The sequence below is a fragment of the Saccopteryx bilineata genome, chromosome 5, assembly GCF_036850765.1.
Source record: "Saccopteryx bilineata isolate mSacBil1 chromosome 5, mSacBil1_pri_phased_curated, whole genome shotgun sequence".
Taxonomy (NCBI): Eukaryota; Metazoa; Chordata; class Mammalia; order Chiroptera; family Emballonuridae; genus Saccopteryx; species Saccopteryx bilineata.
In genome coordinates this window covers 208502284-208790641 of record NC_089494.1, presented here as the reverse complement: position 1 = coordinate 208790641, position 288358 = coordinate 208502284, and the positions used below count along the sequence as shown (strand labels likewise).

The 288358-nt window shown below is 40.0% G+C and overlaps 1 protein-coding gene and 2 pseudogenes across 1 annotated transcript; 2 read left to right on the top strand and 1 right to left on the bottom strand.

Annotated features, from left to right (window-relative positions):
- The first annotated feature begins 70200 nt into the window (after positions 1–70200).
- Positions 70201–176972, top strand: PARM1 (prostate androgen-regulated mucin-like protein 1). Its single transcript, XM_066279244.1, has 4 exons — positions 70201–70479; positions 133514–134209; positions 163638–163716; positions 175347–176972. The coding sequence occupies exons 1-4, from the start codon at positions 70437–70439 to the stop codon at positions 175429–175431; spliced, it is 903 nt and encodes a 300-aa protein (XP_066135341.1). The 5' UTR covers positions 70201–70436; the 3' UTR covers positions 175432–176972.
- LOC136338042 (histone chaperone ASF1 pseudogene) lies at positions 150843–151454 on the top strand (annotated as a pseudogene).
- Positions 176973–261047: 84075 nt separating the features above from the next.
- On the bottom strand, positions 261048–284874 carry LOC136306629 (protein S100-A10 pseudogene; annotated as a pseudogene).
- Between the last annotated feature and the right edge of the window lie 3484 nt (positions 284875–288358).

Sequence of the window (288358 nt, the reverse complement as noted above, 5' to 3'; positions counted from 1 at the left end):
ACTTACCACACCATGTGCCAAAGTGGGTGGAAAATCAGAGGTCTTGGTTTTTCCTTGGAAGGGAAGGGGAGAGGAGCGGTCCCAGTGGGCTTCAAACTGCTCCCAGGTTTTGGCACCAAATGTAAGGTGTACATTTGGTATTCTGCTGAGGAAGAAAGAAGGGCATAGCCACCAAATGTGGAGCAGCAAAAGCTTTATTTAATAGAGCGCATCCCAAATGAGGTTCTCTAGTCCACGAGATGGGCCAGAGGAGTTGCGCGCATTCTTCTACTGGGGGGTAATTTATAGCAGTGGTCCCCCACCCCCAGGCTGCGGACCGGTACCAGTCCGTGGGCCATTTGGTACTGGTCCACAGAGAAAGAATAAATAACTTACATTATTTATGTTTTATTTATATTTAAGTCTGAATGATGTTTTATTTTTAAAAAATGACCAGATTCCTTCTGTTATATCTAAGACTCACTCTTGATGCTGTCTCGGTCACTTAATACATTTATCTGTCCCACCCTAAAGGCCAGTCCGTGAAAATATTTTCTGACATTAAAGCGGTCCGTGGCCCAAAAAAGGTTGGGGACCACTGATTTATAGGGTCAGTACGGTGACAGCGAGTTGATATGACATGGCAAAATTTCATTGGCTGACAGACGGTCATTCCTTTTCAAAGGGCTCCAGGCCATTTCTTTTTGGCGGGCATGGGTGTGGGCGGTTCTAGCCAAAGTTCCCAGGCCTGGTTCCTCATGTGACCTTCCCCCATTGCCAACCGACCTCACAAGAACATCTTGATATCAATGAAATAATGCTTCAAAAGAGAAGGCACAAGCAATCTGAGGCTCCATTTTTTTTTAAACCACATGAAAACACCTAGTACTGTGAGAAACATGTTGGTGTGCTCTGTGACGTTTAGGTAAGAACACATTACAAAAAAATCCAGATTGTACACAACGTTAGTAACAGAGAGTATCTTCGGAGAAAGGTCTAGAATACATCAAAGAATCAGGACTCAATTAGAGAAGCACACTACTAGAAAAAATATTATATGCATTATAAATAATTGTATGTGTTTATGTGTATATAATTCTATACACACACACACACACACACACACCCAAGAATGTGATTCAACAGATCAGTAATGCTGAGTATGAGCTACAAAATGGCTGCTGCTTTCTCCTGCATGAATCTCCCCCAACCCCATCTCACAGAAAAATTTCTCTTGTAGCCCACCCTAAGGAGAAACATAAAGAAAAGCAAATACCAAAAAACGTAGTTCAGTCTAGTCAAGTTGACATATTATGAAGCTACCAAAAGTTCTTTAATTTATATTGTTTAAACCGGAAAGTGGAGTGGGGCAACAAGCATGTATTTTATTTAATTAAAAATTTTTTTTTTGTTATCAAATCTAAACCATTAAATTATGTTATATGAACAATAAATCAATAATTTTAAGACTTCAAGTACAGATAATATTCAAGCCAATAATTTAGATAAATAGTCAAAAAACAAAAAATATATTGTAAAGCCAGTGGCCACTGCTGTTGTGGCCATGCAGGTTCACATTGGATTTGGGAAGATGGCAAAGAAACAATGGAGTCAAAAAATGGTGAGCCATTCCTTTATTAAAGTGTTAAGCCAAATTCGGAGGGACCCAAAACATGAAAGACTGGAACAAGGTCCGTCGTTTACACATCAAAGCTTTATTGTCTAGCTTGGCCAAGCAGCAGCAGCTCCAACAGAAATCTGAGGGAGAGTGTGCCGGCCCTTTGTTCTACCTAGTTTTTATAGTTTTGTAAGTGGGAAGTACAGAAGCAAAAATTGTAATTAGGAGCCCTTTACCACTATTGGTTATAGTCATATGTCCTTTAACATGATAGGACCATGTTCAATTTGCAAGTCATACATCATTTTAAAGAAAACAAAATTTACAAGCCAACACAATGGTAGAAAGATGTCTCTTTACATATTAAAGGCATTCCTATATTATCTAGTGTTTATCTGCTATCTCTCTGTCCAGATCACACACGCATTTACATAGGAGAGGTAGTTTCGGTGGGGCCAAATGCCGTGAATGGCTCATTGCGATAAGAAAAGGTTTATTTTGGCTTTTCTCTCCCTGTACCTGGCTAGCCATTCACCCTTTTCCCCACAGGCATGGTGGAATGTCTGGGAATCCATGTTTTCCTCCCCTTTGCATTTACAATACAATGCCAAGGGCCATCCTGGTCATGCCAATCACACAGTACAGAGACTACTCTCACAATTTCTCTGCACACCTTAACCCAAATTAATAAAATGTTCTCCAAGCCTCTTAAAATATTAATTTTGTAGTTTTTGGTACCTTACAACACCTGAGGATGAAGTTGCTCAGTGGCTCCTCAAAAGTCTTGCACCAGTAACGAGCAAACACATGGGGAAAACACTTCCCTTTCATTCAGGGCTCCCAAAGCCCTGATGCATTCTCTGGTTCCACAACCAGGAGAATCTTCTCCTCCTTGAATTAAAGGCCCACCAGTCTCAGTAATGCTCGCAAAGCCCCTCACCTCTGGTTGCCCATTTACACTACTTCTCTCTCTCTGCAAAACTGGCTGGGCCCACAAAGACCCCTCCTCCAGCAAACATTAGCAAAACAATGGCGCCTCCCAAGCAGGAATGCAATCTGCAATTTGCAATCAATTGCCCTGCTCTTAGGGCAAGCACACACATGGCTGCCCAGTGTCAATTTTTAATAAAAGTGAGCAAACTCAAAAAATACAAATTCTACAAACTCATTTGCCCAACAGATATCAAAGGCTGGATAGTTGAAAACATCAAAAGGATCAAGTAAATTTGCTCAGCAGAGAGATTAGTATAATAATGACATACCCTAATAATTTTTTATATTTTTCTACACTTAGAGCTGGGGTTCTGTGTATCTTCCATGGATGCAGTTTAATGTCTACAGTTTAAGTGCTACAGTTTAATGTCTAAATAACATCTCTTTCCCTTGATTCACCTCTAAGACTTGTTCCCAGCAAACTGTTCCTCATATTTTCACATTATTCTTTTCCAACTAATTCTGCCCTTTTAAGTCATGAACTGCCTAAAATAAGTGGAAGCAAAATATAGCAGTCCCCAAAAAGAGAGACCAAATATCTTCATCAGCAATTTTTAATAAAAATGAAAGTTGAAACAAAATATTGGCACTTTTAAAAGTCTTCCCTAGATTATAACCTTGATAATATGCTGCTGATACTGTTTTTATGCAGCTCAAATAAATATTAAGACTGCATGAGGATGGAGCAATAGGAAATACAGATCCAATAATGAAAGGTTATTGTATCCTTAGCCATCATAAGTATTTTATATCTTACACATTTGTATAGCAATAGTGTATTGGCATGAAGAATTTTGAAAATCCGGTTTTCCAAGCCATGAATCAATACAAAAGTTGGCCTTTGCCGAAGTTGTGAATGTCAATCTAATTCTTTACTTTTAAGCCTGTTAACCCAGTAGAGAGCCAATAAAATCAGACCACAGGCTCTGCATTCATGGAGCCTTAGCCTATAACAAGCAACAAAGTTTTAAATACACTATTTAACTTCACCTTCACAGCAAACCAATGAGGTAATTACTGTCTCTGTTTTACTACTAAAGAGATGGGTCAGTAACTCGTTCAAGACCTATCTGATTCCAAAGCACATGTGCTGTTGCCACTATAGTAACCTACCTTCATGGAGCTCTGTTCATGATCACAGCCCAGGGCCTTCCTTGCCTTAATAATAACAGCTACATTTATGGAGCCCTGATCTGTAACAGATGTTTGTCTATACAGACTACGGCAGTGGTCCTCAACCCTTTTTGGGCCACGGACCGGTTTAATGTCAAAAAATATTTTCACGAACCAGCCTTTAGGGTGGGACGGATAAATGCACAAAATAAAATTATGTGACCGGTGTAAAAACTGTGGTATTTTTAAATGTAATTGTCGAACTTACTAGACGAGCATCAAGAGTCAGTCTTAGACAGATGTAACATAGGGAATCTGGTCACTTTTTAAAAATAAAACATTGTTTAGACTTAAATATAAATAAAACGGAAATAATGTAAGTTATTTATTCTTTCTTTGCGGACTGGTACCAGTCCACGGCCCAGGGGTTGGGGACCACTGGTCTACGGCATTATAATCACTTAATCCTTACAATCATCTCATGAGATAAAGACTACTATTATCAGCATTATCTACAAAAAAAAAGTCTCAAAGATGTTCTTTGGGTGAAAAAAGGAGAAAAAACTTATATGATCCTGGAGTTGGCTCAATTTCCAATATTGCCACCTTCTACAATTTTATTTCAAGTTAAAATAAGACACTCCAAAACCATGCACTTACTCAACTAGTTTCAAACTACTTTATTTTTTTACCTCGGTATCATTACATTGAATTGCCTCACTCTTTTGGCTCTCTCCAGTTTGGGGTCTGCTCTTACCTTTGACCTTGTCAAGTTTGGTGTCTCTTACTTGACCCATCACTCACTCCAAGGACATTGACTGACAGTCGGCCTCCAGCTGTAAAGACATTCCTAAAGGCTCTGTGCACTATATCATGCTTCAGACCCCAAGGGCCCCAAGCCTGGATCTGGTCCCTGCTGCCCGATAAGAGGGATTAAGACAGAGGTCAGAACAAAATTCCCCCTTTATTCCTCCCTCAGGTGCCTTTACGCCTTCCCCTTAGCATTCTAGGTCTGCAAATGCCACCAAGGCCTATCCCTTCTAATCAGTACTTGCTAGTCAGTTTTCTCTGGTTCTCAGTCCAAAGAGACTCACCTTGGTTTGCAGAGTCATGCTTCCTGATAAGGGAAAGCTAGCCAAAATGCTGATATGGTTACTGAAGTAGATAGAGGGCATTAAAGAGCTAAAGCAAAGTTTACTATAAAAATATTTTAAAACTGTTAATGTAATGACAAAACAGCAAAAGGAACTTGTAAGATATAATGCACACGAAGATTGAAAAAGGATGTCAAAAACGGTCAGAGTTATTCATTATTTGAATCCTCAAAATGAGAAAAATGAGCTTGTATGCATTTCTTTATAACAAAACAAAAATAATTAAATATATTAAATTTTAAAAATTATTTAACCTATATTTATAAAAACTTATATTATTTATTAACTTATAGTAAGTATGCTAAATATGTTAAATATTGATTCTCAACAAAAAAGGCAATGTATGTCAAGAAAAACATCATTGTTATATTTTTGTTATTTTTTAAAATGCACATAGCATCTTTTGTCAGTTAGATATTGCTTAATATTAGAAATGCTATTGCAATGTGTAATTATGTATGAGTCTTAGTACTCTATTTTCTGTTACAACATTCTATGAAACTTGTTTGCACAGGTATCCTGCAGCAGAAAGAACAAAACACGGAGGCTTTCCAGTATGCAGGTGCTCTTGCATTTGGCCATCGGAAAAATCTTTATTTCACCTTGTAAAGCACGTCTGTCAGTTTTTAAGAAAACTGAAGCGAGAACTATTTACTTCTTCTTTGAAGGACTTGAATTGTTTATACAAATCAGTTTGAATGCTCTGTATTTAAAATTTCTCTCTTCCAGGCACAAACATATAAAACATACATTTGCGTAGTCTGAGTGTTTAACAAAAACAAAAGATAACATCACGAATGTGTTGCAAGTTTACCGCATCAGACAACACAGACAAGCAATGGTAAATAAATGGTTACTGCATTACTCTGAAGATTCGTTTGTAAGTCCTTAGTGGGTCGAACCTCAGGGTTCCCACATGTGGCTTCTTAGGAATTTTGACTCACTTTTTTCTGAAGTAGATTATCTCAAAATAATAAAAACAGCCAAGGAAATGTATTTTATCTATTCCTCACACATACATTGTAAGTACATTTTTGGAAAAAATGTATTTCCAGAGCCTTCCCTTCTCCACCCCATCCCTTCCAGCAGAGAAGTTCATAATATCTCAAAGAGCAATAGAATTCTTATGTGGTATGAACAGTCTAGGAAATTCTAGATTAAAATATTATTTCTCAGTAATAACATATGTGCCTTCAAACTCCTGAAACAGTTGCCTTAACCCAAAGGCCTGAAAGATTTCTTACCAGAATGTCAGCAACCAAATCAGATCTAGGACTAGTTAGCTTTTGGTGTTAATTTAACCAAAACAGTTCCAATCCTTGGGGTTGGCTATCAGGAATCTGAAGTGAAGCCACGAAAAAACAGTTATGGCCAGTTGGTAAAAGGAAGAGATTCTGAGCTTGAGGCAGATAGTCCCAGGGTTCAAATTCCTGTCACCTTTGGCAAGATATGTCTCCTCTTGACTACTGATCATGTGTAGAACATGCACAATAATAATATCCTTATATATTTTAATAAATAACTTGGATATCTACTATACACCAAGCTCTGTTCTAGGTAATAAAGATATAGCTTAGAAAAAAATAGACCAGGTCTCTTAGGGAGCTTACAAGCTAGTGATGAGAAGATAGACAATTAACAAGGAAACAAATACATTAAAAAGATAATTGTTATAGTTTACACTAAGTACTAAGAGTATAATAAAACCAGTTAATGGAATAAAGCCAGGCTATCAGCTATAATGACCACTAACCCCATGTGGTCATTTAAGTTGAAATTAAACTAAAATTCAATCCCTCAGTTGCAGTAGCTACATTTCAAGTCTTCCACAGTCATATATGATGTACAGCTACCATATTGGACAGCTCAGATACAGAATTATTTCTCCATCATTACAGAAATTGCTATTGGATAGCACTGTTTATTTGAGTTAGAAGCTACTTTAGATGTGTTAATATATATGACTGTGTATTGAGAAAATAAAACTATAATAGGGACTCAATAAATTGGAACTATCATTATGATAGCATACCTATCTTATGAGCCTATATTCTTTTCTTTTTCTCACTGTATTCCTCAACTTACAAAGCCTGGGAATAGACTCGTTTAAGTGCAGCTTGTTTTTTTACTTCTAAATCATGAACTACTAATACTTGAAATTTGTAGCTAGTAATTGAGGTTTAACACACTTAAGTAAAAGACCACTTTTCTGCATTGTTTTCTTGATCAAAAAAGAAACATATCTTTCTAAAATTCTGATAAATGATAAACCTCAGAAAATAGCTGGGAGCAGTTTCTTAAGGGTTAAAATTTCATTTGAAGTCAGAACACATGAGATCTAAGAAAGGTCTAACTTTGAAAAAGAAATTCTTTTGTCCTTGATTTTCTGTAACACTGGCCCTGGTGTGTTCCACCCACCATTTCTTTTTTTTTTTTTTCCTTTTTTTCTTTATTCATTTTTTTTAAAGAGGAGAGAGAGAGGGAGAGAGAGAGAGAGAAGGCGGGAGGAGCTGGAAGCATCAACTCCCGTATGTGCCTTGACCAGGCAAGCCCAGGGTTTTGAACCAGCGACCTCAGCATTTCCAGGTCGATGCGTTATCCACTGCGCCACCACAGGTCAGGCCCACCCACCATTTCTTAAAGATATTTATGACTCTGACTAGTTGGCTCAGTTGGTTACAGCATCATCCTGATAGCCAAAGTTATAGGTTTCATCCCTGTTCAGCGCACTTACAAAAATCAACCAATGAATACATAAATATGTGGAACAATACATCAATGTTTCTTTCTTTTTCATTCTGTCTCTCCTTCTCTCTCTCCCCTTTCCTCTCCAAAATCAATTTTAAAAAAGATCTTTATGATAACAGAACTTGATCATGTGTCATATTCCCTAATCGCAGTGTGTAGAGTGAATCATATCTCCTAGTGAATGTTATTTTGAGAATGTTTGACTTATATTAAATGCAATACCATGATACATAAAACAGCCATTGAACTTTTATTGAATTCCTAAAACATAACCAGCATAAGAAGAACTACTTAACAACTAAAAAATTAAAATATTCATTTACTATTGTCAGTTTTGCATATTCATTTTAAAAGTTTGGTAAGATAATATATAAATGATAGTCAATTTATCTTTGTACATTAATTTAAGAAGCACACACAAGTGAATGTACAGCATTCCAATTCCATTTCTATTCTTTTGAAAATGACTATGTAGCAACATTGGCAATACCCCCCTCCCCAAGGAATTTAGCAGAATTAATTCAGTGAAAGATTCACAAGCCAGAGCTGGAGGATTCATTGAATTTCTATTTGTCAGTCTAACAGCAATGGTCTTAATATCTCATGGTATAAAAATTATAAACGACTCCTCTAACAACCATCAAAGTTTCTTTGACCAAATGGCTAAATGAAAAAAAGAGTTTAACCATCTAATTAGAACTGAGAAGTGTTCATTGAGCCAGCAGGGAGCTCTGAAAAGGATTTTCCTCTTTTTGTATTTGCCACCTGGTGTCCTTAGGGTAGACAAAAACAACATGTTAACCAGGTTAGTGGAAATAAAGTCTAAATTTATTAAGTAAACAAGTGTGAGATGTAAGGTGCCATGGGAGGAACACCTAGTCACACAGCTGCTCCCAGACCCAACGGTCACTGCTCCTACCCCTATTTAAGAAAATCTGTGAGATCCCTTCAGCCTTCTTTTTTTGGGACTAAACACACAGTAAAGCAAGCGAAGTGGTCTATTTATGCCTTTTCATTGTACCAAGAAAAATCTCAAAGCTACATCTTTTATTATTATTATTATTATTTTTTTTAGCAAGAGAGAGGGGAGGGGCATACAGGGACAGACAGAAAAGGAGAGAGATGAGAAGCAAAAATTCTTAGTTGCACACCTTAGTTGTTCATTGATTGCTTTCTCATGTGTGCCTTAACCAGAGAACTCCAGCTGAGCCAAGTGACTCCTTGCTAAAGCCAGCATCACTGGGCTCAAGCCAGTGACTTTGGGCTTCAAGCCAGTGACCTTAGGGCTCAAGCCAGATACCAGAGGTTATGTCTATGATCACACGCTCAAACCAGCGATCCTGCACTCAAGCCAGATGAACCCACGCTCAAGCCAGCAACCTTGGGGTTTTAAACCTAGGTTCTCAAAGCTACATCTTAAAACTTCTTAAAGAAATGCACTTTGTCCAATTATAAAATAGAGCTCTGGTATTGCACATACTGCACAGTGATTTAAATCGCATCTTCCACATACCATCAACAACTCTTGGAAACAAAATATAAGTCCCAGAATGAATTAATGAATCTTTAAGGCACTGGTTCTCAAAGCATGTGCCAAGGCACACTGGTGCACCCTAAAAGATTTCTAGGTGTGCCTTATGGTATTCCAGAGAAATATGTGCCTGTTGGAGACCAAAAAACCAATAGGGTTTTTGGAGTTTGGGTTTTGGGGGGATAGGGGTGTGGAGAATTGGCTGTAAGCTGACAATCTGCCCAACCACCCACCTCACTTGCCTGATTAAGTTGCAAAAGGCTGTTAAGCTGTGGTGCTGGATTGTTTACACTACCCCCATGTTCCCCAGAAAGACTGGAGGCAAGTTTCTTCTATCCTTTGTTTGGTGTAAAGTTAAGATGATATGTATGATGGGGGTTTTGGATTGAGGATTAAACATAAGGAATTTTCTCTTGAAGCCTTTTGGATTTCTATAAAAGAAGAATATGTGGCAGTATCTAAAAAAGCTTTGAACATTTTACTACAATTTTCAACATCCTATTTATGTGAATTAGGATTTCCTACCCTCAACACAATTAAGAGTAAAAAGAGAGAAATTCTTCAATGTATTGATGAGGAAATGAGAGTTTGCCTTTCAAATATATGCCCAAACATTGAAGAAATAGCTAGGACACATCAGGCTCCTATTTCTCATAAACACAAGAATGAAAAAACTTAACACATTCACACTAGGACCTGTATAATTTACTAAATCTTACCAAGAATGTATCTATATATATAAAAAGATAACATTTTTGTCTTTTTAAAATTTTTTTTTTTAATAAATTTTTATTAATGGTAATGGGATGACATTAATAAATCAGGGTACATATATTCAAAGAAAACATGTCTAGGTTATTTTGTCATCAAATTATGTTGCAAACCCCTCGCCCAAAGTCAGATTGTCCTCCGTCACCCTCTATCTAGTTCTCTGTGCCCCTCCCCCTCCCCCTAACTCTCTCCCTCCCTCCCTCCCATGTCCTCCCTCCCCCCCCACCCATGGTAACCACCACACTCTTGTCCATGTCTCTTAGTCTCATTTTTATGTTCCACCAATGTATGGAATCATGTAGTTCTTGTTTTTTTCTGATTTGCTTATTTCACTCCTTATAATGTTATCAAGATCCCACCATTTTGCTGTAAATGATCTGATGTCATCATTTCTTATGGCTGAGTAGTATTCCATAGTGTATATGTGCCACATCTTCTTTATCCAGTCTTCTATTGAAGGGCTTTTTGGTTGTTTCCATGTCTTGGCCACTGTGAACAGTGCTGCAATGAACATGGGGCTACATGTGTCTTCACGTATCAATGTTTCTGAGGTTTTGGGGTATATACCCAGTAGAGGAATTGCTGGGTCATAAGGTAGTTCTATTTGCAGTTTTTTGAGGAACCACCATACTTTCCTCCATAATGGTTGTACTACTTTACAGTCCCACCAACAGTGAATGAGGGTTCCTTTTTCTCCACAGCCTCTCCAACATTTGCTATTACCCATCTTGTTGATAATAGCTAATCTAACAGGGGTGAGGTGGTATCTCATTGTAGTTTTGATTTGCATTTCTCTAATAACTAATGAAGCTGAGCATCTTTTCATATATCTGTTGGCCATTTGTATCTCTTCCTGGGAGAAGTGTCTGTTCATGTCCTCTTCCCATTTTTTTATTGGATTGCTTGTTTGTTTGTAGTTGAGTTTTATGAGTTCTTTGTAAATTTTGGATATTAGGCCCTTATCTGAGCTGTCGTTTGAAAATATCAGTTCCCATATAGTTGGCTGTCTGTTTATTTTGATATCAGTTTCTCTTGCTGAGCAAAAACTTTTAATTCTGATGTAGTCCCATTCATTTATCTTTGCCTTCACTTCTCTTGCCATTGGAGTCAAGTTCATAAAATGTTCTTTAAAACCCAGGTCCATGATTTTAGTACCTATGTCTTCTTCTATGTACTTTATTGTTTCAGGTCTTATATTTAGGTCTTTGATCCATTTTGAATTAATTTTAGTACACGGGGACAGGCTGTAGTCGAGTTTCATTCTTTTGCATGTGGCTTTCCAGTTTTCCCAACACCATTTGTTGAAGAGGCTTTCTTTTCTCCATTGTGTGTTGTTGGCCCCTTTATCAAAGATTATTTGACCATATATATGTGGTTTTATTTCTGGGCTTTCTATTCTGTTTCATTGGTCTGAGTGTCTATTTTTCTGCCAATACCATGCTGTTTTGATTATCGTGGCCCTATAATATAGTTTAAAGTCAGGTATTGTAATGCCCCCAGCTTCATTCTTTTTCCTTAGGATTGTTTTGGCTATTCGGGGTTTTTTATAGTTCCATATAAATCTGATGATTTTTTGTTCCATTTCTTTAAAGAATCTCATAGGGATTTTGATGGGAATTGCATTAAATTTGTATATTGCTTTGGGTAATATGGCCATTTTGATTATATTTATTCTTCCTATCCAAGAACAAGGAATATTTTTCCATCTCATTGTATCTTTTTCGATTTCCCTTAACAATGCTTTGTAATTTTCATTATATAGGTCCTTTACGTTCTTTGTTATGTTTATTCCTAGGTATTTTATTTTTTTTGTTGCAATCGTGAAGGGGATTATTTTTTTGAGTTCGTTTTCTAATATTTCATTGTTGGCATATAGAAAGGCTATGGACTTTTGTATGTTAATTTTGTATCCTGCGACCTTACTGTATTGGTTTATTGTTTCTAATAATCTTTTTGTGGAGTCCTTCGGGTTTTCGATGTATAGGATCATATCATCTGCAAAAAGTGATACCTTTACTTCTTCTTTTCCGATATGGATGCCTTTTATTTCTTTGTCTTGTCTGATTGCTCTGGCCAGAACTTCTAGCACCACGTTGAATAAGAGTGGAGAGAGTGGACAACCCTGTCTTGTTCCTGATTTAAGGTAGAAAGTCCTCAGTTTTATGCCGTTTAATAGGATGTTGGCTGATGGTTTATCATATATGGCCTTTATCATGTTGAGATATTTTCCTTCTATACCCATTTTGTTGAGAGTCTTAAACATAAAATTGTGTTGTATTTTATCAAAAGCCTTTTCTGCATCTATTGATAAGATCATGTGGTTTTTGTTCTTTGTTTTGTTGATATGGTGTATTACGTTAACCGTTTTGCGTATGTTGAACCATCCTTGAGATTCTGGGATGAATCCCACTTGATCATGATGTATTATTTTTTTAATATGTTGTTGTATTCGGTTTGCCAGTATTTTGTTTAGTATTTTAGCATCTGTATTCATTAGAGATATTGGTCTGTAGTTTTCTTTCTTTGTGCCATCCTTGCCTGGTTTTGGTATGAGGGTTATGTTGGCCTCATAAAATGTGTTTGGAAGTATTGCTTCTTCTTCAATTTTTTGGAAGACTTTGAGTAGAATAGGAACCAAGTCTTCTTTGAATGTTTGATAGAATTCACTAGTATAACCGTCTGGGCCTGGACTTTTATTTTTGGGGAGATTTTTAATAGTTTTTTCTATTTCCTCCCTGCTGATTGGTCTGTTTAGGCTTTCTGCTTCTTCATGACTCAGTCTAGGAAGGTTGTATTGTTCTAGGAATTTATCCATTTCTTCTAGGTTGTTGTATTTGGTGGCATATAATTTTTCATAGTATTCTACAATAATTCTTTGTATTTCTATGATGTCTGTGGTGATCTCTCCTCTTTCATTTTGGATTTTATTTATTTGAGTCCTGTGTCTTTTTTCCTTGGTGAGTCTTGCCAAGGGTTTGTCAATTTTGTTGATCTTTTCAAAGAACCAGCTCCTTGTTTTATTGATTTTTTCTATAGTTTTTCTGTTCTCTATTTCATTTATTTCTGCTCTGATTTTTATTATCTCCTTTCTTCGGCTGGTTTTGGGTTGTCTTTGTTCTTCTTTTTCTAGTTCCTTAAGGTGTGAAGTTAAGTGGTTTACTTCGGCTCTCTCTTGTTTGTTCATATAGGCCTGAAGTGATATGAACTTTCCTCTTATTACTGCTTTTGCTGCATCGCAGAGATTCTGATATGTCGTATTTTCATTTTCATTTGTCTGTATATATCTTTTGATTTCTGCACTTATTTCTTCTTTGACCCATTCATTTTTTAGAAGTATGTTGTTTAGTTTCCACATTTTTGTGGGTTTTTCCCCCTCTTTTTTGCAGTTGAATTCTAGTTTCAAGGCTTTATGATCAGAAAATATGCTTGGTACAATTTCAGTTTTTCTAAATTTGCTGATATTGTCTTTGTGGCCCAACATATGGTCAATTCTTGAGAATGTTCCATGTACACTAGAGAAAAATGTATACTCTGTCGCTTTGGGATGAAGTGTCCTGTAGATGTCTATCATATCCAGGTGTTCTAGTGTTTCGTTTAAGGCCACTATATCTTTATTGATTCTCTGTTTGGATGACCGATCTAGAGCCGTCAGCGGTGTATTGAGGTCTCCAAGTATGATTGTATTTTTGTTAGTTTTTGTTTTAAGGTCAATAAGTAGCTGTCTTATATATTTTGGTGCTCCTTGGTTTGGTGCATATATATTAAGGATTGTTATGTCTTCTTGATTCAACTTCCCCTTAATCATTATGAAATGACCATTTTTGTCTCTGAGTACTTTTTCTGTCTTGTAGTCAGCATTATTAGATATGAGTATTGCTACACCTGCTTTTTTTTGGGTGTTGTTTGCTTGGAGTATTGTTTTCCAGCCTTTCACTTTGAATTTGTTTTTATCCTTGTTGCTTAGATGTGTTTCTTGTAGGCAGCATATAGTTGGATTTTCTTTTTTAATCCATTCTGCTACTCTGTGTCTCTTTATTGGTAAGTTTAATCCATTTACATTTAGTGTAATTATTGACACTTGTCGGTTCCCTACTGCCATTTTATAAATTGCTTTCTGTTAGTTTTGTATCTAGTTTGATTCTTCTCTTTTGTTTTTCTATCATTTGTTTTTGTTTGTTTGTGTTCCATACTTCTTTCCTCTGTTGCTACCTTTTTTAAGTCAAGTGTTTTTGTGGTGGTTTTTTTAAGGGTGGTTACCATTAAGTAATGAAAAGGGTACCTACCATATTCATTGTAGTACCCTATCTTATAAGTATTTCTGCACTTCATCATCCTTTGCTACTGTTAATCTCCATCCTCTCCCCCCTTTTTTTCCTTTGTTGTCACAGTTTAAGTTTGATTTTATTGTGTTCTTGGTGGAGCTGTTACTTGTGGTGTTGTTTTCTTTTGTTCTTTGAATCTGCTTGGAAAACCCCCCTTAGTATTTCCTGGAGTGGGGGCTTTCTGTTGATAAATTCTCTCATCTTTTCTGTATTTGTGAATGTTTTTATATCTCCTTCATACTTGAAGGATAGCTTTGATGGGTATAGTATTCTTGGCTGAAAGTTCCTCTCTTTCAGGGCTTTAAATATTGGGGTCCACTCTCTTCTAGCTTGTAGAGTTTCTGCTGAGAAATCTGATGATAATCTAATAGGCCTTCCTTTATATGTTGTACTCTTCTTTTCCCTGGCTGCCTTGAGAATTTTTTCTTTGTCATTGGTTTGTGTCATCTTTATTATGATGTGCCTTGGAGTGGGTTTGTTGGGGTTAAGAAAACTTGGTGTTCTGTTTGCTTCTTGAATTTGAGGCTTTAGTTCCTTCCACAGGCTTGGGAAGTTCTCGTCTATTATTTGTTTGAGTATATTCTCCATTCCATTTTCTTTCTCTTCTCCCTCTGATATACCTATTATTCTTATGTTATTCTTTCTGATGGAGTCAGACAATTCTTGTAGGGCTTTCTCATTTTTTATTATTCTTGAGTCTCTTTCTTCTTCTCTCTGTTGTGCCTCAAGTTGTTTGTCTTCTATTTCACTAATCCTATCTTCAATCTGGGCTGTTCTGTTAGCTAAGCTTGTTACCTCGTTTTTCAGCTCATGAATTGAGTTTTTCATTTCTGTTTGATTTGTTTTTATAGTTTCAATTTCCTTGGTAATATATTCTTTGTGTTCATTGAGTTGTTTTCTGATCTCCCTATATTGCCTTTCTGTGTTTTCTTGTATATCTGTGAGTATTTTTAAGATTTCTAGTTTAAATTCTCTGTCATTTAGCTCCAAGGCTTCCAATATGTTAAGTCTTTTCTCCATAGATTTTTCCACATCTATTTGTGTTACCTCTCTTTCTTTTGTATCCATAATATTCGATTTCCTCTTTCTTATCGGCATCTGAGGGTGGTCTTATTGATAGCACTAATTAGAATTAATAAAGACTAAAAAGAAAAAAAAAAAAAAAGGAAGAAAAACTTAGACAAGCATAAGATGATTTGCTTGTAAGTGATGGTCAACTAAGAGATATAATGAGAGGGATAAGAGGGAATCAGAAAAAAGGACCAAAAAAGAATAATAAAGAAGAAAAAATAAAAATAATAAGTAAAAATCTGTTGTATTAAGTGGAGCGAAGACTAAATACAATGGAGACCTTGGGTTGGGAGGACCCAAAATGCCACAAAAATAAACAAACAAGAGAAAAAAAAAATAAAAACAAAAGCAAAAAAGAGAAATAAAACCAAAAAAAAAAGCCTTGAGTCCCAAATTAACTAATTTGTTCGTGATTGAGGATTATATGGGAGGAAAGTAAAATGAGAAAAGAAAAAACGAATAGAAAGGAAAAAATAAGAAAAAGAGAAAAACGAAGGAAGAAATAAAATAGGAGGAGAAAAAAACAAAATAAAGCAAGACAAAAAAAAAAAAACAAAAGAGGAGAGAGTGAGAGTTAAGTGTTTTGGAGTATAACCTTAAAGGAGGGTGAGGATGAAGAAGAAAAATAAAATGCAACACTCATGGGTAGTGTAGTTCAAGAAAAGGGAAGCATAAGATGGGCAGAGAATAGAAGGACCGAGGTGGAGGAAATAAAGGCAAAAAGATAGAAGAAACAAGCAACAACAACAACAACAACAAAAAAAAAAAATTAGTGGATCAAGTTGTACAGTCTGTGGGTTTTTCTTGATTTTGAGAGGTTAACTTCTTCCTTTTTCTTTTCTCTCCCTCTTCCTAGTCGGTGACTCTGTACCCCAGGCTCTGCCCCTGTGTCACTCTTAGGTAGGGATTTGCAGTTGATGGGATTCTACGGCAATGTCATATAATTGGCTTTAGTCTTGCTGGAAGTAAAGGCTTGTTGGCGTTTGCAGGGTCCAACGATGAGAGAGTTTGCTTTCCTGGATTCTCTCTCCTAGTCCCCCCTTTCTCAATTAGCAGCCTGGTGATCCAGCTATAAGGCTGCAACTGCTTCTGCCTGGGGAGTAAGAGGCTCAAAGAGCTGGGAAATCCCCACTCTATCCCCACTCAGTGCAAGGCTTTGGGAAAGGCTCTGAGAGTCAGGGCCTCCAGTGTAATCAGGCGGGGGTGGGAGTCAATTGTTGTCAAGGTGACTGTTCAGCGCCTATCATTTAGTTGGACCTCTCAACCCAGGCTTTCCACACTTTGTAGCCTGTTTTTGCAGGGAAGAAGAGGCACTAGTCTCTGCTTACGACTAGTGTAGTATAGACCTTATTATCTGCCAAGTCCTTCTTGTTAGCGTTTATCCCTGAATATGGAGGCTCTATCAATCAGAAGTTGCCCCCGCCCCTTTAGCGAGAGGCACTAAAAAATATCACGCCTCTTGTCTTGGATCGCTGAACTGAGAGAGATCTTATCAATTAGAACCGAGGGTGCGCAGATTTTATGGGTTAAGCTAATTTCAGTGATTGGGTCGCAGCTGTGTTTCCGAAGGTATTTTAGGCTGCCTGCGCGCACCCCTCCCCCAACGCTTGATTGTTAGCTTGAATGGCTGGGTGAGGTGCCCCGCCCACGGAGAGAATCTCCCAAGCCTCTCCCGATCGCCCCGCCGCTGGCGGCTTGACCGCACCAGGCGCAGGATAATGGAGCCCCCTGGGTGTGCGGGCCAGTAGGGCGCCCTGGGCGCGTGGAATGCCCAAGGCACGCGCGCGAATGGGGCGCTCAGGGCACCGGTGGCTGGCGACCCCCACTCGCAGTGTGCGGGCCGCTGGGAACGTCAGCAGTGCTCAACCGGACCTGGCGCGCACGCGGCGGCTCGAGGCGGCCGCTCGCGGTGGCGGTTCGCGGGGGTTCGCGGCAGCTCGTGGGCTCGCGGCGGCTCGCGGTCGGCCGCTCGCGGCGGCTTGCGGTTCCCAAGTATATGGGCTGACTCACCCCGGGCGCACTCCCTGGCGGCTTGAATGAGCGTCCCTGCGGTAGCTTCCTCCACACCCTCGTCTCTCAGATTCAAGTGATAACAGTCCTTTTGCTTTCAGTTTGTGTGGAACTCCGGAATGCTCCGAGGATAAATTTTTCTGTTTCTAGTTGATAAATTTGTTGTGATTTAGGGGAGAGCTGTCGGATGCGCTTCTCACGGCGCCATTTCCGTGACGTCACCTTTTTAAAATTTTTAACCCCTCTTTTTTACGAATTCTAAAAAGCATAACTTAAAAAATGTAACATAAAAATATTTTTTAATGTCAGAATAAATTTAATTTTGTAGTATTTATTTCATTTAATTATCATAAAATCATGCTTGGACTTTATATTTTTTCTTTAATATTTGATTTAATTATTATAACATATCTCTCAGAAATTTGTATATAGTGCACCTACAATTATTTGTAGGATTTTAAATGCGCCCCGACTTCAAAATTTGGAGAACCTCTGCTTTAAGGTCATACATAAAATAACATGATTTTTGTCTCAGCCACAAAACCTATTCACAAGCTTGAAGTGGCAGCTGCATGCTGCAGCCTCCTGAATTATTCCTGATCTCAACAGTGAAGCAGTTAGTTGTTCATGACTTTTTGCACTCATATCCTATAAAAGCATGTTTACCTGACAAAGGTCAAGAGAGACACCTTAAAGAGCTTGTTACTTTGAAAAAAGTTGGTGCTGATTCTCTACTACAGGGGTCCCCAAACTACGGCCCACGGGCCACATGCGACCCCCTGAGGCCATTTATCCGGCCCCCACTACACTTTCGGAAGGGGCACCTCTTTCATTGGCGGTCAGTGAGAGGAGCACATTGACCATCTCATTAGCCAAAAGCAGGCCCATAGTTCCCATTGAAATACTGGTCAGTTTGTTGATTTAAATTTACTTGTTCTTTATTTTAAATATAGTATTTGTTCCCATTTTGTTTTTTTTACTTTAAAATAAGATATGTGCAGTGTGCATAGGAATTTGTTCATAGTTTTTTTATAGTCCAGCCCTCCAACGGTCTGAGGGACAGTGAACTGGCCCCCTGTGTAAAAAGTTTGGGGACCCCTGCTCTACTATGTCAGTATACCAGTAATCATATATACATACACACACACAAACACACACACACACATATATATAATTATATATCTCATATTTACAATGATTTTTTTCTTTCTGGTCAAGAAATATTACATGTCCATGCCTTTGACAGGAGAAAACATACAGAAAACCAAAACCAGAATCATGAGGTTTTACTGTTTTTTTAATTGGTTCTGTTGACTTTGTCATATATTAAACAATATCCCATGTCATTAAATGTTCCTCTAAAGTGCACAGTGTAATGGAACAGTCTAATTTTAACAACTTTTATTTTTGAACATTTGGGTTAATTCTAAATTTGTTATTATAAATTACACTTTGAGGAACATGCTTATACATAAATTTATATGCGTTTCTTTGAGATATATCTTTAAAAATGGTAGTGCTGGGTCAAAATACTTTAAGAATTTTTAAAGGCTTCAACAAATGAGGTCAAATTCAGACCACCATTCTGATTTATGTAAAACAGAAAATGAAAATAAATAGTTCTGTGGTATATTTACTAGCAAGAACTTAGCATTAAATGACCACACCTTTGCTTTGATAGAATTCTTCACTGCAAGGACAATTGATTGATCTTCATGACCACCAGATGTCAGTCTAAAACAGAACAACTGAACTAGACCTAGACAGGGAAAGTGAAATCCACTCTGAGGCTTTATATACTTGGCTACCCTGTGTTTTCTTCAGGTTGCTAGGAAAATTGGGACTTATCAAATAAACAAACAAATTAATATTATCAATTACATCAAGTACAAAGACACTGGAGGACCAGATGTTTTTCATGGACAGCTCAGGGCCATTAATCTGTTTTGCTTTATATTTTTGAAAAATCTACATACATCAACCTCACAGCTAAAATCTTTTCAATATCAAAGGTACTGGTTTCCTTGGAAGCAGCCAAGTATTTTATGCCAATGAATATACTTGTTCAACTAGCTCACAATGAGACAATGTCTCCTGGGATAAAATGAAATGCTTTAATTACATGTCTTTGAATTTTTCTACTTAGTAGCTAAATAGGAAGTCATCATTATTTCTCCAGACTTTATGGATGCTGCCTTGAGCCCTTTGCTCCACACTCTAATGCATTTGGATTTACCGAAGATATGATAGGTGCTTGGTACACACAGAACACTTCTCTATTACTAACCCAGTGATGCTACAGCTGGTACCAGCCAAATGTAGTTGGAGATTCTTGTCAATGTGTGAGTGCAGTTACCTGAGCAAAAGACGCAGAAAAAGGAAAAAAATGCAGGAGGTTCACACTGTGCCAATATTAGAAAAGTTAACTGAGGCTTTAGTCTAAATTATGCTAAAAAAGTTAAAAGGATTTGTTATCAATACTAGTGTTTTTATCATAAACACATCAAAAATATGCACAATGAATAGGTGGTTCACTATTTGAGGATAAAAATACTGACATGTGTTGCATAATAAACCTTCATATAAGCAAAAAAGGTGTTAAGAAATAAGGATGAAGGGAAAGTCCTGAATCTATATTCAAGACTATCTATATTGTAATTAAATTGTACAAAATGAGATATGAATTAAGCTCTAGATTTCAGTTGAAAATTGGGTAATGCAGCTGGCAGAAAAAGAATAAGTGAATCTTCCCTTAGCCTACATTTATAGACATGAAGTAAGTGTTTGATTAATGGAAAAATCAACCTCACTAACCAAAACACAGGTGGATTGTTTTACTAAGTTCAGAGAGGAACTGACAAACTAGACTTCATCTATAGCAGAAAGAACAGAATCATAGTGTCTTAAAACCATACCTTTTCAGCAAAAAATGATTCTCCCTAAAGAGAAGACTTAGGTAACAATGTGATAGTTCTCTTCAAATATTGAATGATTGCCATATTAAGAAAAGCAAGCCCTGGCTGGTTGGCTCAGTGGTAGAGCATCAGCCCTGCACATGGATGTCTTGGGTTCAATTTATAGTCAGGGCACACAGGAGAAGCCCCCATCTGCTTCTCCATACCTCCCCCTCTCACTTCTCTCTCTTTCTCTCTCTTCCCTTCCTGCAGCTATGTCCCAATTGCAGCAAGTTGGCCCCAGGAACTGAGGATGGCTCCACAGCCTCCACCTCAGGTGCTAAGAAGAGCTCCATTGCTGAGCAACAGAGCAATGCCCCAAATGGGCAAAGCATCACCCCCTAGTGGACTTGCCAGGTGAATTCCATTTGGGGTGCATGCAGGAGCTCTCTCTGCCTCCCTTCCTTGCACTGAATAAAAAAACAAATAAATATACAAGAGAAAAGCACTGGAATCTATCACATCCTTTCAAGTTTATAGAACTAATCAATGAGTGAAAGACACAGGAAGTTTGACTTAGAGACAAAGTCAAAGCTTACAGCTCTGTAGTCTGTGCTCTACAAATGGGGGTTGGTTGAAAGAATGATGTGAGGCTATGCAGTCCCAACCAATTCACCTATATCTTTGCACCAAGATGTCAACAGTGCAGCAAGCCCTGCATCCACAGTATGAATAGCCCAGAATGGGCATCATAATAGCAGTTCCTTGAAAGTGCCTTCATTTTGCTGAGCCTTGTACATTCACACAAATACCCATTTCTACTTCCCACAGAGGCACACTGTGTCAAGGCCATGTACAAAAATTACCCTGAGATCCAACCTGAAGGGCTATGTGAGTACAATGAGCTCATAAAAGTCTTTAACAGCCTAAATGATCACTTTGGCAAGAATACAGTTATGTAGTTTAAGAATCCAGGGCCTGACCTGTGGTGGTGCAGTAGATAAAGCGTTGACCTGGAACGTTGAGGTTGCCAGTTCAAAACCCTGGTCAAAGCATATATGGAAGTTGAAGCTTCCTGTTCCTCCCCCTTCTTTTTCTCTCTCTCTCTCTCTCTAAAAATCAATCAATAAAATCTAAACAATAAAAAAAGAATACAGAAGGAAACTGATTCCTGAAGGTCCTTTCAACTCTAAGATATTTCTTTAAAAAACAGAACAGAAACCAACCAAGAATTGTATATACAAATGATCATGTCCAAGGGAAGAGTTTTACAATAAGCTTTAAAGATATAACTGTTGTTGAAGTACTATGAGTGGATTGGCTTAGGTAAGGATACCAGATCCTTGAATTCCTGAAACAGAACAGAAGCTTAAGTCAACAGACTTTCAGGGGTGAGAAAGAGGGTAGGGGATTCATGCAGCTTTGATGAATGAAGAAAGAAAGATCATGCTGAAGTCAAGTAGAATCAGGATTTAAGAGTCAAGAACGAAAGAGGAAACGAAGCCACCCCAACAATATGAATTTTTGGAACACTGAGAAAAGCACTACATATGGAAAAGCACTTCTTTGAACCACTGTTGGATGCCTGACTTTCAGTTGAAGCTTTTAAAGAGGACCACTCTCTTTATGCTGAAACTTTCTCTCTCTCTCTCTCTCTTTTTTTGTCTCTTTTTTTGGTCATGACTGCACTTTATTGGCTTCCCAACAGCGGTTCTCTTATCTCTTTCCTAGACTTCTATTTCACTGGTCATTTCTTAATACTTTTATCCCACTAGGTTCCACCTTGTGCCTATGGGTCTTCCTCCTCCCCAAGCAAAACTGACTCCATGTATTCTACCCTTTGAAAGGCAGTCACTCCCCAAATATAAATCTCCAGGCTAGACTGGTATAAACAATTGCCTGCTGGACATCTCCACTGCAATGTCCACAGTCATGCAGGATTCGCATGCCCCTCCCGGAAAGCACATTATTTTTTGCTTCCATGCCACTGTCAGCCCTGTTTTTCTTTCTGTAATGACTATTTCCCTCAAGGACAGCAGAATCCAGCCAACTGTTCAAACCAGAAACACAAATATGTCTTAATTTCCCTCCATCTTTCTTATGTACAATATCCATAATCACCAAGTTCTAGTAAGTCTAGTCCCTCATGTATCTTATCCTCCTTACTTTTATCCTGCTGCCGCTGTAGTATCTCAAGCCTCATAGCTTCTAACCTGGACTATAGCAATAACATCCTCCTGTCTGTGGTGGTTTCAAAATGTGCCCACAAATTCTTCATACTCTTCCCTCCAAAAGGTAAAACCCAATTATACTGCCTTGGAATGCAGAATGGACTTGGTGACTCATAGTTAATGAATAGAAAATAGTGGAAATGGCAGTGTGTGACCAGGTCATTAAAGACTCTTTACTCTTTAGCAGTGTCTCTTAGATCCCTGACTCTAGAGAAAGTCAGGTGGCATGCCATGGAAACCCTCAGACTGATTTTATGGATTGGACCTACAGGATGGAACTGAAGTCTCTGGCCAGTAGTTGGCAGGGACCTGAGGCCCCTTGACAGAGACCAGACAAGCCTTCTTAGACGTGGCTCCTCCAGCCCCAGCCAAGGGTTTGGGTTACCACAGGCCCAGTCAGATTTTCACTGCAATTTCACAAAGACTCTGAACTAGATCCACCCAACTACACTCTTCATGAATTTCTGACCCACAAAAACTATGAGGTAATAAATGTTTACTGTTTTAAGTCACTTCTTTTTCGGGGGAGGAGTAATTTGCTATGATTCAACCGACAACGAATACATAATCTATATCCTTAACACATTTCAAATTCATCTTCTTTTCTCTATCTCCACAGACAACCCCCTGGTCAAAGCATAACCACCACCAATTCAGGGGACAAAATTCAACCCTTAACAATGACCTTCACTTGTATGGTCTCCTGTGCTGGAAATAGCTTTGCTATTGAAGGCAGACAGTAAGGATATAGAGTGTGTGGTAAGGGAGAGGATGGCTGGGGGAAGACAAGAGAAGAAACACCAACAGGAAGAAAAATGAAGATTAATAAACCTTAGGTAAATGCTGCCTACCTCACAGGTTTGTTAAAAAGAATTTATTCAAGAATGGATAGTTTCTGCCTTCCACTGGAGAAAAAGGTGGAAGGAGGCATATCAGAACTCATGGACAAATGAAACTTTAGAACATAAACATGCAGGGAAGCAGTCTTTCCTACCAAGATGGAATTACAGCCTGTTATATAAAGTATTTGGCCATTAGTCTGAGAAAAGAAATCCAAAATGCCGTACAAACTATACAAATACATACTCTCATAGTCAGTCTCAAAGTCAAGTTGACTTTAATGAAGTATGTTTGCTATAAATGAGTTAGGAAGATAGAAAGAAGAATTTTGCACACTTCCAACAAGAGAATCTAAACATAATTGGATGTTAACTAGATTTTAATACAAACATACATATAACATAAATGTTATTTAGGGTATTTCTCACTCTTATAAACTACTGGTATTCTGCTCAGGTATAAACAAAAACCAAGTTCTTTTATTTATTAACCTTGAGTTACAAACACTACTCAGCTAATGAAAATAAATGTGTGTAATTATTCTCACTATTAGCAAAAAGTGAAAAGCTTGTTCGTGTCATCTCCCCAAACTTTGTCCCCAGCTTTCTCTGCAGGGTATGAGGGAAGAGTATGACCAGTATGCTGTCAGCATTTTGAAGAACACAAGGTGTAGTAGCACATACCTGAATTTTATACTTTCCAACTGGCTTTCAATTATAGAAAAAGCTGCTACTTGTTAGACTCTCATTGGAGGTACTTGTAAAACTAGCAGTCATTCATTCTGTCACTGGGTCACACCCAGGACTCTAAGCACAGCCGCTGCTTTATGGCCTTCTGGGGAGTTTTTCACAATTGCTTCTACCTGCTTACAGTTTTCTGGTGTGAAATCAAATGGGATCTCTGGGTCATCCTCCAGAGTATCAAAGATACAGAATAAATTCAGGGATTAGAGTGAAAGGGAATTTAGAATTCCAGAAGTGGAAAAATTATACAATCTAAAATCATAGGTGTGCCCATGGATATAGATTTCTGCAGTCTAGATAATAAGTACTGAAGTAAAGGATATCAAAAAACTTTAAAGCAAGGCTGGTACATAGTAATGGACCTTGAAGTCACCCATGTGATGAGTTGAGGAAATAACATAGAAATCCTGAGGCCATAAAGAAAGACCAGGAATGAGCAGACTTGAGTGACACCAAGGACAGTGATATGATCTGAGGGTAGGAGCATCAAGAAAAGGATTTTGCTTAAATGATGAAAAAAGTAATGGTTTAGAAGGACTTGTGACAGTCTGATAATTGATAGAATTTCAATACCATATACAAGCAGATGAAACAAGATAGAGTCCAGTTGGTTCACGAAAGCCACAGTGAAACACTCACTTTGATCTTGCATGACACATACTCCTCATATCTGAATTATTCAAATAAGTAATGTCAAATAAAATTTTGGAGCTTAAATTACCTGGGTAAGTGAGTGTCAAATTTTGAAGGGGTTTTATAGCTGTTTGGTTCAGTCTCACACCAGTGCAAGGGTACTCACCATTGAGTTTTCACCGCAAGTTGAAGGTATGTCCCCGGCTTGAATTTTCCTTGATTGAGTGATTGTATGTGAGAGAAGAGAGAAAAAATGGCTGATAACACATCGTTCCAAATATATTGACTCCTCAGACTATTTTTAAATACACCCAATTTAAACTCTCATATTTTCCTTCAGATTCCTGTACAAGGGGCCTCTTTCCAGAGAAAGAGCTCTCGGAACTATCCTTATACACTGAAGCATGGCACCCAGAATGTTTCAAAAACGGGTTAGAATACCGAAGAGCTAGCATTTCACAATTTGCAAAAGAGAGTAATAAATATACCTTTACTACACATCATTTTATTTTTTAAGCTTTTTAAATACTACCACCATCCTTCAAGAGAAAAGGAAAGAAAACAGCACACTTCCAAAGTGCGGCATAATTCCCTGGGCTTCCAGAAATCCGCCAGACCCAGGGCTGTGCACAGAGTAACATTCCCTTTGCGTCGGGGAAAGTTGTTGACTTATAAATACATCTGACTGAACAAAGCACATTACTATCTTTCCCCCTCTCCCTCTTCTATGAGAAACAAGGGGGAGAGAAACTTAAAAGCCAGACAATCTGAATAGTGTTCATTGCTGGGAAGAGGAGCCACTCTGGACCTGGCAATTTGTCACCCTGGCATTCCCTGCCTGAGGAGCACCGCTCGCCGAATTGTGCAGAGAGCTAGATTGACTGTGACAGATTTCCCGGGCTATTAGCTGGAGAGCGCATAAACACAGGTATTCATTTGGACTGGACTTTTTGCAGAGTGAAAAATAAGGTTTTGAATAAGTGAATGCAAATTACATGGTGGAGAAGAATATCTGAGACTATAAACGCCTCTTTTTTTTTACTAAATGGGAAATTCTCCCCATAAAGGATTCCCAGAAATAACTAAATTTGAAGAGAGACCTGGACTCCCCTTGAGAGTTAATGCAGAAGGCAAATAACTCTGTTAATGGACAGTAATCAGTCTCTGCCAAAGGTACATTTTATTTTTCTGTTGTCAAAAAATTAAATTATCCTACAGGTGATATTTTTCAGAAATAGATGGTATTCAAATGCAGTAAAGCAGCTGAGATTTTTAAAAGTACAACTTTCTTAACTTTTTCATACCTGAACTTGACTTATCAACCCCAATTTTCATTGCAAACAGAAATCCTTAATGGTACTGATTCAAGATGACTGAATTCTTGTGGTTTACTGCTCAGGCTCTTTTAGTTTATTTGCCTTCAGCTCAGGGCTTTTTCCCTCCCTTCTTCACAGGTGGCATCTAGATTTAGGGAAGTTCACGCAGCATCCCAGCAGTAGTTGGTGGCTAAGTGGGGTGCATTTGGTTGTATGCTCTCCTCTGTCCTGTTAAAAAAACATTTATTCTGTCACTTGTTAAATGTTAAGGAAGACTATATTTGACATTATTGCAATAGGGAAGAGAAATTGGGCTCAACTCTGAATCCAGCAAAGACATGTGCAGATTTATAGCCAAGGAAAGAGTGAGGGGACCCGTGGATGGAAAATTACTAAGAGCAGACATCAGTGGTAGAGAGATTCTTGTTTAACAAACCCAACAGGATTCTTACAAAAGGTCGGCCAAGAATTCACACAACAAAAAGGGGAGATGAGGAGCTTGGTCAGGTATCATGGGTTGGGAGATGACTCAGCAGGGCTCCTTGCTGAAACTGCTCTGGGAAGGCCAAAAACAGTTCAGGACCAAGGTCAAGACCAAGTCAAAAAGAGGGCTCAGAGAAGCCTAATGTTTGGTCAAGGAGAATCTTTGTCAGTCCTTCCCAACCTCCACTGAGGCCCAGTTATCCTGACTATCTTGAGCCTGTTCCTGTCCTCTTGCACATGCTGCTGAGACCCCCCAGCCTACTGATCGTCCATTCTCAGTTTTCTCATTCTCTGTCTTGCTAATGCCACCACGAGGTCTTTCCTGGTCAGCCACCTCTGTGCCTCCTTGGGGCTCATGGACTCTAATCCGCATTCCCACATCATATTACAGACCTTGGGACCCTGTGAGCAAGCCTTCAAATCATCCTCCCAGACTTCCCCCATAGCTATTGTTACTCTAACATGTGAAAGTTGTGGGACTTATCTCTTTGACTACTTTTTGAAAAGCCAGAAGTTATTCCTTTTATTCAAAAAGTCCCCAAAATTTATCAAGAGCTTCCACTCATGTGGGCTAATAATGAAAGAAGTAATTATTTTGAATCTGCTGATCTTTACCTCAGATCTGAAGGGAACTACTTAGAAAGCCCATAATGTAATTGAAATAGAGAGAAGAAAGAAGGGGAAAGAGAACAAATATTTTCTTCTCTTAGGAAATTTTTTTCAATTGACATTATCATATAGGAGTGGCAGACATTCCACATACACAGGATAGATCTGAATGAAAGTCTACTGACTTTTTTTAAATGTATGGGGTATATAATGGCACTTGATTCTAAACCAGCAAGTTGTTTCCTGACCATAATATCCTATCTGTATCATTTCAGTATATCATGGTCTGGTAAGGGTAGGCAGAAATCTGAAGTGAAAAGAGTACTTGTCAAAATGTTAGGATACCTGGGATTTGTCTTAGTCTTGTCACTAAGAGCTGGATGATCCTGACCAAATTATTTGACCTCTTTCAACCTTGGTTGCTACATCTGTCCATTGATAGAAATCTGAATATGTAAGCTTCCTTTTGGTTATGATACTGAATTATCATACTGGAAGCTGGGCTTCCAACTTGAGGCCAAAGAATATGTAGACACATCTGGGCATGTTGGGCAGACTTGTGTGGCGGGCAGACTTGTTTGGCAGCCAACTTGCTGGCCTTGGTGGGAGGAGCCAGAGGCTTCCTGGGAGAATGTATCCCTAAAGAAGGAGCCAGACTCCTGAGCCTGATAGAAAGCAAAGCCTCAGTTGACAGCAAAGTGGTTATTTTAAATGGGTAACAGTGTTTATCTTTCTTATTTGTCTACTAACCCCTTGTCTAAGTTCAATGGAGAGGTAAGGAATTAATTAACAATAAATTATTGAAAACTGAAAGACTGGATTCACTAAAAAAATTATGAAAATTATCGGGTCCAATTCTAGTGTTGTGTGACCCTTCTTGCAACTCTGTCCTAAAAGGAGAGCAGGCGTTTCTCCATTTTGCCTGAGCTACTGCAGAAGCCCAGCACTGAAAGACCTGCTGTGCTTTTACACTGATGCTCGGAGGAGGCACAGCTGCACGCAGAGAGGGCAGCGTGCCCTCAGAGGGAAGCTGTACCAAGTAGGAGATACTGGTTGTACTCAGTAAAGCAGCCCCAGCACGTGGCAGCTCCTGACATGAGCACAGTAGTTCATGAAATCTTATAAGATATCCCCAAGGATTCTCGTTAACTTCTAGAAGACTCTGACAGAGGCTAGAGGTCCTGAGTGAGCACAGGCATGATGCACAAATACTGCTCTTGATTACACAAAATGCATGTGTCCTTCTTTCAAGTAAAAAAAAAGCCAAACTTTTCTCCCGGAAAGCACCCCTACTTCCCTCTCAGTCTTTGTAGTTTAGAAGCAATTAACCCACTTCCCCACTCTGAAGACGGACATGAGTTCCAGAAAAGGTTGATCAATATATTGCATCCTTTGGCCATTGTGAATGTAGTATGGACTGGCCCATTGCCAGAAGCAGGCCATAAAATAAAAATACAAGACTCTGATGGAATATTTGGAAAAGTGAGATTCCTTTTTACTAACATTACAAACAATAAGGAAAATGGAAGCCTAAAGCTGCCAGAAATTGGTAATGGCAAAAGCTTGCCTCAGAAACAAATGAATGTAGAGAAAGTAGAGCCAAGAGTTGCAAAAAATTATGTAAAGTTTGAAGATAAAGCAAAGAGTTAGTTAACATACCCTTTTAGGGATGAAGGCCTCCTAAGAATTATGGAGGGAAATAAACTTAAATTGACTCACTCTTCACTATTTGATTAAAAATCCAGAAGTAGTGAAGTCCCATGTTAACTTGCAGATATTGGTCTGGTAGAGATGCAAATAATGTCTGTCCAATGGAACAGATTATCCTAAAGTTTCCAGTTCAGTGCTCTCTTGGATATTAACCAAGGTGTATATTCATCCAGAAAGCTCATTTTAGTATGCTTTTACTGAGTTGCCTACAAATGCCTAGCTTCTAAAATGATTTTTGGACCAGTTTTAATATCTTTATGGTTCTCTCATAAATAAAATCTTTGACATTGGTTCATTTATTATTTGCCTGAAAGTCATGATTTTACTCTAATTTTTTTTTTACTTTAACATAAGATATGACCTGTGATGGCACAGTGGATAAAGCATCAACCTGGGCTCCGAGGTCACCAGTTTGAAACCCCTGGCTTGCCTAGTCAAGGCATATATGGGAGGTGATGTTAATTCCTGTTCCTCCCCTCTTCTCTCTCTCTCTCTCTCTTTCTTTCTCTCTCACACACCTTTCTAAAATGAATTTTAAAAAGTAGAGCACAACTCTTGACTACTTTGCCTCAGTACCTGGGTTCTGCTACTCCCACTTATGGACTGGACCACATCCTTTGAATTAATATATCCCATATTTTGGCAAGCCAAGGTGAGCTGGGTTTCCATGTTTTGTATCTGAGATTCTGACACTCTATTCCAATGTGTGAGGTTTTTCTCCTCATATCATCAAGCAGTTCTCTGACATCAGCTGGGTTCCTACAATTCAGGTAGGTACCCAGAGATAGCATCGGATTCCACAGGTTACCTTCTCACTCCCACAGGATGGCCCTCCTCTCCAGATGCCAACTGCAATCCCAGCTTGTTACCTGTGCCTCTGACCAACAGGCTATAGATTGGAGAGTCCAATGACCCCCTTCTTGGGTTTGGTTAATTTGCTAAATAGGCTTACAGAACTCAGAAAACATATTTCTTACTTGGTTACCAGTTTAGTATAAAACAATGTAACTCAGGAGCAGTCAGGTGGAAAAGATGTGCAGGGCAGAGTGTGGAAAAAGGACGTGGAGCTCCATGCCGTCAGCATGCTCACCCAAATCTCCGTGTTCACCAACCCGAAGCCCTGGAAACCCTGTCCTTTGAGGTTTTTATAGGAGTTTTATTCCATAAGTATGGTTGATATAACTCATTGGTCACTGGCAATTGTATCAACTTCCTGTCCAGAGGGCAAGACTGAAAGTTACAGACCTTTTATCTCATGACTGATTCTCCTCGCAACCATCCCCATCCTTAGGTGCATTCATTCCAAAAGTCACCCAAGTAACACAACAAAGACACTTTTATGGCTCATCACTTAGGAACCAGAATGAATAACAAAAATATATTTCTCATTATAAATTACAAGGTCACAGTATCCATAGCAATGGTGATAAATACTGGTGAGCTCTATAACCAGAAAAAGGTAGTTTGATACCAATTTGAATAGATTGCCTGTAAGATATGAGAAACATGGAATTAAATGTTAAAATAGATTTTCTTAGTCTTAATTTCAGCTGAGGCCCCCAAAACTAAAAATACTCTGTACCAATACCACAGTGTACCATAATTAAGGCTGAAAAGACAATTCTGAAAACTAGTTTTATGACCATTATGTGATCATCACCTCTAGCTTATAAAAAGAGGTTGAGAAGAGTATGGAATATTGGAAGACTGTGTTGTGTGGAATGTTGTGCTGTGAGCTCCCATCTCATGGCAGGTAAGTAAAAGCTACCTTCCCCTGACTTCAAGTCAGGAACAATTCTGAGCAAGGTATGTGGACAGATTTTTTAATTATAGCTTAAAAATTATAAGGGACATGAGACTACAGCTGTTTATTTCTCTGATAAAGAAGTGAAGATGTAGTGGCTACACTGGGGTGGCTATTCTGTGTTCCCAGGGTTTGTTGGGGTGAAATAAATACGAATATCTCCTACAGATGAAATGTGGCTCATGTACAAGAAAGCTAATGTGAATTTTTCGTTGATCTTGTCTATGAAACTATCTGAAGGTCCAAGAAGACCTCAGTGAAAGAAACTAAAAGGGTCTCACTAGTTCCTTAGGGGTAAAAGACAGAGTCATAGCAATCAAAATTAATCTATAGTTGTCTTCCCCTGTGCTAAGTGAACTTCAGGCAAGAGATTCTAGTTAGTGGGACTACCTGATTCTGCAATCTCCTCATTTGATTTGGACATACTAAGTCCTGAACTTAGACTGCATTTTGGGTCAAAAGGGTAACCAGAAAATTCATGGGCCTTCATTTAAGTTTCATTTAAGTGGATGGGAAAGAGTCATTCTTAAAAACTTTAAAGCAGGCTTGAATGCACTGTGGAGAAAGGAAATTAAGCTGTTTTCTCATCACGTTCTGACTCTTGCCTGGCTAAAATAATCACTACAAACCTAAGAAGTCTTTATATTGCCTTGATTATTAAATGAAGGGTTTCCTGTCAGCTAAATGCTTCTGAAATCAGGGTACACCCTGCAATCAATATGTACATTTAACTTTATACAAACAGTATATTTTTTTCTATATAAACCTGTGCTATTAAGTTGTTAGTGAGCTTTAGGATAAGAGAAGGCTGTCAATAGAGCAACAACCCTGTAGTCTCTTAGTTCTCTACTCCTACCACCATGTCAGAAACTGCAGATTATATTTTTATAATAAAACCTGACAGCCTGACCAAAGGACATTGACCTTTTCCACTCCTATCACATTTCTAAAACCCCTACGATTCCATTAGCAGGTACCAATCATCAGATGAATGACAAACTTGTGATTGCCCACACTGTTCAACAGAAAGAGCTAGAGAGCCTGGCAGGTTCCCTGAGCTCTATTGCTGATTTCGGCAGCTTCACTTTCAGGGAACTCAATGTCAGCACCACATACGGTTCCCATGCTCAGGGAGCAGGACAGGACAGGACAGAACAGCAGAATTGCCTGGGCTGGAGAGAGTTCTTCATGCCAGAGAACGAAGAGACAGCGACCGATGCCAGAAAGCTACCTGTACAGAATGAATCAGTGTCAGTAGATGCTGGGGGCGACAAAGGATTCAATTTTATTTCACAGCCATTTAGACTCTTGAAGAGACTCTTTCTGGGTGAACAGTGATAGCAAAGCAAGCTGTTTTACCCTAAGCCCATCCTCACCCTTGAAATGAGCATCTGTAAGAAACTGATGACCACAGGTCAAGGCTGTGCAGTTAGTTCTCAGAATACCAGGAGAAAGAGGTCAGTAGAGGAAGAGCTGGGTAGCTGAGATGACCAAGGCTTCTCACTGACAATCTCTGTCTCTCCCCGCTCTACCAGGTGACACGCACAAACATGCTCCTTACACTCCAGACTACCTGATGCCCCGACACCTTCACTTGTTCCTATCTGTATTTTCTAAATCTCTACATCGGTGCCAGTCATGCACTATGTCTGCCCATTCAATTCAATTCATTTTAAGATTTGTATGCACCTCCTGTGCAGTAGACACAATGTAAACCACGCAGGATGCCTGAAGATGTCTCAGAACTTGCATCTGCTCTCAAAGAGCTTACTGCCTCAAAGGAAAGACAATCATCAATCTAAACATATGGGCGTGGAATTAAACATATGTTATATGAGAGGTGCAGAATACCATAGAAGCACATAACTCATGGATTATTGGTATTAGGGGAAAACTAGATAAACTTTAATTTGGTGAGGCATAAGGAAGACAAAGGCCTCTATGTGAGGACATATTTGGTGTGGAGGCAAAGAGCAGAGTAGTCAAGAGTATTTGAAGGAAAGGGTATGTGGGAGGAGGCATTACTAGCAGAGATGCGGTGTGTGCTGAGGTTGGGGAATGAGCTGTAGTGTTATCATGGAAGGCTTGAACAACACTGAGAAAGTTAGACTTTATTCCATTATAATGAGAAGTAAAGATGAATACAGACTTATTCCTATCCTTGGGAAGATAACTCCTTTGGCACTACAGGTACTGGATCACAAAGGCAAACTTTGGAGACATGGTTCCATAGCTACTACTGTGACAGAGAGAGAGAAAAGTAAGGACTAAACTGGGAATGCAAAAACACTAAGTAGAGGTAAATTTGAGCATCATTGCATCAGGGAAGCAAGCGGCCTTGGTGAGTGATAGTACAACTCAAATGACCTATTTCACCAGCTGGGAACACAAAATACTGACATACCATTTATGTTGCAGTTACACGCCCAAGCAATCATCTCACCCTTGAAGAGCATTTCTTTGTCTCCCTCCTTGGTAATCCCCAGAAATTCCCAGGGGATTTTTTATGTTCAAGAAACCAATCTTGTTTACTCCCAAGTCGCTAACAAAACCAGAGGGTTAGAAATATCCCAAGACACAGTTACTGTAGAATGGACCCCTCAGCCTCCAAACTGGAGAACCAGTGTTTGAGCTGGTAGCACAGAGATCTTCTGTCTCCTGTTTCAAGCACCGCCACAAGGCCTGACGCAAGTCACAGGGAAGCTTCAAGGTGTGGGGGAGAATGGTCATTCATCCCTTTTCCACTGTGACAAAACTGGCCCCCAACTCTGAGGCATTCTCACCTCCTTGACCACCTGCCTGCCCCATGCCCAGACTGGGACCTGTCCATTGTCTTTTGATTCTTGGTCCCAGACCATATCTCTCTTCAGTCACCCACCTGGGTAAATAATCAGCTTCATTTCTCCACTAGAACCTCCTCTGTCCTGATGGCTTTTCTCTGCCACCAAGTCTTTGTCATAAACATTCCTTCTACCCTTACAAATATCTATAACTTTGATTTCATGTTGAAAGAATTAGCTTTAACCGTTCTACTGCTAGAACACCCCGGGATCCTTTGCATATTTGTCACTTCCCTGCCTGGAAAACTTGTGTATATTGAACAAACTTTCTTTGCTTTACCTGAAACTTCTCCCAGGCCCACCTGTGCACATCCTTATAAAATCTAGTTTTAGCGAGAACCCTGCTAAAGTCAGAGTAACCAGGACCCTTTGCTCTCCGCGATCAGGTTACTCATCCCCCTTCCGCCCCCAGGTGATGTGTGGCCACTCTGGCCTGTCTTCAGCAAGACTCTTATCAGATTGCTTTAGCCAGGACCATTCCCTCCTATCTCTACTTGATGTTTTCTCTTAGCCATTTCCTATCCACTGACCTGCACTCTCTTCCTAAGCTATAAATTCCCATTTGTCTATGCTATATTCAGAGCTCAACCCAATCTGTCTTTCTCATTGTAAAAACCCATTACAGTTGTCCCCATATCTATTGTCATGGTCCTGAATAAAGTTGCTTTACCAACTTAAACCAGTGTCCTTAAATATATTTTTCTTTAACCACAGCAAGAACTATTGTGGTAGCAGAGCTAATACTCTGAATATATTAAACTGATGTAAATCTGTTTCGCTCATAAAGCATGTTTTCCTGTAACCATTCTCCCATTACATCTCTGGGGGAGGGTGGGAGAGTGCATTTCACTTTGAAAATGAATACAAGTAGGCACAGGGATGGAACAGGGAGCAGGATGAAGCCCACTCAGCCCCACTCTAGGGATATATGCAAGGGAGAATGGACGGAGGCAAGCAGAAGTCAGCCTTTATACTTCGTGGTGACCACAACACCCCAGGAAGAAAACCTGATAGGTAAAGTACACAAATTAATAGGATAAGTGAGAGCTAAATAATTCTTATGTCATGTTCCGTTTGGGATTCTGGAGAAGACCAAGTTCAGTGTGGGCCTGTGCTAACAGTACATAATACCAATAGAGCAGAGTAAAAATGATAGCACAGAGGACTTAAAGGGGTCCAGAAAGGGTCTAAGCCAGCACACCTGTCTTTGGTTCTGATGTGGCACAAAGGACTAAAACAAAACTTAGCAGCCCAGCTGCATGATACAGCCTCAGAGCCATCGCTGAATCAAGATATAGCTCCTCCCTGGCCCCAACCTCTTTACTCAAAACACCAACCATAGTAGCTTTCTAACCTGGCTTCCTTCCATGCCTAATTTTTTCACGCACCAGTTACCATTTATAGACATAAACTAATTCCTAACTAACCTCATCCCTCTAACAGGAAGTTGGGCGGTCAGTCTTCCTGTACAGTGTTATCATTATGTTACTCTATCATGTTTCTCCTTCTGGACTTCATCAGTGAGGAGACTGAGGAGGGAAATGTGTTGGAAGAAGATATGTAGACATCTGTGATTTTGTCAAAAGAACAAGTCAGCTTTTAAGCTTAGGGACATACATCTAATTGTTAACTATGACTCCTCTGATCCAAAATAGAAAATAAACTTTATTTTCTTTGCACACCTGAATGGTGCAGCAAGAAAATTTGTGACTTCATTTTATGTTTGCCAGGAAAAATAAATCAAGCTCCACTTAACCAAAAATCCTGCCACAACTAAGTTATTTCTTATTTTAAATGTGTTTCTTATTGTTTTGTTTTCCTTGGCAGAGAATGGTCATTAGGAAGGTCATGAACTAAGATGGGAACAATAAGAGAAAGAGCAGATGTGGGTGAGGAAAAAACCATGAGTTATGTTGAAACTGAGGTTCAGTCTTGTCACTGTTTTACATCTCAAGTTCACATGAGAGGTTCAAGCTAGCAAAGCAGAAAGTAAAACTGGCTTCATAGAGATTATGGCCAATGCTATGAAACAGAATGAGACTGGTCTCAGAGACAGAATGAAAAGCAAAGATGACTTGTGGGATACTTTTATTTAAGGAACAAATAGCAAATGATGAATAGGAAAGAGAATAAATAACAGCACTGAGAAGAAGACCACAAGAGGTCTAGCTAGACCAATGGCAAAGGTGGTTCTAAGAGACAAGACAACATTGAAACTGTTCTTACAGTTCATTTCCTATCTACTTAAGGACAGAAAAGGTGAAACCAGGTAATTTGTTGAAACTGTGGGATACAGTGTTGCTATAGGCATCTAGGGACAAGAATTTAAAAAGAATAATAGATGAGTGAAAAGATTGCTGGACAGGGGAGAGGACGCAGTCGAAACTATAGCATGAAGCTATAAAACAGTAAATAGGAATGACTCTTGTTGATTCCCCTAAAAGCCACCATGAAAACGTCTTTACCAAGCTAAGTTCATTAGACTTCAGTAAGAGAGAGGAGCACCTTGAGAAAGTCTTAGTAGTATCTACAGTGTATGACATATAGTAAGTGGTCAATGATATTGGTTAAATTATTGGGTAAAAATACATGCATTAAAAACAGTTTTATTTTATTGGGTAAGCAAATTAGATTGTTTCTGATGGCATAAGATAAGTTTCAAAAAGCAGGAGACCTGGCCCTGACTAGAGGTTCAGTGGATATAGAGTGTCAGCCCAGTGTATGTATATCCCGGGTTCGATTCCCAATCAGGGCACACAGAAGTGACCTCTGTCTCCCCTTTCTCTCCCCCTTCTCTCCCTCTTCTCTTCCCACAGCCAGTGGCTCAATTAGTTTGAGCATGGCCCCATGGGCTGAGGATAGCTCCTTCGGAATGTGCCAGCCTCAGGCACTAAAAACAGCCCAGTACTCCAGCATGGGTCAAAGATGGGGTTGCTGGGTGGATCCAGGTCAGGGCGCATGAAGGAGTCTGCCTCACAATCTCCACTCCTCTCACCTAAAAGAAAAAAAAAAAAAAAGCAGGAGACCACATCTTAAATTTCTAATTAAATACCTATAATTAGAAAGGGACTTACATTTACATGTCATGTTCTACTCTTAAAGTATATGAATGATAAAAATGAGGTGGTAATATTGTAGTTATTGAGAGGAGAAATAACACCAGGGGAAATAAAATCCTTATGAAAGAATATAGATCTTTGCAAAGATTATAGGAAAGAAAGAATGACCAGGTTGACGAGCTTCGTCTCGACAGTACAGTGTTACTGAGCTAATTAATTCTTATGTCATCTCTGTAGGCAGACAGCGGCAACACCTATTGCAAGCAGAAACCAGAGGCAAAAAAAAATTTTTTTTATTCAGATTTAAAGGGTCTACAATATTTGACAAGTCAAGAGTACTGTACAAAGCCTAGTTCCTATTCTAATAACTCTGGCAGTAAGGAAACCAAGACCACTTTTAAAAATCAGAAAGTTCTCTACCAACCTCTTTGAAACTATAAAGCCTTGTTGGTACTCTATCTCACAATCCACCTCTCTGAAGAAATAAAAATAAAAAAAATTAAAAACAGGCATACACTTGTTTTTAACAGTAACCTTTTGGAAATTCTCAGATAATACTGAAAGCATTCTGGAAAATTAAGAATCATTATATTAGCAGTAAACTGCAATTTAAAAATACAATAATATATCACAACTTTCAAACAACTCAATCATGTTTTCCATACTTAATGGAGTCAAAAGCAATAAACCTTGCTTCCAAGAATTGGATTTACAGGCCACAGTTACAATATTAAAGCAGTCTTCCAAACTAAAGCAGAAAAATGAAGATTAAGGCAAGGTTTCTTTTTTCTTTATTTATGGAATCAAGGCAAAGCCAGTAAATTCCAGATGATAGAAAGTGTTGTCGACAAAGTAGATCTGAGGTGTGAGAATTACTTCAAGTCATAAAACCACCTCACATAAATATGTAACCTCAGTGCCAGCCTGCTGAGCATCGTAGGGAGAAACAGACTAAATTTAAAAGGTAAAAACAATTTATTGGGTTTTTTTCCATTGTGCAGAGTTTACATAGCATCCACAATATATAAAAGCTTGCCATGCAGACTAGGCCGTGGAACAATATGGTACTGAAATAGCTATTAGACTATTTTAATGGGAAAGTACTAAATCTGTATTCTACTCTCCTGAAAAAACCAACAGTGCTCCAGCTTGTCATTTTTTAGAAAGAATTTATAATACTTGACACTAGATGATTTTTGCAAAGTACTTTTAGAATCTGGGTAAGAAGATTGCTCTCAGATACAAAGCACTAAACATTTTTTCCCATTCTCTTCTTATTGTAAAAAATAAGGACTCCATCTAGCCCAACAAGTTATTTTCCAAAACCAAACAAATTGCTTATTTTCTTCCCTTTTGTATTTTCCAGAAAATTTCTAAGCAAAATTTTAGAAACCATTTGTCCTTCATTTTAACAAAAGAATCTTACCTGACTATCCTCATCGTTATCTTTTATATCTAAGACTAACTTTATAGTTTTACTACCTTTCTGCCCATTGCTATAGATATGTGGGGACCAAAAAGCCAACAGGGTATTTTATAGTTTGGATTTTGGGGACAGAGGTGTGGGGAACTGACTGCTGCCCAGCCCCCCATCTCACTAAGTTGCAAAAGGCTGTGCTTTGATACTCGTCCTGCCCCCCCTCTCGTGTTCCCCTGAAGGACCGGAAGCAAGTTACTTCTTTGTGTAAGGTTGGGATGTTTGAGTATGGTGGGGATTTTCTACACTTGGTGGAGTTCTTGGGTTGTTTTGGAAACCAAATTTATTTGCTAATGGCCCACTGTGCCCTGTAAATAGAGAAAGATGCAATTTCTGGGAGAAGCCATGTTTTGCAGCCCTGCTAGGGCAGTGTTTACTGCTAACAGAAACTGAGAAGCCCTTCTGAACCCATCTTTTATATTCTTTAATTCTTTAAGTCTATTTTCTCTAATTCCATACCGTTCCTGCTCAAAACCTGAATATACTCATCACGGCTTGCCTGCGGCATAGATAGCCTAACACAAAGTAAGTCATTGATTGGTAACAGTAGAAACAAACGAAGACTGCTGAAATCAGCACAGACTAGACTTTGTGTTCAGAGTTAACTTTAGCAAAGAAGCCAGCCACCATCACTTGAATTTCACAGAGACTCAATGATGAACAAAGAAGTGAGAAAGCTTGATAGTGAAATACAAAAAGGGAAGCTTCAGTGGTAACCTGATTGGAAGAGGTTGGCATTGGAATGCTGGAGAAGGGAAAACTAAAGTAAAAGTAGGGTATAAAATGTAATTGGCTTAGGGAGCGTATTTGCTTATTTTTGTTGGTCCTAGGTTGGAAACAGAGGCAAAAAAAAAAAAAAGTAGGGATGATCATGCCTGCCTTTTGTGGGACAATTGCTAAAGAGGTTTTGGCTTGGCTTGGCAGTGCAGGCAATTTGATAAGGGTTGTGAGTCACAGTTCTATTGTCACATATGATATGGTCTAGCCACTATCTGTATACTCAGTCTTTTATCTCCCTTTTTGGTCAGTATCTTTCTTGTGAGAGGTTAACAAGTTCATGAAAAGCTCAAGATAGAACCACTGCTTCTTGTTTAAGAATTTTTCAGCCACTTTCATAACTAACTACCATCATGGTGATCATTTGATGAGGGAGCAGCCATTCTGAGAAGAATGCAATAAATCAACATAATGATCATTATGACCAAAACAAGAACAATGAACAGTTTCTATAAAATGCAAAGAACCAGGAACTCCAGTCATCCAACCTAGGCCAAGAACAAATCCTATACAAGATGAGGATCAACTTTAGAGAGACAAGTAGTTTTTCTTCATTATAATTACATATAACCTGTTCTGCTATGTTCTACCATTGATATAAGTAAAGCAAGAATTAGCAATGGCACAAAAGCTACCATGACTAGCCAATGAGAAATCTGGAACAATGCAGTTGTCCATCACTACCCATGCAGTGAGTTGAGACTGATCTGTATTTCATATAAAGCAGAGGTGGTATCATTAATAACTTCTACCAAAATTAATGATAAGTTTTATGATTCCCACAGGTAGGAACACTGCTCTGATTGTTTGCAGAAACAATATGTCAGTAATCCCCCAGGTAGAATACCTGAATAATCAAGGGTGGCATTGTTTTGGAGCTTATGTCTGAATCAGAATTTCCAGCTGTGGTGATTTATAGAATTAGGCGCAGACAAGTGTCAGCATATTATTTCCTTCCTTTTTTTTTTTTTTTTTTTTTTAGAAAATTAAATTTAACAGGATGACATTGATAAATAAGAGTACATAGGTATCAGGTAAGCATTTTTATAGCATTTGAACTGTTGATTATGTTGTATACTCATCACCAAAAGTCAAATGATTGTCCCTCTTTACTCCTTTCCCTCACACCCTCTTCTACATCCCCCTCCCCCTAGCAACTACTTCACTTTTATCTATGTTCATGAGTCTCAGTTTTATATCTCACCTATCAGTAAAATCATATAGTTCTTAGCTTTCTCTGATTTACTTATTTCACTGTTGATGGGAATGAAAACTAGTACAACCATTATGGAAGAAAGTATGCTGGTTCTTCAAAAAATTAAGGATAAAACTATCATATGACCCTGCAATTTCTCTACAGGGTATCAACTCCAAAAACTCAAAAACATTGGTACATAAAGACACATGCACCCCCATGTTCATTGCAGCATTGTTCATAGTGGCCAAGACATGGGAACAACCAAAGTGTCCTTTGATAAAGGATGGATAAAGAAGATGTGGTACATATATACAATGGAATACTATGCAGCCATAAGAATTGATGACATGTTGCCATTTACAACAACATGGATGGACCTTGAGAACATTATACTGAGTGGAATAAGTAAATTAGAGTACTATTCTAAAGTATATAAAGTGCTAGCCTGAGGCAAACAGGACCAGATATCCTGAGCACAAAGGAAGGGCTATCTAGTAAGGGTTCATGGAGAGCCAAGAAGAAAAGAAGTGGTTCATGGCAGGTCAGAATCATGATCTTACATTAGTTGTTTTACAAATTTGAATCTCAATTAGTGTCTCATGGGTGGCAAGTATTTTGTCATCATCTTATGAAGGTTGTTGAGTCCAAATTTATAATAACCATAGTTTTTATCAGTAGATTTTAATAACTGATCATTTTCCTAGAAGAGTTACAGGTTGATTTGTTTAAAGTCATTTATCCATGTTAAAAGTGCAAGTGAAAACGTCATTGCTTATAATTCACTATTATCCCATTTGCTGAAACCACAGTTTACCAGAGGTTTTATCATGGGGATCCAATGATAGATGAAATGTAGTGACTACTTTTTGAGATAATCTAATAGTGGAATTAGAATGACTGTTCTGATGTAACAATTATCACAAAGCAGAAAGAAAAGACAAAAAAAAAAGCTGTTATAAATGGATGAAAAAAATTATCTGTAGAAAATGAGCATGATTGTAAGGCAGCAGTAGAAAGCAAAACAGGAATTATTTAGGGATTCTGGTCAACATATTCAATGAATCTGTCTACTCTCTGAGATCACTGGCTTGTTTCAAAGATCTTGGTTCACTGGTCTGCATCTGAAGATCAGTTGCTTTTAGACGATCTCTGAGATTTTTTAGTTTCAGGTTGCCTGTTGGAGTAACCTTTTAATTGTATAGAATGATGATTACTTCTTTAGTTATAAAATGTGGAACTAGAGGATTGACATGCTGAATTTTCACTGCTATATTTGTTGTTAACAATACTTTATATAGTTCTGTACAATGAAGTTCAAGAGAAGTTTTCCTCTATTGTCGCTTCCAATAGACAAAATCACCTGGTTGAAAGTTATGAAGAGGCATTTTAGGAAGAAGTTGTGGGAAGGTATTGGTGATGCGACTGAGTATAAAATCTGAGTTCCTTGTAATATTCTACCATGTATGTTTACAGCAAGATGAAGTCTAGTATCAGAGGTGAAAGTCTTAAATGAATGAGCCTTCCAGTTACCAATTAATAGAGAGATTATCAATGTGTCCACAAGGGAGTGAATGGCCATAAGGGCTTTTGGGAATACCTGTGGCCATGGGAGCTGATGGATTTATGAAAGCTTTGTTAATTTTAATTCACAAGTGACATTGCTTCTTTCAACCATTTCAGAAGATTGTGGGTGATAAAGGCAGTGCAGTTTCTTAGTAAAGGGTAACACCTTACTGAGTTATTTTATAATCCCCATAAAATGTGTATATTGGTCATTTGATATAAAGGTTGGTATACCCCACGTTGAAAATACAGAATCTAATAGCTTTTTAGCAACTATAAGGCCATAACTTTGTGACCAGGAAATACCTCAACCATTTCTGAAAAAGAGACATATAAAAACTATAACATATTCAAACCCCAAGGGAGATGGAAGTTGAAAAAAAATCCATCTGAAGATGTTGAAGGGCCCTTAAAACTCAATTCCTGGCGGTGTCACCCCTTTACAGTTTTCCCAAGATTATATTTCCGATAGATAACATATGACCTTCAGCTATCTTTTTAAAATTTCTCAGAAGTCTTGATTTAAGATAACAGTGAACAATTTGTACCATATTAAGTAGTTTCATGGATATATGTTACTAATATTCATTTGAAATCATCATGACTCGAGAATGTCAGAGATGATCTGAGACTTACAACATGTATTTTTTATCCTTGCTCTTCAAACTCCAGAACTAAATGTTGATATTTTCTAATGGTCTCTGTGAATTCCTCCAAAGCTTTATCTTTGGGGGTTTAATTAAGATGATAACCTTAATTAAGCCTGTCTGTTGACATAAAAATCTGTTTTAGCATTTCCTTTAGTTTCTCCATCACCTCTTTTTAGATGGACTTCAACATTTACAAAAGCCACCTCTCCAGGAAGTAAAAGTGCATTTAAAGTCCCTTCATAATTTATTTCTTATCAGGTTTTCAGTAGAAATGAGAAATTTCCTTTGTTTCCAAAACATCCCAAAGTCATATACTATTTCAAAAATTCACCTGTTATTTGTATAAACATTTACTCTCTAGTGTTTAGATAGTTCACAAGTTCCAGAGTTATAATAAATTCTGATCTCATTTTACTTCAGACTGAGGACCATGTTCTAAAGGAGAGCTTAAACTAATGATAACATGGCCTATTTCAGAACCTCCAGTTTCAATTTCAAGGTAGGATCAATTCATCAACAAATAATATTAGAACAAGGTCCTCCATGGGAGTCACTATTAAATTGAGTGAGGTACATAAAATTCCCTCACTGATATCAAACAATTGTGAGATTCCCCTTCTTCTGATGGAAGCAGGGAAGTGGCAAAATTACAACAGTGAATAACAATGTGAGAGGGAGGAAGTATAAAATCTCATAAGAGTTTAATTGCTTGACTAAAAATTATGGTGGACTTTCAGACAGTAGTATTATCTACATTGAATATAGAACACAGCAGAGAACCTAGGGTTAGCCCAGCAGATACATCAACAAATTTTTCATTTCTAGCTATTGCCTTAAGACAAGAGGTCTCTTGCAACCAGGTCAAGATTGAGGTTGTAATAAGTTATCATTTTGATGGTTTCATCATGTTGAGTTAAAATCACAGGGCTTGTCCACATCATTCATTTACAAATAGACCAAGGGCTATTTGTAGTTAAAAATGCTGGTATGAGTTAAATTGTGTCCCCAACTCCAAAATATATGTTAAGGTCAACCCTCATAGTTCAGAATGAAACCTTATTCTGAAATACAATGTTTGTAGACATAATTAGTTATTATGTCATACTGGCATAGGGTGGGGCCCTTAATCCAATATTACTAATGAGAACATGGCCAGTGGCAATGTAGGGAGAGATTTTAGTGGTGCATTAACAAGCCAGGGAATGCCAAGGATTGCTGGCAATCATCAGAAGCCACCAATCTCACCTATAGGCTGCAGAGGAACATAAGCCTGTGAACACCCTGATTTCTGACTTCTAGCCTTCAGAACTGTGAGACAACAAATTCTTGATATTTTAAGCCACGCGGTTATGGTACTTTGTTATGGCAGCCAGAAGAAATTAATACAGATCCCTAAGGAAGGAGGTTTTGAAGATTTCAGAAGATCTGTGCATGTTTGGGCTCTGAAAGGAGAGAGTCTCTTATTGAGGACTTAGTCAATTTGTGAATAGGTATCATAATTCAGGGGGGAAAAAATGGCACCCATTGACTGCAATATCCAGTTAAACCTAGAAATCCTCTCAATTTCATTTTGCGAGCAATCTAGAATATGTTTGCATATTCTTTATCAGGAGACAGTGTTTTTCTCTTCTTAAATAAGTCATGTCCTAGAGGCAACTGGAGAAAGGGGAAAACTTACTAGGGAAATAAATTTAATTGGTTGTTACTGAGTTGGTCAAATTCTTCATTAGATTTGTTCTAAGAATCTTTTGGTGGAACCACTTTTTAATTAGCACTTGATTTAAATTATTTGACTGTGCACTTAAAAATTTGTTGCAGGTAGAGCTCAAGTGATTTTACAACAATAAAAATAAAAATCAAACTATAAATTTAAATATACTGTCAGAACAATAGGTCACTTTCCTAATTACCATTTATAATAATGGAGTTTGGAATTTATTTAAGAATTATTAAACATCAAACAAGTACTATTTTATGGGAGTAAATGTAGTATCTAAATATGAATCCTTATAGCTTACCTTTTTTTTTCAACACATTTTGATTAACTACGTTGTTCTACATCACTACACATTTTTTATCTATATCGGAATCTAGTTTCTTTGCTATAAAGTTTATGTTCAGGGAAAGGAAGAGTGTTCACTATGGGAACAGAGTATGTGGAGCCTCTATGGGTCCTCGGGAAAGATTTAAAGATAACTGCCTTTGTGACAGAAGATTCAATTTTGTGTTTAATTTGTGGATTTTAAGATTATACTTCCATGATCTACCTCAGTGCCAATTTAATAAAGATTTCATTTTGTTTACAAAAAGAATTTTTGACTTGGAAACTTCTGTATAAAAATAGAAAAAACAATATAGCTCATTGGGCCTGAGAAATCTTATTCCCACGCTTTTCTAAGGTGCCTCTCAATGAACAATTTTTTTAAGTCAAATGTTCTGTAGAGTGGTCGTTGAAGGTTCAGATAATCCTGAGTGAAGTTATGCCACTTGGAAATATAGTTGCATGAATAATGATGATAAAGAGACTGCATATAGGACACAGGAGTTTCTCCTGAAAGAGCAGAGGATTTAGGCTTAGATGACCCAGTGAGAGCTAGCAACAGCTGGCAAAAGTAACACTTAGGCCTTTGTGTCTTGGGTTTCTAACTTACTGGTTGACCACCTCTGAATGCAGATTCAACAATTTGTATCCCCCCAACCATGTTCTGGGATTTTTCACAATGGAGTTTTGTCTAAAGATGATTGCTAGTTGTTTTTTTAAGAGAGACTGAAGTCAGCCTGACCAGGTGGTGGCGCAGTGGATAGAGCATCGAATTGGGATGCGGAGGACCCGGATTCAAGACCCCGAAGTTGCCAGCTTGAGTGCGGGCTCATCTGGTTTGAGCAGAGCTCGCCAGCTTGGACCCAAGGTCGCTGGCTTGAGCAAGGGGTTACTTGGTCTGCTGAAGGCCCGAGGTCAAGGCACATATGAGAAAGCAATCAATGAACAACTAAGGTGTCGCAATGAAAAACTGATGATTGATGCTTCTCATCTCTCTCTGCTCCTGTCTGCCTGTCCCTATCTATCCTTCTCTCTGTGTCTCTGTTTAAAAAGAGAGAGAGAGAGAGAGAGAGAGAGAGAGAGAATGAATTAAAGTTATGGCCAGATAACTCAGTTAGTTGGAGTGTTGTCCAGTGTACCAGGGTTGCAGGTTTGATCCCCGGTCAGGGCACAAATAAGAACCAACCAATGAACGCATAAATGAGTGGAACAACATATTGATAGGTTTTTTCCCTCTCTCTCTTTTTCCCCTTTCTTTCTCTCTCTAAAATCAATCAATAAATAAAAAATTTAAGAATAACTTATGTTGAGTTGACATCTTGGTGAGATTACTGCCAAAAAATCTACTTTTCAAATGAGCCATCACTCAGAATTTTTATTAATATTTATCAGTTCTCTCAACCTCATTAGTCTAAATAAAAGAGGATTTACTATAAATATAACAGTTGAGCATTTAACTGCAACAAGCTTAGTATAAAGTAAAATAATCTGCAATTATTAGGCAATTAAATGAAATTCCATATAATTTTAATAATTAATAATGTGAGTAAAGGGGTAGTAAGTTTTTTTTCTATAAAATGCACACTATTCAACAGTATTGACATTTTATTACTGTAATTACTAAATAAGAACAGTGAAGTAAACAGTGTAGTTAGATTTAAATAAAAGAATATTTTACAGTACAATCAAGCTAGGTTGAACTTGGTAGCCTCAGAGATCTCTTTAGCCCCTCAACTGTGATGGATAGCTCACCTTTGTGTAAACTTTAATATGTGCCAGGCATAGTTTTAAGCACTTTAAAAAGGTAGACTTCTTTCATGTGATCCTAATAACATTTATTGAGTGCCTGCTGTGTGCCACATCCATTTATAATTATTACTTCTTTAATCCTCAAAATGATCTGGTAAAGTGGTTATTCTAGAATGGCAAGTGGACTTCTGGAAAGATTAGGCACCTTGACTCTAAGCTCATCTTCTGTTTCCCTAGCCTGTTGTTGCTTTCTCTCTCTGGCAAGTACAGGGGAGGCAGTGAGTGGAATCTCAAGGTTAAGGATGGGGAGCAGGAGACCAGATAAGGCAGTATCCTGGGGCTTGGGCATCAGGATGAGAGTCTTGTTTCCAAGTTATGGGGTGAGGCCAGGCCACCCAACTAATAAGGGGGTAGTCCAAAACCATAATCAAATCAATAACATTATGGGTTTGAGAGTCTAGAAGCCCAGGAGAAAGCTAAGTTACTATATCCCAGCAAGAGAACTTAAAACAATAACAGATCTCCTCCGGCCTGTCACTGGCCCACAGCCTACCCAGACCCAACTGCATCAAAGAGTGCTATAGGAATAACCTGCTTTGTTGTAGAAAATAAATTTAATGGGACCTGGAACATAATATGAATGTAATCACTGGTAGCTGTTATACCTTTTGTTTTTGTTATACACAAAGGCCCACACAGAAGTAGAGGAGACCTCTCTGGTGAGTAATTCTCTCTTAGGTTCATAGGTAATCAACCTGTTTGTCCCAATTAACTAAGCTTAATCTAAGTCTAACAAAATTCATCTTGACTCTCTTTTAAGAAACAAATTTTTCAGCTGCTTTGTGCTTTTATGGGTTTCAAAATAATAGTATGATTCAGCATATATTTTTGCCAAATTAATTTGCTTTCCCCTGGAGTTCTATGCTTGTTTTATACATATTGAAACCAATGGTGAAGAGGGTGAATCTGAAGGAGTATTTTTGATGTAATAAATATTTCCCGTACACAGTTATCCAAGGCTCCTAGACAACTAAATACTAGGTGATATAGGAGCTTTCGTGATTCATTAACTGTTTTTGTTCTTCATGAGCTCCTACAGATGTACAATGCAGTAACTCATTTTTTTGCTTATAGAAGTTTTATTCAAAGAAATAGAACTGTCTTTCATAGTGAAGAAGAGGAGGAAAAGAAGGCAGAAGAGGAAGGGAAAAGGGGAAGGGGTAAACAACAAAATAATAAAGTGGGATCAACATGACCTGACTAATTTGGTACTGAATTGGAGGCATATATAAGTGAATAAATAATAGCACAATATATTTAAAACAGGTACTGCTAAGTATCACAGATGTATTGTTGCTACCCCAATAAAAGTCAGCTGCTAAAAGTCTGTTCCTAATCTGACACAACAACAGGACAGCTTACAAAGGGAAGACATGGCTAATCAGGCCATCGTAACTACTCCCGTCAGCTTCTCACTTCAGATAGCATGGAAACCAGTGTTTGACTTGAAAAAGTCATCCTGTCAAACCTTTGAAAATGTTAGTGCTTTAATCTGTCTACTAAAGAATACTAAAAACAAAATAAATATTAGCCATTATCTTCTTTTCATTGCTAACTGCCATATATTTTCCTTAGTCAAGGGCTTTCACACACGCCGTTGTCTTTGCTTAGAATGTTCTCTCTGTTACCCACCTCTACTTCCACCCCTCAGTTCCCAGCGTTTGTCTGGTTTAATTTCACTCAAATGTCTCACTTAAGCTCAAGGGTCCCTTCACAGAAAGGTGTCCCTGACTCCCTAGACTGGATGAGGTTCCGCATACATGCCCTCATAGCAGCCTGTACCTCTTTCACTCATCACACTTACACATGACTTTTTAAAATACCTGTCTTCTCCTGTTCCTTCCCACATTCATTTTAGTGAATCCACCCTTCACACCATAAACAACAGAAGATTCTGCTTATGTTTTCATGCTGTACACCTAGCATAGTGCCCAATCCATACAGACGCTCAATAAATATTGTTGAATGGATGAATGAATAGACAAATGAATGGCTGGTAAGTAGAGCAGATTAAAGGAGAAGATCACACAAGTATCCTGCTAAAGATACTATATTAAACAAGCTAATACTAGCTTTGATAACAAAAACACCAAAACTGCAATGCTTTTTAATACAGTAGAAGTTGGTTGCTTGCTCACATCATAATTTAACGCAGGTGATCCTACTTAGTGAGAGGGGGTTGGCTCCATGGCGAATAAAAGCCCAGGCTCCAACTGTCTTAGGGAGGGAAGAGAAGGTGGCAGTAGCAAAGCCTCATCTACTTCTTAAAAGACCCAGCCTGAGAGGGATACATCTCTTCTGGTCACACTCCATTTGCCACCGGGAAGCAAAGAAAGGAGCCTTGTCTGGGCATCCTCCTCCCAGGGACAGTACCAAATGTGGAAAAATGAGTCCGGATTTTTAGTTGAGAGTTAACATATTGCTAGCATAAACATAATTAGTCAATCCAAATAATTCAAGTTCAAACAACCCTCCCTACCAAAAACATGGGAACCCAAATTCTCTAGTCTGCATATTGCTAATTAATTATACAACCTTCTGCTTTATTTTGCATGTAATATCATGGCCCAAGTAAGGCCTTCCTCATACTGATATTTTGAATCATTAAGAATATGGTCCACAAAGCTCTCTTTATCTGCCTTGAGGCTATTATGGCTTTATTGTGTTATTGTAATAGCTTTACTTAATGGTGTATCAAAATTTTACATATAGCAAAAATGACCTAAGTGTTTTTGATGTTGCCTTGGCAACATTCTAATCACCAAGTCAACCCTTATTTAATTATCAGTGTTATAACTTACGGTGACATGACTGCATACCTAGAAATAGCTTTGCAATGATATTGTAAAGTATAAATAATTTAAAATAGAATGACACAGGGCTTTAAACTATATGGTTCAGTATATTTTTATTAGCATAAAAGAGAAGAAATAACACAAGGATCTCTAGTTGATTTTCATGAACTCTTGTCAGATCTAAAAACAATTCCCAGTTAATCTCTTCAAATGTTTTATAAACACAAAATATTACATAAATAACAGCAAGTGTATACCCACTGTCAAGTGGAATAAACAGAAAAAATACTGAAATTAACAGGCAAAACAGAATTATTGAAAATCATAGTCTCTGCTTGGGTGGACTATAGAGAAATGAATTCTTTAATGCAAATTCCAATAGAATAATATTTTCAAAAGATAATATTCTTGTGAAGTCACATTGATTTAATGTTGAACATTCGATGCTGAGCATCAGAGATAGGTAATGCTGATTCTATAAAGGTAGCTCTTATGATGACTGTGTCTGCTCTCCTGAATAATCACTATGCCCCCATCCAGTGGTTGCTGATGTAGTGAAGAAGCAGTTATTCATGTCACCTCTGGTGACCTGTCACTTCCTCTCTGCCTCAGGGAGTAAATTTATTATGCTCTCTAGCTAAAGGCAGCTGAGTTGACCTAATCATTTATGTGGCCCTATTATCCTTCTAGACAAATGGCTTGTTATTAATTTAAGGATTAAGTAATATGGAAGAAAAATTTAATAGAAAAGCTACACTTCTACCAGTTTGCTTTCTAGCATGAGTTCTGTTTAAGATGGCAATACCTTCAAAATTGGTTAAATACTGAGATTAGGTTTTATAATACCGCTGGTATTCTAGTGATTACTCAAAAGGATTTATTTGTATCAGCTTAAAAAGAATCAGAGTTCTTCACATAATTCCCACCCCCCGGAAGACTGTAGAACCATCTTTGTCAGCCTGCTTAGTTTCATATTTTTACTTCTCAGACAGTAGCATCTGTTTTCCTTTGGGTTAGCCCTTGATACTCAGAGCAATCAGACTTGTCCACTTAAGATTTTTAATCTTGTGTTGATAATCTTAACAACTAAAAATGAATAGAAAATAATTCTTCTTGATCCTTCTGAAGAGGCTTACCAAAGAAACAGTCCTTTAGTTCCTGCTACTCAGGAGGGTCCCTGGTTCTTAAGGCCTGATGTTTAACTTTTCCTTCCATTTTGTATTACTCATAACCTTCAAATAAACTCATTGTTTGCTTAAGTTAGCTAGAATCAATTTGTGTGGCTGGAAAGCCAAGAACCTGACAATTAAAAAAAAAAACATTCTAAAGTTTGTGATCAGATAGTCACCCAAAGACATAGAATGTCCAGGATTTAACTAAATATAACTTTTACAGCTTTAAGAGTTGAATAGTTCTACCAAATGGAAGCATGTGAAGGAAGGTCAGCCAAGTTCAAAAGATTTACAACCATGTTAAGAGCCAAGGAAATGCCAGATTCAGTCAAGCCACCTACATGGGAAGAAATATTTCTATGAGTAGAGCAGGGAAGTGAACTACATGGACTAAGAGATGAAACTCTTTAAACTATGAAGTCCTTCTAATAACTGGTGCTGCAAACAAGAATTCAGTCATCACCTTGGCTAATAACTTCAGCCATTAAATATGTGACAAAGTATCCCTAAAATGTCTTAGGATTTTATAAATGTTTCTGTAATGGGTAAATATATTTTGAACCCAGGAATACTTAAATTAATTTTTAAATATTTTGAAGGATTATTTCTATAATAAATAGTAATTTATAATGATATAATTATAGTTTGGGAATCTACATATTTTGTATCTTATGTATGGTGATTTTAAGGTAAAAAAATTTAGTTGATATATCAGAATATTTTAAAGAACTTATGTGTCACTATTTGTAAATCTGATTTATTATATTTAAAATAATTATTCAAGAAGTTAGAGAGGTTTTGGTTACTAAGCCTGACAAAACAAACACCTGAAAAGAAATTTAAAATATTAAATCTATAATTGTAGATTAAATATCTTTAGATGGTCAAATTGCTTTGTATAAGAGGTTATTATCCAAAAACTTAAAAAACTATAAGCCTGACCAGGCAGTGGCGCAGTGGATAGAGCATCAGCCTCAGACACTGAGGACCTAAGTTTGAACCAGCAAGGTCACTGGCTTGAGAGCAGGTCCATCTGGCTTGAGCGTGGGATCATAGACATGACCCTATTGTCTTTGGTTTGAGCCTAAAGGTTGCTGTCTAGAAGCCCAAGGTTACTAGCTTGAACCCAAGGTTTCTGGCTTGAGCAATGGGTCACTGGCTCAGCTGGAGCCGCCCCAACCCCGTCACGGTACATATGAGAAAGCAATCGATGAACAGCTAAGGTGCCGCAATAAAAACTTGATGCTTCTCATCTCTCTTCCTTCCTGTCTGTCTTTCTTTCTCGTTCTCTCTTTCTCTCACACACCCACAAACAAAAATTATATATAAAACTTGACTAATTAATAAATAGAATAAAATATGTAAGCTGAACATACAAGTTTTGGCCTTTGTAACTTTAATAAATAGAGTAATATTTTTATGCTCAAGATAACTCCCCTAGAAAAAGTCACATTGACAGAATCCTGAGGATATACTGTAGCCAGAGAGTTCAAATATGTGGCCCTGAATACTTTAAGTTATTAATCTTTTTAAGGTTATTAATAGTACTGTATTTCTTTCTTCCCCTGCTCCCATTTAAAAAATACTCCATCCAGTTTTTGATGCCAACTTGACAGAAAGGAGGGGGGTGGGGGGCTGTGGCTGCAAAAATCAGAAATAGTTTAATAATCTCCCAGGTCTTTGCTTCCAAAGACCTAATCCCTAAATCTTGGAGACGATTAGGGGGTAGACAAAGTATCTAGGCCAGAATCATGAAAGGAAAATGATTTCCCTAAAGCAAGAAAAAATTCCCAGGATTTCAGGGAATAAGTTGAATCATGAGAACAGAGAGGTCTGAGGTTTAAATACAGAGGGGACTTCCTAGGCGAAGCCCTGAGGGGAGTGGAAGACTTTGGTAACAAAACGCCTACCTCTGTGGCAGTCTAGGCAGCCTCGCAGAAATTTCTAAACCCCCCACCCTGACAGAGAGTCCCTGGAGTTGGAGAGTCATGAGGAAGAAAATGACTGATTCTCAACTGTAACCTGGATTTCAGAATAGATGGCTCAACAGGCAGAGGCTCGATGCTCTTTTCCTGCTTCAGACTTCGGCTCTGCATACAATTCTGGAATGATGGCAAAATATAAGGTCTACCGGAAAGTTCTGTCCGTTTTTGGAATAAAACAAAACACAAATTTTTCTTACCGTCAATAAACTTTATTAAATAATATAATTGCCATTATTATTGATTTCTTGCCAGCGTGAGGGCAATCTGTATATCCCATTTTTGAAAAATGGTTTATCTTTTGATGCGAAAAATTGAACCAGTGCTTGTTTGATATCTTCTTCATTTTTGGATTTTTTGCCCTTCAAAAAATTTTGTAAGGACAAAAACAAGTGATAGTCAGAGGGTGCTAAGTCCGGGGAATATGGTGGATGCGACAGACATGCTTCTGTAGCATTTCTTCCTTGTTGAAATTCGTAAAAATTACAGTGGCGTAAATGAACTTTATCAGTAGTCATGGGTACACTATGGCTTCACACATAAGACTAATGTGAATCAACTTTGTTTTAATTAATTTGCTATGTCAGTATGTATACACGTCAGTATGTATACATTAAGTGATAAAAATAGAGAGGCACACATGCGCCAAATAAACATGTGCTTACGGGTCAAAACTTGTTGTGATAGAAACGAACAGAACTTTCCGGTAGAATAATAATAATAATAATAATCCAGAAAGTTGGGGGTAAATTGAAATGACTAGGGCTAGAGTTGTCCACCAACCTGATGAGATGGAAGAGTTTATATCGAAATTGAGTCAAAGAAAGTGAAGGGAAGAAAAGAAGAAGGGGCGGTGGATGGGCAGGAGAAGGAGACTAAGAATATACAAGGGACTTTCACATCTGTAAAATATATAGATCTAGTTATTCTAAAATATCACTTTCTGGTGCAAAACATACTTAAAATGCTAGATAAACTACTATAAACTTTTTAGCAATATAAACCAAACTGTCAAGAAAGCAAAGGCAATCCCCCAGCTCCCCTGACCCCCAAAAGAGAGAATCGAGCTGTAACAGGAGCAGTCAGCAGCTCTTCGAGTTGTAGATGCCCTTGGTTTAATGGCCAAATGGGGAACAAGCCATAAAGGCTTGGTTTGCATAAAATGGAGTAATGGGATTGGATTTCTTAGATAATGTGAGGGCCCTTAAAGAGTGATTACAACATAAATGAAAAGATAGGCTAGAAAAAACTATGTCTGATGGTCAAGAGAGACACAGAAAGTAATTTATCTGTCAGGGCTTCAGCTGAGCTTCATATGAAAAGTAAAAAGTAATAATAATAAGAAAAATAATAAGGCTCAGACTTCAGAGCCATAGCCCTAACCTCACATGGATTTGGAGTTTGAACAGACATTGCACAGTTCAGAAAACCCAGGTTAGTGATCTGAAGCTATGATAAATTAGAGCCAATCTGGAATATCCAGCAGAATCGATGCACATCTTCTCCAGAGCAGAGGTGGGTACACTATGGCTAGCAGCCAAATCTTTTCTTGTATCGCCTGTGAGCTCAGAATGTTTAAAAAGAACTTTTAAAAGAATATTCTATGATACATGAAAATTGTATGAAATTCAAATTCCAGTGTCGATAAGTGAAGTTTTATGGGAACAGAGCAACACTTATTTGTTTACATGTTGCCTATAACTGCTTTCGCACAACAACAGGTGTATTAGTGTAGACTAGCTGGGACCGACACTGGACGTGGCACTCTAATGGTTTCTCACGGCTGCTCAGCGCATACACATCACAGTGATAAAGCCTTAGGTTGGCGGCACTTTGAGTATCGCACATATCAGCATCCCACCACATTTTATTTTTCATTATTGCATACCCTTCATGTCAAAATAAATTAAAAAAGAAAATGAAAAGTAGACTCTGCACAGCACACTTTTAAGGCACAATGAAATGTGGATTATTTTGCTATCTAATTAAACTGGAAAGCGTTTTGCTACTGCTGTAAGAATACAGTATAGGTCAAAATTACCAGATTAAATAATTATCACACCATTACCAATGTACAGTATTCCCAAAACAGTCAGGAAAATTAGAAAACAGAATTTTTCCATGAAAATGAAGTCAAAATGAAGCTGCAACCAAAGAAAATGTCTAAGTGGCTCATTTGTTAGCCCAGCAAGAAAAACTGTTTACCAATTGTGAGTTCATGAAATTGCATTTAATTGTAGCAGCCAAGAAACAGTGTCCAGAGAAAATAAACTTGTTAGGATTACTAGACTTTCTGTTGCTCAAAGAGTTGAGGAATCCCTGGCCGGTTGGCTCAGCGGTAGAGCGTTGGCCTGGCGTGCAGGGACCCGGGTTCGATTCCCAGCCAGGGCACACAGGAGAAGCGCCCATTTGCTTCTCCACCCCTCCCCTCCTTCCTCTCTGTCTCTCTCTTCCCCTCCCGCAGCCAAGGCTCCATTGGAGCAAAGATGGCCCGGGCGCTGGGGATGGCTCCTTGGCCTCTGCCCCAGGCACTGGAGTGGCTCTGGTTGCGGCAGAGCGACGCCCTGGAGGGGCAGAGCATCACCCCTTGGTGGGTAGAGCGTTGCCCCATGGTGGGCGTGCCAGGTGGATCCCGGTCGGGCGCATGCGGGAGTCTGTCTGACTGTCTCGCCCCGTTTCAAGCTTCAGAAAAATACAAAAAAAAAAAAGAGTTGAGGACATGAGGAACAACATCAATAATCAACTTAAAACATCAAAAATCAACTTAAAATGATCTCTAATGGTTTCCCTTGCCTCTTTATGAGTCAACTTATGTTACCAATACCGTTCAGTTGTAGTTATTTGAGGATTCAATGTTGTGTTGGAAATGAAAAAAAATCAGCCTCTGTGAATAGTATAAGTAAAACTATAGTCAAGAATGTTTTCAAAGAAGATGAAAAAACATGAATTCAGTACAACCTAACATGAAATCTACTAAGATATGTTACAAACGATGCTGGCAAAAATATGCAAATAGCAGGGGAGAGAAAACTTTAGTTAAATAAATTTACAAAGATTGTGAAGATGTTTATAGTTAAGGTTATTTAATGTATTTTTGCATTATTTGTGGAAAGTATAGGAAGTTGTCATGTATTGTTAAGTCTGTTGTGTTAGTGGTGAACTTTATTTGTTTTCATGAACTTAATCATTTTCAGTTACATAATTTTTTTCCCTTTTTTTTTTTTTTTTTTAGAAACAGGAGCTGAATATCCTAACTTGCTATACCAGATGTTAGTGCAATACCGTAGCAGTGGTATGGTTTTATTGTAATTTGTACAGCTCAGATCTGAGAATAAAATTTTTCTGAATGAGAAGACTTGTCCTCAGTGACATCACTGAACACTGAATGACTGGAAATTAGCATTTGCTGCCCTTTGCATTGGCCAATTTCTTTGTGTTGCGAGTGACAGAAACCCAATTTGAACCAGCTTGACCAAAAGGGGAAATTTATCAAAATGCTCACAGAGTGGTGAAAAGGGCAAGGGTGCAGTTACACCTCAGATAAATGTGACTAGAGACTAGAATGCCAGCCACCAGATCTCCCTCCTCTTTCTCCCTGAGAGTCAGGTTTCTGTATTCTACTTGCGAGTAGTTTCTTTCAGGTGCTGGAGTGGTCCACCAGTGTAGCAAAACTCCACCATTTCATCTCCAGAGAGCAATTATTAGGGGAATTATCTCGTCCCAAGAGTAAAAACCTTGGGAGCATGCACACAGTAGGGCAGTATCTGATACCCACCCCCTACCAATCACTGTGTCAACAGAGGCCTGCTGCATGGGAAGGTGCAGCCACCACTGGAGCCACCTGCAGAGAGAAGCAAAGAGCTTTTCCTGGAAAAAAAAAAAAAGTCTGCTCTGGACAGATAAACAGTTGATGTCCTTAACGATCTTCTAAGATATTTCACTAAGCCAATGGTTCTCAAGATAGGGGCCTCCGCCTCCTAGAGGCCTCCAAGACCCTTTCAGGTCTGCAAAGTCAAAACTATTTTCATAATAATACTAAGATGCTATTTACCTTATTTATTTTTCTTAATTTTTTTTCTTTTTTTTTCTTAATTTTTTTATTGGCATGTTTACTTTTGCAAAGTAATTGTGGGTAAAACGTCTGGTACCTTCACATCCATGAAGGCAGTGGCACCAAATCATACTAGTTGTCATTATATTCTTTATCTCTATGAATGTTCAGTTTAAAGGGGGAAATAAAGCAAGTTTTACTTTAAAAGGTCTTACTAAATCTTGATCTTGAATACACATTTTTAAAATATCTATGGAAATAAATAGGATGAATATATAAAGCCTGCTGGCTGCTCATCAGAATGAGATGAATGCCTCAAAGAAATGCACTAATGTGATGACTTCAGTTGCAATCTAAACTAACCAGTTTTTCATGGAATGCAAATTTTTACTTGAAAAATGACTAACAGACAAATGATGGTTATGTAGACTTGGATACTGGTATGACATAGTCTCCATGAAATTAGCCTGTCACTTCAAGTAATACAATTGATGTTATTTGGTGCCAATGATAACATTCAAGCTTTCAAGTGAAAATTAGAATTTTGACAAAATTTTCTCATCCACCATTAACTTTACAGCTCCCGATGTTTAAAGATTTTTCTGATTATATAAGTGGAAATATTAACAAGTGGAATTTTTTGATGTTGTATAATGAAATGTGTTAAAATTTGAAAGATCTGCATAACTTGGTAAACCAGTATTTTCTGTATGATCAATGCATGAGGTTACAGAATCATACAGGGGTAAAGTGCAAGACAGATCAAAGGATTTTAATGGAAAGGAATATGAAAGTTTTATTGAGATGCTTTCACATTCCACATTGCTGCTAACTTTTAAGTAACAACTGCTTGTTGAGTTTTGGAGCAATACAAAAGAAAAAAAAAACTACAATTATCTGAAAGCCCTTAAAATGCTCCTGCCACATAAACAAATGTTTTGGGGAGTCCTTAATCAATTTTAGGAGTATAAAGTTATCCTGAGACTAAAGTGTTTCAGAAATGCTCTCCAAACTATGCATACATAGACTTCTAGTGACACGTGATACTGTCAATGTCTGTGTAGTAAGGAATTTCTAATACCAGAATGACAACTGGAAGACCTTTCATCATCATCATAATAATAAGCATACACTGAGGCTCTGTTTTGTCTAGGGTAGGGGTCCCCAAACTACGGCCCATATGCGGCCCCCTGAGGCCATTTATCCAGCCCCTGCCGCACTTCCGGAAGGGGCACCTCTTTCATTGGTGGTCAGTGAGAGGAGCACATTGACCATCTCATTAGCCAAAAGCAGGCCCATAGTTCCCATTGAAATACTGATCAGTTTGTTGACTTAAATTTACTTGTTCTTTATTTTAAATATTGTATCTGTTCCAGTTTTGTTTTTTTACTTTAAAATAAGATATGTGCAGTGTGCATAGGGATTTGTTCATAGTTTTTTTTTTATAGTCTGGCCCTTCAGTGGTCTGAGGGACAGTGAACTGGGCCCTGTGTAAAAAGTTTGGGGACCTCTGGTCTAGGGTCTGTTCTAAATGCTTTCCATGCATTTAATCATTACAATAATCTTTTAAAGCAAGGTACTATTATTATAATCATCATGTCCATTTCAAAGAAGAAAAAAAACTGAGAGAGAGGTTAATGAGGGTTAGAAGCCATCCAATCAGCAGGTGTTAGTCTTCCAAGCACTCCATTGTCAGTCAAGAAAGTCCCACCATCACTGCTCTGTATTCTTACAGAACATATCCATGAGGCAAGCAACAGACTGAGCCAATGTTCTATAGCTGCACTGCCCATTATGATAGCAAGTAGCCACATCTGGCTACTGAGTATTCAAAATGTGCTGAGTGTGAATCAAGATGTCATGTAAGTAAAAAATATGTACTGTATATCAAAGACTTAGAATGAGAAAAATAATTTAAAATATCTTATTAATACATTTATTTTTTATTTTTATTATATGTAAAATGATAAGTAGTTTAGATATACTGGACTATATAAAGCATATTGTTAAATACGCTTCAATCGATTAAATTCATCTGTTCTTTCCCCCTTTTTTGTGACAGTGACAGGAAGAGTCAGAGAGAGAGACAGATAGGGACAGATAGACAGAAAGGGAGAGAGATAAGAAGCATCAATTCTTTGTTGCGGCTCTTTAGTTGCTCATTGATTGCTTTCTCATATGTGTCTTGACCGGGGGGCTACAGCAGACCAAGTGACCCCTTGCTTGAGCCAATTACTTTGGGCTCAAGCTGGTGAGCTTTGCTCAAACCAGATGAGCCCGCGCTCAAGCTGGCGACCTCGGGGTCTCGAACCTGGGTCCTCCGCATCCCAGTCTGATGCTCTATGCACTGTGACACTGCCTGGTCAGACTTTTTCTCCTTTTTAAAAATAAGACTTCTAGGAAAGTTTAATTTACATATGTGATTTATATGTTATTTCTATGTACAACACAGGTGTGCAGTATCAACTCAAGCAAGTTTTAGACTTCTTCAAATTAGAAGTTTTATTATGTGAATCACCTCCAAGAAGCCTGTTTCCTCCTTCCTGAAATATTTTAAGGGCTTTCTTCTTAATCAAAATAAAAATTAGTGACCTGCAATTTAGAGTCCTCAAAGAGCTCATGCAGCTCCTCACAACTTTATTTAAATCAGGAAAGAGGAGATGACGTCAGAGTAATGGCGGGGTAGGAAGCGATACCGATAAATCTCCCCCAAAACTCAACAAGATCTTCAACCAGAAACAGAAAAACCTATACTTGGAGCTTCCAGATGCTTCACAATACACCCAAAGGTATGATTGAGTGAAAAATTGGCTAAATATATAACCAAACCCCGAAGGAAATAGGGAGTAAGAAATGCTCCTCCTTCCTCACTAACCTAAACAGGGCGGCTTTCTCTGGTAACTGTGAATATAGAAACTGAGGCGGGCAAAGGGGGTGAATAGATCCAGGCCGCCGCAGCATAAACGGCCGAACCAGGCTTTGGCATAGAGATCCAAGCCGAGGAAAATCTGATCTTGTGGCAACCCGGGCAATACAAGCTAACACTTGCGCCAAACCCAAACAAAGAAAGAAAAGCAGAGCGGCCATTTTACCCGGTCTCCTGGTCGGTGCGCAGTTAGTGGGCGAGAATTTCTTCCTGGGAAAGCCACGCACAGGAGGGAGTGAGAACTAATTCCAATGGTGGAGATTTTCCGTGCTGGAGGGTGTTTCACTCAGAGGGAACCGCGGCCGGCCTCATATCCTGGAGTGAGCAATTCCTCCGAGTGCCTCGGCAGTGCGCGCCCGTGTTATCGCACAGAGGGGCAGAGTCAGGGGCCTTTGTGTGGGCCAAAGCGGAATCTCGAGCTGCCCCAGTGCCTTGCAAAAGCCGCGCACGGGGACGGAGTGAGACTGAATTCCAACGCTACAACTTTTCCCTGCGGTTGGGGGTTTCACTCAGAGCGTGAGACTGCTGGCCGGATATCCTGGTCGCAGACAGTGAGTGAGAGTTTCCTCCAAGCGCCCCGGAAGTGGGCGCCCGCTTGTGTTACCGGACAGAGTGGCAGAGCCAGAGGTCTTTGAGTGGGCAGAAAGCCCGCCTGATTATGCTAGCAGCTCTGACTGACTGAGCCTTACCCAGAGCCCTGTGCTGAGTGGAAATAGAGTGGGGAGTTGCCAGCTCTTTGAGCCTCTTACTATCCAGGCAGAGGCAGCAGCAACCCCATAGCTGGATTATCAGGCTACTAATTAAGGAAGGAAAGACTAGGAGAAAGGCTCCAGGAACACGGACTCTCTCACTGTCGGAGCCTATAAATGCTATTGAGCTTCGACTGCCAACGAGACTAAAGCACAATACATGACATTGCCATAGAGACTTATCAACTGCAAACCTCTACCTGAGCATGCCAAAGGGGCAGAACCCGGGGTACAGAGTCGCCGACCAGGAAGAGGGAGAGAAAAGAAAAAGCAAGAAGATAACCTCTCAAAATCAAGAATAATCTGCAGACTTTATAACCTATCCCATTTTATTATATTTGTTCGTTTGTTTCTCTTATCTTCATTCTTGATACTTTTTTTTCCTCCTCCAATTTGGCCGATTAACTCTCTACCGGTCTTACTCTCTCCTCTCCTTGAACTACACTACCCATAAGTGTTACATCTCCCATTATCTTTTCTCTTCTCTTCCTTTCTCTCTATGAGGGTTGCACTCCAAAACCCTTAACTCTCTCTCTCTCTCTCCTTTCTTTTTTCTTCTTTTAGTGGTTACCTCTTTGTTTCTCTCTCTTTCTTTTCTCCCTCTATATTAGTTTCTTCCTTTCTCCTTTACATCTCCTCTCATTCAAACCTCAATAACAAACAAATTATCTTATCTGGGACTCAAACCTATGTTTGTGGCATTTTGGGGGGGTTTTACTTCACCTTTTTAACTCACTAGCAGTGCTCTCATCCCTGGCTCTCCATATTATCTAGTTCTTGTTCCACTAAATACAATAGTAATTTTTTAATTTGTCCCCCCATTTTTCCATTTTCCTCTTATTCCTCTCATCATAACTCTTAGACAACCAACACCTAAAAGCAAATCATTTCATTCTTGACCCAAATTTTTTCCTTATTTGCTTTTTGTGGGTCCATACGCTCTTTTTTCTTTCCTTTTTTTTGCCCCTTTATTACTTTTCCCCAATTCAGGCCCTCCATCACAGGCATTGTTTGTTATAATTCACAGTCCACCACAAGATTTTCTCAAAAAAGAGGGGAGAGGAGAGGAGAGGAAAAAAGGAGAGGGGGAATAATTTCCTTTTCTTTAATTTTTATTTTATTTTTCTTTATTTTATTATTAATTTTTTTTAAAAAAACAACTCTTTTCGATTTTTTATTTTTTTTATTGGTTTTTTTTAACTTTTTATTCTTTATTAAATCTCATTAATACTATCAACAAAACCACCCTCAGATGCCATTAAGGAAGAGAAAATCGAATATCATGGATACAAAAGAAATAGAGGTAACACAGCTAGATGAGGAAAAATCTATGGAGAAAAAATTTAATATATTGGAAACCTTGGAGCTAAATGACAGAGAACTCAAGATAGAAATACTAAAAATCCTCTGAGATATACAAGAAAACACAGAAAGGCAATTTAGGGAGCTCAGAAAACAACTCAATGAACACAAAGAATATATGTCCAAGGATATTGAAACTATAAAAACAAATCAAACAGAGATGAAAAACTCAATTCACGAGCTGAAAAACGAAATAACAAGCTTAGCTAATAGAACAGGTCAGATAGAAGAGATGATTAGTGAAATAGAAGACAAGCAACTTGAGGCACAACAGAGAGAAGAAGAAAGAGACTCAAAAATTAAAAAAAATGAGATAGTCCTACAAGAATTATCTGACTCCATCAAAAAGAATAACATAAGAATAATAGGTATATCAGAGGGAGAAGAGAGAGAAAATGGAATGGAGAACATACTCAAACAAATAATAGATGAGAACTTCCCAAGCCTGTGGAAAGAACTAGAGCCTCAAGTTCAAGAAGCAAACAGAACTCCGAGTTTTCTTAACCCCAACAAACCTACTCCAAGGCATATCATAATGAAATTGGCACAAACAAACAGCAAAGAAAAAATTCTCAAGGCAGCCAGGGAAAAGAAGAATACAACATATAAAGGAAGGCCCATTAGATTATCATCAGATTTCTCAGCAGAAACTCTACAAGCTAGAAGAGAGTGGACCCCAATATTTAAAGTCCTGAAAGAGAGAAACTTTCAGCCACGAATACTATACCCATCAAAGCTATCCTTCAAATACGAAGGAGAAATAAAAACATTCACAGATACAGAAAAGATGAGGGAATTTATCATCAGAAAACCCCCACTCCAGGAATTACTAAAGGGGGTTCTCCAATCAGATACAAAGAACAAAAAAAAAACAGAGCCACAAATAAAAGCTCCAAGAAGAACACAATAAAACCAAATTTAAACTGTGACAACAACAAAAAGAAAGAGGGGGAGAAGACGGAGATTAACAGTAGCAAAGGACGATGGAGTGCAAAAGTACTCACAAAATAGTTCGCTACAATGAACAGGGTAGGGACCCTTTTCATTACTCAAAGGTAACCACCATTGAAAAAACCACCACAGAAGCACATGAGATAAAAAAGATAGCAACAGAGGAAAGATGTATGGAATACAACCAAATAAAAACAAAAGATAGAAAAACGAAAGAGAAGGATCAAACAAGACACAAAACTAACAGAAAGCAAGATATAAAATGGCAATAGGGAACTCACAAGTATCAATAATTACACTAAATGTAAACGGATTAAACTCACCAATAAAAAGGCACAGAGTAGCAGAATGGATTAAAAAAGAAAATCTAACTGTATGCTGCCTACAGGAAACTCATCTAAGTAACAAGGATAAAAACAAATTCAAAGTGAAAGGCTGGAAAACAATACTCCAAGCAAATAACATCCAAAAAAAAGCAGGTGTAGCAATACTCATATCGGATAATGCTGACTACAAGACAGGAAAAGTACTCAGAGACAAAAATGGTCATTTCATAATGGCTAAGGGGACACTGAATCAAGAAGACATAACAATTCTTAATATATATGCACCAAACCAAGGAGCACCAAAATATATAAGACAGCTACTTATTGATCTTAAAACAAAAACTGACAAAAATACAATCATACTTGGAGACCTCAATACACCACTGACGGCTCTAGATCGGTCATCCAAACAGAGAATCAACAAAGACATAGTGGCCTTAAACAAAACACTAGAGCACCTGGATATGATAGACATCTACAGGACATTTCATCCCAAAGTGACTGAGTATACATTTTTCTCCAGTGTACATGGATCATTCACAAGAATTGACCATATGTTGGGCCACAAAAACAACATCAGCAAATTCAGAAAAATTGAAGTTGTACCAAGCATATTTTCTGATCATAAAGCCTTGAAACTAGAATTCAACTGCAAAAAAGAGGAAAAAAATCCCACAAAAATGTGGAAACTAAACAACATACTTTTAAAAAATGAATGGGTCAAAGAAGAAATAAGTGCAGAGATCAAAAGATATATACAGACTAATGAAAATGACAATACGACATATCAGAATCTATGGGATGCAGCAAAAGCAGTGATAAGAGGGAAGTTCATATCGCTTCAGGCATATATGAACAAACAAGAGAGAGCCCAAGTGAACCACTTAACTTCTCACCTTAAGGAACTAGAAAAAGAAGAACAAAGACAACCCAAAACCAGCCGAAGAAAGGAGATAATAAAAATCAGAGCAGAAATAAATGAATTAGAGAACAGAAAAACTATAGAAAAAATTAATAGAACAAGGAGCTGGTTCTTTGAAAAGATCAACAAAATTGACAAACCCTTGGCAAGACTTACCAAGGAAAAAAGAGAAAGAACTCATATAAACAAAATCCAAAATGAAAGAGGAGAAATCACCACGGACACCGTAGATATACAAAGAATTATTGTAGAATACTATGAAAAACTTTATGCCACTAAATTCAACAACCTAGAAGAAATGGATAAATTCCTAGAAAAATACAACCTTCCTAGACTGAGTCAAGAAGAAGCAGAAAGCTTAAACAGACCTATCAGTAGAGAAGAAATAGAAAAAACCATTAAAAATCTCCCCAAAAATAAAAGTCCAGGCCCTGACGGCTATACCAGCGAATTTTATCAAACATTCAAAGAAGACTTGGTTCCTATTCTACTCAAAGTCTTCCAAAAAATTGAAGAAGAAGTAATACTTCCAAACACATTTTATGAGGCCAACATAACCCTCATACCAAAACCAGGCAAGGATGGCACAAAAAAAGAAAACTACAGACCAATATCTCTAATGAATACAGATGCTAAAATACTAAACAAAATACTAGCAAATCGAATACAACAACATATTAAAAAAATAATACATCATGATCAAGTGGGATTCATCCCAGAATCTCAAGGATGGTTCAACATACGTAAAACGGTTAATGTAATACACCATATCAACAAAACAAAGAACAAAAACCACATGATCTTATCAATAGATGCAGAAAAGGCTTTCGATAAAATACAACACAATTTTATGTTTAAGACTCTCAACAAAATGGGTATAGAAGGACAATATCTCAACATGATAAAGGCCATATATGATAAACCATCAGCTAACATCATATTAAATGGCACTAAACTGAAGGCTTTCCCCCTTAAATCAGGAACAAGACAGGGTTGTCCACTCTCTCCACTCTTATTTAATGTGGTACTAGAGGTTCTAGCCAGAGCAATCAGACAAGACAAAGAAATAAAAGGCATCCATATCGGAAAAGAAGAAGTAAAGGTATCACTTTTTGCAGATGATATGATCCTATACATCGAAAACCCCAAAGAATCCACAAAAAGACTACTAGAAACAATAAGCCAATACAGTAAGATTGCAGGATACAAAATTAACATACAGAAGTCAATAGCCTTTCTATATGCCAACAATGAAACAACTGAGAAGGAACTCAAAAGAATAATCCCCTTCACGATTGCAACAAAAAAAATAAAATACTTAGGAATAAACATAACAAAGAATGTAAAGGACTTATATAATGAAAACTATAAACCATTGTTAAGGGAAATCGAAAAAGATATAATGAGATGGAAGAATATACCTTGTTCTTGGCTAGGAAGAATAAATATAATCAAGATGGCTATATTACCCAAAGCAATATACAAATTTAATGCAATTCCCATCAAAATTCCAATGACATTTTTTAAAGAAATAGAGCAAAAAATCATCAGATTTATATGGAACTATAAAAAACCCCGAATAGCCAAAGCAATCCTAAAGAAAAAGAATGAAGCTGGGGGCATAACAATACCTGACTTCAAACTCTATTATAGGGCCACGACAATCAAAACAGCATGGTATTGGCAGAAAAATAGACACTCAGACTAATGGAACAGAATAGAAAGTCCAGAAATAAAACCACATATATATAGTCAAATAATTTTTGATAAAGGGGCCAACAACACACAATGGAGAAAAGAAAGCCTCTTCAATAAATGGTGCTGGGAAAACTGGAAAGCCACATGCAAAAGAATGAAACTGGACTACAGTCTCTCCCCCTGTACAAAAATTAACTCAAAATGGATCAAAGATCTAAACATAAGACCTGAAACAATTAAGTACATAGAAGAAGACATAGGTACTCAACTCATGGACCTGGGTTTTAAAGAGCATTTTATGAATTTGACTCCAATGGCAAGAGAAGTGAAGGCAAAAATTAATGAATGGGACTACATCAGACTAAGAAGTTTTTGCTCAGCAAGAGAAACTGATAACAAAATAAACAGAAAGCCAACTAAATGGGAAATGATATTTTCAAACAACAGCTCAGATAAGGGCTTAATATCCAAAATATACAAAGAACTCATAAAACTCAACAACAAACAAACAAACAATCCAATAAAAAAATGGGAAGAGGATATGAATAGACACTTCTCCCAGGAAGAAATACAAATGGCCAACAGATATATGAAAAGATGCTCATCTTCTTTAGCTATTAGAGAAATGCAAATCAAAACGGCAATGAGATACCACTTCACACCTGTTCGATTAGCTGTTATTAGCAAGTCAGGTAATAGCAAATGTTGGAGAGGCTGTGGAGAAAAAGGAACCCTCATCCACTGTTGGTGGGACTGTAAAGTAGTACAACCATTGTGGAAGAAAGTATGGTGGTTCCTCAAAAAACTGAAAATAGAACTACCTTATGACCCAGCAATTCCTCTACTGGGTATATATTCCCAAAACTCAGAAACATTGATACGTAAAGACACATGCAGCCCCATGTTTATTGCAGCATTGTTCACAGTGGCCAGGACATGGAAACAACCAAAAAGCCCATCAATAGATGACTGGATAAAGAAGATGTGGCACATATACACTATGGAATACTACTCAGCCATAAGAAATGATGACATCGGAACATTTACAGCAAAATGGTGGGATCTTGATAACATGATACGAAGCGAAATAAGTAAATCAGAAAAAACCAGGAATTGTATTATTCCATACGTAGGTGGGACATAATAGTGAAACTAAGAGACATTGATAAGAGTGTGGTGGTTACGGGGGGGAGGGGGGAATGGGGGAGGGAAAGGGGGAGGGGGAGGGGCACAGAGAGAACAAGATAGAGGGTGACAGAGGACAATCTGACTTTGGGTGGTGGGTATGCAACATAATTGAACGACAAGATAACCTGGACTTGTTATCTTTGAATATATGTATCCTGATTTATTGATGTCACCCCATTAAAAAAATAAAATTATAAAAAAAATAATAATAAATAAATAAATTTAAAAAATAAAAAATAAAAAAAATAAAAAAAAAATCAGGAAAGTAATCACATCTTATTTTTCCCTATTAAATCTGCTCTTGTTCAAGCAAATACTTCTTGGCAAAGTCTCTAATTTACCCTTTTGCACATATTGCATAACTGTTTTAATTTTTTTTTTTTTGCCATTAATATTTCTAAAAAGAGGGAATCAGAGTTAAGAAGAAAAAAGCAAAGTAATGTGAGGAAGTGTAGCAAAACTCCTGGAGACATTTTTATTAGGCAGCTTGGGAAGAGGAATAAAACCAAGTCAAGATAAACCGGGGTCTGGAGGCTGTGCGTCCTCTGTTCCTGCTCCTGCCACTGGGGAAGAAGGTGAGGTGGGGAAGAAGGTGAGGTGGGGAAGAAGCTGTCCGTCAGACAGCACGGAGCTCTCCACTGAAGCTTAGTTGTAGCAGGAGTGGAATTACTGAGGGCAGAGCCCAAGCCACAGAACTGTGTGTACGAAGAAGCCATTGTTTTCTCCTTGTATTTTAGATCCAAATAAAAAGTTTTCAATGTATCCCAAAGTTTCTCTTCTAATAATAACATGCCAACCTTTTCACATGTGTAATCTTTTTAATCTTCCCAATAACGTCAGGAGGAAACTGAGGCATAGAGGTGTCATGTAATTAGAGTTACTCAGTTAGTATATGGCAAAGGGCAAATTAGGATCCAGCTATCAGGGGCCATGGGCTAGAGAGCAGAACCCAGGCTCTAACCACTGCACTACTTCCCCTGGCTCTCTCAACCATGACACTCTGGCTTTCTGAGGACACAATGAACCCCAGAGTCCAAAGCTAATGCTTCTATATTATCTAACATATATTATATGGCATTATCTAGAAATTATAATAAATTCAGAATGTCAAAACTTAAGTCAACTGAGGGCAATTTTTTGTAAGGTATTGAGAGTCTACAATACTAGAAATTCATTTTAATAGTAATTTTTTAAAAAGTAGAAGTCAGTAAAAGACAGATTTATTTTAGATTTTATCCCAGTGGAACATCATAAAAGAACAAAGAGAATTCTATAAAGACACTAGCTTTTTCTGTAAAGAGTTGCATGCAAATTTTTTCTTGACCCAGTCAAGGATTGCAAGTCACCCTGCTATCATAGCTCATAGCATCTTTCAATTTTCTTCATACTTAAACTCTTTAAGTATCTCTGTGTATGTTTGTTGTTTGTTTGCTTGCTGGGTGGCTGGCTTGCTTTTTTAATAAAATTGGAATAATTTTCTAGACTGTAAAGTTTAAGCAGATTACATAAGATGCTTGGAATAATTCCTACCACATAGCAGAAACTCAATACATGGTTAGTGAGTATTATTATCTATAGCATTTAATAGAAATTATTGCATATTATTTTGTGATCACTTATTCAGTGTTCGACTCCCCACTACTAGGATATAAGTTTCCTAATGGCAGGGACAATCCATTACTGTGGCTCACATCACAACTGCCCCCTGCTACCTAGCCTTCTTCTCCATCTTAACACCCAAGGAAATCGTGCTTCCAGCTTTCGTGATTTCTTGAAATTGAACATGGCTACTGACTTGCTTTAGCAAGTGACATATGAGCAGAAGCTTCCAGATGGAATATTTAAATGTTGCACTGGCTCACCACTTCTCTCTTTCTCTTTCTCAGTGAGAGTGGAAGCAGGTTTTGATATAAAGGTACAATGCTGAGTCCTGACATGGAGAACAGCTACTCTGGGAAGTAACCAGGATCCACAGCAGACTTTGATGAGGGAGAAATAAACCATTATTGCTTAACCTTCTGAGATTTGGGGGTGGTTTATTATATCAGGATAACCTAGCCTACCCGGACTATTACAACCTATTATATTCCCACAGCTTAGCATAGTGTCTGGCACCTCATAAGTGATCAAATGTGTTTTCACTAAATGCATAACCTAAATATTTTGTTACAAATGATTTTGTTAAAGACATTATTTCAACTTTATTCTGTGTACAATAAAAAACCTTGGAAATTTAAACTGATTAGTATGTGGGCATCACCATCCTTTGAGTACCAAACAATCATCTGAGATATCCAAGTCAGCATCACACATGCTTTGCACTCCAGAGGGACTTCATTAAAGTTTTGTTGAATTTCAATTGAATCATTTTTTTCTATGAAGTGGTTTTGAAAAAAATCTTCATTTCTATCACAGAACCACTTACCTAAATGGCCCTATTTAAAGGAACCAGCTCCTTATAGAATGACCCTACAAAAATTCATCTGTGTGTGGTCCCTGCCTCCATGACAACCACAACCCAGATGCAGAAATTCTTCATAATCACATAGATTACACTAGAAGCCAGAAAGACCTTGGGTCAAAAGCACTCAGAGAACGTATTTAACAGATTGAATTTGCAGTTTCTCCGGCCAGGCAGGAGGGAAGGGGGATGGGCACTGGTTGTACTAATATCTTTTACTTCTTATTCCAAAATGAATCAGTTTATTTACCAATGCAAAAGAAAAACAATAAGCCCAGTTTTTCTTTTGGGTTATAGGAGCATGACAAGTTCTACAAGTGATGGTGGTCAGGCAGAGGAATTGACCTTGTCACAGAGAAAAGGATAAGGTAGAAAGTGTGAAAAGGTAAGACCTGAGACTCTGGTACGTGAGAAAGAAGTCACAGAAAAACAAAACTGTTCTCCAGTGCTACTAATGGACCTGAACAAATCAATGCCTTTGGAAGGCTCATTACTTCCTGGAGCTTCCTAGCTCTAGTGACTAAGGGACCACCAGACTGATAGTTACATTAGGCAATGATCTGACATTTGGTCTGCTAGAGGTGTGAGAAATAAGTAAGTCAAAGGTAGTGGGGAGAGTAAAGGAAAGATCACCTTTGATCTGTGTGAATACACAGAACTTTGGGCTTTGAAGAAGGAGTAGAGTACAGAGATGCTTTGGCAGGCATCTTACCTGTACCATTAGCTAGTACCACTGTACCATTAGTGTGACCTTGGACACGTAGTTAAACCTCTTTGTGCTTCCATTTTCTCCCCTGAAAATGAAGCTATAACAGTGCCCACCTCAAAGGATTGTTGTGAGAACCTGCCTTGGCCAAAACCTGTACATCACAGTTGTCCCGAATGCAGCAATTGTTCAGGAAATGCCTGCCTTGGCGAATACTGTCCTGGTCCCCAACACTGTTCAGTTAGGGACCCAGCCTTTGCAAGCTATGCAACATAGAACACATTACTTCTCTGCACCTTAGTTTTCTCACATGTAAAATGAAATAGTAAGAATAATTATTATGGCATAGTGTTGTTAGAAAGAGTCACGATACAACACCTAGTATGATGCGTTGCTCATAGTAATCCCATGATCAGTGTTACCTGACATTAGTACTATTTCTTCTAGTAAGAAGCTAAATAGGACAGCAGAAATCCTGGCTCCGGCACCACCAAGTGCAGCAGGATTGAATGCGTGTGAGGGTTTAATACGCAGTCAGGAATGTTTGGAGAAATAAAGGGAAAGGTTCTTATACTTGCAAAGGAATGTATGATCTTTTATAATAGTGGGTTTAGATCTACGAGGTAACACCTAAAATGTAAGCTCTCGTTTAAAAAAAAAAATTGAGATGAATTTTTGAAGGCAGAAATCCGCTCACCTTCTTCGCGTCCCTAGTCCCCAGCTCAGCTCTAGACACTCAGAATACTGTATTTGCTGAACCCAGTCAAACCGCAGGGCTCGCGCCGTGACTGTCCAGCAGAGGCCGCCCTGGGCCGGGGCTCCGGGGACCCGAGCGCTTGGAGAGGGACGGCCAGGGGGTGGCCTCGTCGTCGCCGCGGGGCCCGGGTGGGAGGGGTTTGGCCGCGGCTGGCGAGGCGGTGGAGGCGGTCGGGGCTCCGGCTGCTGGGATGGAGCAGAAGCGCGCCGGGCGTCGGAGGACACGCCGCTGACGGAGCCGCGCCGCGCTCGCCGAGCTTCCCCGCCAGCGCCGCGTCCTCGCCCGCCTCCCCGCTCCGGCAGTAGTCCGCTGGGCAGAGGAGCCCTGCGCGCCCGTGCGCTCGCTCAGCCCGACAAACTCTCCGGCTGCCGGCGCCGCGCTCGGCACCCAGCGCCGGGGGACCATGGTCTGCCAGACACTCTTCGCTCTCTGCGTCTTCACGGCAGGTACTTTGGGCGCCGTCCGTGCGGAGGGCCAGGCGCAGGGTGGGCCCCAGCGGCTAGCGCGGGGCTATAGGGGCTGAAGCCGGGAGCCTGGGACGCAAGTCCCCGCGCGCGGGCGGCCCGAGCGGTGCGACCCCCCGAGGTAGCGCAAAGGGGTGCGCACTTTTGAGTTGGGGTGATGCGCCCCTTTGGAGATCCTGAGCCAGGCGGGACCGAGGGGGTGGCGGGTCCTTCCTGCCGCGGCACGCGTCCGCACAAACTCCGGGCTGAGTTGGTAGAACAGGTGGCTGCGCCATGCGTTCGAGCCCCGGGTGGGCGACACCGACTGCGACTCGGGCTCCTCGGGTCTGCAAGCACACACTGCCGGAGTGGGCACCGCGCTTCTTGAGGTGGCCGGACCCGCGGAGAGCTGAGCAGCAGGAGAAGCGGAGAGCGGGGAGCATCTGAGCGCGGCTTCGGGGTCGGCTTTCGCACCCGCGGGCTGGTTTGCGTTCACCGAGTCTTAGCGACCTTTCGTTCCCTGCGCTCCTTCCTGGGGACGATGATGCTGCATTCTAGTCCCACGAGCTCCCTGACTAGGTTCAAGCTTCGACCACGGCTGGGTTTTGCAGTTTTATCCAGTAGTCTGGAGCCTCCCAAAATGCGTGCCATGCCAGGGACTGTTAACTTGGCTAAAACCAGCATGCCCGGCTTTACCCACCGTCCTGGACACGCACGCGCCTCCGGGGACAGCTGCCCCGCGCGCGCCGCGCAGGTGTCGCGACCCCCGACCGCAGGGGCTGCAGAGAGGGGAGAGGGGGGACTTAGCACGGCCTGGAAGGGGCCGGGAGAGATCCAGAACGACGCTTGGATTCTGGAGCTGGGGCGCCCAGTTTGTGTAGAACATACCTCCCGACAAGGGACAGCCGAGTACGGACCAGGCGCGGGGGAACCGCAGCTCCGCTGTGCGGACACTGGCCCGTTTAACGTTCCCCAAATACACAGGCTAGCTTGGCGCCTGCTGGCGGTCCGTGTTCGTAGTCCGTGTATATGTTTCCTGTTGAATTGTCTGGGCTGCTGTAATTGTGGACACAAGTTGCTACAATCACTTGAAAAGAAGCTAGGGGTTTTCTGAAAATAATGCAGTTTTGAGGAAAAGTTTCCCAACTCTCGGTTACAGCGTGCCTGTTCCCTTTGCTTGCTGGACGCCTGAGAAGACTTTTCCCTCTGGCGTCCGCGCAGTTGGCAGACGCGTCGGTAGACGGTTCCGGAACGGTCTCGGGCGACATGGGTTGCGCAGCCCAGGGCTGGGCTAGGAGCTCCGGACCCCGAGGTCCCAGCAGGTGTGACAGCCGACCCAACCCCGGATTGCCCTAAGTGGCAATGCTCGTAATCCTCCAAACGAGAGGTGTTTACGAAAATGACATTCAGGTGCCTTTACTTTCTTCTCACTCGAAATCCTTTCATGAGGCTCCAGGGAGGCTGAGGAGGGGGGCGGGGGGCTGGAGGGGCATTTGCTTCTTTTCTGTTTTCTTCCCTTTGCCTTGAGTGAGACAGTAGAGCTAGTAGTCAGGTTTGTTCGCTTATTTCGTGGCTTCTCCCCCGCCCCCTCCCCACACACACACCAGCTCTGGCAGTTGGCAAAACCAGTATTAATCCTACTAGGCAGTGTACGGTGACATTTTTCCCCCTAAGGAGCTCAAGATTTTTCTTTTTCTTTCTTAGCCTGGTTGAGCGTGTAGCTCCGTCGTTGCCGGGGGACGGGAATAATGCCCTAGTTCACTGCCAGGGTGGGGAGGCTGGGGGCTTAGGGACCTGCAAGGAGCCTCATCTCCACCCCTGCACCCTGTGGAGGTCGGAGCCAGATTACAGCCTCCCCGTTCTGGGGCTCTCCTGACCCCTGACGACCTCGTTCTGTTTCTGTGTCCATCTCCCCGAGAGAGGGACGTATCTTCTTCCTTCTCTCTGAGTTTGTACTTCTGAAGGAATCTCTTTAGGGGTCAGTGTGGTGTTAGAGATCTTTGACATAAATATCTCATGAGGTTCTTTGCATCCCAAAGTAAAATGTTTACAGAAACTAAAAGAGCACTTTTTATAGAACAGATAGGTAGGTTGATACAGGAAAGAGAGCTGAGGGTTCTTAAAAGTGGCACGCATGTTTCAGTCGCTTACCCCAGAGCTGCCTTGGCGAAGCTCAGCGTTTCACCAGGGACTTGTTCCTTTTCTCTTTTCTTCCCCCACCTCACTCCGTCCCCCATCCCAACTTTAGAGGCTTCAGGACTATTTCTGTAAAACTCTTAAGGTGATACTGTTTTGAGTCCGAAATGAGGTTTGGCAGAAGACTTTTTTTTTAGCTTAATAAATCAATATATACACAGCATTTCCTCCAACCCACATAATGGACACTTGCAAATATGTGTGCATTGTCAACCTAGCAAAAGTAGTTTCCATATTTACTCACTGGTATTTAAAGAAGGAAGAGAGAAACCATGGACTGCCTTCAGTGCTCTGAAGTGAATCGCGGTAGAAACCTAGCATGGCTGTTGTCCAAGCTGTTCCCCAGCACCTCTAACACATACAGGAGTCCTGCCTCCAAACTAAAATACACGTCAGAACCCGTGAGGTTTGGCAGCAGAACTTGGAGCGAGGGAGGATGCCTGGCCCTGGACCAGAGCTTCCATCTTCACCCTTCTCCCTCTGCCCTCTCTATTCTCTTCCTTCATTCCTACCAACATCATTGTCGCCCTCCTGTGTTCTATAACCTAATTCATTTTTTTTTTAAGTCCCTCACTGAGACATCTGAGACATACTGGAACTCTCAAAAAACCTTTCCCAAATACTCAAGAAGGACAAGGGGAAAAGAAGCGTAGGTCAGAGGGACATAAACCTTAGGAATCCAACTTCCCCTGCCCTAGGTTTTGCCCTCTGTCCCTGGTCTCACCCCTTGTCCCCACCCCCAGAGAGAGGATTGAGTTTTAGCTCACTACCCAGGCCTACTTACTCACTTCTTGGTGACCAAGACCAGGAGCTATAATCCAGTCTGCCACCCAGCTAAAGATCCTGTTTGTGTTCTGGGCTTGTCATACTTCTTCTCCAAGTGACTAACATCTAGAATGTCCTTGTCCTTGAAGGAAGACTCCACCCTACAACATTTATGGCTCTGTTCTTATAACAGATCCTACACCTGTCAGGACCTTATCGTAAGCTTATTGAAGCCTTATCATAAATCTTATCATAAACATGTTAAAAATAAACCAAAAATATGCCCACACATTTATAGCAACCTTTTTATACCTACTGCCCACTTTTGTATCTCTGTTAGTAGTAAAATCTTCTAACCACCCACTGGTTCCACAGTAATGGTGATTTATAAAGTAGGGAAGTAACTTTACTTTATAAAATTTATAAAGCAGAGTTACAGCAAGTTAAAGCATATAATAATAATTACTTACCAAGTACTTTATGTCGGATTTTTGCTAAGTTTGGCAGAATAAATCTTTATAAAACAACTTACTATAGTTAAATCTGTCTTTTTATTTATACTTTGGTTGCTCTGCTACTGCCCACCATGAAAGCTGGAACACCCACTAGTGGGCGGTAGGGACCAGGTTGACTACCACTGAAATTATAGGAACAGCAGGGTTGCCTATGGTTGGTTGGGAGTGGGGGTGAAGGGTTACTTGCATTCCTTTAGTCTAGTTACCTCCTGTTCCCCTGAAGTCTGTGTCACAGTTCAAGAAGTGACACCTTCACCTGAGAAGGTGGAAGCTCTTCCCTGTTATCTGATACTTACTAAGGCAGAGTTGCAAAGTGGTAAGCACAGAGATTCTGCAGCTAGATTGCCTAGGCGCAAAGCTAAGTGTTACTGCTTACTAATTGTGTAATTTAGGGCAAGTAACTTAACCTTACTGAGTTTTCTTATTTACGAAGTTGGGGGATTAAATCTCATAAGGTTGCTGATAGTATTCAATGACTGAAGCTATTACAGTACCTGAGACATAGTAAGCGCTCAATAAATGTTAACTATTGTTGTTGCTGTTATTTTTATTAATAAAGTTTACTGTCTTTGGTACCGATTCGGTCTTCCTCTCCAAGAGCACAGTTTATATGTTTGCTCTTGGACAATATAAATCGAAGGATCTCAACTAATATTCCAGCATAGTGCCAGCTGATCTGCCAAACTCTAACATGCAAAGTAAGAAAAGATTCAACTCAGCCTACTAAATACCTAATTTGAAAAGGTTAATAACATACCAGCTCAGATTTAGCACAACAGTCCCCCAAAATGTTCAGTGACATATAAAAGGAAAGTCTCGGCCCTGGCCGGTTGGCTCAGCCGTAGAGCGTCGGCCTGGCGTGAGGAGGACCAGAGTTCGATTCCCGGCCAGGGCACATAGGAGAAGCGCCCATTTGTTTCTCCAACCCCCCCCCCTCCTTCCTCTCTGTCTCTCTCTTCCCCTCCCGCAGCCAAGGCTCCATTGGAGCAAAAATGGCCCGGGCGCTGGGGTTGGCTCTGTGGCCTCTGCCTCAGGCGCTAGAGTGGCTCTGGTAGCGGCAGAGCGATGCCCTGGAGGGGCAGAGCATCGCCCCCTGGTGGGCAGAGCGTCTCCCCTGGTGGGCGTGCCGGGTGGATCCCGGTCGGGCGCATGCGGGAGTCTGTCTGACTGTCTCTCCCCGTTTCCAGGTTCAGAAAAATACAAAGGAAAAAAAAAAAAAAAAAAAAAAAAAAAAGGAAAGTCTCACCAAGGACATTATTTCTTCCACAAAGTCTTTTGCGAAGTGGTATGTTTCAGAAGCCCAACTCAGTTAAACCTTAAGGTCGGGTTTCCAGAGACACAAATTTTGGATAATTCAGATCAAATAACTTAGAAAAAGATGGTTCATGGTATCTGAATGACCCAGAATATCTCCCTCCAGTACCTCAAATCATATTGGCCAAATCACTATTTTAACTTGAGCATTTGGACCTGATCTAATTATGCTTATGTTTTTATAAGAAAAATATTGGCCAAGTATTTTCATAGTTTGAGCAGACCTTTTTAAGCAATATTTTTCTGTGCGGTGGTGGTTGGGGGGTGTTGTTGTAGGGGGTAAAGCATCCACTGGAGACATTTAAATGGAGATGTTTAAAAAAGTATTTTCTAGAGGGATTGGCTGTCATTAGCACTCAAATGAAAGGAATCCTACCATAGTGTTTACAACAGTTGGCTTTCTCTTGGAAATATCTATCACTGAAATTGGATATGTTAGTTTAGGAACCAAATATTTGCTTTGCTAATAAGAGATTGAATGAAACAGTTGCTTGGAAAAATTAATGTTTCCTTTAGAAGACAGAGGCAGTTTAAAAATAAAAGGTGGGCAAACAGTGAGCACATGTGCCTTATGCAGTGATTATGTTTTACTTAGAAATGCAGGACTAACAGGTTATTGTCCTGTTAATGTGCAAGCAGGGTGACTATAAAATAAGACTGATTTGTGTATGTAGGTCATGACAATACATGTTAGTCACAGTTTAAATTATTTAAATGACAAAGATTGACGTGGTGTCAGATTTTCAAATCTGGGGATCTTTAAATTTTTCTCATACTTCTTTACAACAGCATAGCCTATTTCTTTAACCTGTTTTAGTGTCATTTACAAACCTTGAGAACTTTGCCACTTTATAAGTAATAGCAGTTTAAATAAAATAGACGTTATGTAACCCATTTCAATTATATAATGTTTTTTTGTTGGTGCACAGTGGAATAATGTCGATTGAAAATAAGCTGTTTTCATTTTCCTTTGGCTAGTGTTGCCAGATTTAGCAAATAAAAACACAAGTTGCCCAATACAATTTGAATTTCAAACAAACATTTAAAATTCTGAGTATATCCCATTCAATATGTAGCATACACTTACACTAATTCTTCATTGTTTACCTTAAATTCAAATTTAACTGAGCATCCTGGAATTTATCAAGAAACCCTCACATTGGCCTTCATCTCTGCTGTGGGTTGAATATTAAGAATAGCTTTATTCTGAGCCATCACCTAGCTTGAGTTGCCCTGCACCATTTCACTAGCAACAGTCTGTTCACGGGAAGATGCAGAGACTTCAGAGAGACTCTCTCTGAAATAGCAACTACAGGAATGAGGATTCAGAAGCAGCGTTCCAATGAAGTATTTTGAATCTGACTGCATATTTAGTAACAGTTCATGTTGTGTGTTTCTAAACCACTGGTGGGATTTCTGTGGCCTCCCTGAGGCTATATTACCAGACCTCCCCCTGCCCTTGTCATCTTTCCTTTTTACAAAACAGTATATTTTAAAGGGTTAGCAGTGTTCTTACATAGGACCTGGAACTAGATACCTTCTAGAATCTAGCTGGCAGCTGATTAAAAAAGGAAGTTATAGACGAGCTTTGGATTTCAGTGATCTCTTCTGTGCCAGGTTCTTAATACAGCTCAGAAATATTAATTAGATAAGGCTTATATAATTCCTGCAGCAGAGGTCTATTGGTATCATTTGAAAGCTGTGGCTGTAAACCCTGAAGCAGCATATTAGACAGAATTCCAAGGAAGCTGTTTTAAAAATAACTTAAGCTGTTGGACTGTGGTGGGAATTTGCACCTTTTATACCCAAGGCAAAATCTATGAGTAGGTTACTATTAAGTGGAAAAAAAATTGTGAGAAGTTACCAGATGTGATATTGAGAAAACAGGTTTATTTGATACTAAAAAAGATGAATGATATAATACAACTTTGATGATAATATCTTCCAGTTACAGCCCAAATTCTGACACCTGATTTTCTTTTCCATTTGTGAGGAAATAGGACACGAGAACTTTAATGCAGGTGTAGAATGTGAAAGAATTAGAAAGAAGGTTTTGTTTTATTTTGGTTGGTTGGTTGTTTAGCCATGGTTGTAAACTTTCAGTTATTATTCTGACTTCCCATTGGTTAGAACATCTATTTTTTTATATGGGGTTATGAAAATATGTCATCTTTTAAATTATGATATTCTTGCCGGCTTTTTATGGTCCAGAAGCATACCCTCATCACTGACAGAGTGGATTCACCCACTGCTATATCCATGATGGGTGTTGTCTGCTCCTTATGAAACCTTTTCAGTTGCTGTTGGAAAACCTTTTGTAATCCCACAGATAGACATCAAAATGATACCACTATCCTGGCACTGAACTTTTATTTGATTCTTAAACACTTTATACTACATGATTCTTGCTTTGTACTGTGATTTAGATCCTTTAGGAAGAACAATAATAATTATTATGAGGATAAAAAGAAGCTCTTCTTATTCACCATACAAAAGGTACAATGCACTATCTCTATATATTTATGGAGATCTCTAAGACTCCAGTCATTTGCATGTCATATGTCATGTGTCATATTATGAGAGAACTTTCGTATGATTCACAATTACAACGTGAGGGGGTCCAAGTACCTATTTATACAACAGAAGGTCCTAAAGAAATCTCGTGGACTGAACACCTCTCTTTTATCCTGAAAAAAAGAAGTAAGTTACTGGTAGATCACACGTTCTGCTGGTATTGGCAGTTCTTGCTGTTGATGGATCTGCTAGGTGAGAGGCAGGATCAAGATGGATACGGCCATTATCCAGCCAATGAGGAACCCTGGGTGTTTTTTCTTAAAGGTTACAATTGTTGATGGAGGTGGCATTCAAGAGAAGAGTCCTGGAATTCTCTTTTATAATTTTATAAAGAACTTGTTCAGACAGGTCCGAGCAAGAGAAAAGATGATCAGTTTTTGAGGCTAAATGGTCGTTTATCATTTACATTCTAGGAGGCATTGGTGGGGAAGGAAGTGTGATATTACATTACATGTGGAAACTGGATAAGAAATGGACAGTAGGAAGGAGCTGCGGCTGTTTCAGAAACTCTGCAGAGGATACGTGGGAGAGGCCGGAGGCCGTCTGGCGTAGAAGATGGAGGGAATATCAGGATGGGGGAGCGGGGAACACTGAAAATCACTCAGGGCTGCTCAAGACCAAACCATCCCCTTCATGAAGCTGCTGGGAATGGAAAACTCATCAAGTTTTGTTTGTAGCGAGCAAGATAAAAGATTCCTCCTCAAATGTATGTGAATATAGAACCTATTTTAGTACACCTTTTTAGTTTTGTGAAAGCTTGCAAATGGAGCCTTTTACATTAAACAATGCAATAGCCCTTAATGGCAAGCAATTAAAGAAGACTGACCATTGTGAAAGGGGGCAAAGCGGGAGAAATGCCCTGAGATGGCAATGGGAATTGTTCTGCATGGTGTTGGTCCATTAAGGAGGGCAGAGTGGCCTGGCATTACTCACTTTCTAGCAGCCTTCCTAGAACTGCACATCAAAACGAGTCCTATTTTGAGTATTCTCTCCTTTAAATGCTTACAGGAAGAGAAGCACAGCCCTGACATTTATCAGGTGAAAATGGGATTTGTGTTACTTTCTATGAGAAGCAACATGGTATGGGAGAAGAGTCTTTTAGAGTTAAGACAGGCCTGGCATGGAGTGCCAACTTTGGATCTTCATTTCTTCCTTGTAGGCTTATATTATACATGGAATGTGCAAATAAACATTCAACAGATGTTATTAAGCAGGTCTATGAACAGATAGAAGCTTTATTTCATTTTACTTCATTGCTTGTCTGCCTCCCACTACTAGATTTTAAGGTGTATGAGAGCAGAATTTTAGCTATTTTGTCCCTGCACTGTCCTCAGCACATAGAACAGGGAAGACGCGTTACGAGTGCTTAGCATGTTATATTACCTTTTCATTGAGAACCTACATGTGCTATCCAAGGCTCTGGAGATACAGCAGTAAAATCAGAGATACAGACAAAACTGGACCCTCAAGGAACTCACATTCTTTGAGAATGCTTAATTTTGACTTGGTCAGAAGAAAATCAAAAGTCAAATATCTAATCTTCATCTCAAACTCAACATGTCCAGATCTGAACTCCTGGACCGCCCTCCCCAGGGGCTCCACCTGAAGCCTTCCTCGTCTTGATTAATGGCAACTCCAACGTTCTAATTGCTCAGGCTGAAAAGCATGAGTCATCTTTGAGTCTCTTTCTCTGAACAGCCTTACCCAATCCTTCAAGAAAATCTGTCCTACTTTTTAAATATGGGTGAAATTCAAATGCTTTTTGCCATGGCCATTGCTCTTCCTCTGGTGGAAGCCACCCCCGTCCTTCTGGAATAATGCAGTGGCCTCCTCTCTGGTCCACCAGCGTTTACTGTCCCTCCTCAGGTCCGTCCTCTGCATAGCAAAGGTAGATCCAGTGGAAATGTATCAGATGATGTCATTGCTCTCTGTTCACAGTCCCGCAGTAGCTTCTCATTGCACTCAGTACAATTCCAAGTCCTTAAAATGACCATCCTGACCCGCTCCAGCGGCTGCCCCTTCCGGTCTTGGAGCTGGCCATCTCCCTCTCCATGCTCACCCTACAGCGGCCACACTGGCTTCCCTATCGCAGGGGATTGCACGTTCCTCCCTCTGGGGCACGCTTCCTCCAGATGTCCACGGGGCTCATTCCCTCACCTTCCTAAAACCTTTATCAGATGTCACCTTCTCAGTGGGACTTACCCTGACCAACAATTAAAAACTGCATTCTGTTTCACCTGCCAACACCGTGTCCCAATGCCCTTTATCTGCCCCTTGCCTTTGCTTTTTCTTTAACGTGAACCGCTCTTCATTCCTCACCTCCCCCTGCCCCCTGCCCCCCACTCAGATGTTGTCTCTTGTTTACTCTGGTATCCCCAGCTAAACACTGTGTGGCCCTTAAGGGGTACCCCAAAAATACTTGTTGAACTAAATGATTAAAATACATTTTTGAGGGCTGGTGAAATGAAAATGGAATCCAAAATTTTCCTTAGATCACCCAAAAATGAGACATTGAAAAGGTTGCTTACTATCAGGTACTTATATCTAGTGTTTCCAAATAGCGCTTTTTTTTTTTTTTTTTGAAAAATGAGCCAGGCATTTCATTTTCCTTGAGGGTTACAAAACCTAAACTTTAAAATCAGCTCTTTTAGCAGCGATGCACATACAAAAACTTTTCTTTCAAATGTACACCTTTTTGCCATGAATATCACTGTAAAATAGCTGAAACTTCTGAAACTCGCTGGCCAATTAAGAAAATGTCACCTTTGAGCTCAGCTGGAGAAGATAAAGAAATCTCCGCTATTTAAACACTTTTGAGCTTTCTGAGCTCAAAATATTTTCTGAGCTTAAAACGTATTTAAACTTTCTGAATACTGAAAATAGTCTGCTCCTGAAAAGCAACCCGAGTCTGAAGGAAGCAGCACCAGCAACTCCCAGTCGTGTTGGAGAAAGTGAAGTCGGAGGCTGGGAGTGGAGGGCGTGATCAGCCGCTCATAAGCTGAAGACTAGAATGGGAGTTTTCCTGGCCCTGCAGACTCTGCATTTTGCTTCCATTGGTGATTCTGATATATTGCATTTTAGTCCAAGTAATCAATAGACGTGAAATCCTGACTAAATCAAAGCTGTATCCGCTGAGCACTGTTATCAACCCTGCAGGGCTGACACCCCCTCATACGGCTGCAACTAAAATCACCCAACGTCATCATCCAACAAATGCTCATGGTACTTTCTGGCTTAAATAAGAATATTTAATTATTTAACAACTGCCAAAAAGAATATGAGCTTAGAAAATAACAACATATTCATCTGGTAGCCCTTAGGGATCATGGTAAAATTTTAGATTATATCAACTTGAGGAATACCTATGAACAAACCAAAGAAGGGAAAACATGATACTTTACATTAAAAGCATGTGCCTTTCTTGGTCTTTGAGGTCCACTTGTCCATTCTAGAAGTGGGAAGGCACTCAGTGGTCTTGAACTACAGCAGCATTGACGGTGAGCAAAGGGGTGGCAAAGGGGAATAGCCCTGACCTTGGACTGGGGTACCGACAGAGAAACGTGTCTGGTGTTGTGGGTGTGACGCTGGAGAACAGGCGACCGTTCTTCTACTTCTCCTCCAGCGGAGGTATCATGTCCCCTAATTAAAGTGAAAAGCAGGGCCTATGAAGGAAAAGGAGCATGCATTGGAAATAGAAGGCTTGGGGGTCCCAAGGAATCAAAAGTAAGTGTCGCTATTGAGGCAGAAAAAAATTACTAGATTACGGACAGCAGTGGTAGTTTGAAAGGTTGTTATAGAAAAAAGGGAGATGTGGTTTTTGAGAGTTAAAAATTCACAGCCAATTTTTTTTGTTGTTAAGAACAAAATTAAATGTTATCAAGTGACAGCTGTCTCTTGTTTTATAACAGTTTTTAAAAGCTTCACTCAAGGCCCTGGCCGGTTGGCTTGGTGGTAGAGCATCGACCTGGCGTGCAAGGGGTCTCGGGTTCGATTCCAGGCCAGGGCACACAGAGGAGGCGCCCATCTGCTTCTCCACCCCTCCCCCCCTCCTTCCTCTCTGTCTCTCTCTTCCCCTCCCGCAGCCGCCGCAGCGAGGCTCCATTGGAGCAGAGATGGCCCGGGCGCTGGGGATGGCTCCTTGGCCTCTGCCCCAGGCACTAGAGTGGCTCTGGTCGCAGCAGAGCAACGCCCCAGAGGGCCCCAGGTGGGCAGAGCGACGCCCCCTGGTGGGCGTGCCGGGTGGATCCCGGTGGGGCGCATGCGGGAGTCTGTCTGACTGTCTCTCCCCGTTTCCAGCTTCAGAAAAATACAAAAAAAAAAAAAAAGTTTCACTCAAGCACTGATATTTAAAGAAATTTTTTTTTACTATGGAAACTCTAAACATACATAGAAATTGACAAGAATATATCTATCCTCTTTCCAAACTGGATGTAAAGTCTTATTGTTTTGTTTTGTTTAAGAATTCTTACAAATATTAGTACATTGGAAACTGAGTAAATGTCTAACTATGAATTTTTAGTCAGATAAACTAGAATACATTCAATGTTTATTCAACTGGGCAACACTAAGCAACTGCTTAAAAGAATGAGGTGGTTCATTTATGTACTGACAGGTAAAAAATGGTTACAATATAATGAACTAATTTTGTAACCTGATATGTCACAATACATTGAAAGAAGTAAGTTATGGAATAAAATGTTCGTTGCAATGAAATATTTAGACATTGTGTTTGTGTGAAGTATACAGTGGTTTTCTTTGGATCCCTTTCACTTTTTATGCTCTTTTGTTTTGCTTGAATTTTTTAAATAGTTTGTATTGCCTTTGTAATTAAAAATAAACATACTATCAATATTTTAACCCCTCTTTATAGCTGGCTTTATAGCTGAGAGATGGCTATTTCCATTTTCCAAAACTTGATTCAAAAATCCTTCTGATGGAGCACTCAAAAATAAGATCTTAGAAAAGCAAATAATCTCAGAAAGGTTTACAGGATATCATTGATTTAATGGGCAAGGAAGGTTCTGGGAAGAAATTGACTTAAAGCAATATTATATTTTTAAAAACCAGAGTGCTGCATAAATCATTGATCAGGACAAGCATCTTGGATAGTATATTAAAAGGCTCTGAGCTAACTGATCCATATTTAAGGTGCTTTCTTAGTTTTTAATATCTTCAACATTTGTCACTTATGGGAGCAATTTTAAATTAAAACATTATTCTAAGCCAGAGGTTCTCAACCTGTGGGTCGCGACCCCGGCGGGGGCCGAACAACCAAAACACAGGGGTCGCCTAAAGCCATCGGAAATACATATTTTATTTAATAAACTGCTGTTAAGCTTTTTAAAAATGAAATCTGTCAACTAAGATACCAAATAAGAAAAACAACCCCCAGAAGAATAGATGGTTTGTTTTTCTTTTGGCAACATTAAATTTGTTATATCATCTTTTCAATAAAATAATAAGATGTGGTTTAGACAAATGCTGGAGGATCCATTATTAATACTCCATGGAATTATCAGAGAACAATGCAGGTGTGACTAGAGAGAGGGCTAAAAGAGATAGGCCAGGAAGAGGCTTTGTGGTCTGGAACAACTCCTTCATATTACAGACAAAACTAGACATGTTGGAGAAAGTGTTGGGGAGGGGGAATTTAACATTTTTATTTTTTAGTTGTACTAGGTATCGCACCTTATACTATGTTCATTTCATCTGCAACCTCATCTAATTCTCCCAACAGCCCCATGAGATAGGCAGTACTATTCCCACTTAGTAGCTCAGGCCACTGAGTATCAGAAGTAAGGAGATACCGATGGGAAAGAGCGAGGCTTTGAATCCGGGTCTGACATCTCTTACCCACTACAACCCCTACTATCTTGAACTCCAGATCAGTTGATAAATCCTTTCGTGTAAATTTGGTTTCTAGAATATCTCCCAACTCTGATCCTCTTCCCCCTCTCATACTACTGCTTTGGTTGGGAACCTATCATCCCTTCTTTGACTGTCACAGTAACTCTTAAGCAGTCAACTGGCCACCCTTTTGATTCTCACAGTTTCTTGCTGCCCTTTTGGGGCTCATCAGGTGAGGCCAAGGTGCCTGCTCCCCTCCAGAGAAAAGGAAGCAGACCCAGATCTGCTGCAGGGTCTTCGAGTGCTTGAGTTGTGGTTGCTGAATTCTATTTCCACTGAAGAAAAATGAAGGCTTCTTAGAAAAGTGGTTAATTCCATGTCTGGATTAAGAAGTACAGATGACGAGGCAAAAATATCTTGTTATAGCAAATAGCACGGGTGCTTTTAAAGACTACCAGGCTTCTGTCAAAAGCTCAAAACAATTTAATGAGGCTCCCATTGACCAAAAATGAAATAATTTGAGCATCAATAAGGATAACTGCAATATTGAACTACATAGTTTAAACTTAGGAGTTCATACTGATACCAGAAACAAAACAATGATAACATGAAATTTCATTGATTTCCAGTGGAAGATGCTTATAAACCAATACATTATTCTGAAAAATAATAAATAGAGAAAAATCTCTTCTTATTAACTGATTGATTGATCTTGTTTTTGCCTTTATGAGGTATACCACTGGGTGAGCAATTATTAAATGATGGTATGACTCGACTATCTCTATACAAGTATTCCAGTGAATAAATAAAGATGGCATAGTAAAAATAGTACGCCACCACACTGCATGACCTAATGATGTGGTAGATCTTGGCACTGACCGTAAGTGGCTATCAACATCATGTAGTATGAAACAACTATATGCTATATATATATATATATATCTTCTGGTGGAAGAACACACCATTCTCTATATAATAAGGTTGCCACATTAGAAGGAAACTACATCTGATCAAGCCTCCACACCCAACAATCAAGTTATAGGAAATAGAGAGGACTAAGAAAGATGTTAACACCACAGGAATAAAGTCAGCAAACTCCAGACTACAGAGAACCCTACAGCACAAACAACCTGGTTTTGTCAACAAATAAATTGCAAGGAAACAGAAAGAACAAGAATGAGAGAAAGATTAGGGGAGGACATAAAGGACATAAAGACTAAATAGAGGCTTAAGAGACATTGCAGTTGTGGACCTCAATGGCGCTGAGTCAAACCTGAACTGTAAACGTAAGTAATGGCATTTAAGAGATAGCTGTGAATTTAATCATTGAGCTAAATATTTGAAGGTATTACTGTATTTTTTTTTCAGCATAATAATGATGTAGCCCTTGTTTTCAATCAGCGTCCTGATCTTTTAGAAATACATGTGGCTATATTTAGATAAGAAATGCAATCATGCCTAAGATTTGCTTCAAAATCATATCAGAATGAGACAGTAAGTAGGTGGGATAATTAGAGAAAAAAATTATTGTGTGTTAATTCTTGAAACTGAACAGAGGAACATAGGGATTTATTATACTATTCTCTCCCATTTTGTAGATAATTGAGTTTTTTTCTAATAAAAAAAAATTGTACAGGCCCTGGCTGGTGGGCTCAGTGGTACAGCATTGGCCTAGTGTGTGGAAGTCCCAGGTTCAATTCTAGGCCAGGGCACACAGGAGAAGAGCTTATCTCCTCCTCCCTCTTTTCCCTTCTCTTTTCTCTTTGTCTCTCTCTTCCCCTCCTGCAGCCAAAGCTCCATTGGAGCAAAGTTAGTCTGGGCACTGAGGATGGCTCCATGGCCTCCGCCTCAGGCACTAGAATGGCTCCAGCTGCAACAAAGCAACGCTCCAGATGGGCAGAGCATCGCCCCCTGGTGGGCATGCCAGTGGATCCCAGTTGAGTGCATGAGGGAGTCTGTCTGCTTTTCACTTCAGAAAAATACCAAAAAAAAAAAATTGTAAAAAGAATCTTCCAAAACTCCCTGTTTCTTTCAGAAACAAGTCCAAACTCCTTAGCAAGTGGCTTAAGGTCTAAATTAGACACAGAACAAAAGGAAGAAGGTGCCAGTAGTCATGGTGTGAGAGGCTGGAGAAGCATATGGGTCATTCTTGTTGGGGAGGTCTTGCCCCGATGGAAACACCTGGCACAGAGCTCAGGATGTCGTTCATGACAGTCCTCAATCTGGAGTGCCATACTCCTCCACTCTCTGCCACCAAAACTCTCTTCATCCTGCAAGCTTACATTTCCCCCATAGTTGTTTCCATATGTTATCCCCCAAAGACTGCTGGCTTTCCATATCCCTCCTGCCCACATATGAGGGTGAACACCATGGTTGCTCAGTACTTGTTGAATTGGGCTGAGGTAACTGAGGCTCAAAGATGTGGACCTGAGGTCTCCCAGCTCATGAGTGGCTGAACTTGTACTAAAAATCTCACGTGCATGGGAGTATAAGTTTCAGACTTCAAATTCTCCAAAACCCCTTCAGCATTGCACCACACTCCTCCCCTTGAGAGTTAAGATATAAGATTCATGGTCTCTGAGGAAAACAACACATTAACTTGGAGTAGCTGAAAGTTACCTCTCGATTGCAACACACTGGCAGGTAGAGAGCATAGAGATTCGGGGAAGTGGCCTAAGGACAAGTATGTACACAGTGGAAAGTGGCCTCTGAGCTGGGACAACACACGAAGTGATAAGGAGTTGCAATGGGCAAGGCACCATGAATGCCCAGGGCTCCCAAAGACCCCTAGAGAAGCGCAGAAAGGAGAGGAGACCCACGTAGCCTCCTTCACACGGTCCCACATCAGCATGTGAAATCTGACAAGGAACTACAACCGCTTTCCGGACAGGCTTGCTATCTTTGAGCAAACACCCTAACCTGTACATCTTTAGGAAATATTTCAGTCTACATACATGAATCCAGTAGAGATTGTCTTTTAAAGGATCCACAGGTAGAGAGAACTTTAAAGGAAGTGTGCCCGCCTGGATAGAAAGGAAAACTCTCCCGTCCTCTCAGTTACCCAGCCTCAGAGGCTGCCAGCAAGTTAGTCTTGTCCCCAAACTGTACTCTCCTCAAACTGCTGCCAACTGCTCCCCTTGAACTATGCCAACCTACAAAGCTTGGTATAAATATAGACTAGCTGTTGTCTTAGTTTGCTAGGATTGTAGTAAAAAATTACCACAAACTTGAATGGCTTAAAGCAACAGAGATTTACTCTCTCATTGTGGTGGGAGCTAGAAATTTGAAGCCCAGCTTTCAGCAGGGCCATGTTCCATTGAAAGCCAAAGGCTGGAGGGGAGGACCCTTCCTTCTTCCAGCTTCTGGTAGCCCCAGGCATTCCTCGGCTTGAGGAAATATTAACTGGAATCTATACCTCCGTCTTCCAGTGGTCTTCCTACCCCACATCTTTGTCCAGATTCTCTTCATACAAGAACACCAGTCATCTAGTCATGTGGGATTAGAATTTACCCAAAATCAGTATGACCTCATTCTAACCTGATTATATCTGCCAACACCAGATTTCTATATAATGTCACATTCCCAGGCACTACAGGTTTTTTGTAGGGACACAATCAAATCAACTATATTATTTTCATATCTAAGTCACGTTTATGAAAGACCCCCCCTCCCCCACCGATAAAGGAAAATCAAGAATATAATCAATTAGAAGGCACTTTTATATTCAAGATAGCAGCGGCTATCATATTTTTTGTTTACTTATTTATTTATTCTGAAATCAAGTGTTTCTCAACCAGAGTGCTGTGGGTGTTTGGAGGGATCGAAACACATGGAGACAGCGTCCCTGCTCCCTGTCCCCTGAATAACAATAGTACACGACAGGCATTGTGACAAGCAAGATAAAAGAGAAATAGAGAAAAGGAAAAAAAGAAAGGAGGGAAAGGAGGAGGGAGAAAATGCCTTCACGTATTTCTGAATTTATCAGATTCATGAGGACAACAGTCTAAATTAAGGAGATCTGTTACAGCCCTCCTAGAGCCCCTCGCAGGACGGGCTGTGCTGAGCAATAGCAGTTCTGATCACTCAGCCAGCCTGCTCACTCGGAGAGGTCTGGAGATGCTTCGGGAGTGTTCTGATTTGGACATGGCTAGTAGCACGTGTACTGCTTGGGAGGCAGGTGGCAGATTTCAAGGTCATTGTTTCACTTCTTCTTTGTCATCTTTAATACTATATTGTTTCCAACATTGTACCTGAGGTAGAGTCAGAAAGAGAATAGAAAAAGCAAAGAGTTGCAGAGGTAAAAATAGCCTCTGCTCTTTTTCAGCCTAGCTCATTGTGCTGTAGATGTGCCGCCTTTCCTCTGTGCACAGGGAGGGAGTGGGCCGCTCTGGGAAAAGGTATCTTCTCTTCAGTTTTTTGAAATTAAATTCATTGGGATAACGTTGGATAATAACATTTGTAGGTTTCAAGTATATAGTTATTATTGGGCGTGGGACTTAGGTGATCACAGGCATCTTTCATGGAAAGATTTAGAAATCATGACATTCTAGAAGAACAGTAGATTTCTGTTTGCCAGTGTGTGTATATGTGTGAGTGTGTGATGTACACAGGGGTGGGCAAAAGGAGATTTGCTGTTGTGAGTACACAAAAAAGTTTATTTTTATTCTTGTATTATTATTATTTCTTAATTATTGTATTACCTCTTTGTATTACAACTGTAAGCCTACTTTTGCCCACCCCTGTGTGTATATTTGTGGATGGGATGTGTATTTCCCTACTTTCTTATCTACTTCCTTCCTTACTAAAATAATTAGAAAAATATAAGAAGGGGAAGCCCAGTGGCCTAGAAAGAATGTCTTTTTCAGGGAAAATTAGTGGGTTTATATATTTTTCTGGAATATCTAAAATTCATCTCTCCCTTCTCATCAAAAAAACAGGGCATAATATACATTTAATAGCTAAAATCTTATACATCCACGGTCTGATTAGTAACTAGGATATTTATTAAATAGAATATAAATATTTATTTGGTTCTATTTAATATAAACTATTTTTTGGAATCATAGCTTTCCTTATAAGTTAGAGTGAAAATCATATTTAAAGTTCTCTCCCCTAGAAAAAAAAATATAATTTCACTTATTAGAAGATTTAATTGCTAAAATAGTTTTGCTTATAAAAGTAAGAGAAATAATCCTAAGAAAAGTGAAAGGTGTACTGTCTAAAGCCTTTATTGATTTGGTTTATTCTTGAATAAAAAAATTTTAAGCTCTGATACTAAAAACAAAGCTGCCTGATGAGAACCGAGTGCATGCTGAGATAAAAAGTTACAAAGCAAGAGAACAGCCTCATTATATTTTTAAAATCCCAGGGAGGGCCATTGTTTTTGCCAGAGCAATGTGGTAAGACAGCCTGGGACCCAACATCAGTGCCCAGGAGACTAGGAGTCAAAAGCTTTAGAAGCTTTGAATTTTTTTTTTCTAAAACAATTAAGATTAAAGGAGTTAATCAGGAAATCTGAGGTTATATAAGGGTGAGCAGGTCAACCAGCTCATATATCTGGTTTGGGGCACATGCTTGCAACAACCAAACTTTTCCATGGAAGATTGTACTTTATGATAATTCTTCCAGAATGAAAGAAGTGACAAGAAACATTAAAGTTTGAAAAGTGATCCCCACCACCACGGACATCTGAGAACATCCTGGCGTCTCCAGAGACATCTGACTAAGGACAGCAGATGAGCTGGCTGGGTCTCGAACCCCGAAGGGACGGACAGGAAGAGGAAAGAAAGTGGGTCACATTTGGTGAAGCAGCTTGTCTGCCTTGGCAAGTCACACTGGCCAATTTGGAGGCTGCTGCCACCTCTACAGTGACTGGCTGGGCCACCCCGAGATCTCCTTTCTCAAGGTGACATGGCCACTACTTGAGACTGCGTGGCGCTGGAGGCAGAAACTAGACACAGAACTGGAATATACCCTCTGAAACTCTAAGGTTCAATACCACAATAAATTCTCAAAATTGGTGGAAAGAAATCATTCACTATTTAAGCAAGAACCACTCAGGGAAGAAAACAAAAGCCTTCTGAGGTGGTGCATGAAGCGACAGGAGTTCTGGGGAAATAACCCAACTTCTTGACTTGATTGATTGGGGTTGGGTTCCCGGGAAGGTACATAAACTTGAGCTAGAGAGATTAAGTTCATTGACATGTACCATGTAATACCTCATTAAGTCTTTGCTAGTCAAAGTGACATCATTTATCTTCTTTCTTAAGCTGTGCTTATTCTGGTCAAACTTCACTGACAGTAGCAGCTTGGATTTGAAGGGCACCTGTGTTCTTTGCAGAGCACTAACTACAGTATTCGCCCTGTGTTTGACTCATAATGACCAGTAACAACAACAAAATGCTGCTATTCTGACAGTCCACTGCAAGCATTGTATAGCTCGTACCTTGCTACAGACTTAGTGGTTCAAACTGCTCATTTTCTTTTCTCTTGTGACGCTGGTAGCCCATTCTACCATGGTGCTCAGAAAACATAAACAAACCCCTCATCACCTGCAGGACAGTAATTTCTGCTGGTTGTGATGACCATGAAATGGTGACAGGCACCAAGTCCCCATCTGCTTTGGGAATGTGGGTCCTCATCACCTGGTCTCCTACATGTGAGAATTATAGTGTGTACACATATTCTTGATTTTGTTTTTATAAAAATACACTTTCCTTCACATCAGACAAGCAATGCTTGATTTTTCTTTTTGATGAGGAATTTGGCAGTACCTAGGCAATTAGCTAGGTGCCGTGTAAATTCAGGAAACCCGATTAACAGTTAGATCAAAATTCATCTAAGAATTTAGGTTTAAGTCTTGTAATAAAGTATCCTTCCAAAAGCATTCGCAGTTTGGCTTTAAATGGGATATTGGATTAATTTAGCCTGTGCCTCCTTACTATACAGCATCATCTCAAGATATAAATTCAATTTACAGTATGGGAAATGGATATGATATGCATAAGCTTGTCTTGATTTAACAGGGGTGAAGAATTCAATGTTCTGGTAAATAAAATATTCCAAATAACTAAGCTTTCTCTATATATCATAGGTTGTCACTTTTTAAATATGAGAATAAAACAACCTATTTAAAATGATATTTAACATATATGGTAAGGTCACTTATAAGCTCCATGCCTCCATTTGTCATCTGTTAAATAAGAATATTAAATCAGATGTGCTTTAGTATTGGCGTTTTATAATCTAAAACAGATTCTTAACATGAGGTCACCTAAAACATAGACAACCCATAAATGAGCACCTGCAAAGGCACAAAACACCTAAAATTTCAACCAATATTGCATGTATATACTTATGTGCCTTTTTTCCTTGGGAGAAAATGCCTAGGTTGTATCCAGTACTAAAATGCTGTATAGTAAGGGTCTCCAATACAGTTAAGAACATCTAACATTCATTCTGCAATGAATTTGACCCTCAAATAAATTACACATTCTTTGAAAATTCATAAGGCTCCTCAGGATGATCTCCTGCTTGTGGGGGTCCTTATGCTAACCTTATACTAACAGTAGTACTGGCCCAAGTACATTTGGGTCATAGATTTCAACCTACAGGTTTCTCTTGCAAAGAGCAAAGGTAAAGCATGTTCTTTCAAGTTGTGGGTGAGGAAATGGGGTCGGGGCGGAAGGGCAGGGTGATTAAGGGATGTGTCTCTGAGGTAGTCGGGGACAGCCCTGGTATGGGCAGTCATGGGTGTTTTTACTTCCTGGTCTGGTGTTCTTTCCATTAGAAGAAGGCCATAAAAGCTACATCTTAATGCACATGGCTCAGTATTTTGGAAACCACCTTTGTTAGTTAAGATCTTCAATCTCTAAGTCCCCCCCAAAAATCATCCAAAATTAATCAGACTAGTGGCAAGTATGAATTTCCATTTTAAAATGAGAAATGCTAACTTGAGCATACATTTTTAAGGGTCCTGCTCTTTAATTCTAATAAAAAAACATTTGAATAGCACCTTGCGGTTTCTACGGAGCTTTCAGGTACAAAAAATGACCCTCATCCCTCACAAGCTATTGGCAGTTACCTAGTACTACTTATTGTATAGATGAAGAAAATCAAGACTGCGAAAAGTGAGGGCGTATTTTCAAAACCACAGAGAAAGGGGCAGACCAGAGCTCAATGCCGATGCCTGTTCATTTCACCACAGCTGTCTCTAAGATTCTTAGGGCCCTGGGAGTAGAGAAAGGATGCACAGGCTAGGAGATACGTTTGTTGTTAAGTGAGACCATTTCTAGAGACTCATGCGTTGGAGAGGGAGTGGTGTACAAAAGAAATTCTATGGTATAATAATAATGCATTTCCTGGAGTCTAGATTTGAAGGACAACTATATATCTGAATAGCTCTGAGACTGCAAATCCTCCAGATTTCTGGAGGAACACCACTGAACCATGGAGACTGAAATCTTCCATGGTTTTAAATGCAGCCCCCAACTTTTTACAGAAAACAAACAAACAAACAAACTCCATTTTTTTGTGGAATTGTATGTTTTTTCTTTCTAGAATACATAGTCTACTTCAAAGCAGGGAGACTATGAGAGAGTTTTAGGACAAGAAAGGCTATTGTTGCTCCCTATGTCTTACAGCTCTTTGCAAATTCTGTAAGAATTGAGACGCCGTAATTATCCTTTTATCTTTTGCCAACATTGGTCTTTTTCCTAAGCAGTTCTATGGCATTAAGTAGCTGGCAGAAATATTTATATGATCAGGCTGTGCTGAAGGCACATTATAACACACTGGAAGATGCATGATTTATATATTTTGATTTTCATTTCTGAAAGATTTACAACCTGGCGCGGATATGTGAAATAATAGAGAGTGTTTTGCCAGTACGAAGGCAAAAACCACTCAAATTCAGCTAGTCAGATTGTATCACCACAGTGGTAGAGGAGCAGCTCAAAGAACCTGGGTTTGGGGCCTATGACTCTGCTTTTGAATTCCAATTCTGCTATTTAGCAGACAAGGGAAAGGGTAACTAACGTGAAATCTAATAAGGTGCCACCCATGTGTTAGGCATTTTACAGACATTTTCTTATTCTACTCTATAGCAGCCTCGGAAGGTTGCTACTACTGGTCTGTATTTCCAAATGAGGAAACAGAGGCTTAAAGACGTCTGATTTGTCCAAACACGCAGAGCTAGTGGCATTCAAATTTGAACTCAGATCTCTTTAACATTAAACCCAAGCTCTTGCTGGGCTTTAGTGTCTTCACCCGAAATATGTGATCATTCAACGTATCTTTTAGGATTGTTGGATTACAAAAGACTATCCTACCCAGAACAGTCCTGATACTGTTCTTTGAAGGTCTTGGGTAAATAGTATTTCTCTTCCTACACTATGTTCTGGTAATAGTGCTGATATTGTTTGTTGATTTGTTTGTTAGGTGAGTTAATTCGAGCTTTGTTTTGTTTAGATTTGGACCTAGCTCAACTCTTTTTTAAATGCAGAAGCAAAAAGATGCCTTTTAATACAGTGTGTCAGTAAAGTCATGGTGCACTTTTGACTGGTCACAGGAAAGCAACAAAAGATGATAGAAATGTGAAATCTGCACCAAATAAAAGGAAACTCTCTCAGTTTCATACCTATTCAGTGCAGTTTGATGTGGGCTCACGCACAGATTTTTTAGGGCTCCTTAGGTAGCTATCCCATATAGCCTCTACAGACTCGTCACTGACTGATGGCCTACCAGAACAGGGTTTCTCCACCAAACTGCCGGTTTCCTTCAACTGCTTATCCCACCGAGTAATGTTATTCCTGTGTGGTGGTGCTTTGTTATAAATGCGCCGATATTCACGTTGCACTTTGGTCACAGATTTGAATTTAGCGAGCCACAGAACACACTGAGCTTTCCTCTGTACTGTCCACATCTCGACTGGCATGGCCATGGGCTGCTCCGCTGTATACACGATGTTACGTCATCATCTGCGCATGCTCACATGCTGCCACATCATCCTACAGAAACTGGGAGAGTTTTCCTTTTATTTGGTGCAGATTTCACATTTCTATCATCTTTTGTGGCTTTCCTGTGACCGATCAAAAGAGTACTATGACTTTACGGACACACTGTAGGGGTGCCTGTATGACTTTAGAGAACAAGGAAGGAAGGGATAACTTCTTGTACTCCCAGTCTGTGTCTGGAGTGAAGAGCTGCAGGGAGTGGCGTGGTGGTATTCTGCTCCCAGTATGAACGTGTGGAGCTTGCAGGTGTCTCTTTAACTGTGCACCTAGGCCTGGTGAGTAACTTTAGCATCCCTTTATACATCCCAGGACAGCTACAGTCCTGTGCTGTGGAAGGAATTGAGGCAAAGCGACAGCCAAGCTGCACTCTGACGGGTCTGCAGTTTCCAAGGGGCCTCTGTCAAGGTGGGCAAGTAGCCCAGAGCACTGCCTAGTGGAAAAGGCTGAAAAAACTTCACCAGAATTGGTAGAAAGTGATGGTATTTCCTTGCCTATTAATGACAGCCTGCTTACATAAAGGCTTGGGAACAACTACTAGTCTCAGAAATAAAAATTAATTATGTATGTATGTATTTAACTTTGCTCCCTACCTGGAGGCCCTGGAGCCATCTGCTTACAGATAATGAACTATCAAATGATAATGAACTATGTAAAGTTGCATTTAAACTGCAAGTTCCAGGGAAAATGGAGAGCACCCAAATAAGCCGTAGTGGTTGACAAAGGTGATGACTCTTAATCTCAGAAAGATTTTCTGACATTTTCATTCAACAAATAGCACCTTCTTTGAACTCGGGATATAAAAAAATAATTGAGGCATAGACTTCATCTTGAATGCACTCAAGGTCTGGCTGGTGACAGATCCGACTTACAAACTGATACTCTAACACGACCTGGCAGGCTGTGTGTTTGAGGTCTGAATGGAGTGTAGTGGGAACCCAAGCAGCCAGGATAACTAGTGTGCCTGATGGAGAAGTGATATTTGAGTTAGTTTTTAAAAGATAAATAGGAAGTTCTCAAGCGAAGAGCAAGTGGAGAGGGAGGGCTTCCTAAGACAATGCCCAGTGTCGACAACCAAGGGATTGTGAGGAATCCGTGAGGCATGGCAGTAAGACAGTGAGACCAGAAACCAAGCTTGGCACCAGGGTGAGAGTTCTGGGCTCTGGAGTATGACAGTCAACGGGCCCAAGTCCTGGCTTTGCCACTTCTAGAATGTGACTCTGAATAACTCAGTCACTACTGCAGGGGGTTATTGTGAGCATGAAATCAAATAGTCCTTTGTCCAACTCTACCAATAGTAGTGCACAATAAATGTCAGCTCTTATTGCTAATTTGTGTCCATGATAATCAATTTTACAGTAAAGTCAATAACTAAGAAAATGAATAATGTTGACATTATACTTCTCAAGGGTCTTTTTTTTTTTTTAAGAAAACAATCTAGAACAGGGCTGTCCAATAAAACTGTGAGGAGAGAAAGGTCCTCTGTTTGCATCATCCAGTTCAGTAGCCATCAGCTACATCTGGCTATGGGGTATTTGAAATGTGACTAGTTCAACTGAGAAATTGCTATGTTAATTTTAATTAACTTAAATGACTACCTGTGCCTACTGGCTACTGTATTAGACCATGGAGGTCTAGAGTCATGAAATCATAAAATGTTTAACTTATAAGAGAAGTTAGAAGTTGATATAAACATTTCTCATTCTCCACCACCACCACTGCCATTTTACAAATGTAGAAATGGAGGCTCAGAGGGAAATTGACTTGCCCAGGGTCACACTGTTAGGTGTGAAAGACCCAGCGCTAGAACCCAGCAGGTCTTCTGGTTCTGTGGCCAAGGTTCTTATTGTCCTGAAGTCTGGTTGAATTATCCTTTTCACTTTAGACAGTTCCCATTGCCCAAGCACCGTGGGTCCCTTTTGGGCCCCTCTCCTTTCTCTACCATCTCATTTCTGCTCTTTTGTTTCTAATACACAGACTGCATCCAGCAGGTACCCGAGATCCAAAACTCATGACAGGTACTTTAGTGCTAAGGGGAACATTATCTATTGGCAGCACCTTGTTTAATACAACTATTGTTTTCATAACTATCACTTTTTTGTTGTTGTTATACTGTTATTTTTTGTTGATTTGCCTGGGTGTTAAACTGAAGTGCCAACAAAAGTGTGAACCTTCTTACACTATTTATAAAACATGAGCTCAAATTCTATATTATTGGAATTTTGAGGTGATTAATCCACTTAATGGAGTCATTGGTTAAGGATGGCTGATCGAGTTCAGACATAATCCTTTGCAACAACCAATGCATTTAGTTATCCTTGAACTCAGAGGCAGACATGCTAAGTAAGGGGACTGTTGTGGTGCCCGATATAAAAAGGATGCTCTTCCCTTCTTGGGAGAGAAGCTCTTGCCTTCTCTGTAGCAGGCCCTGGTCAGGAATGGCATGTGGTGCCCAGGAGCTGAGCGATGAGTTTGCTGCCTCGTTTGCCTCCTTCCTGAGGCATGGCTGTGGGTGTGGAAGGAGCAGGGTGAATAGCTAGGGAGGTGGGGACAGGTTTGGTAGTGTTTATTCACACAGCGCTCTTTACCAAGTGCAGAGGGACCTTAACTCTTGTCCTCCAGAGCACTTCTCACTGCAGCCTGCATGAAGGACAGCGCTCACGATCTTGAACGTGGTCTTCACCTGGCTGTGCACGAAGGCTGAGGTCAGACAGGTCTCTGCTCCACACACACTGTCCTCTGCAGTTCCCAGAACATTCCAGCAGCCCCTCCTTTTAGCCTGGGATGTGCTTTTCATAGTTAGTTTAGATAACTCTTACTCATTCTTCAGATCACCTATAAATGTTAGTCCCTCTAATAAGCGTTTCCTAACCCCTACTCTCAAAAAGTAAATCAGCTCCTCTTTTTTTTTTTTTTTTTTTTGAGAGAGAGGAGTAAGAGAGAGAGAGAAGGGGGAGGAGCAGGAAGCTTCGACTCCCATATGTGCCTTGACCGGGCAAGCCCAAGGTTTCGAACCGGCGACCTCAGGGTTCCAGGTCGACGCTTTATCCACTGCGCCACCACAGGTCAGGCAATCAGCTCCTCTTAACACCCTGCAAAAGAGAAGAGAAGAGAGAGAAACACCCTGCCAATCACACACACATAAAGTAGGTCTCACTGCATCCTTTTTGTAGTTTTCATTAGGATTCTTGTCATAATGCTTGAAATAAGACCTTATTTTTATGATTATGTTTTTAATATCTATCTCCTTACATCAGCAATATTTAATCAATGTACCATAAGAATTTTAAAACATGCAATATTTGACTAGTCAGGGGCACTGACCTCTTTTCTCTTAGACTGTCAAATAAAAAATTACATCAACCAACACAACAATAGCCGTCTGGCATAAATAAATCAAAATTATTATACCTATCTTTTTTGTCCAGTGAGCAAAGTATTTTTTGGTGTACCACAGAAGTTTAGTAATTAGTTATCTATAGCATGAGATGAGAAAGTTTCACAATCACTGCCTTAAATTATACTGGCTGCGATTCTATGAGGGCATGGATTTTGTGCATTTTATTTATCTTATTCCTAGAATCTAGTCCAGTTCCAGGCACTTAGCAGGAGCTCAGAAAATATCTGTTGAATTCAGACACAAATAAAGAAAACTGTATCATGGGTAAAAACTAGCTTATTTAGCAGTAAAACACAAAGAAGATTTTTTTTTGAGTGAGTGAGTAAATGAATGAATGAGCTGTCCGGAGATAGGTTAATTTCTACTCCTCCGAGGAGTTTAGGGGTAGTATTGCCTACAGATTGTTTGGGTCATAGAAAGGGAGGAGTGAGTGGCAGACAACTAAAGCAGTGTGATGAGTGAATTTGTGTTTGCCTTGTAAACATGACTTGAAGAAAGTCAATATTGAACCTGAGGGCAAAATAAGTTCCTACTCATCCATCCTGCCCCCGCCCCCCCCCCCAAATACTGGGGCCAAGACAATTTTCCTTAACTTTCTAATTTGTCTTGCATGGGTGGACACCGTGTTGAAGTCATTTCTCGCCTGATAGATTGTGGGTAGAAAAGATTTTAATAAACATTCTTTAATGTAAAAGAAAAAGATTATTTGTGATTGAAAAAAAATTATTTCTTATTTATTTTTCCTAGATGACTTTTGTGCAGGTGGATCTTCAAAAGAGCCTTTGCTGAGCCAGATGGTGGGTGCAGAGATGCACAAGAGAATTGAGGGCTTGGGGTACAGATAGATTGGATTTGGTGGGTTCCAGAGGCTTTATAGGCAAGTGGAGGCTGCATGGGCTGACCTTCATGTGAAAGGAGGCAAAATACTGATACTAGTGGGGATTTCTCTAACTTGCATTGTTTTACGCCATGTAACTTTCTCCTTCTTACCCTCTCCCACTTCCCACTATAAAATCCTCAGCAAAACCCTTTACTAATACCTTGGAGTGTCAGTTTCCCTTTAGTAGGGACAGAATGTGCAGGGTCTTGCTCTGAGGTTAACAAGCAAAAGCTGCCATATTTGTAACACACAGCACAATCAAAATAATCCCCCAAATAGAATCACGTGATAAAAAAGAACACTTCATTCTTTCCAAAACTACACAACTGCAGTCTAATCAAAAAAACATCAGACACACCTTGCTTGGCGGACATTCTCCTGGACACCTGACAGGTGTTCCTCAAGGCTGACTACCAAGATGATTCAGACCAAGAGCGAGAAGCTGTCATAGATCAGAGGAGCCTCAGGGACATGAAAATGGAACACAACCTGGTGCCTGAATTGGATCCTGAGACAGACGGAGGACATTAATAGAAAAACTGAGGAATTTCAGATCTAGTCTAATTAGTAATAATTTTAACTACATTTAAAAGTTTAATTAATAGTAGTGTAACAAATGGCAATTTCCTGGTTTTAAAAAAAAGATATTTGATATTAATGGAGGACTAGGTGAGGGGTATATGGCAACTCTCTGGACTATCTCTGCAATTTTTCTGTAAATCTAAAATTAGTCCAAAATAAATAGTTTATTTAAAGGTAAAGCCTCATTACTAAAATAACCAGTGTTTTCTGTAAATGTAAAATTATTTCAAAAGAAATAGTTTATTTAAAGATAAAACCTCAAAACTAAAATAGTGTTGGCTTTTTGTTAAACTACTGGGGAAGCAAGTAAAATAATGACTAAAAAAATTTTTTTTAAGTTTATTTTTTAAAAAAAGTAACCACAAAAAGGAAGACTTCAGCTTCCTGCTGAGCAGAGTGACATCTGCTGTCACCAACATGCCTTGACCTTTGGCTCTTTTTGCAGCACAGGCATCTCTGTTAAAGAAAAAGTTCTTCTGACATTTGTTAAAATGTATGGAAGACTTAGTTTAAAACTCTGCAGTGGGTGTTGAGACCATCACAATAGAGGAGAGAGTGGGTCAACTCTGAATCTAGCGAGGGCCGATGGGGATTCAGAGCCAAGGGATGGGGGGGTGGTAGAGGGAAAATCACTAAGAGCAGACGTCAGGGGTAGGGGGATTCTTGCTGAAGCAACTAAACAGGTACCTTGCTGAAAGCAGGCCAAGGGTGTACATATCAAAGGTAGGAGATGAGACACTTGGTCAGTTATCAAAGGTTATCAGATATCAAGGGTGGGGGGATTCAGACTAAACCGACTTGGCAGAATTCTTGCTAACACCGGGCTGGGGAAGCCAGATACAGAATGGGGAGGGGCCTGAAGGTCAAGGCCTAGTCTAGAGGAAGGCTCACAGGAGCCCGACTGAAGTTTGGTTAAGAAGCGCCTCTATCATCACCAGTCAAGCTGACACCCGCTGATGTCAGCTGGAGTGGCGCCTATGCCGCCAGCCTTGCTTGACTCTCACCCGGATGATTTGGTTGCGTCTGCGACGACTGTTGGCATGAGATAGCCTGAGAGCAGATTCCACGTGTGAGTTCATATCCAGCACCTGGATCTTGTCCACTGACATTGCCAGGTTAATGTTACATGAGTCACATTCTTCTAAACTGATTGTCTGGTGCATCGGGAGGCAGCAAGCTTTGAGGATTTGGCACATACCTTTGCAGGTAGATCGGTACCTACAACCCACCAGGAAGTTTGTTCCGACAGCAGTTCTTTCTCCAATCAGAAGACCCTTAGGCAGATGTAAAAGCCTTACACAGAGTGTGGACACAAATCCCATAAATCTGCCAGATTAGGTGAAGAAGATGAACTACACGAGAGCTTTATTTCCCCATCCATCACACCTGTCCACATGAACACACATCCAGGTGTACAGGGCTTGGCAAAAATTGAAAAGCTCCGTCCACACTTGGTGTGAAATATCTTGATTGTTTGTCATTCTGGGTAGGTCCTGGAGTAGTGTCTCTCCGTGAAAAGCCAAGTGATAAAGTGAGGACAGCCAGGTCATTTCAAGCAGAACCAATTTGGGTTTTTGGCCTGTATTCTGACCTAAAATGGTCTTCACAGTAGCCCCATTTCTCCAGCTGGCTTTGGCTACGGGCACCTTAATGATCCATCTGCAACAAGACAGACTGATCATGGGGGACATTCGAGGGGACAGTTTGTGGGGGATGGCTGTGGAGGTTGGCACGGAGGCTGAATTGGTGAAAACTTAAATTCAAAATTGTATCTTTTTTTCCTTTGGTTTCAGTCCCCCCCCCAAAAAAAAAAAAAATCATGAGCTAACACATTTTGACTCTCTCAACTCCTTAAGTAAATTCTGAAGGACATAAAATCCAATCAAATACATGTCTACTTGCGAGGTCCTCTTGTTCTGTTTTTATTTGGCTTGTGGGTTTCTTTTTCCTTCAGGGTATCTTAATATATGGAGAAAGTGAAACAGTTGCTAGAATACTGGGCAAAGCATAGCCATTATTAAGCAACACGCTGACACATTTTCAGCTAATACTCCAAAGCTTTGGTGGTTACTTAAGCATCCCACCAGCACAGCAAACACAGGATTCTGATTTCATGGAAGAGGCTGACAAGGAAATGTAGGTGTTTCATTATTTTTGAAGTCTTTGTGGGGTTTTGTTTCTCCCTTCTTTCATTTTCCTTCTTTCAAAATTCTATAATTTTAACATCTCCTAGCCAGCTTTCAAAATAAAATTAATGTATATCTATAATTCACTTCTTTTCAGCTGTTTATAATATTTAAGGACAAGCCAACCATAATTTATTTATAGAACTCGATCTCATTTCTGTTCTCTACTTTGTCTCCTAGAAAGTATAGGAAAATAGATCTAAATATATCAGAGAAATTAGACATTGAACTTTACTTTCCCCCAAATGCTACAAATAAAATTAGAGCATTTGTCTCAAGAAAAATTAAGGAAAAGAACACTGCATCATTTGGAAATCAGATTACTAAAACATCAGGTCTAGATAACTCAGTTTGTACAGGTCAGGAAATAAGAAAGTCGATTTATTCTGGGTTTTATGTCTTCCCCTTTATAATGGGTGCTGTATTCTGTGATAAGGCTCTTGTGCTTCCTGAATTCCATACCATCTAAACCTCGAGAGAGATTTTTATGTTTCTTACCATAATTATTTGTCAGTGTGCAGAGAAGAAGAAAAAGAAGGAAGAATAACATGACACTTAAGTGAACTGAAACTAATTAATTGTGAAACCAGCCTCCATCTAACAGGACCCTGCTGCCAGCAGAGAGAAAAGGCTGTCTTTTGCTAATTTTTCATCCACTTTTTTTCTAGAACAAAAGAAAGAATTTTTTTCCTTTTGATTATTTACTTCTGTCTCCCCATTACTCCAAGGTAGCAAAATATATGATGTAATTTCATTGGATACAATTAAACAAAGCTTAAGTTTGGGAAAGTGTCAAACTTGTATCTTAGAAACAGAGACAAACTGGTCAGATCTTTAGTGTCTGTTCATTCTGAGAATAGTGGTGTTTTTCCAATATTTAAGAAATACTGTGATGCATTGAGAATGTTCCCAATTACATGACTGACCTTGTGTCATTCCAACGTCACTGTCCTACACCAGAGCTTATAAGCCTGAAACTCTGAAAATAGGGCTTGGATGTTGCTTAGTTTTATAACATCACCACATGGTTGTAATGCACAATCCAATCCAGGGTTGAAAACCACAGTTATAAAAATATTCTTATATAAAAGAAGAAAAAAAGAAATGCAGTGTAAGACAATAGCAGATTATGAACTGGCTTGCCAAAGCTGTTCATGTTCAAAAACAGAAATAACCTTCCAGACAGAGAACCAGACCAGCCTGGGTGCAGGCGCACAGTAAACCGTGTCTTGGCTGCCAGTCTCTCCTTGCAGGTAGACATCAGCCAGGCAGCCATGGTGTGTGTGCCCAGGGCTTCTCCCAACGACAGAGGGGAGGGTGAGGAAGAGCAGCTACTTCCTCCTGCTGTCTGTCTCCCTTTCAGGAGTGCCCAGAGGGAGCCCAGCTCACAGGCCCCTTTCCATCGTGGGGGCATCCAGAGCCCCTTCCTGGCTGTGTTAGGTCTCTTCAAGTGTCTCCGCAAGCCATTTGGGGGAAAGCACACACCTGGCCTGGGATCTAACATACAAGAAGGGACTTGAATGCAGGGAGCATGGCACAGCACACTGAATGGTGAGTCATCCATGCTACTGACGTGCCAGCGCCAACTTCAAATGCAGTCACCCTCCATTGCCCCAGGGCTGGCACTCCTGTCCTGGCCTCCAGGCTCCGCAGTGGTCCTCCACAGCCAGAGGGGGATGGGAGGGCAAGCGGCCCCACATCCCATCGCAAGAGCTGAAGAGCCCGGCTTGCTTGTGAACACACTCAGTGTCTCAGGAGGAACGATGCATTTTCTCAAGCAACTGTTCTGAAGGCACAGCTCTGAGAATGCGCCAGCGCATGCGCGCGCGCGCACACACACACACACACACACACACACACACACACACAGAGGCCAAAAGACTGGACGGTGGTGTGATGGAACCAGATACCTCGTGAGAAGGCACCGCCTTTGTTCCACCCCAGCATGGGCCCCTGGCCCCACCTTCTCTGTTGGGTGCTTCTCAGCACCTCGCTGTCGGGGGCCGTTAAGAGACAAGAGAGTGACCGTGAGCAGCAGGTTTTGTTTCCCAGTTTATGAGATCATAGTATTCCACACGGTCATCTGAAGGTCTGTGGGCTGAGCTCCCAGGGCTGCTAACAGGGGCCAAGTGAATGTGGAGACAACTTGATTTTATTGTCCCAGTCGTTGGCATACTGAGAAAACAAGGCAGTTGGCAGCCAGATGCCCAACGGGCACTCTCCTGTAACCCAGGTGTTGGTGTGCTCTCAGTTTAAGGATGATTCTCTCCACACAAGGAGTTCAAGGCCCTGTCTCCCTAAGGTAAACTAGTAGTGACAGTATGAGGACATGGGGAACACAGGATCTGGGGTTCCTGGGGCACCAGCCAGATGAGACATTCCAAGCCTAATTTGTGCCTTGATGCCAGCTTAGCCAAGGTGGGCACAGCAGAGGGGGCTGTCCACGTGGGTGGCCTTGTCCATATTCCCAAGACTGAGGGCTTTCTGGGCCCCCTGGGGCTGGGGAGTTCACATAACAGCACCATAGCTTTTAGTGACAGGTGGCACCGGAGGAGTAAAGGAATCTTAGCACGCTAGCTTTGGGCTGGCAGGAAGGGCTAGGCCTGCGGGAAATAAAACTGTCCTTACCCTCTCTCACTTTCCAGTAAGTCTGGATGAAGTGAAACATCAAATCTGTTGCCATAAGTAGCTCTTTTGTTGCCAGGCATGTAGATTACCTACTTTATAGATTTTCCTGAGCATGTTTTGAATCCAGAGGCACCATCTCCCCTGCTGGCAAACGCCTAGCCAGGTTGCTCCCACCCTGTCTGCATGTGTGCAAGGCAACAATTCAATTTTTATATCATCACAAGCAAAGCCTAATCAGGAGCAAATGTTTTGCAGATGAATTCAGTCCTGTTTTCCAGAGCTAGAGATCAATACTGTAGAGAAAGAGGCCAGGGAGAGTAGTGGGAGCCACCTTAGAGTCGCAGGTCTCCTCTCTGGCCTCAGTTCCCTAGAAGCCCAGGGACTTCAGTAAGTCACCCAACCCCTGGACTGTAGGTTTCTCGTCTGTGGAATGAGGCAACTCAGTACAGCAGAGAACCAAAAATGTGTAAGGACTGAGTACAGAGCCTTTGGGGCAAGTTGCCTACTCCATCCCATCAACGCTCAGAACTGACTTTTTCTTTTTTTTTCTTTAAAGTTACCACCTCTGAAACTGGATGTGTCTCACAGCCAATGGCCTATTGTAGTTCACTGGCAGGATTTGCCTCTCTCTTCATGGTACACAAAATAGTGGTTCGTCTGATAATCCCTACTTTTGAGGTCATGTTTCTGAGCCAGGTTTGCTTATCTTAAAATGAAGCAGCAGCGGCGGCCGCGGCGGCGGCGGCGGCAGCGGCGGCGGGGTGAGGCGAGCCTAAGGTGCTGGGCCCTGCTCTGCTGAACAGCTCACTCCATGGCTTTCATGAGTTAGTGAGGAGCTGGCTTAACCTTTTCATAACTTTACTCCTGGCCCCAATTTTCTCCCAAGCTGGTCTAGACTCTTCTTTGAAGGAGAAAGTCCTTAAGTTTTCTGAGAATCCTGAGGTATCGGAACACATTCTTCCTTGCAGCACCAATTACCTGGACGGTGCCAGTCGGCTGGGACTAGCGCACAGCCACAGGCATAGTGATTTTATATGACAAGTACTTATTTCCTGGTCGTGGCGGCCTGGCTGGGGTTGTACGAGGGTAACAGGGGTAGGAACAACATGAGTGTCCCTGTCTCTGAGCAGGGCAGGAGTGAAAACACTGATGTTCCGGAGTCACGCCCCTGGAGCAAGGCCACCGCACCACCTGCCTGAGACGGAGGGAGGGCGGGCTGAAGGCGGTGCCGCATGGCTCCGCCACGAATTTTCCTCGCTTCCGGTTTGTAGGTTCGGCCCTGGTCAGATTGCCGTTTTAACTACCACCAATGTCTGCTAATATGTGGACGCTGAATTATAGTTTGGTCTGGCTTCCCTCTGCCCCAATAACCCTTCACCTTCCAGTTCAGCAATCATCCAAGACCTATTTTGTTGTCTTTATTCTTTATGTCAGTGATGTCTTCCAGGCTGAATTGTTCATCTTTCTCTTCAAAGGCCATCTGGACCACTAAGAGCTAACCACTTAGTATAACATTGTCATCTCCTGTCCTGACCCGTTCCACGGTCACATGAGGTCAGAAGAGAGCCCTCAGAGCCCTGCTGAGTCCGATGCCTCCCATGCACTGGCTGGAAATAACGGACTGAAAATGTAAAGTCTCCCTAGACTACACACCAAAGCTGGACTTTAAGAAAGAATAACTTAGTGACTTTAAGAAAGACTCAACAACTTTTGCCATGCCTTGGCACACACAGAAAATGATAATATTTTCATAAAACACTTGACACAGTAGGATGTCCAGGACCAGTTGCTAGCTGCCTCAAAGACTAAGGGCTTCACTCCCCCCCCCACACACACACACACATACCTGTAACCTACTCTTGGCATCGCACTGAGAAATCTGATATAAAGAATTGTCCTGTCACCAGATAAGCAGAACTCACTTGTAAGAGTAGAAAGAAGCAGTCACTGTGAATTATGTGTACCAGAAAGTTCTCCATTATTTGGGAGCATTATTTTGAGTACTAACAGGATTTCCTTAGGTTTAGAGAATAACAAAACAAAAACCATGAAGTGTGATAATAGCCAACGTTTTTTGAATGTTCACTGATCTACTAAATAGGCTTTACATCAGTGGTTTTCAACTTCTGGTCTGTGGACTGATAGACTTTATAATCTTCATACAACCTCAGGGTGGTTAACTCTTCCACGGACAAAATTTTTGGCAGACCAGCACTGGTCCATGGACTGGCGGTTGAGAAATACTGCTTTCCATAATTATCAGGGAAGAACCCCTACCTCATAAGAGTAGGGGTCTTATCTGCCCCTCAACCTATTTTTTGTTCAACTTGTGAATAAAAATGGTTTTTATATTTCTCAAAGGTTGTTAAAGAACCTCAACCTATTTTTGTTCAACTTGTGAATTAAAGTAGTTTTTATATTTTTGAAAGATTGTTAAAGAAAAAAAAAAACCCACAAAGAAGATTATGCTGAAAACCTGAAACACTATCAGGTTCCCTGCTGAAAGAGTTTGCCAATTCTTGTCGTAGATGATGGCAAGAGGTAATAAGACTCCACAAAACATCCAAAAGACACTAGTAAGCCGCACAAGCCGACTGGCTTGCCGGAACTCCATCGGCGCTGAAAGTTGATGATAAGACTCAATGGCTAAGGGCAAGATGATGTTTATTTACAGCCCAGCCACCAGCCAGAACATCACATGGTCGGGCTGGGTCCTCTGCCACTAAATCCCACACGACCTGATGGGACCAGGTGATGCCTGTGTAGGCACTCGTGCTGCAGCTGAGGAATCTAGGACCAAAGACTCAGTACCTTTTATGGCAAGTACTGAGCAAGCCAGGCTCCCTCTGGGGAGCTAGTGGTCAGATGGTAGTCACTCTGTATCACTTTGACCTACTTATTTGGCTGTGTGACCCGCTAAGAAGTGGCTCGGTGTCAAAGGATCATTAGGCCTTGCAGTTTGGCACCTCAGCAAGGAAGGAGACAGATGCTGGGGCCTAAGGCAGACTGCCTTTCCTAACAATGGATTGTCCCTTTCGTCCTCACTACAGTCCTGTGCAGTAGATGTGACACCTATCCCAGTCTACAGTTGAAGAAGCCGAGGCTCAGAGAGAGAAAAGTAACAAAGTGACTTGCTCAATGTTGCATAGCAACTAGGTGGTGAGCACCAATTTAACCCTGAGCAGTCTAAATGCAGAGCCCAAACAAAATGCAATTGCTTCGTTTCAATCAGCAAGAAGCCAAGACCACAAGGACTAGACTTAAATTATACACTGATAAAGTAATTCATTGTTTTGCCTTCTTCCTTTAATAACCATAATGCTAAAAGATAGCATTTTAACAATGCATAGGGCCTGCCATGCATAATCCATTTAAAGATTTACATACGTTTAGACACCAGCAAAAGTTTGCCAGAAACTTTACTGATAAAAAATGGATTTGGCTAGGTTTTACCTTTCCCAGTTGTTTTGAAAGTTTCCCTTTGTAATATGAAAGGCAAAACACAGACATAATTACCCTTCTCCAGCTAATGTTCGAACTGCCTAATTACACTAAAAGCATTAATTGCAGATATTATGAAGAGCAACTCACAATAAAATATTTCATCATAATTTAACCAGGCCCATCAATTAAACAAAATCCCAGACATCTTCTTCCAAACCCTTGGCATGCTTCTCTTCACATTTCCTCAAATAAGCGGCTGATTTGTATGTATAACACAGCAGAAGCAGGTGCAAAGACATACTGTGTGTGTGTGTGCCTGTATGTAGAGGCAGTGTGGGAATGGGAACATTTGCACGTGAACTTGGATGATAAAGCTAGGTCTGACACGGGGTGTAAGTGAAGGGAGCAGGGCACTTGTACGTGACTTTTGGGCTGCAGGTAACTGAAATGCCTAAATTTTTTTAAGCAAAGGGGGAAAATTTAATGAAAACAAAATTGGTCTTCCTTATAATATCCCAAGGCAGAAAGTCTCAGGCAAAATGAGGACATCTCCAGATAAGGAAGCCCCCTCTCTGCCCTCTGAGTCACAAGGTCCCGCCCCGCCCTGCTGTCCTAGGGCAGAGTAATGTCCCGTGAACAAGCTGGGCTCTGGACTCAGACTTCTGGGCTCACGGGCCTGCTCTATCACTTGAAGCAATCTCTCTTTGCCTCTTGACTGTCAGCCCTTGAGTTTTGCGCTCTAAGAAGATGGAGTGAGGTAGTGCCAGACACACACTAAACTCTCAGTGTTGTTTGTGCCTCTCTCTCACGTTTGCCTCATTTTCATTCATCTGCACACTGGCTTCCCCTTCTTTTTCCCACACATGGGAGGATGCCTTCCTGATTTAAACATTAATTCTAACAGGTTACCTGGTGTCCCAATCCCAAACACAGTTTCCTGGAGGAAGGTGTCCGATTGGGCCAGCTTGGGCCAATGGGTCAAGTGTTTGCCCCAGTCAGCTGGGGTTAGAGGACAGGACCACAGTGTTTGGATGTAACTAGGGGGGCCTGTTCCTTTGACATGACAGAATTTTCAGCCCTGGCCGGTTGGCTTAGCGGTAGAGCGTCGGCCTGGCATGCGGGGGACCCGGGTTCGATTCCCGGCCAGGGCACATAGGAGAAGTACCCATTTGCTTCTCCACCCCCCCCTCCTTCCTCTCTGTCTCTCTCTTCTCCTCCCGCAGCCAAGGCTCCATTGGAGCAAAGATGGCCCGGGCGCTGGGGATGGCTCCTTGGCCTCTGCCCCAGGCGCTAGAGTGGCTCTGGTCGCGGCAGAGCTTCGCCCCTGGTGGGCGTGCCGGGTGGATCCCGGTCGAGTGCATGCGGAAGTCTGTCTGACTGTCTCTCCCCGTTTCCAGCTTCAGAAAAATACAAAAAGAAAAAAAAATTTTCATAACACTTTTGCATCTACAGTAAATATTCATAGTTATAAATGAGAGAGAGTGAATGTTCTAGTAGTTGTATTTAAAAATAGTAATTATATTCAGAAGAGATGTATGGAAATCAAATCCTATTTTAAGTAGTAAATGGGAAGATTATGAAGTAAGATTACTTGTAGAGACTCCTTTTAAATTTGAAATAATAGCTACACCAAATATTCATTTTGCACATTAAAAAATAAAGTATTTGAGGTGTTATTTAAGCCAGGTTATGCCACGGTCAGGAGATAAAATTGTGCCATTTTAAAGTCTGCTGCTCAGTTAGCTTGATTAGCTTTTGAAGAAACTAAACTTGACAGATTTTATGTTGTTTCTGGTATCTCTTACGGTTGATCAATAAGAACAGAGTTCTGTTTCTGAAAGGGATTAAAGTCAGATACAAAGAAGCAAGTCAGCACCTACTTCCTCCAGGGGTATTAAAAGATCTCTGTCCTCCTTTCAATTTTTTGAGACATAAACAGATTGTAAGGATCCTGACTCTTGTCTGAGTTGCATTTATTTCATTAATTCAGGGGGGAAAAATCCATTTCTATTAAATTAAGCATTTACTATGTGTCATGCAAGGCTCCGTGGGTGAAGCCAGGAGGAATACGATGTGGTTGTTCCCTTGGAAACCTCACTGTGGAAGGAAACAGCCATGTATACAGTGGACACATTAACACTGCCATGAGAGAGATGCCTATGTATACACTGAACACATTAACACTGACTTGGGAGAGACGACCATGATTCAGTTAACTCTGTAGCGTGGGGCCTTTGCATATCATGGGTGGTCAGTCACTTCTTGTTGAATAAATTAACTAATGGGTACACCAAGGCAGGATGATAAGAGTACTATCGAACAACTACCAAATGTTATGAAAGTGTAAAAGAGAAAGAGTCGTTCATTCATCAAATAAACACTTCTCGCCTGCCAGGCACTATTCTAAGCATAAGCACATGGTTATTACTTCTGGCTAGAAACTGAGAAAATGACATAAAGGAGTTGGCATGTGTGCTGGACCTGAAAGATCAGATTCATAGGTGAAAACAGGCGTAAATGGGCCTGAGAGAATGCCAGGAGAAGGTAGAAGTTCAGTTTGGCTAGAGATGACAGGTGTGGGTGAGGCGAGATGGCTAAGATTACAAAGGTAGTCGAGGCCAAAATCACTGAAGAAAGGGCCTTCAGTTTTGGAGGATTGGCTTGGACTTAGTTTTGTAGACAGTGGGGAGCTACCGAAACTTTGGAAGAGGAAATTCACATAAGCAGGCCATCCTTAGGGAAGCTTTATCTAGCCATACCGTGTGGGATAGACTGGTGATTCTAGAGGCAAAGGAATCAGAAGTGAGCAAGGGAGTGATAATGGGAATGTAGAGGAAAAAATGAGTAAGAGAAACATTAGGGTATCAGAATTCATTAGCATTACAGGAGATATCATACTTGTCAAACTGTTGGGACTAGAAAACCAATCAGGTGAAAAGAGTAAGAAGCCAAGGTGTTGAAGATGAATCCTGAGCTTCAAGCTTATCTAATCAGGAGACTGACGCTACCGCTAATGAAAATAGGGACCATGGGGGAAGGATCAGGCTGGCAGGGAAAATGAGAAGGTGAATATGTTGCGCTTGAGGTGAAATATGAATGGAAATGAATAGCATATTCATTGATAGGATTTTTAATTCACCCAAACAAGATGTGGGAGCCACAGCCACTGGTCCTGAAGGGAGTGACTTTCACATGTGAGATATTAATTTTACTGATATCTTCATTTATAAAACCAGTTTTTCCAGATGGAAGAGAAAAGAATTTTCTAACTACAATGTGAATAGAGATTAGTGAGCTCCTGCAGAATACTCTTGGCCTTAGCCCAACACAGATCTGACCAGAGAAGAAACAAAGATATGTAGGAGCAGTACTAGAAACAGCAAATGGATCTCAGGCTCTGTCTGTGATCCAAGAAACGGGGACTCAGGATCATCCAAGAAAGTCTTGGAAAGTGACAAGTTGCTACCAGCCGACTTGAGAAGACAATGAAAATCACAGCAGAGAGTGGGAGCTTAGAATCAGAAGGTAGGGAGATAGGCAACACAATGGGTGTCAATCAAGCATAGTAATTAGGATAATCAAACTAATTTTGCCAGATGGTAGTTTTTCACCTCTGTTCACCTTTACAATATTTGGCACATAAATTCCAATTTGAGGCCCTCTGGTGCTGTCGTCAATTTGCCACTAAGTATTTAACAAAGATGATAGCTAAAACTATCAGATTAGGTGATATTGTGAAGAAGAGCTCCTATATTTACAGAGCAGGAAAGAGAACAAAGTAAGGAGAAAACAGAGATAAAAGAAAGACCAAAACGATACATTATTATGGAAGCAAAATGAAGACACTTCACTGCCAACCCTTCCAAAAGACTATGTAAAGAGAAATGTACTCATCAACACATGCACAGTACTCTGCTAAGGGCAAAAGAAGTAAAAAAAAAAAAAAAAAAAAAAAAGATGGGTTCTGTCCTCTGGGAGCATTTTTTTCATGAGCGTAATGGATATGTGAAACTTTGGGTGGGAGTAAACTGCATTATGGGTTACTAAAGCATATGAAGCAGATTTCCACTCTGAACGTGATGCAATAACAGAGACCAGATTTACTTTCTGGTCAACAAAATGAAAAAGAAAAAAATCATGTGAAACAAAGTTTTTCTAATATTGAACCACAGGCAAATAATGTCTAGGAGAAGGGAAACAAACACAGTGAGCCCTACAATTTCCTCAGCTTGATATCCAGACAGAGGTTCCAGGCTGGGTGCAAAAAAAACGTACTTAGGCAGAACCATGCAGTCACTCTGAGTTGAGGAGACAGAGTTGAACATTTTACAGCAGAACAAAGCAGCTAGAATATCGAAGGCAGGGTACCAGAACCAGAGAGAGGAGAGAGAGACAGAGACAGGACGCAGAACTTGAAGAGGACTCCTTTCAAGTCCTCAATTGAGAACTGATTAGTATACCTTTGCGTGGAAACTTCTTGAAATTAGAGGGAGGGGGAAATCACCAGAAAAGATTTGAAAGAAAAACTGTTCACACTTATTTAAGAGTGAAAATAACTCATTCATGTTTCCAGCAGCCAGAGGAGGAAAACATGCTAATACATGGGGACTCAGGTTGAGTGCTGGGAAGGATATTGCTCAAGTATAGGAAACAGATTAACTGTAGTATAAAGGTTCCTAGGAGTATCACCCAATCTGATGGCTCTTATCTTTGTCAAATAGTTATTGGCAAATTGATAGCACTAGGGGACCACAACTTGGAATTATGTGGCAAATATTTAAAGAGTGTTGAACTGGGACTCGGAGGAACTGAGGTAGCCGGCTTGAGCGCAGGCTCATCTGGCTTAAGCATGAGGTTGCTGGCTTGATCATGGGATTATAGACATGACCCCATGGTCACTGGCTTGAATCCAAAGGTTACTGGCTTGAAGCCCAAGGTCACTGGCTTCAGTCCAAGGTCTCTGTCTTGAGCAAGGATTCACTTGCTCTGCTGTAGCCCCTCACCCCATCAAGGTACATATGAGAACGTAATCAATGAGTAACTAAGGTACTACAACAAAGAATTGATGCTTCTCATCTCTCCCTTTCTGTCTGTCTATCCCTATCTGTTCCTCTCTCTGATTCTCTCTCTGTTTCTGTCCAAAAAAAGAAAAATTACCAAGTATGTAAAGAAGCAATAAAATGCAACTTATAATGAGGAAAAAAGCAATTAATAAGCCCAGACTTAGAAATGATACAGATGATAGAATTAGTAGAAAAGAACATTAAAATAATAGTAATAAATATACCTCGTATGTTTAAGAAGATAGAGGAATGAATGAGCATTCTAAGGAGAGATGTCAGAGATTTTATTTTAAAGAGCCAAACAGAATCTATGGAGAAGAAAATCACAGTACCTAATATGAAAAACACACTGAATGCAACTAACAGAACCTTCTATGACATTAAGAAAAAATTAGTAAATTTGAAGACAAAGCAATAGAAATTTTCCTAAATGAGATAGTGAAACAAAAGACTTAAAAAATTAAATGAACAAAGCAGCAATCAGTTGTGGGACAACTTCAGTTGGCCTAATATACATAGATATTCTCAAAAAAGAAAATAATACACTGTCAGCAAAGAAGCAATATAAAAAATATTAAAGGAAAATGATGCCAGATAGAAATCAAGATTTAAACAAAGGAATGAAGAACTCAAGGATTTGTAAAAATAAGTTCAAAAAATTTAAATATATATATATTTATATAATGGTGTGTTGTGCATATATAATGTGTGGTACACATATAATATATGTACCACAAAAGACCATAGTACATAATAGTAATCTTCTAAAATGGTTCCCAGTGATTTCCACTTCCTGGTGTATTTCACTTTCCTGTGTATGAGATGGAGCTAGAGATTTGCCTCTAATGAATGGAATGCAGCAAAAGTGCTGGGATGTCACTTCCAAGATTAGGTTATAAAAGACTGTGACTTCCATCTTGCTGGCACTCGCACTGTCTGTTCTGGCTTGCTCATTCAGATGAAGCAATCCACCACATTGTGTGCTGCACTGTAGAGAAGCCCATGTGGCAAGAACTGAGAGTGGCCTCCAGCCAAGAGCCAAGAAGAAACTGAAGTCTTCAATGCAAAAAAGCTCACCAGGACCTGAATCCTGCCAACCACCATATGGATGAACTTAGAAGCAGATCCTTCCTCTTGAGCCACATGAATCTCTGGATACCTTATTTGCAGCTTTGCAGTGATCTGGAGACGGAGGACCCAGCTAAGCTGCACCCTAGCTTCTGACCCACAAAAACTGTGAAATAATACGTTGTTTTAAACTGTTTCAGTTTTGGGATAATTTGTTATGCAGTATATGCAGCAATGTATAACTGATATACTATAAGGAAAATAGAATGTATATGGGGATAAACAAAGTATTTTGTCCCTTTTTACATATCTTTACATGATAATTGTGTGGTTAAGACAAAAAATAATTTTATAACAAATGAAGAAAAATGCATGACAATTTTTGACTTTTTGGTGACAGAAGGCAGATCAGTGGTTGTCTGGGAACAGGTCTGGGTGTAAGGAAGGATAAGATAACAAAAAGAAAATTCTCTTGATTGAGGAGATAGTTTCATAGGAGTATACATATGTCAAGTTGCATCAGTTTTGTATACTTTATGTTCTGTTTTTTGAACCCTATTTACATAGTCAAAAAAAGATATAAATAAAAGAATAAGAAACAGACAATAGAAAGCAAATGTCATTGTGTGTTGTAATTATTATAGAGATATCGTAGAAGGCAGAGGCCCTAACAACGGAGTTAGGCTTTGGCAAAATGGTAAGAGAGAACAGATTACCAGCAACACCAAGAGGCAGGAGTCAGTATGGTGCGTGGAGGAGAAGAATAGCCAATGCCCAACACCGAGCACAGTCTGCTAGCAGTCTTCATCGGTCTTTCAAGGGTAATGTCTTCCTGAAAACCTCCATAAGGCAAATTTCTATGTCTAAAGCGTAATTACTACTAATTTCAAGAGATGTGGATGCTTTTTGAGCCCTGAAATTAAGCCATTTATATCAAAACACTACCAAATCCCTTTCCAGTGGATACTACCACTTCAGTAAATGACATTAGTTGTCATGGCATGGCCTCCAACGCAATCTCCCTTCATTAATTACTCGATAATAAAGCTAAATGCCTTTGTTTGGCTCATTTATGACTACTGGATAACATACACTTAAACCTTTACTGTTCTTTCTTTTTTTAGCCCTCAAAAGACAAAATAAATCAATAAAAGCAAAACAAATGGTGCATGAGATTGTCACTATTATAGACTTGCTAACCAAAAATACAGGAATACATCGCCACTGGGGAGATGACCTCATAGGGGCTCTTCCTGGCATTCAGCTACTTAAGACGTACACACCATCCAAAACAGTTCTCATAAATGTGAATAAATGCATCAGCATAAGCCAAAGCAGATATTACATGAAACTCCTTGCAAATTTAAATTCTTGTAAACCAAAACGGTATTATCTGGGGTGTAAGCATAATGGGACACACGCTTAGAGCAGAATAAATAAGACCAGGTTAAGGAAGGGTTTTCATTGTTAGATTAAGAATTTTGGACTTAATTGGAAGCCATGTGAGATCTGGAAAAGGGGAGTGACGTGATGAAGGATGTCTTGAAGTTTAATCAGGAAGTCATGTGCAGAGTTGAATCAGGCAACGAACTAATAAGGCGGGAAGGCTATTTGAAATGCCACCATGAGATTGACAAAGTAATGTGTGACAAGGCTGTGAATAAAAGAAATGGCAATGCAATCAATACCAAACACATATAATAATAATAATAGTATTTATTAAGTACTTCTGATGTACATGGCACTGTTGTGCTTACATATATTAGCTAAGCATTTATTGTGTATTTCCTGTGGGATGTATACTGTTATTATCCCTACTTCACATTTGAGAAAACTAATGCACTACAAGATTAAATATATAAATTGCTCTTGGTCACAGAGCTAATGAGGAGCAGAGTTGGGCTGGAACAGTGCAGTTTGGACCCAGAATTCCCTGCGTGCTCTGCGGACCCTCAGGTGTTCACTGTGCGCAGGCCCCAGGAGGTACTAAAAGTGACATTAAAGGAGTCTCATCCAAGAGAGACCCAGAATACTCTCACTTCTCTCATGTCCATGGCCACTACCTTCATCAGGACAGTGGCTTCTCTCCTGTGAGCCAGTCTCGGGAGCTTTCCCAGGATGCAGACTTGCCAGCCTCCAATCAGGCCTCTGCCCTCACCAGAGTCATATTCCAAGTCTAGAAGCCGATCACCTAACTCCTCTGTTCAAAATCATTGGGATAAAGTCCAAAGCTCATCCATGTCCTATAAGGCTTGACATGATCTGGTTTCGGATCATGTGTATTCTAGGTTCCAGACATAAAACTTCATGCTCTCTCATTTCAGGCATTTTTACATGATGCTCCTTCAGTTTAAAATGCTGCTCTGTTCCCTCTTTTTCCCACCCTCCTTTTCTTCCAGAATACCTTCTGCTCACTCTCCACATCCAGTCTGGGAGATCACTTCCCTCAGGAAGTCTACTGGAACACCCTGACCCACACGTGCCTTCAGCCCTTTTTATGTGCTTGCACAGAACCCTGTACCATCAATAACTCTACGGCGTTCTAACCTCGTGCTTAATCGTTGGCTCACTCCACTGAATATTAAGCTCTGTGAGGGCGATGACCTTGTTCATTATTTTATGCCAAGACTTAGCATAGTACCTAGTACATACTGGGCTCTGAAATTTTTTTTAATTGGAGGATAAACGAGGATTGAATTCAACAGGGTATGGAAAACAAAAGTGAGAAAGAAATCAAACTTTCTTCTAATACATTAAACCTAACTTGCACCATCAGGAGAGAATTTCGGGAGTTGTGTTGGAATTGCTCATTTTAGATTGGGACCTAATGAAAATAGTACAAAAGGTCTTACAAGAAGAAATGCCCTGTGCGCAGCTGAAGCAATGGATGCAGGGCGCTCTGGGGAGGCTGGTGGTTCAGAGTTGCTGATTTCTGGACAGTTTACCACTTTTTCTTCAAGAAAATTTTGATTTTCTCCTTTTTTCTTGATAGTATTTACCTAGACTGATTGTGGCTTTATAGCAGTAAAACAAATCAAAATTAACCAAGTAATTAAATTAATTACCATTAATTATCATCCAAATTGCCTTTATACATAGAAAGGAGAATTAGTATTCTCTGTATGGCTCAGTTATTTTCTTGCTTCTTTTTTATTTTACTGTTGCTTGCCTAGGTTGTGAATAAAAGGGTGGATTTTGGAGAGAAAAGCCAAAGCTGAAATGCTCTTAATTACACAGCCAACAAAAATGCTATTTCTGATCTTGCAAAGAATAATTTTGGCTTTTCTATGTATCATTATTTGCTAAGAACTTAGGAAAAGGTAGATTTTCTGGATGAAGCCTTGTGAGTGCAATTATAGCCCCATCGCCAGACCAAGCCAAGTGCTTCCGCTTTGTTCCTCAGAGACCTAACAATTGGTGAATGCTTTTAGGGTGAGATGTGCATCTGTTATGCTAAAAGCAGCCACTGAGCTAGAGGTTAGTGTCAGTAGTCTGGCTGTCAGATCGTTCCTGCCAAAGGACACATAGGCATCAGTCCTATGGCCTGAAGAATGACCCACCCATTTCCCAGCTATGAGGAACTTCTCTGTTTGACTGGGCAAGCAAAGCAAAAGTTCTTCCTCTCTGATGGCTTATTTAGAAGAGTGTGTGTGTGTGTGTGTATGCACACACACACCTTTGTGTGTTCATAGGTAGCTTGATATTTCACTGCAAACAAAGTGCTTCCCTTGGTAGCCTCTCTATCTACAGGAAAAAGATCATCCTTGCAAAATGACCTGAAGGCTTACTGGATAGTCAGATATATCTGGGCCCAAATCCCTGCTTTGCTTCTTGTGAGTGATGTGACTTTGGATGAATGAGTAAAGAAATTGTGATATACAGAGCTATATATAAAATTGTAATATATAGAGATACATATATAGAATTGTGTACATGTACATATATATTTTCATATATATAAGTAATTACATATATATACATATAATGTAATTCATTATATATATATATGTGTGTGTGTATATATATATTATATATATGTAATTCAGCTTCAAAAAAAGAAAAGAATTCTGCCATTTGCAAAAACATGGATGAACCTAGAGGACATGGTGCTAAGTAAAATGATCCAGATAACAGAAAGAAAAGGCTGCATGATCTCACTGATCTCACTTATATGTGTGTAGACAAGTGGTTACCAAGGATGGGGAAGTAGGGGAAACGAGGAGATTCTGGTCACAGGGGAGAAAGTTGCAGTTGTGTAGAAGGAATGAGTTCTAAAGGTCTAATGAACAGCGTGGTCAGTATCGTTTACAATACTATGAATATATTGTTCACTGAAAGCTAGTTAAGAGTAGATTTCAGGAACTGTCATGCCAAAAACAAATGGTAAATTTGAGAGGAGATGCCATGTTAATTAGCCTGACTAGTAATTATTTCACTATATATGTATCATATCATATATCAAATAATCATATTCTACATCTTAAATATACATGATTTTATTATTATATAAGTTTCAGGTATACAACATTACAGTTCAAATCTGCGTATACCGCAGTGATCAACCCCAAAAGTCTAGTTACCATCCATCACCATACAATGGACGCTCCCTCCTCTCTTTCGCCCACTCCCAATCCCCTTCCCCTCCAGTAACCATCCATCTGTACCTGTGATATTTGTTTTTGTTTGTTTTAGATCCTATACATGAGTGAAATCAAATGGTATTTTATTTCTCTTTCTGACTTGACTTAATTTTATACCCTCTGAGTTCATCTATGTTATTGGAAACGACAAGATTTCATTTCTTTTTACAAATGAATTGTATACCATTGTATTACGTATAGCATATACTACATCTTTTTATACATTCATCCACTGATGGACACTTAAGTTGTTTCCATATTTTGCATGTTGTGAATAATGCTGTAATGAACATAGAAATGCTTATATCTTTTCAAATTAGTGTTTTTATATTCTTCATATAAATATACAGATGTGGAATAGCTGGATCATAAGGTCATTCTATTTTTAATATTTTCAAGAATCTCTATTCTGTTTTCCATAGTGGCTGCATCAATTTATAGTCCCACCAATGGGGCACTAGGGTTCCTTCTTTCCCACGTCTTTTCTAACACATTATTTTTTGTCTTTTTGGTAATAGTCATTTAATAGGTGTGAGGTGGTATCTCATCATGGTTTTATTTTCATCTACCTTACAATTAGTGTTGCTGAAGATCTTTTCATATATCTGTTGGTCCTCTGTATGTCTTTGGAAAAAATGTTTATTCAGGTCATCTGCCCATTTTTTAATTGAGTGAGTGTGTGTGTATTGATTTGTATGAATTCTTTATGTATTTTGGATATTAACCCTTTATTGGATGTATGATTTGCAAATATCTTCTCTTGTTCAGTAGATTGCCTTTTCATTTTAATGACGGTGTCCCTTGCATTTGAAATCAGATCCACAAAAATATTGCTAAGTCCAATGTCAAGGGCCTTAGTGCCTATGTTTTGTGTTAGAAATTCTGTTGGTTCAGGTCTTATATTCAAATTTTTATTTTTAACTTTTGTGCATGGTGTAAGACAGCAGTCTAGTTTCATTCTTTTGCATCAATTTTAATTTATAACTATAAAATAAAGAGAACTTGGATAAGTAAAAGGGTGATGACAGGAATGAAGGGAGCCCGGAGGAGCAGGCTTGATGGAGAAAAATAAACCAGGTTCTAGACTTACTGGCTTTGAGTGCAAAGTCTAAAAATCATCCGGAGATAGAAGTCTGCAACCCAGGAGAGGACACAAGTCCGGATATTTAAACCTGGGAATCCCATTTAAAATGAAGTCATGCAGTAGAGCTGCCTTTGCCTCAAATTAAGTATGTGTGCATCCAGGGTGTCACCACATATAATCCACCTCAGCATTGCCAGAGAGAATGTGGGATGTTTTAAAGAAGTGGTTTATAAGGTATAGAATGGGCAGAGTTACTTTTGAATAATTTCTTTCTAAGTAGCAACATTTATAAAGCTATTCTAAATTATCCTTCAAGTTGAGCTACCAGCAGAGCCAATTTTTATACAGCATCCGTAATTCACCCAAGTTAGCTCACGCTGCCAGATTCTGTCCTTCCAGATTGATGTGTTTAATAGCATCTTCCAGCAGTGGCTGTGGAGCAGCATTTTAATGGATCCCAAAGATTTCCATCAGAGTATGCTGTACTTCTCTAACAGTGCCCGTGGTGCCTGCCCAGTGGGAGTTGCTGACACTTTCCACAGCGGAGGTGGCCGTGCTGCAGGCATTTGAGTGATACAGAGAGTAGCCACAGTTGGAGGTTGGTTCACAAATGAAACCCTGAAAACCAAGTAGTGATTTACAGTTTTTTAAGCCAAGATGTGAACTCCTTGAGTAAGGCGAGCAAGCAGCTTCCTTCTGGAGTAGCGGATGTGTTAGGGAACAAGAGCATAAGAGAGTCCAGAGTTTTAGGCAAATTAAAAATCAGAATGCTACTCACACTGGTGACAAATTAGGAAGTAGTTAATCACATAACATGAGGATTCACTATGGAATTTCTTCAAACAGCCAGTTCCTCTCATCATATCACACGTTTGATGAAAATTCATTGCCCACAACATCTTTACATAAAGCCCAGTTCCTCGTGTTGATTTCAACTGATTTAGTTCATTATGAGGAACATTCTGGCAGAGGGGATTTACTCGTCTGAAATGAACAGTTTACCCTAATGTCACATAAACTTGAAATAAGATTTGTTCTCTCCTTAGCCTCTGTTCTTCAAACCTTCGAGGAGCTACAAGTTTGTCCATGTAAGTGAGCCTCCTAATGACTCAGCGCCATAATAGACTCCCGTTGGCTAGCCCCTTCTCCTTACTCAGGGAAAGAGTGGGTCTGCAGTTCCCTTCTTCCCCAGGACGCTCTGCCTATCCTTGACAACATGTTAGGAGTTGGAGCACATGCCATAAGAAAACAAAGCATGAAGTCTTCTCCTGGAGTCCCTGGTGATGAACTTGCCGTCCAGACTGGCTGCATCCACAGCCCCCATCTTCCAGCCAGTCTTCATTCTGAAAGTGACCCCTCTGCTGAGGAGCCGAGAACAGCACTGAGGGTCCCTTATGGGGAAAAACAAATGTTCATAATCAGGGTAACTGGGTCTCAAAGAGGAGAAGCAGCTTGTCCAAGAAATTATGGCCTCGACTCCCACAAAACCAGACAGAGACTTCAGGGCTCCACACTCTGCCTCGGTACTTCCCGCCTAAGACGCTCAAGTGGGCAACAGCACCTGTTCTCATTCAGATGTCTGTAGAGGACAAAAGGAGCTAAAGGGCAGAAATTACAGTTAATCAATACGTTCCTTTTGTGTGTTAGTGAATAACCTACCCACTCATTTATCCCCATTTGTCTTAGTGAGTGTGGGTCACTGGGACAAAATTCCACTGACTGGGTAGCTTGTCGACAACAGACAGAATTTCTCACAGTGCTGGAGGCTGGGGAGGCCAAGGTCAAGGCACCGCATGCTTCTCATTCTGTTGAAGGCAGCACCTCTCTCTGTGTCCTCCCCTGGAGGAAGATTGCTAGGGAGCTCACTGGGGCCTCTTTTATAAGGGCCCTGATCCTATACACAAGGGCTCTAGTTGCTTGACCTAATCACTTCCCAAAGACTCCATCTTCAAGTACCATCTCAGTGGGGATTAGGTTTGAACATATGAGTTTGGGGTGGTGGGGAGAGGGGGAGTGACACAAGTATTCAGACCATACTTGACAAAAATAGATGCCTGTGTGCAGGAAAGTGAGTAGATGAGGGAATGTGACTGTGCCAATATCAGAGGTCATTATTCAGAAAGGTCAAATACAGAAGGCATTAAGCCTCAACATACAGGAGGGAGAAAATAAAGCTGGATAACATCTGTCAATGAAAAGGCTATATGAAATATAAAACAAATTCCTTTGTCTTCTGGCGTGTCTTCCTCCATGTCACTTGGATACCAGGCGGCCTTGCTCATAGCAGGTATTCGATGTGTATTGGTTGAATTGGACCTAAACAAACAAAAATCTAATAAAATTTTTAAAATGTAAACTCCTAAGGGATACTTAATATTTAAAAATAATAGTAAGATGTCATTCCAGTGAGAGTGCTCTTGCTGGTACCTCATACACTGATACAGGTGAGCTAGCTTGTCTAACAATGACAAGGTTCAGGTCCCGACTGCTGCTGAGCACAATGTCCTCGTCTTCCTCAGCCTACTGACGCCACTCAATCTCATGCATGTCATATCAAGACTCATGGTGAAAACTGTGTCAGACATTTTTGAATCATTTTTTTAATAAAGTGGAAAAATACAACTCATAATTACTGGGTTTCCACCCCCTCCCCCTTTCCAATGCCTTCTGTGGGTTTGAGGCAGCTCAGCTTTCATAAGCATCAGCCTAAAGACTACCTCCAGGTATGCTGATAGGTCCAGATACCTATTGCTTTTTTTGAAGAGTGCTGAAAGCACTCTATGCCTGAGACTCAGAGCTGGTACCATTGTCTTCCTCTGATGATGTCTAAAAAGTACCTTTTGAAAATCAGTAGCTGATTAAAGGAGCTCAGAGGTCAAAAGAATTGCCTAATATTTATTGAACTCTTAGTTTGTGCCAGGCATTGTGATAAGTAAGCTTTTTACATGTTCTATCTTCTATACTGTAAGAAAAAGAAAACCCAACCATCAGTGCCTTAATCACCAAAGGCATTTAGTGTTTATTTATTAGGAAGCCTGGAGACAAGCATCTCAGGCCTAGCTTGGCAAAATCAACGGTATCAGCACGGAGGAAACTCTTTCTCTTTTTTATTTTTGTGACCCTTAGTGGATTGACTTTCTTCCTGGGCTTCACAATATGGCTGCCACATTGTGCCAGTCTTAACAGGTACATTAAAGACAGGAAGAAGGGGGGAAAAGTGTGCACCAAGAGAAGTTCCCTTTCTTCTATACTCCTCTAATAGGGAAGCAAAATTTTCCAGAGGTTCCTTAGCCTACATCCCATCAATTTCAGCTATATAGATATATATATAGCAAGATGGTTAAGAAGGCAAGTATTGAAATAGACTGCCTTCTTGACTTTGAATCCACACTGTACTACTTTCTATTTATGTCATGATAAATTATTTAATCTCTTTCTGCTTCAGTTTGCTTACTTTTAAAATGGGGACTATGTAATAATACTTGCCCCAAGTTGATTGTGGAGATCGACTTAGTACTTACAGCATACCCAGAGCTTGACATTAGAAAAGTAATAACTGGCCCTGGCCGGTTGGCTCAGTGGCAGAGCGTCGGCCTGGCGTGCAGAAGTCCCGGGTTCGATTCCTGGCCAGGGCACACAGGAGAGGCGCCCATCTGCTTCTCCACCCCTCCCCCTCACCTTTCTCTCTGTCTCTCTCTTCCCCTCCCGCAGTGAGGCTCCATTGGAGCAAAGATGGCCCGGGCGCTGGGGATGGCTCCTTGGCCTCTGCCCCAGGTGCTGGAGTGGCTCTGGTTGCCGGAAGAGCGAAGCCCCAGAGGGGCAGAGCATCGCCCCCTGGTGGGCAGAGCCTAGCCCCCTGGTGGGCGTGCCGGGTGGATCCCGGTCGGGCGCATGTGGGAGTCTGTCTGACTGTCTCTCCCTGTTTCCAGCTTCAGAAAAATACAAAAAAAAAAAAGTAATAACTAAGATGTTATAAAGCAAGCAGCTTCATTTATCTGATTGCATCTTCTGGGCATTATCCTGTGATTAGTCAAACTGCCTTCTAATTCCACAGTAAGAATGCCAGGATGCATCAGCACGGGGTGTCCTTGCGAACTGTCCTTCCAGAGGCAGTTTGCCATGAAACGGACCACCTGAGGATCTACAGCTCATTATAGAACAAGGAGCCAAGCACAGGGCATGGAGCTGAGCAGAAGACACTGCAGGGGAAGAAGGGGCAGGGGCATTTAGGCTGAGAGGGCAGTGGAACAACTGCACCGGGGTTGCCTCAGCCATTTGGGCAATTCTGAGAAAAGATCCTTTGTAGTAAGAGGTCATGCCAATACCATGAGCTTTCTCAAGTTCTAACAGTGTCCAGGGGCTGCAGGATGAGAAGGGACTTGATCGTGCGATTTGGGCCTGTAGGAGGTAGAGTGGAAGAAAGGGCATGTTGCCTACCTCAACCAGGCAAGAAACTACTGCATTTTACAAGCACCCAAGTACAAAGCCTTTTTTTTTCTCTTTTCAATCCCATGAGAAATTTTTTGAAATTTAAGTAACTGATTAAACAAAAAGGAGAGGCCACTGGAGCTGAATTGGGGCCCCAGGCCAGAGGGTGTAGCCGTAAGTATAGGAGTGTGGGGAGGAGAATCCCGGCTTCAGCTCTGGGTCACCAGAGGAGCAGCTGCCTTTGTTTAAAGTTGGTCACTACAAGTCACCCAAGGTGTTAGTTGTACTCCCTCCCTGCTTGGGAATGCCTGAAAATCCTGCCAGGAAATGAGGTTCTGGAGAAGGGGAGTCTGCCCACCAGAGCTGCCAGGGAACCAGGTCAGGGCCAGTCTCCACCCTGGGTTTGCTGGCTGGTACTGACCCAGAAGATTCCTGCTCCTGTTAGTCCTAAGGTCACTCAAGGGATCTCTGGGCTGCAGGGCCTGGATGGAAAAGCTAGTCACGGACACATCTTAATTTATAGTCGTTCCATATTTAGACATTCTTCACGTGGGCCTTTGTGTGTTCTCTTGCCCTGGGCCCCACAAATATTGGAACTGGGTTCATGGAAGTGGAACCTGAGGACCAGAGACCTTGTTATTCAGAAATCTCCTGCTCCCTGAGGAGGTGAGCGGTCTTCTTATCCCGTTCCACTACCTAAGGCACTCACCCATGTTCTCCTCCAAGCAGAAGCAGTTGAAGAGAAGACACTAGCCCTCCTTACGTAGTCTCTCTTTCTCTCCACTGCTCACCCTGCGGACCCTTAAGGTGGTACCTTTTGGACTTCAGGCATCTGTTGGCATCCTTGCTCAGCACGGCTTCCTCCCAAGGTGGCTACCACCGTCCCACCAAGCTAACAATAATGATGGGGTGCACTTACTGACAAAGACAGATGTTGCTCCTGGGGAGAAAAAAGAAAATGGTATTTTTCCCCCAGTAAGTGCATTTTTCGCAAACATTATTCTTTTTTTTTTTTTTTTTTCATTTTTCCGAAGCTGGAAACGGGGAGGCAGTCAGACAGACTCCCGCATGCGCCCGACCGGGATCCACCCGGCATGCCCACTAGGGGGCGATGCTCTGCCCCTCTGGGGTGTCGCTCTGTTGCATCCAGCGCCATTCTAGCACCTGAGGCAGAGGCCACAGAGCCATCCCAAGCACCCGGGCCATCTTTGCTCCAATGGAGCCTTGGCTGCGGGAGGGGAAGAGAGAGACAGAGAGGAAGGAGAGGAGGAGGGGTAGAGAAGCAGATGGGCACTTCTCCTGTGTGCCCTGGCCAGGAATCGAACCCGGGACTCCTGCATGCCAGGCAGACGCTCTACCGCTGAACCAACCGGCCAGGGCCCAAACATTATTCTTTTACTAGCCTTTGCAGCACCCACAGGAGCCTGGCACTACCGTTAGTCCGGGTTTTATGGGCAGAGAAACTGAGCCATACAGCAGGCCTGCAGGTTCTGATTCAGCAGCTGGAACCCAGAGCACTTTTCCTCTTTTTGGACTAGAATTGTATCTCATTACCATGAACAAAATACTCGGGAGAATATGGCTTTTCTACATCAAACAAGTATCCTCTGAAACACAGTTTGATGGCTTTGGGGCATACATACTCTGTCTAGACACATGATAGCTTTCAAATACCTTATGGCTGGACCAGACTGATTAGTAATGGTTTTGCAGATGTTAGATAAACCTTCTGGAGTGTTGGGAACCCTTAGCAGTCCCAACCCAACCAAAGGCAACATCGGGGATTTTTATAAGTGTTGGGGGCCAAACATATCTTCACTCAACCTAAAGAATACTAAGACCTAGCTTTGATATTAAAATATATATATTATTTTAAGATTTTTTTTTTTACTCCCTTTCTCTCTCATAAATTCTTGCTGAATTAGCCCATTTATTGCAGGGATGGTAAATTCAGCCTATGTTCGAGACAACTGGATGATAGTCGGCATTTTAAGAGGTGGTGACTCTGGTCTGTATCGTGCGCAGAAGTAGGAAATCCCTGTAGTCTCCAAAGCAGAAACGAGCAAGCAAACATAGCAATAGTTTGTTTAGAGACTTGTCCCAAATTTTACATTAGCTGGTGGTTTTTACGGGACTTCCTAACAAAGAAAGGGAAGGTGCACTTCTGCCATCATTCCCCAGCATATAAACCAGAGAACAGTTTTGTTTTCCAAAGGGTAGAACATCTATGTTTTTACTTGATGAAAAGTTATTGAGTAAGTTCTCTGTGCCAGGGATTAAGACACAAAAAAATCAAGACACAGTTCCTATTGTTAGGGCTCCCAGCCAAATAGGAGACAAGCATGGAGAGAAATTACAGCTCAGTGTAATGCCTGCTACTTTATATGAAGGGCTGTGGCCACACAAAGGAGAATTCTGTGTCAAGTCACAGAATACTCATAGAGGAGGTAAGGCTCTAGCGTTCTCATGAGTGCGGTGGCGAGAGGGGAGTCGGTAGCAAGAACAGCAGGTGCAAAGGCAAGGAATATTAGAACAGACACAGACAGGAACACACAGTGACTCAGATCACTAAGATCGCAAAGCTCAAGAGGGAATGGGGTCAAGGGGTATAGCAAAGTGTTATGTGCTATGACAGGATCCTCAAGATTTATTCATAGGACATTAGGGAGCCTGTTGCCGGATTAAAGGGAAATAAAGGGGTTCGATATAGTCAGATAACTTTTTTAAAAAATCACTAGTGGTCCACACTAGAGAATTTATTAGGGCAGATTGAGAAAAACTGGTGATTGCCTTAGAAGCATGGGGCCTAGGCTTCAAAAACACCTTTGCATTTTCCAGTACAATATAATAGAGTGCTGAACAAGTTAGCCTGGAACTAGACAGTTTCAGGTTCAAGCCTCAGCTATGCCATATAGTAGCTGTGTGGTCTTGAGAGAGTTACTTAACTTTTCTGAGCCTGTTTCATCCTGTGAAACCAAGATAGTAATGATTATTATGATTAAATGAGACAATGCTGGTAAAGTGCTCAGCACTGCGCCCTACATAAAGCACTTGGCACTTAGCAATAAGAATACATGCTGAGCAGATTCCTAGGCCCTGTTCCACATGAGCCCTAGAGCCTGCAGAGGGAGGCATGCATTAAACCAGAGGTTCCCAAACTTTTTACACAGGGGTCCAGTTCACTGTCCCTCAGACCATTAGAGGGCTGGACTATAAAAAAAAACAAAACTAGGAACAAATCCCTATGCACACTGCACATATCTTATTTTAAAGTAAAAAAACAAAACGGGAACAAATACAATATTTAAAATAAAGAACAAGTAAATTTAAATCAACAAACTGACCAGTATTTCAATGGGAACTATGCTCCTCTCACTGACCGCCAATGAAAGAGGTGCCCCTTCCAGAAGTGCAGCGGGGGCCAGATAAATGGCCTCAGGGGGCCACATGCGGCCCGCGGGCCGTAGTTTGGGGACCCCTGCATTAAACAAAGCTTCCCATAAGCAGTTACACAGCTACATGTCAGTTTTAGTGCTGCGGAGTTGCACAGTATGCTTTAAGCACAGAAGGGGCTGAGGGCAAGGGGAGTGGACATAGCAAGAATATCAGCAAAGGCCCTTAAGCTAACACTGGAAGGATAACCAGAAATAACTTGGGCAGAGAGAAGAGAGGGTTGTTTAGGCAGAAGGAATAAAGGAAAGAGCCTGGTGTGTTTGAGGACCTGATTGGGAGCAAGGCTAGGCATGCAGACTGGGGATGGATTACAGGGGCCTGCTAAACTTTGGTGAGGACTTGTGATCTTATCCTCAGTGCAGGAAGAAGCCAGTACAGGCCTCCTTTCCTCCCACAGCCCTCACAGGGGAGCGATACAGTCCAGTTGGCCTTTCAAGAAGCACCCGGGGGTGGCTGTGTGGAGTAACCGTTAGTAATTACTTAGCACGCAGACATTCAGCAGCCATGGGCCTCTGCCAGGCTGGCCTGGCATGATCCGCTGAGACCACGGGCAACACTCTGGCTGACTTGGCAGCAACAGAGGAGGCCTTGACTGCGTTTTGATCGAGTTTCAGTGAATTTGCCAAAGCTTTGTCACATGTTTTTTTAGGTACTTGACAAGCCAAGGACAGGAAAGGACGCTGGGGATGGAGGGGAGGAGGGAGAGAACAGATGAGAACAGCACAGGTAATCAGGCTGCCTGGGACTCCATGCCGCTGCTCATGAAACCCAGGAAAAGGTGACAGTTCAGGGCACTCACGGTCCACTGGCTTTCCATGTTGCAGACTCATATTCCTGACAGCCATTCAGTCCAAGAACACATGTGCAAAATGCAGAGCTGCTACCTGAGGACGCCTGTAACTCCTCTCGGGACTGGGAGCACTCCCCTGCCCATCTCAGCCACCCCCACCCCTGAGCCCTCCTCCTAGCAGGGCAAGAATACAGGGATCAAGTCAGACACAGTTTTTGTATTTCAGAGAGATGTAAGCTATGATATTGGTTCCTCCCTTAAAGGACCATATACAGGAGAGTGAATAATTTTCTCTACAACTACAAATCTGCTTTTCTTTGGAACAACAAACAGTCTGTCAGCTGTTCTTGTCATGTAAAAGCTGACCAAACTTCGGGAAAGACAGTCATTTGTAAACTTACAGGGAGGAACTTCAGATTTAGTTGGCCATCCTGCCCCTTGACCTCTCATTTGGCCCACATCTAGGAGATTTCTTTCCTTGAGTCAGTCTATTTCAGGACTACGAGCCTGTCAGGGTCAGCCATATCTGGCAACACCTCTCTGTTTTGGAACAATGCTCATTCACCTTTAATTTAGAGGTGAATGAGTTCAATTCCTTCATTTTATTTCTACTACGATTTCCTCAAATATTAGAACTAATTTTTTTCTTCAAAGGAAAGTGACTACACTTTGGGTGGGAAGGTGTATGGTGTACTACGTTATTTTAACTTCAGTGGCCCAGCCTCATGAGAGCTCCTCTTTGCTCACTCGATGATGATAATTGTCACAGTATGTTCTACCAGCCTTCGCAAGCCCAGGGCATGGTGTGGGGGCGGGGTCAGAGGATGGGATTTCTAGTTCTGACCCTGTTCCAACACAATTTTTTCCAGCTAATATCACCCAGTTCTTCCTCTTAGATGCATAAGTTCGATCACAGCACCTCCCCTTTCTTTATCTGTCTCCTCATTTATCCAGTGAGGAGCTGTACTCACTCATCACTTAGGCCCTCTTTAGCTCTAATTTTTTTTTTAATCCTTAAGCAATATATACATCCTTAGCTGTTTGACTTACTCAGTTTGGTATTCCTGTAAAAATGCAAGTCCTACATATGAGAAAGCAGAAATATTTCCTCAGTGACTCTGAATGTTTAAACCCTAATCCCCAATATGCTGGCATTCGGAGATGGGGCTTTAGGGAAATAATTAGGGTTATATGAAGTTATGAGGGTGGGTCCTTCATGACAAGATCAGTGTCCTTATAAGAATAGACACCAGAGAGCCTGCATACTCTCTTTCCCTCTCTCCTTCCCTCCATCCCTTCCTCTTTCTCCAAACACACACAAGGAAAGGTGGTCCCACATGAGAACACAGCTAGAAGGCAACCAGAAGGTACCCAACCACCTGCAAGGAAGGAAGAGAGCTCTCACCAGAAACTGAATTGGCCCATACTTTGCTTGGACTGCCAGCCTCCAAACTGTGAGAAGTAAATTTCTGATGTTAAAACCATCCAGTCTACAGTATTTTATTCTAGTGACCTGAGGAACAGCAAGCATTCTCTAGGATAGTTGTGATGCCTGAGCCTTGGATATTTTCATGCTAAAAGAAGACCACCCTAAGGTCCTGGCCAGTTGGCTCAGTCGTAGAGCGTTGGCCTGGCGTGCAGGAGTCCTGGGTTCAATTCCCGGCCAGGGCACACAGGAGAAGCGCCCATCTGCTTCTCCACCCCTCCCCCTCTCCTTCCTCTTTGTCTCTCTCTTCCCCTCCTGCAACCAAGGCTTCATTGGAGCAAAGTTGGCCCGGGCGCTGAGGATGGCTCTGTGGCCTCTGCCTCAGGTGCTAGAATGGCTCTGATTGTGACAGAGTGATGCCCCAGATGGGAAGAGCATCATCCCGCGGTGGGCATGCCGGGAGGATCCCAGATGGGCGCATGCGGGAGTCTGTCTGACTGCCTCCCCATTTCCGGCTTCAGAAAAATACAAAAAAAAAAAAAAAAGAAGACTACCCTCATGCAGGCAGAACAACATGGAGGGTACCATCAAATAAGGCAAAGCAGAAGCTTTTATGTTTTTAACGTTTAATCAAACATTAAGGTTTAATGTTAATTGTTCAAGTGAAGATAACTAGTATCGTTACATGATTTCATGGATGGTTGTTTTGTTAGGTATAGGGATTGTCTGAACTACTTATGTAAAGTATTTTAAATAACTACTCAGTAGGTAGCCACGGGCACTGAATGCCCTCTTCCAGTCCTCTTTGGGGTAGGAAGGGTAGGAGTTATACAAGTGTATCAGTCAGAATTAAACAAGAAAACGAATGTCCTCTGCAACAAAACCAATTCCTCAAGCATGTCGTTTTTAGCACTATCATAATTTCCATGGTGTAGCTTTTAGCTCCACTGGAAATGACAATGCAAGTGTCACTCTGAATATGATATATCTGAAGTGGCATATAGTGTGTTCTCATTCTTGTAGAACTGCCTCAAATGTATTCTCTTCTGTGACTTTTCTGAATGTCATTAGAAAATAACATTTGTATATGTTTATGTTCCGAGGTCCTCATACAGAATATATTCATCTTTCCTCTGAGCTTCTATTGCAACTTACTTTGACTTCCATCAGAATTTATCATATTATATTATAGGAAGATGGTGTCCTTTCTGTCCTGTTAGACAGTGAACTCTCTCAGGGCAAGGTCATGGACATAGAAGCTACTCAATAAAAATTGAAAGAATGAATGAATGAATGCTTCTTTGTGTATACTCATTCTTCATTTATCCCAGACTTCCAAAGATGGACTCAGGTACCAGACTGAGGCTCTCTCTGCCTCCATCTGCCCATAATTATATGATACTATGAACAATAGTAAACATTGTCATTTTGTTTTTCTGGCCTCAGAATCTTAAGTGAGCCACGAAAGCTACTGAGATGCAGAGCCAGTAACTTCTAAAGGTCACATGTAAAGATATATGTGACCTTATTATTTAAAAAATATTTGTCCCAACTGTTGTTTTGTCCATATTTTAAAAAGTTCTTGATCTATATTCATCCTGAGATCGTTGACATCATAGCAACATGTCTATTATGACATCATAGCAATATTAGGCTATTATATGGCCTAATGTGAGAGAACTACTCTCATGTTTACTAGAGATTGACTCTCTTCCTGTTATGGTCTTGATCAATTCTTTTTAAATAAAAGAAAACCAATTATTTTGATAACAATCCAAATGCTAAATTTAGTTAAATAATGAGAAAACTATGATTTCAAGATAGGGTCGGTAGCAGAACGTTCCATCAGCTACTGGATCTATTGTGTGGCAGAATGAAGAAGGAAACAGTTTTATCCCAAGTGCCTGAATGCCCCCGGTACATTTTTTCTCCCTTCTGTGCTGGAATCTAGCCCATGTTTTTATTCCTTATAAATCTTGATCATGGCTGGCCATGCCCTGTGTGCTACCCCCATGGAAATCTCTCCAGAATATGGAGAATTAAATAGCCTAAGACCTAAAAAAACAGCAAGCATAGGGATATATGTCATGGTAGAATGTCACAGAATGAGGTTGACACTTTAAGCAAGGTTCTTAACCTCAGATAACACCAGGTAGGCAGCTGAGCAGGTGTGATGGATGTGGCCATGCTAAGCAGTACATAGAAGAGACTAGAGACATTCTAGTGTTTTTTAATAAAGTTCTTAATTTATTTTTCTTACTTCCCTTCTTCCCTTCCTTCCTTCTTTTCTTCCTTTTTTCCTTCTTTTCCTTCTTTCCTTTTTTCCTGCCACAGTACTTACAGAGTACTTGCTATGATCTAGGTACTGCCCTAGGCTTGGGGGAAACAGCAGTGAATAAAACAGGTCCCTGCACCCTATGGAGCTTACCCTCTGGTAGAATAAAAGAGATAATACACAAGTAAATAAATAAATTGGGATTTCAGAAATAAACTATTTTATGAAAAAAAAAACAAAAATGAGCAAAGAGTATGGCCATACTTTAAAAAAGTAAACATAGAATTACCATATAATCCACCACTTCCACTGCTGGGTGTATACCCAAAAGAATTGAAAACAGAGTCTCAAATCAATATCTGCACACTCAGATTCCTATCAACAATTATTCATAATAGCCCAAAGGTAGGAGCAACCCATCAAAATCCATCAATGAATGAATGGATAAACAAAATGTGGTCTATACATACGATAGAATATTATTCAACTTTAAAAAGGAAGGAAATTCTGACACACGCTATAACATGGATAAACCTTGAAGACATTAGGCTAAGTGAAATAAGCCAGTCACTAAAGGGCAAATGCTGTATGAATCTATTTACATGGTTGCTTGGAGCAGTCACAGTCATAGAGACAGAAAGCGGAACAGTGGTTTTCAGGGAGTGTGGAAAAGGAAGAATGGATTTTGTTTAATGGGTACAGAGTTTTGGGGGGAGGATGAAGAGGTTCTGGAGATGGATGGTGGTGATGGTTGAACAATAATATGAAGATAATTATGTCACTGAACTGTATGTACACTTAACAATGGTTAAAATGGTAAACATTATGTATACTTTAACATGAGACAACACAGAAGATAACTTTGGGATTTGGTCTAACTGCAACAGAATGCCTTTGAGCAGGGGTCTCAAACTCAACTCAGCATGTGGGCCGCAGAGCAAGATCACAGCCGATCGGTGGGCCGCACTAGGTCTACAAAAGGCAACTGTTATGCAACACTTTTCTCACTGCAGTTGAAAACAAAAAAAAATCAGTACAACAAGCACAATCGTACATGCAGTTTACTCAGTGTCACAAAACGACCAGAAACTGTAGTTCGCATCACAACTGCTGTTAACTAAGCTAATATCTAGCTAGGATGCTAGAGAAATGAAAAATACAAGTAGGCCCCTAGGCTTACTTAATTTTATCCAAAATATTTTGAACTTCGTGGATTAGTCTGCGGGCCGCACAAAATTGTTCGGCGGGCCACATGCGACCCGCAGGCCGCGAGTTTGAGACCCCTGCCTTTGAGGAATTTGGGGCAGTTAAAGAATATGATCTTATTTACCAGTTTGAAAGATTGTACTGGCTGCTATGTGAAAAGGAGACTGAAAGGATGGAAATCTGAAAGCCAGAAGACCTATTCAGAGACTACGGCAATTGTGTAGGCGAGTGACTGGTGGCTCAGGCGATGCAGAGATGAGGGGGCAGTGATGAAAAGTATTTGCAGATGGATTCGATGTGGGGTGTGAGAGCTGATGTCTCAGATTTTTACCTAAGCAGCAGAGTGAACTGAGATGGAAATGACTAGGGGGAAAGCTTGATGGGGAATGGGAAGGGGCATGAGGAGCAATCAAAAGATGTTTTACATAAAAAAATGAAATTATAAACCCCATATCTAGCACAGTGCTAGCACATACAAACCATTTATTAAATAGCTGAATGAATGAGTGAAACTGATTGGGTAAATGGAGAGAAGAAGGAAGGAAAAAAGAAAACTAATTCTAAATTTTACAAAATATGAAGGACTTTTTGCAAAATGATATGACCCTAAAGATCCCAGGCTAAAATTTGGAAGAAATGGGTTCCGGTTTCAGAAAATATATCTATACCTCAGAGCCTCCTCTCAGCTTTTTTTCTGGAACCTCCTGCCTGTTCTCCTCTGCAGGGAATATGCTCACATCTGTATTCATCCCAGCCAGCAAGCCTATAGGCCTTGTATCCCTATTTGTAAAAACAGAGCTCACAACCCCAGGGCAAGGAAACAGCCAATCAGGAAGCTCCTCCAGCTTTCCACTCACCAACCCTGCCTTCCCCAACCCAGCACACACCCTAGGCATCCCTCTGACATGCGGACCAAGGCCCTCAGCAGACCAGACTAATTCCCATAGAGTCAGTCCCTCAGAGCGTCTCACTTTTTAAGGGCAAGGTTTGAAGCAAGCAGGAGACAAGATTAGTTCATTCTACAGATGGGCCAAACTTGCTTTGACTGACCCACTAATTGCTTTCACTAAGCCTCCAGGCTGGTTTCTACTGATAGTCAGGAAGGAAGGGGAGAGCAATTAGTGGGAAGAAAATATTTAAAAGTCACCCTCACAATTGAGGAGACACAATGCTCAATGAGAAAGACTTATAAAAATACTGCTGAACCAGCCTTGCCTCTGGGGTTTCCACACACTAACCACTTCTGTGCTGGCTCTTCCACAGGACTGAGGGTGCAGAGCGTGCCTACGTCAGCCCCCCTGCCTGTTTCTCTTCCGGGAAAGATTATCTCGCCAACGACCTCCTGGACGCGCTCTCCACAAAGCCCTTCTGCCTCCGCTATCAGTGGCACGCCCGGCAACTCGGTGCCCCCAGTCACAGTGTCATCTGTGCAGACATCTATACTCCCCAAGAATGTTTCCACAGAGCCCAGAGATCAGGAGACCACCTTGACTTGGGAAAGCAAAAACACAGAGATCTTATCAACAAGCAGTGGGGTCCACTTAACAGCCACGCCCACAGAGCTCAGCTCAGCCACTCCAGCCGCAAGTGTGCCAGCGACAGGGTCGAAGTTCGTCACCGAGTCTCCTGCATTCACCTCCCCACAGGCTCCAACTTCTTCCCCCCCAACCCTATCAACCTCACCACCAGAGGTTTCTTCTGTCCCTGACAGCACCAACCACAACTCCACGGAGACCAGCACCGAAACCACAGGGGCCCCAACCACACCAGAGTCCCCAGCACAGGAGCCCAGCTCTGGCCAGACCCCCACTTCACATGTCACATCGGAACTGGTTCCTATGGAAACAACGCCCCAGACAACTGTGCCAGCCAAAGTGACCTGTATTCTGGTAGATATTGAAACCACCACTGCCTCCCCCAGGGTCATCATGCAGGAAGTGGAGCACGCGCTAAGTTCAGGTGAGTTTCCGCTAGAACGCTGCTAGCATCTTGACTACATGCAGACGTTAGGAAAGCAGTTCAGTTCACCAAACACAATTAATCGACTTCGAATTCTGAAGTGTAACACCTGAGCTGGAGTATAATTCACAAGAATTTCACAAGAGTGCAAACTTTATTGATAGTCACTCAGTAATTTCTTTATAATATTTCATTCATGTGGCCAATTGCCAACTTGATGATTTGTCTTTACATAGGTCACAGGAATGTAAATGAATGAGATTATGTAAATAAAGGAATCAAGAGCATGGCTTTTGATCCTACTTCCCATGTTTCAATTCTGGCTCCTGACCTTGGGCAAGTTACTTCATCTCTTTATGCCCTATCGTCCTCCTCCGTGATGTGGGAATGAAATAGGTCCTCTGGCCTATGGTTCTTAACAGAGGTTAAATGAGATGACATATAAAGTGCTTAGAACAGTTCCTGACAGGGAGTAAGTGCTCAGGAGATGTCAGTTGTTATTGTAATTTTGCTTAGTGTACTAAGGAAGTGTTTTTGGAAACCAGTCAAAAAAAAAAGTAGGGTGGAGGTATAAGAGATCTTGTTTATTCTTTACAGTCATTGACATGTTTTATGGGAAAGACAGTAAATTTTACATTTGTTTTTATTTTCCCAGCAACCCTATGAAGTTAATATTTTTATCTTGATTTTGCAATCTTGGAAGTTATGATGGAGAGATTAAGGGTCTTCTTTGAGGTCACATGCTTCTGGCGCTAGCATGGAGACTGTAAACTTAAGAGCACCGAGCATTTAGTGGGAACATTTGGAACCTTGACTAAGAAATTGTGAAGTGAGAACAGCCAGAAGGAGAGGGGAACTTGGGACTGTAGCCCTGGGTAGTCCTGCCTGGGGGTCGTGGGGGACTGAGAGGGGAGTATTGGAGACAGACCACCTGGGATCAAAGGCATGGCTGTGAGAGAAAGTAACATCTTTTAACAAACAGTAAACAATCACTACGGATAGAAACTGTTGGACAAGGTAGGTGAGGAGAGAGATAGCTAAGATGAACAAAACATGATTCCTCATGGAAGACCTCACCATTTACTAGGGAATAAAGTCCCAAAGAATTGCAAATTCTTATTTCAAAGACCCAGTGTATCAGTGAAATTCCCAACCAAAAAGGGAGGTGCAATCAAACCAAGATAAAGGAATTAATTACAAAGGTTTGGCTAGGTACCCACAGGGGGTCATAATGGCAGAGCTGTGATGCATCAGGCCTAGGAAGAGAGAAGAGTAACCAGAACCCAGAGGAGCAAGTCTGGGAGAACAGACCACTTTGAGAGGAGCCACTAGGCGAGGTTAACCTCCTGAGAGTGATGGGAATCAGTACTGCATCCTCACTCTCCCCTTCCCTCTGACGTGCATCCGGAAGCCAGGGACAAGGAAACCCCTTGATGTGGTCCGTACAGGTGATCCCCCTGCCAGCCCAGTCAGAGGACAAGTGGAGAAGGCCGAGGAGCGGGTCTGGACAGGAGAAAAGAAAAAATCTGGCACAACAGATTCAAATGTGGTTTCCTCTGCACAACCCCCTCCCTCACTGGCACCCTGTCTCTATCTCCAGCCAGCATTTATGATGCTGCATTTCGATGTGTGCTTTCCGTCTCTGTCTGTGCCCCAAGCCCAATCACCCACCTCTGCCTGATACTTTGGGGATCCCAGCATGCAGGTAATGTCTCCAACATAGTCTAGGGACCTGGAGTAGAGTTGGTGTTGACTTGACTCAGTGTCTAAAGGACTGTCCCTAACAAAGGTGCCATCAAAGGACAGGCTCGCAGGCAGTGGCCCCATCTGTTCTCTTCCTAGTTCAGGCCTTTAGCACCACCTGTGTGCACCCCTCTTTGGATTTCTAACCCATACCCATCTCCCTTTCATCGCTCTCTGCCCACTCCAGTCTATTATTCCAGGTGGGGTGGATCCGTAGATTCTGAGCCTGGCATGCATGCATTTCCATACTGATAGATCACACTGCTTCCCACAAGTGTCCTAGTTTCATGGGCTAGAGTATCCAAAACAGTCCTGTTCCAATGTTCTGGCTCGTTTTAGACCAGGTGTCTTGATTTCCTCAGCTCTAAGCCAGCAAGGTCACAAGGCACAAAATTAGTGTCAGAGCTGGGTCATTACCCTTTATAGTTCTAGGGACTATTGCAGACAGTAGGAACTCCAGAGTAAATGAATGAAGGAATGATGAATGATTAGAGCAGGGGTCCCCAAACTTTTTACACAAGGGGCCAGTTCACTGTCCCTCAGACTGTTGGAGGGCCGGACTATAAAAAAAACTATGAACAAATCCCTATGCACACTGCACATATCTTATTTTAAAGTATAAAAACAAAACAGGAACAAATACAATATTTAAAATAAAGAACAAGTAAATTTAAATCAACAAACTGACCAGTATTTCAATGGGAACTATGCTCCTCTCACTGACCACCAATGAAAGAGGTGCTCCTTCTGGAAGTGCGGCGGGGGCCGGATAAATGGCCTCAGGGGGCTGCATTCAGCCTGCGGGCCGTAGTTTGGGGACCCCTGGATTAGAGAAAGATAAGTGAGGCACGCTGGAAGATCGCTGAGAACAGACCAGACTCCCATTTCATAGGCCAGAGAGATTTATCCCATATGCTCTAGTAAAAAAAAAAAAAAAAAAAAAAAAAAATGTGTGTGTGAGTGTGTGTGTGTATGTGTGTGGTATATTTATTGTGCATCTCTCAGGACCCTGTACTTGATGCAAAAAAGCATGAGAAGTAGAAGACCTGTCCTTTGAGGTTGCATAGTTGCAGTAGAGAGAAAGGGCCCAAATCACTCTTGTATGAATGAGAAGGAACCAAGCTGGTTAGAGGAATTTTTGAACAGATGTGATACAATCTATTCATTTCAAAAGCAAAGACATTATGTCCCAGAAGTTCAGAGTTCCTCACCAAGATCACACCACTCAGTGGCAGAACCAGGCCCAAAGCCCAGGTCCTCAAAACCACAATCATTCCAGGCCCGCTGCCCTGCTCCTCACTCACCCACACACCAGGCCGCAACGCAGGCTACTATTGGGGGATTTTTTTTTAGAGATTTTTGTGGTGCCTTAAAGTGGCAATAATATCACACTGTTGTCTAGCATCTTCTTTTATTCTTTGTGAGTTCACATAGCATATTTCTATTAATTCAAGAACGCGTTCATTCATAGTCACCACTGAGTAATTCTAAACCAAGGTTAATGCTATTGGAGTTGAATTTGACTAGAGAAATTGGAGAAGGTTCTGTGATGGTGTTGAGTTGTAGATGAAGGAAATTCAAGCATATCGAGGTGAGGAACCAGTGGCATGGCCGTCAGCACTGCGCACACTTGGCGTCAGAATGCCCCTGGCGGTCGTAAGCACCAACACTGCTTTTGTCGAGGTATCCAGTGCCCCGCAACTTTGCCAAGTTTGAGGTTAATTCTTAGGCCTGGCTTGACCTGATGTATAAACAGTGTTTGACACAGATGGTCACTTGCCCTCATCTTTAAAGCACTGTCTCCACTTGACCTCCCGGACATGTTCTCTCTTGGTTCTTCACCTACCTGGCTGACAGCTCCTTCTTCATCTCTGTTGCCTTACTCCACCCCTCATCTTTGTACACGAGGGCGCCCCAGGCTGGCACTGCCCCCCTCTCTCCCTGACCTCCCTTGTACACATGCTTTCTCTTCTCTCCACACTCACTCCTGAGATGATCTCACCCTGTCTCATGACTTCAAATGCGTTCCATATGCTGATAACTTTGACAAGTAAAACTCGACCCCTGTTTTGTTTCATTGACTAAAGACATGGATATCCTGCTGTCTGCTAACTCACCCTCCCCACGTGGGTGGCTCATAGACGTCACACACTTAATAGAAGATGAATGACTGACTTCCTCACCCCTCAGTCTGCTCCTCCCTTAGCTTTCCCTCTCTTCTTTCATTTCCTCAGGCCAAAGGCCTTGGGCTAATCCTAGACTCCTTTCTTTCTCATCCTCCACATCCAGCCCATCAGAACCCAATCTCCTCTCTCCCCTCCATCACCTCTCACGTGTGACTTTAATATTCCTGCCACTGATCTCACTACTCATCACACCCTTGCCAGAGACATCCTTTTCCAACCCGGACAGATCTATCACTTCTCAGCTCTGACACGACAGTGCCTCCCCTGAGTCAGAGCAAAGCCCAAGTCTACAGGGCTCTGCACAACCTAGACCCACACAGACTCTCTGCTCTCACTCCTTTCTTGTTTACCTGCAAACACACCAACAGCCTTACCGACTCTTGAACAGACCAAGGACACCCTTGTTTCAGGGGCTTTGTACTTACCATTTCCTGTGACTTTTTCCCCTTCAGGTCTTTAAGGGCTGTCCTTTTCATGAGTCAAGACTTTGGTTCACTGTCCTGATCCATGAAAAGGGAGCCTTTACTCACATTCCGGTCTGAAATAATACTGCCGTCACCGTTTATCCCTTTACCCTGCTTTACTTTCCTTCTATGGAAATGAGAGACATGGATATTGTCACATGCCGCTTGCTGCCAGCCGGGCCTCGAGAGCAGGGCTGCCCTGGGGGAGAATAAGCAGGTGGGAGCAGCAGTCATCCCAAAGCAGCGATCTGGAAAAACAAAGCTTTGATATTCAGTTTTCAGTTTTTGTTTTGCTTTTAAAGGAAGAGAAAGAACTGTGATGTGTTAAATGTGAGTTGTCTTATGTTATTAAATCAGGGCTCTCCATGGATGGAAACTATGAGTACGGAATGTTTCCAACTCCATGCACTAAGTCGAATGGTGCTGTGCACAATTAGGTGCTCAGCAGATGCTTCAGGGATTGACTGATGTTGCGCATCAAGTTGTATTCAAAAACTTCATCAATTCTTGCACATGTAAACTTTAAATTATAGTCACTCCACTTGTTGCAAAGTGGATATTCTCTTTCGTCTCTAAAATCCAAGTGTCTGCTGGCCCTTTTTTAAAAATTATTTTTATTTATTTATTCATTTTAGAGAAAAGAGAAGAGAGCGAGAGAGAAAGGGGGGAGGAGCAGGAAGCGTCAACTGCCACATGTGCCTTGACTGGGCAAGCCCAGGGTTTTGAACCTGTGACCTTAGCATTCCAGGTCGACGCTTGATCCACTGCACCACCACATGTCAGGCACTGTCTGCTGGTCTTATGCTATTCTATACTTTCCATTACAAAAAGGACACACAATTGTGAAAATCAGTAAAGGCCTTTGAACTTGAAATTGCTAATCGAGCCTGACCTGTGTTGGCGCAGTGGATAGAGCATTGACCTGGAAAACTGAGGTCGCCCGCTCGAAACCCTGGGCTTGCCTGGTCAAAGCACATGAGAGTTGATGTTTCTTGCTCCTCCCCCTTCTCCCCCTCTTTCTCTCTCTCTCTCTCTCTTTCCTTCCCTCTCTCTCTCTCTCTCCTCTATGAAAATTGAATAAATAAAGTCTTAAAAAAGTAAAAAATAAATAAATTGCTAATCAAGGCCCAGTAGTAATTCAGCATGAGTTCTAATAAATCCATTTATATAAAGGACACAAACAGGCATCTAGACATCTCTGTGTTCACAACTGCGAGGGACTTCCAGCGCCACATGACATCTCTTTATTCCAGATTAACTCTTGAAAATGAATATAAATTTGGAAAAAGAATTAACTCCTAGAAAAGGTGAAAATAACTTTTAAAGTGGGCATAGAAAAATTTTAGGAGTAAAAATGTGTATTATAGTACATTAATGATGATCATATGTAGATGACATACTAAAAGTATGCTAAAGGTGAAAATGATGATTTAATTAAAAAACCATAGATGAGAAGACTATGTTGAAGAATATCAATAAACATTTACTGATCAGAATCTCTTGGAATGCCCAGGATATATCAGGAAACAATAGCCTTAAAAATATTAAATCTATATTAGGCTCAGTTTTACAAATATAAATATATATCATTACACCTGCCCAGGTCTGGCCTCTTATGGTAAAAGGTGCCACTGCCTTTTCAGTTCACTGTCCTTCGCCCCCTGTGTCCTCTCCGCTGCTGAGCACTATTGATTTTGAACTCTTAGTAGTTCTCAATTCATATTCTTCTCCTCAGTTTTATCCTCATGTCAAAGCTCCAAAATCCCATAATCTCACCATGATAACTTCCTAATGCGCCCTTCATTTCCTCCCCTGCACCCATCTCCCATCTTGTCCATACTCCACATAGCAGCCAGAATGACAAACACAAATCTGATTGGGCCACGTATAACCTCACTACCACCAATATCCCAGCCTCTCGGGGGCATCCTAACCCCATTACCACCAGCATCCCAGCCCCTCGGGGGCATCCTAACCCCACTACTGCCAGTACCCCAGCTGCTCTGGGGCATCCGCATTTCTCTTAGGATGAAATACACCAACTCACAGGGCAGAGCCTCGGCCTGCCATCCTTGTCTCATCTTGCCTAAGCACCCCTCATGGTGGCTGTCTCCCAGTTCCGTGAACCAGCTGAGCTCCCTCTTGACACAAGGCCTTTCCTCATTCAACTGCTTCTACTTACAACCCACAACATACCACTTTACCTGGTTAATTCCAATTCATTCCTCAGGTCTCAGCTCAAACATTATCTGCTCAGGAAGTCTGTGCTGGGTCTTCAGTCCAGCTCTGGTTTCCCAGTTCCAACCCGTCACGATTCAATTGCATCTCTTCTTCACAGTGTGTGATTATTGATCTGCTTGTGTGGCAGCTTGTTTCATTGCTCTCTCTGCCTTTCCAGGTACCTGAAGTGAGGCCTGTCTGTTTAGGCTTACAAATATATTCCCAGTAACTAACACTGTCTAGCTCAGAGTAGGTGCTCAATAAATGTTTGATGATTAGTAAATGAATGACTTTTAATGACTAAACATCATTAGAAAACTGATTAGAATATGCCTGATTCCATATCCAGACTATCATAGACCATAAATTCACATATTTCCTTAGCTCCATAAATCCTGACCTTTGAATTAAGAATGAAGAAAAATTGAACACCTTCACCTGTTGTGTTAATATGTTTAGGCTGTTATAACAAAAATATAATAGACGGGGTGATTTAAACAATAGAAACTTCTTTCTCACAGTTCTGGAGGCTGGGAAGTTCAAGTTCAAGGAACTGCAGATTCAGCATTTGGTGAGGGCTTGCTTCCTGGTTCACATAAAGCCATATTCTCTCTGTGTCCTCACGTGGCAAAAGGGGAAAGAGAGTTCTCTGGGATCTCTCCTATAAGGGCACTAATCCCATTCATAAGGGCTCCACCCTTATGACCTATCACCTCCCAAAGCCCGCCTCCCCATACAACCCCATTGGGGGGTTAGAATTTCAACATATGAATTTGAGAGGACACGAACATTTAGTCTATAATAATACCTGTGCACACAAAGACTCTGCTCTGATAGATATCATCATCGTTACAAACTGTCTAAAGGGCTCTCTGCTGCCATTGAGGTTTCTGCCCAACCCCATTCCCTTCACATCTCTCTTTTCCCACCATGCTGATGCCTGTCTTTGGTCTCCATGGACTTAAGGGCAGACAAGTTATAAATTGTTATAAACTCTCACTCCCATTTTTTTCTTTTCTGCCTAATTCTTTAAACTTAGACTAAACCTCAAAGCTTGCTGATGCCAAGTAAACTCCTATAAGCAGCTCCAACTGTCAGATTTTATTTTAGATAAAAATTATTCTGAATTATTTTCTCCACTACTTCTTCTTTGATTTACTCTTTCTACTTAACTTAATCTGATTTTAAAGTAGTTCCAAAATATCCTTTGAAAAATATCTGTCAAGGTAATAAAATCAGCTAGTTACCATGCATGTGGTCTTCTAGAATATAATTCCCTCCAACGTATTTACAACATAAATACAGTGGAGTTTATTTGTTTCAATGTCACCTTTTATTACATTTGGAGAGTTTCTGTCTGGTAGAAGAATTTCTTTTTTCTGCTTCAAATACTTTCACCAGTTATATATGACTAAAATGATTTTGGAATGCTTCACGGAAAAAGTGAGAGTTAGCTTATAAGCACAACTAATATCATAAATGACTCTATGGCTTTTTGGCTCATTGAGAAAACTGATTAGAATAAGCCTGATTCCATATCCAGACTAAATCCTAACTGTACTGTTCTGACTCAAGAGCATGTCTTCTTAGTTACAAAATAATAACAGGAACATGAGAATGAATCAGCACCAACCCATTGTCTTTATCAGAAAAGGATCTAAAAATTCCAGCCCAGTCAGGAGCATTGTACTCAGAGAACACATAATGGATACTACATTGATATTTTCCTCAATATCCCTTATTTCTCGGGTCCCAGAAAAGAAAACTTTTGGTCAATAAGAGACATTTTATTTAACAGTATTTTGCTTTTATTATTAGACTCGTGGCCATCAGGGGTAGATCAGAGACTCAAAAATGAAGATGAACTTAGGTGAAAATTATATAATCTTAATAAGTCCGTGGAAGTGGGGCCATCAAAAACACATTGCCATATTTTTGTTTGGAAAAATTATGGGGTCTTTCAAAGCCAGGCTCTAGGAAATCAAGAATGTTACTAATAGTATGAACTTGAGCATCAGACTGCCTGATTCAGATCTCATAGATGCCATGCTGGAGGGAGACTTGGGCCATTTCATTCATCACTGGGAGTCACATTTTCCTTATCCATAAATAATAGTAATAATAGTACTGTGCTTGCCTTATAGGATTCTTGCTAGGATTAAGTGAGACAAGTGTAAAGTGTCTTATATATAAAGCACTAAATAATTATTACCTGTTATTATTATTACAACTGGGTCCCAAATTCTTAGAGTGGATACTAACAACAGTTGACTCTTATAGACATTAACCTTCTTAACTTGAAAAAAAATAGAACGTTTGTACTTTTAAGACTCCCAAAAGAATTATTACTATAAGTACTCAGTAACAAAGATCCATTTAAGCACCCTCCTAGAACACAAAGCAGAAAAGGATAGCCCAAAAATTGTGAAAGAGAAAAATAACTACGTTCATATGTGAAATAGTAATGCTCTCATGAAACTTGGGAAATCCAAAGCAAAGGGTTCAAGAGTGCTAGAGATTTCTAGCTTGAAGAAAAGAAATCTTGGTGGAGGGAGGATGCAAAGGCTGAGCTCTGGGATTTTGCCGAGGCCCCGCGTGCCCCTGAGAGTGCCCGTTAAGAGCTGGAAGTTGCCCTCTTCCCTTAACTGCCATCAAAGTTTGGGAATCGTTTTCTTTTCAGTTTTTAACTCTAAAACCATGGGGGCCTGAGTCTGAAAGAAATTAAAACTTGGTAAAATACAATATCCAGAAGCAGTTTCCTACTTGGCCTTGGTGATTAATTACATGGAGGCAAAGCTAAATGAACTAATGGTTCCACAGAGATCCCTGAGTCCTTGGGCTGCAGTAATTACATTGATGTCACTGCCCTTCGCCAAGGTGTTGGGACAGGTGATCTGAAACGGTGATTCTCTGCTCCACACACATATTCCATAAGTAAAATGATAAATTTGCACACTGTTTAACAAACAGCACGAGGACTCTGTCTCGGACTCTAGGAAGTTCCCCCTTCCTGCTTGCTTATGTCTTCCACACAAGGAAGCACCAGTGTGGAAGGACTTACTTGCTAAGCCTGGTGAACCCTGACTAAATCTCAGCCTTCACTTGTAGACTAGATGAGTCTCACCAAGGGTATATGCCAACTTGTCCCCTCAGTGTTGACTGATGCATGCCCACGCTTCATTTTCATCATTGAAATACTAAAAAGATAGAGGAGGAGGTAACAACAAAGACCAAAACCTCTTTCATTGTTCATAAAGGTGAATGGCAGCTCCTAAGGAAAGCAGTGCATGCTTCCTGTGATGCATTATTCACCCCTCAATGTCAGTCACCAAGCAATGACCAGATTTGAGATCCCCAATCTGGCTCTTAGTGCTAAAAGCCAGAGGCTACAAAAGACTGGCTTCTCACCTCCTTCTGCCCACTGCCATGGAACTAGTTGTTTTAAACTGAAAACACCCCAGGGGATTTTTTATATTATATGTAATTTCAATACTGGTTGCATTAAGGGTACTCAGAGAGCAGAGATGTAGGGATCTTTTCCCTCTTTCTGAAAGAAATATTGATGTCCTCCAACCAAGGAATTTAGATGACCTATCTTGCCACAGCCGACCCACTCACGCTGTAGATAAGAAATGCAGAGCAGGAGAGTTCTCCTCACCCAGGACAAACAATGGAGGGAAGTCTCTGTTCTTCTTTTTTCAATTATTCTCCAGAAATCTCTCCAACCCTGCCCTCCTCTCCATCCCCCGGAGACCTGGGCTGATACAGAGTTGAGATTCCCACCCGTGTCAACGTGTGCTTCTCTTAGCCCAGTGGAAGTTATCATTCAGCACAGGCTGAATTATATTCAATATATAAAGTAAATTTTAAATGGTTACGATAGGGTTACAATGGCAGGCACTGTAGTTCTGTCCTACCAGAGAGAGAAGAGAAGGGCAGAAACTGATGTGGAGCATGTTGAAGTACAGACTTTTAACATCGTGGATCTAGAAATGAAGTCTTTGTTTATGTCTGCTCTGCTACTCCTGGGAATGGCTGAATCAGAACAGCTGTCCCTCCTGCATCACACTTCCTTTGGCCTTCATCGAGAAGCAGGACTCATGAAGCAGCCACATTCCCTGGAGCAGTGGCAGGTGTTGACACCGGTGCTGTTGTTCCACCTCCTGCCCTCTGATCTTCCTCACCTCTTCCAAGGGCTCTGAGGGTAGCTGACTTACCCCAGCCCAGCTTCTCACCGCCACCCTGTACCCTGTATGAATCTGGTTTTCCCGGAAATGGTATTGTCAGAAGTATGGTTTAAGTCCCTACATGGGTTGTACGCAAGATGATTAATCTTGTTTATGCTAATAAAAACAGTTTTATTTTCATGTGAATTTGAGAAAAGAATAAAAAACACAGTGACTTCATGATTTCATAGTTTAGGGTGAAGCTATATGTAGTAATTATCTAAAGGAAAAAAAATGACTTGATTTAAAGACAGACATTAAGAAAATGAGAGCTTTGGCCAGTTGGCTCAGCAGTAGAGTGTTGGCCCAGCATGCGAAAGTCCCGGGTTCGATTCCTGGTAAGGGCACACAGGAGAAGTGACCATCTGTTTTTCTACCCTTCTCTCCCCCTTCTTTCTCTCTCTCTTTCCCCCTTCTGCAGCCATGGCTCAAATGGTTCAAGCAGGTTGGCCCTGGGCACTGAGGATGGCTCCATGGCCTCGCCTCAGGTGCTGAAGTGGCTTGGTTGCTGAGCAGTGGAGCAATGGCCCCAGATGGGCAAAGCATCACCCTGTAAGGGGCTTAACAGGTGGATCCCAGTCAGGGCCCTTGTTGGAGTCTCTCTCTCTGCCTCCCTGCCTCTCACTTAATAAAGGAAGGAATGGAGAAAGGAAGGAAGGAAGGAAGGAAGGAAGGAAGGAAGGAAGGAAGGAAGGAAGGAAGAAAGAAAGAAAGAAAGAAAGAAAGAAAGAAAGAAAGAAAGAAAGAAAGAAAGAAAGAAAGAAAGAAAGAAAGAAAAGAGTATAGGTGGTGTGGACATGACAAAAACCATAAGTGATATAAAGATGTTGGAACTTTGGAAACATTGCCTTGAAGTTGAGGCGAGCATCTTGTCCTTGTTTATTGCCTCAGCTACCAAGGTTTTAAGGATTTTACTTGGGATGAGACCAAGGGCTAGAGAATTTAAAAAGATGCAAACCAAGTATCAAAAGGTCTGAGTTTTTGTCCCAGCTCTGTCACTAATAAACTCTAATCTCAACCAAATATTTTGATTTCTATAGGCTTCCATTTTATCATCTGTAAAATGAAGAGGTTAGATTCAATGAACCTTCTTAGAATTTTCTTTCAACAATAAAATTACATTATTCCATTGGTTATAATCTTGCCGAAAGTGAAACTTGAACTTGAGATCCTCACTCATTTCTAATACCCAGGTTGGCTCAAATCTCCTGTGGATTCAAGGTTCTTTCCTGACTCCAGAGTTTTTATGGGTAAGAGGTGCCCAGAGCTTAAGTAGGGCCTTTATATGGCACTCATGATGCAAAGCATTTTAAATACATTTGTAAAAAGCACTGTACGAGGAAGCAAGTGTTTCATCAAGTTCAGCACACAGTAAACGTCAGCTCTGTAAATGATTGAATAAATCCCCACTTACAGGTGGAGATAGGGACCCAGATGAGGCCATGGAGGCCAGGAAGTACAGAGTGACTTTCCCAAGACTCTTCCATTAGTGTGTTTATTAGGCCAGTTCTTCCTGCCAGCCAGGTCTTCTCATCACAGAAAGTAGAAAAACATAGGTTTGGGGGATCCAGCTACCATGGTTGTATCCCATTTCTGTCACTTACCAGGTGAGCAGATTTTTTTAATTGCTTTATTTTCTAAACTTTTAATCAGCTCTGCCTAGCTCCATGCCTGGCACACAGTAGAGGCAGTAACAATGGCTTTTATGATGTTTATGACCAGAACTGTTTTTCTGAATGTTTCCATTACTGTCCGTGGCAAATACTACAGACGTCCCCCGAGAACTGTTGTTAAGCCCAGACTGAATTTGGAGCAGTCTTTGAGGAGAGTCTGTTAATAGCATGCAGATGGAGGGGTCACCCGTGTTCCAGGAGGAATTCTCATTCCCGGCAGGCTCCTTTTGGTCTGGGCATTACCTTTAGGCCAACTGAGTGAGAGGAATGCTCCCTGACATTGAACTGGGGCTACTGTGTGGTCATGGCTTTGTCCTAATGCTATGGGAAAGCGCATGAGGCGGCCCCTTTGCTATCCTTAGAAATCCAGTCTAGTTCACACATTACAGTTGTCAAGGGAGATCTGGGATTGGGTGACCTAAACAGGAGTGATCTTAAATTCCAGGAGGGAAAGAAGCCTCATCTGTGTTGGAAAAGATTGTAATTATAAGGGAAGTGAGGAAACTTTAAATCCATGATAACAGGGTCTGCGTTGGCTTGTGTGCCTGGGTTGTGTTCATTGCAAACCTGAGCTCCCTGCGTCCTTAAAGTACAGCGGATGTGCCACGTGAGAGAAAAGTGCGGGGAGAGGAAGTGTGCATTTGCTTGGGCAAGTACGGAGACTTCTATTTCTGTATACATTTTTAACTATATGCTGCCTGTGTAGGCAAATGATCTTATAGAAAAGTAAAGCCAGACCACAAACCAAAATTCCCAATTACAGGAAGTGAATAGGTATAGATATTGGGGATCCTGCCTCAAAATTTGACTCTCAAGTCTGTTCATTGACCAAGTTTTCCCACTAACTGGCTTTTAGGTAAGAGTTTAAACATGAGGGAAAAGATTCCAGTTGTAATAGTATTTGACTCATTTTGATAAAGTTTACCTCTGTCACTCTGTGTGAAGAAATGACTAAGCAATACTTCAATGATTTAAAGATTTGGAGAGATGGAAGTGGGGAGAAGGACACATTTACTGAAACAAACAGATTATTTTAGTTAAAAACACTTCTGTAGCATATTTGCATGCATGCAAGCTGTATCCTTATAAAGAAGTTTTATTTTTGCATCCTTACTAAAAATATGTCCAATAAAAAAGTAGCTACACTTTCAAAAGAAATTGGTTATTTTATGGATTGCTTCTGGTGTGCCTAGACAAAGAAAGAGGTATAGTTAGTATTCCTTGCTTTACAGCCTTGATATTCAGTTAAAGGGCAGGTAGAGCATGTTCACATAAAACCATGAGTATCATAGTGTATTTCATACATCTTGATCTTGATGTATGTATATGCATAACTACACACAGGACATATGTCAGTGTTAGTGATATACTCGACTAAGTTAACTAAACTCTGCCATACAAAGTAAAAGGGCAAACATCTAGAGAAAGAGTGCTCAAAATAAGCAGATATGATTGGGATGATCTCCAAGAGGAAACTGGACTTCAGAAGGTTCTTGCAAATCATCCCTCTGCCCAAACACTTCCATGGTCCCCGGTCCCCATATTATTAAGCCCAAACACCATTTTTAGCTTTCAGAATTCTCCATGATTGGTTGTGAGTACCCAATCATTTTACGGTCCTTATTAATTTTCATTACACCATCTTCTGTGGCCTGTGGCCTTAGTTTTGTCCCCTCTGTAAATTGTGCAACCTTGGGTAAGTCACTCAGTTAATCCCTGAGTGTCACAGTCTCTTATTCCATATGGAGAATGGGCTGGGCTGGGCAAAGACCCCAACAGTTCCCTTCATTTGTGCAAATTCACAAAGCCCTGCATCTCCCTGGACCCTCCCACAGCCCTATGAAGTAGAGAAGACAGGGGTTAGCCCATTCTCTAGGTAAGGTCACCAAGTGATGGGTTCTGTCTCCAAGCTCACTGCTAACCTCCTCAGTCTTGAAAATGTAGATGCCTGTGCTCCAGCTGGCTGGCTGCCTCCAACCTTCACTGTTGTCTGTTCAAGTCCTGCTCATCCTCCTGAGAACAGCTTCATTCCCTCCTCTTTCCAAGACTGCTCCAGCTTGTATAGACACAAATACATTCCTAGATGCAAAATGCCCGCCCTCCTCCCACCTTACCTATCTGCCTGTCCATCCCCTCCGCCACTGCCCTGTATGATTCCTGGGCCCTGGCACAAGTCTCTGCAGCTGGCTGGTGAACCCTCAACACTCTGGCCGGTTGCCTCTCTGTGCCCCACACTGTCTTAGCTGCCTGAGAGCCTTGGAAGCTCACTCAGGAGAAGCTTATAGCACTGATGTGGTCAGAGAGATAAGCTTGGCTTCTGCTGGTGCGAGGGACAGTAGGAGGAAAGCAGGAGTAAAATTTAAGCAGAAGTCAAGGCCAGAAGTCAAAGCAACCTTCACTAATGGTAAAATTAGGATCCACCTAAGTGGTATATCCAAAAATGAAGGTTTTCTTTTTCACTTTTTCTCCCTCGTATCACAACCTACACACACGTGTGTGCATACACAATCCAAAAGGGGGGGGGTATTTATTTAATATACTGTAATGCACAGTATTTGGCAGTGCCCTTGGCAGTAATTCTGGACCACAGTAATGCTGAAAACCAGTGACATGGACCACCTTAGGTCACTGCTGTGTGACTGTTACCTGCTTCTAAATAGCCCTCCTTCCAATTAATCTAAAATTATTGAGTTTTGGTTCCTCCTCCCCTTTACCAATACGCCAGAGCGGCAGGTCCCACCCACGAGCAGGCGCAGAGTGTCACAGGAGTCCAGGGTGCAGGAGAGCCTCGGAGTAGCAGCGTGGATTCTGGAACCTTCCTTGTGTCTCTGTTCTTCTCATTTCCAACCATGTGGTTCTGGGCCCTTAGGGTCTCTCTGCCTCAGTTTCCTCATTTGTAAAATGGACATAAGCAGAGAACCTATCTTATCAAGAATTACATGAATTGAAATAACTGAAGCTCCCAAAGCAGTTCCTGGCATGGAGTAAGTAACAAGAAAGTGCCCCTGGCTATCATTCTTGTTGTAGCTGTCTGTTACTACTATTGTGGTTGCTGTTTGGAGGAAGGAGTTGCGGTGTGAGACTATTGCTGTAAAGATGGAAGAGCCTTTTCCTAGCACAATAAAGAGATTCGGGCACACGCAGAGCTCTAACATTCAAGCCCCATTCCTCGCCAGTCACCACCTCCCTCCTGCAGCACATGCACAGACCTGCTTTTAAAAAAAAAAAAGTTCCTTTGAGAAAAAATGTTCTTTTCCTCTTGGTGACCTCAAGTGAAGGAGCTGCTACACACTTTGCAATGGCCACCTGCTTCTATTCTCCACTTCTTCCCTACTTTCTGGATGGGAAAGAGGAAAGAAAAGTCAAGAATATTGAAAATCAGTCAAGAGGGTTGTTAAAGACTCTCTTCAAAATAGATCGGATGCACACAGACCCAGGAACTTGGTCAGAGTACTTACACATGCATTCTAAATAAGCTGACTGTTGAATTTCCAAAGAGAATGTTGTGCAGGAGTCATCTACAGATAGGAGCAAGACACCTACGTGGGCCCTGGCCTGTTGGCTCAGCGGTAGAGCGTCGGCCTGGCATGCGGGGAACCCAGGTTCGATTCCCGGACAGGGTACATAGGAGAAGCACCCATTTGCTTCTCCACCCCCCCCTCCTTCCTCTCTGTCTCTCTCTTCCCCTCCCGCAGCCAAGGCTCCATTGGAGCAAAGATGGCCCAGGCACTGGGGATGGCTCCTTGGCCTCTGCCCCAGGCGCTAGAGTGGCTCTGGTCACGGCAGAGCGACGCCCCGGAGGGGCAGAGCATCGCCCCCTGGAGGGCAGAGCGTTGTCCCTGGTGGGCGTGCCGGGTGGATCCCGGTCAGGCGCATGCGGGAGTCTGTCTGACTATCTCTCCCCATTTCCAGCTTCAGAAAAATACAAAAAAAAAAAAAAAAAAAAAGACACCTACCTTGCTGTCACTCCTGGAAACTCCCCACCATTAATCCTCTGCCCCCGGCTCTCTCAGAGCAATAACAACTTTTTAAAAGAACATAGGATCACAGCAGGCTGTGCACTGGACTTGATTGTACTGCATGCAGTAAGCCCCGTACCCATTGTTGTGTTTTACCACACTATGGCAAAGGTTCAAGTGAACAGTGTAGTGGTGCTGCATAACCCTTCTCCTTACAACAGCCCGTTCCGGTTCGTGATCACCTTTGAGTGAACGGAGGACCTGTCTAGAGACTTGGAATGAAAAATTATCTCTCTGGGCTCTGAAGAAAGTCAAGAATACAATCAAGTCTTAGTCTCATTTAGTGGGCCTCATGCCTGCAGGAAGGCAGATGTTTGTATTTCAGGCAGATGCACGCAATCCAGGACTCATTCCAGGTGCAGATGCTGTAGGTGTGACAGTTGTGCTAATCACATACACCTATTGAGGTCAAGAATTTATTAAAGTTGGCAAATATGTAAATATAAATATACTGAGACAGAGTTAAGGGGAAAGCCACCAGTAAAACCAGACTTTTCTAAGCTTCAAAGGAACATTTTGGCATCTAATCCTAGAATCAGCAGATTCCACATTAACTGGGGAGCTGACACAGACAAACGGGAAGATGTAGAGAGCAGTAATCCAAATCTACAATCACATCTTTCACCAGATGCATTACCTTCAGCATCAAAGGGATGGGCCACGTCAGAGAACTCACAAAATGTCATGTTTGAATCCCACACAGACTGCACATGACCACCTGCCATCTCTTTAGTACAAAGTAAGCTGTAAAAACACACAGAACTATTTCTCTGAAATTCCATAAATTATAGTCACTGAGACACAATGTGAAGACCTTGTTTTAAAAACATCGTGTAGAAGGTTTGTAAGAAATCCAGTATTTGAGCATATTGTGGAATAGAAATACAACTATTTTTAAGTAATCTTTTTCTCTGTTATTTGTTCTAAAACAGTCTGATAAACTATATATATTATTTTATCCTCTATATGTAATCAAAGTACTTGTAAAGAAATATAAGAAATATAGCCTGACCAGGCAGTGGCACAGTGGATAGAGCGTTGGACTGGGATGCAGAGGGCCCAGGTTTGAGACCCCGAGGTCGCCAGCTTGAGTGTGGGCTCATCTGGTTTGAGGAAAAGCCCACCAGCTTGAACCCATGGTCGCTGGCTCCAGCAAGGGTTTACTCGGTCTGCTGAAAGCCCGCGGTCAGGGCACATGTGGGAAGGCAATCAATGACCCACTAAGGTGTTGCAATGCGCAATGAAAAACTAATAATTGATGCTTCTCATCTCTCTCCATTCCTGTCTGTTTCTCTCTCTGATTCACTCTCTGTCTCTATAAAAAATTAATTAATTAATTAATTAATTAATGTTTAAAAAAAAGAAATATAAGAAATATGAAAGATTAGACTAGGTTATAAGGATATCTTAGCCTCCTGGACAATAGTCTTTATACCACTATTTTATTAGCCTTCAAAAGAACAAAGTTCACTTCAATTAAAAATGTTTCTTCCTGCAATAACATATAGTTTGGTTTAATTTAAGGGGAAAAGTTCCATTATATTTTGGCATGTCCTTAAAGAAGGGATCTGAAGTCAGCACTATGCTACCAAGAACTTCAGGATCTGATTTTCCTGGCCATCTTAAGGACTCCTATGGCATACTCATCTTAAGGATACTATAACACTTCACATAATGTTAGATAGCATTCATTTTGGTTCCTAATATAATAACGAATGTGGTTCATTGTTTATAAAGTCCTCTGGCTATGGTTTTTGTTTCATAACAGCTTATGACTTCAGAACATTCCCTGAATCATACATCATTATTCCCCAGTGAATTCAACATGTCAAGAGCAGATACAAACTCCCTGAGTTTAAGAATAGGAGAGTATAATGACTTGGAGCTGTTCGTTAGATTTCTAAAAATACACTTAACTCTTTAAAATTGTTTTCATAGATCATCTGTTGGCAGCATTTATATAAAAACTGTGGACTTGGGCCTTGGCCGGTTAGCTCAGTCAGTTAGAGCATTGTCCCAAAACGATGAGGTTGCGGGTTGGATCCACCATCAGGGCATAAGAAAAGCAACCAATGAGTGCACAACCAAGTGGAATAACAAATGAATGCTTCTCTGTGTGTGCGTGTGTGTCTCTCTCTCTTTCCCTCTTTCTATCTCTCTCTGTCTCTCTCATTCTCCCTCTCTCTGTCCTTCTAAAATCAATTTTAGAAAACTGGATTTGGGAAGGTATATTTAGCCTTATCATAACAGATAAGTTACTATTTAGGAAGTATATATATTTTCACACATGTAGTAATCTTCTCCACATCCCCTGACACTCCTGCAGAATAAGATTAGATATATTTGTAGTAGACACATTCTAGATAGCTTGTCCAGATAAGCTTTTTAAAAGCAATCTTGGAAAGGAATACATTAACTAAATGGTCCAAAAACTTATTTTTCTTTGAGGAGAGCTAGGTTCTTCCTCAAAAAGGTTCTTATGCTCCATTCCATTAAATTAAGTGTGGAATATGGTCATTACTCTTGCTGCTAAAGCAAGACATTGGCCTCTGATGCAGAGTCATTCAGTGCCTTCCTACCTAAAACTTTTATGCTGCACCATTTAAAGCTTTTATTGTGTGGAATGGAAAAGGGCATTTGTCTGAATATGGAGTCTAAGTTGTACACATTTCCTGCCATTCTGAAAGAGTGAATTTGTGAAGCAAAGTTTTGCTAAACGTTAAACTTTGAAATTCAATAAACCAGATTATTAAAATACTGTCTAGTAACTAGTTTATATTTTAAAAATATACCCTACTATTAAAATTAATAAATAAACCCTAAAAGAGAATATAAAGGCTCTTTTCTTTTAGAGGTTGTTTGGGTACACCCATCACAGCATGATATTGTCACTGTGTCATTTTAGATATGATTGGCAAGTGTCCTGCCAAAGAGGTCAAATGAAATATTTCTTTTATGTTTGAAGTGAGGAAAATAGAAAATACCTCAATGCGAAGAGTCCCTAGAGCAGGCTTCCCCAAACTACAGCCCGCGGGCCACATGCGGCCCCCTGAGGCCATTTACCCGGCCCCCCGCCACACTTCCAGAAGGGGCACCTCTTTCATTGGTGGTCAGTGAGAGGAGCACTGTATATGGCGGCCCTCCAATGGTCTGAGGGACAGTGAACTGGTCCCCTGTGTAAAAAGTTTGGGGACCCCTGCAGAGGAACATATGAAGAATTGGTAGTGTTGCTAAGCCCAGGAAGACAGAAGGGTACCTTTAGCTCAAGTGAAAGGACAGGAAGTTTGGATGGGAGAGACCCTCTGAGCGTGGAGGACTTCCTGTGTCTGTAAAGGACCAATAGGAGTGTGACAAAGAGTGAGAGTGTATCTGTGGTAGGAGAGGCACATGTGGGGTGAAAGAGCCCTACAAATAATACCACAGTTTGTTCTAGGACTGCAGAGGGCACAGAACAGAGTCAAAGCAAGTCAAGTGATGACCTCCCAGGCAGCCTCCTTCCTGGAGTAGTGTCACCAGGTCTGACCAGAAGCACGATCTTCTGAGAGTTTGCTCTGGCTCCCTCAAGGACATCATCTGACTCTCTTCAGACAGTTATTCCTAAAATAACTCCTCTGCCCCTCCACCCGTGGAGACTGGAAAGCACGGGCTGCAGTGGCTGGGCCGTAGCTACAGCATCATGGGAATAGATTCTCAGGCAAGGCCCAGAGAAGGGGACTCCTGGTGCATAGGTGAGGAGCTTGCTGCTTTGGGGACAATTTTAGCACAGTGAGCTCAAAAACTGCCAGTTATCTTTTTTTTTTTTTTTTTTTTTGCTAGTATTACATTTATTTATTTGACATTAAATGAACGAGTTAAGTACCCACTGTGGGCTAGAGACTGGGGCTGGGGCTAAGGGTTTGGTAGGCAGGGGAAAGAGATGTAAGATGAATAGGATTAGAATCTGCCTGGGATTATAAGATAGGGTACTACAATGAATATGGTAGGTACCCTTTTCATTACTTAATGGTAACCACCCTTAAAAAAACCACCGCAAAAACACTTGACTTAAAAAAGGTAGCAACAGAGGAAAGAAGTATGGAACACAAACAAACAAAAACAAATGATAGAAAAACAAAAGAGAAGAATCAAACTAGATACAAAACTAACAGAAAGCAATTTATAAAATGGCAGTAGGGAACCCACAAGTGTCAATAATTACACTAAATGTAAATGGATTAAACTTACCAATAAAAAGACACAGAGTAGCAGAATGGATTAAAAAAGAAAATCCAACTATATGCTGCCTACAAGAAACACATCTAAGCAACAAGGATAAAAACAAATTCAAAGTGAAAGGCTGGAAAACAATACTCCAAGCAAACAACACCCAAAAAAAAGCAGGCGTAGCAATACTCATATCTAATAATGCTGACTACAAGACAGAAAAAGTACTCAGAGACAAAAATGGTCATTTCATAATGATTAAGGGGAAGTTGAATCAAGAAGACATAACAATCCTTAATATATATGCACCAAACCAAGGAGCACCAAAATATATAAGACAGCTACTTATTGACCTTAAAACAAAAACTAACAAAAATACAATCATACTTGGAGACCTCAATACACCGCTGACGGCTCTAGATCGGTCATCCAAACAGAGAATCAATAAAGATATAGTGGCCTTAAACGAAACACTAGAACACCTGGATATGATAGACATCTACAGGACACTTCATCCCAAAGCGACAGAGTATACATTTTTCTCTAGTGTACATGGAACATTCTCAAGAATTGACCATATGTTGGGCCACAAAGACAATATCAGCAAATTTAGAAAAACTGAAATTGTACCAAGCATATTTTCTGATCATAAAGCCTTGAAACTAGAATTCAACTGCAAAAAAGAGGGGGAAAAACCCACAAAAATGTGGAAACTAAACAACATACTTCTAAAAAATGAATGGGTCAAAGAAGAAATAAGTGCAGAAATCAAAAGATATATACAGACAAATGAAAATGAAAATACGACATATCAGAATCTCTGGGATGCAGCAAAAGCAGTAATAAGAGGAAAGTTCATATCACTTCAGGCCTATATGAACAAACAAGAGAGAGCCGAAGTAAACCACTTAACTTCACACCTTAAGGAACTAGAAAAAGAAGAACAAAGACAACCCAAAACCAGCCGAAGAAAGGAGATAATAAAAATCAGAGCAGAAATAAATGAAATAGAGAACAGAAAAACTATAGAAAAAATCAATAAAACAAGGAGCTGGTTCTTTGAAAAGATCAACAAAATTGACAAACCCTTGGCAAGACTCACCAAGGAAAAAAGACACAGGACTCAAATAAATAAAATCCAAAATGAAAGAGGAGAGATCACCACAGACATCATAGAAATACAAAGAATTATTGTAGAATACTATGAAAAATTATATGCCACCAAATACAACAACCTAGAAGAAATGGATAAATTCCTAGAACAATACAACCTTCCTAGACTGAGTCATGAAGAAGCAGAAAGCCTAAACAGACCAATCAGCAGGGAGGAAATAGAAAAAACTATTAAAAATCTCCCCAAAAATAAAAGTCCAGGCCCAGACGGTTATACTAGTGAATTCTATCAAACATTCAAAGACTTGGTTCCTATTCTACTCAAAGTCTTCCAAAAAATTGAAGAAGAAGCAATACTTCCAAACACATTTTATGAGGCCAACATAACCCTCATACCAAAACCTGGCAAGGATGGCACAAAGAAAGAAAACTACAGACCAATATCTCTAATGAATACAGACGCTAAAATACTAAACAAAATACTGGCAAACCGAATACAACAACATATTAAAAAAATAATACATCATGATCAAGTGGGATTCATCCCAGAATCTCAAGGATGGTTCAACATACGCAAAACAGTTAACGTAATACACCATATCAACAAAACAAAGAACAAAAACCACATGATCTTATCAATAGATGCAGAAAAGGCTTTTGATAAAATACAACACAATTTTATGTTTAAGACTCTCAACAAAATGGGTATAGAAGGAAAATATCTCAACATGATAAAGGCCATATATGATAAACCATCAGCCAACATCTTATTAAACGGCATAAAACTGAGGACTTTCTACCTTAAATCAGGAACAAGACAGGGTTGTCCACTCTCTCCACTCTTATTCAACGTGGTGCTAGAAGTTCTGGCCAGAGCAATCAGACAAGACAAAGAAATAAAAGGCATCCATATCGGAAAAGAAGAAGTAAAGCTATCACTTTTTGCTGATGATATGATCCTATACATCGAAAACCCGAAGGACTCCACAAAAAGATTATTAGAAACAATAAACCAATACAGTAAGGTCGCAGGATACAAAATTAACATACAAAAGTCCATAGCCTTTCTATATGCCAACAATGAAATATTAGAAAACGAACTCAAAAAAATAATCCCCTTCACGATTGCAACAAAAAAAATAAAATACCTAGGAATAAACATAACAAAGAACGTAAAGGACCTATATAATGAAAATTACAAAGCATTGTTAAGGGAAATCGAAAAAGATACAATGAGATGGAAAAATATTCCTTGTTCTTGGATAGGAAGAATAAATATAATCAAAATGGCCATATTACCCAAAGCAATATACAAATTTAATGCAATTCCCATCAAAATCCCTATGAGATTTTTTAAAGAAATGGAACAAAAAATCATCAGATTTATATGGAACTATAAAAAACCCCGAATAGCCAAAACAATCCTAAGGAAAAAGAATGAAGCTGGGGGCATTACAATACCTGACTTTAAACTATATTATAGGGCCACGATAATCAAAACAGCATGGTATTGGCAAAAAAATAGACACTCAGACCAATGGAACAGAATAGAAAGCCCAGAAATAAAACCACATATATATGGTCAAATAATCTTTGATAAAGGGGCCAACAACACGCAATGGAGAAAAGAAAGCCTCTTCAACAAATGGTGTTGGGAAAACTGGAAAGCCACATGCAAAAGAATGAAACTCGACTACAGCCTGTCCCCGTGTACTAAAATTAATTCAAAATGGATCAAAGACCTAAATATAAGACCTGAAACAATAAAGTACATAGAAGAAGACATAGGTACTAAAATCATGGACCTGTGTTTTAAAGAACATTTTATGAACTTGACTCCAATGGCAAGAGAAGTGAAGGCAAAGATAAATGAATGGGACTACATCAGAATTAAAAGTTTTTGCTCAGCAAGAGAAACTGATATCAAAATAAACAGACAGCCAACTATATGGGAACTGATATTTTCAAACGACAGCTCAGATAAGGGCCTAATATCCAAAATTTACAAAGAACTCATAAAACTCAACAACAAACAAACAAACAATCCAATAAAAAAATGGGAAGAGGACATGAACAGACACTTCTCCCAGGAAGAGATACAAATGGCCAACAGATATATGAAAAGATGCTCAGCTTCATTAGTTATTAGAGAAATGCAAATCAAAACTACAATGAGATACCACCACACTCCTGTTAGATTAGCTATTATCAACAAGACGGGTAATAGCAAATGTTGGAGAGGCTGTGGAGAAAAAGGAACCCTCATTCACTGTTGGTGGGACTGTAAAGTAGTACAACCATTATGGAGGAAAGTATGGTGGTTCCTCAAAAAACTGCAAATAGAACTACCTTATGACCCAGCAATCCCTCTACTGGGTATATACCCCAAAAACTCAGAAACATTGATACGTGAAGACACATGTAGCCCCATGTTCATTGCAGCACTGTTCACAGTGGCCAAGACATGGACACAACCAAAAAGCCCTTCAATAGAAGACTGGATAAAGAAGATGTGGCACATATACACTATGGAATACTACTCAGTCATAAGAAATGATGACATCAGATCATTTACAGCAAAATGGTGGGATCTTGATAACATTATAAGGAGTGAAATAAGCAAATCAGAAAAAAACAAGAACTACATGATTCCATACATTGGTGGAACATAAAAATGAGACTAAGAGACATGGACAAGAGTGTGGTGGTTACCAAGGGTGGGGGGGGGAGGGAGGACATGGGAGGGAGGGAGGGAGAGAGTTAGGGGGAGGGGGAGGGGCACAGAGAACTAGATAGAGGGTGACGGAGGACAATCTGACTTTGGGCGAGGGGTTTGCAACATAATTTGATGACAAAATAACCTAGACATGTTTTCTTTGAATATATGTACCCTGATTTATTAATGTCATCCCATTACCATTAATAAAAATTTATTAAAAAAAAAAGAATCTGCCTGGGAAAGCTCAACACAGAGCATTTTGAAAGGAGCAGACACACAACAACCCTGTAATTTGGGGTGTCGGGAAAGTTTCAAGGAGGGGTTGATATTTAGTTGTCAATGAGTAGAGTAGGAGTTGGCCAAGCTGAGAAGAGAGCCAGGGAAGTAAGCAGTGTACCAATGATTAGAAATGCAAACCCTACAATGAAGTAGTCCTGGATTCAAATGTTAGCTGAATCATTCATCAGATAATGAAACCTGAATCAAGTCCTTAACCTCTCTGAGCCTTAACTTTCTCGCCCATAAAATGGGAATAAGGCTACTTAGCTCCTAAAAAGAATGAAACGAGATGGTAGATGTCAAGTTCTCGGTGAAGTGCCCCAGCAGAGTAACCACCTGCAAATGCAGAAAAGGTTATTTTGAAGTCTGTTCTGGGTTGCTGTGAAGTGGGAAAATGGTACCCTGGGAAATCCCAGCCTTCAGAGAAGCCCAAAATTCAAGGAGGCTTTGGCCCCTGGGACTTCAACAGCCTTCTGGTCAGGCAGAACAGGTTGGCCTGGTGGAATGTGCAGCACAGTGCAATATTCTTGTATCTTGGCTTATGAAATATTGGAAACTGGATAAGTTTCCTCCAGTTTTCTCTTAACTTCTTCTGGCTCCCGGGCTTTGCAGTGTGAGCCCCACCCAGTCTGTAACTTCAGACCACCCTGGCTCCCCAGGCACTGCCCACTAAGTGTCTACACCTTCCTCCATAGGGCAGAGCTGCCCTGTCCCAGCTACACCTCCTCACCTTCTCTCTCCCTGCCCCGCCTTGACAAAAGAAAGAGTAGGAGGAGAAGGGGAATTCCAGTTTAGTTTGAACAGAACCTAGTAGGAAATGACATTTGTTTTCATAAGGAGGAAATTAAGCCTTTTCAGTTACCATAAAAAGTTGTGCTAATGTTGGCTCAGACACCCTCTCATATGTTCAAACTCTAGTGCCCTGAGGTGTGGAACTTCCCAGGGGGAGGTTCCCAGCCACTTCTGAAAGTAGCAGCTGCTGTGGAGGTGACAGGGAGCTCAGGACACAAGGCATCAGAAGCTAGGGGCCTGATAAAGTCCTAGTTCCAGAGGACACTTGTTACCAAGGCTGGCGCCCTCTGAGAAGGGCTGCTGGGTGGCAGAATCGTTAATTAGATGGTCCAAAGTACAATGTATTTTATGTGACATGGTTTGGCCTCACATTGAGCAGTACCAACCCTCAGGATTGCCCCTTCCTTCAGCCTCCTGCAAGGACCCATCAAGTGGAAAGTCACCTGCTGACCCCAGTTCTGCTCACACAGGTTGTCTGGGAACACGGAAAGGTGGCCTCCGGGAATCCCACTGGAAGACTGGGGTTACTCTGAAAGCTGGACAGTCACCAGTGACATCGAGAAGAAGCAGGTCACTCTTTCTCTTGCTGTTTTTTAAGAGAAAGAACAGCACTTGAGTTGGGGAACTGCCTGGTTTATCTTTAGAAAGAGGTGGTGTATAAATAAATTCAGTAAATCACAGAATTGGAGGAGCTCCAACTTCTCAGAGTTAGGGAAGAAACATTGAAAAAGGTCAAACTTACAATTTCCTATATTAAACTATCCCTGGGGTAAGAAAGAAGGGTTATAAAAAAATCAACTATATCCCTTTCCTTTTTTAAGGGGGAATTAAATTTAAAAGGTCAGTTTTTGAAATTGCTCTTAATTGCAACCACTGTATCTTTTTGAATCTTGAAATACTCCCAACATCTTACCTTGTAATATTACTTCCTCTCACAAACTCTTAAAAAAGCTGTCAGTCCTGACCAGGTAGCTCAGTTGGTTGGAGCATTATCCTGATATGCCAAGGTTGCAATTTCAATCCCCAGTCAAGACACATATAAGAATCAACCAAGGAATGAATGCATAAATAAGTGGAACAGAACATTGTTGTTTCTCTCACTCTCTCTCTTTCTTTCCTTCTCTCCCTCTCTCCCATCAATCAGTAAATAAATTTTTTAAAAAAAATAGAAGATCTAGACTGACCAGGCGGTGGCACAGTGGATAGAGTGTCAGACTGGGACACGGAGGACCCAGGTTCAAAACCCCAAGGTCACTGGCTTGAGCACGGGCTCACCAGCTTGAGCCCAAGGTCACTGGCTTGAGCAAAGGGTCACTCACTCTGCTGGAGCCCTCCAGTCAAGGCACATATGAAAAAGCAGTCAATGAACAACTAAGGTGCTGCAACAAAGAATTGATATTTCTCACTTCTCTCCCTTCCTGTCTGTCTGTCGCTGTCTGTCCCTCTCTCTGACTGTCTCTCTGTCTCTGTAAAGAAAATGACCTATCAACAGTCTTCCGTGAACTTTGAATTGTTCTAATTTTATCACAGTTTGGAGGCCAAGAAGCTAAGTGCAGCCTTTCAAAGGAGTGGAGACAAGGCTTTTCATGAGGGAATCTGACCTCAAACTTCTGTCTTTGATCTGGGCTGCACGTTTGAGCATTGGTGCCATATCCGTCTTTGTATTATTAGTAAAGAAGGGAAGAGAAATGCACTGCTAATCATGCTAATCATGTTCTAAAGAAGTCCAGGAGCAAGGTGATGGGCACAGGAGAGTCCAGAAGTTTGGAGGCTCTGAAATGGTGCAGCTCAGGCCATCTGTGCAGGAACATCAAGCTCCGGTCTCAGTCTCGGTTAGCTGTGACCTCCTCTGCTCTTTTAGAAATGACAGCCAGTAGGGGCATGAATATCTGACACAGCCTTCTTTCACCCAGAACTTTTGGGGAGCTACTAACGAGTTAATTACTAGATTGATTTGCTTCTTAGCTCTATTCTTAATTCCTTCAGTGGAAGGGCCATTAAAAACAATATACAAAAGATGGGATAAATAAAAGGAGAAATGGAAAAATAATCTACAATAATAAATCTCCAAAACTGTGGAGCAGATCCATCCCCTTTGAGACTTAGCCCAGTTCAGCACGGTCCATTTGGAGAGGGCTTCAGCATGGTGCACATGGCCTCTCGTGTAATCCTCTTGTGGGAGAGAACAAAGCAGCTCTTCTTTCTCTGTCACTGCAGGTGAACAGTATACGAGTGGACGGGGTTAAATAGCTCATGGCCACACAGCTAATCATGATGGAACCACACTTGAATTCACATATTCAGACTCCAGACCTCTGATGCTCTTTCCAATGTGTCTCAGAGTCTTACTCATGTGTTGAAGTAGTAAATAATTTCCCAGTGGTCTGAAAGAGTAAATGGGGTCCCTAACACCAGCGTTAGTGCCAAAAAGTCACTTTAACTATAGGGGACAAAAGCTCAATTGATTCTTGGCATTTCTAGGGTGGAATAAAACTGAAGTATATACATTATTAGTCCAAAGCTCACACAAAAAGAGTGTTGTGCTTCAAAATAGTAATCTTTGGGAGCAGTATGGTTATTCTTCCAAGGCTACAGGCTCAAGGGTTGGTTTTTCTTAAACTGCTCATTAGTCGTTGCCTTTGGAACCAGATTTCAGACTACACAATAAAGCATTCATGACACTTTGTAATTGCACCGGGTTAATTCTACAAACTAAAAATACTGTTACCTACCAGACTTGACCTTACTTTCACGCCAAATTTGACTTCATTCTCTACAAAATCAACTTTACTTTTCAAGGATGAAAACTGGACACACTTCCCAAAGTGGAATTTTTTTTTTAAATGCTTTAATTTGATGACATCATTAAGATTAGTGCATCTCCTACCAAGATGACCCTTTTGAAGTAGACACTACTGATATAGCTAGGTGATTCCGGTTTATTTAAAAAACCAACACCGTTGCTTTGTAGTAACCCTTGAATAAAACATTCTAAGTCCCCCGATATTTTGCAAATGATAGAAAGAGGAGTCAGAGTTTGTAGAAGAAGAAAATGGGATTTCAGGAGATTTTTAAATCCCCTACCCCTGTAAACAGCAGCAGCAGCAACAACAACAGCAACAGATTGGTGTCATTATTAAAAAGATAATCAAGGCCCTGGCCGGTTGGCTCAGCGGTAGAGCGTCGGCCTGGCATGCCGGAGACCTGGGTTCGATTCCCGGCCAGGGCACATAGGAGAAGCACCCATTTGCTTCTCCACACCCCCCCTCCTTCCTCTCTGTCTCTCTCTTCCCCTCCCGCAGCCAAGGCTCCATTGGAGCAAAGATGGCCCGGGCACTGGGGATGGCTCCTTGGCCTCTGCCCCAGGCACTGGAGTGGCTCTGGTCACAGCAGAGCGACCCCCGGGAGGGGCAGAGCATCGCCCCCTGGTGGGCAGAGCTTCACCCCTGGTGGGCGTGCCGGGTGGATCCCGGTCGGGCGCATGCGGGAGTCTGTCTGACTGTCTCTCCCCGTTTCCAGCTTCAGAAAAATACAAATAATAATAATAATAATAAAATGAAAAATAATAAAAAGATAATCAAACATAACTGTGAACTGTTTGTTCTCTGATCTCAAGGCCAAAAGGTCTTAAGAAAAATTGGCCATTTCCCAAAACCTCACCTAGTAGGAAAAGCATTTTGATAATAGAACTAACTCTGGGTTCTGTTCTAGCTCTGACTTTTCTGTGGAAGGATCTAGAATGAAGGACTCCCCTTTCTCATCTTATTTCCTGTGCATTTTGTCTTTCCCAGGTAGCATCGCTGCCATTACGGTGACCGTCATTGCCGTGGTGTTGTTGGTGTTTGGTGTCGCAGCGTATCTGAAGATCAGGTGAGAGGCTCCTTACTCTTCTTTCTGAAGAAAAGGATTCCATTGTGTCAGGCTCCGGGCTGAGAGTTGTTTTGCTGAATGTTTGTTTCTTAATAAGTGTCTTAGCTCTCAGATATATTGGCAGGGAAGTGAAAATGGCCAGCGTACCCCACAGTGGACAGGAATAGATGGTACAGTGTCTGAACCTTGGCAAAGCAGAAGAAATTAGCTGAAATACACAGCATGATGATGTAATGGAACAAGAATGAACCTGGAGTCAGGAGACTGAGGCCTGGCCACTGTGCCCTTAGCTCACCTCGTCACCACGAGGAGGAGCCACGTGGCCCTCAGGTTGTCTCCTCTGTGCGCTGGGGGACAAGGAGGGGCCCAGTGCCTCCTAAATACTGAGGTTCTGCACACTGATGTGTGGAGGGGTACTCAGTCTATAAGGACGTTTTCACTGGTACTAAAGCAAAATGCTGAAAATAGAAGGAAAGTGTAATGTTTTCTATAAAATTGGTTTCTCCCCCCTGAGATTAAGTCCTCATGTTTTCGGTTTTAAAATACCTTTTGTTGTGAAATGAAGGTAATCACAGATGGTAGCAGAGTTTTTACTTTTTTTAGCCAAAGTGAAATTTGCAGAACTCTGTGAGCCCCCACTTTTGTTGTCTACTGCTCTGTGAAATCCCCAAGTCTCAAAACCACGCTACTCACACACAATGTCCTTCCAGCTACAAAATGCCAAATGGCAAGTGACAGTCTCATCTGCCATCTGTGCAGTGCCCGTCGTAGAAAGGCACAGAAGGACGCGTGCCACCATGATGAACACAGCCAATCCCTGACTCTCATCTCCCAACAGCCAGAGCCATCTTTACAGAAGCTCCTGACCCTGCCACTCCCCCCTAAAGACCTCAGTGGCCTCCCTGGCACGGGGAATGAAATCCGGACCCCTCAGGCTGGCCCTCGAGCTCATTCACGGACCCACCCTGCCTACCTCCCCTCATTACGTCCGCCTCACCTCCCATCGCTGCCCTGCAGGCCCGCTGGCTTCCTTCCTGTCCAGTGCTTGCAGCCTGCCAGGCTCTTTGTCTCTCTGGGTCTCTCCCTGAAATCCTTCTCTTCTAACTCTTCCTCCTGCGTGGCTTCCATGTCACATCCTCCAGGAGACTTCCCTACCTGGGGCTGGTTCCTGTTTTTTATTTTTATTCTGGTTCTCATCACTATCTGTAATTTCCCTGGTGTGTGTGTGTGTGTGTGTGTGTGTGTGTGTGTGTGTATTTCTGTATTTTATTTATATATATATATATATATATATATATATATATTTCTGTATTTGTTGTCTCTTTTTCTCAACAAACATGCAAGCGCCACGAGGACCCACATTTTATCTGTGAGGAAGTGCTGGGCACAAAGACGATGCTTGAAAAACTGATCTTGAACAACTAAACATGAGGATAGACAGTCACTGGGCATTGGCGTGTGCACACGGCTGTCATGTGTACACTCCTGACTCTCTTCCCACAGCTGTGCTTCTTCCATGAGAGGTGGCACACCCTGTCCTCCCCTCTTGTCCTGCTTCCTCCCGTGGAGCTCGTGTGTGTCATTTCTCATCCCCGTGCACACATCACCTCTGCTGCCTTTTCTCCTGGCCCTCTGTCGTCAGCTCTGCTCACCCTGCTCAGACCAGCACCCGTTAGAGAACTGCCCCCTCCTCCTTCCCTTTTACCTCCCTCCACCTTTTGTTCTAAATGCATGCCAAATCAGTCTAATGATGGTGTCCTGTAATATCACCTGTACCTAAGGTAAAAAGAACAGGAAAGCCAGGTTTGGAAAAGAAATTAGAATTAAAGGGCCAGCACTATTTTTGTTTAAAAGCCTTTATAAAAACCATCTGTAAGTCTCCTTCATATTAGGCCCTGGCTGGTTGGCTCAAAAGTAGAGCATTGGCCCTAAATGTGGATGTCCCGGGTTCAATTCCCATTCAGGGAAGACAGGAGAAGCAACCATCTGCTTCTCCATATTTCCCCTCTTCCTTCTCTCTCTCTATCTCTCTCTTCCCCTCCTACAGCCATGGCTCCCTTGGAGCAAGTTGGCCCCATGGCCTTGCCTTAGGCACTAAAATAGCTCTCTGCCTGCCTCCCTGCTTCTCACTTAAGGGTAAAAAAAATACTCTTCATATTAAAAATAAATAAGACTTTTCTCTTCATTAAGTATGTATTCCTTGAGCAGCAAACTTAATTTTATGAATTATACCTTATTGAATGGCACTCTTTTTCATCTGGTTTAATTACTTGTTTATTACTGCAGATACACTGTATATTAATTATGAGTTAAATTGGCTTTTTTGAACTAGTCTAGGAATTCATTCCTACTTTATTACAAAGTTTCTCTTTGTGTTGGGCAGTGCTCAAAAAAAGGGACCTATGACTAATTTAGAGTCATTCTGTAATCACCACTGGTGAGTTTCTGAAGGAATATGTTACCAAAAATATGACCTCCACTGGCAGGTGGCTTGAAATAGAAATTCTTCCCTCTTGCCACACACTAGTCAAAAATGATGTTGAAATAACCTAAAGACTCTTCTTCTTTTTTTTTTTAATTTATTATTTTTTATTTTATTTATTTTATTTTTAGAGAGGAGAGAGAGAGAGAGAGGAGAGAGAGACAGAGAGAGAGAAGGGGGGGAGGAGCTGGAAGCATCAACTCCCATATGTACCTTGACCAGGCAAGCCCAGGGTTTCGAACCGGCGACCTCAGTATTTCCAGGTCGACGCTTTATCCACTGCACCACCACAGGTCAGGCAGGACTCTTCTTCTTGACTTTAGGCAAGAATTCAAATTTACCATCTCAACCGTACCACCAACTACACACAGGCAGTCTAGAACAGTGATTAAGAATTCAGACTGGCCCCTGGTCAGTTGGCTCAGTGGACAGAGCATCAGCCCAGCATATAGACATCCCTGATTCAGTTCCTGGTTAGGGAACACAAGAGAAGCAACCACCTACTTCTCTCATCCCCCCCCTCTCTCCTCTTCCCCCTCCTCCTCCCTCTTCCACTTCCCTCCTGTAGCCAGTGGCTCGATTGGTTCCAGTGTCAGCCCCAGGCGCTGAAGATAGCTTGGTTGATTGGAGCATCAGCCTCAGACGGGGGTTGAAGGATGGATCCCAGTCAAGGAACATGTGAGAGTCTGTCACTCTATCTCCCTTCCTCTCTCTTTAAAAAGAAAAAAAAAAATCAGACTCCACAAGAGGGAGACCTGGATGTGAATCCCGGCCCTACCATCTGGAGCAGGGTCTAGTGTGACCCAAGCATGTTATGCAGCTTCACTCACCATCACTTTCCTCCCTTGTAAAAAGGCCATAATTTTAACTCTCTGATAGCCTTGCTGGGAGGACTGTTGGATATTGCTTCCCAAGTATATGGCTCTGCCATCATCATCATTATTATCATCCTCATCCTCAAAGTGGTCTACTGGGAGGAACCCCAACAATAGGATGGTTGGCTGATGACGGTTACTAGGTATTAGCCTTTGCCAGACATCCTTCTGAGCATGGGAGCAGGGTTGGTGGAGAGGGAGAATAGCATCAGTAATGAGACAGTCCTGCCATCACAGAACTTACTGTGTTTGGAAACTTTTGTTAGCAGACCATTTTAATTGGTTCTAATGAGTACTGATTAAAATTGTATAACATTTTATTTTAAAATTTTAAAGTATATTTTCTCAAGGCATTCTCAACACTAGATAAATGTGGTGAGTGATTCAATTTAATTAGTCATGATTTCTTTCCCCCATATGGGTCCTCTCTCTAAAATATAGAAAACCTACCTCCCCGATGGTACAAGGTTGCTATTCATCCGTGGCACTACAGACTTAAGGATGAATGGTGATCATATCTCTGTTTTGAAAGCCCCTAAGGAAAACCCCATTCCGTTGCTCTGTTATTTTGGCAAAATGATAATGTAAGAAGGTTAATAACTATCATGAATCTTAAGGCTATGCTAAAACCCTTTCAAGTGTTGTTTTGCCAGATTCTTGGAAAGCCCAGCTAATCATTCATCAAAAGTACATTTGCTCAGTTGACAAATGTGTGCGTGTGTGCGTGTATGAGCATGGTTATGCATCTGTGCGTGTACATGTGTGTGTGTGTACCTAAGGCTGGGTTTTGCCTTGGCTGGAAATTTATTTTTATCACTCTCATCCCAGATTTCTGAGAACAATAACATGCCAAGAGGTCTATTGTCTGTGGTCATTTAGCTCACTTGGCTGGAGTAGCAAGCGACTGAAATCACAACCCATGAGGGAACCATTAGCTTCTGGCCTGAAGATCGGGCTATGTCCCTGCAAATGCAAGAGTCCACTTAGAGGGCAGCCTCACAACCAGAAAAAGGCACACCTTGCAAGCTCTGCTAACAGTATCTTACTAGTTGCACCCTTTTTCCCTGAGTTCTACGTGGGCATCATTACCCATACGTTTTCACATTCCTATTCTTTGGGGACCATGACTCCAGTTTTGTCACAGTGTCTGCTGCTTGGAAAACCACATATCTCTGAGACCTAAGCCACTTTTGGATGTGGCTTCTAGAAATGAACTGCCCTGAACCTTCCGGGGCTCTTCTCCGCATTTTAGCCAGCTGCAGTGCGGCAGGTATGGAGGCAGAAACCTGGGCTTTGGGATCGGGGTCTACTTACCATTTAGGCACGTTATAATCTCCCTATGAATATTTTCATCTACAAAAATAAAGCTAATAATACCTATCCTTCCAGCCTGTTTTGAAGATGAAGTAATAAATAGAAAGTACTCAGAGAGACCAGAGAGCACGGTGGTTAAGGAGATGCACCCTGGGCAAGATTTTTTTTTTTTTTTTTGTATTTTTCTGAAGCTGGAAACGGGGAGAGACAGTCAGACAGACTCCCGCATGTGCCCGACCGCGGGATCCACCCGGCACGCCCACCAAGAGCGACGCTCTGCCCACCAGGGGGCGATGCTCTGCCCCACTGGGGCGTCGCTTTTGCCGCGACCAGAGCCACTCTAGCGCCTGGTGCAGAGCCCAAGGAGCCATCCCCAGCGCCCGGGACATCTTTGCTCCAATGGAGCCTTGGCTGCGGGAGGGGAAGAGAGAGACAGAGAGGAAGGAGGGGGGAGAGGGTGGAGAAGCAAATGGGTGCTTCTCTTATGTGCCCTGGCCAGGAATCGAACCCGGGTCCCCCGCACGCCAGGCCGATGCTCTACCGCTGAGCCAACTGGCCAGGGCCCTGGGCAAGTTTATTAATCATTCTGTGTGCAGTTTCTTCTTTTGCAAAATGGGACTATACTCACACCTAATTCAGGATTATTGAAAGGATTATATTATGATACAGATAAACATACGGTGCCAGTTGAGATTAGGACGATGGAAGAGCTAACTCATGTAATTGTTGTTAAAACAATGCTTACCATCCAGATGCTTAGTAAAATAGTACCTGCCAGCAGTCCCATTCAGTAGCCATCGGGGAATCAAAGGAGAGGGGAGTCCAGCTAGGAAGAGAAAGACGGCACCGCAGCTCACTGGTCTGATGTTCCATTCTGGCAGTTTCAATTGTGTTTTTTCTAAATGCCCAGGAAGTTGCATCCTTGTCATACATTCATAAATAGAAACTGTCTCCGAACAGTCCTTATTCCGGGGCTTCTTTGCAACTTTAAAAGAAAGCAAAGGCCTTGCCTGCCTCTTGCAAAAGGGTGTCTTTAATTAGTGATGATTGAAGAATGAGGTAAGTCGGTTTTGTTCTGTTTAAATTGGCTCAAAACCATTTAGCCACAAGATAATCCCTTGCGCAGGAGACCGTATCTGCTATCTCCAGCAATGTGGATGCTGCTATAATTAGGTGTGCTGGTAACCCAAACAGACACTACGGCTGTTCCCTTCACAAAAATAAATGTGATATTGATTTATAGACACAACAGGGCCTGGATCTGAAGGCATCTTGTTAAAAGTCACCTGTTTTGCTTTAAGTCTTCTGGTGATTATATTTTATACAACGGGATTCTTTCTGGTTGTTGTTAGGTTTAAAGAGTAGACCCAGCCAGTCATAAATGCTAAGATATTGTAGAATTTGTGATCTACAGATTGCCTTTTTCAGGTCATCTTTGGCATTCTGGAAGTCTAGGTGACTTGATCCTCTACCTCAACCTTTAATGTGCATAGGAATCAATGGAAGAGTTTATTAAAAAAGTAGTGTTCTGGGTCTCACCAGAAAGATATAAAGCCCCTGGCAGTACCTGGCATGTACTAGTTGCTTTATAAACACTGTTGTTGCCTGAGTGTGTGACTCTAGGTTAGAAAGTTTAGGGAAGACAGTGCTTGTTTTCTCCAAATCAGGAGAAACTAGGTTTAGAGAAGGGGAAGCCATGGGAATCGGTTCAGCCACACACTTGCACTAGTTACTTCATGACTCTGAACGTGTTTACAGATACACAGGTGTTCCAGTGGGCGGACCTCTTTGTCATGAGTGTTTGTCAGTATATACTATCTGGCAGATAATTTTAAAATATAAAATAAACAAATTTTATTTGTCCCTTCAAAGTCAATGTGGTTATTTAATGATTAATTTGAAAGTAATTGCTTTTTCAAAGAAACCCAGACTATATAAAGAACACTTAGTAAATGATATTTAGAAATGTTTGCATCATTGCGATTTTGGTCATAATAAGAAGAAACTGATAGAATTCCTGATTTATGATACTCATTCTGCCACAAACTTGGTATGGTAAACATGGACAAACAAAACCACCCCGAATGGTCAGTTTTCTTGGCTTCAAAATTCTAGCTCACAATTCTTAGTTTTGACAAATGCACCATGATTCTGTAAAATGTTAACATCGAGGGAAGCTGGGTGAAGGGTATATGGGAATTTACCTCTGTATTTTTTCTATAAATCTAAAAGCATTTCAATATAAGAAATTTGTGGTTTTTTAAATTATAGTTCTATAGCTACCACACAGATGTGTGGTCTGCTGCAGCCCCGGGGCCTTTGCACTTGCTGTTTTCTCTGTCTATAGGGTTTGTATCTTAGGCATCTGTGTGACTCATCCACATCTCCTTAATGTATCTGCTCAGATTTCATCTTAGTGAGACTTTCCCTAATCACCATATTCAAAATTATAATTCCCACCTCCAATTTGGAATTCCTACTTCCTCTTCCCTGCTTTATTTTCTTCTGGTGCATTTATTACCATGTGCCATATTATTTTTCATGTCTACACTAGAATGTAAGCCCCCTTAGCACAAGAATGTTGCTTTTTTAATTCATGAAAGTATTCCTCCCAGCCCCAGAATAGAGCCTGATAGATGGTAAGTCGTCAGTGAATAGTGAGATGAAAGGGGCCAGGCAGGGACATGGCAATCGGAAAAAGAAAGCCACCAATGGAAACAAAAAAAGGAGACGGTGACAGCTGCACCAATCTAGCTTTGTTAATGGATGATAAGAGTCTAAGGCTTCATTACGAGGGACTAAAGCACTAAGCCATGTCTTCTTCATCTTTCTATCCCTCCCTCTCAGCACACAATAAGCACTAGTGGGTGAAAGGCAAGACTTGCTCGACTAAAGAGGAGAGGAAAGGTAATAAAGTTGGAGCCCTGGTGGGGATCTGGGGTTGACCTTTATGAGGAGAAGGTGTTTTCTAAAATACATTTATTTCAACCCAAGAAAAGTAAAACCTCATTTATTTTCAGACATTTGAGTTCCATTAAGTATTGATGCTACAGTTATTCTAAAATAGGTACCATTTTGTAGTTGTGGAGAAGGCCTCAAACCACAGTGTCACCACCACATGTACCAGTTGTCATCAACAAGGATTCAACAATTGGGAGCGGGGTGAGTGGGGAGGACTGCTTCCTGTAAGAGCAAAGCCACTTGAGAAGGAAGCAGTGAGGCAAGAACTTAACATAAATCACTCCCTGTTTGGTCCCCTTAGGTGTGCCCCTAGCTAACTGAACCATACGGTGCAAGAGAGCAACACTGACCATGAGCACAGAGACATTGGTCAACGGGGACTGAGCACTGGCCAAGTGCTTCAAAGCCACGTGATCACATGGGAGAAATTTAGCTCTAATTCTCTTTCCTCTTCCGATAGCAAAGGTCAGAATGGTGGCTTTTGTGTTCTTTAATAAGATGTTTTCACTTTGCCACAGTTATATTGCACAATGGATTGCCACAGGCCATACTACTCCCTACTGGCGTTAACCAAGCAAACTCCGTATATACCACTTATATGCTACCGAATGTACACAGTTATCATCAAATATTTACAAAAGAATCACGGCTTCAAGAGAAATATATTAGCTGTTCAGAAAATAAGAAAAACATTAGACACAGTCTGTCCCCAAGAAGTTTCCCATCCAAGGGGAGCCAAGGCACAGCAAGTAGAAATAGAGCTATATTGATCGAATGCCAGTCTTCACTAAGAAATTGAATAAACAAAACTGCCTTGATCTGACAATGATGTCATTTGTACAGATTGCTATTCAGATTGAAATTAGATGTAGCAGTGTTGCATTACAGAACGGGAGACCTAGGTTTTAGAACCAGCCGTACCATTAAATCACACGATAAAGTCATCTGGATTCTCTGAGCCCCACCTTCCTAATGTTGGGAATGGGAGTCTTTTCAGCTCTTAGGCTCCACAAATGACAGTCTGAAAACCTCTACCATTTCCATATTTTTAATCCTCTGTCTTTGCTTCAGCATGATATGGAAATGGTTTAAGAAGTTTTGACCTAGATACGTAGTTTAAAGTGATCATTAATTATTCTCCACTTCTCTCTCTCTCTCTCTCTCTCTCTCTCTCTCTCTCACACACACACACACACACACACACAGATGTGTTTGTCTATATATGGTAGGATTCAAACAAACCTGGCTTGGATCCCAGCACATATAATTCTTCTTGTTTATGCTTATTAATATATTAAACAAGCCCTCTGGGTTCAGAACATTGCCAAATACGGTTTATCTGTGTGTCTTGCTTTGCTCTCCTCATTTATCAGTATTTTGTTCAACTCACTGTTCAATCAAATAAGAAGACTAAAAGAAACGAAAGGTCCCTCTTTTTCCTTTATTTTACCACTGTCTGCGCAGGAGTCTCTTCTAGAGCCACAGATTCCGGCACAGCTCTGATCAGACAGTCTTACCTGGATTAACCATAATCAGTAAAACCTGATGACCAGAATATTTTTAATCCTCTGTCTTCGCTTCAGCATGATAATAATATTTAAAAATTCAGATAACAATAATATAAGAAGCTGGTTTCATAACTGTGCCTGGGGTAGCTGGTGGGAGGGAGGCTCACTTTTTACTCAATGTCTTTTTTAATACTTACAGATTTGCCATGCGTTTGTGTAAGTTTCATTATAATAAAATTTTAAAAAGCAATATTGGCCAGCACTTATTGTGCATTTACTATGTGCCAGGACTTTTATATGCATTACCTCACTTAATCCTCCCAACAACCCTAACGCAATATTTTTTAAGTTTCTCCATTCCCTAGATGAAGAAGCAGGGAGTTAAAAACACATTCAAGGATATACATCAATTGGCCCTACAGACATCTTAAGGAAATAAAATTATATGATAGAAATAAAAATGGTGTGAGAAGTTAAACTGCCATACAAAGATGAGGCAGGAATGCCCTATCGATAAAGGAGCGTGTTTATTAGGTAGATGTTGGCCGGGCTTGCAACACTCAGTCATGCTGACATTTAGGCTCGGCTCCAGTCTTGTAATCCCCAGGTCTTCACTCATCCATTCTACAGCTTTCATTTCTCAACCATCCTGTTAAAGGATTTGATTGGAATTGGAGGTTTTAAACTTGGGAGGGGGAGGATGTTGGCAATGGATAGCTAGTGACCTCATTTACCGAAAACTGGCCTCTCTGTTCCTGTCCGTCTGAAGATCGGTGGTGTGTTATTTGTGTGATTTCTTCTCTTCTCACACTCAGAGAAATGAATGTGGGCCTTTAGAGAACACAAAACATATTGTGGAACACTCTCGAGTTTCCAGGTGTACAGACTGGGTCAGCTGAGTCAGCTGCTGGAACAGAAATCAGGATTTTGCAGGCTGCGTTTGAAACCTAGCACATCGAGGATCTGGTTCTTTTCAACGGATCATCTTTACTAATATGCGGCAGATGGAAACAAGCTTCAGAGAGTAGCAACAATTATTTTAGCAACAACTATAAGTACAGAAAATGCTTTCTGTGCCTCTCAGATTATACTTTTCATTTTGTTTAATTTTTATATCTAGTTAAGACAAAAATCAGGGGGGCTGGGCTGATTTCCAGCGGCAGGTGTGAAAGTTCACATGCCAGCACGAAACTGGGAGCCGCACGTGTTCATGGTGTGATGTTTTCCCAGTCTTGTCATTAGTTTTAGTCTTAAAATGACCATTATCCTTTCCAGGAAGCTCCCGATTTGTTGGGCTTTCAGGATGTATATTTCTCCAATCACTTTCTTCCACCAACGTTTATTGAGGACGTACTCTGTACCAGATGTTGTTCTGTAGACAGAGCGAAGAACAAAGAAAACAGGCCCATAATCCATACTTACCGTCTGGTTAGAGGAGGCAGGCAATAACAGAACAGATAAGCACATTTTATAGTGTGTTAGAAGGTGATGAGAACTATGAGGAAATAAAGCAGGGAGTGCTTGGAGGGTGGTGTGGGCTGGGCTGGGAGTTGCACGTTTAAATGGAGTTCTTAAGGAAGGCTTCCCTGAGTAGGTGACTTCTGTCAGAGACTTCAAGAAGGTGAGTGCAGGAGCCAGGTGGCGATGTGGAGGACAATTGTTCCAAGCAGAGGGAACCAGTAGGTGCTCAGTCCTGGAGGCAAAAGTATGCCAGGCCCGAGGGGGAAGAGCAAGGGGTCCAGGTGCAGAGCAGAGGGAGCAGTGGCTGATGTGCTCAGAAAAGTAACAAGGGCCAGACTCTTCAGGGCTTTACAGACCTTTGCAGGGACCTTGGCTGACTTCTGTTTCTCGTAGACATAATATCATATTAATTGTGGGACAGGTTCCCAGAATGGCCCACCAAAGACTGCTAAACCCACACTACCATTGAACTGAGGTGCTAATCAGCCTCCTGGAAGCTGAGCTCGGAGCCCTGGGCTTAGATCCAGGAGGTAGTGGTGTGACTCACAGCTCAGCTGGGTGACTTTGGGCATGTCAGTTTAACATCAATGGGCCTCCTATGCCTCACTGGAGAAATAAAGATAAACAATACCTGCCCCATGGCTTTATTTTGAGGCTAAAGTAAAAACAAAATATAGATACACTTTGTAGATTATGAAACACTATATACATGTTAGGAGTGGTGATAACAGCAACAGTGGCTGTGGTTGTATCATTCTTATTGCAGGGTAAATTGAGTCCAGGACCTAAGTCAAAATGCCAAGAACATGCCCTTCTCTTTTTCCCATTACTTCTTTTTAAATAGCCATGGAGGTGGGCCTCTCCTTCTCCAGCACTAGAGGTCAAGGAGAGAGACAGGACCCTGCTGATCTCAACAGAAGGCGCCATCTGGGCCCTGTGAGCCTCCCCAGTTCAGGCCGCAGGGCATGAGGCTGTTCTTGGATGAGCAATTTCTCCAAATAACCACAACCATCTTCTCCTTCCCACCAGGCATTCCTCCTACGGAAGGCTTCTGGATGATCATGACTACGGGTCCTGGGGAAACTACAACAACCCTCTGTACGACGACTCCTAACACAGAAACCACGTGGCCTGGGATGAGGGATAACTGCTCTTTATTTATAAGTGCTTATCCAGTAGAATTAATAACAAATACCTGATGCACATTGAGCGACAATCTTAAGCCCCGTTTTCTTGGTTTGGTTGTTTCATTTTTCTCCCTCTCCTTTGGCTGCTACAAAGTCCCCTTTCTGGTACAAAAGAACCATTATGTGAAGGTGTGTGGAGGCTGATTTGTAGCTGAATCGGGCCAGCCCGGCGGCCGGGCCAGACCACTACGATGGCGGCTTCCATATCCACCGCACCACAGGACCCGCTGTGAGGAGGACTGAGGAAGACTCCAGTTGTTGTGGGTTTTTTTTTTTTTGAGGGGGGGGTACTTTTAAGGGGAACTTTTTGTTTGTGGTATTTCTTAAACTTTTATTTAGGATATGACATTAAATCTCAATCAATGGAAAGGAAATGAGTACTGGGAGGCTTTCACCCCACAGGTAAGAAAGCAGGGGTTTCTCTCTGTAATGTCTGTTTATCTGGTTGTATCTGACAGGACCCCTGCTTGGCTCTACAAGCTGCATCCCAGCTTCTTAGCTGCCTAATTAATGCTAGAGGAAACTGGCGAGTGCCCCGGAGGAGGCCAGCAGGTGGAGGCGCAGAATTGCACATAGCTGTCAGATCTCGGCATACATTCTACCTGTTCTGCCCTCCGGGCCACCTGTCTCTGCTGAGGATGCCTGTCTCCTAGTCAGCAGCAGCTGGGCTCCCAGCCCCCAAGCTGTCAGTGGAGTTGCTGCTCCACAGGCGAAGGCTCTGAGATGAGCTCGGTTATAAGAGGCTGCGAGTGGCAGCGGGAGTGTAGAGTGGGGGGCGTGGAGGAGGGAGGAAACTGACACGCACTGAGTACCTCATTAGGTAAAATGGGAATCAGCTCTCAACAACTGTCAGAGGCACCCACTGCTCGGAGGAGCCCTCAGATTCCTTGCTTTGTACCCACAGAGCAACTGTTTCGCCGCCTTACTGCCTGTTGGATAATGGCTGTAAACTGGTTTTGGGGGGAAAAAATGTTTAAGACACTAGTCTATCTGCAATTGCTCAGTGAGGCATTACCATAGGAAACAGACACAGTGATTAATCCACTTATTACTCCCATACACTTATCTTACTAATTCTGCCATTTAATAAATCAAAACCCCTGGGTATATAGTCTTAAAACGCTGCATAACAAACTTTGCGGGAAAAACTGGTTCTGCAGATACCCATTTATTGCAGTGGTTTTCAACCAGCAGGCAGTTTTGCACCACCCTTGGGGAGGAGGGGGGACATATAAAAATATCTGGTGACATCTTTGATTGTCACAACTTGGGGGTGCTATTAGTGAATAGAGGCCATGGAGGCATTAGACGTCCTACAAGGCACACAATAGCCCACTGCAACAGAGAATTAAATGGCCCAAAGTGTCAACAGTGCTGAGTTTGAAAATCCCTAATTTATTGCCATGTCCACTGTGACAGAACAAGACACTCCAGATTTTGAATTAAATAAAATGATTTTTTAAATGTTTATCTCGAAAGTGTTTAATTTGTTAACTAGTGGGTTGTTTTGGGCATGCACAGTTGCCTATTTCTTTGTGTGTTCTAGATAGCTTATTTCATGGCTGTATCTCTGTCCTCCTGTAACACCTGATACTTGCAACCAGCATCTGATGTCCTGATTTTGTGGAAGAGAAAGGATGCATTGGGTCCTGTTTTAAAATGTGTGATGTTGTCTAACAGTGTCATAAAGAACTTGACACTGGTCAATTTTTATTTCCAACCTTGGACCAGCTGCCACGACTCTGTTAGTTTCCAGAAACTTGACCCTCAGTGCATCCTGTCACTCTCTGTGGCCCAGCAAAGCACTGGCCTGTAAACCACCATTACTGTGCTGTCCTATACCCCTCTGATGTCAGAGACACCAGGATCTGGGCCATTTCCACCAACCTGTCATCCCACACTATGAAAAGAATTGATTCCTAAACTCCTTAGGGTACCAGAGGAGAATGAGCAACCTCCAGAGGTATTGTACCAAAAGAGCGGGTACTCACGAGTAGAATTCTAATATCTCTGATTATTTAAAGCAAATCAAAACAAAAAATTTGAGTGGACATTTCTCAGAAAAATGTCCAAGAATGGCCAACGATACCCCCTCTGGCCAAGCGTGGCCTGAATAATTGCCCCCCTTCCCTACCTTCACTCCACGCACAGGCTTTCAGTTTGGCATAGGGTGACTCAGTAAAAACAGGACATGCCCTATCATTTTTCTCCCTTAATCAATAACATTTTGACAAAGTGTCCATGGAACCCCTTTGCGGAGGTGTGCTTCTGGGTAACACTTCTGTCATAACTACTGGATCGGAAGAACCAACCTCTTGCCAAGGGATTCTGACCAATCAGAATCCCTTGGCAAGAGGTTGGTTCATGGACTCAGCCAGCATCTTTCCTGACTGAAGGCTGTGATTGCACAAGAGCACTGTCTGTTGCCCTTATTAATCTCCAAATCCTTATGGAAAAGAGGGATCTGGACCTAACGCAGATCCCAACCAGCAGGCAGTTGACACCTCCCCCCAAAGCAACAGCTTCCTATAAAAAACAATCACACACTTTGTTATGCTAGTATAATATACCAATGGGTTGAACCTTATTTTGCTAAATAAATTTTTCTTCTTATTTTTGAATTGGCCAAAGGATTTTAGCAACTGAATGCAACAAACTTTCTATACACACACATGTGCACGCGCACACACATGAAACATGTGCATAATTGATGACCTTTACCTCAGAGAGAGTCTGTCCAGCTCTGCCCAAGGGAAGCGACTCCAGTGGGCCTAACGACCACAGACCATCCAGGGACGGGACTAGCCAAAGCATCGGAGGAGTGTCCGAGCAGCAGGGGGGCGAGCAGCAGGGGGGCACGCAGCCTCTTCTAGATTGTAACTTGCAAATGACGAAATAGAGAGATTGAACTTTGTTTTCTTTTCCTGTGAACCCAATGAACTCTCCTGCCCTCTTTGGATGTCTGTGTCTTTATTTCTTAAATGGGGGTGATGCTTTCATATCGACTTCACCCCGTGCTACCTCACAAACGTGTTGTGAGGACAAATGAAATCATGTCTACAGTGTTTTCAGTTTCTGCAGGAGAATATTTATAGACACTTGAAGTATTTTAAGTATTACATAGATATATAAGTGGTCCCAGTTTCTTGTTTGTTGTTATACTGGTGTGTTGTTTCTACTTAAATCTATACAATGACAGCTGTGTTGTAGCCACATCAGATGGCTGCTACAGCTCCAGGCAACCCCCCAGTGCAGCTGACTGACTGCGGGTTAACCATGCAGCCTGGAGCCACGAAGGTTAGTTTCCATCTCCAGATGAAGGATGGCCGGAAACATAAGTCTGTCTCATGGACTCTTGAGTTAGGATCCAAGAGGTTAGGGTAGCACAGTAGGGATACCTGAGCTCTAAGAGAAATAGACCTCTGGTCTTTACCATCTTGGGGTCTTCTGGGTTCCTAGTGTAGTTGATTTTGATCTGATATCATCTGTTTGCCCTTCATCTTACTTGCAAGGATGCATCATGGTTCAATTCCTTGCATATGGAAAATGAATTTTGCAAGTGGGCCAGATGCTAATTTGCACGTTGATTCACCTTCTTTGCCTTTAAACTCTTTGTGGCAAATTAATATACCATTTTAACTTTGATTTTAAAAGTGTTAGTTGATATTGGTAATAATGTTAACCAAGAGACCAACACTAGATTGCTTTCTTGGGTTGGGTTAGCTGACATCATTTAAAGATGGAAAGACCTGCAACTTCTTTGGTATTTGATGTAACTGTATCTACATTTGTTGTAAGACGTGTTGCATACCAATTATATCAATTAAAGTTGTTAAAAGCTTGCCTCTGACAGTGGTGATTCACATTTTGATATGTTTTATTACCCAAGCCACTTAGTTAATACCTCAATATTGCTTATATTAATCAGCGATGGCTTGTTCTTATAAAAAATTTAGCCCACATCAGTAAATAATATTTTTTGCAGAGCAAGGAAGTATCACTGATCTTGAAAAATAATTGAAGAGTATCATAAATGAAGAAACTTTCCAAGCAGTGATTTTACTCTTAACTATATACTGTGCCATATAAAATAGATTTTAAAAAATCCCTTGATTCAATAAATAGAGGGTGATGCATAATCAAGTCATATAAAAGCATATTGGCATTAGCAGTACATTTGACAGTACTTGGTTAATTCTCCTCAAAAAATTACACTCGGCATACTCATCTTTATCTGACAGTTAAATGGCAAGCAATATCAATCATCTGAAACATATAAATAATTTCAACCCCTAGAAGCTACCCAAAGATTATGCTGGTTCTGAAGAAAAAAGCAACACCAAAGCCCTTGCATTTTGCAATAAAGGAGAGAAATTAAACCATCTGCAAACTAGAGCTCATTGATTTCACAATGCATGTAAACTTCAGGTCATATTTAATAAATTCAGGTACCTGGCTTCCAGGGGTTTAGCATGGAGGATTAACTGGGAAGAGTCAAGACAAGGAAAGGAAAAAAGCATGGAACAAGCCCTTTTCCACCAATTATTTGGTATTTCTAGAGGGCTTACTATGGGCACAAAAATTCCATTATCTCAAACTTCCCTGAACAGGATTTGTCAGAAAGCACTTTAAATGTACATAAAAAGTAAGAGCTTAATAATAATATATAGTGTTTGTATATTATGTGTTATTGAGTGCAAATCAATATTTTTCCCAGTATTACCATTGTGTGTGTGTGTGTGTGTGTGAGACAGAGACAGAGAGAGAAGCAGAGATAGACAGATAGAGACAGGAAGGGAAAGAGATGAGAAATATCAATTCTTCCTTGCACACTTAGTTATTCACTGATCGCTTTCTCATAAGTGCCTTGACGGGGAGTGGGGGGAGCTACAGCAGAGCAAGTGACCTCAGCTCAAACCAGTGACCTTGAACTCAAGCCAGTGACCTTAGGCTTCAAACCAGCGACCTTTGGGCTCAAGCCAGTGACCACGGGGTCATATTTATGATCCCACACTCAAGCCAAAGACCCCATGCTCAAGCCACATGATCCTGCACTCAAGCCGGTGACCTTGGGGTTTCGGATCTGGGTCCACTGTGTCCCAGTCCAACGCTCTATCCAATGCACCACCACATGGTCAGGCCAGTATAACTGCTTTTTTAAGTCAGATCCTAATCTGTTTGGATTAGTTAATAACCTATCTACAATCTTTAATTCTCCTGAAATTCAGTAGTATTAACCAATTGCTAGCTATATTTGGATTATTGTCAGAAAGCATTGAGTCATAAATGACACCTGAAAAGCACTGATCAAATTGGGTGTGTGGGATGGGGGCAGGGAGGAGCCTGTAAGAGATACAATCTCTTCTCTTAAAGGATCTAGTCTTTGGCAAATGCAGAATGGATTACATTTACCACACTAAAGCAGCATTAAAAAATTTGAGTCACCAAATGTATTGTGTTTCTGTTTTAAGCAACACACTGAATATTTACTATAAAAAAACAAAGAAATCAAATTAATATTCATTATGGACTTTAGGTACCTGTGGGCATTGTCTGATGAAATCCTGTATCAGCTACAGTGCTCATTATACTCTCTTCATGGGGAAGCTGGAGTTCCAGTATATAAACTTATTTATGCATATACTGAATCCTCTGTACTTCATAATGAATCAGATGGCTTCTGTTCTCACGTATTTACAGTTTAGTAAGTGTCAGAGGTGGGATTCAAACCAGGTTCTTCTGTCACCAGAGCCCTTGATCTTTTTTCACCCAAGGGACTGGTATCTGACGTAAGTATAACCCAGTTCTGAAGACTCACACCTCTTGCTAAAATAGGACTGTCTACTCTTTCAAAGTCCCCCTAAGCTATTTTGGGCAGTCTTGAAGGTTTCTGGCATGAAGCCCATAGCAAGCCCAGTCAAATCCCAAGCATATGTCTGCTGAGTTCTGCTGTCTTGTTGGGCTGTGCTCTCTGCCAAGGGGGAGACAGCATGTCCCTTCCTTGTTCTAATAGGGCACCAACACAGGGCCTCTCTGTCTCCCGGAGTATTAGTGAACACCTCCCTCTTAATTTCCACTTGTGTCCTTCCTATTATCCACAGGAGTTAGGTGTGAGTCCAGCAGCCTGGTCTAAAGATGCTGCCCTTGGAATCCCTCTCCCTCTTACCTGAAACCTCCATCATCATGCCAACTTGTCTGTCCTTGGCATCATAGTAATAATGATGATAGCTTTCTCTTACATGGCACTTACTCTGAGCCAGATACTGCACTAAGCACTTTACATGAATTATCTTCCCTCTGAGGTAGCTGTTATTAATATCCTCATTGTACAGATGAGAAAACCAAGGGCCAAAAGGATGTATAAACTTGCCTGAGATCACATAGTAAGTGATAGTACAGAATTCAAATGCCAATGGTTGGCCTCCAGAGTCCATGCTCTGACCATTTCCACAAAGCCCTCCCATATGCCAGACATGCCTGACTTACACACTCGCCAGCCATCAGACCCATATTGATGCCTGAACCCACTGTGGTGGAACAACCTGAGGCCAAGGCTGGCCACCCACCAGAAGCAAGACCCAGAAGTGAAAAGGTGTCTAGAGTGGCCAAAAAGGGATGGAGGGTGAGGCTTGTAGGGCACCCGGCCTGTCAGACGTTAGTTGCCTCTGTCTAGAGTCTGGCACTTCCAGCCCAGGTTACCCACTCGACATCCACCAGCTCAGCAGCAGGGGCTCCTGGGATGACCCTTCCCTCGTGATCAAACCCGCACAGCAGTGTGGAGAAACAGTCCAGACCGCTATCTTGTTCTCCCACTGGCCATCTCTCCCTTGGCAGCTGGACAGAATTCACTGCAACAAACACTTCTGGGCAGAGTGTTGAAAAGTTCAAGTCAGTCAGAAGCCAGGTGTTATCAGGTGGTGTTGAGAGACAAATGCCTAGCCCACCCTCTGTGTCAGGACACTCAGCTCTGTAAGAGCCTTCGTCAGAAAAAGCAAACACACAAACACCTCTTCTCCGAGTATTCCTGGGATAGATATCAAATGCTTAATACAAAGTTAAGAATTTCATATAGAAATTATTCTCACATAAACTTTGCAAGAGGAGGAAAAGAAAAGGTGAAGAAAGCCACTAGCTGGTAACTGCTGCACATCCTGCATCCCTGGAGCTGCCACCATCTCCGGCTGCAGCAGTGAGGTGGGGGTCCTCCTGAGCTCCCTGGGAAGTCGCAGCTACCTCCATGCCTGATGGCTTTGCCTTTTACGGGTCTCACCTGAGAAGCTCTCATGGACCAACTGTAGCCAGAGCCATACAGGAAAGAGAACTGCAAGAAATGTGGCTCCTGGCACCTCCTCTGTACTGCAGAGGAGGCCTTAGAAAAGGGTAGCAATGATGCTGAGCTGAAAATGTGTCACTGAGCACAGCCTGCCTTTCTTATGCCAGTTGAAAACTTCCCAAAAAAGACAATAAGACATCATGCCATCCCTAACATGATGTGACTGTCTCTTGCACAACTCAGGGTTCATTCCTTGCCACCTAAAATGGAAGTGTCCCACATGTCACTTTCATTCTGGGAATATTCACTCTTAGTTCAAATGCAATCTTCCTTTGATAGCCTATGACTTAAATGCCACATTATGAGGTTAACCACTTTATATTGGAATTGGGGGGATGAGAAAGGAGAAAAAAATATATAAATGTTTTATATATATATAAACATATATATATACACACACACATGTACGCATGTACACACACATATATATCAAAGCAAGAATAAGAAGAAGCAGTTACAAAAGGCTTCCTTTCTTCAACTAGTCATGTGACCACATTGGTATTTACAACTTTCTTCTTCTACTCGCCATAGTATGGTCCTTTTGTCCTTAGCCAACATCTCATCTGGTCATGGCTCTTTATGTAGCTGGTGACTTAACCTTCTATAGAAATGTAAATTTTAGGGACTAAAAAATAAATAGTGAATTACTGAATTGGATACTCTATTATTTCAAAATTTTAAAACAGAGGGGAAGGAAGAAAAGAAGAGAGGTAGAGAGGGACTTACATTGTATATAATGTGCCAAATACTCTCCCCTCCCTGCTTTCATTCTCTCTTTTCTCCTCCCCCATCCCTCCAGCCCACCTCATTCACCAACACAAACAGAAAAAAAGGTGGGAGGAAGAAAATAAAGAAGGCGTTCAAAACCATTCTCGGCACTTAGCTTGTGGCATGCAGAACCCTGTGTCATTCCACACCTCTATCCACCCATCAAGTCCTCCCAGTTCCCCCCTCTCTGCTTGGGGTCTTCTTCAGAAAGCCAGAACTTGATAAAAGACCTACTAGGAAGAGTGGGGGAGAGTAAGAGCAGGGTTTTCTTTAATTTATTCACTTTCAACATAGAAGTTCCACGGACTCATCCTCCCTTCATATCCTCCCACTTCCCTATCCCACCCCACATGAGGAGACTCCAGGCTGCAGATGGTTTGCTGAGTCGTGATAGCAAGCTCTCAAGCTCATATGCAATGAAATGAAATATATTTAACTGCTACAAGATAAGTAATCTCCAACAGTAAGGGATCTCAGGAGTTATTAGAGGGTTTATGCCCTCTCCTCCAAAACAGACATTTCTGGGAAGCAGCCAAACCCACTGAGCAGCCCTACGCAAAGGGGCATGGCCTCGAGGCCTTTACCTATCCCCTTCCAAGAGTTCCCAGCATAATCTCTAGAGTGGAGAGGCTGAATTTATGTTTGTCTCCCATAGACCAGTTTTAATGTTCCCTGAGCTAACTGCCTGAGCTAGCACCCAGGGGACTGACATGTGACTCTTCAATAAAGACACAATCATTCCTTCCTACACCCACTGAGGCCCTGAAAACTGAAGCATCTTATTCCCTGCAAAGTAACAGTCTCTCAAGCCAACCACAGTCAAAATCATAAGCAAAGGAGAACTTGTAGGCTAGAGGTTCTGCCAACTTTCTAGTCCTCCTCCCTTGGCTCCTTCTCTAAGCTTAGGACACTAGCTGTAAGACGAGAAGGGGCAGTGGAAAACCCAGGCTGTTACCGGTAGAGTTTTGTTGGATTTGAGGCCAACATGGATTCATCTGCTCTAGGAAAGGCCCCGTGATGGACTGTGATGGAATCATAGCATTGAACACAAAAGTTATATTCACTCATTCAGCATTCAAGAAACAGTATTCATTCATTATGCATTCCAGATGTACAAACAAGAAAAGCAAAACATAATACCTAAGAAAATATCCATCTGCAAAATGCTTACAATTGTATAAGAAAACAGTCAAAGCTGTGATTTCATATAGAAGATGGTACCCTGGTAATACGCAGGGTGCACCGGAGGACAGAAAGGGATGTTTAGAAAGAATCTGAAAATGGTCTGACAAGTAGTTTATTTTCATCTCCTTTATTTTAGATGCTTCTCTGAATCTCATTCCCCCACTGTCTTCCTTATCAACTTTCTGGACTTGAACTAGCCCTGGGCTCTTCCTTTGAAGCTCCATCCTTTGCCATAGGTTGGAGAGTTTATTTTGGAAATCTGTTTTTTCTAACTGAGCCTTTGGAACTAGGGAGACTGACCTCTTCCAACCTTAGTCACACTCAGATCAGCCCTTTTTTCATCATGCCCCAGTGATGTCCCAACTAGAACTTAAATAAATATTGTGTCTCCAATTGCAGAAACAAGAGAGTGAAGAGAGAGAAAGGACGGGAGAAGGAGAGGGGAACTCATCTTTTTTTTTTATCTTGCCAAAATTTTATAATGATCACCAAAGAGCCAGACTGGTTTTCCTGACTGTGTCCTCCCATGGAAGGGAGAAAGGGAGAAGAGAAATGACATTTATTAAACAACTGAAGTATGTCTATATCATGAGATGATAGTAAGAACTTTTAGAGATCAAGAAACTGAAGCTCAGAAAGATTAAGTGACCTTCACAGGGTCACATAACTAGTAAGAAGCAGTTTCTATTTTACCTGTGAACCTTCTAACTCCAAAGTCCATGTTCTATCTAGCATGGCAGTACTTCTCTAACATTAATGTGTCTGCGAGTCGCTGGGGATCTTGTTAAAATGCAGATTCTGGTTTATAGGTCTGAGAACGTGCCCAAGATTCTGCATTTGTAATAATCTCCCAGGAGGTTCCTGGCTGTTTGGATTTTGAGCAGCCATGTAAGATGCAGCCTTCTTTTTATAACCCTAGGTAAAGCCCAGAGCCTGACGGGAAAAAGTTTTCGATAGGCATGATAATACCATCTCTTACCCCAGGGCAGCATACTTTGGGTTTGGTTTTTAGTTGTCACTATGACAGGTAGCATGACTGACATTTGGTATCTGGAAGTCAAGGATGCTACAAATCCTTTGATGTATGACAATCCAGGTTGACTTGCTAGGGACAGTACTCCACAGCACAGAATTATCCCACCTAAAATTCTTACAACATTCTCAGCAAGGAACCCTGAACAACAACGTGGGCTGGTGCCCACCACTGTCACACTGATCCCTTCCACTGTCTTATCTTTATTACTTCTTCTGTCATTCCAAATGTCAGCTCTGCCTCCAGCCACTCTGCTCCAGACTGTCACCACTGACAACTGCTCTCCAGGATGTCACTGCACACGGGAGGGCAGGCTGCCTCCTGGAACTCCAATGTGTCAACAGACAAAATGATCCAAGATGGTCCTAATCAGAGAGATTTGATCCAAGATAAACCAAACCTAATCAGAGATCGCATATTTCTGGGTGCCCCCAAAGGGCACAGAGGTGCTGCTATCACACAAACTTGGACATTTTAGGAAAGCACATAGACCAGCTGACAAATTCATTCCACAAGAATCTCAAAAGGTGTTTACTGAGAGGAGGGTGGAAGAGCTGACATCAACTCAGCTCCTTCGATGTGCCAGGAACTGGACAGATGCTTTTTAAACGTCGTTTCGCCACGTCCACAGCATGGAATAGGCATTACAGACTCAGACTCTGGAGCTAGTGCATTTACATTTCGCTTTAGTTCATTACTAGTCGTCTTACCTTGAAAATCATATTTAGCCTGTCAGTTCGTCATTTGCTTCATCTGTAAAATGGGACTCAAAATGGTACCTGCCTCTTTAGGCTGCTATGAAAGTTAAAACAAACTAATGCCTGTAGAATGCAAAGAACAGTAGCTAGCACAGATCAGATTATAAGAAGGCTATGCTTGCTAAATAAAATAGCCATGCAATTATTTTTCCCATATTTTATAGGTGAGAAAACTGAGGCTTCCCCAAGTTCACATAGCTATAATGTGGAGGAATGTGTCTGATTATCCACAATAAAAACTAATACTTACTCAGAACTTATTATGTGCCAGATATTATTCTAAGTGATTGCCTAACATCAATTCAATTACTCTTCACGATTACCCTAAAAGATACATTTTATTATCCTTATTTTACCAACTGAGGAGACTAATTGCCTGAGAGTACAGATTTGGTGAGTTGTGAGTCCAGAAACTGGGCTAGGGGTGGGGGGCGGTGTCGGCTCTGGGGCCTGGATGATAGATACAGTTCCCAATTTCATGCTTTACTCATCCTCCCACCTACCCCTGTCAGTCATCTACTGTGCGCCCAGCACTGAGCTAGGCATAGTTTAGAGTAAAAAAATATAAAAGTCACAATGGTTACTTTCAAGTTAATAAGGTAATGTCATATCTTTGCCTTCTTGTAGGATAGCTTATTGGAAAGCAGCATATGAAAATAAACCTGCAGTTAAGTCTCAGTTCTGCTAATTACTAACTTTAATGACTCTGGGGCACATTACTAAATCTCTCTGCACCTCAAAGACCTAATATAAATGTAGATGATGATAGTTGACCATGGTGTTTATAAAGACGAAATAAGAACCTTTATGCATAGTACTCAGTAACTATTAAGCACACCTCTTCTTTTCCTTTCTCCATACTTCAGAAGAAATGACAAAACTGGAATTAGAAATATAGATGTTATGACATATGATTTACAATAAAGTTTCTGTAAATTGTACAATAAAGTCACCATAAAAAGGAGTGGGGACGGCGGGCAAAGAGAGACAATTATAAGGTGATGGAAAATGATTTGACTTTGGGTGATGAGTATACAACATAATCAACAGTTCAAATGCTATAGAAATATTTACTTGAAACTTATGTACTCTTATGGATCAATGTCACCTCATTAAATTTAATTTCTCAATAAATAATAAAAAACAGTAAAGTTTCTGGATAATAGCTAAATGAGTTCCAGTTTACTTTTGAATTGGAGTTTTGTTTTTGAAAATTTATTTTACATAATTAAAATGCCAAATAATCATGGGGAAAAAAAACCATGTTTTGGATACACAATGAAAAATCTATTTAATATGAAAAAGCAAACACATAATATAAATCTGTATTTGAAAGTACAGTATTTCCCTATGTATAAGACACTTTTTTCCCGAAAAATTTGGGATCTAAAAACTGGGTGCATTTTATACAGTGGTTGTAGATTTTTTTTACTTGCATTTCCTGTTTTTTCGTGCTTGTTTTTGAGCTCATTGTTGAAGACAGTAATTCATCATCAGACACAGATGAGGACAAGCTAATGGATGAGAGTTTTGACAGTGATGAAGAGTTGTGTGAATTTTATGATGAATAAAACTTGAGTTTAATAACTTTATATAATATATTTTTTTTTCAAATTTTGGGCCCAAAAATAAGGTGTGTCTTATACATGGAATCATCTTATACATAGGGAATTATGGTATCTGGGGAAGGGGGGAGGGTGAGCATAGGCTAATTGGTTCCTAAAGAATGTGAGTCCCATGAAATGTGAACTGAAAATGACTTCCTGCTAGATTTTTTTGTATTCAGAATCAGCAGTTTTCATTGTTCTAGGGACCCTAGAAATGTTCAATATTGGTTCACTGGGGACAAAATTTTTTATCGATGAGTTAATGAGTGTGAATAGTCAATTCTAAGGAAGGATTTTCAAAGGTGACTTCTCGTACAGTGATCTGCTGTTTTTTCAAAACTATGAAACACCTATCGTGAACAATAGTAGCCTTCATCTTTTAAGACTTCAACCAACTTCCCCAGAGTAGTTGTCCATGTCTTTATAACAGCCCTTCCAGCTTCCATTGAAATCTCTAAGAATTTTCACTAATTCTCTTCCTGAATGCTTAAACCATTCTTCTTAATATTATTTAGAAAATTAACTTTAACAGGACATTGATCAATAAGAGTACATAAATTTCAGGTAAACATTTCTATAACATTTGAACTGTTGATTATGTTGTGTACCCATCTCCCAAAGTCAAATCATTTTCTGTCACCTTATATTTACCCCTCTTTACTGCCTACCCCTCCTCCTCTCCCCCTGGTAACCACTTCACTTTTATCTGTGTCCATGAGTCTCAATTTTATATCCCACCTATGTGTGAAATCATACAGTTCTTAGCTTTTTCTGATTTACTTATTTCTCTCAGTATAATGTTCTCAAGGCCCATCCATGTTGTTGTAGATGGCAATATGTCATCATTTCTTATGTCTGAGTATTAAACCATTTTTTACCTCACTTATCACATGTTTTCATAACAAATGACAATCAATGTGCTTTTGCCAGAATTGGACATGCCCCTCAACCAATCCTGAATCTACATAATTAAGTTTTTTTCACCTCTCAAGTCAATACACCATATTATCTTATTATTATTTGAATTAACTTTATTCTAAGAATACATCCACTTCAGCTCTTAGCTAATCATACATACAAGTTTGTGCATTATGGTAAAGGGCTGCTTATGATAGCACTTAAGACTGAACTTCTCAAGCTAAGCCATTCTAAATCAGGTGGTGCCCATTTCCAAATATTCTATTAATAACATATGATATGTTTGCTCAAAATGAGGATTCTAGTCTCTTAACTAATCCTACTAACATCACTTCTCTCAGAGCTAGAAACAGATTCCAGGTCTCAATGGAGTTATTTTTGGCAGTAGGTAATTCCATGTTCCAGAGATGAAGTTCTTTGCATAATCAAGTTTTAAAATGTCAGTAACAGTGTGGAGGGCATTAAAGTATTTCTAACTTTTGAAAAAGCTTCCAAAAATCCTTAAGTTTGTTTAACTTGCCTAATGAAGTCAGATAAAACCTACAGTTTTTGTCGGTCTGAAGGGATTCCAATACAGAGCCATGGATGCTGAGAGCTATGTCTGCACATTTAGACCTAAAATATGTTGCCCTTCATCCAGAAAAAATAGCCCAGCCTTGGAAAAATTGAAGTCACAAGCTTAAAAAGCTTAAACAAACAAAGAGAAGTCATGAAGTATGTTTATAGTGTTTTAATTAAAATCCTATTTATATTTAGCATATGTCCAACCCAATTCTCCACCCCGTTTTTACTAATTGACCCTTCTAGGAATGTGGGAGGTTAGAGGACAGAATAGTGTCTTATTTATGGTAAACAATACTAGCATAGCAAAATCTCCTGCTGTGCACCATGTGAAAACAGTAGAAAAAGTGGAAAAGAAATGGCCATTGGTCTGGATGACATATAAAGACCAGGTCCAACAGTGTTCATGCCTACAGAAATTTTACAAATGAACATATAAGAATATTTTAACCCTGATGGCAATTTTTAAAATTCTAAATGAAACTAATACACTATTTTGTGCAATACATTTTGACAACATAAAATAAATTTCCAACTTTAAAAACCAAGGTATCTGATCCCAGAAATTCTGGGATGAAACTATTACCGTATTTCATATATTTCTGATGGGCTAGAATTTGGCACAAACCTTCTGTCACAGGTCATAAACCACACAATGCTGTCAATCTTGTGTGTCACTCAGCAAATGAAATGAATCAATATCCTCATATGTTCAATAAACACACTGCCTACAGAAACCAGAGATACTTACCAGTAATTGTATTCCTCCTGGTGATAGGAAAGATGCAAAAAGTGCAAAAATCTACCCTTAACTTCAGGGAGAATGCTCCAGCATGCTTCAGACCATTAGACAAAAAATTGCATTAATGCTGTGGGCCCCTGAATTTTCCTAGGGTTTATTACCCATTCTCTGGAACACAATGTATTGATTTGCTGTTACATAAAAAATTACCACAAGCAACAGCTTAAAACAACACCTGTATATTAGATCAGAAGACTAGTCAACCTCAACTGGATTTCCTGCTTAGGGTTTCACAAGGCCAAAGTCAAGGTGTTGTTTGCACATCATCTCAGTTCAGCACTGTTAGAATATTTCAACATTTCCAAGGCCACCACATGCCACAGGCTATCTGTGTTCTACCTGCCATCATCAGATTCTACTTGCTGCCCAATTTTTTGCATAATACACTGGACATAATGCACTAAGTAACCACTGTCTGTATTTACAACTTTCACTATTCCCTCTAAAATTAAAGCCTGTGGCCCACTTTATCATCTACCATTCTATGTGAATAAAGCAGTCAGTGATTTCACATTTTGATGAAATCTCTTTCACCTACTGCAAATATGGCTGGTTCACCTTCAGAGCTAATTTCAATGTATGTTTTCCTATCTACATAATGAGTTATAATGTTATTATTAACTAAGTAAACAAAATCTCCTATATAGAGAGTTTTTTTTAGGAATAAATAGTACAAAAAATTGCAAAGCAGTTTTCCTTCAGATATAATGTGACAAATGTCAGCGGCTAATTGAAACTCAGAAAGTGTGGTTGTATAGAACTTCGAAGCAAAATATTTACTATTATTATGTATTTGCAAGAGTAATCACATTTTATCTCAGTGATATTGAGCAATGCACAATAGAGCCATTTCATAAATGAGTTTTACCAATAACCCTCAAATGTTATATTTATCATTAATGTGAATAATTTTATAAGATTCTTATTATTTGTATAGTAAGTCTCATTTTTGTCATGAGCTGTACAACTTTACATGACTTGTCTTCCATTTTATTCTCTTTGCCTTTAGCAACAAAACTTATTGGTATTATACTAGAAAACATCATTTTGTACTTAGTCTTGGAAATTGATTAGTTTGCTCTGAGGCCATTTGTAAAAGAAAGTGCTACACAATTAATGTCCATTCTCCTCTTCCCTTAGTATCAGAACCTCAAATTTTAGACAGACACCATGCTGCTCAGATGAAGGCCTACCTGCCTACCTCCTTGCAGTTAGCATAGTCATGTGATTAAGTTGAGATCTAAATCGATGTGTTTGTGTAGGACTCTTGGGAAATCTCCTTGAGAGGGAATAGGTGTGCCTATCCTTACTTCTTCCTATCGGTTAGAGCGGGATTGTGATCTGAACGCCGGCAGCCATCTGTGACCATGAAGTAACTGGAAGAACAGAAGCCACACACTAATATGGTATATAATAAAGACAAAAGAGCCTGCTTACAAGACACCATTGGCCTACCTAGACTGCCTGTCCCAAGACTACTTTGAGAGGAGAAATTAATCTCTCCCTCTTCAAGTCACTGTTATTTTATTTTATTTTAAAATATTTTTTACTTTTTAATTACAGTTGACATACAATATTATATTAGTTTCAGGTGTACAACCCAGTGATTAGACACTCACATATTCTACAAAGTGATCACCTGATAAATCTACTATCTATCTGACTCCATGCAGAGTTGTCACAACGTTGCTAACTATATTTCATATGCTATACTTTATATCCCTACGACTATTCTACCAACTTGTACTTCTCAATCCCACCTCTTTTTTAACCCTAACCCCCCATCTCCTTTTCATCAGAAACCTCAAAATGTTCTCTGTATTTACGAGTCTGTTTCTGTTCTGGTTGTTCACTTTGGTTTTTTAGATTCCACATATAAGTGAAATCATATAGCATTTGTTTTTCCTTTGTCTGATTTATTTCACTCATCACAATACCCTCTAGGTCCATCCATGGTGTTGCAGATGGCAAATTTCATTATTTGTTATGGCTGAGTCTATTCCATTGTATATCTGTACCACCTCTTTATCCATTCATCTATTGAGGGGCACTTAGGTTGCCTCCATATCTTGGCTATTGTAAATAATGCTGCAATGAATATATGAATGAATATATATTTTCCATTTAGTGATTTGGGTTTCTTCAGATAAATTCCCAGAAACAGATTTGTTGGGTCTTTCAATATCTCTTATTATATATACTGCTCACAAAAATTAGGGGATCAGAGAAAGTGCAGATACTGCAGTATTTTTAGCTTTTTGTACAGTGCATTTTCACCAATGAAATAAAAGTTGGTTTTGCATCTCATTTGCATAATTGAACAACTTTCTTTGACTTGTCCTTTGCTTTTCTTTTTTTTTAATCTTTTTTTAATTTTATTTATTCATTTTAGAAAGGAGAGAGAGAGGGAGAGAGAGAGAGAGAGAAGAGAGAGACAGAGACAGAGAGAGAAGGGGGGAGGAGCAGGAAGCATCAACTCCCATATGTGCCTTGACGAGGCAAGCCCAGAGTTTCGAACCAGCGACCTCAGCATTTCCAGGTCGACGCTTTATCCACTGCACCACCACAGGTCAAGCTCCTTTGCTTTTCTGATACACTTGTTTAATAAAAAAAAAATCAAATGCTTTTTTATCACTTCATATTCATTTTGAAATATCCCCTAATTTTTGTGAGCATTATATATATATATCAGTCTTTGTTTTAAAGTCTATTTTGTTTGATGTAATTATTGCTACCCAGATTTTTTTTATTTCCATTTTTAAGAAATGTCTTTTTCCACCTTTTTACTTTCAGTCTGTGTGTATCTAAATCTAAATTGAGTTTCTTTTAGGCAACATATATAAGAGTCTTGTTTTCTTATTCATTCAGCCACTCTATGTCTTTTAACCCGAGCATTTGATCCATTTGCATTTAAAGTAATTGTTGATAGACATGTATTATTGCCATTTTATTGTTCCTATTTTTTATCTCTTTTTCTTCCTTTTTTATTGACTTTATTGAAGTGACACTGGTTAACAAAATTATACAAGTTTCAGGTGCACAATTCTACAACACATTATCTGTACACCATATTGTGTGTTCACCACCCCAAGTCAATCTGCATCATCACCATTTATTCCTTCTATACCCTCCTTAACCTCTCCCATGCCCCTTCCCCCCAGCAATCACTATACTGTTGTCCATGTCCATGAGTTTTTTCTCTTTATTTTCTTTTTTGCTCAATCCCTCCACCCCCTCCAGATCCCTATTGACAGCTATTAACCTGCTCTCTATCTACAATTTTGTCTTCATTTTGCTTGTTTGTTTTGTTCATTAGATTCCACATATGAGTGAAATCATATGAAACTTGTCTTTCTCTGACTGGCTTATTTCCTTTAGCATTATGTTCTTTTGGTATATCCATGCAGTTGCAAAGGGTAAGACTTCCTTCTTTTTTACGGCTGAGTAGTATTACATTGTGTAAATGTACCACAGATTTTTTTTTTATCCACTCATCTATTGATAGACACTTGAGCTGCTTTCAAACCTTGGCTATTATATATGTTCTTTTGAATCTGTCTTTTGGGTTTCTTTCAATAAATTTCTAGAAGCAGAATTGCTGGGTCAAAAGGCTGTTCCATTTTTAATTTTTTGAGGTAACTCCATACTGCTTTTCACAATGGCTGCACCAATCTGCATTCCCATCAATAGTACACGAGGGTTCTCTATTCCACATACTAGCCAACACTGTTTTTGTTGATTTATTGATGATAGCCATTCCAACAGGTGTGAGGTGATATCTCACTGTGGTTTATATTGAATTTCTTGATAATTAGTGACATTGAGCATCTTTTCATATGTCTTTTAGCTCTCTGAATGTCATCTTTGGAAAAGTTTCTATTCAAGTCCTTTGTGCATTTCTTAATTGGGTTGTTTGTTTATTCTTCTTGAAGAAATACCTTTAACATTTTCTATAATACTGGTTTGGTGATGATAAACTCCTTTACCTATTTCTTGTCTAGGAAGCTCTTTATCTGTCCTTCAAGTCTAAATAATAGCTTCTGTGGGTTGAGTAATCTTGGTTGTAGGTCCTTGCTTTTCATCACTTTCAATATTGCATGACAATACTTTCTGGCCTACGAAGTTTCTTGAGAAATTAACTGACAGTCTCATGGGAGCTCACTTGAGGGTAACTAACTGCTTTTCTCTTGCTGCTTTTAAGATTCTTTGTGATTAACCTTTGGCATTTTAATCATTGTGTGTCTTGGTGTGGACCTCTTTGGGTTCATCTTGTTTGAGACTCTCTGTGCTTCCTGGACTTTCCTTTGCCAGGTAAAGAAACCTTTCTGTCATTATTTTTTAAATTTTTTATTAATTTTAATTTATTGTGCTAACATAAATTCAAGTGTCCAACTCAATATAACTTCCTCACCCCCACTCTTTTCCCCCTTATCTCCTATTGTCATTATTTTTAAAATAGGTTTTCAATTTCTCTCTCTCTTCTTCTTCCGGCACTTGTCCCAGAGTCCTCTTAAACTATAATCATTTCATAAAATGATTAAGTATTTTAGTGTTAATATGCAGCTGAAATTATTCCTATTATACTTTGTTTAAAAAAATCCAAAAGCTATAATGTCTTCATGCTTCTATTAGACAATATTTTCCAACAGACAATATACTAAGTATTAAGGAAAATTAAGCTATCAGTCCAGTAATATTCAAATTTTATATGTTTAATGCTGTTTCCTTAAAATACTTTTTTTCTTATGCAGAATTAATCTCATGATTTTCTAGTTCCAGCTGATGGAAATTCAGTGTACATTCATTATATTCAAATTCTACATTGAGAAAATCTATTCATACATCTGAGTTATAGCATTTATGTGAGTATTATCATCATTATAGTTTTACTTTGATAAATACATTTCTAAGCCTTTGAATCATTTGTATAAAATCAAGATATCATACAGCAACCAAAATAAAAATAACAAATATAAACAATAACACCAAATAAAATAGAATAGTAAGAAGGATCTGAGGGAAAATACTCAACTTGCCAGATTTTCTGTGCACAATAGTTTATAATGGGCTCACCTCCAGGTTATTTATGAGATGGTCAGGGAGCTTCTAACTATGACAGCTGTAAAGTACAAAGTTATTGGTGTGAGAGCACAGATGAATGCACATGTATGTCATATGAGCTCCTCTGTACACTACCTAAGATGATGACAAAAAGTGACATTAATTAAGATGTTGGACATAAGTTGGAAGCTACCATAACATCTACATATTTTTAAATCTGTAATATTAAGTCAAAAACCATTTGTTACGTTTTGGGCAAAACTGAATGTGAGAGTACAGTTCAAACAATGTAGCTGTGAACAAATGGACAAGGACAAAATTTCCATTCCAGCCTAGGCTATGGCAGCTGGGATTGCAGGTTAGGCTCCTACATCCCCAGATCCTACTCCCTTCTGCCTTTACAACTGTTAGAATTCATGGGAGTCTGAAAAGACCAGTGTAACAGGCTTTATTGAAAAGAAGAAAGGAATCCTGCTGGGCTGACTCGTAAGGGAGAGTTGCATGCCAGGCACAGACTGGGACCAGGCTTTAAGAGTTTTGGGGAGGGGGAGTAGGAAGGGTCATGGGCATTTAGCTGATTGGCTGCTTGACAAAGGAGGGTCTTTTATGGAAGTTTGCAGGACTTTTTGGCTTGTGACGTCACACATTCCTTTGTGGATGGTCATCTGTTGTGAGCCCTGAAATGAGACTTACTGGCAGGGTTAAAGAAATGAAACCTGGCCCTGGCCGGTTGGCTCAGCGGTAGAGCGTCGGCCTAGCGTGCGGAGGACCCGGGTTCGATTCCCGGCCAGGGCACAAAGGAGAAGCGCCCATTTGCTTCTCCACCCCTCCGCCGCGCTTTCCTCTCTGTCTCTCTCTTCCCCTCCCGCAGCCAAGGCTCCATTGGAGCAGAGATGGCCCGGGCGCTGGGCATGGCTCTGTGGCCTCTGCCTCAGGCGCTAGAGTGGCTCTGGTCGCAATATGGCGACGCCCAGGATGGGCAGAGCATCGCCCCCTGGGGGGCAGAGCACCGCCCCTGGTGGGCGTGCCGGGTGGATCCCGGTCGGGCGCATGTGGGAGTCTGTCTGACTGTCTCTCCCTGTTTCCAGCTTCAGGAAAAAAAAAATGAAAAAAAAAAAAAAAAAAAAAAGAAATGAAACCTAAGATTTCCAACTATTTTCTATATATATTTAAAAAAGGAAAGAGAGTGGTTCCTAGAGAGAACTCAAGGGAAAAAGGATGGAGGTCATTATCTTCTGTAACTTCTTCCTGCTGAGTAGGGGCAGTGAGGGGTTATGGCCTCTTTAAGGATTACTCTCAGTGAGGTGTAGAGAGATGCAGTGATGGCTTCTTGTCGAGTAGGGGTGTATTTATAGGGTTCCAGATTTTTCTGTTTCACGCAGGCAGGTTTCAGGGTTGGTGTGTAGGGTTAGGTAGATATTTCCAATTTTTTGATTGGCAAAGGTCTGCATGCAGTTCTGTAAGAAACTAATGAACAAACATAAGAGGTAGGGTCCAAAAGTTAGAGAAATAAATAGGAGAGTGAGTGGACTAATAAAAGGCAATAGTCAAGACACCCAGTTTGTGTGAAACCACTGATTCCATGACTCAGTTTATTTTTTATGAATTCACTGGGCTTCAGAGAGAGAGAGAGAGAGAGAGAGAGGAAATAAGACAGGGCAGTGGCCTGTCCCCCTCCCCCTAGACCTATTTTTATAGAAATTCTTAAAGCAACAAGAAGAGGAATTACTTGTATAGCTTGTTTGGTCCTTAGATTGATGAGTACTATACTAGGAACTGGAAGAGGCTCATGGGGTGGGATTAGGTTGATATTTGGGGTGAGATAGATAAAGGTACAAGTTTTTGTCCAATTAGTAGAGAGACACATATAGGTGTTGGTCCCACACAAGAAGAAAGCCCCTGATTGGGTGAGGCAGGTTGAGAGGTGAATAGAGAATAGAAGGACAAGTGGTCAGTTTTGTTTCTCTGTTTCTGAGCTTCCAGATGGTCAGAGTGGAGGAAAGAGCTGCCCCAATAAGTGGGGAGAGTAGAGTATTGTTAGCTAGGGCAACTAATTAAACATTCTTCAAAAGCCAGGTTTCTGACTGTTCAAATTCTTTTTTCTCTGTACAAACCTCCTACAACCTGCACAAATCTTCTACAACTTACATAAACCCTCAGTTTTCATGAACTTTCTTATCTAGAAATAACTGACTGTCATAACAACTTGCTTTTTCCTTTTTTTTTTTCAAAAGCATTTCCACACCTTATACTTTCTATTATCAAAACCATACAATTCCTTTCTAGTCAGAATTCTTGATTTAAAATATTTAACCTTTAGTGACAATTAAGTTGACTTTCTTTTTATCCTAGTTTCCCTTTTCTCAAAGTCTGATTAAAAGAGTCCTTAGTTTCTTTCGCCATACGTAGACCAACCAGCTTCCAGTTTGTGGTTGGAGTAAGACATGCTGTTTTTCTATTATAGCAGCAGTGGGAGTTGTCAGGATCATGGTGTGTGGACCTGTCCATGAGAAAGTCAGTCCTTGGGTGATGTACTGCTGGAAACGCCTTTTGGACAGTCTTTGAATAGTTTGCTGAGTAACCTGTAAATCCTGCAAGTACTTAGGGGAAGGGTGGTTACATTTCTACACTTTGCAGCTAGAGTTTAAGTCCTAGTGACCAGTGCTTCCAGCTGGAATTAGCAGCAGGTCCTAGTCTACGATAGGCATGGGGCATTGAGACAAGAAAAATAAAAGAAACACTATACATTAAATAAAGTAACAAAATCAGATTGTCTATACCCACAGTTGAGATCTTCGAGGGATAAATAAAACTCCAATATTCAGACAAGGCATAATAGATGGCCCTTGTGTTCACAAGAAATGAGATCAGTTTATCTGCTACTTGGAAGAAATACCTTAGGTTCATGAACGATGTCCTTGGGCCTTCAGTGGCAATTCTCAGCATGCTGGGCAAGGTCAGGTCACAAGTAGCTGGAGCAGGGCTAGAAGAGACTGAACCTTCCCTCCATGGAGCAAGGGGGCAATTTACCTTCTTGTGTCCCTCTTTCCACAGCAAAGATGTGTCCCTTGGTGGGGCCGAGAAGCCTTGCAGGCTTCAGTTCAATGACCTTTCTTTCTGCTCTTGAAGCAGGGCCTTGATGGAATCCTATGAAGCCCTTTAGGGCGCTGAAGCCTTTAACAGCGTATGCCAAAAGCTGGTATTTTCTGACCTCTTTTGGGCCTTATTTGCCTTTTCTGTTACTCCTTTGGCCATTATAGACCTTAAAAGCCATGCTCAGAAGATCTCGCTGAAGGGTTTGACTAAGAGAGCAAAATTGGGAATCCAGTGTCTAAAGAAGCCTATTAGACCAAGGAAAGAAAGGATTTGATCTGAGGCAGTAGGTGGTTGGGACTACAGAGGGTCTGAGTTCGATTTAGGGTGAGATCTCAGGTGGTGGGGGTTAAGGTGATGCCCAGATAGACTACGGACTAAGAGTGAAGTTGAGCCTTAGCAGAGAAGACATGCTATCCCTTCATGGTAAGGAAGAAGGGTGGTGGTTTGTCTCCTTGAGGCAGGCAGGGAGGGGCTGCAGAGGTGTAGGTCATCTACACATTGTAAGAGAGTACTAGTTTTGAGATTGCATGCTGCTAAATCCTGAGCTAGTGCCTGCCCAAACAGGTGTGGGCTGTTTCTGAACCCCTGGAGTAAGACAATCCATGTAAGTTGCTGGGCTGTATTAGTGTCAGTCCAAGTAAAGGCAAACAGAAAGTAAGAGTCGGGGATAGAGGAATGGTAAAGAAGGCATTCTTGAAGTCTAGGACCATGAAGTGAGTGGTGTTTGAGGGAATGTGTGACAGTAACCAGTAGAGATTAGGGACTACTGGATGGAGGGGAATTACCACCTCATTGATTAGGTGTAAGTTTTGTATGAGGTGATAATCCCCTGAAGGTTTTTGAACAGGAAGGATGGGGGTATTGCAGGGAGAGTCCATGGGGATGAGTAAGCCTTGATTTAAGAGGTGGCTAATTATTGGTTTAAGGCCTTAGAAACAGACACAGTTACACATTAAACAAAGATTTTAGATATAAATCGAGATGGCAGGGAGTTGTCAGCATAGAGGGGAGGAAGAGAGGAAGCAGATGGATGGACAGTGTGGACAGCTAGATGAAAAGAAGGAGGGTCAGAATCTGCAGGAGGAGAAGGAGAAGGTTGAAGTACTGGTAGTGGTGCCACGTGGTCAGAGGAGTCAGAAAGATTAGAGCCTGTGAGGAGAGGGGAGGGAATGAGGGGGAGTGGAAGGAACAGTTGCAATCTCTGAGGAGGGGGAAGGGTGTCAAAGAGGAGAGAGGCAGAGCTGCAGTCTGTAAGGAGGGGGGAGAGGTCAGAGAGGAGAAAGGCACAGCCCGTGAGGAGGAGGTTGGGGCGAGGAGAAGAAGGGCAGAGCTAGAAACACAGAGCAAAAGGTAACCATGAAGGTAGAAGAAAGCCTGCACGCAAGAAATTTCTGAGGCTTTCCCAGACCGGTGGCAGAAATTATCTAGGTCCTGGAGGATGGTAATATCAAAAGTTCCATTTTCAGGCCAGTGGGAGCCATTATCTAGTCTGTACTGAGGCCATGCCATGTTACAGAAGAAGATTAATTTTTTCGGTCTGAGATCTGAGAGACCGAATTTGGTGAGGTTTTTTAAGAGGCATCCCAGAGGAGTAGTCTCTGAGGGTCAGGACTGGGAGGAGCCCATGTGGGTGGAGAATAGAGAAAGAGAAGAGCGTCCTCTGACTCTTTCAACTATTCTTTATACTGAATGTGGAAAACAAGAAGGCCAATCATCACCGGGAATCTCGCTTTCAAAAGAGAGTGGAGCCTGACCTGTGGTGGCACAGTGGATAAAGCATCGACCTGGAAATGCTGAGGTCGCCGGTTCGAAACCCTGGGCTTGCCTGGTCAAGGCACATATGGGAGTTGATGCTTCCAGCTCTTCCCCCCCTTCTCTCTCTCTCTGTCTCTCTCTCCTCTCTGTCTCTCTCTCTCCCTCTCTCTCTCTCCTCTCTAAAAAATGAATAAATAAAAATTAAAATTAAAAAAAAAGATTTCAAAAAAAAAAAAAAAGAGAGAGTGGAGCAACCTGGCTAGGCACTTAGACTTTCAGGAAAGTCCAGTTACAGGCTGCCCCGAGTAGAGATCTTCCACTAAGCGACCCCGAGAGGAGAGAGAGTGGGGGTGAGCGATGAATAGGGGCCTACTGGAGATGGGAAAGAGCAGAAATTTCTTATCTTCTGGTCCAGTGGGGGGCGGGTGTTGAAACAGGGTCAGGGTTGGGTAGCCGGCCAATCAACCTACGTTCATACAGCCAAACAGAATCAGGGACTAAGTCCAGGACGAGCTGCCACTTCCCACTGCTTCCCTGGTAGTAAGTTTGGCTGGTGAAGGGGATCATCCAGGCTTCCAGTACCCTGTCCCAGGTTTGAGCACCAAATGTTAGAATCCATGGGAGTCCGAAAAGACCAGTGTAACAGGCTTATTGAAAGGGAGAAAGGAACCTGCCAGGCTGACTCATAAGGGAGAGTCGCAGGCCAGGCACAGACTGAGACCGGGCTTTAAGGGTTTGGGGGAGGAGGAGTAGGAAGAGTCGTGGGGCATTTCGCTGATTGGCTGCTTGACAAAGGGGGGTCTTTTATGGAAGTTTTCCAGGATTTTTCGGCTTGTGACATCAGACATTCCTTTGTGGTTGGTCATCTGCTGCGAGCCCTGAGATGAGACTTACTGGCAGGGTTAAAGAAATGAAACCTAAGAACAACTACCCTCAAATAAGATGGCATTCTCAGGAGCTTCCATGTAAGTATTTGTGAGGAGTATCTGCTGCTTATACCTTCATTTGCTATAAGCCCTATGACCGCTCAGACCTGTCACATTATTTCTGTGGATCTCTGCACTTCCAGCCAAGCAAAAATAAGAAAAGATCATCTTCCTCTGCATCCCTTACCTGAGCCAAAAATAAGTAGGGAAGGAAAAAATGCCTAAATGTGAAAAGAAATCTTGCTCCTGCCATTTATACTTGCCCCCTGTAGCCTAGAATAAAAATCTGTCAGCATCTGGAGAAGTGATTGAAAATTGAAAATTCACAGCCAAGCCTGACCAGGCAGTGGCGCAGTGGATAGAGCATCGGACTAGGATGCAGAGGACCCAGGTTCGAGACCCCAAGTCACCAGTTTGAGCATGGGCTCATCTGGTTTGAGCACAAGCTCACCAGCTTGGACCCAAGGTCACTGGCTTGAGCAAGGGGTTACTCGGTCTGCTGAAGGCCCGTGGTCAAGGCACATATAAGGAAGCAATCAATGAACAATTAAAGTGTTGCAATGAAAAAACTAATGATTGATGCTTCTCATCTCTCTCTGTTCCTGTCTGTCTATCCCTCTCTCTTACTTTCTCTGTCTCTGTAAATAAATAAATAAATAAATAAATAAATAAATAAATAAAATTCACACCCAACACAAACACAGTAATGGAGCTGAACTGAATGGTAGCAAGGACAGCTGACCCACATGTCCTTCGAACACAAGCAACACTTTTAGAATATTTTGGTTTGTTAGGGATGGAACAATATTTCGGTGAAGCCTATAATTAATTGTATATTAAATAAATATAATATAAAAAATAAATATATATTAACAAAATAATCATTGCTCTTTTTTTTCTATAAAATTATCACACATTCTGAAAACTTCTTGATAAACTGCTGGGCTAACCAGTGGTCTTGGGACCCCATTCAGCCTCCTGGACCTCTGAAGCAGAAATGTCACAGTGAAAGCCCAGGCTGGTTAGCTCAGTTGGTTTGAGCATCCTTTGATATACCAAGGTTGTGGGTTCAAGCCCTGGTCAGGGTATATACAAGAGTCAACCAATGAATGCATAAATAAGTAGAACAAATTGATGTTTCTATCTCCACCCCACTCTTCTTTCCTCTCTTTCAAATCAATAAAAATTTAAAAATTAAAAAACATTTTAGAAAAATAAATATCATAGTGAGAGGAATTCATAGTGGAAGAACCAGGGAACCCTGAAAAAGACATTTTGTATAAAAGATTGATAAGCAGGGTCCCTGACAGCCACTACACAGCACTGAAACAAACCATTTCTAAAACTGAAGTACCTTCTGAATTCATCAGGGAAGCTGAAAATCACAGCAGCCCTCCTGCAGCTCCTTGGCAATGTGAGCATACTCACTGAGCTGAATGGCAGCTGCCTAGGGGAGGGAGTTGTATACTAAAAGGAAGGAAATCCTGTTGTGTTTTATATGCTTTTATAATCTCTGAACACTAATCGTAACTCCAAGCAAGTTTGCTCTGAGCATTGAAAGAAAAATATATCTGCCAAGCACAGTTTTATGACTGCCCCTGGACTTGTAGAAGGGTGCGTTGTGGCTTTATCTATTCTATCCTGGGAAGTACTGAGTTAAGATCCTCTCTGTACAACCCCTTCATAGTCCTTACAGACTAGCAGATGTAAGCCATCTTCTTGGGCAACAGCAGAGCAACCATAAGGATGAATTAAAGACCACAAACAGAGTTGCTGCACCTGGCTGCTCGTAAGTGGTGTCCTGCACAGTGGCAGAGGTACCATTTCCAGGCTCCATAATGTCAGTGGCACCCCTTGGGTTGCACAGTGTGGTGACTCTGGCCCCAGAAGACATCTTTAGATATCTTCTATTCTAGTCTACCCTAGTGCTCAATTATTATTACTCTAGAACTTCTTCAAAATCAAATGTAAAAACACTTTACAAAAGATAAAGAACTATGCACATCTAAGGTATTTTAGGGAATATGGTATTATTTCCAGTAGCCCACTGTTAACTTATCATTTTGTTACCTAGAGGGACTTATTAACATATCAACCCATTCTAATGAGTTGACATATTTCATTTAGCAAATTTTAAGGAACACTACAGTGTAAAGTATTTAAATAATGGTAGTGAGTGTCTGTTTAAAGAAAAGCTACAGTCTAATAAACAACGGAGCAAAAAGGAGATGAAGACAGGAAAGATGTAATGGAAGAAAGAGTCATGGTTAGCCAACATATGGCACTAAAGTCGGGGGACTGACCACAGACACAATAAGGTCACAAAGATGCCCAGTGCCAGGGGCTTTGAGAGGCCCCAGAGGGTAAATAGAGTTGCTAAAAATAAACTTCATCCCCTGAACAATTTACTTTTTGCAATTACAAACTCATTGTATTTCCTTGCTCTTTATCTTCCCCTATATTTATTCTTGTCAGATTTCAATTTGTTAAAATAAGAACTAAACTTGTTCGTTCACTCAACCAGGGCTGTTAAAAGAATAATTAAATGTTCAGATCTCCTTGAGTTTCCTCTACTGGGAATAAACACTCTGCCCACTTTCTTTTCTTAATGAAATCTTAGAAGCGCTGACAACCGAAGGCACCTTCCCAGGATTTCTGCCCTCTCCTCCCCAATGGCCATGTTTTCTACCAGAATACCTTACTCATAAAGTTATCTCATCATTTATTCTCCTCCTTTCTCCAAACACACGAGATGTTAAATCCCCTGAGACCGAGCCAGCATCTTATCCATCTATCCATTCCCCAATGCTTAACAAGGAAAATAATCAATGCTTTAAACCACACCAAATTCATCAAGTGAGCAGCCTCATAGTTATTTTAGTAGCCTTGAATAAGAGTGGGGGGGGGGGGATTTTATTAATAAAATGTTAAAGAACTTAACCTTATGTACTCAAGAACCTTAACACATTTCTCCTCAACAAATTGGGGATAGTACTTGTAACAAGTGTTCTGGGCCTGTTGGCAATATAAGACGCACAGGTCTGAACGAGCCCAGGCTTCTCATGCCAGTCCCAGTGGGCTCAGAAAAGAGATGGCAAGATGGACAGTGAAACTTGAAATCTAGTGGGAGGAGACAACTAACAAACTAATTGAGAACATTTTACTGAGTGAAATAAGAAAATCAGAAAAAACTAAGAACTGTATGATTTCACACATAGGTGGGATATAAAACTGAGATTCATGGACATGGATAAAAGTGAAGAAGTTACCAGGGGGCAGGGAATATGGGGGAGGGGAATAGATAAGGAGTGGGGGGGAAGGGTGCAAAGAGGGACAAATATAAAGTGACAGAAAATGATTTGACTTTGGATGATGGATATACAACATAATCAACAGTTCAAATGCTATAGAAATGTTTACCTGCAACCTATGTACTCTTATTGATCAATGTCACTGTGTTCAAGTTAATTTTCTAAACAAAATTTAAAAATTTTTAAATAAGTAAATAAAACTTCAAAAAAATGTCAAAACACTGGATATTGTCATTCCTGGTATATTTGAAATTTAAACCCAAATTATAATCAATAAAATCTTTCCTTGCCAATTTGTGAGAAAACTAATGTGATTACATTAATATCTTTCTCTTGTGTGATGATACATTTCATGTTTGAATTAGGGGTGCCTGGCCCCTTTAGATATTACTTTATATAACTCCATAAATTTAAGATCATGGTTGAAGGGTAATCTTTGGCATTTCTTGGGGTGATAATAGTAACTTACATCAAAGCTAAAAGAAATTAGCTATAAAATTGAAAATAGTGGTATGGTGGTTTTTCAGGTCAACTTGGTAAAGCTGAAACTACATTTTCCAGAATTCTTAAGCTTGCATATTATAAAGAGTTAAAATTGGTCAAAGTTGGAATTTGTATGGAATTTGGTAGGTGAAAATGAAGCAGCAGCCATTATTCTCTGAAAATCATCAAGCTAAGATCTGAGTAATAGATATATATGCAGATGCCAGTGGGTTCCACATTGTTGTCACCTTCCCCCATTCAGTCAAGCTCTTCCTCCTGACTGCTCACCCTGTTGTTTTACAGAGATCGCAGGTTCATCCACTGATGTGTGGCTGTGGATTATCCAGACAAGCAATAGTTTCCCACAGACCTCTCCATCAGCTTGTCTTTTGGTCTCATTTGGCAAATTTATGTGCTTGGCTTTTGGATTGACTGATTGGTATTTTCTGTGATCCTCCAATTCAGCCTTCAGACCTTCACTTCCCCAGCCTCCCATACTTATATAAGGTCTAATTCCTGCAATAAATCCTGTATCCATAGCTCAGAGCAGTCAGCTACCTAACTGAACAATCGTGTTACAATTAGATAGAAAGGATTACTTAATTCCATTAGCATTTGTTGAGCATCTATCTGGGCTGACTATCTTCACATACTCTAATTTTATCTTCACATACGTCCATTTTATCTTCATGACTTCCACGCGAGGTTGGTATCATAACCCAACCTTACAGATAGGAAAACAACAGCTGCAAGGATTTTACTGGCTTGTCTTAGAGAACCCAGCCAGAAGGGAAAGAAGAGGATAGCAAAGTATCTCTTCTTGATCTGTCATATCCTGCCCCACCCAACTCACATACATAGACATACCCAGCAAAAATCCTCTATTTTCACATTCCCAAAAGACCCGTTGGAGAAAGAAATGAATAACTTTATGGCTAAGGAAACTAAAGTAATCAAATATTAGTGAAATGGGCCTTAAGGCTAAACACAAAGCAGGTGGGTTGGAGAGAATTAAGCATGCTGGAAACGCTCCACAAATTCTCCCAACACTCTGAGGTAGACTACTGTTACTCTCCTTTTTAGAATAAGAAACAATGGAAGTATAAAGCCTCAAAGCAACTAAATCAAGACAGAGCAAGTCTTCAAATACTCAGTTCTTTTTTTTTTTTTTTTTTTAGATTTTATTTTTATTGACTATTTTTAGAGAGGGGAGGAGAGTGAGGAGGAGAAGGAAACATCAACTTGTAGGAGTTGCTTCCCAAAGGTGCCTTGATGAGGCTAGCCCAGCGTTGCAAGCCAGCGACCTCAGCTTTCCAGGTTGAATACTTTATCCACTGTGCCGCCACAGGTCAGGCAAACACTCAGTGCTTTAAAGGCAGAATATCCAGCCAAAATTTGAGAAAAGCCACATCACTTTCTCAAATAAATAAGAGAAAGGGAGGGGGAAATAATGAAAAGAGAAAGGCAGTATGAACAAGAACTAGAATGAGAGTGATAGAAGAAAAAAGGCAGAACTGGTAAGGAGGAAGGAGAGGTTGGCAGATAATCTTCAATTATTATGAAAGTATTTCTTGGTCACCTGCACTGGGTCTGGAATTATGCAGACTCTGGGTATATAATATGAATAAATCACCTCCCAATCCAAGAAACTTACTTTTTAGTAAGTAAACCAGACATTAACCTGCAAGTTTAACCATTGCTATATTTTCTGCAATTTACTTTGAATTACTTCATAATAATTTGTGATATATAGGTGGGCACTTTAATTTATATACTAGGAACTGTTGGTTAATATCTGAACAAATCAGAAACACACCCTCCAGGATGGTCAGTCAGCATTTGAAAGACACTAATCAAAATTCACACTCCAGGGACTGCTTGTCACTTAATATAAATGATCTTTCCATTATATGGAATGACTAAAAACACTGTATAGGCACTACTATCTTTGCATAAACAAATACAGGAATCTAGTAAAGCAAACAGCCTCATAGCTTTTAAGATGATGCCCAAGGCCTTGGTATTTCTTCTACTGCCATATCTTACCATTTAGACAGTATTCGGTACTGATTAAAAATTTAGCTGAACTTGCTGCTAGAATATTTTCACATTTGCCTTAAATGAACTCTTTAATTAAAAGTTTATCTGGGCACATCAAAAGAGAGCTGAGGTTTCACTGAGTTTACAGAATAGAATGTATGATAGTTTTTGTGTTCGCTTGATGAGACTTGTGATGCAGAATCCATTCTGACTTGCCTTCAGCATAATATCCCTGCTGGTTGTGAGTTCTGGAGATGTATAATTATAAATTACCAAGTTAGCTCAGGTCATTTTGCAACAACAATTAATTTCAAATATTTTAAACACCCTAAGGGAGAAGTATACGGTGGCAGATGACATCTCTTCCTAATCTAATAAATCAGAGTTAGGGATACACTGAACAGGGAGGGTTGTTAATCCAGTGTAGGTAAAAGATCAAAGAAAGCTGGACTATTTAAGGCTGAAAGAAGTCCACCTGTGATAAACTCAGTCAGGAAGTGCTGATATTGGTTAAATCAATAAGAAGGCAAATCACATAGGGCTTTGTTGGTAAAGATTTTAACTAGATGGAATTAAAACAGGCTGAATGAACGAATGAGATGTTTCAAAAGAGAAACCAGAGGAAACAATACTAGGTCTCAACATACAAATTCTTTCTGTTTGACAACTGAAGACCAAACTAAAAGGAAAATGCTATTGGGAGAAGCTAGATCTTGGACAACTTAGACAAGCCTTCAACTTTAGCAAAGATGATTTGTTGGTCTGACAGAATCCCTCCCTTTGCATAAATTCTTCTGGCGTTTTATCTTTGCATTTAGGCATTAAGTTTATCTTAGTTAGCAATGGTGTCTCTGTACCAGTGCCCAATTAGCCCACAACTCCTCAGTGAACAACAAACTTCATTCATTTGCGTAATTGTTTCCTTTGCTGCTTCCTTTATAAAAAATAATGGGCCATTATGCACAAATTAAAGCAAGATTAACAAATGAGGGCCAGGCTGACAAGAATCACATGAGAAGGTCATGAGAAATTAGCATCAAGGCCTGTCTGCTAAGCATAAGGTCAATCTAATATGCACTGTCTCCTGGGAGCAGAGGACTCCTTCGGGGCTTCTGCTTTGGGATTCGCAGAGGTCAGGCTTCCTGCAGAAATCATGATTTGATTTCATCCAGCCCTTCTCCTGCTTTTCTCCTTTTCCTTTTGTCTTTCACAATGAGAAGTATCTGGCTTGCATGTCATTAGAGTACTCTGTAGCAAATCCTCTCTTTTCCCCCTTCCCCAAGTCTGACATTTTCCCAGTGAACTTTACTAAAAAAAAACTAATAGAAATAAGACAAAGTTCTTTAACCCTAAGAAGTAATTTTTCCTTCCTCAAAATAATCATATACTTTGATCACAGAATGCCTAGAGCAAGGTAGAGATTGGTAAGTACCTTTTCTCCCAGCTACAGGTCTGTCTGCTGGTTATGTGACTTCTAAGGGTTTTATTTTTTATGGTACCAGCGAATTGCTCCATCTTTGTATCTTATACAGATGCGGGCAGGTCAGTTTCCAATTTCGTAGACTGAATGTCCCAGTTCCTGGAAGGTGCTATCAGTTATTCTTGGATGTACCAGATTTCTAGATAATTAGAAGGTCATGGAGGAGTGATACCATAATTGTCCCAGGTCTCCCTCACCTGAACTCTGAGTTCCTTAGGCAGGCTTTGTTATTCCATGTGTGGTCTGAGGAGCAGCTGCATCATCTGAGAGCCTGTTAGAAATCCAACATATCAAGCCCACTCAAGACCTGCTGCAGACATACTAAGTCAGAATGGACATTTTAACAGATCTCCCAGTAATTGGTCTCCACATTAAAGTTTGAGAAACAATGACTTAGGGCATTCAGTGGAGACCCATTTGGTTCAGTTTTTTTTAGGGTATTTGACCAGCTCCTATTCACCTTGTTGGAGACAGAGGGGTGTGGGGATGGTTCAACAACACATGACACTGGACAGATGAGAACATAGCAGATCTTTAGTCACAGGTACTCATAGCCTAGAGGCAGGAGGGACAACACACAGCTCACAGACCACACAGGGGTTGCACAAAGAAACAGACGGACAACCAGTGTCCAAGGGAGGTTGGATTTGTGGTATCAAGAGGGTGAGGCACTCCCTATCTCCCATAGGAGGATGTGATTGGTTTCTATGGGCTGGCAGGGAATAGAAACCTGCAACTGAGGAATACGTAGGCACTGCATCTGGTACATTGGATGATGAGGAGGGTTTTTGGCTTGGGGACCTTACCTGTAAGAGTAGAGTTAGAGAGAAGACATGATTAGGACATTTGAGAGCCCTTCCCCCACCTCCCTGATTTTACCAGATGTCAAGGCAGCACAAAATACTGGACCTTAATTTTATGCTTTATACCACACAGAAAAGTTATTTTATAAAAATGCTTATTAATTCCATAATATCAAGCTATATACATGTAAATGACACCACACAGTGCCTGGACCAGGGGTCGGGAACCTATGGCTCATGAGCCAGATGTGGCTCTTTTGATGGCTGCATCTGGCTCGCAAACAAATCTTTAATTAAAAAAAATAAACGTTAAAAATATAAAACATTCTCATGTATTATAATCCATTAATTCCCTACTGCTCATGTTCATGGTTGTGGGTGGCTGGAGCCAATCACAGCTGTCCTCCGGGACAACACCAAATTTTTATTGGATAATGCGTAAGGTACATGGGTCGTTCATTATATGGCTCTCACAAAATTACATTTTAAAATATGTGGCGTTTATGGCTTATGGCTCTCTCAGCCAAAAAGGTTCCCGACCCCTGGCCTGGACTATAGAAAATGTTCCATAAATATATATATCACTCCCCATTCCCTCCCTTCCTTTAGATTTATCCATATAACAACCATAGCTTATAATGATTCAGATCCTACCAACATTACTTGAATACCTACCTCATGTGAGCCTATTTGCTCTTGTATACAAGATCTTATTATAATATTCACATCAATACTATGAGTCGGTTGTTCTTTTGTGTGTGTGTGTGTGTGTGTGTGTGTGTGTGTGTGTGACAGAGACAGAGAGAGACAGAGAGAGGAACAGATAGGGACAGACAGACAGGAAGGGAGAGAGATGAAAAACATCAATTCTTTGTGGTGGCACCTTAGTTGTTCATTGATTGCTCTCTAATATGTGCCTGAACTGGGGTGAGGGGGGCTACAGCAGACCAAGTGACCCCTCTCAAGCCAGCGATCCCGGGCTCAAGCTGGTGAGCCTTGCTCAAACCAGACGAGACCACACTCAAACTGGCAACCTCGGGATTTCAAATCTAGGTCCTCTGCAACCCAGTCCAATGCTCTATCCACTGTGCCACTGTCTGGTCAGGCAAGTCAGTTGTTCTTATCTCTGTTTTATAAACCAAGAAATTGAAGACACTTGTACCCAGTCAAAATGGACTGTGTTTATAATGGCTCACTATAGCATTCATCACTAAAGTCTATAATCTGTTGTAATAATACAGTGAGAATATAGCCATGCAATAGAATCTCATAAATATGCAGGTGCCAGTCACAATTTGTGAAAAAACCAGCAGTAGAAAGAAAAAAAAAAGAATTTATTTGGCTAACTCAATCACATGAGCAGTAGGAAAGATGGGCAGATATAAAATGTTTTGCACTTGATTTGCTAGCCTGATGCAGATAAAGTCCGACAGTAACTAGAAGGTTACTTGAAAAACAAATAATTGAATGAGACAGTCTAGGCGATATAGTTAACTACCAATTTTTCTAGGTTATCTAAGTTCTATCTGGTTAATTTAGGTCATCAGTGCACCTGGGCTATATGTTTCTTTTTCCCAAAATAAATGGCCTCACCACCTCAGGATTGGAGGCAGTGTAACATAATAATTAGTAGTACTGACTTTGAATCTAGACTTCCTAGGTTCTAGTCTCAGATCCTCTGCTTTCTAGCTGTGTGACGAGTCACTTAACTTCTTTATGCCCCATTTTCCATTTGCAAAACATAATAACAGCTCCCGTTCAAAGAGTTGTTGTGAACATGAAATGAGTTAATATATATAATGCACTTAACAGTGCTTGGTATATAGGAAGCATTATTGAAGTGAAGGCTATTATTATTTTGAAATGGTGTTATGTCCTTGACTCACACAGATGGTCAATAAAGTGATCGTGTCAGACTTAGTCAAATAATTGGAACAAAATAGATAGCCCAGGAACAGACCTCAGTATATATAAGAATTTTGTTTATGGTAAAGGAGGCTAATAAGTAAAGAAGGATTGGAGTACTCAATAAATTATGTTGGGAGAATTGAATAACCAGGTCTCCCATTACCTTCCCCTCCATCTATACACCATCATATGCTCCCACTGGTGATACTAAGAGTAATCATCATGGCACCACATGATGCATTACCAATGCCTTATTTCTCACAGGAAAAAAAAAAAGATGAAGAAGAAGGGGGAAAAAGTCATCCATATATTCATATAAGTCAAAAGCTCATTTTATAGCTTTATTTCTGTGGCCTCTCCAGGTACCATTTGTGTAATCCATTAGGGCACTGGCTACTGCACATAATACATTCAACAAGAGTAGTAGCAAAGAGTTCAGTTAAGGGACTCTAACAAAAATGTGATAGAAATCACCAAGAATGGTGAAGAAGCACACGTTTCTAGGTCTGAAGAGATGGAGTGGTTATCAGAATGCAGTAAGCCCTGTAGTTATTGGACAGGAGCTATGGACTTGATAGGGGAACTCTGCCACTACTAACTTGAAGCCTGACAGGAAGGGAGACATGGAAATAAATGTTTCACCTCTATCTCCTCTGGCACCCTCTGGACTTCCAGAGGCAAGGGAGCCTGATGGACCCAGCAAATACCTGTGAACTTCCTGTGACACAGAGGAAGATAGAGAGATGAGAAGAGTGAACCTTAAGAACTGAACAGAGAAGAGAATATCCCACATACTCTGTAAAGAAGCAAATATTTTATTGCAAATAACTGGGGAAAAGAAGCATTGCCTTCTTAGTTTGCTAAAGTCTTCTAATGACCAGAGGACATCAGTCTTGGATAGGATTAGATCCTTATCTATTACATTAATAGGAAGGATCCTATTTTTGGTCACTGTATCAATGGCACCAAAATTTAAAGAAGACAGCCACATAACCTATTTCCCCTAGACTTGCTCATACTATTATTAATCTCCAAATTACCTTAGCATCTATAACCCCTATCCAGATGACTTCACCCTTTGATTGGATTTTGAGATATGTAAATTTAACAAACTATCAGAAAGATAAATTTAAAAATCAATCTCAGGTACAACTGCATCCAAAAAATAAAATAAAATATTTAGGAATAAAATTTAACTAAGGAGATGACACACTTGTACACTGAAAACTATAAGACATTAAGGAAGAAATTTAGGAAGAACACCTTATTGTTAAGGTGTTTATCCTATCTTCAGATTCAATGCAACTTTTACCAAAATGCCTAGGGCATCTTTTACAGAAATAGAATAAACATGCCTAAAATTTGTATGAAACCACAAAAAAACCCTGAATAGTCAAAGCAATTTTGAGAAAGGAGAGCAATCCTAAGAGGCATCACACTGTTAGATTTCAAACTTATTTCAAAGCTATAGTACTTAAAACAACGTGTTATTGCAATAAAAATAGATACATAGAACAAACAGAACAGAGAACCCAGTAATAAATCCATGCATATATGGTTAATTAATCTACAACAAAAGAGCTTAGAACATACAATGAAGAATAGTCTCTTCAATAATTGTGTTGGGAAAACTAGATATTCATATGCAAAGAAATAAAACTGGACCAATATCTTACACCATACACAAAAATTAACACAAAATGAATTAAAAACTTGAACATAAGACCTGAATCCATAAGACTCCTAGAAGAAGAGAGAAGGGGTCAACTCCTTAACATTGATCTTTTTGATGATTTAGAAAAGGAAACAAAAGCAAAAATAAACAAGTGAGACTACATCAAACAAAAAGTTTCTGCACAGCAAAGGAAATCATCAATGAAATAAAAAGGCAACCTATAAAATGGTAGAAAATATTTACAAATCATATATCTGTTATGGGGTTAAAATCCAAAATAGATAAAGAAATGATACAACTCAATAATGAAAAACAAGCAATCCAATTAAAAAGTAATCAGATGAACTGAATAGACATTTTTCCAAAGAAGACATAAGAATGGTCAATGGGTACATGAAAAGGGGCTCAACATCACTAATCATCAGGGAGATGTAAATCAAAACTATGGGATATCACCTCACCCCTATTAGAATAACGATCACCAAAATATAAGATATAACCAGTATTGGTGGAGATGTAGACATAAGGAATCTGTTTGCTTTGTTGGTGCAAATGTAAATTGGTGTGGCCAATATGAAAAACAGTATGGAGGCCTGACCTGTGGTGGTGCAATGGATAAAGCGTCGACCTGGAAATGCTGAGGTCGCCGGTTTGAAACCCTGAGCTTGCCTGGTCAAGGCACATATGGGAGTTGATGCTTCCAGCTCCTCCCCTCTGTCTTTCTCTCTCTTTGTCTCTCTATCTCCCTCTCTCTCTCCTCTCTAAAATGAATAAATAAAAAATAAAAAAAATTAAAAAAAAAAAACAGTATGGAGTTCCCTCAAAAAATTAAAAATAAATCCATCATGTGAGCCAACAATTCCACTTCTGGGTATATATCCAAAGAAATAAAAACACAGTATTAAATAGATTTCTGCACTCCCCTGTTCATTGCAGCATTATTCACAGTAGCCAAGATATGGAAACAATCTAAGTGTTCATCAGTGGATCTGTAAACAAAGAAGATGTGACATATGTGCTTGTAGATATACATGGAATATTATTCATTGTGTGTATATACTATATATGTATATAACAAAATGTTATTCAATTCTCACAAAGAAGGAAATCCTGCCTTTGCAATAACAAGGATAGACCTTGAAGGCATTATGCTAAGTAAAATGTGAGACAGATAAAGCCAACTAGTGAATGATATCATTGATATGTGGAATCTAAAACTCATTTAAATAAATAATAAATTAATAGTTGTCATAGGCTGAGGAGGTGTGAGAAATAAGGAGAGATTTATAAAAGGGGATAAACTTTCAATTATAAGATGGATACGATCTGAAGTTAACGGTGACCATAGTTAGTAACCCTATTATATAATTGTTGTTTACCAGGAGAGTAGAACTAAGTGCCTAACAAAAAAAGAGAGAGAGATATGTGAAGTAATGAATTAACTAGATGAGGGAATTCTTTCACAATATATGTGGATATCAAATCACATACATTGTACTTTGCTATAGAGGTATTTTTTAGATGTGATTAACAACATTTAAATTAGTAAAAGCAGATTACTTTCCATAATGTGGATGGGCCTCATCCAATTGGTTGAAGGCCTTAAGAGCAAAGACTGAAGTTTCCCAAAGAATAAGGAATTCTCCTCAAGACTGCAACATAGAAACCCTACCTAAGTTTCAGACTCAAGACTGTACATTAATTAGCTATTCCTTGATTTTCCATTTTATCATCTCTCTCTCTCTTCTCTCTCTCAATCTCAATCTCTCTTTCCCTCCTTTCTTCCTTCCCTCTCTCTTGCTCCCCCCTCATAAATATACATTGTCTACCTCACAGAAAATGCATTCAAGAATTTAAAGAAGGAGCCTTCAAAGGGGAAGAGAGAAAGAGAATATTAAATAATTACCAAGCACAAAGAATGCACAGCCACATAATAACAATATCCACTCAGGAAGAACTTTTCTGTCCCCCTAATTTCTCTCCCTCTACCATGCCTCCCCTGGCCAGGTAAGAATAAAAGAAATCACAATTAGCAAGATAGAAAAAGGAGGGCTGATAGCCCAACTTGGGAAAGAAGTGAAAGGGAGACAGCTACTCTTCCCTGCCTTTTGACCTGAAGAAAACTACCATTCAGGGGAGTGGAAACACTTTAAATCAGGTTCAGAGTTTGGATTATTACTTAATTTATGAATTTATGAATTAAAACTGAGGCTTTGATTGTACAATCTTTTTTTATTCTTATTACATAAAAGTAAATCGTCGCAGGAAAATACTTCCTCCACTAAATAGATTTTAAAGAGTGAGAAATAAAAAATAAATATGTTTTTGAATATATCCCAAGAGCCCTGCCTGTTCAAGTTACCAGTTACACAAAAGTTTTTTTTGTTTTTTTTTTGTTTGTTTTTGTTTTGTTTTTTTTTCTGAAGCTGGAAACAGGGAGAGACAGTCAGACTGACTCCCGCATGCGCCTGACCGGGATCCACCTGGCACGCCCACCAGGGGGCGACGCTCTGCCCACCAGGGGGCGATGCTCTGCCCATCCTGGGCGTCGCCATGTTGCGACCCTCCTGGGTGTCGCCATGTTGCAACCAGAGCCACTCTAGCGCCTGGGGCAGAGGCCACAGAGCCATCCCCAGCGCCCGGGCCATCTTTGCTCCAATGGAGCCTTGGCTGCGGGAGGGGAAGAGAGAGACAGAGAGGAAGGCGCGGCGGAGGGGTGGAGAAGCAAATGGGCGCTTCTCCTATGTGCCCTGGCCGGGAATCGAACCCGGGTCCTCCGCACGCTAGGCCGACGCTCTACCACTGAGCCAATCGGCCAGGGCAAAAGTATTTTTTTTAATGATTAAAAAAGCCAATATTAATCCTGACCAGGTAGCTCAGTTGGTTAAAGCATGATCTCAATACACCAAGGTCACTTGTTTGATCCCCATTCAGGGCACATACAGGAATCAACCAATGAATGCATAAATAAGGAGAACAACAAATCTATGTGTTTTTTTTTCTCTCCCTTCTTTTCTCTCTCTCTAAAATCAGTCAATTAATAAAATATTGTTTAAAATTTTTGAGCTAATATAAAACTTAAAAATCAATTTAATAACATTTTTATATTTCTTATAAATCCTAACTGAATATTGTCTGTTGTACCACTTAATAAGGTCTTTTATATGAGGACTTTTGTAATAGAGTCTTGATAACTTGGTCCATCTAAAAGTTAGATTTTCCAGAAAAAAATATATTTTGAAATTTAAAATAAAAGTTATATTACCTCTATCACAAAAAAATATTTTTACCAACTTACTATGTGCTAGATGTATGCTAACGATAAGGAAGTGGTACTGCTCCTGCCCCCTGGAGCCACTGGCTGGGAGGGGAGACAGTTACACCATAAATACATATTAAATTATGAATTTTGATAAGCAGTATAAGGAAAAGTGCTATTGAGAATATAACAGAAATGGCAATTTAGATTTAAAAAAAAGTTTGGGAACTATTCCACTGAGAAAGTGACATGCAAGCCTAGGCCTGGAGGAGCAGCAGGAGTTACTCAACTGAGCAGACAATAGGAGGTGAGCATCCTAGCAGAGAGAAGAGCAGGACCCCTTCCTTCCCCCAGGGAATGTGCACACCCCTGGCGTGCAGAACACAATGTGGCGGAGTGCACAGAGCGAAAGGGAGCAGCTGGGAAAGGGCCGGGTCTGGAGAAGCAGAGTGCACAGGGTTCAGGCCGTATATGTGTAATGTATATATGTGTACAACTCATGAAGAAGTTTGGATTTTATCAAAAGTTCAGTGGGAACCCATTGGAGGGTCTTAAGAAGGCAAAAGACATAATCTGATTTATGTTTGTAAAATGATCACTTTGGCTGCAGTGTAAGGAATAGCCAGAATGCATGCTGAGAGGGGAAACCCAAAGAAAACAGCACAGACCATCTTATTAAAACTCCAAATAAGGAACTTATCCATTGAGCCTGTGACAAATTGGTAAGCTACAATTATAGGTCCTTATCAATGTCACCATTATAGCCTTTATCAATGTCTATTCTGTTTTGACAATTGCATTTTTAACAAGAATCCTTATTCAAATATTAACAAAATATTAAATTTTAAATAATATTTAAAAGTAAATGCTAATAATTCTAATTTATCAACCAAATATTAAATAATTATGAGGGTATTTGCATTAGAATCACAGGGTCTCTTGCTTTAATTATTTCTAAAGTTATTCCACCCATTTTATCACTGTTATCTGGTCCAAACTCAGATGAGATCCTAGTGCCAGGAATTGCAAAGTTCCATAAATCAGACAGACAACTACAAGAGAATGTCTAGGTAATGGGCCCTGAAGTATGCCAGAGAAACCATATTACAGCTGGAATAAACTTCATTGTTTTACAAAAAGAAAAATAAAATGACTCCTGGGTTTCTGGCATGAACAGCCAGGTGGATGGAGTTGGCATCTATTAAGACAGCATGGACCAGGCCCTGGCCGGTTGGCTCAGTGGTAGAGCGTCGGTGTGCAGAAGTCCTGGGTTCGATTCCCGGCCAGGGCACACAGGAGAAGCACCCATCTGCTTCTCCACCCCTCCCCCTCTCCTTCCTCTCTGTCTCTCTCTTCCCCTCCCACAGCCGAGGCTCCATTGGAGCAAAGATGGCCTAGGTGCTGAGGATGGCCCCGTGGCCTCTGCCTCAGGCGCTAGAATGGCTCTGGTCGCAACAGAGCGACGCCCTGGAGGGGCAAAGCATCACCCCCTGGTGGGCAGAGCGTCGCCCCCTGGTGGGTGTGCCGGGTGGATCCCGGTCGGGCGCATGCAGGAGTCTGTCTGACTGTCTCTCTCCATTTCCAGCTTCAGAAAAATACAAAAAAAAGACAGCATGGACCAAAGGGAGCTGATGAAAGGGGGTAAACAAGTACAAACATGTTCAGTTTGAGATGCCTCAGATACCGGGGAGTGGCGACTGGGTTTACAGTTGTATATATGGATCTGAGTTTTAGAAGAAAAGTTCAAGCTAGAATTAGAAAACAAAGTAAAATTGTGGGAATATAAATTATATGTAAAACCTGTTAGAGCAGGGGTCAAGAACTTATGGCTCATTTGATGGCTGCATCTGGCTTGCAGACAAATCTTTAATAAAAAAATAATAATAACATTAAAAGTATAAAACATTCTCAGCCCTGGCCGGTTGGCTCAGTGGTAGAGCGTCAGCCTGGTGTGCAGGAGTCCCGGGTTCTATCCCCGGTCAGGGCACACAGGAGAAGCGCCCATCTGCTTCTCCACCTCTCCCCCTCTCCTTCCTCTCTGTCTCTCTCTTCCTCTCCCGCAGTCGAGGCTCCATTGGAGCAAAGTTGACCCAGGTGCTGAGGATGGCTCCATGGCCTCTGCCTCAGGCGCTAGAATGGCTCTGGTCACAACAGAGCGACACCCTGAATGGGCAGAGAATCACCCCCTGGTGGGCATGCCAGGTAGATCCCGGTTGGGCGCATGCAGGAGTCTGTCTGACTGCCTCCCCGTTTCCAACTCAGAAAGATACAAAAAAAAAAAAATATATATATATATATATATATATATATATATATATATATATATATATATATATATATATATAATATTCTCATGTATTACATCCATTCATTTCCTACCGCTCATGTTCATGGTTGCAGGTGGCTGGAGCCAATCATAGCTGTCCTCCAGGACAACACCAAAATTTTATTGGATAATGCCTAACATACACGGGTCATTGTATGGCTCTCATGAAATTGCATTTTAAAATATGTGGCATTCATGGCTCTCTCAGCCAAAAAGGTTCCTGACCCCTGTGTTAGAGAATAAGATTTTTTTAAAAAAAGGTGTCAAGTGAACTGAAAAGAAAACTGTACTGAATGTTAAACACTTAGAGGCAGTGGAGAGAGGATGCAAAAGACACTGAGGAATGGTGGTCCGAGAGAGAGAAAAACAGGACCAGGGTGTCAATGAAATCCAAGGAAACAACTTTCTCCCTATGTGCACTTAGGAAATGTACCTGCTTCTCAATTGTGGTAGTTAACTCACCCAACATTTGGCATATTTTGAGCACTAATATTTCTCCACTCTCTGCTATCCTATAAATTAATACATTTCACGAACTTTGCCTGTTCATTCCCTGGTTGTGTTGCAGGCAACAAGAGTTATCCTGGGCATTTACTCAGGAGCAAAGGAACTGTATATTTTTATTTTACTTATTCATTTTAGAGAGGAGAGAGAGAGAGAGACAGAGACAGAGAGAGAGAGAGAGAGAGGAGAGACAGAGAGAGAAGGGGGGAGGAGCTAGAAGCATCAACTCCCATATGTGCCTTGACCAGGCAAGCCCAGGGTTTCGAACCGGCGACCTCAGCATTTCCAGGTCGACGCTTTATCCACTGCGCCACCACAGGTCAGGCTTTTTTTTTAATATTTTTATTTTATTTAAAGGAACTGTAAAAGGAAGCTCACAGCCATAAAATCTGCCTTCAAACCACTTCCTTGGTGGGAACTTGGTGCAGGAGAGGGACAAAATAAAAGATAATGGAAAGCAAAGAACAAAAGAGAGAGAGAAGGCAAGGTGAGAGAAGGATGGAAGAAGGGAAAAAATTACTTTAGAGGGATGTTCCTTCTATTAGACCCTCATTATTAAAACATTTAAGTAGGCTTTCAAATCTTTAGATGCCACAATGGCTATTTTAGAAAAGAATGATCTCAATTTGGCATACAAACTAAAGTCAACCAAATAATTTAGGAGGCCTCCACTTGCTACCCGAAAATTTACAAAGAAAAAAAAGAAAGTATCAGTTCAGCATTTCCCTTGCTTTAAAAAGAGAACCAGACCATTCAAATCATGTCCAAAAGGCCTTAAAATTTTGCCAAAGCAAGCAAAATCACAGTGACTTGAATGTTTAAGTGACACTCATTGTAGTTAGTGAGTTACAGACAGGTCAATATATCGTAGAGTTAAATTATTATGTAAAATATGTATTAATAATATCATGGAGACTTATACATACAATATTTGCACACATTTCATAAAACTCAAAATAACTTCAATTATTTTAAATGTTTTCATTCTTGTATTTTTTTTTCTTTTTGACATCAAAGATTATATCTATGGTTTATTTGCTTCTAAATCTTAAATCAGGAATGCCACTCTAGAGTATAATACTGTTGCTCCTTTTAAAAAGTGATTAATAATACAGACTTTAGAATTATATCTGTACTTGCAATTAGCTTCTACAACTGCTAATTATATTACCTTGAGCCAGTTACCCGGTCTCTCTAAAGCCTTAAAGTCCACATCTGTAAAATGAGTATGTACCTCACAGAGCTGTTCTCAGGATTAAATGAGATACAGGGTATGACCCACTCAGGTACTTAATGTATGTTGATAATTACTTCATTGTACTGCCTTCCTAGATTACCCTCATAAAATTATCCTGTATATAGAAGTTACACATTTCCTTGGAGACCTCACACTGGACTGAGCTAGGAAGTAGAGCTTATAGTAATGTCATTTCTCATGTCAAATAGTGTTCTGATTAATAATTGGATGACATACTAGAAAAGCACTAGCTATCCAGGTAAAGCAAATGTTGGAAAAATGAGTTTGTAAAATCTGTATTTTCTGGTTTTGCTCACTTTTATTGTTAAAAATGGCCACTGCTCACATGATGGTGCTCTCATGTGATACAGCTAATTACCTTCCTGCTTGGGAAGGGGCTTGGTTATGCTAATGTGTGCTGGAGGAAGGGTTTCACACCATAAGGTTGAAAGAAGAAAGAGGAGCTAGGAGGCCATTTTGGAAGAGACCATGTTGTTGCAGAGCAGGCAGGCAGCCAAGATGGAGGCATGCAGATGGCGATGACTGAGACTAGTGGGGCCTTTGATTCTAGGAAACCTCAGATGTGTCAGTAGCTTTGTCAGCACTGAGTGAGTGGGTTTTGAAGCCCAGTGTGTTTGTGTTTACTCACCTTCTGGATGCGAGCTAGAATAAAAGGTAAGGTTCCACCATTTCTTGGCTCCACTGTTTCTCTACCATCTATCCAAATCTAATGCAAACCTGCATGAGCCAGGCAGCTGTGACAGTGTCTGCGACTACTATGCTTACAGTAAACCCTTCAGATTTCTGGGTAGGAGCACGAGCCTGAAAGAAAATTAATATGGTATTGATGGTCGCATTGAAGGCCAAGGAAGAATGCCCCCACCTACCCAGGTTTAATTTTTAGACACTACATTATTGGATAAAAATTCTACCTTCTTGTTTTTTCTTTTGTTTTTGTCAGTTACACATCTATGAAAGGTGACAGAGGCAGCCGTGAGCAGTATAAAAAGAGTGTATATGGGGATCATTACAAGAATTTGATGGTAGCAAACATATGGCCATATACACAGAATAGGAAAGAGAAAAATAGATAATTTAGTTTAAGTCCCAGGAGTTCTCAAATAAAATCTAAACATTTTATTATTTTAGTTTTAGAGATGAGTAAATACTCAGAAAGATCAAGCAACCTCTCTAAGACATGTAATTAATAAGCAACAGAGCTACAATTTGTACCCAAATCTTTCTTATATTGGCACAATGAAGAAAACTGAACTAATAGCACCCTATTTTTCACCATCCCTGTATCTACACCCTTTGCATATAACTTTGTAGTTCCTCCCATGTGTAGACAAGTGGATTTTCTCAGAAAAAAAATAATGTGACTTCTCTTGGCCAATAGAACAAGGGGTAAGTAATGATGTGCCAAGGTCCTCAGGAACCTTGCCTGTTTTCCACTTGCCTTGTTGGAGAGATATATGTCCAATCCAGCTCACTGGCCCCAAGAGGAAGAGGAAAGACACAGAAAGCAGAGCCACTTCAACAAAGTCAGAATAAATCGGTAGATGTAAGAGCTATAATACTGACTGTCATTGTCAGCCACTGAGTTTGGGGTAGTTTGTTTTTGCAGCAATTGCTATTGCACATGCTATCAATAAGTTGAGCTTGATGTTATTCATGTTACTATTACTAACAAGTCTTGCTTCTTTGTGACAAAGAAGATCAGTTGAAGATACCATCTTTGAGAAAGTTATTAAAGGTATTGCTGAGCAGTCAAAAAGGCTTATTGGGACAATTGCCCTCATATTCAAGGAGTAGAAAATCTATTCTTGAATTTTTGCCTTAGGTCTCAATCTTAGCTTGTTGTACCCCCTGCGGCCTACCGTCCACTCCATCAGCAATTCCAGCCAGCCCACCCATAAGTGACTTTCCTCAATGTTCCATCCTTTATTTTTTCTTCCTGAGCCACTAAATGACTTTCAATTGCAATTTTGTGAAATAGACCAGGTCTTTTTTAAAATTATTTTAATTTATTGTGTTTACATGAATTCAAGCGTCCCACCGAATATAACTCCTTCACCCCTCACCCCCATGTCCCCCTTTATACCCCTGTTTCTCCCTCCCCTCAACACATCCCCCCTTCCCTCTAGGATTTGCTGTCCTGCTATCTATATCTCTGTGTTATGCATATATACTTTCACGAATCCCTTTACCATCTCTGATCCCATACCCTCATCCCCCTTCCCTCTGAATTCTGTTCCTCTAGTCCCTGTGATCCCCCCCCCTCTGCCTCTATTTCATTTCTCAGTTCACTTTGTTCATTACATTCCACATATAAGTGAGATCATATGATATTTGTCTTTCTCTGCCTGGCTTATTTCACTTAGCATAATAGTCTCCAGGTCCATCCATGGTGTTGCAAAAGCAGGTCTTCATTATTCATGGGAGCCTGTTGTCTATGAAGCAGTCTCTTGACCATAAATATCACCTCCAAAGGATTAAATAATAATTGTGGTTTTTTATTGGTATCAATCTGAAATAGATGCAAAGCTATTTATTCAAAGTGAAGTCTATGTCATTAATCAGTAAGTCCCCAGTGATGATCTCCTATATACACCCTCTAGCACCCTTATTTTTCAGGTTTTCAGTAAAACTGCAATGAAAAATTAAGATAATGATCTCTGTGGGGGAGAAAATCACCAGCAGTCCTTCTTAGAGAAGCTAAGGAAAGATAGTATATAATTAATCATCAGGAATATTATTATTTTTATTTCTTTTTTTTATAATTTTATTTTTTTAATGGGGTGACATCAATAAATCAGGATACATATATTCAAAGATAACATGTCCAGGTTATCTTGTCATTGAATTATGTTGCATACCCATCACCCAAAGTCAGATTGTCCTCTGTCACCTTCTATCTAGTTTTCTTTGTGCCACTCCCCCTCCCCCTTTCCTTTTCCCTCTCCCCCCTCCCCCCATAACCACCACACTCTTATCAATGTCCCTTAGTCTCACTTTTATGTCCCACCTATGTATGGAATAATGCAGTTCCTGGTTTTTTCTGATTTACTTATTTCACTTCATATAATGTTATCAAGATCCCACCATTTTGCTGTAAATGATCCGATGTCATCATTTCTTATGGCTGAGTAGTATTCCATAGTGTATATGTGCCACATCTTCTTTATCCAGTCATCTATTGATGGGCTTTTGGGTTGTTTCCATGTCCTTGCCACTGTGAACAATGCTGCAATGAACATGGGGCTGCATGTGTCTTTGCGTATCAATGTTTCTGAGTTTTTGGGGTATATACCCAGTAGAGGGATTGCTGGGTCATAAGGTAATTCTATTTTCAGTTTTTTGAGGAACCACCATACTTTCTTCCATAATGGTTGTACTACTTTACATTCCCACCAACAGTGTATGAGGGTTCCTTTTTCTCCACAGCCTCTCCAACATTTGGTATTACCTGTCTTGTTAATAATAGCCAATCTAACAGGTGTGAGGTGGTATCTCATTGCAGTTTTAATTTGCATTTCTCTAATAACTAAAGAAGATGAGCATCTTTTCATATATCTGTTGGTCATTTGTATTTCTTCCTGGGAGAAGTATCTGTTCATGTTCTCTTCCCATTTTTTTATTGGATTGTTTGTTTGTTTGTTGTTGAGTATTATGAGTTCTCGTATATTTTGGATATTAGGCCCTTATCTGAGCTGCTATTTAAAAATATCATTTCCCATTTAGTTGGCTGTCTGTTTATTTTGTTATCAGTTTCTCTTGCTGAGCAAAAACTTCTTAGTCTGATGTAGTCCCATTCATTAATTTTTGCCTTCACTTCTCTTGCCTGTGGAGTCAAATAAAATGCTCTTTAAAACCCAGGTCCATGAGTTTAGTACCTATGTCTTCTTCTATGTACTTAATTGTTTCAGGTCTTATGTTTAGATCTTTGATCCATTTTGAGTTAATTTTAGTACAGGGGGACAAACTGTAGTCCAGTTTCATTCTTTTGCATGTGGCTTTCCAGTTTTCCCAGCACCATTTATTGAAGAGGCTTTCTTTTCTCCATTGTGTGTTGTTGGCCCCTTTATCAAAAATTATTTGACAACGGCAATGAGATACCACCTCACACCTGTTCGATTAGCTGTTATTAGCAAGTCAGGTAATAGCAAATGTTGGAGAGGCTGTGGAGAAAAAGGAACCCTCATACACTGTTGGTGGGAATGTAAAGTAGTACAACCATTATGGAAGAAAGTATGGTGGTTCCTCAAAAAACTGAAAATAGAACTACCTTATGACCCAGCAATCCCTCTACTGGGTATATATCCCCAAAACTCAGAAACATTGATACGTAAAGACACATGCAGCCCCATGTTTATTGCAGCATTGTTCACAGTGGCCAGGACATGGAAACAACCCAAAAGCCCATCAATAGATGACTGGATAAAGAAGATGTGGCACATATACACTATGGAATACTACTCAGCCATAAGAAATGATGACATCGGAACATTTACAGCAAAATGGTGGGATCTTGATAACATGATACGAAGCGAAATAAGTAAATCAGAAAAAAACAGGAACTGTATTATTCCATACGTAGGTGGGACATAATAGTGAAACTAAGAGACATTGATAAGAGCGTGGTGGTTACGGGGGGGAGGGGGGAATGGGAGAGGGATAGGGGGTGGGAGGGGCACAAAGAAAACAAGATAGAAGGTGACAGAGGACAATCTGACTTTGGGTGGTGGGTATGCGACATAATTGAACGAGAAGATAACCTGGACTTGTTATCTTTGAATATATGTATCCTGATTTATTGATGTCACCCCATTAAAAAATAAAATTATAAAAAAAAAAAAAAAATTATTTGACTATATATATGTGGTTATTTCTGGGTTTTCTATTCTGTTCCATTGGTCTGAGTGTCTATTTTTCTGCCAATACCATGCTGTTTTGACAATACTCTATTGTCGTGGCCCTATAATAGAGTTTGAAGTCAGGTATTGTAATGCCCCAGCTTCATTCTTTTTCTTTAGGATTTCTTTGACTATTCCGGGTTTTTTATAGTTCCATATAAATCTGATGATTTTTTCTTCCATTTCTTTAAAAAATGTCATTGGAATTTTGATGGGAATTGCATTAAATTTGTATATTGCTTTGGGTAATATGGCCATCTTGATTATATTTATTCTTCCTAACCAAGAACAAGGTATATTCTTTCATCTCATTATATCTTTTTCGATTTCCCTTAACAATGGTTTATAGTTTTCATTATAAAAATCCTTTACATTCTTTGTTATGTTTATTCCTAGGTATTTTAATTTTTTTGTTGCAATCGTGAAGGGGATTATTCTTTTGAGTTCGTTCTCAGTTGTTTCATTGTTGGCATATAGAAAGGCTATTGACTTCTGTATGTTAATTTTGTACCCTGCGACCTTACTGTATTGGCTTATTGTTTCTAGTAGTCTTTTTGCGGATTCTTTGGGGTTTTCGATGTATAGGATCATATCATCTGCAAAAAGTGATACCTTTACTTCTTCTTTTTCGATATAGATGCCTTTTATTTCTTTGTCTTGTCTGATTGCTCTGGCTAGAACCTCTAGTACCACATTAAATAAGAGTGGAGAGAGTGGACAACCCTGTCTTGTTCCTGATTTAAGGGGGAAAGCCTTCAGTTTAGTGCCATTTAATATGATGTTAGCTGATGGTTTATCATATATGGCCTTTATCATGTTGAGATATTTTCCTTCTATACCCATTTTGTTGAGAGTCTTAAACATAAAATTGTGTTGTATTTTATCGAAAGCCTTTTTGTGTCTATTGATAAGATCATGTGGTTTTTGTTCTTTGTTTTGTTGATATGGTGTATTACGTTAACCGTTTTGCGTATGTTGAACCATCCTTGAGATTCTGGGATGAATCCCACTTGATCATGATGTATTATTTTTTTAATATGTTGTTGTATTCGATTTGCTAGTATTTTGTTTAGTATTTTAGCATCTGTATTCATTAGAGATATTGGTCTGTAGTTTTCTTTTTTTGTGCCATCCTTGCCTGGTTTTGGCATGAGGGTTATGTTGGCCTCATAAAATGTGTTTGGAAGTATTGCTTCTTCTTCAATTTTTTGGAAGACTTTCAGTAGAATAGGAACCAAGTCTTATTTGAATGTTTGATAAATTTCACTGGTATAGCCGTCTAGGCCTGGACTTTTATTTTTGCGGAGGTTTTTAATGGTTTTTTTCTATTTCTTCTCTACTAATAGGTCTGTTTAGGCTTTCTGCTTCTTCTTGACTCAGTCTAGGAAGGTTGTATTGTTCTAAGAATTTATCCATTTCTTCTAGGTTGTTGAATTTAGTGGCATAAAGTTTTTCATAGTATTCTACAATAATTCTTTGTATATCTACGGTGTCCGTGGTGATTTCTCCTCTTTCATTTTGGATTTTGTTTATATGAGTTCTTTCTCTTTTTTCCTTGGTAAGTCTTGCCAAGGGTTTGTCAATTTTGTTGATTTTTTCAAAGAACCAGCTCCTTGTTCTATTAATTTTTTTCTATAGTTTTTCTGTTCTCTATTTCATTTATTTCTGCTCTGATTTTTATTATCTCCTTTCTTCGGCTGGTTTTGGGTTGTCTTTGTTCTTCTTTTTCTAGTTCCATAAGGTGTGAAGTTAAGTGGTTCAATTGGGCTCTCTCTTGTTTTTCATATATGCCTGAAGTGATATGAACTTCCCTCTTATCACTGCTTTTGCTGCATCCCATAGATTCTGATATGTCATATTGTCATTTTCATTAGTCTGTATATATCTTTTGATCTCTGCACTTATTTCTTCTTTGACCCATTCATTTTTTAAAGTATGTTCTTTAGTTTCCACATTTTTGTGGGATTTTTTTTCTCTTTTTTGTAGTTGAATTCTAGTTTCAAGGCTTTATGATCAGAAAATATGCTTGGTACAACTTCAATTTTTCTGAATTTGCTGATGTTGTTTTTGTGGCCCAACATATGGTCAATTCTTGAGAATGATCCATGTACACTGGAGAAAAATGTATACGCAGTCACTTTGGGATGAAATGTCCTGTAGATGTTTATCATATCCAGGTGCTCTAGTGTTTTGTTTAAGGCCACTATATCTTTGTTGATTCTCTGTTTGGATGACCGATCTAGAGCCGTCAGCGGTGTATTGAGGTCTCCAAGTATGATTGTATTTTTGTCAGTTTTTGTTTTAAGGTCAATAAGTAGCTGTCTTATATATTTTGGTGCTCCTTGGTTTGGTGCATATATATTAAGAATTGTTATGTCTTCTTGATTCAGTGTCCCCTTAGCCATTATGAAATGGCCATTTTTGTCTCTGAGTACTTTTGCTGTCTTGTAGTCAACATTATCAGATATGAGTATTGCTACGCCTGCTTTTTTTTAGATGTTATTTGCTTGGAGTATTGTTTTCCAGCCTTTCACTTTGTATTTGTTTTTATCCTTGTTACTTAGATGAGTTTCTTGTAGGCAGCATACAGTTGGATTTTCTTTTTTAATCCATTCTGCTACTCTGTGCCTTTTTATTGGTGAGTTTAATCCATTTACATTTAGTGTAATTACTGACACTTTTGAGTTCCCTATTGCCATTTTATAGATTGCTTTCTGTTAGTTTTGTGTCTTGTTTGATCTTTCTCTTTCATCTTTCTATCTTTTGTTTTTATTTGGTTGTATTCCATACATCTTTCCTGTGTTGCTATCTTTTTTAAATCATGTGCTTCTGTGGTGGTTTTTTCAATGGTGGTTACCTTTAAATAATGAAAAGGGTTCTTACCCTGTTCATTGTAGTGCACTATGTTGTGAGTACTTTTGCACTCCATCGTCCTTTGCTACTGTTAATCTCCATCCTCTCCTCCCCTTTTCTTTTTGTTGTTGTCACAGTTTAAATTTGGTTTTATTGTGTTCTTGTTGGAGCCTTTACTTGTGGCTTTGTTTTTTGTTTTTTTGTTCTTTGTATCTGATTGGAGAACCCCCTTTAGTAATTCCTGGAGTGGGGGTTTTCTGATGATAAATTCCCTCATCTTTTCTGTATCTGTGAATGTTTTTATTTCTCCTTCATATTTGAAGGATAGCTTTGATGGGTATAGTATTCATGGCTGAAAGTTTCTCTCTTTCAGGACTTTAAATATTGGTGTCCACTCTCTTCTTGCTTGTAGAGTTTCTGCTGAGAAATCTGATGATAATCTAATGGGCCTTCCTTTATATGTTGTATTCTTCTTTTCCCTGGCTGCTTTGAGAATTTTTTCTTTGCTGTTGGTTTGTGCCAATTTCATTATGATGTGCCTTGGAGTAGGTTTGTTGGGGTTAAGAAAACTCGGAGTTCTGTTTGCTTCTTGAACTTGAGGCTTTAGTTCTTTCCACAGGCTTGGGAAGTTCTCATCTATTATTTGTTTGAGTATGTTCTCCATTCCATTTTCTCTCTCTTCTCCCTCTGATATACCTATTATTCTTATGTTATTCTTTTTGATGGAGTCAGATAGTTCCTGTAGGGCTATCTCATTTTTTTTAATTTTTGAGTCTCTTTCTTCTCTCTGTTGTGCCTCAAGTTGCTTGTCTTCTATTTCACTAATCCTCTCTTCTATCTGGCCTGTTCTATTAGCTAAGCCTGTTACCTCGTTTTTCAGATCATGTATTGTGTTTTTCATCTCTGTTTGATTTGTTTTTATAGTTTCAATTTCCTTGGAAATATATTCTTTGTGTTCATTGAGTTGTTTTCTGAGCTCCCTAAATTGCCTTTCTGTGTTTTCTTGTATATCTCTGCATATTTTTAGGATTTATATTTTAAATTCTCTGTCGTTAAACTCCAAGGTTTCCAATATATTAAATTTTTTCTCCATAGATTTTTCCTCATCTATCTGTGTTACTTCTCTTTCTTTTGTATCCATGATATTAGATTTTCTCTTCCTTAATGGCATCTGAGGGTGGTTTTGTTGATAGTATTAATGAGATTTAATAAAGAATAAAAAGTTAAAAAAATAAAAATAAAAAATCGAAGTTTTTAAAAAAAAATAATTAAATAAAGAAAAATAAAATAAAATAAAATTTTTTTTTAAAAAAGGAAATTATTCCCCCCTCCTTTTTTCCTCTCCTCTCCTCTCCCCTCTTTCTTGAGAAAATCTTGTGGTGAACTGTGAGTTATATTGTATTTAATAGAACAAACAATGTCTGTACTGGAGGGCCTGAATTGGGGAAAAGTAATAAAGGGGCAAAAAAAAACCCCAACAAAACAACAAAAAAAACAACAGAAAAGAAAGGGGCATGGACCCACAAAAAGCAAATAAGGAAAAAAATTGGGTCAAGAATAAAATGATTTGCTTTTAGGTGTTGGTTGACTAAGAGTTATGATGAGAGGAATAAGAGGGAAAAAGGAAAATGGGGGGACAAATTAAAAAATTACTATTGTATTTAGTGGAACAAGAACTAGATAAAATGGAGAGCCAGGGATGGGAGCACTGTTAGTGAGTTAAAAAGGTGAAGTAAAAACTCCCCAAAATCCACAAACATAAGTTTGAGTCCCAGATAAGATAATTTGTTCGTTATTGAGGTTTAAATGAGAGGAGACGTAAAGGAGAAAGGAAGAAACTAATATAGAGGGAGAAAAGAAAGAGAGAGAGAGAGAGAGAAAAAAAAGAGGGTACCACTAAAAGAAGAAAAAAGAAAAAAGAGGAGAGAAAGAGAGAGAGTTAAAGGTTTTGGAGTGCAACCCTCATAGAGAGAAAGGAAGAGAAGAGAAAAGATAATGGGAGATGTAACACTTATGGGTAGTGTAGTTCAAGGAGAGGAGAGAGTAAGACCGGCAGAGAGTTAAACGACCAAATTGGAGGAGGAAAAAAAAATCAAGAATGAAGATAAGAGAAACAAACGAACAAATATAATAAAATGGGATAGGTTATAAAATCTGCGGATTATTCTTGATTTTGAGAGGTTATCTTCTTGCTTTTTCTTTTCTCTCCCTCTTCCTGGTCGGTAACTCTGTACCCCGGGTTCTGCCCCTTTGGCACGCTTAGGTAGAAGTTTGCAGTTGATAAGTCTCTATGGCGATGTCATGTATTGTGCTTTAGTCTCGTTGGCAGTTGAGGCTCATTAGCATTTATAGGCTCTGACAGTGAGAGAGTCCGTGTTCCTGGAGCCTCTCTCCTAGTCTTTCATTCCTCAATTAGTAGCCTGATAATCCAGCTATGGGGTTGCTGCTCCCTCTGCCTGGATAGTTAGAGGCTCAAAGAGCTGGCCACTCCCCACTCTATTCCCATTCAGCACAGGGCTCTGGGTAAGGCTCAGTCAGTCAGAGCTGCTAGCATAATCAGGCGGGGCTTCCGCCCACTCAAAGACCTCTGGCTCTGCCACTCTGTCCGGTAACACAGGTGGGCACCCACTCCTGAGGCGCTTGGAGGAAACTCTCGCTCACTATCTGTGTGTGCAGACCAGGATATCAGGCCGGAAGTCTCACCCTCTGAGTGAAACCCCTCCCGCAAGGAAAAGTTGCAGCGTTGGAATTGGCTCTCACTCCCTCCTCGTGTGCGGCTCCCTCAGGGCACTGGGACGGCCCAGAGATTCTGCTTTCCGCCCACACAAAGGCTCTGACTCTGCCTGTCTATGGGGTAACACGAGCGCCCACTGCTGAGGCAGTTGGAGGAATCTCTTGCCCACTATCGCGCACGCCAGCCCAGAGATCAGGAAAAATGGCTGCCCCACTTGTCTTTCTTTGTCTGGGTTTGGCGCGAATCTTAGCTTGTTTTGACTGGGTTGCTACAGGCACAGTTTTTCCTCGGCTTGGATCTCCATGCTACAGCCTGGTTCGGCCGTTTGTGCCGTGGCCTGGACCTATTCACCCCCTTTACCCACTTCAGTTTCTATATTCTCAGTTCCAGTGAAAGCCGCCCTGTTAAAGTTAGTGAGGAAAGCAGAGCATTTCTTACTCCCTATTTCCTTTGGGGTTTGATTATATTTATATTTATTTGATTATATTTAGCCCATTTTTCACTTGACCATACCTTCGGGTGTATTGCGAAACATCTGGAGGCTCCAAGGATAGGTTTTTCTGTTTCTGGTTGAAGATCTTGTTGAGTTTTGGGGGAGATTTATCAGTATCGCTTCTTACCGCGCCATTACGCTGACGTCATCTCTCTATTTTTATTTCTTAATTTAACTTGCTATGCACTGTTTTATGTGTGTGTGTGTGTGTAGATATATATATAGATAAATGCACTAATTTGTTTAGCTGTTCCAAATAGATTGAGAGCCTCTTAAAGATGAGACTATGATTTCTCTTTCTCTGTTGCCCTAGTGCCTATCAGTGCCACAGACATAATAGATGCTCAATAAACATTTAGTAAATGAATGAATAAATCCTTATTCTGCATTGCTCAGTGCCCAATAGAAGCAATTATCTTCAGTTGTGCTTACCAAGTGAAATAACTTGCAAAAGCAGCTAGCACAGTGCCTGACTCATGGCTGCTTTGTTTGTAAATCTGTTCCTTTCCCTCAGGGCACTACAACACTCTGAGAGAGGTAAGTGTCAATAGTTGCTCTAAAATAATTAACCCTCAAGCAAAAGTAAGGGAAAACATCCTTCCCCATCTGCCCCTCTTAGTTGCAAAATAAGTACTGCTCTTCAATGGTGTGGAAGGCCCTCCTTTCCTCTCCCTCATTTACCTAATCACACACAAAAATCTGGCATTGCTTTGGGATAATATTTATATGTATAGCTTTTTCACTCAACACTTTGGTTCCATGGGTAATGCTCAGAAAATAAGTGAAGAATACCGATGTGATTTCTCCCTGGTTTGCTGTTCAATCTTCCTGAATCCATCCACTCTGAAAGAATGACTCCATAAGCCCTATTCAGGCACCTTTGCTGGACGACTTCAGTCACTTCCTGTTGTCTTTCAGGCTGTCCTCATTCTGTTCCATTTCCTTTACTGCACCAGAGTGATCTTTCTAAAACACATACATTCCCCTATATGAGAACAAAAGTAGTTTGTCAACAGCAGTGGTCGCTAACTTTTATGGAGCACTCTTCTTACCCCACCCAAATATCTATGAGCAAAAATCCAATGAATATCTCATATAATTCTTTAGATGTTCCTTAGATCTCAGGGTTAAAACCTTGAAACCCAGGGAGAAGTTTCTACTCCCACATCTAACATCCTAGATCTTTCAAAATGTTTCCAAGTTATCTCATCTCCCCAAACTCTCCTAACTAAATTCCAGATAGATTTGTCACCCAGCATACTTCTCCCATTTACATCTCTATGCCATAGGACACCAGACTGGAAGTTAGAAGCACTGGGTTCTAATGAGCCAAGGGATTTTGTGAAGTCACACTCTTTCTGAAGTTCAGTTTCCACATGTACAAATTGATGGAGCTGGTTTACCAGTGTTTCCCAAAGTATAATATGTGAACCACTAATTTTAGATAGCACATACTCTATTACTTTTTATTTTAAGAATTGTGTGTTTATTTTAATGTAATATGAGGAAAAACATGTATAAATTCGGTATTTTTTAATTAATAACATAAAATTAATATATACGACATCCCTATAATTTAGATATTTTAACACAGTACAAAGATAAGTGTTAAAAGTGAGTCGACCTGAACTATAAATATATATTAAGTAAATAATAGATGATATGAAGGTATTGCAAAAATTAGCAAGATCATGTGCAAATCCAAAGATTAAGAAGTACAGGACCATTGATTTCCAAAGACTTTTTCAGCCTTCAGCCATGAGATTTCCTTAGACTCTCTTCAGGAACTTTGTTCCCAGAGTTGAACATAAACTCTTTCTCAGAAGCAATAAGGTAAGCCCTGGCTGGATAGCTCACTTGGTTGGAGCATTGTCCCCATGCACCAGGGTTGCCAGTTTGATCCCTGGTCAGAGCACATACAGGGAGTCAGCCAATGAGTTCATAAATAGGTAGAACCACCTGATATTTCTGTCTCTCTCTCTCTGTCTCTTTTTACCTTCCTCTCTAAAATCAATCAGTAAATAAAAATTTTAAAAGAAAAAGAAATAGGCCTGACCTGTGGTGGTGTAGTGGGATAAAGCGTCGACCTGAAACGCTGAGGTTACCTGTTCGATACCCTGGGCTTGCCTGGTCAAGGCACATATGAGAGTTGATGCTTCCTGCTCCTCCCTTTTCTCTCTCTCTCTCTTTCTCTCTCTCTCCTCTCTGAAAATTGAATAAATAAAATCTTTTTAAAAAAAAGGAAAAGAAATAATAAGGTAGGAGATCAAAGAGCTGTCTCTTTATTCTCAACAAGGGAAAAATTATTTTAAAAATACGTTTTTATTCTTGATGAAAACAGAGAAAAACAATTTTACATAAGTTAACCAAAATACATCAAGAGAGTATTGACAGAAACAGAATTCAGATCTTGCTCCCTTGGGATTGGCATTGACAGTTTTGTTGGGACCAACTGATGCCATAGTTATGACTCAAAACATAAATGAGCACAAATTTTTTCTTAATGACTAACACGTACACATTCAGATTCAGACAGAAACTGCAGCTGCTCCCTCCAACTACACCAAGTTTGGTGAACAGATGGCAGACTTCCGCTGGGAATGAAAGATTTAGGGCTGCTGCATAGATAGAAATTGCATAAAGTTAGAATACTGAGAGAAGCGGGTATCATAACTGCAAATGCATTTAAGAATTGCCACAAAAAGGGTCCTGTATGATTCACAGCACCCATGGCTATGGTTGTTTGTTTTAAAATATTGATGCTTCACAGTTCAAGAATCATTCAACTGATGATGATGATAGATAGATAGATAGATAGATAGATAGATAGATAGATAGATAGATAGATAGATAGATAACTATTACACTCAAAGAGATGAAAACTTCTTCTGGATGATTTCCCCCCCCCCTAATTTTGAGATAACCATCCTAACAATCTCATGTTCACATAAAACTACCATAAGTCCAAGGAATTGGGAGTTCTTTCCTTCTTTGACAGCAGTCCAGAGAATAGCCTCGTTATGTGCTGTTATCCTGTAAGGCATAACCAAATCTAAGGGGGAAAGAAGGAGTTGTTATTTAATGGGTATACAATTTCAGTTTTGCAAAATGAAACAGTTCTGGGGATCTGCTGCACAACAATGTGAGTATATATAACACTACTGAAACATACACTTAAAATTTTCACGTTATACTAGGAAGCATTGGATAGTAAATCTGAAGAGCCTCCAATAATCTTGGATTGAACTAAACCCTGAAAAAGCAAAATACTAAAGGGAAATAAAGAGCATGTGGTATACATTTAAAGATACATCTAGCTAATGCCCTCTGGAGATAAGCCCATGGAGAGGAACAGAAGGCAGCTCTGACTGAACAATGGGTGATAGAAATTGTCAGGAGAAACAAAGAGAAGAGGTCTTTTACAAAGACAGTAAAATCATCACATACCAAGAAAGACATGTATTTAAAAAAAATAGCTCTGACAATAAAACACAGACCAGAGCCCAGTAGGTTTGGTGGAGGGATAATAAAGAAGGTGAAGAGGCATACATGAGGTAATTAGGGTGTAAGGTACCAAAAAGCTAAAAATTGATATTGATATTCTGGGAGGAAAGGTCAGGCTTTTCAATCAGGCTTTCCTGTCCCATCCCTCCTTAAGGAGGGGAGGAAGAAGAATGTAGAAGTTTCTGGCTTGCAAGAATAATGGGTCCTTCAGTTTTAAATCTAATATAAAGGTTAACCTAGAAACTTCTTCTCTTTCAATAGGAGGCAAAATTTACATACCACCTTGCATTGATTGTAGTTCCTCCCCCTTCCTGGAATCTTGAGGGTAAAATATCTCTAGGCTAGTGAGGGAAGATGAACCCTGAAAGATTTGTAAACATCTTTGATTGTGTTACCTTAAAGGTCTTAATGTTTCTGTGTATCCCCTAAACAAATGTTGCCAGCCCTCACCATGATGTCATGCTCTCCCCCGCCTGTGTGTGAGCAAGGGTATATAAGCAGCCCCTGAACTATTTTTGGCACTGCACGATTTGGGCCTGCAGATGCCCCATGTCAGCCATATGCGGCCGGCATATTTAATAAATCTCCTCCTCTAATAAAACTCTTCAAAATTCATCTGGACTGGGTGTCTCTACATGAACTCAATGAAATGAGGTACAGTGCCTTTCAGAATCTGGGGTACGGTACTTTATAACAATTTGACAACTGGTTAGATCAAAGCACACAGAGTCCTCATTAGGATGCCTCTTCCGAATCTTACTATCTCTTCCTCTTCTTAACCCAATCCTTCATTATTTGTAGATCTCACTTATAATTAAAAAACAAAAACAAAAACCAAGGCACAATTTTTAACCAGTAAGCTGAGAGTCTAGAGTAGGGGTAGTCAACCTTTTTATACCTACCGCCCACTTTTGTATCTCTGTTAGTAGTAAAATTTTCTAACCGCCCACCAGTTTCACAGTAATGGTGATTTATAAAGTAGAGAAGTAACTTTACTTTATAAAATTTATAAAGCAGAGTTACAGCAAGTTCAAGTATATAATAATAATTAGTTACCAAGTACTTTATGTCAGATTTTTGCTAAATTCGGCAGAATAAATCTTTATAAAACAACTTACTATAGTTAAATCTATCTTTTTATTTATACTTTGGTCGCTCTGCTACTGCTTACCATGAAAGCTGGAATGCCTATTAGTGGGCGGTAGGGACCAGGTTGACTACCACTGGTCTAGAGCCTTGGATTCTTTGGACTGTGATTACACAACAATTCCTCTTGAAACTCTTTCTCTCCATCTTCTAATCTCTAAAGCAAGAACAGGACAACTTGGGATCTGGGATCTCTTTCTGCCTTAATAGTCACTGATTGGCAGAAGGAAAGATATTAACAACATTAGTGTGATACTTGGTTCTCTGCCTTATCTCTTAAACTGAATAATGTGCTTCCCGACACTTCATAGGAAGATCTTAAAATTACAGCTGGGAGATCATAAGCTTATTAAGTACTGCCAGGTTTTTAGGCACTGAGAAAAAAATAAAATTTGAGAAAAAATAATCTGATGCCTTACAAATAAAGTGATGAAGAGGGAACAAGAGAAAAATAAATAAAACTGTACAAACAACTTTTGAAACTTAACAATAAGGAAACGAACAACCTGATATAAAAAAAAAAAAGGTCTAAAGACTTTGACACCTCACCAGAGATGAACAGATGGCAAATAAGCATATGAAAAAATGTTCCACTTCATATGTCATCAGGGAAATGCAAATTAAAATAACAATGAGATATCACTCTACACCTAAGATAATGGCCAAAAATCTGGAACACTGATGACACCACATGCTGGCAAGGATGTGAAGCAACAGGAACTCTCCATTGCTGGTGAGAATGCAAAATGCTACAGCTACTCTGAAAGAGTTCGGTGGTTTTTTACAAAAATCCAGCAACAGTATTCCTTGATATTTACCCAAAGGACTTGAAAATGTCCACACAAAATCCTGCACAAGGATGTTTTAGTTTATAGTAACTTTATTCATAATTGCCAAAACTTGGAAGCAACCAAGATTGTCTTCAGTAGGTGAATGTATAACCAAACCCGGGAATAGCCAGACAATTCAGTTCTAAAAGGAAATGAGCTACTGAGCCATGAAAAGACACAGAGGAACCTTAAATGCATATTAGTAAGTGAAATAAGCCTTCTGAAAAGGCTACATATGGTATGATTTCAACTATATGACATTCTGGAAAAAGAAAACTATGGAGACGGTTAAAAGATCAGTGGTTGCCAGGGATTGAGGGGTGGAGACAAATAGGTGGAGCCCAGAGAAAGTTTAAGTCAGTGAAAATGCTCTGTATGATACCACAATGATGGCTACATGTCATTATTCATTTGTCTAAACCCATAGAATGCACAACACCAAGTGTGAACCATAATGTAAACTATGGACTTTGGATGATGGTGATGTGTCAGTGTAGCTTTATCAATTGTAATAAATCTACCCAGCTTGAGGGGATGCTGATATTGTGGGAGACCATGCATTTGTGAGGGCAAGAGGTAATGGAAAATCTCTACTTTCTGCTCAGTGTTGTTGTGAACCTAAAACTACTCTAAAAAAATAAAATCTTAATAAAAAAACTTTAAGACAATAACTGAACAAGTTTACTAAAAACTAATACACATGGTCTATAAAATAGATATGTTGAGAAATGGGAAAAGATAGCAGTACAATATGGTACTAAATTAAAGAGAATGAAGTCATTTAACAGAAGTACCATAAAAAGGAGAAGTACTATCTTAATTTAGAAACAATCTAAGACAAAAATGGCAAGTTGAACAAGAAAAACAAATCAATATTTCTCACGAAACTGATAAAATAAAACAAATTCTTTTTTTAAAAACATTCAAGAAATAGCATTAAAGAGTTTAGAAAATCTGACTTGAGGCCTGGCCAAGTAGTTCAGTTGGATAGAGAGCATTGTCCCAATCCACCAAGGTTGTGGGTTCAATGCCCCATCAGGACACATGCAAAAATCAAACAACGATGGCATAAATAAGTGAAACAAAAAATCAATCTCTCTCTCTCTCTTCCTTTCTCTCTCTCAAAGTCAATTTAAAAAATAGAAAGTCTGGCTCTTTATATATTTTAAACATCTAAGAAATCAGGATAGCCACTAACAAATTATGATCATTATTCTATTCCTTTCTTTTTAGTTGTTATTAAGTTATTTTATTATATACTCTAATTCAAGAATTTCTCAAATATTTTAGCTGCATTTGAATTATAACCAAATTTACAGCAATTATTTACTCTCTTGTAGTTACCTTGTTTTGTTACTGTCTTTTTAAAGATTTTTTTTCACTTTTGACCTCATTTTGATTTCTTTCTTGGCCAGAGAGAGGATGTAGTCAAGTAAGTTGTTCAAAAAGAAGATGCTGGGGAAATAGTTTTGAAGTCCCTGGATATCATAGGACGTCACTCTGTGGCCTCACATGCAAAAAGCACCCTGACTGGATGTTTCTTCTTGGAACACAGTATTTTCTCTCAAAATTTGTAGCTGCCTTTATTGTCTCTTAAATATTGGTGTCTCCAAAGAAAATCATTCTGAGAATAAGTGGAACACAAATCAATTTTTTTCTCTATTCCTTTCTCTGTCTCTAAAATCAATCAATAATGTTTTTAAACTTTTGGTTTCTTGTTCTTAAATATCCTTAGGTATATACCATTTCTATTCTCAGAGCTATACACTTTCTCTGAGACTTCAGAATATTTCCCTTCTCTCATCTTTCCAAAGAGTCTATATTGTTGTTCTTGTTTAGCTCTTTCTGTGTTATCATCAAAAAAGAAAAGAGTTATCAATATTTTCTAGAATATCTGTCCTCCTGAATGTTGGCTCTTAGATTTACACCTGAAAAGCCACAAAGTAAGCAAAGCCCGTTCCCCCATTTCTTATGTTGAGCAGGTCTTCATAGTATGCAGCTTTACTATTCTGAATTAAAATTATCCTCTAACCCCATTGCTTGATTCTCTGAATCTCTGAATTACTGTAATATATATATATATTCCAAAGACTAAATATAAATATTTAAATCACAATGCCCAGATATAATGCTGCCTGGTCTCTTCCCCTATATTTCTAGTCTTATTTGAGAGAACCAAATCTCTCAAAATTTAATGCGGTATCGCAGTCCCCTAGTACATTCTGCTTTGTTCTTTTCTAAGAGTTTCAGCTTCTGAAAAGATCCATGAAGAGTAGGGTGAATTTGGGAAGGCATAGTACATTGACTCTTTCAAAAGCAAAATCCATGGAGTACAGGAATAAATAGACAGTTATCTTTTTTAACAAACTCTGGAGCTTTTGTCCAGGAACCAGATAGTGGAAGAAGGTAATATACCTTCTCCCATTCTTTCAGATAGAAGAGATAATACTGTTTCATAAGATAAAGTAGAAATAGGCTGCCTGACCAGGTAGTGGTACAGTGGATAAAGCATTAACCTGGGACACTGAGGACCCAGGTTCAAAACCCTAAATTCACCAGTTTGAGCATGAGATTAGACATGACCTCATGGTCGCTAGCTTGAGCCCAAAGGTCGCTGGCTTGAGCAATGGGGTCACTAGTGGCTGGAGCCACTCAGTCAAGGCACATATGAAAAAGCAATTGATGAACAACTAAGGTGTCACAATGAAGAATTAATGTTTCTTACCTCTCTCCCTTCTTGTCTGTTTATCGCATTCTGTCTCTCTTTCTCTCTCTCTAAAAAAAAAGGAATAGCCCATCAATGCTTTCCTAAATACAGTTCCATTTATGTACATGGGTATGTATATATGTATGTATGCATGTATGTATGTATGTACATACAGATAGTATCTATCTACCTATCACTTAGATGTATTTAATCAAAGTTAAACTGGGCATGGTTTCCACACTCTCACTAAAGTTTAATCAATTAACACAGAAGCTAAGAGTGGGTATATGAATAGATAGATGAATAGATGGATGAATGAATAGACGGATTAATGGATGGATAAAAAGATAGGAAGGAAGGAAGGAAGGAAGGAAGGAAGGAAGGAAGGAAGGAAGGAAGGAAGGAAGGAAAGGAAAGGAAGGAAGAAAGAAGGGAGGGAGGGAGGGAGGGAGGGAGGGAGGGAGGGAAGGAGGGAAGGAGGGAGGGAGAGAGGGAGGGAGGGAAGGAGAGAAGAAATTTTGGAAATAAATATCCTCAGGGGCAAACCTCAGCCAACAGGGACTGGAACCAAAGACTAAATGCTTGATATTCCCTGTCCCTGTGTGGGACAGTTCTAAGCTGTGCTATATATGAGTCCTCAAAGGGTCCCCAGCACGGTTGGGATCTAGATGCCCACAACTCATTAACACACTTTTTGTCGATTTTTCCCTCCTCTTTCACTTGTGTTTATAGCATTTCAAATAAACTACTTGCACTCAAGTCCTTATATCAACGTTGCTTTAGGGCCGATCCAAACCCAGAAACAGATTCTATAAAAATTTTACATAAGAGAACAATAATAAGGAGTCATCACTCTGCAGATGGCAATGCCACCTCATAAATGTACTCTATTATTATTTTTTAATTCCGATTCCTTATTCCTCCCTCATCTTTTGTTAGCCTCTGCTCTGTGAGCACGGCTAATTAGAACGATTCACATACCCATGACCTCCTCTATTCTCTCATTTCGCCCTCAGCCAATCTGCAGAAACAGTTCTTCCCAGGGTGCCTTTCCGTACTGTCAGCAGATGGAACAAGCTAATGAGAAACACTGTTTGATCTGGAGGTCTAGAGGTCTGGGTTGCTTGCTTTTACTTTTATCCTAGATATCAATATCAATACAATATAATCCATTCCACAAGGACTTCACATCGATGAAGTACTGAGTTACCATAAAATTTAACAAGAGGCTTATTCTTATTCTAATTCTAAAATCTCCTTTAGAATCTTTAGAAGAGTCAATACATAAGCAACAAAAACCCTAGGTAAATTGACACATAGCTGAAGGATGTCTACAAAGGCAATTGTAAGCCTCTCTTGAGTATTTGAGTATTTGGGGGGCCACTCTAAAGTTTTCCATTGCTTTATAATTGTTTCAGAGTCAAGTTGATTCTTTACTCACTAAAAAAGAAAAACTACTGTTTAATTTTTTAAGTTGGAAGATATTATATTAGGAAAACATAAAGGGGGTCATAGAGGATCCAGAGGCATCTGGAGAAAACTGCTCCAGTCAACACTGCCCGGGGCCCAAAGCTTGATGCTGGTGCTGTTTTGTGCATAAAGAAGCAGATGGCACACAAGAAGCCCTTTCCTAAGTTTCACTTGCTTACAACAAAAGCCCTAAAGCTCTGGCTTTGGACTGGTGTTCCATGACTAAACTATGTAATCCACTTGCCTTTGAGATTCTAGTTCAAATGAGGGTCAACTCAAAGTCAGACAAACTCTTCCCAGGATGTCCATGAGATGATTGGCCTCAGGGGCATTCAACCTCAGAAGGACCCTGCCCAGTGCCAAGAAAAATTTTACTCAATTTTATACAAAGATTACAAGTCTCAATGGGACTATAGTCAACTCCTCGCAGAGATTGATTATGCTGGTCACTTAGAGAGTGTATGGGTGAATTGTGTCCAAGTGAAATGTATTTGGTTTCTAACATCACTGTGACCATGATATTACCAAATGACCCAGGTACATTTTCTAGGCTGACAAATTGAATTTTTCTTCTTTGTCCTTCATCTTAAGATTTCCTTGCAAAGGATATAACATCCTCAGACCCAGGAGGTCCTTGTCACAGAGCCTTAGACTCAGGTATATAATAGCATCATCAAAACCAGAGGCTAAAAGTAACTTTTCCCCAAACTTATTTCAGAAACAAAGCTGGAATAAAAAAAAATAGTTAGGTGTTGCATTTGGGGGATACGTAGGCTTAGAATCCAATAAATGATAACTAACACTGAGCATTTGCCTTAAACCAGATACTGTATTAAGTGCTCTAAATTCTGTGATACGGTGGCTTTTCCAAAGATGGATAACACAACCTACCCCATCCTTCCCATATGTTCTTCTTACAGAATGATGTTGACATGTCCCTTATAAAGTGATAGGCTCTGTGACCTTTCCCCTTGAACCAGAATGAGCTTTGATGACTCCTTCATCCAATAGCACATGGAAAAGTAAACCAAGTGCTTTCTAAGCCTAGTTCATAAAACGTGGTACACATTCCATATAGTTCTGTTGGAACACTTGCTCTTGGAACCCAGTCTTAAAGCTATAAGGAAGCCTGAGCCACATGGAGGGTCCAGATGGAGGTGTTTCAACCAACAGCCTTAGCTAAGGTCAAGATGATGCCAGCCCCAGCCTCTCCAAGTACATAATAGACCCTAAATAGGAAGGTCCCAGCTGAGCCAAATCAACTACTAGAACCATGAATCACAACAATAAAATGATAGCTGTTGTTTTAACACACTATTTGTAATAATTATGCAGTAATAGGTGATTGGAATATGTTTATAAACTTATCTAATCTTTTTTTTTAAGAACTTTTTTTTAATCAATTTTCTTTATTTATTTATTCATTTTAGAGAGGAGAGGGAGAGAGAGAGAGAGAGAGAGAGAAGGGGGGAGGAGCTGGAAGCATCAACTCCCATATGTGCCTTGACCAGGCAAGCCCAGGGTTTCGAACCGGCGACCTCAGCACTTCCAGGTCGACACTTTATCCACTGCGCCACCACAGGTCAGACTAAACTTATCTAATCTTTATAAGAATCCAGTGGAATAGATATTATCATCCCTACTTTCCAGATAAGAGAAAATTAGGGCATGGAATGGTTAAGTAATTTGCCCAGGCAAATGGTGAAGCTGGGTTTCAAGCTCAAACACTCTAGTTTATTACAGCTTGTGTTCTCAAGCCATAGCCTATGCTGCTTCTTTTCTGTTCCTCTTCTGATAAAAAGACACAGAGAGAAAAAAAGAAGTGGAAAAACCAGTGCTAAAAAGAATGGGAGAGGGATTCCTCTTTCAAGCAGGTAGTATCTCCATCAATTCAAAACTACCCTCAGCCATTCGCCACGTCCCTACCTGGGAGGGGGGCAAGTGCAAACGTCTTTAGGAGACGCACCCATTCCTCCTAGGCTGCGATGCCAGGCCCGTGCTGGCGGCGCTGCAGGGAGGCCGTTCACTCCACTCCACTACCATCTGCCTCATCTCCCTTCCCCAAGGTTTACCTCGCCCACCTGACCACAGAATGTACATCTGGCGGGCACCAGCGGCTCTGAGGTGCTTTAACAAACCAACAAGCTTCACTGCTAAACCTGAAGGGTGAAAACAGGAATTGTATAAACATTCAGCAGCTATTTCGCAGCAGCTGCTGGAGCCCTGCGGCGGCCCACTGGGCTTAACGGGGCGGAGGAGAGAGGGCTGTGGCATGATCCCCAGAGAGGAGTCGGACCAGCCTTCATATTTACCGTCCAGTGCAGACAGTGCCAAGGAATTTGTAATAATATCACCTCAAACTTCACACCTGGCTGCCCCAGTCACCCAGCACTACAAATGTTGTGACAACTTCTTAAGTCGTGACTTTACACTCCACAGGGCTCAAGTTGCCTTTATGAGGACAGTCCTCTTGGAGTGAAAGACACCAGGAAAAGGAATAAATTACATAAAAATCACATCTAAGTGTTTGTGGACAAAATTCCAAGCCAGCCTGCACCGCAGGGACAGCTAGCGGAGACTGGAGCAGGCAGAGACACACCAGCCCGCGTTCTGAAGAACAATAAATTATTTCTTTCCTCAGAAGTGACGGAAATGACTCTGCAAACTGTTCATTTTTTTAACACCAGTCTGATTACCCCTTCAGCTTCACACAGATTTCCTAGCCCTGGCAGGAAAATCTATCAGCGTTAAAAAGATATTAAAGTACCGGGTCTCAGACAGGAAACTTCAAATTAAAACTACTGATGTGAAAATAAAAATCCAAATGAATCAGAACTTTCCTTCTTCCTTCTAGTCCCTTCTAGTGCCTGAAATCTATTGCACTGAGCCTTCCGAGGCCCTCGTGCCCCTGCCAAAGCCTCTCCACACCCCACCTTCATCCTTGCACTATCAGGCATTCCAGGGTCCACACTACATGCATACTTCATATTAACAAACAGGTCTTTAAAACTGTGTGTCAGGCTCTAAGATACATCATATTCTCTCCCCTCTTTTACTTGTTTATGTTTCCAAAGTCTTTATCTTTTTATCTACTATTTCTTTAAATAGCTGTGCCCTTTCCCCTCATACTTTAATTCTAATATTGTTCAGGCCATGTCTTGCCCCTCCCTCTACAGTCTCTTCAAGTCATCTTCAAATGGTCAGAACACATCCATACACTGAGAGAGGGAGGGTGTGGCTTCGTGATCTCCCATCTCCTGATTGACAGTTCTAAATTTCTGGAAGTTTATCTTTCCACTGAGTGTACCTACGAATGTCCACAGGACAAATACCATGCAGCCCACTGTGATTGGAACTAAAATTTAATTCAAGAATCAAAACACATTCTTCACCTACAAGCATTTTGCTTTTCCAATGAATCTATTGTCAGGGTTCAATGCAAGAGCCAAATCTCAATTATGTTGGGTCATTAAAATCCACAGCACAGTTAGAGAGTGGACAGGTGCTAAATTGTGTCTTCTGGCAGCATTCCACTTTCAGTAATGACAACTGGCACCTGCCAATCCCTTTCGTGACACAGAGATGAGATCTGCAATTGTTTTGCCCTATTTAATAGCTGAGATGTTGGTCCCCTGAGGAGGCTGCCTCCCATGGACATGGTGTTTAGTAGGACCCCCTTCTAATCACAACCCTCTGGAAACAGTTTTCTGAAGTATGGAAGCCCTCCTTTTCAGTCTCAGCCAAAACAAAGGAAGCCGTGGCATCACCAAAACACCCTCTGTACTGCACGGGTCTGGGTGTCTTGACGATTACCTTTCCTAAGTCTCTCCAAACATTAGAGGAGGGTTGTCAAAATTTTTTTCTTCATAACTATGTTCCTTAATCTTAAAAGTGGAAATGTCTTAAATTCCCCAAGATGGGAACGGAAATATTCTGTGAGAAAAGCATATGTGCTACATCCCTTCTGTCCACCTAAAAAAAAGAAACAAATAGATACATGCAAAACCTAGATAAATTCCCAAAGGACTGTGCTGAGTGGAAAAAGGGCATCTAAAAAGGTTGTATACAGTATGATTCATTTATAACAAAATTTTTGAAATGACAAAATTATAGAAATGGGAAAAAGATTAGGATGGTTGCCAGTACTTAAAGAATGGGTTGGATGGGAAAACAGTGGTAACAGAGTAGCATGAGGGACCCCTGTGGTGATAAAACTATTCAGTATCTTGATGGCATCTGTGTCAATATCCTGGTTGTGATATCATGCTGTAGTTTGGCAAGATGTTACCACTTGAGGAAGCTGGGTAAAATATATGAGACCTTTGTATTATCTCTTACAATTCTTGTGAATACACAACAATCTCAAAATGAAAGCTTGATTTTAAAATAATCATTGGAATGGGGCTGACAAAATCAGGCTCTAGCATAAGGTTTGCAACAAAAAGCATGAGCCAAGTTGCTCAAACTCTTTCATCTTCAGTTTCATCACCTGTGAAATGGGGATGGACAAGATAACCTGCAAAGTCTCTGTAAGTTCAACAGCTGAGTGATTTCAGAGCTGCTCCCAGTCTACAGTACCCTTTGAAATAGCAGGTCCATCTGAACTATCAGGCTACCATGGCAGAGCAGGGAGTTTATATAAATAGTTTATAAGTACTATTTTTTAAAAAAAAAAAAAACATAGCTTCTATTAAATATAGCATAAACAAAGAACTTGAAAAATAAAATAAAAAACCTTAAAGTGAGTGCTATTCTCATTATTACAGTCATGACTTGTTAAAAAAAGATAAATATTTTATAGAATGGTGTGATTAAGCAGTACTTTATATTTTGTTTTCTAAAAACCAAGAAAGCTAACCAGCATTTCTGCCATTTTTCTTGACATAATATAACCACATCACTCCCTCATTTCCTGGTCTCTTTTCATTGTTAAACTATTCTTGCTGTTAATGTTCTACTCTCTGGGGAACCATAACATACAAAGCAGGAAGTTCTTTAATATAACTTACAATTTTAGAAGGGAAAAACCCAAGCAACTGATTACAAAATGAAGATTTCAGTGAAATTGTTGTTTGGTTTTTATGTCACCAAATAACTAGCATGCTTTTTATTCATCAAGTAAACTAAGTGGAATAGATTGTTTAACATCAGCTATATAATCGATGTTAAAAATATCAACTAAGTGGGTAGTCTATTATATCAAATTATCAACCTTTACTATTTTCTGAAAAAAGTGTCTTTCTCAATGTACAGTCATCCCTCATCATGTCGCAGTTCACTTTTTGCGGTCTCGCTGTATCATGGATCTCTAAATTGTATATATCTAATTTTGTATCATAGATTTTTCGCTATATCTCAGGATGTTACATAGGTTTAAGAGTGTAGAAAGTGTTAAATAGCATAAGAAGTGTTTATAAGAGTGTGGGAAAGGTTAATAACAGTGTGGGAAAGGTTTATAAGAGTGTCTGGAGGGTTTATAAAGCCTTAAAATATATATATATAAATAATAAAATAAATGTAAGGTCACTACTTCATTGATTTTTGCCTATCGCAGGGAGTTCTGGAACCTAATCTCTGAAGGATCACTGTACATTAGTTTCAGGAGCAGTAAATATTGCTAAAGAAAGCACATAAAAGAAACAATCACAAAACAAAATGGAGTCACCATCACTTGTATTTGAGAACTCCAGTGGATGTTTAGGCTCATCAGACATGACAGAACTCAATTCAGCCTTAGGTTTGTAGGGGAAAACACCCCTCCAACTTCAGATGGAAACACAACAGTTGCTAAAAGTCAAGGAAACCATTTTCTGAGTAAAAATCACTAAGAGAGAAATGGAGTCACTAAATTGATAGTGGGGATTAAAATAATTTTTAAAGTGGCACCCTTTGTGTTTCACAAGATCACAATGGGTTCCATCGACTCTATTAAGGCCATTTGGCACAATTTCACCACCATTTGCATCTCAGCACTGTTCCATGGCAAATGAGATCTGCTGGCACTGAACAAAAATTTATGGCAGCTACTAAGTCATCAAATGTGAAAAAATTATATTGTTTATGGGTTTTCAACTTTTGCCTATTCAACTTTTGCCACATTTTATAATTCTTCTATGTCAATCAAAAAGTTTGAAAACAAACATTTATATAGTTCCCATTGCAAGTAAAGCACATTTTTCCACTGCATTGATTGCCTGAGTATAAAGAAATAGACTTAAATATCTCAAGAATTAATGTTTATCTATTCCTATAAGATTTATTACAAAAAAGCATTCCTATGCTTTTCCATCATGAGAAATTTTGCAAAAATAAGGTTAAGCCATTTTTTTCTAGACTAGCCTTGAAGTGTCACACATAACATAATTTCAGGCATAAATAACATTACTAGAATTATAAGCACAGTATTTTAATGAACCCCATTATTTTCCACCAGATGTATCTAGCTCTGTGCCACTTTAAGATAGGAAGGTAATTTTTTTTAAAGAAAGCACATGACTCACTTAATTGTGTTTACTTGTGCAATGACTATGACTTTGCCAAAGTCACTGGATCATGGATGAGAGATCTTTACAGTGGTTCAGCTTGAGGCAGTAACAGACCATGGGGTCAAGTAAAGGGGGCAGATGCTAAGGATCACAAAGCTTTATTACTTTATATTAACCAGAATAAATACTTTTTATTAAATCTCTTCTTTAAATTGATTAAATAGTAAAGTGATAAAGGGCTTATTTTATTCAGAAAATTGAATTTAATGAGGTGACATTGATCAATAAGACTATAAAGGTTTCAGGTAAACATTTCTATAGCATTTAACCTGTTGATTGTGTTGTGTGCCCATCACCCAAAGTCAAATCATTTTCTGTCACCGTATATTTGTCCCTCTTTAGTCTCCTCTCCTCCACCACCCTCCTCCTGGTAGCCACTTCACTTTTATCTATAGGACTTTTAAAAGAAGAAGAAGAAGAAGAAGAAGAAGAAGAAGAAGAAGAAGAAGAAGAAGAAGAAGAAGAAGAAGAAGAAAAAGAAGAAGAAGAAGAAGAAGAAGAAGAAGAAGAAGAAGAAGAAGAAGAAGAAGAAGAAGAAGAAGAAGATCTGTCCATTCATCCCATGCTGGAAACATTTCCATACCCACTGCCCTTCATTTAAACAGGGAAGGAGAAACTACTTAATTCAGTGTGTCTCATATCAGAATCACCTATGGTGCTTCTAATAATTCAATCCTGACCTAATCCAACTTCATTAGGAACAATTTTCCGGGGATTTTTGGTAATCACTGGGCACCTCCAACAGTCATAGGTGAAGGTATTGAGTTTCATCTCCACAACCTCCCTGAAAGTAAATCTCAGTCTGAATCCCAACACACACAGCAACATTTCTCAGTGAACATGCAACAGTCATACTACCAGTTTGGTAAAATCCAGTGGAGCTCCAGCTCTCAATTCCTCTAGCCCATGGGTCCCCAAACTTTTTACACAGGGGTCCAGTTCACTGTCCCTCAGACCGTTGGAGGGCCGGACTATAAAAAAAAAACTATGAACAAATCCCTATGCACACTGCACATATCTTATTTTAAAGTAAAAAAAAACCAAAACGGGAACAAATACAATATTTAAAATAAAGAACAAGTAAATTTAAATCAACAAACTGACCAGTATTTCAATGGGAACTATGGGCCTGCTTTTGGCTAATGAGATGGTCAATGTCTGGTTCCATATTTGTCACTGCTAGCTGTAACAAGTGATATGACGTGCTTCCAGAGCCGTGACGCATGCGTCCCGCGTCACTGGAAGTAGTACTGTACGCGAGCGACGCCACACTTTGCGGCATCCGCATCCTGTGCTCCTCTCACTGACCACCAATGAAAGAGGTGCCTCTTCCAGAAGTGCAGCGGAGGCCAGATAAATGGCCTCAGGGGGCCGCATGTGGCCCGTGGGTCATAGTTTGGGGACCCCTGTTCTAACCACTCAGATAGAACCTTTCGTGCGCAGTTCATTGGAGGCAAAGGAAGCAACATTCTGAGAGCAGGATTCCCCTAACTATCTAGTCAGAGTCAGGAGATCAAGAAGTCTCCAAATCAGCAGCTGAAGCAGGCCGTTGAGGAATCAAGCTCTGGGTGCCATGTCTGGGATGCAGGTTACTGGGCCTGCTGCATTTTCATATCCTGTGTGGGCAAGGGCAGCAAAGGTCTCTACAATATTTTCAGAAAAGCCATGTATAATAAAAACTAATCTCATCAAAAAATGCCCAGTACTGATGTACATTAGTCAGATTATCAAAATTCTCTGTGTTATTTGGAGGCGAATATAATTGGATGTCTCTGGTTGTGGCCTTTTGATTAAATGCTAGCTATCCCTCTAGCTCCCCGCCACCTCCCAGAGGGTATATTTTGGACTAAGCTAACTAATCACAACAAGGGTAGAGATTCAAACTAACACAGACACATATGTTCATATCACAGTCTCTGTGGAAGTACCCAGTACCCAAGACCTCAGAATATCTAAGCCTGAAAACCTGCACTTCTATTTAAGTTCTTATATGATGCCTATGCACACCAGAATTTTGTGAACCACTGTCACAGATGTTTTAGGGGCTCTGAGGGAAACAGCCTTCTTTTAGAATTCTGGCTTTTCCACTTTATAGCTATGCATCTTTGGAAAAATTATTTAAACACTGTGATTCAATTTCCTCATCTATAAAATGGTCATAATAATAGCTAGCTTACAGGATTAGCGTAAGAGTTCATCTAGGTTATGCAAGTAAAGTTCTTGGTACAATGCTTTGTACATATTGTGATTCAAATTTGTATGAAATATCCTTGGAGTTCACTTCTCCAGAAAACACATATTCTAGATAATGATCCGCCTTTTTTCTATACCTCTTTAAATTGGAGTGTTCACCACTTGAATAAGCTCTCCCAGTGATCTGAGCAGAGAATTTTAGAACAGAACTATATCCCTTATATACTGTAGTACTTCTTATTCTAGAAAGAATTTCTACAAATGCTAAAATCATAGCAGATTTTTTTTTAGATCACATCACATAATTGATTTTTCTCTTACTCTTACTATAGAAGTATTCTTTTTTTTTTTTTTCTGAAGTGACAAGGGAGGAAGCAGAGAGACAGACTCCCACATGCACCTGACCGGGATCCACCTGACAAGCCCACCAGGGTGCGATGCTCTGCTCATCTGGGGCATTGCTTTATTGCAACCAGAGCCATTTTAGTGCCTGAGGCAGAGGTCATGGAGCCATCCTCAGCGCCCAGGCGAACTTTGCTCCAATGGAACCTTGGCTTCGGGAAAGGAAATGAGATAGAGAGGAGGGAGAGGGGGAAAGGTAGAGAAGCAGATGAGCACTTCTCCTGTGTGCCCTGATGACTGGGAATCAAACCCGGGACTTCCACACACCAGGCCAATGCTTTACCACTGAGCCAGCTGGCCAGGGCCAGAAGTATTCTTTATATGTGTTGCTGAAAAGTCAAATTTATATGTGCTAAACTTTTGAGGGGAATCTATTGTAAGATTACATATTTTGTTGAATTTCATCTGGTTGAATACAACAATTTAAGATATATTTGAATTTTTTCTGTCATCTCTCCTCTTTATCTCAGCTTTCTATCTACTCTCCTCCAACTTCATATCATCTGTAAATGTGACTAGTAGAGCTTTAAAATTGTTAAGTCTTTGATTTTACAAAATGTTGGACACACCAGAATGCGTCAACCGAGTTGGATTCGTGGTCTCTTCCATTGTTGCTGCATTCAATCAATGATTTCCCGTTTTCCCACGAGCAAGAAGAATATGTCAAATTTATTGATACAGGCCAAAGAATACCATGTCTATTAGAGTACCTTGCTCTGTCAGTCTATCAATTTTTACAAAGAAAATAAAAATAAACTTAGTATGATATGAGTTTTTTATCTTTATTTTTTATTTTATTTTTCAATTATAGTTGACAGTATTATTTTCTATTAATTTCTGGTGTGCAGCATCATGGTTAGACATCTATATAAATTATAAAGTAACCTCCCAATAAGCCTAGTATACACCTGGCATCATACATAGTTATTATAATATTCTTGACTATATTCTCTGTGCTATAATTTTCATCCCTGTGACTATTTGGTAACTACAAATTTGTACTTCTTTTTTTTTTTTTAATTTGTACTTCTTAATCCCTTTACCTTTTCCACCCAGCCCTTCAACCCCTCACCCCTTTGGCAACCATCAGTTTGTTGTCTGTATCTATAGATGAGTCTGTTTCTGTTTTGTTTGTTTGATAACTTTGTTCTTTAGATTCTGAAATCATATGGCATTTTTTCCTCTATCTGACTTATTTCACTTAGCATAATACCATCTAGGCACTTGCATGTTATTGCAAATGTAAGATTTCATTCTTCCTATGGCCAAGTAATATTTTATTGTATATATGTACAACTTTTTTATCTATTCATCTATTGATGGGCACTTGTGTTGTTTCCATGTCTTAGCTATTATAAATAATGCTGCTATGAAGAGAGGGGTACAAATATCTTCTCAAATTAGTGTTGTTGTTTTTTTAATTTTTTTTATTTATTCATTTTAGAGAGGAGAGGGAGAGACAGGAGAGGCAGAGAGAGAGAAGGGGGGAGGAGCTGGAAGCCTCAACTCCCATATGTGCCTTGACCAGGCAAGCCCAGGGTTTCGAACCGGTGACCTCAGCACTTCCAGGTCGACGCTTTATCCCACTGCGCCACCACAGGTCAGGCCTCAAATTAGTGTTTTAGGTTTCTTCAGATATATAACCAGAAGTGAAATGCTGGGCCACGAGGGAGTTCTATTTTCTTTTCTCTTTTTCTTTTTTTTTTTTCTTGAGGAAACTTTATACTGTCTTTCATAATGAATGCGCCAATTTGCATTCCCATCAACAGTGCACAAGGGTTTCCTTTACTCCACATCCTCAGTAACACTTATTGTTTGGTGATTATTGATGGTAGCCAATCTGACAGGTGGGAGGTTGTATCTCATTGTGGTTTTAATTTACATTTTTCTATTAGTGATGTTGAGAAGTTTTTCATATGGCTATTGGCCATCGATATGACATGATTTCTTTTTATTGAAATGATATTGGGATTAGAAAACTCCAATTTTTGTTTCTAAATCAGAAGTAAGTTTTAACTCATGTGCCAAAAAAAAACAGTTAATTGGTAGTGGCTACTTAGCACACAGCTTTGAAAATAATTCTAGGTTCTGATCAAACATAGCAATCAAGAATGCCATAGCGGGAGTGACGTCACGGAAATGGCACCGTGAGAAGCGCGTCCGACAGCTCTCCCCTAAATCACAACAAATTTATCAACTAGAAACAGAAAAATTTATCCTCGGAGCATTGCGGAGTTCCACACAAACTGAAAGCAAAAGGACTGTTATCACTTGAATCTGAGAGACGAGGGTGTGGAGGAAGCTACTGCAGCGACGCTCATTCAAGCCGCGAGGGAGTGCACCTGCGTGCTATCAATAAGACCACCCTCAGATGCCGATAAGAAAGAGGAAATCGAATATTATGGATACAAAAGAAAGAGAGGTAACACAAATAGATGTGGAAAAATCTATGGAGAAAAGACTTAACATATTGGAAGCCTTGGAGCTAAATGACAGAGAATTTAAAATAGAAATCTTAAAAATACTCAGAGATATACAAGAAAACACAGAAAGGCAATATAGGGAGATCAGAAAACAACTCAATGAACACAAAGAATATATTACCAAGGAAATTGAAACTATAAAAACAAATCAAACAGAAATGAAAAACTCAATTCACGAGCTGAAAAATGAGGTAACAAGCTTAGCTAACAGAACAGCCCAGATTGAAGATAGGATTAGTGAAATAGAAGACAAACAACTTGAGGCACAACAGAGAGAAGAAGAAAGAGACTCAAAAATAATAAAAAATGAGAAAGCCCTACAGGAATTGTCTGACTCCATCAGAAAGAATAACATAAGAATAATAGGTATATCAGAGGGAGAAGAGAAAGAAAATGGAATGGAGAATATACTCAAACAAATAATAGACGAGAACTTCCCAAGCCTGTGGAAGGAACTAAAGCCTCAAATTCAAGAAGCAAACAGAACACCAAGTTTTCTTAACCCCAACAAACCCACTCCAAGGCACATCATAATAAAGATGACACAAACCAATGACAAAGAAAAAATTCTCAAGGAAGCCAGGGAAAAGAAGAGTACAACATATAAAGGAAGGCCTATTAGATTATCATCAGATTTCTCAGCAGAAACTCTACAAGCTAGAAGAGACTGGACCCCAATATTTAAAGCCCTGAAAGAGAGGAACTTTCAGCCAAGAATACTATACCCATCAAAGCTATCCTTCAAGTATGAAGGAGATATAAAAACATTCACAAATACAGAAAAGATGAGAGAATTTATCAACAGAAAGCCCCCACTCCAGGAAATACTAAAGGGGGTTTTCCAACCAGATTCAAAGAACAAAAGAAAACAACACCACAAGTAACAGCTCCACCAAGAACACAATAAAACCAAACTTAAACTGTGACAACAAAGGAAAAAAAGGGGGGAGAGGATGGAGATTAACAGTAGCAAAGGATGATGAAGTGCAGAAATACTTATAAGATAGGGTACTACAATGAATATGGTAGGTACCCTTTTCATTACTTAATGGTAACCACCCTTAAAAAAACCACCACAAAAACACTTGACTTAAAAAAGGTAGCAACAGAGGAAAGAAGTATGGAACACAAACAAACAAAAACAAATGATAGAAAAACAAAAGAGAAGAATCAAACTAGATACAAAACTAACAGAAAGCAATTTATAAAATGGCAGTAGGGAACCCACAAGTGTCAATAATTACACTAAATGTAAATGGATTAAACTTACCAATAAAAAGACACAGAGTAGCAGAATGGATTAAAAAAGAAAATCCAACTATATGCTGCCTACAAGAAACACATCTAAGCAACAAGGATAAAAACAAATTCAAAGTGAAAGGCTGGAAAACAATACTCCAAGCAAACAACACCCAAAAAAAGCAGGCGTAGCAATACTCATATCTAATAATGCTGACTACAAGACAGAAAAAGTACTCAGAGACAAAAATGGTCATTTCAAAATGATTAAGGGGAAGTTGAATCAAGAAGACATAACAATCCTTAATATATATGCACCAAACCAAGGAGCACCAAAATATATAAGACAGCTACTTATTGACCTTAAAACAAAAACTAACAAAAATACAATCATACTTGGAGACCTCAATACACCGCTGACGGCTCTAGATCGGTCATCCAAACAGAGAATCAATAAAGATATAGTGGCCTTAAACGAAATACTAGAACACCTGGATATGATAGACATCTACAGGACACTTCATCCCAAAGCGACAGAGTATACATTTTTCTCTAGTGTACATGGAACATTCTCAAGAATTGACCATATGTTGGGCCACAAAGACAATATCAGCAAATTTAGAAAAATTGAAATTGTACCAAGCATATTTTCTGATCATAAAGCCTTGAAACTAGAATTCAACTGCAAAAAAGAGGGGGAAAAACCCACAAAAATGTGGAAACTAAACAACATACTTCTAAAAAATGAATGGGTCAAAGAAGAAATAAGCGCAGAGATCAAAAGATATATAAAGACAAATGAAAATGAAAATACGACATATCAGAATCTCTGCGATGCAGCAAAAGCAGTAATAAGAGGAAAGTTCATATCACTTCAGGCCTATATGAACAAACAAGAGAGAGCCGAAGTAAACCACTTAACTTCACACCTTAAGGAACTAGAAAAAGAAGAACAAAGACAACCCAAAACCAGCCGAAGAAAGGAGATAATAAAAATCAGAGCAGAAATAAATGAAATAGAAAACAAAAAAACTATAGAAAAAATCAATAAAACAAGGAGCTGGTTCTTTGAAAAGATCAACAAAATTGACAAACCCTTGGCAAGACTCACCAAGGAAAAAAGACACAGGACTCAAATAAATAAAATCCAAAATGAAAGAGGAGAGATCACCACAGACATCATAGAAATACAAAGAATTATTGTAGAATACTATGAAAAATTATATGCCACCAAATACAACAATCTAGAAGAAATGGATAAATTCCTAGATCAATACAACCTTCCTAGACTGAGTCATGAAGAAGCAGAAAGCCTAAACAGACCAATCAGCAGGGAGGAAATAGAGAAAAACTATTAAAAATCTCCCCAAGAGCCGGGACGCCGCGGCGGAGCCTGGGGCCCCCAGGACCACTGGCTGCCCACAAGAGATGAAGGATGGCATCCAAGGGGTCCGGCATGTCTTTCTCCCGCAAGAGCTATAGGCAGACCTCAGACGCTGAGAAATCCAGGGTCACAGGCATTGTGCACGAAAAGCTACTGAATGACTACCTGCACCGTGTCTTTTCCTCTCCTGACCACGCACCTACCATAGCCGCCAGCAGTTACAGGTGTGTTTAACAGAAACTTAGGAGAGCGAAAAGCACCTGTCATCTCATACGACTATTGGAGCAGGGTTCCTCTATCTCACGGTCGATGTGGTCTGCTGTATAAACACTTTTTAAAAATAATTGAAAATAAAATTTCCACTCTCAAAAAAAAAAAAAAAAAAAAAAAAAAATATCCCCAAAAATAAAAGTCCAGGCCCAGACGGTTATACTTGTGAATTCTATCAAACATTCAAAGAAGACTTGGTTCCTATTCTACTCAAAGTCTTCCAAAAAATTGAAGAAGAAGCAATACTTCCAAACACATTTTATGAGGCCAACATAACCCTCATACCAAAACCTGGCAAGGATGGCACAAAGAAAGAAAACTACAGACCAATATCTCTAATGAATACAGATGCTAAAATACTAAACAAAATACTGGCAAACCGAATACAACAACATATTAAAAAAATAATACATCATGATCAAGTGGGATTCATCCCAGAATCTCAAGGATGGTTCAACATACGCAAAACGGTTAACGTAATACACCATATCAACAAAACAAACAACAAAAACCACATGATCTTATCAATAGATGCAGAAAAGGCTTTTGATAAAATACAACACAATTTTATGTTTAAGACTCTCAACAAAATGGGTATAGAAGGAAAATATCTCAACATGATAAAGGCCATATATGATAAACCATCAGCCAACATCCTATTAAACGGCATAAAACTGAGGACTTTCTACCTTAAATCAGGAACAAGACAGGGTTGTCCACTCTCTCCACTCTTATTCAACGTGGTGCTAGAAGTTCTGGCCAGAGCAATCAGACAAGACAAAGAAATAAAAGGCATCCATATTGGAAAAGAAGAAGTAAAGCTATCACTTTTTGCTGATGATATGATCCTATACATCGAAAACCCGAAGGACTCCACAAAAAGATTATTAGAAACAATAAACCAATACAGTAAGGTCGCAGGATACAAAATTAACATACAAAAGTCCATAGCCTTTCTATATGCCAACAATGAAATATTAGAAAACGAACTCAAAAAAATAATCCCCTTCACAATTGCAACAAAAAAAATAAAATACCTAGGAATAAACATAACAAAGAACGGAAAGGACCTATATAATGAAAATTACAAAGCATTGTTAAGGGAAATCGAAAAAGATACAATGAGATGGAAAAATATTCCTTGTTCTTGGATAGGAAGAATAAATATAATCAAAATGGCCATATTACCCAAAGCAATATACAAATTTAATGCAATTCCCATCAAAATCCCTATGAGATTTTTTAAAGAAATGGAACAAAAAATCATCAGATTTATATGGAACTATAAAAAACCCCGAATAGCCAAAACAATCCTAAGGAAAAAGAATGAAGCTGGGGGCATTACAATACCTGACTTTAAACTATATTATAGGGCCACGATAATCAAAACAGCATGGTATTGGCAAAAAAATAGACACTCAGACCAATGGAACAGAATAAAAAGCCCAGAAATAAAACCACATATATATGGTCAAATAATCTTTGATAAAGGGGCCAACAACACACAATGGAGAAAAGAAAGCCTCTTCAACAAATGGTGTTGGGAAAACTGGAAAGCCACATGCAAAAGAATGAAACTCGACTACAGCCTGTCCCCGTGTACTAAAATTAATTCAAAATGGATCAAAGACCTAAATATAAGACCTGAAACAATAAAGTACATAGAAGAAGACATAGGTACTAAAATCATGGACCTGGGTTTTAAAGAACATTTTATGAACTTGACTCCAATGGCAAGAGAAGTGAAGGCAAAGATAAATGAATGGGACTACATCAGAATTAAAAGTTTTTGCTCAGCAAGAGAAACTGATATCAAAATAAACAGACAGCCAACTATATGGGAACTGATATTTTCAAACGACAGCTCAGATAAGGGCCTAATATCCAAAATTTACAAAGAACTCATAAAACTCAACAACAAACAAACAAACAATCCAATAAAAAAATGGGAAGAGGACATGAACAGATACTTCTCCCAGGAAGAGATACAAATGGCCAACAGATATATGAAAAGATGCTCAGCTTCATTAGTTATTAGAGAAATGCAAATCAAAACTACAATGAGATACCACCTCACTCCTGTTAGATTAGCTATTATCAACAAGACGGGTAATAGCAAATGTTGGAGAGGCTGTGGAGAAAAAGGAACCCTCATTCACTGTTGGTGGGACTGTAAAGTAGTACAACCATTATGGAGGAAAGTATGGTGGTTCCTCAAAAAACTGCAAATAGAACTACCTTATGACCCAGCAATCCCTCTACTGGGTATATACCCCAAAAACTCAGAAACATTGATACGTGAAGACACATGTAGCCCCATGTTCATTGCAGCACTGTTCACAGTGGCCAAGACATGGAAACAACCAAAAAGCCCTTCAATAGAAGACTGGATAAAGAAGATGTGGCACATATACACTATGGAATACTACTCAGCCATAAGAAATGATGACATCAGATCATTTACAGCAAAATGGTGGGATCTTGATAACATTATATGGAGTGAAATAAGTAAATCAGAAAAAAACAAGAACTACATGATTCCATACATTGGTGGAACATAAAAATGAGACTAAGAGACATGGACAAGAGTGTGGTGGTTACCAAGGGTGGGGGGGGGAGGGAGGACATGGGAGGGAGGGAGGGAGAGAGTTAGGGGGAGGGGGAGGGGCACAGAGAACTAGATGGAGGGTGACGGAGGACAATCTGACTTTGGGCGAGGGGTTTGCAACATAATTTGATGACAAAATAACCTAGACATGTTTTCTTTGAATATATGTACCCTGATTTATTAATGTCATCCCATTACCATTAATAAAAATTTATTAAAAAAAAAAAAAAAAGAATGCCATGGCTGCCTGGCCTGTGGCTGTGCAATGGGTAGAGCATGGACCTGGAATGCTGAGGTCACTGGTTTGAAACCCTAGCCTGGTCTAGTCAAGGCACATACAAAAAGTAACTAAGAGTTGATGGTTCCCACTCCCCCCACACTCACACGCCTGCTTTTCTCTTGCTCTCTCTCCTTTCTCTAAAATCAATAAATTAAATATTTTAATAAAAAATAAAAGAGTGCCATGACTGATTGATTATTTGGTAATATCTCCCATGGATAAACAAGATAAGAAGATGGTAGCACTCTTATAACATCTTCATATGTCATCCTTGGCCTTTATTTTGAAAATCTAGCCCTTAATTTACTAGACTCTCAAACCTTATCTGGCCTGTCGTTTATAGAGATCATCTTTTTCCTCCTGTAGACAGAATAATATATACCAATTTTCCAGTCTGCCAATGTCTCCAATTTTTCATATTTCTTCAAGATTGATGAAATGTCTCAGTTATATAATTTGTGAGTTTACTTAGTACTATGAGATGTGATTCATCTGGGTAAGAATATTTTTAACTCATTTATAGCAAGAAAAGTGTTCTATAGTGTTTTTAACTACATTAGGCTTCTAGTTGTCATTATTTTTTTTACAGGTTTCAATTAAATGATTGATCTTTCTAGCAGATTTTATTTTCCAAAAATAGTCATAATAATTCTATCTCACATGCTTTACTTATATGTGACCTTGACAGTCCACATACCTACACAGATTTTTGTAACCCCTTCAAACTGATAGAGTAGTATGGAAGTGACATTGTGCAACTTCCAAGCTAGACTATTAAAATAACACACACACTCTCACCTTGCTCTCTTTAGACATTCAAGCTTGAAATTCAGCTCCCATGCTGTGAGGAAGCCCAAATGATCCTATACAAAGAGACACATGGAGAGGCCATACAAATGTATTACAGCCAAAAGTCTAATTGAGGTCTTAGCTAGCAGCCTTTATCAACTATCAAGCATTAAACAAAAAAGCTTCTAAATGGTTTCAGCCCAAAGCAGTAGAGTTACCTTCAGCCTTCAAATGTTACTAGCTACAGCCCAGACTTCATGAAACAGAGAAAATTGCCCCTGCTATGCCCTGCTTGAATTTCTGAATCACAGGCTACATGAGCATAATAAAATGGCTGTTTTATACTGCTATATTTTGGGGTTCTTAATTGTACAGCAATAGTAACTGGCACAATTTCCTTGATAAACTAGACACATGAGAAATAAACACTTTTCCTTTAGATATCATTGTTTCTCAGTTACTATCTGCATTGGAAACATTTGGTATGCTTGTTAAAATGAATATTTCTTCACACACACACACACACACACACACACACACACACACAATGGTCTTACACCAGACCCTAAAAAGGCTTTGGAGAAGGCCAAAGTATACATGTGCCGCATATGTTGAATGCCCTGTATAACTGGGCAACCTGACCATGAATTGGGAAGTCAATGCCTGACCACTCCAGAAGCTACTGGCACTGTTTCACAAGTCCTAGTTCCAAAATTCAAATTTTATATTATAGAATAAGATTTCAAAAAAGAATTAGAATTAGACAAAATTTTTAAAAATATCATTTAGATTTGAAATGATAATGAGTGAAAAAAGAAAGTTATTGTCCAGACCACAATAACATCATCTTTTTTATTATTCTGACGCCCAAATCTTTGGCCCGCTCTTGGCCGCTCATTGCTTAGTTAGGAACTGTCCAGCACCACTGTTTCCTGAATGAAAAGCAGGAAACCCCGTAGAGGAAATCCTGGCATAGCCTCCACCATGCGTTCTAGGGCTGAATTCCCTTAGAGAGAAGCCAAGGCCCTTACCCATCGAAACTCCATTATGAGCCACAGTTCCACAAGCACGAATGCATGCTTTTGTCACAATCAACAAATGATGCAGAATGGGGCCAGCATACTCAATTTGTTTGTTCACGAACACTCCCATAATCCCTGAAACATAAGGGAATTGAAAAGCTTTTCTTTTCAGGAAAGCAGAAAACCAGAAGAACCTAAAATGTAAAAAATATATAAAAATAAAATGTTTAACATGCAACTTTGTTATGATTAACTGTAAGGGAGTAAAATCTGTTCTATAAAATAAGAATGTTAGGTGATGATTGTCAAGAATCCTGAAACATTAACATTTGTGTGGGTATCATGCTTCTTTCTAAGAAGTTGTTTGTTGAAGGGTATACTAAAATGATTTTTTTCTTTCTCTAAAATTTAATTAAAAAGTAGTTTTGAGAAAATAAGACTCTGGCCATTGATGTCATAAACTTAGGCTCACAAAATGGTTGGGAATGGATAAAATGGTGATCATGCTTCAAATGCTTTAGAATGAGCATATTTTAATATCAGATTTATAGCTTTAAATAAATCCTGTATTTATTCCATTTTCAGGTTGATTTATTTTTGAACTAAAAAAGACATTTTTTTATTGAGGGCAAGAGGATGCAAGCAATATAAAAATCAAAAGCTTATCTGGCTTTAAATGGCTTTTCTTTCTCTTGTCAAATGGGAGTGGGATTTTACTTATACATTTTCTAAGGGTCCCAATCTGTTCATGAAGTCCTTATACAGTGGGCAGCTGGGGGGCAGAGAATTTTTAAGGGACTCATTGGGAGAACCCTTATCAGGGTGGAAGAAACTGCTCAGCACTGCCTACTTCGTTCCCTTCTGCTTCATGTGGATTACAAAGCAGTCACTGCATGCTATGGGAGCCCAGCAATTAGTGAAAAGAAGCTCTGGAAGCCCACTCGGCCATCTCGGCGCTGGTCCAGGTCCTTCATTATTTTGTCTACAGCCAGGGGGTCTTTTTGATTTTCCAAAAAGCCAGGGAACTCCTTTTCCATGAGTACTCTCAGGTTCTCCTTTGTTAAGCAGCCTTTATCCCCAGAAAATTTATGAAACGTGAACATCGTGGTTTCCATGGCATTTTGATGAGGTCCTGGCCAGAGGCTCCGCTGGATAACTTGTTGGGACGCGAGGCCAGTGACTCAGGTTCATTTTTTAAAATAAAGAATGCTAAGGAAATAGAATGTCCCTGCAGACAGTCACTCAGATAACAAGTTATTGGATGAGGTGTTATAGAAGATTTTTTAAATGCAACAAGATAGAGGTAAAATATGCTCCACGGAACATGTGAACCACTGCATTTATCATCATATCTTTACATTTGCTAAACAGCTCTGCAACTTACATTTTTTAAATAATAAAATATAAAGACCAATCCAAATCTTGCATTTTCTGGCAAAATAGATTTCTATTCCTCTTTGTCTGCGAGCATTTTTTCCTACAGTACATACATAGTTCATATTTGTTCACAGAAGAAACGACATATTTTATATTTTGACTCCTGTCTTCTGTAGAAGATATTATTTAGATTTGTTCCTTTGGATTTCAAGTATGCAAGATAAGATGATCAAATGGTAACCATGGCAACAGAAAGCAAAGTTCAAATCTTAGCAGGGTCATGTCATTCTTTCCCACTGTGCAGAACTCACATTCTGTAAGACTATTCCAGTCTCTAAAAATATATTTCAAGACAGCTCATGTTCCATTTATGGGAAAATATGACTGAGCTAGTTAACTAATCTTCCTATTGCAGAAAAAGAATCCCTAGTTGGTAAACTAAGAGAGCCCAGTTTAGGGAAATGAAATGTCAAAGGAAAAAAGAGCCCTTTTTTCTCTTCCAGAGTAATTTTTAAATATTAGAGCTACTCTTGAATCAACAAGAATACAAAACCAATTCAGAGATAAGGCCTACCATAAAATCAATGATGATAATGAAATAACCATATTTGACAGTACTTATGATGTATCTGCATTCACAGTGGCAACACAGTCACTATTGCCACTAAAGAATTCCTCAAACCTGGACTTTATCACAAAGTGATCAGCTACTATTTAACTACTTGGCTCTGCAACTGGCTGAGACCCAAGACTACCTGTGGCCTCAAGCGCATCATAGCTGACTGTGCACGTAGCCATGGCTCTGTCTGCCCCTGGTCAGCCCTCGTCACATGTGAGAGAAGAGCATAATACTTCTCCGTATGTCTACTTTAAAGTTTATAATCAGAGGTTTTCTTTTGATTTGACCTTTGGGCTTCAGATTAGGCAGCAAGTTTCTGAATAATAAAATGGCAACCAGAGTGACTTGCAAAAAAACATTATTGGATATCCAAGTCTTGTTACTTAAACAAGTTTAATGCACCTAAACTTTTAAATCAGGCTTTACTAGTTTATTATTTTATTTCTCAATCTTAATTAAGCGCACGTGTGTGTGTGTGTGTGTGTGTGTGTTTACTTCAGATCCTTAAGTATCTCAAATTTCCATCACCAGTTTTTCTCACACTCCTATTCTGAAACTGAATTAAAATTATTTCTATTATACAATATAGTATTATCAACCATAGTCTAATGTTATACATTTGTTTCTCATATTATTAGACCTTAGTCATATTATAACTGAAAGTTTGTACCCTTTTACCCATCTTAACTTATTCTCCCTCTCCCCTGACAACTAATTTCCTTTCATCTGTTTCTGTGAGTTTGATATCAAATCATCACATTGTACACATTAACTATTTTACAGTTTTATTTGTCCGTTATACCTCAAGAAATCTGGAAGGGAAAAAAAAAAACTATTTCTTTTTCAGCTCCATTGGACATAGTGGAAGAGTGTTTTCTCTATTCCAGTTCCTGGGCCTTGAGTCTAGACAATAGCATTCACCTGGTTTCCCATGTACAGGGACTTTCTCCCTCCCAGCTACACAGCAGGTCTCTATTCTCCCTGGCTCCTTTTACCGTATTTAAAGCTTATAAGTGGTTCTATCACCTGTACAGAAACAACCTAAGACTGACTCACAACAAAGACTGGTGAAATGTCTATTATTTAACAATGTAATGTTTATAATATTTAGATATTGTAAATAAACATGTGCATGTGCATGTGCATGCTCATGGAATAGGCACTAGAAAGAGGGGCTCTGTTGTAGTCAGAGTAGTTCTCTGCCTTGATGGACGAGGAGTGAACAAGACACAGGCCTGGACACTCTGCAATTCTGGCAGAAGGGATTGGTGGTGAAGGGAAAACAAAGCTATTATGGAGTAACTGGAAAAGGCATGTGCAATGTGATCGTTACAGAAACAACCTTAAGATAAAAATAGCAAGCTGGCTTAGTACATGACCACACGCATATAACTTACCTTCCTGAAAACAGTTTGTACTATGAGATGTTTTCACAGCACAGAAAGTATTTTATGATCTAGCCAGATAACCAAATGGAAGCAATCACAGGGAATGGGGATGATGAGGAACTGTGCATTCTCAAAAGCTGTCTCTAGAAAAGAAACTTGGGGAGATGGCAGCTATAGCCAAAAATCCACAAGCAGTGAAACCAGGGGCTTTTCTGTTTAGGAGATAGGGCACATTTAGCCTGAGATCATGCTGTATCATTTTTTGAGGGATACCAATATCCCAAGTTGTTGAGTTTTAACCAACACCTGAGGCTCTAGCCCTAGGGCACAGCTTGGAGGTAGAGTATATGCTTTCTCCACTTAGCACAGCACTACAACTGAGGTGTAGGACACAGGAACGTGGGAGATCCCTTAAAGGGCCAGTTTGATAATCAAGGCAGCCTGACCCTGAGATAGCTAGAATGTAAGCACAGTAGCTCTACCTTCAAAAACCCCAAGAATACACCCTGAGTACTGCCAGTGCCTTTTAATTACCCAAAGATTAGGGTCGGCTCCCTTCTCTTTGCCAAGCTCTAGTTTAAGCAGTGAAGAAAAATTTACAACTAGAGAGGTTTACAACACAATTATCTCCCCTCCCTCTCACCCAAATTATACAAAAGCTGAGGGACCAAGGGATGCTGTGGAGTCCTAACTAAATCAAAAAAGATCAGTATGGTGGGCTTGTCAGTGTCACTGACCTAGCACTGACCGGCAGAATATCCTCAGTCAACCTCTAGATGCAGATTTCTACTGAGAAGGTGGTGGCACTTGGGACATGGAAATAAAACAATCCTCACAAGTGTCAAGTATTAATTGAAGAACAAACCCAAACTAGCAGCTATTATTATTTTTTTTTTGGATAGTGAACTCAACAATGGAATTTGTCATTTTAATTGATTTAAATTTAGTCACATGTGGCTGTGGCTACTACATGGGCCAGCACAGCTAGAGTCTTGCACTTTTCCTTTTTTTTTTTTTTTTTTTTTTTATAATTTTATTTTTTTAATGGGGTGACATCAATAAATCAGGATACATATATTCAAAGATAACAAGTCCAGGTTATCTTGTCATTCAATTATGTTGCATACCCACCACCCAAAGTCAGATTGTCCTCCGTCACCCTCTATCTTGTTCTCTCTGTGCCCCTCCCCCTCCCCCTTTCCCTCCCCCATTCCCCCCTCCCCCCCGTAACCACCACACTCTTATCAATGTCTCTTAGTTTCACTATTATGTCCCACCTACGTATGGAATAATACAGTTCCTGTTTTTTTCTGATTTACTTATTTCGCTTCGTATCATGTTATCAAGATCCCACCATTTTGCTGTAAATGTTCCGATGTCATCATTTCTTATGGCTGAGTAGTATTCCATAGTGTATATGTGCCACATCTACTTTATCCAGTCATCTATTGATGGGCTTTTTGGTTGTTTCCATGTCCTGGCCACTGTGAACAATGCTGCAATAAACATGGGGCTGCATGTGTCTTTACGTATCAATGTTTCTGAGTTTTGGGGATATATACCCAGTAGAGGAATTGCTGGGTCATAAGGTAGTTCTATTTTCAGTTTTTTGAGGAACCACCATACTTTCTTCCATAATGGTTGTACTACTTTACATTCCCACCAACAGTGGATGAGGGTTTCTTTTTCTCCACAGCCTCTCCAACATTTGCTATTACCTGACTTGCTAATAACAGCTAATCGAACAGGTGTGAGGTGGTATCTCATTGCCGTTTTGATTTGCATTTCTCTAATAGCAGCTATTATTTTTAAAACTTAAAAAATTTTTAAAGGCCAAGTATGTAAGGAAACGTATTGCACATGAAAGAAAGAAGGTAAAAATCGCTGAAGGAAGAAAGAAGCCCCCACCTTAGAGAAGGTAACCATCTGGAAATTCCATTTGCGTATCTGAAGCAGAACTGAGAAGCTGAAAAGAATAGGAGTAATAGGGACTGTGTGATGAAGGGATTAAATAAACATTTTCCTGACAACAAAACAACAGATCAAATTAATTTTCTCTTTTCTCTTAAGACATATTTCAGAAAAATAGGATTTCTGCTCTTATCTCCTTCCCAGTTTTTCAATATAATTAGCAGACAGTACAAGGATAGAAACCACATTTTTCTAATGCAGGTGACTGGAAAGACACATATTTCCAGTAGAAGAGCAATTCAGAACTATCCTGAGTACAGTGTGTTAGTAACTGCTCTTTTGTTTACGGACAGCTAACATTTTTCATGAAGAGGAATTTTAAAAGCCTGTCTCTTCTTGTTCTTTACTGAAGATTACAAAGTCAATGATTCTTTGATGGAAGATAGTACAGGTTGTTTGTTGATGCTAGTTTCTCATTTTGCAAATAAGGCCCCCAGAGCATAAGCGATCATAGATTTTTAGCCACAGAACCAGAGCTAGAACACAGTTTTCTTGACTTCTATCTAACATACAGTTTTTTTTGCCGAGCATATCTGAAAGCAAACTGTTGTTCTAAGCCCTTCATATCTGATCATAAATTCGGATATGAAGTCTCAGATTTCTCAATTCAAATGTAACCTTCTCAATCTTTGCTGATAAATGTAATTTTTACTAGTTTTAATGGGGTAACTTTGATAAATCAGAGTACATATGTTCAGAGAAAACATCTCCAGATTATTTTGACATTTGATTATGTTGCATACCCCTCACCCAAAGTCAAATTATCTTCCGTCACCTTCTATCTGGTTTTGTTTTCTTTGTGCCCCTCCCCTCCCCTGATAAATGCAATTGTAGCATTATTGCTTCCAAAAGATAAGTGGGCAAAGAAGACAGAGTTATATAAATGTAGGTATTTGTCTTACACTTGGTTGCCAGTGTGATTAATTTATTCAACAGGTATTTATTTATTCAACAGGTGTTTACTGAGAGCCAACTATGTGCTAGATACTGTTGTGGTGGATACTTGAAAGAATCTAACCAAAATTAATGGCAAACAGTCAAGTTTTATTCCTATGGGTAAGATGCCAACCCTACTATAAAAGAAGCTAATTCTTTCTTTTAAATGGGGGTAAGAGGAAGGGAAGGTAAAAGAAAGGAGGTGAGAGAGGGGGAGGATGAAAATACACATTGAGGAAAATATTGCTCTGTTTAAAATGTCCCATTTGAGAACTTGGATCAGTCAACCATTACATATGGTGGGATGACCACGTGACACTATAATGTACCCAAGCCTAACAAAAGAGGCAGGATTAGAAACTAAACATGCATCGTTAGATTGTCTCAGGAAGACTCATTAGATCTGCATAGCCTTGCCTCAGCCAAAGAGTGTAATATTTCATCCCCTTACAGGATTCATGAAAGAAACACCAGGTAAATAAAGGCAAATTTTAAAATCACTCCAAAGCTGTAATAGTCACAAAAGAACAAACTGAATAGCTCCAAGGCAGACTTTTATTTCCCTTGAAACTGTATGGCTCCGCATTCTAACCAGCAAGCAAGCAACTTGTCAAATCTCTGCTGAGACCAAGGAGATAGACTTGAAAGGCGATGGGAAAACACTGGCCTTGAGTGGGTTTCTAATCAAATTTTCTAGATGCTGCCAAGATACTGGTGGTGTCATGTGCCTTAATGATGTTCTAGAAAGGTCACACCAGCTCCCAGTCCGCGGCTCCTTAGGCCTTTGGAAAGTCAGTAGCCCAAAGATCCAAAGACATTGGAGTCTCCCACCATGTCCTGGCCTATTAACTCTGTCAACTTCTGTCTGTGGCAGGAAAAAGGATGAAATGTACAAACAACAAGAGAGTTGCTAACAGCACTGGAATAAAAATAGTATGAATGACAAGCCTCATTGATTACTGTCAGGTAGGAAAAAAAGAATCTATCAAATCATTTGATAGTTAAAAGCTTTCTTAGAAAGCAATACAAGAGGTGATTTTATACTTTAGAAATAAAACCCCCTTATATTCCAAAGCCCTTTGGAATCAATTCCCAGAAAGACTTTCTTCATTCCGCAGTGTTGACATGATTACAACACATCCTCAGGCGAGTGCTGGCACTCTGCCTGCCAGCCCTAGGGAGACACTGAGGGCATTGCAGAAGGACACAAGATGGCAAAGCCATTTGAAAATGAAGGATAATGAAAGCTTTATGAAATATATTGGAATGGCAAAGGGCTGAAGGCAAGGAGAACAATCATGAGATCATTTGCTAATTCAGGCATAAGTGTTTAAAGACTTACAAATATTTCACAATTTATCATCAAATATATATAGTTGCATGGGTTTTACAGAAAGGGACTTAGTTGAGAGAGGAAGTAAAGCAAGAACAACTCTACCCAGAGGGGGCGCCTTTCCCTAATTCCAGCAATGGAACTACATGTGCTAGCAAAAAGCCCGTTTACAATTAAACACACACACACAGAAAGAGAGAGAGAGAGAGAGAGAGAGAGAGAGAGAGAGAGAGAAGTGCACTAAGTAGGTAGCAGTGGAATGGGGGAAAAAACTAAATGAGAGAAACACTTAAGTTGGCATTAATAACAGCTGTATAGTAAAGACATAAAAGTTAGAATATTCAAGTATGTTAGATAATGCTATTTTATTCATGCTTTAAGCCTCATTTAATTCAAAAAAGTCGTAGGATAGGGTCATCTGGATTTTAAAATATCTTGTTAATAACATTACTAAATCTGTAAAATTTGTACAATCTCTACCCTGTAGAGTTTGTGACCATAAAGAAACATAACGACCATAAAACCAAGTGAAGAGCATTTTATTCTTCCATTGATAATTCAGAAACCCCCAGAACCTGCAGAGCTTCAGGTGATCAGGGTGAATATCTACAATTACAATCCAGCACTATGAAAAAGGAATTGGGTATTTTATTCTCTCTCATTATTTTAATGCCTTCATCCTTTAATTTATCATTTCTTTTACAAAGGTAGGAATGCACGCGCGCGCGCGCGCGCACACACACACACACAGCCAAACCTGTAAATACACTCCCCTTAGAGCTCTTTATGATGTTCTTTTCAGATATGACCTTTGCAAACAGCTTACTCAACCAAAATTAGATCAGAATGAAATCTGAAGGATGTTCCATCCTTTATTATTTTAAATTAGCTAGGAACTAACTCTTCAATATTTATGACCACTCACTGAAAATACATAGTTGTGCTACTGGGAAAATAAGGGTTGCCTTGAGGAGAGCTACAAAAAAAAAATAAAAAACCTGATTTGAAAGTCCAAGTTAATAACTTCCACAATTTTAATAGGGCAATGTTGTAAATGACACCTAAATTAATAAGTACAGCAAGAGAATGACCTCTGTGGATTCCAATTAGAATAAGCATATTGAGGAAGAAAGATGGGGCCTCACACTACAGTTTTGGGTGGTAGTCGTGGCTTATGTCATGAAGAGAAGAAGAAACAAAATTAAAGCCTGAATATAAATAAAGTATTCCTCTGTTGCTTATTCCGCAAGATCTATATTATTTGAAGTATAAGAATTGTCAAAGGTTTAAATAATTTTTGAAAGAAACTCAAAGTATGAATAGTGGCTAGAACATGCATGTTCAAGATCTATTGACTCAAATATCCACTCCATTATTTATTAGTTCAATGATTTGACCTAGTTTTTTAATATTTCTGAGCCTCGTGTTTCTTATCTGAAAACAAGTTCATTAATATCTAACTTATAGAATATACAAAAATGCCTAGGACAGACTTGCTTACATGACAGGTGCCCAATTGCTCTATTCCTTCTTTCTCCTCTTCCTTCTTAGATATCTAAGAATAACCTTAGAGGGTACCAGTATGTTCTAAAACGGGGACACATAGGACATTTCTCTGGGAGTAACTGGTATATTTTGCCAACAATATAATTGTTATCTTTTAGCAAAGCAGTCTCCTTGCTAACAATTATATAAATAAGAAAACATTCTGTATAAGTGAATAGTGTCCCCAGAAGGTAGTGTGGCATAGTGTGTAAGATTATGGGCTCTCAGGCCATACTACCTGGGCTTGAATCCCGACTCTGCCCTCTGTATGACCTTGGAAATCATTCCTTAATCTTTTTCTGCTTAAGTGTTCTTAGCTGCAAAATGGAGATTAATATAAACATCTTCTCTTAGGGATGTGAAAATTAAATGACCTGATCCACAAAAAAATTTAAAACAGTGCTTCATACACCACAGTTTGATTGAATGTAAGGTCATTATACTAAAATTTTAACCATAGAAAACAGAGAAATTCAGGGTGATTCTTTACAATGGAGAAATGCATTTTCATTATTAAGATGTTGAGGGGAATATGGGGAAGGTGGAGATGCATTCAAGGTGACCCTAGAATCTATGTAAACACAATTAATTGAAGAAAAAAAAGAAATTGAATGCAAGGTCATTGTGCTAAAGTTTCAACCCTAGAAATTAGAAATTTAAGGTGATTTTTTATAGTGAAGTCATGCACTTTCATTATTAAGAAATGTTCATCAGGATTCTTCAGGAAGTGAATGTACTCAGTTTGTTGATGAGAAGGGTGCCTGGTATAGCAACAGAGTGTTCAGTAGAGATGCAAGTCATGGATTGACTTTTGTGCTCACCATGTGCAAGGCCTTCTGACACTCTCACAGCTCCTAACTCTCCATTGTTTGGAGAATTCCCATCCAGAAATTTAGACAGTATGTTTTATCTTATTTATATGATTCATAATAGATGTTTTCATTACCTTAGGCTTATTTTAATATAAAAAAGCCTCTTATAGAGGTGATGGATTCTATTTGAGGTAGGTAAATCATAATGAAAGAATAATCATACTTCTATGAGTGTGTTTTCCTGTTGAAATCAAAACTCAGTAACTATTAATAGGAATTTTGAATAGGTGAATTTCAGGGATTGTTAATGTTTGACTGAATCAGTCAGAGCTCTTTCAGATTAGTGTAACATGCCCAAAGCATCACCTTGGTGTTTCTGTCACACTCCTGTCCAGGGAAGATAGAGGGGGCTCCCAAACTCTTTGACGCTAGTGAGATAGTAGTGCATGTTTGCTGTAAATTTCAGGGAAGCCCCAAAGATTAGCCATGGAAGGTCATTTTCATTAGAAGTATAAGAAAAAGGTAAAAATAAAAGAGCTCATAGATCCCTCTGATGTCTGGTATGGCCAACTGGGCCGTCAGCAAAAGGCCATGTGACTACTGCTCCCCTCTCCTTGCTTTTTGGTTCTGGCAAACACTGAAGAGCCTGTCTGTCTCCTACTTGTGCCTCAGGTATGTTCTTATTATCTTCATCCTCTTCCTCACCTTCTCATGACAGAGGAAAGCAATGTGTATTATTACTGTTTGTACCAAATGCAAAGCTATTAACTCCCAACTCCAAATCCATGTGCCCTGCTCTCCTCTGGTCCTGGTACTGGGATTGTGAAAATGATTTTCTTCCTTTGCCAGCTGTTCCTGAAAGGTTCATACCAACAGGGGGCACTAGAGGGAGTCTGGACAGATGGAGGAGAGGAGAAGGTCTGGTTCTTCCTGTTGCTTGCTCTTTGGGTCAGTGCCCCTCAGCAATGGCTTTGTACCCTGGCAGAGGCACTTGGTCTCAGGAGGCAGCACCTTCTGTTGGCATCCTCAGAACAATCCCACCTAGGCTTCCTCAGAGATCTGAGTGCAATTCTCTGGGAAATCTCCCAACTTCCAGCTTTAGATCACCCCAAATGCTTCCCTTGTTTTACCCAGTGTGGGGATTTGACTGCTTCTTCAAGTACCATCCATCCTAGTGTCCCCTGTCTCTTTTTTCAGTTTCCAGTGGTTGTTTAACCAGGTTTTTACATTAAATTCTCTCGATTGAAACATCCAGTGTGATAATCGATCTTCCATGTCTTGTAGATGTAAGAAACATCCAATTTGTAGAGAATGTTTATGAGTTTATTTGAGCCAAACTGATAGCAAATGCCAGAAAGCAAGAACTCAAACACTCAGGAATTGCAGTTTTGCAAGTTCTTGTCTAAATCTAGAATTAAGATGGGAACATAAGAAAGACTACATGATGGTACAAGAGAACAAGACAGGGGGTTGGATTATGGGATAGTTAAGATTCTGAGCTCTCTTGAGGGTGGTTACACTTCCACGGGGTCTGAAAAAGAAGTACAGTATTTCAAAGGCATGTAAACCTAAATGCTCAAGAAAAATAGGGCTTGCCTAAAGCAAGGATAAATCTTTTACTAAAGAAGTTATATGCCTGAGGCTGACTACTCCCTATGACCTGTCCAGTTAGGAACCTATGATCAAATTACTTTGTGAGGTTACTTTCGGTTAGATTTATTACAGTGCCCTTTTGTCCACAGCCTGCTCTAATACATTTGGGAAAATGGTGGCAACAATATAAAGTTAAAAAAAAACACCACCATTTTTCATCCTTCTCCATAGCCCTATCTGTGTCATCCTCTCTCCTACATGAATATGCAAGTTACCCAGCAAAATGTTCATTTCTAAATAAGTTCTAAGCAAATAATGGCTTAAAATATAAACTTGCACATATTAATATTTTCCAAAAGTATTTGATAGTTATGCTTTAAGCTACATTTAGATAGAAATGGAAATATTTACATTGTTTCAAATGTTTGGCACTGAGTTGGACACTATCAAAGAAACAAGGTTAGAAGGATGGTACACAATAACACCCTTGTCCTCAAGGAAGTGTGCTTCAAGGAGGAAAAGCCAAAGTACACACATTAATAAGAGGAATATATAATGAATAATATAATTATAAATTGGGTTGGAGGTGCAGACCACAAATGTATTAAGAGATGAGAAATAAAAGAGGTCATTGTATGTCAAAGTATCTGGGAGGACTTCACAATAGGTTGCAGTGGACTTGGATGGATATAGACATGGAAAGAGGATTGGAAAAACTGTCCAGACTGGGAAGCAGAATGAACACGGGCAAGGAAATGAAACATTAGACTTTGATATACGTATCCAAAGGGACCAATTAATGTGAGTTTGCCATTATACAAATTTACCATATAGTTTTGTCATAGATTCTCTTTGGTTTGCCACCTAAGTAGAACTCAGACTCCAGTGAACTTGTAGTCAAGCCAACTGGCATTCCATCTGCCACTTAACAGGAACCTCTGTGAAAATCAAACTCAAGTGTCACTCAACTGTGGTCATTTAGAACCATACTCTTACATTTTTACCAACAGCTGGGGATTTGATAGTTGGGATCAATATCTTGGTAATCCTTTTGATTGACTAGGAGGTTTGTCCAAGAAGTTTCTATCCTTCGTGAATGATTTGGACTTGAATACTAAATGCAACTATTTGTGGGAGAAACCTTCAGGAACTTAATTAGAATCAACTCTCTAAAATCAATCTATTTAAAATAAAATGAAGTTGTGTCATTAATCACCAAACTGACTGCTAAGCAAGTTATGACATTTTATACCTGGTTAAAATCCGGTCTGAAAGTGCAACTTGAAAGACTCATGAGGAATCAAGTAGATTATGCAACCACCTTCACCAAGTTTTTTTATAAACCAGTGAGTCCAAATGGGAGCAGAGTTCTTTAATTTATAAACAAGAAGATAATAATAGAATTAAATCCTGACCTTTCCCATAAAAGCAAACACCCTCTTCTGGGACCCTGCCCTTCTCTAATTTACAGTAATGTAATCCATATGGAAGAAGTCAGTGCGTGTTTGGGAACCAACTGCTACACTTTCTTTTCCATCACAAAAGCCAGTTGTTCTTCAGAACCATGCATCAGGATCACATTACATTATGAAGCATTAAAAAATGGGGACTGAGCTCAGACCTCCCGCTGAAAATTTAAGTTGTCAGTTGTTAGGCAGAAAATCAATCAGAAATGCATTTGAGACAATGGCATGCTGCCTGGAATTACACTGGGGCTAGAAAAAATCAGCCCAGAGGCAACCGAATACTAATGGCTGGAGATACCCACATCGCTGGACAAGGCTGATCAATTTATTTAGACACATTTGCGAAACGGAAATGTGCTGGTGCCAAGTCTCAGATTTGCATACAATTATAGCAGAGCATTTGCAAAGTTTTCTCAGAAGGATCAAGATAGTCTATTCCTCAAGATGTGCCAGTAACTTCAAAACTGTTACAGATCATTTTAACTAACTTACATTTCTATGCCTAGGTCTCATGAAGGTACAGTTTGGGTAATTTACCCTTCGCATTGTTGCAGATGCTCTTGGAAAATACTTGGGTAGCCAGTATTGCTGCAAACCCATCATAGCCCCTTGCAGAGTGAGTAGGAGTCAGGCAAAAATCAGACTTGCCCCTAAAAGTAATAATATTAAAAATAATAGCTAACATGATTTGAGTACTTACTACGTGTCCATCACAGTGCTAAAGCCTTTATAACCCTCCCAACAATCTTAAGAAGCAAGACATCTAATCTTAGTTTTACAAATAAGGAAACTGAAGTTTTTAGAGAATCAGTCATTTATTCAAAGTCACTTGGCTTACCAGAGGAACCAGAAACCAGGGTCAAGCTGAAGGAGCCTGGATCTCCATGACCACCACTTGGCAATGCTACCTCCCACACATAGTTAAGCATCCATGCACAGAGAAAAACTCCAAATTAAGGACCACTGCCTCAATCCAAAGCCAAACACCTCCAAAATGTTTCTGTGCCAATTATTTTGGGAAAGCCAGGGAGGCTGGCCCTATCACACCTAGAATCCTACAGGGTCAGGGTTATAGTATCTTTATGATTGTTATCTTAAATATGGAATTTTGATTATGTGTCAGAAAGTCTAAGGCCAGACTTTGCTCAGGTTCCGAGACTCATTAACCAATCACTAAACAACTAGCAATCTCTGTAGTAGAGATATGCCTTTCTACATGTCCCCACTCATCTCTCCATGGTTCATGCTTTTGCTTGGTTTTCTGGAATCTGTCAAACACAGATGTGTTTATTTGGGCACTCCTGTCCTCACCACTGGGACAATGTGTGTGACTACTGAGAGGAAGTGCATTCAATACTATGATTAAATCATCCAAAGACTTTCAAGTATTTATTCTAATTAAATAAGCCTGTGAGGAGAAGAGATATTCCCATTTTACAGTTACAAAGATTAAGGCACAGAGAAGTGACAAAACTAAAACTTTCCAGCACTTGGCTAAGTGTGCTGTTGGAGTTCAGCCCATCTTTGGTAATGAAATAGATAATAACTGAAACATCTGCTTCTGCTGCCTGGGCTCTCTGAACTCTGGCTTGATGCTCCTTGCTGCAGGGCATATATTTTATAACCTTTAATGTTTGTTTCCACCTAAACTCCTTCACTCTTGCTTTCACCCAGTTAACTCATAATCAAGTTCTCTTTCCAACCTATGCTTTAAGTGCAACAACTGTGTTTCCAACCAGGCAACTGTGCACAGGCTGGTCGGGGATTAACATGAGATGATTTCCCTTCTTAAGAAAATGTTGCTGAGACAGCACAGTGTAACTGTTACATATACAAATACTGGAACCAAAATGCTTAGGCTCCAATTCCAACTTTAATCATGTATGAGACCTTGAGAAAATTAATTAATAACTTGGTACCTCATTTTTCCCATCTACAAAATGACAGTAAATATGGTACCTAATTCATAGTCATTCTGAAAATTAAAGTTCGTGTTAAGCCTCTAAATTAATTCTGAAATATATTAAATGTTTGCTGTTTTTTACTAAACAACCCTCCTTCTTCAATCTCAGAGAAATAATTTTTATGCTAAGACTTTCTTACTTTCCATCAATCTCATTCAGAAGGTTCTAATCAAATAAAATTTAGCATCTACAACTTCTTCCTCTCCTCCCTTCCTCTGAACCACACTCAAAGTTGACACGTAGTTGTTGGACTCTATCTCAGTCCCAAATGCAGGCTGTGGATATGGCAGCTTTTCTCTTAAAAAGTCAAGCTCTGATATAGACAGAGATGGTTCCAAATTTCTAGAAATAACCCTCACTATAGATGTCACTTCTTAGTTAAATCACAAGCCATATCTGTCTCTAAGAGCCTGTATATTATCATAAAGTTCGCAGAAATCCCCTTCTCACCTCCACCTCCAATCTCTGGCACTATCCTGGGAAATTTGGCAACATGGACCTCAGAGCCCAATGGTCTCGATACAAATACACAAGCAACTTTCTCTCTTCAGGTGTGTTTTTTCTTCCTTTTTCAATTTCAGGTTACTCACAGTCACAGGCACTGCTTCTTCCATTGGAATAGAATTTTAGCTGGTGCATGTAAACTAGATTAGAGAATACATTTCCCAGCTTTTTATCGTGCCCACAAAGTTATCAGCGTAGCTGAATTAGAATATGGACAGTGAACAGGGCAGGCAGGCTCACCTGACCCTGGACCTACGGTGGCACCCTGGTCAGGACTCTGCTTGGTTTACAGGCTTTTACTTTGGAGCACTCTGCAAATCTGTGTAGGGGACCTAGGCATCTGGTGTGGTCTGCTTAGTGGAAGATCATAACCAGTTGAATGGAGCCTGCCTACATAGTCTGAATACAAAATGCACAGTGTTGTCAATCTTGGAAATAGTCTTTCCTTTTTTTGTAAAAGTAATGGTTCTGAGGAAATAAATGTAGAGACCCTATGTAAAGACCTATGCATAAACAAATTTTGTATAAACATATAGGATAGATTTTTGAACTTATACAACTGTACATAAAACTAGCTGATGTTAGTTAAGCCTATGTCAACAGCTTGGATGTTTTTCACTTGTACATTTGGAACTTTTTGTTGTTGTTGATAAAGGCTGCATATGCTGTGTGTGAATTAAAAAAGAAAAAATATGTAGCCATGTGACTAAGTTCTGGCCAATGAGATGTGAGTATAAGCAATATGTATGACTTCTAGGTTGTGTCCTTAAAAGGGAAGGGAATCACTTTTCTGCTATCATTTGATGCTGGACTTGGTGGCAAGACAACTTGGACCATGTGGATAAGAGCAATAACAAGAGACAGAGAAACAACAAACAGAAGAAGCCTGGGTTTCTGAAGAATCTAATAGAGCAGAGCTCCCATACCAGCCTTCGGCCCCCTATCTTAGAACTATATACATTGAGAGTAATGGCGGGGTAGGAAGCGATACCGATAAATCTCCCCCAAAACTCAACAAGATCTTCAACCAGAAACAGAAAAACCTATCCTTGGAGCCTCCAGATGTTTTGCAATACACCCGAAGGTATGGTTGAGCGAAAAATTGGCTAAATATATAACCAAACCCCGAAGGAAATAGGGGGTAAGAAATGCTCCGCCTTCCTCACTAACCTAAACAGGGTGGCTTTCTCTGGGAACTGTGAATATAGAAACTGAGGTGGGCAAAGGGGGTGAATAGATCCAGGCCGCGGCACAAACGGCCGAACCAGGCTGTGGCACGGAGATCCAAGCCGAGGAAAAACTGTTCCTGTGGCAACCCAGGCAATACAAGCTAACACTCGTGTCAAACCCAGACAAAAAAAGACAAGCGGGGCAGCCATTTTACCCGATCTCCTGGTCGGCGCGCGCAGATAGAGGGCAAGAGATTTCTTCCAAAGCCCCGGGAGTGGGTGCCCGTGTTACCACACAGAGAGGCAGAGTCAGAGGCCTTTGTGTGGGCCAAAAGTGGAATCTCTGGGCAGACCCAGTGCCCTGGGAAAGCCGCACACGGGAGGGAGCGAGAACTAATTCCAACGGTGGAACTTTTCCATGCCGGTGGGGGTTTCACTCAGAGGGAAACGCGGCGGGCCTGATATCCTGGTCTGCGCGTGCAAATAGTGAGCGAGAAATTCCTCCGAGTGCCTCGGCAGTGCGCGCCCGTATTATCACACAGAGGGGCAGAGTCAGGGGCCTTTGTGTGGGACAAAGCGGAATCTTGAGCCACCCCAGCGCCTTGCAAAAGCCACGCACAGGGACAGAGCGAGAGCCAATTCCAACGCTGCAACTTTTCCATGTGGTTGAGGGTTTCACTCAGAGCGTGAGACTGCCCTCCGGATATCCTGGTCTGCGCGTGCAGATAGTGAGCGAGAGTTTCCTCCAAGCGTCCCAGGAGTGGGCGCCCGCCTGTATTACCGGACAGAGTGGCAGAGCCAGAGGTCTTTGAGTGGACGGAAAGCTCGCCTGATTATGCTAGCAGCTCTAACTGACTGAGCCTTACCCAGAGCCCTGTGCTGAGTGGAAATAGAGTGGGGAGTTGCCAGCTCTTTGAGCCTCTTACTATCCAGGCAGAGGCAGCAGCAACCCCATAGCTGGATTATCAGGCTACTAACTCAGGAAGAAAAGACTAGGAGAAAGGCTCCAGGAACACGGACTCTCTCACTGTCGGAGGCTATAAATGCTAATGAGCCTCAACTTCCAGTGAGATTAAAGCACAATACATGACATTGCCATAGAGACTTATCAACTGCAAACCTCTACCTGAGCGTGCCAAAGGGGAAGAACCCGGGGTACAGAGTCATCGACCAGGAAGAGGGAGAAAAAAGAAAAAGCAAGAAGATAACCTCTCAAAATCAAGAATTATCTGCAGACTTTATAACCTATGCCATTTTATTATATTTGTTCGTTTGTTTCTCTTATCTTCATTCTTGATATTTTTTTCCTACTCCAATTTGGCCGATTAACTCTCTGCCGGTCTTACTCTCTCCTCTCTTTGAACTACACTATCCATAAGTGTTACATCTCCCATTATCTTTTCTTTCCTCTTCCTTTCTCTCTATGAGGGTTGCACTCCAAAACCCTTAACTCTCTCTATCTCCTCTTTTTTCTTTTTTCTTTTTTTAGTGGTTCCCTCTTTTTTCTCTCTCTCTCTCTCTTTCTTTTCCCCCTCTATATGAGTTTCTTCCTTTCTCCTTTACATCTCCTCTCATTCAAACCTCAATAACAAACAAATTATCTTATCTGGGACTCAAACTTATGTTTGTGGCATTTGGGAGGTTTTTACTTCACCTTTTTAACTCACTAGCAGTGCTCCCATCCCTGGCTCTCCATTTTATCTAGTTCTTGTTCCACTAAATACAATAGTAATTTTTTTATTTGTCCCCCCATTTTTCTATTTCCCTCTTATTCCTCTCATCATAACTCTTAGTCAACCAACACCTAAAAGCAAATCATTTTATTCTTGACCCAAATTTTTTCCTTATTTGCTTTTTGTGGGTCCATACCCCCTTCTTTTTTCTTTCTTTTTTTTTTTTTTTTTTTTTTTTTGCCCCTTTATTACTTTTCCCCAATTCAGGCCTTCCATCACAGGCATTGTTTGTTATCATTCACAGTTCACCACAAGATTTTCTCAAGAAAGAAGGGAGAGGAGAGGAGAGGAAAAAAAGAGGGGGGGAATAATTTCCTTTTTTTTAATTTGTATTTTATTTTATTTTTCTTTATTTCATTATTAATTTTTTTAAAAACACCAACTCTTTTCGATTTTTTATTTTTTTAACTTTTTATTCTTTATTAAATCTCATTAATACTATCAACAAAACCACCCTCAGATGCCATTAAGGAAGAGAAAATTGAATATCATGGATACAAAAGAAAGAGAGGTAACACAGCTAGATGAGGAAAAATCTATGGAGAAAAAATTTAATATATTGAAAATCATGGAGCTAAATGACAGAGAATTCAAGATAGAAATCCTAAAAATCCTCCGAGATATACAAGAAAACACAGAAAGGCAATTTAGGGAGCTCAGAAAACAACTCAATGAACACAAAGAATATATATCCAAGGAAATTGAAACTATAAAAACAAATCAAACAGAGATGAAAAACTTAATTCACGAGCTGAAAAACGAAGTAACAAGTTTAGCTAATAGAACAGGTTAGATAGAAGAGAGGATTAGTGAAATAGAAGACAAGCAACTTGAGGCACAACAGAGAGAAGAAGAAAGAGACTCAAAAATTTAAATAAATGAGATAGCCCTACAAGAATTATCTGACTCCATCAAAAAGAATAACATAAGAATAATAGGTATATCAGAGGGAGAAGAGAGAGAAAATGGAATGGAGAACATACTCAAACAAATAATAGATGAGAACTTCCCAAGCCTGTGGAAAGAACTAAAGCCTCAAGTTCAAGAAGCAAACAGAACTCCGAGTTTTCTTAACCCCAACAAACCTATTCCAAGGCACATCATAATGAAATTGGCACAAACCAACAGCAAAGAAAAAATTCTCAAAGCAGCCAGGGAAAAGAAGAATACAACATATAAAGGAAGGCCCATTAGATTATCATCAGATTTCTCAGCAGAAACTCTACAAGCAAGAAGAGAGTGGACCCCAATATTTAAAGTCCTGCAAGAGAGGAACTTTCAGCCATGAATACTATACCCATCAAAGCTATCCTTCAAATATGAAGGAGAAATAAAAACATTCACAGATACAGAAAAGATGAGGGAATTTATCATCAGAAAACCCCCACTCCAGGAATTACTAAAGGGGGTTCTCCAATCAGATACAAAGAACAAAAAAAAACAAAACCACAAGTAAAAGCTCCAAGAAGAACACAATAAAACCAAATTTAAACTGTGACAACAACAAAAAGAAAGGGGGGGAGAAGATGGAGATTAATAGTAGCAAAGGACGATGGAATGCAAAAGTACTCACAAAATAGTTCACTACAATGAACAGGGTAGGAACCCTTTTCATTACTTAAAGGTAACCACCATTGAAAAAACCACCACAGAAGCACATGAGATAAAAAAGATAGCAACAGAGGAAAGATGTATGGAATACAACCAAATAAAAACAAAAGATAGAAAAACGAAAGAGAAGGATAAAACAAGACACAATACTAACAGAAAGCAAGATATAAAATGGCAATACGGAACTCACAAGTGTCAATAATTACACTAAATGTAAACAAATTAAACTCGCCAATAAAAAGGCACAGAGTAGCAGAATTGAGTAAAAAAAAAAAATTCAACTGTATGCTGCCTACAGGAAACTCATCTAAGTAACAAGGATAAAAACAAATTCAAAGTGAAAGGCTGCAAAACAATACTCCAAGCAAATAACATCCAAAAAAAAGCAGGCATAGCAATACTCATATCGGATAATGCTGACTACAAGACAGCAAAAGTACTCAGAGACAAAAATGGCCATTTCATAATGGCTAAGGGGACACTGAATCAAGAAGACATAACAATTCTAAATATATATGCACCAAACCAAGGAGCACCAAAATATATAAGACAGCTACTTATTGACCTTAAAACAAAAACTGACAAAAATACAATCATACTTGGAGACCTCAATACACCGCTGACGGCTCTAGATCGGTCATCCAAACAGAGAATCAACAAAGACATAGTGGCCTTAAATAAAACACTAGAGCACCTGGATATGATAAACATCTACAGGACATTTCATCCCAAAGTGACTGAGTATACATTTTTCTCCAGTGTACATGGATCATTCTCAAGAATTGACCATATGTTGGGCCACAGAAGCAACATCAGCAAATTCAGAAACATTGAAGTTATACCAAGCATATTTTCTGACCGTAAAGCCTTGAAACTAGAATTCAACTGCAAAAAAGAGGAAAAATATCCGATAAAAATGTGGAAACTAAACAACATACTTTTAAAAAATGAATGGATCAAAGAAGAAATAAGTGCAGAGATCAAAAGATATATACAGACAAGTGAAAATGACAATACGACATATCAGAATCTATGGGATGCAGCAAAAGCAGTGATAAGAGGGAAGTTCATATCACTTCAGGCATATATGAACAAACAAGAGAGAGCCCAAGTGAACCACTTAACTTCAAACCTTAAGGAACTAGAAAGAGAAGAACAAAGAAAACCCAAAACCAGCCAAAGAAAGGAGATAATAAAAATCAGAGCAGAAATAAATGAATTAGAGAACAGAAAAACTATAGAAAAAATTAATAGAACAAGGAGCTGGTTCTTTGAAAAGATCAACAAAATTGACAAACCCCTGGAAAGACTTACCAAGGAAAAAAGAGAAAGAACTCATATAAACAAAATCCAAAATGAAAGAGGAGAAATCACCACGGACACCATAGATATACAAAGAATTATTGTAGAATACTATGAAAAACTTTATGCCACTAAATTCAACAACCTAGAAGAAATGGATAAATTCCTAGAACAATACAACCTTCCTAGACTGAGTCAAGAAGAAGCAGAAAGCCTAAACAGGCCTATTAGTAGAGAAGAAATAGAAAAAAACATTAAAAACCTCACAAAAAATAAAATTCCAGGCCCTGATGGCTATACCAACAAATTTTATCAAACATTCAAAGAAGACTTGGTTCCTATTCTACTCAAAGTCTTCCAAAAAATTGAAGAAGAAGCAATACTTCCAAACACATTTTATGAGGCCAATATAACCCTCATACCAAAACCAGGCAAGGATGGCACAGAAAAAAGAAAACTACAGACCAATATCTCTAATGAATACAGATGCTAAAATATTAAACAAAATACTAGCAAATCAAATACAACAACATATTAAAAAAATAATACATCATGATCAAGTGGGATTCATCCCAGAATCTCAAGGATGGTTCAACATACGTAAAATGGTTAACGTAATACACCATATCAACAAAACAAAGAACAAAAACCACATGATCTTATCAATAGATGCAGAAAAGGCTTTCGATAAAATACAACACAATTTTATATTTAAGACTCTCAACAAAATGGGTATAGAAGGAAAATATCTCAACATGATAAAGGCCATATATGATAAACCATCAGCTAACATCATATTAAATGGCACTAAACTGAAGGCTTTCCCCCTTAAATCAGGAACAAGACAGGGTTGTCCACTCTCTCCACTCTTATTTAATGTGGTACTAGAGGTTCTAGCCAGAGCAATCAGACAAGACAAAGAAATAAAAGGCATCTATATCAGAAAAGAAGAAGTAGAGGTATCACTTTTTGCAGATGATATGATCCTATACATCGAAAACCCCAAAGAATCTACAAAAAGACTACTAGAAACAATAAGCCAATACAGTAAGGTCGCAGGATACAAAATTAACATACAGAAGTCAATAGCCTTTCTATATGCCAACAATGAAACAATTGAGAATGGACTCAAAAGAATAATCCCCTTCACGATTGCAACAACAACAAAAAAATACTTAGGAATAAACATGACAAAGAGTGTAAAGGACTTATATAATGAAAACTATAAACCATTGTTAAGGGAAATCGAAAAAGATATAATGAGATGGAAGAATATACCTTGTTCTTGGTTAGGAAGAATAAATATAATCAAGATGGCTATATTACCCAAAGCAATATACAAATTTAATGCAATTCCCATCAAACTTCCAATGACATTTTTTAAAGAAATAGAGCAAAAAATCATCAGATTTATATGGAACTATAAAAAACTCCGAATAGCCAAAGCAATCCTAAAGAAAAAGAATGAAGCTGGGGGCATTACAATACCTGACTTCAAACTCTATTATAGGGCCATGACAATCAAAACAGCATGGTATTGGCAGAAAAATAGACACTCAGACTAATGGAACAGAATAGAAAGTCCAGAAATAAAACCACATATATATAGTCAAATAATCTTTGATAAAGGGGCCAACAACACACAATGGAGAAAAGAAAGCCTCTTCAATAAATGGTGCTGGGAAAACTGGAAAGCCACATGCAAAAGAATGAAACTGGACTACAGTTTGTCCCCCTGTACTAAAATTAACTCAAAATGGATCAAAGATCTAAACATAAGACCTGAAACAATTAAGTACCTAGAAGAAGACATAGGCACTCAACTCATGGACCTGGGTTTTAAAGAGCATTTTATGAATTTGACTCCACAGGCAAGAGAAATGAAGGCAAAAATTAATGAATGGGACAACATCAGACTAAGAAGTTTTTACTCGGCAAGAGAAACTGATATCAAAATAAACAGAAAGCCAACTAAATGGGAACTGATATTTTCAAACAACAGCTCAGATAAGGGCCTAATATCCAAAATATACAAAGAACTCATAAAACTCAACAACAAACAAACAAACAATCCAATAAAAAATTGGGAAGAGGATATGAACAGACACTTCTCTCAGGAAGAAATACAAATGGCCAACAGATATATGAAAAGATGCTCATCTTCTTTAGCTATTAGAGAAATGCAAATTAAAACTACAATGAGATACCACCTCACACCTGTTAGATTGGCTATTATTAACAAGACAGGTAATACCAAATGTTGGAGAGGCTGTGGAGAAAAAGGAACCCTCATACACTGTTGGTGGAAATGTAAAGTAGTACAACCATTATTGAAGAAAGTATGGTGGTTCCTCAAAAAACTGAAAATAGAACTACCTTATGACCCAGCAATCCCTCTACTGGGTATATACCCCAAAAACTCAGAAAAATTGATACGTAAAGACACATGCAGCCCCATGTTTATTGCAGCATTGTTCACAGTGGCCAGGACATGGAAACAACCAAAAAGCCCATCAATAGATGACTGGATAAAGTAGATGTGGCACATATACACTATGGAATACTACTCAGCCATAAGAAATGATGACATCGGAACTTTTACAGCAAAATGGTGGGATCTTGATAACATGATACGAAGCGAATAAAGTAAATCAGAAAAAACCAGGAACTGCATTATTCCATTCGTAGGTGGGACATAAAAGTGAAACTAAGAGACATTGATAAGAGTGTGGTGGTTACAGGGGGGTGGGGAGGAGAGGTAAAGGGGGAGGGGGAGGGGCACAAAGAAAACTAGATAGAAGGTGACAGAGGACAATCTGACTTTGGGTGATGGGTATGCAACATAATTGAACGACAAGGTAACCTGGACTTCTTATCTTTGAATATATGTATATCCTGATTTATTGATGTCACCCCATTAAATAAATAAAATTATTTAAAATTAAAAAAAAGAACTATATACATCAATCAGAAATTATATAAAAGGTTTAATGCACTGTAATCTTGTGTCTTTTTCACATACAGCTTAATCTACCTCTTAACTAATACCCATTTTGTACTCTTTTTCAAGGAATTTACTTCTATTCTGATTTTAGATGTAAGCTCACACAAGAGCTGTTACATTTCCTTGATTCTAAACTTCTTTCATTTTCTTTTCTAAAGTGCATGCTTAATTGTATATAAATTTCACTTAAAGGTTGTGTTTTGTTATTTCATATAAAAGTAATAATACCTTCGTTGCCAAAATATAATTTTCCCCCAGATATTTTATAAAAAATTTGATGTAGGACATTGGACTTACCTGCATCCATTTCCTTGATTTCCATATAGTTTACACCAAAACTCCACATTTCTGAATGATAATGATGCATATTATATCTGTTTCATAATCTTACTTACTCCTTTCTTATTTTCAATGATATAACTAGTTAGACATAAAACCTAGGTTTAGAAAAGCAAAAATGTAGTTAGGTACATTTCCAATGTTGTGTAACTTTTTTCACCAATAACAGATTTCTTTCAAGCATTTGGTATATAGTTTATTTCTTTAAACATCCTAGTGGGTATTTTAGTTCACTAATATTAATGTTTTAAAATTAAAATAAAATTTATAATTTCACTTTTCATTTCAAATACCAATTTCCTCAAATATATCTATGTAAGATTTATTGTAGGTATCAATGTGTTTTTTTAGTTGTTATTTCAATTTGCGGATTTTTTTCCTAATTAATATTTAGTTTATTAAGGTTATCAAGTCAAAATATAATTTGCTTAAGCTTTTAATTTCAATTTACAAGTTTTATTCTATTATAAATGTCTCTTTAGGGGGTAGAGAAAATGAGTGAAGATAATCAAAATGTGGGCCCTGGCCAGTTGGCTAAGTGGTAGAGTGTGTGTGGAAGCCCAGTGTGTAGAAGTCCCAGACGAGGGCACACAGGAGAAGTGCCCTTCTGCTTCTCCACCCTTCCCCCTCTTCTTTTTCTCTGTCTCTCTCTTCCCCTCCTGCAGCCAAGGCTCCATTGGAGCAAAGTTGGCCTGAGTGCTGAGGATGGCTCCATGGCCTCCATCTCAGGCACTAGAATGGCTCTGGTTGCAACAGAGTAACATTCTAGATAAGCAGAAGATCACCCCCAGTGGGCTTGCCAGATGGATCCCAGTCAGGAACATGTGGGAGTCTGTCTCTCTGCCTCTCCGCTTCTCACTTCAGAAAAATACAAAAAAAAAAGATAATAAAAATGTACAAACATACAGTTATAAAACAAATTCTGGACATATAACATACAGCATGGTGACTATAGTCAACAATACTGTATTATATATTTGAAAGCTGTCAAGAAAATAGATCTTTTAAATTAAAGTTATTAGGGTGACATTGGTTAATAAGATCATATATGTTTCAATTGCACATTTCTATGATACATGATGTGTATATTGCATTGTGTGCCCACCACCCACAGTCTAGTTTCCTCCCATTGCCGTATATTTGTCCCCCTTTATCCTTTACCACCCCCACACCCCTCTTCCCTCTGCCAGCCACAATAATGTTTTCTGTGTCTATGAGCTTTTGTTTGTTTTACATTTTTTTTTTTTCATTTGTTGCTTTCAGTTTTATATCCTACATATGAGTGAAATGTACTAATTCTTGACTTTTTCTGTCTGGCTTATTTCACTTAACATAATATTTTCAAAATCCATCCATGTTGCTGCAAATGGCAGTATTTCATCTTTTCTTATGGCTGAGTAGTATTCCATTGGATATATGTACCACATCTTCTTTATCCAGTCATCTATCTAAGGATACTTTGGTTGTTTGCATGTCTTGGCCACTGTGACCAATGCTGCAATAAACATAAGGGTACACATATATCTTTGCGATAAATGTTTTTATTCATTTTTATTTTATTTTATTTATTGATTTTTTAGAGAGAGAGGAGTGAGAGAGAGAGAAGGGGGAGGAGCAGGAAGCTTGGACTCCCCTATGTGCCTTGACCGGGCAAGCCTAAGGTTTCGAACCGGCAACCTCAGTGTTCCAGGTCGACGCTTTATCCCACTGCGCCACCACAGGTCAGGCCTGTGATAAATGTTTTTAAATTTTTCAGGTAGATACAAGAAAAAGGATTACTGGATTCATATAGTTAAGTCAATTTGTTTGGTTTATTTTATAAACTTCAACTCTTTAAAACATTTTAAATACATTTACATATTTAATATAATTGTCTATTTAAAATCATCTTTTGAATGTTACTATAAGAAAACTCCAAAAGATTTTTAAATGCTACAAAATTCAATACATTAAATTTGAACTATAGTGAATTCTAAGCTGTCTTAAATAGTCAATACTATTTATAAACTTAGTAAAATATCCTATGTATTTTAACTTAATCATGTCTAAATCAGCTACTTAACTATATATTTTGAATTGAAATTATAATATTGATGTATTTATAACACATTCAATTCTCTTTAAATTTAAATATATACCTATTGTAGTTAAATTAGCATTAAAGTATTAATATTAAAGATTTAAGTCAGTGGTTCTCAAAGCTTTTGAAGTCGGGGTGCATTTAAAATTTTACAAATAGCCTGACCAGGAGGTGGCGCAGTGGATAGAGCGTCGAACTGGGATGTGGAGAACCCAGGTTCGAGACCCAGAGGTCACCAGCTTGAGCGCCGGCTCATCTGGTTTGAGCAAAGCTCATCAGCTTGGACCCAAGGTCGCTGGCTCAAGCAAGGGGTTACTCGGTCTGCTGAAGGCCCACAGTCAAGGCACATATGAGAAAGCAATCAATGAACAACTAAAATGCCCCAACGAAAAACTGATGATTGATGCTTTTCATCTCTCCATTCCTGTCTGTCTGTCCTTATCTATCCCTCTCTCTGACTCTCACTCTCTGTAAAAAAATATATAAATAAATAAATAAATAAATAAATTTTAAAATTTTACAAATAATTGTAGGTGTACTATATACAAATTTCTGAGAAATATGTTATAATAATTAAGTAAAATTTACAGAAAAAATATATAGTCAAAGTGTGCTTTTATGGTAATTAAATGAAATAAATATGACAAGATTAAATTTATTCTGATATTAAAAAACATTTTTATGTTACATTTTTTGAGTTATGCTTTTTAGAATTCATAAAAAAGAGGGGTTAAAAAATTAAAAAAATGACAAAAAAGTTATCTTTTTATATAGATAGATAGATACATTCTTAGTAAGATTTAGTAAATTCGGCAGGTGTCTGCATGAATGTGTTAAGTTTTTCATTCTTGTGTTTATAAGAAACATGAGCCTGATGTGTCCTAGCAATTTCTTCAATGTTTGGGCATACATTTGAAAGGCAAACTTTCATTTCCTCGTCAATACATTGAAGAATTTCTCTCTTTTTACTCTTAATTGTGTTGAGTGCAGAATACCCCACCATACATATTATCTTAACCTTACAGCAAACAAAGAATAGAAGCAATTTGCCTCCAGTCTTTCCAGGGAACATGGAGAGTAGTGTATACAATCCAGCACCACAGTTTAACAGCCTTTTGCAACCTAATCAGGCAAGTGAGGTGGGGGGTTGGGCAGACTGTCAGCTTACAGCCAATTCCCCACACCTCTGTCTTCCAAAAATCTAAACTCCAAAATCCCTGTTGGTTTTTTGGTCCCCAGTAGGCACATATTTCTCTGGAATACCATAGGGCGCACCTGGAAATCTTCTAGGGTGCACCAGTGTTCCCTGGTGCACACTTTGGGAACCACTAGTTTAAGTTATTATCTCTAGGTTTAATCTGTACTTCCCTTGGGTGAAATAAAAATTTTATACTAAAGAAAGCAAGTTAGA

Excerpts from the sequence above, each read along its gene's own strand:
- PARM1 (XM_066279244.1), top strand. The coding sequence starts at position 70,437 with ATGGTCTGCCAGACACTCTTCGCTCTCTGCGTCTTCACGGCAG. Across the intron at positions 70,480-133,513 it reads TCTCTGCGTCTTCACGGCAG|GACTGAGGGTGCAGAGCGTG; the intron begins GTACTTTGGGCG and ends GCTCTTCCACAG. Across the intron at positions 134,210-163,637 it reads GGAGCACGCGCTAAGTTCAG|GTAGCATCGCTGCCATTACG; the intron begins GTGAGTTTCCGC and ends TGTCTTTCCCAG.